Source organism: Cupressus sempervirens, chromosome 9 (assembly GCF_028749045.1).
Source record: "Cupressus sempervirens isolate cs-2001-9-10 chromosome 9, ASM2874904v1, whole genome shotgun sequence".
Taxonomy (NCBI): Eukaryota; Viridiplantae; Streptophyta; class Pinopsida; order Cupressales; family Cupressaceae; genus Cupressus; species Cupressus sempervirens.
In genome coordinates this window covers 355,849,217-356,137,574 of record NC_143126.1, presented here as the reverse complement: position 1 = coordinate 356,137,574, position 288,358 = coordinate 355,849,217, and the positions used below count along the sequence as shown (strand labels likewise).

General features: G+C 34.7%; 2 protein-coding genes and 1 pseudogene across 2 annotated transcripts; 2 read left to right on the top strand and 1 right to left on the bottom strand.

Moving 5' to 3' along the window:
• The first annotated feature begins 23,203 nt into the window (after nucleotides 1-23,203).
• LOC149538770 (caffeoylshikimate esterase-like) lies at nucleotides 23,204-24,494 on the top strand (annotated as a pseudogene).
• Nucleotides 24,495-152,695: 128,201 nt separating this feature from the next.
• Nucleotides 152,696-280,842, top strand: LOC149538768 (uncharacterized). The gene is made up of 5 exons (XM_089800092.1): nucleotides 152,696-152,828; nucleotides 152,902-153,001; nucleotides 154,129-154,249; nucleotides 278,504-279,514; nucleotides 280,080-280,842. The coding sequence occupies exons 1-5, from the start codon at nucleotides 152,717-152,719 to the stop codon at nucleotides 280,503-280,505; spliced, it is 1,770 nt and encodes a 589-aa protein (XP_089656218.1). The 5' UTR covers nucleotides 152,696-152,716; the 3' UTR covers nucleotides 280,506-280,842.
• LOC149538769 (uncharacterized) lies at nucleotides 239,780-240,666 on the bottom strand. Its single transcript, XM_089798928.1, has 2 exons — nucleotides 240,129-240,666; nucleotides 239,780-240,013 (listed from the first exon to the last, which is right to left on the bottom strand). Exons 1-2 carry the CDS (start codon nucleotides 240,340-240,342, stop codon nucleotides 239,841-239,843), a joined length of 387 nt encoding a protein of 128 aa, XP_089655054.1. The 5' UTR covers nucleotides 240,343-240,666; the 3' UTR covers nucleotides 239,780-239,840.
• Nucleotides 280,843-288,358: the final 7,516 nt, after the last annotated feature.

Here is a 288,358-nt window from a genome sequence, read left to right as displayed (position 1 = left end):
GACTAGTTACGATTAGAGTTTATCTCCTTCTAGTTCGAAAGGAGGGTTATTATTGGTGGAATTGCCTTTAAAGTGAATTAAGATGTAATTCCTCAAGTGATAGTGCTTTAAACTGAAAGAACAAAATGGAAGGAAATGACGAGTACCTGTAATGTTTGAAGCCTAAATCAATTCTTATGTGGAAGGAGTAGTTTGTCAAGTGAAGAGTTGGATTTGACCATGAGAAACTCTCATTTTTATTTGACCAAGAGTGTTATTGTAATCAAGTGTTTTACACATGAAAACCATATCGAAGGCTACTACTACCACTTTCCTTTCCTTAACCACTTTGGGAATATATATTTTATTTCAATTCCTTTTTTTTTCTATTACATTATATGGATTCTAATGTTAAAGAGATTGTTGAAGCCAAGAGTTGGGGAAGAAATTTACAACTTTGCACTAGGGCTTATTCCATAAACTTTATAAGTCTCAACTTTTATGTCTCCCCATTAGATTAGCCTCACATTGAATTAGTTGTAGGAATAAAGAGGTTTTATATTATTTTATCATTTATTTATTTATTACAATGGTTTTGATAATAAACGATGATAATGTAATAACTCAAATTATTATTTTCTTTTGTTGAGTGTGGATGTTTTATTTGATATTGAATATTATTATGTGATGAATATTGTTATTTTCAATGATAGTGTATGTTTTAATTGATCTATACATGAAAACATTTTATATAAATGCGTGTATTTTTATTATTCAATGGTAGTGTTTCTAAGGTTAATTTAAGTAAATGACATTTCAAGTATAGTATAAAGTATAAATATGGAACTAAATTTAGATTACAAAGTTGTTAAAAAAATTAATCTTAGATTCATGAATCATGATGAATTGCATGACATACTCCCACATCACCTTGTAATTAACATCAAAGTTAAGGATAATATATAACTTCATACTCCAATCACTAAAGAGGAGGTTAGGACTATTGTGTTTGCAATGTGTGCCTACAAAGCTCCAAGACCAGATGGATTCCCTTTGTCTTCTTCCAAAAATGTTTGGGATAATGTTAACTTTGATGTTGCAAGGGCCACAACATTTTTTTAGGACTAGTATAGTGTTGAAGAAACAAAATAATACCTTCATTTTTATCATTCCCCAGTCTCAGTTACCCAAGTGCATGAGTTATTTCAAGCCAATTGGCTTATGTAATGAGTTATTTCAAGCCAATTGGCTTATGTAATACTATTTACAAGGTTTTCTTGAAGGTAATGGTGGATAAGTTCAAGCCTTTACTGGATAAATTTATCAACCCCAATTAAAAATGGTTTGTCCCATCATCAAAAACTTGTTGTTTCTATTGCCATCCACTATATTATTCATTCTAAAGACAAATGCAAACATCAAGGTATACCCTTTAAGCTTGATATTTCTAAATCTTATGATAAAGTTGAGTGGCATTATTGTGAAAGACACTCCTAAAATATTGGTTTCAATGATATAATTGTTAACTGGAAATGCATTGAAACTATTTAGTTTTATGCATTGGTCAATGGGATCCCATGGGGTTTCTTTTAAGGAATGCAAAGTTATTAGGCAACCCCCCCCTTTCTTCTTACTTATTTATTCTAGTTGTTGACATCTTAGGTTAAAACTTTGTAAATTTGGTTAGAACAAGAATAATATGGGGGATAAATTTTTTTTCCATACTTTCCCCCTCTATGTTGTGTCAATTTGTTGATGATACTTTCCTTTATGGTAAACTGTCATTTATTGAGGCCAAGAAATGGAAATGTCCTCTAATGAACTAGTATTGATTTATAGTCCAAAATCCTTAATATCCTTGTTTTTTCATCTACAATTCTTGCACATACTTCCTCTCTCTATTCTATAATGACTAACATATTAGAGAAAATCCAAAGTACTTTCCTTTAGACTAGTGTAGAGGATAGCAATATATTGTCTCTTATTAATTAAGGCACAATATACTTGCCTAAATCTTGGGTAGGCTGGGAATCCAAAACCTAATTAATCTTAATTAGGCTTTAAAAGCCAAGATTGAGTGAATTATCACTATTGGTCTTAAAAATTTATGTAAATTATCAAGACTAAATATCTAGATAGAAGGCACTTCTATAGAAATTTGGAATCAAATGAGCTACCTGTAGGATCTGAAATCTAGAATAACATCCTCAAATGCAGGATTCTCTTAAGAGATAGCACAAAATGGAATATTGGCAAAGATAAAAGATTCATATTTTTGGAAGATAATTTTCTTGGGGATAAACCTCTCATGGAAAATCATTTTAATCACTTAAAGGATATACTTAATGGTTGATTTGGAGATTATGTAAATAGCTATATTGAACCAAGAAGGGGGTGGGAATGTCTTACTTGTGGCTTCCTAGACATATCTAAGCTCATTTCTAAAACTTGTGAATTGGATGCCCTACTATATGATATTAGAATACCATTGTTCACTAGAGAAGACAACTTTATGTGGACAAAAACCCAATCTAAGATTTTCATTATCAAGTTTGTTGACAAATTTTTATGGGGACCCAAATTGTTGGAAGAAAATTTGGAACTCACATCTTATCCCTAAAATCAAATTTCTTCTAGTGGGTTGTGATGTATGGGAAAGTGTTGACATGTGCCAATTTGATTTAAAAGGGGCTTTCCTTACCCAAAAGATTTATTTTGCATAAAAGGAGAGAAGAGACCATTGATCATTTATTCATTCATTGCTAATTTTCATCAAAGATTTGGAGAACTATCTTGTAAAAGTTTAACCTTTAGTGGGTCTTCAACATAAGTATTTAATTGTTTGTTACCAATTTGGACCTCCCCATCAAATTATCCCCTTATTAAACATACTTGGATGAAAAAATCATTGACTCTAGTAATAATGATTACTAAGCTACCTTTAATAATTATTTTAATTTGTGGGTTGAAGATTTACTTTGGGCCTCTCAAGTGATAATAAAAATTTGAATTCAAATTTGAAGTGTTTAAAAAAAAAAGAAAAAAAAAAGGCAATGGGCTGAAGCCTTAAGATTATTTATTATTAGTTGTTGAGATTAATTGTTATTACGTATTGTAGACTTGAACCCAAGACCTCCTAGATGATAGACTCACAATTTACCATTGTGTTGTAGACTCTTGCCTCAAATTTGAAGTTGTTATATTGATGATCATTCGGATTATTCCTAATGCCATATGTCATGTTGAGGATTTTTTAAATTTTTTGGCAAAGTACTCAAACTGGGACTTGGAGTAACAATAATTTTGTCAAGTTGTCATATTTTTTTGGATTTGTTGACTAGTCCATAGACATTTCCAGCCATATTTACTTGTGGATGGTGGATGGTTTGCATGAGTGGGATGCCCCTTAGTTTGGGAAAGTGGAAGGTGACATTAATTTTAATAAATGTGATGTTTATTTCCTATTTTGATTATAGCATATTGTGCATGTTTATCAAGATGTTTCATTATGTTTAGCATTCACTTTGCAAAACTCATATCTATCATTTTTTGGCTCTCACTGTAATTTTGGTTTTGGATACCATTGGAAGATATCAACTTCACATCAAACCAAAAAAACATGATGACTTTAAGAACAAACCTATAGTATAGTTTTTATGCACAAAAGGGGGGATTGACCAATTCATTAGAAGTATGACTACTTACAATTAGAGTTAATATCAATAGTTTATTTCCTTATGGTTTGAAAGGAGGGTTATTATTGGTGACATTACCTAAATAAATTGAATGAAGATGTAATTCCTCAATTGATGGGGCTTTAAATTGCAAAAAGAAAATGGAAAAAAAGAGCAATACTTTTGATGTTTCAATCCCAAATCAATTTTTGTGTAGAAAGTAGTAGCCTATTAAGTGAAGAGTTGGATTTGACTATGAGAAACTCTCATTGTCATTGAAAAATGATTATACTATAATAATCAAGTATTTTATAGTTGAAGGTCATTTTGAAGGCTACTACCACCACTTTCCTTTCCTTTACCACTTTAGGAATAGAGATTTTATTTCAATTCCTTTTTTTATGACATTATATTAAAGAGATTATTGAAGCCAAGATTCAGGAAATAAATTTATAACTTTTCACTAGAGGATTTATTCTATTATCTTTACGAGCCTTGACCTTTTGTCTCCCCCTTGGCAAGTGTTCTTGTTATCATAGGACCTAGTAAAAAGATGTTCATGAAAAATCCCTCCTTAAAGCTCTCCTGCGACCCCATATACCTCACTCAAGGAAACGAAACATACCAATCCCCCTACAAAGGTCAAAACCATGGCTATTAAGAAATCCAAATTTAGCATTCACCAGAAAGATTCTAATATTGAAATCACTAAAGAAACTAGCACCCTATATCATTCTATAAGGCTAATAACTAGGCACATAGGAAAAGATAAAATATGAAGGAAAAATCTTATTTTGATGATTTAAAAGAGACCAAGAGAAAAGGATTTGGAGGAGGAAACCTTACATGATGAAGCCCCTTTGGCCAATGGTAATATACTAATACATTGGGGGTTCATTTCTGACAGTGAAGGCAATTGTGATGAATTTACATTTTTTAAAGAAAAGGATCCATTCATTACTTTCAACTTCAAAATAATGTATGTCATCAAAATTTAGATGATGTCTCTTTACGTACACAAATAAATAAATAAATCTCCAATCATTTTTACGAGCTCAGTGATAATGCAACCACGAAAGCTCCACATGTGCAAATGACACCTTTGGTTCTTAATCCCATATAAGTGACAAATTTCTCTAATTTGATCTTCGTAATATAGAATGGAGAGTTTCTAGTTAAGTGTGTACTGGTGGAGATGTCCTCTCTTTTCACCTTATTGGGACATAAATTGTCTCATGAACCCTATGTGGGCTATATATTAGCTAACACAATTGGGTTTATACTTAGTTACATTCTTAACGAGGGATTCAATGCGTCAAAGTTCCTGTCTATAGTTAGTATGGAAGGAAACTAAACATATATAAGTGGAAATGAAAATGAAGAGTGAGATGAGATATGGAGGGATAGTTTAAATGTACATTGAAAGATATGTAATTATATAGAGAGAGTGGGAGGTGAGAGAATATTTAGCCATACAATTGTTCTAATACTAGATAGTGTACGTTGTTGGTGTACAATGGATATACTGAAGAGGTTTAGAAGATATTAATGTAAATCATAATTATTTTAATTTTATAAATAAGAGATATTTATTTTATTGTATATCTTATTGACTTCATTAGAAGAATAATCTTGATATTCACATTGTTTAATGATTAGAATAATTAATAATAGAATAAATATTTCTATTGCACTTTTTTAAATATAAAATCAGATAAAATCACATTATAAAATAAAAACAATTGTATTGTAACTTTAGTTTTATATTATAAGGTGAAATAAAATTATATTATAAAATAAAAAATATTTTTATCGTAACTCTAAATTTATGTTACTGAGTAACAACAGTAACTAGTTATTTGAGATATCTAAGGGATCTATAGATATGTTTTTGTGGTAATTGATTCACAACCCCCCACCCCCCCCCTCTCAGTTACTCCATCTATATTTTCAACAATTGGTATCAGAGCTTTTGGTGCTTACAGGAAGGATTTCAAGGATCTAAGCTAAAGATCAGGATGTCTTTCAAGAGGGAAATTCCAAGGCCTATCAAGGATAACTTTTCAGCATGGCAAGGTCTCATGAGACTCCATATGGCTTCCATTGGAGATACAAGATTGAAATATCTGTATGAAGCATATGTAACTCCTTCTGGTACATTATGTACTAATGACATTGCTGAAAACAAGACTCATAAAACCATGATGATAGACATTGCATCTGCCCTAAGCTATGAAGAATTTGATGATGTCAAGAATTGCAAAACTGCCTTTGAAATGTGGAACAAGTTGAAAGAAATCTATGGAGGTGATGATAATGTGAGAAGAGCCAAAGCAAAAAGTTTAAGAGGACAGTTTGATCAAATGAGGATGAGAGAGGATGAAAACATTGCCAAATATGTTGAAAGAATTAAAGTAGTTGTCAATGCTATCAAGGCTTCTGGAGGAGACATTAAGGAGGAAATAATTGCAAGTAAAATTCTTAGAACATTACTTCCCATTTATGAAATTAGAGTTTCTATAATTAAAGAAAGAAGATATGAAGCAAATCATAAGATAAATTTAGAGGCCATAATAGAAAGATTGACTACATTTGAGCTAGATAACTATGATAACTATGTTCTAGCTTCCAAAAATATTGAATCAACATTTGAAGCTAAGCTTTCACTCAAAGAGAAAGGCAAGAAGATAAATGAATCTCAGTCAGAAAGTGAAGAAGAATCAAAACATTGTTTTGATAGTGATCTTGAGGTGGTTGAAGCTCTACTAGCTAGGATTCTAGAGGTAGAGGAAAATACAAAGGTAAGGCTCCTCTAATTTGTTTTTTATGTGAAGAAATTGGACATATTTCTATTAGGTGCCCAAATAAGTAGATCAAGGATGAGAAGAATGGTCACAAGTGCATTGGCAAGAAAGAATTCAAATCATTCAAGGAAAAAGGTAAGAAAACATATTTCATGGCTAAGGATTCTAATGATTCTGATGAAGAAGAAGAAGAGATTTTTTACATTGCTATGAAAGATGAATCTGACAATGATGAGGAAGATAAAATGACACTTATCTCTAATGTGAGAAAAAATGATATATGTATCATGGATAGTGGTTGCTCTCATCATATGACTGGTGATGAAACTAAGTTTGAACAATTTGAAGACTATGATGGTGGTAGTGTGAGGTTTGTTAATAATGAACCTTGTTGCATAAAAGGAAGAGGAAGAATTTCACTAACCAAAGAGCTTGTATGCGATAATGCATATTGGGTAGAAGGACTAAAACACAATCTATTGAGTGTGGCATAGCTACTCAATAATGGATTCAAAGTGGAATTCATGCATGGAAAAGCAAGATTTCTGGATGACAAAGGAAAGCTAATTGGATCAGGCATACAGACAAAAGGTAACTTGATCTATCTTGAAATTGGTGAATGTTCATGTTTTATTGCTCAAGTTGAAGAAAGTTGGTTATGGCATAGAAGGTTGTGTTATGTGAACTTTGATAACTTGGTGAAAATAAGAAAATTTAGAAAATTAAGAGGCATTCCTAGTATAAAGAAACTTGAGGTTGGACTATGCAAGAATTGTTAGATTGGTAATATGGGAAAGACTAGCTTTAAAAGTAAGAACTATTAGTTTGAAGAATTTTTAAAAATTGTGCATACTAATTTGTGTGGACCTATTGGAATTGAAAGCTATACTAAATTTTTTTTCTTTATTCTTTTTGTTGATGATTACTCAAGAATGATGATTGTCATGTATCTAAGAGAGAAATCAAAAGCAATTGAAAAGTTCAAGTGGTATTTGGCTAGAGTAGAAAAAGAAACATGTAAAAGACTGAAATGTTTGAGGTCAGACAAAGGTGGTGAATTCATCTCTCATGAGTTTAATAACTTTTGTATTGAAAGGGAAATCAAAAGACGGGTATCAGCCCCTGGCACTCCCAAGCAAAATGGAATAGCTAAAAGGAGAAATAGATCTATCATGGACTATGCAAGAACCTTAATGATTGAAAAGAACATTTCTATCAAATACTAGAAGGAAGCTATCAACACTACAATTCATACCTTGAACCAAGTACAACTGAAGAAGGACTCGTTCAAAACCCCCTATGAGTTATGGTATGGCGATAAACCCAATGTAAGTTACTTAAAAGTATTTGGAATAAAATGTTACATTTTGAAAGAATCTAAAAAAGGTAAATTTGATGTGAAGGGTGATAAAAGAATATTTTTGGGATATTCTTACAAAAGTAAAGCATATATATGTTTGAATTTGTCCACTCACAAAGTCACAGAAAATGCACATGTGAAAGTTGATGAGTTTGCATAAAGGACTAAAGAAGAAAACAAAAAGGAACCAAAAGATTACATGAGATTTGTTTTTATTAAACCTGATACAGTGCTAGATACATCTATCAATCATGAATCTTGTACTTTTGAGTCTTTAGTAATCGAGTTGCAGGAAGTTCAAACTGAGTTGAAGGAAACCGAGTTACATTCTAATGCTATCAAACCAATGCCTACCGAGTTTGAAGAACCTAAGTAGTAGACAAAATAGCTAGAACCTGAAGTTGCAGTACAAGAAAATGAGAATGCAATGTGTTCAAAAGGCAAGGAACCTGTGTTAGCCAGATATGTTAGAAGACATCATGCACTAGATCAAATTATTGGAGACAAATATGAAGGAACTATGACAAGAAGTAAGTTGAAAGGTACTTGTTTACTTGCTAATTTTGAACCTAGAAGTGTCAAAGATGCATTAGAAAATGAAAGTTGGATTGAGGCTATGAATGAAGAGATAGAGCAGATAGAGAAAAACAAAACATGGACTCTTGTACCCAGGCCTAAAGATAAAAATGTGATTGGAACCAAGTGGGTATTCAGAAATAAGCTCAATGAAGATGGTAAGGTATTAAGGAACAAAGCTAGACTAGTATGCAAAGGATACTCTCAAGAAGAAGGAATAGACTATGGAGAGACTTTTGCTCCTATTGCAAGATTGGAAGGTGTCAGGGCCTTACTTGCATATGCTGCGTACAAAGGATTTAAGGTTTATTAGATGGATGTCAAGTCAACATTTCTCAATGGTATACTGGATGAAGAAGTCTACATTGAACAACCTGAAGGTTTTGTTGATCTAGACAAGAAGGACATGGTCTGAAAATTACACAAAACATCATATGGTCCAAAACAAGCCCCTAGAGCATGGTATGAAAGATTTCATAACTATCTTATTCAGATTGGTTTTCAGAAAACTAATTATAAAAATAGCTTGTATATCAAGGAAGGACTAGATAACAAAATTGTTTTGGCAGAAATATTTGTGGATGGTACTTTGTTCACAGGAAATGATGATCTTTGCAAAGAATTTTCAAAGCAAATGAACAAGGAATTTGAGATGTCTATGTTTGGTGAGGTCAAATTCTTTGTTGGTCTTCAAATTCAGCAAAGTAAGAATGACATCTACATCACTCAGTCTAAATACATCAAGGAGATACTGAAAAAGTTTGGTATGGAAGACTGTAAACTAGTTGGGACTCCTATGTGCACTGGTCTAAAGCTTACCAAGGATGATGAATCAAAGGAGGTAGATCAGACATTATATAGATCAATGATTGGAAAGTTGTAGTATGTAGTTCATACAAGGCCAGATATTGATCTTGTAGTTGGTATTGTAGCAAGATTTTCAACAAAACCAAGAGAAAATCATATGATGGTAATCAAAAAGATCATGAGATACTTGAAAGGCACTGAAGATTATGGATTATGGTACAAATTTGAAGGTAATCTAGATTTGAAAGTGTTTACTAATGCAAATTGGGTAGAAAAAATTGATGACAAAAAGAGTACAAGTGGAGGAGTGTTCTTTCTTGGGAAGAGGTTGATTTCTTGGACAAGTAAAAAGCAGAATTGTACATCCCAATCTACAACAGAAGCAGAGTATGTTGCAGTAGTAGTAAACTATTCTAATATTGCATGGTTCAAGCAATTACTGGAAGGCATGAAGGTGGGAATCAAAGAACCTATTGTTATGTTCTGTGACAATACAAGTGAAATTAACATATCTAAAAATCCAGTGATGCATTAAAAAATCAAGCACATTGCAATAAAGTATCACTTTGCTAGAGAAATGGTGTAGGATAAGGAGATTAGATGGGATATGTCCATACAAAGGAACAAGTTGTTGACATATTCACCAAGCTTTTACCTAAGGATGCATTCTTATATCTAAGAGGTAAGTTAGGGGTCATTCCCCTATCTAAAGATCACTAATATGTCCATACAAAGGAACAAATTGTTGACATATTCACCAAGCCTTTACCTAAGGATGCATTCTTATATCTAAGATGGAAGGCCAAAAGCAATAGTGAATATTGCAAGATTTATAAATAGTTCTCAACCTATGTCAACTAATAAGTTGGTGAATTTTATATTCAAGACACGCGAGGGAAATTTTGGTTTTGTATGTGAGATAAAATCATTAAGTGCAGGGGAAGAGCTTCTAATAAACTACAATTTGAATTGTGTAGATACAAAATTTTTTCCTATCATGGGACTAGTAAGTATAACATTTAAACCAATTGCCTCCAATATACAATCTACTTTATTATTAATATTTTTTTTGGTAAGTCTATTACTTTCATTTCATTGTTGATTGCTAAGAATTACCAATATTTTTCATAGAGGAACATGGATAGACCACCACATCGCACAGGCAGTGATGCACCATCTCACACACCTTCTTCAATGGAGGTAAACCTTAATTATTGTAATTGTTCAAATTATATATAAACAAATGTTGCATTATTATGTTCTTTTCTTTATGGCTTTGAAATTATTTTGATAGAATTTTATTGATATTAAATTTTGCAGATATACACATTAGTTACACCAAATTTTTCTTTGAAAATCATATGTGCAAATACAAAAATTAAGTACAACATGTTAAATACTTTCATTTCACTACTAATTTCTAAGAGTTACTAATCTTTTTCATAAGGCAACATGGGTAGACCACCACGCATAGGCGGGGAAGCACCATCTCACACACCTTCAACAAAAGTAAAACTTAATTATTGTAATTGTTCAAATTATATAGAAACAAATGTCATAATATTATGTTCTTTTCTTTATGTAGTTGGAGTAATTTTAATGGAATTTTATTGATATTGATGTCATAAGTGATAGGAAAAAGCTAGAATGACAGTAGAACAAATGCAATCTGAAATACAGATGTCATTTCTACATGACATCACCCTTAGTGTTGACCCTATGTTCATGGCCCAACAACTCAAACAAAGAGAAAATTTTGAAATCGTTAACATTATCATCAAGTGTGACACAAGCAAGGAGAAAGAGGCACTGAAAAAAGAATTGGGCTGTAGGGTCGATTCTTTGAAGGTAAGAAGTAATTAATCTAAAGTAATAGAAGTTCAATAAATGTTTATATTTTATAGTATCTAATGGATCATTATCTAAAATATTATGTGTTCTTCTATAGAAATGTGTGATAGCTATGACACTACGTGGTGAACATGGTGAGGGTGTAGTGCACAACCTTCACGTAAGTAACGCTTTGTTTGTTTTCATCAACATTATAACACTTAACGTTTATTTTTGGATTCTTCTAGGTAGTATCCCATTTGATATTTATCCATTACAAATGTCCTTGCTAACAATATTGTATTCTTCAGCTCATGATGAAGTGTGGATGCCTCCTTCGATTGACGGTTTGATATTGTCGAGTGCATTTTCAACAAGGAGCATGCAAACATCCTTGTCTATGCCCACTACAACTGGTAAAACCTTATTTTGCTATATTTTGTAATGTGCTAATCATATATTGTGTTTTTTTTGGGTGGATTTTGTACTTATGTACCTATTTGGTGCACTAATAGACAGAACTTCAATTGATAGAGCATCAGAGACCAATACTACTAAAGTTGATCCATTTCCTAGAGTAGTCTGTGTGACTAGTATTGGTTCATTTACAAGGAAATTGTTTTGAACAAGAAAACTATGTTTCTATTAAAATTATGAAAGCTTCTAGGTGCTTTAAAATTGTTATTATTTAAAGTGTAATTTTAATTTACTTATACATAACTCGTTTTGGACTGGTAATCCCTTTATGTTTTTGTAGGAAATAATATTTTCTTTGATCATCTTTTTGATATGACATTGAGGCTATTTGGACCCACCATATGTAAAAGGTACATAGTTTCATATCATTGCTACAAAAATTTTCTTTTCTTCCATTTATTGTATTATATTAAAGTTATTGATATAACAATCTAATTTGTTTTATAAAGGTGGAATGAACAGGGTTGTGAATTAAAAAATTAGCTGATTACATCTTTTGAAGACCTATTTGGAAAAAACATTTTTGACACCACCCTAATTCTAAAAAGAGCATCAAGGCATATAAATACTGTGAGGGATCAGTATAGAAGGGGTCTAAAGGAGAACCCAAAGTACGATTGTCCTCCTATGATTCCACCAATGGAGTGGAATGAAATAATAGAAGATGCAAAGGAGAAAAGGCTATGTGAAAATAGAGGAAATGAACCAACATAGGGCAAATGAAGGTATGTCATGATAGTATTAAGTACAATGTAATCATACACTAATTAGTGATCTTTGTAAATATATAATTTGACATGTTTGAAACTATTCATAAACTACAAGACATATCTGTGCCTACAAAAGTGAGACTAGAAAAGGTTGGCCAACACAAACTTGGATCTCGTGGCTATATGAATCTTCAATCTTGACTTGTAAGTAGTAGAAATGAAATTTCATATAATTTTTTTAATATAATGTTGCAAAAAATTTTGTTTAATGAAACCATACATGCAAAAATGTTGTTATTAAGCAAAAAATATAGGGCACAAAATTCAATGTGGAGCTCATAGATGAAGATAAAAAAATTGCCTTGAAGGAAGGCTATAAAGTCATGGCTGCTGGCAAGAATCTAAAAGCCTTTCCCAAGAATTTGGTGCACCAAATGAAACACAGGTCAATTGACTACATAACAATGCGTACAACATTTCACTGTAGCCTTCATATCCTATCATAGAACCTACTCGTGACGAAGGCCATCATGTGTATTATAGTGGTGGAGGTATTAATTTTCTATTCAAATTAATTATGCAATTATGAATATAATTTAACATCTTCAATTTAAATTTGATGTGTATCCTTTGTTTGAATATTTTAGAGCATGTTGAACATCATGGTGAAGGAGTGGAGCATGTTCCAGGTGTTCATCATGTTGACATGGCAACAGATCAAAATGTTAATGTACATGATATGGCATTGCCAGGTAAGAAAAATGCATGTTATGTTGTACTACTTAGTTAAATACTTGTAACAGTTAAAAAAAAAAAAGAGTATGCCAATTTAACCCATTTACTTGTTCTTGCAACAGAGCCCCCTTTAGTGCAGCAACCTCCTACTCCTCCAAACAAGAGGAGGCATCATAATTTGACATGTGCCACAAGAGGAGAAGAATGAGGAAGATATTGATGCTCCTATCAACCTTTTTCTTAATAGATCTAAGAAAAACAAAAAGAAGAAATGATATTTTGAAAATGCTCTTTGATAAACCTTTTTTAATAAACTTTGTTGGATAATGAAAGAACTTTGTTTTAAGTAATTATCTATGAATGTTGCATATTAATATTGATTTTTATTTCATGTTAATGAATATTGTTATGTGTTAATGAAGTCTTTATTAGTATTGTGTATTAATGAATTTTATATCATATTAATGAATGTCATGTGATTGTATTGATTGAATATTATAGTTCATAAATGGATGAATGAATGAATGAAGTATGCAATTAGATGATAATGGCTAATTTAGATTGATGTTAGGGGAGGGGGGTTAGGCCAGATGAGCTTCCACCTTCATGTGGTTGGCCTTGTTAAGTAGAGAATATTAAAGTATTCTTGAAACCAAGTGAAGATCAAACTAACATACCAAGGAATCTTAAACCCAATCCATCTACCTCTCATCTTCTCATCTTAGCAAGTCATCTTTTCAATCACTTTTTACATATTCAATATTCTATTATTCACAATCTTGATAAAGGTAGCCTCCATCTTGTCAATAAGTTGTTCCTATCCTATCCTTTTATTTTTCAAAATGTTTCTATTTCTCTCCTACCATAACTCCCATATGATGATAGATGGTGTTGTAGTCCACAAGCCACCATACAAACAATCCTTGTTTTGAATAGATGTTTGTCTTTGGTCTTAGCTATTTTCTAATTAGGTAATTATAGCCCTCCTTAGTGTTCTAGTTTCTAGTAGTCATTTTATAGTTGCTTTGAACAACCTTGATCCTATAAGAAACCCGCAAACCATAGTCAATGAGGACTACTAGAGAAACCTTCATTACTGCATCTAAACCAAGGTAACCCATTTACTTTGTATTTTTATAACATGGAACTTGTAAACTTATATCCATATTCCAACTTTATTAAACTAATTTATCCTCTTTCTCTTTTGGTGCTCAAAATTGGTATTTCTATTCAAAGATGGTAGTAGAGAAAGAAATGTGTGAGTATGTGATGTTTAAAGGTAGCCTTCATTTCTTATGTCTAAATTCAAGTCGTCATCAAACTTAAGATGAATCAATATGCATTCATGTTTCATTATGTCTAACGGGGAAATGAATTAGTGTAGTGGAAAAATATATTTTAATCACACAAGAAAGATCCAACATAGAAGTTAAATGAGTTTAATAGTATTTGGTAAAAATATTTATACATTTTTATTCTCTGCAAAATCTTCTATTCTCTGAAAACTGTATCAATTCATCATAAGCTAATATGATTTTACACCTTTTTATTTTACAAAAATGGCATTTGATAGAAAATATGAATACTTATTTGTTGTAATCATTGGAATGACAATGCTCATGGTGGCTAGAACGAGAATTGTCATTGGTGGAGATCACACAGATAGGGTATTGCTCATTATTATATTTAACATGTTACCAGCACTTTACCTTTGAGAAAAATTTCTACTAAGTAATCTATTTGCATGTTGGATAATGTTGAGTTTCTTCTCACACAAAATTTATATTTCTCCCTGTTTATTTCATGCTTCATTTAAATGCCAAAATCTATGAAGCTCTCAATATATTATGAAAAAATAGCGGTGTTTGGCATCTAGGTCTTTTCTATTCTTTTCTTTAATATTTAGCCCCATTTAATAATCTTTCCCCCTTTTTTTAATTATTTTGTAAGAGTTGAACTACCAAGCATTCCATCAGTGTTATTGACTAGAAAATGTATTTGGTAAAAAGGCTTTTGATACCATACATTTGCACTATAGTAACTCAATTTTTTATTGTGATGTGGAGCCTAATTAGACTCAAAGTTTCATTTGGCGTGGTTTCCCTCCAAATTATTTCTACGAGGGTTTGGGGGAAGCACCCCAAAGATGGGGTTGAGGGGCAGTGCCCTTGTGGGGTCCTGAGGTAGTACCCCAAGTGCGCTCCCTATCGTAGTATAGGTGGGGTCGAGGGGCAACACCCTTGCAAGGGTTTTTGGGGGTAGTGCCCCCAAGCAAAATAATGACCTTAAATTGTAAAAGGAGTTGACTACTATTTTTCTATTATTCTAGCCCTAATTTTTTTAGTGGAAAAAGCTTGTATAAAAAGGCTTAGAGTTAGGGATTTTCACAATGTGTGATGTGAAAATTGGTTCTTGTGGTGGTATTGAGCTGTAAGGGATTACAAATTGTAATTAGGTTGTAATCACTGGATAATAGTAATAATATTGGACTTGTTGTTTGGTGGATGTAGCCTAGGTATTGGGTGAACCACATTAAATCTTGGTGTCTTGTGTTCTCTTTTATGTGATCTACTATTTTTTGGTATTGGTTATATTTGTATGTAATTGTTATTTCTATCTAAGGTTAATCCTAACAGTTTTTCCATATTTTGAAGTCTCTAAAATCATGGTAGCATTCGTATAGATACTGCAAAGAGGATTCTTTTTCTCTCCCTCTATCCAATATGTGAGTGCTCTTTGTTAGTCACCTTAATTATAAAGATTAAGTAGATGTACTTGTGCCATGGATTTGCACAAGCAATGGTCTAGCATATGTGGATGTCTCTGAATCAGATTCTCTCTCATCAAATTCATTTAGGAGGCCATAATTAGTCTCCAAATAAATGACCATTAAATCATTGTCTTCATATCAATATAGTAAATGATAGTTCCCAATCATTGAGGATTAATAACTCTATCAAAAGAAGAGCACAATGGAAAAAAAATTTGATAGTGAGGTCACCGAGAACATGAAATTTAAAAAGAACATGTGAATAGGCAAGAAAGTTCAAGACTTATAGTCCCATCTTCTGTTCACTTTTTCCTCAATCAATCTCACTCTACATGTGTAAAGTGGGGTAGCCCAGATGAATTAGAAGCAGGTTGTCTTCAATTCAAATAGTAATAATACAATTTCAAACAATAGAAGTTATCCTCCTATTTCTCTTCACACCATCCTCTACCAGTAAGCTATATGCAAGATACAATTTAGGGCAAAGAATACAAGTTAGTTTTAGAACCTGATAATGTAATTTGATCCTCCCATTGGTATTGATATTTCAATACCAAATTTGTGCCTAAAATGAGTTCTCAAGTATAGGTAACCCTTTTTTAATGCATCCTTCTTGTTAATGTTTACACAAGCATTGAAAAGAGTTGCAAAATACTGAAGTAAAATCCAAAAAGATCACTACTACAAAAATCATTCAATCAAGGAAGCCACTTCCTACATGTCATTTGAAATTTATATAACCTTATCTCATTCAAGATTTGGATAGAGACAATGTGAGTATAATTATAGTTTGAACACATGAACATTTCTATTCCTTCTATTAGGCTAATTTGAAAAAGAATGAAAATAAAATTTTAGAAAATAATGTTATACACTCAAATAACCTTTGATATATAACTAATCATTACTCAAGAATAACTATGGAATATTTTTTACATTTTTATCAGAGAGAGAAAAAAACTATAAAATGAAATGAGAACCTGACATTGGGTAGTATTGGAAAATATCTTCACCACTCCGTCTACACACCTTTCATCTCGTGCTAATCACCAGTTTGTTAATTCCCCCCCTAGAACCAAGAATTTTATTTTCCCATTGTATATGCAACCAATAATTTCATTTTCTCCACAAACCTAGATTGTCATTGCCAGAAAATTCATGCCCCAAAATTAAATAATTAAACAAGAATATTCCCACTGGGGATGCTTCTCTTCTATCCATGCTAGGAAGACTATATTCTACATATTTCCGTCCATGGCTTAAACATTACACACTAAGACTTGATTCATATCTTAAAAGTGTTAAATAGTCAAAGTTGACTTATTTTTCCAACCTTAATTTTTTCCTTAATGTGTGATGTAGATGCTCCTATAGGTAACTTCATCATCTATTTCCTATATTTAAGAATAAGATTATAAAATTATTAGAAACTCAACCACAATATCCAACTATTTTCTAATTTAAAATTAAAGGAACAACTCAAGGAAACAAAAGAATTAAAAGAAACACTTCTTCTCACACAATGGGATCTAATAGTTAAACACCTTAGAAATTTCTCTTTCACAGATTCTTACTTTATATCATAAAAGCTTCTTGACAGAGTTTTTTTTGCAAACGACTTATTATTTGTTGGTATGGATTCTAAGTTACACTATAGATGTGTCATCATGTATTCCACAATCTCTCGAGGACCACAGATGAAATATTCTGACTGAGTTTGTCGATGAAGTTTTGGAATTTTGATTTAACTGATTACAAGCTTCCATTTTATAACATAATTGCAAAATGCTTATGATAATAAGAATTGAAATTTGTAGAGCAGATACAAAAGAAACTCCTTAATTAAAACTAGCAAAAGATTTAAGTTAAAGTAACCTTCATTTATATATGTCCTATATAAAAATGGCATTGAACATATTACAGCTAGAACATGGTAAGTCCAAGGTAAATTCACTAGGTGGTTCACTAAATTTGTTGTAGCCCTATAGATTTGATTGCTTGAGGAAGTATCACATGCTTCCCTTATTCAATGAAAGGTTTCAACTTTTTATTGGGAAAAGGAGTAACTCTTTAGTTCTGGGCATATTATCTCAGTGTTTTTGCTACCATTAGAATTACCTGGGATTATTTTCTAAGTGGCTCATTAATATTTTCTGTCACCTATAGAGTGCTTATTTAGTTTGAATGTATAAATGATGGAATGGAAATTTAACATCTTAAATAAATATCAAGGTATCTAAATTGCATGCATTTGTTGTGTATAGTAAGTTGTGGATAAGTGTTAGTATAGTGTGTAATAGCATAGTTATCTAAATAAATAATTTATCACATTTTCTTGTAGATGGTGAAGTTTGGAGTAAAGACCGAGGAGGTATACTCTTTATAAAATTATAATTCATCATTGGTTTTAAATTTTAACCAGTAATAAATATAAATTGTTAATTTTTATGTAATAGTAATTTGGTAGGGCCATTTAAGATAATCATCATCTTTGTACTGTATGTTGAGTTATCTGTAATTAGTTGGAATAACCTAGTTGTCATTTATACTCTAAATGACATTTAGCTTCCACTATCTATTCTAGTTATCTACAATTAGTTAAGATAACTAGATTGTCACTAAATGGTAAATAATTTTGCCTTCTATTTTTTTTATAACTACTCATTGATCTTGACTTTTGGGTGGTCAAGAATATTAGTGGAAGAATTTTGGTTGGCCTGAGATGGTGGAATGAAATCAGCAAGAAAGGGGAAAGTGTCTAGAAATTCGAATCCTTTGATCAAGATGTGAGTGTGGCATGATTTGAGCAATGATTACTAAATAGCATAGTAATTCTAGTTTGTGAAACTATTCAAGATTTTTAAGGTTTTATTTGAGTGGTGCTTAGTTGATTCCAGTCTTCTAGTCTTTAATTATGTTTGTAATTTAAATAATATTGATCCTTTTCCATTTGATTGTGGCATATGTAGTCATTAGCTCATATGAATAGGAAGGATTCTTGGCTCTTTTGGTGGACTCTTTATCTCAATGTAAGTCACAAAAAATAAATCAAGATTTTTTTTTATGCACTGTTAACAATTTTTTTGTTGAATATTGTATACTAATTTGGCATAACATGGCCATTTTATTTAATTAGTTATTTGAGAAAATTATGTTTACCAAGCATTTCGACTTTAAAAAGTTGACAAATCCATGAGAGTCCTACAAAGCATATGTGAATACTTATACACTCAATAGACACTTTGAAGATTGATATTAATCATTGGAAGAACAACTAAGGGTTTAATAGAGCATCCATTACATAAGGGAAGCTAACTGGCCACCAAAAACTAGCTTGAAGTACCCTTACAACAACCTTGCACTCCTTGCCCATAACATAAAGATCTATAGAAGAGACCTTCAATTGCCAAAAAAGTCCTTGAAAACTAGTAATGATACATAGAAGAATATTATTTGAGTACTATGTTTGAGACATTAGAGAAATAAGCTTATGGTCTCACCCTAATCAGAATCAATTAAAGCTTTTGATAAAAAATTTGGAGTTAAACATCCACAGAGGAATAAAATCAAGGATAAGCTTTCTGATCTTCCCTCCAAATTATCCACTTGGTCTATCCCATTATTAGGACCATGATATTATCATGATTTTTGGGATATTGTTGTCACCAAATATGTAATTTTGTCAAATTTATTAATCCCATTTGCATGAGTTTGATTAAAAAACTACATAGTTGAATTCTGATAGCAATGTGGAACTAGAAAATATATCCTACTTATCAATCGTCCTTTTTGATAAATTCATTGTTATTTGATCTCAAGGGATCTAAATCATTTTTTTGGAATACCCTATTAGTATAAAGAACCTAAAATTGCTGATTTGGCATGTCCTCAACATGATTCAACCATTTTCTTTACATGTAACGTCAAAGTTGCAATTAGATCTTGGTGGCTTGATGATATAAATCTGTCAGATAAGTGGATTGGTATCATAGTTAGTTAATTTATTTGAAGTGTTGACCTAATGCTTCATATGTCCCAGTGAGCTCATTATTTTTTGATATAGTCTCTTGGTATTGATATACATTAAATTCTGAGATAGCACGACTTTTTCAGATTAGCATTTTGTATAAAATGGAATTAATATATTTGATTTCTCATCTCATCATGCTTGTTAATTGACATATACAATTACATATCAAGATCTGGATTTATTAAAAATACTGGCTAATGTCAATCCATAGGAGCAATCTATATATGGTGATTTTTCTCTCAAGACATAAGGTCTCAGCAAATTGCATAGCCTTATTTATGCACTTCTTTTCTCAACAAAACCTTCATCCTAAGAAAAATGAACTTTATTCCCCTAGGCCCAAATGAAGTACTGATTGAATTTTATTTCCATGGGTGAAAATTTATTACTTTGCTTCATTGAAAAACTAATTTGGTGTTTTTGGGCAAAAAATTCTATGAAAAAGTAGCTAAGGTGGACAAATAATTTAGGAGCACACAAGTTAAAAAGAAAGGGCACATATCACATTTTTTAAGCAATAGCTCTCACTATTCCTAATGAGGAACGCTTGTGATATCAGCATATATATATCTGTTTATGAGATACTTGGCATACAATCACCATAATTTGGTTATAAGCTTGATCCATAGATTTCTTGAAGAAGAAAATTATTGCCAACTCAAAATAATCTCACTATACATTTAAGAGGCAGTCTACGCTAGGAGTAGCAAGAAACCATAATTATTAGCAACTTAGATCAGGATCACATCAAGAATAGATGTTTATAAGTAACCTAGGTTGGATTACATCAAGAATAGACATTTATCAGCAACCTAGGTTGAGATTACCTCAAAAGCAGTTATATGCAATGTTAACCTAACAACCATGAGCTTAGGGAGTAAATGCTAGAGGATTTTCGAGTCAATCATTCCTTGAATTGTACATTTATCCAAAATTGAAATATGCTAGAGAATTTTAGATCTAAACTCAAACTCTGAAGCATTGCTTGCAAATGGGATATGAAGAGAATTTCAATAGCAGTTAAATGTAACAGTGGTCATTGCAAGATATGAAGAAAATAGAATTGTTGAAAATGGAAGTGAAGGTAACATCTTCAACTCTTGAAAATACAACAAATCAAAGTGAGAGAGGGGTGGAGTTAAAATAGTAAAGATGATGCTTCTTCACTTGAGGTGAATATTTGTACTAAATTCAGGGTGGCTGTGATTTGACAATCTTATTCCCCACCTTGTATCAAAGTAAGTGTCTCAATTCATGAATAACTTGTCCTTCATGGAATATCATCCTAACATACTTCCATTACTCTACATTATACATCAAATTTTATTCTTTCTCTCATTATCTTTGTTAAAATAACACATTGTCCAAAGCCTATAAGTGCTGAGATTAATTTTTGTATCACATTATTCTTTTTCTTTTCCATTATAATTTGACTTTATTTGTAGGCCAAATCAAATTGTGGAGGGCAAGTGTTTCCTTTAATTTTGAGTATGGGTCTTCTATATCTTTACACTTGGAAGCTTCATGCCATTCTTAGTTAAATATTTTTAGTTGTTCCTCCTTAAGGACTAGTTTGCATCACTTAATGGTTAGTACTAGTCTCTTACAATTTGATTCTCAATTTTATCATCATAATTTAGAAATTTTTTTGTTTTGATGTGAATAGCTAAAAAGTAAATTAGTTGCCTTGGTGCTTACGCTTATAAAGTTGCTCAATTCTCCACATTTTTTGCTTGACATATTTTAATTCAATTTAGAAGCTCTGTTTCCATGATAATTACCAAGCATTGAAGGTTGTTGAACCTATTTAGAGTCTATCTCACACTCTTCTTCGTATAATACAGGGCAAGCCACCATTCATTGCCTTGCACCTAAGGTATCTAGAACAATTTAATTTAAGAGAATATTTCTTTGGTGTGTATGTGTGTGTAAGCTAGTTTAATTTTTTCTATTTTAGCAGTTATGTATGATACTTGAAAACCTCACTTTTTGAGGATTATAGACCGATTCCAAAGAATAATCTTTGTATATGTAAAAATAAAATCACAATTTACATTGCATTGTAATCACACATTTGTGGTATTACAAACTTGTGCATGATGTGATCTATAACTTGATAGTAATGAAACAAAGCTTTGAAGGTGGTTGTAACAGAGCTGAATAGAGCATTTCATAAATCTTAAGAGTGACAATAAGTTCTTAAAAAGATGAACATAGAAGGATTAGAGCAATAAGTGAAGGAATAATGATACTTATTTGTTGTTTTCATTACAAGTATTTTGTTGCTAGTAGTCTGTTAGGAAAAATGTCTCTACTTAGTTACACAATTCATTTCTAGAAATGTAAATTTCTTCTTTGAATTCAATATCATGGGTTTTGAAGAGTCTTCCTCTTTTATATTATCTTGTTGTTGATAGATAAATTATAGGTCATCAATTGTTCTTTTAAATACTAAATGTTACAAGAAAACAAAGAATCATGAATATGACACTGCATGAAGAACATTGTGCAAGCAAAAATAAGAAATTGATGTATGAGTTTATATCATAATTTTGGTTGAACAATTTTGGGTGATTATCCTTGTAGTGCTATTGTAATTGTATGGAAGCTGATGCAATGTGTAGACAAGTTTTTCATTTTTGTAAACGTTAAAATTTAAAAAATTGAATGAACGCTATCCTCTCAATTTATCTAAATGTACAAGGCAACACAAGTAATGTATGCATATGTTGCTTGGACTGTATTTTCTTAATATTGTTTACCTCTTAAATTAATCACAATTTTGAATTTTGTTTTTGTTGTAGAAAGAGCTATGGTATTACCATTGTATTTTAAATGGGAAATACAAGAAGCTTGGGGTAGTCTAAGCAAAGTCTAAGGTTGTTAAAGGTAGTGTGGAAGATAGATCTAGTATCATGATCATCGTGGGATCTAAAGAGAAAATAAATAGAATTATGTGGCTATGGTAGAGCATATGGTCAAATATATGTATCCATGTCTATTTTTTTTATTTTTGTTTATTGTGTCTGTGTGTTTCTCTATTTTTTGTGGGCATTAATGCCTTTATTTGGATGTCTCATTTTAATAAAAAACATACATTTCTTTATCAACATTTTTTTTACATTCTCCTGATGTAATTTCTATGGCAGGGAACCTAGTTCTATTATTTTGTGCAACACTTTTGACTCAGTTTATTTGAACTGCATAGTTTAAAATTAGTCTTCATAAATGCCCACTGTCAGCTTATTATGTATTACAACTATTGATTTGTATTCTTTATTGTAATTTATTATAAGCATCCATGAGTACAAGATACTTTAGCTCCTTCTAAGAGTTGACATGCTATCACTTTATTTCTCCTTAATAAGGAATACAAATCATTAGTTGTAGAAGTTTCTTTTATAGGCCTTGGTGTCCTTTGTAGGGAATACTCATTTAATCATTTGGTTTTATAGGCCATGGTGGTAGTGATGTGTTACATGGATATGTACCATCACTAGATTAGGTTGTTGAAGGCACAGTATGCATAAGCAAGTTCCCATATTTTAAAAAAATATAGGAAGATATAATTAGAATCGTGCAATAATATATTACACCACCTTATCCTACAAAAAGTAAGATCAGAGAACCCAAGAGTGCCATGCTTTTTTTTTGGCCACTCAATAGGAGGGGCAATTATCTTGAAGGTAATATTCTTTCCTTCTTGATTTAATGGTTCCAAATTATTAAGGTCTTGCTTGGAGAATTCCTTGACTGTGATTTTGATAAATAAGTTGGATTTACTAATTCTAGTTTTCAATCTTGATGTAATTAAGCACATTACTTTTCTACCTCTTGTCATTTATTTACTATGAATATTATTATTAAATGTTTCTAGCACCTACTCACCTTGATTTTCATACAATACATGTTTGAAGGTAGCATTAGATCCTAATGTCAAGAAAATGGTACGAGGAATTGTCACAACTTCTCCAACACTGCGTGTGTGGACTGCACATCCAATTTTTGTGATAAGACACTAAATTTTGAACTGGATTATTTTTTAAGAGCATCCACCCTATATTATAGTATTCAAAGATGATTTAAGAAGTATGGAACTCATAACTAAATACTATGATGTTAGGGGCATCTATCAATATAGGTTGAGAGATCAATACGTTAATCTTGGCACTTATACATAAATTAATTTCTTTAAAAACTAATTAATAAATTGCTAAAAATAAAAGGTTCAAACCAGCTTTAAGACAGAGCAAATTTGAACAAGATTTTAGTATTTCTTTAATCTTATATTCAGATAAAAATGAAATTGATAAATGCATGCTTGAATTATGGCAGGCAATTGCACCATTATTTTCACTTGTTTTACCAAGAAATCAATTGAGTGGAGCAAGTAAGAGAGGATTAGTTGTATCTCATGATTTGGAAGCACTTATTGCTAAGTACTCTTGTCCACTAGTATACATTGGACCAATTAGAGTGTGAACAGGATATGGAGTACTTTGAATCTGCTCATTTTTGCAACAAAACATGAAAATAGTAATTGTATCTTTTTAAGTCCTCCATGGAACTGTGGACACCGTGAAAAATCCTACTACATCTTAGGATTTATATAATCAATTAGCTTCAAGTCATAAAACAATAAAGTTTTATGAAGGACTTTTTCATGATTTATTGTTTGAACATGAGGGAGATGAGTTGTTAGTGACATCCTTGATTGGATGGATAATAAACTGGAGTCCTAATGTGGTCCACGTTTGTCTCTTTTCCCCTACCCACTTTAAGAAAATGTAATAAAATATCTTGTTATTAAAAAATTTAGTCTTTCTATGACCTTTTCATGTGAAATAAACATTTTATTAGTGGCATTTATGTGATGAAGAACTTAGAGCCAGTTGGCCACCAATAGCTAATGTTTTGACCTTGAGACTAACAACTTCAATAACAATTGAAGTCATCTTATTTCTTCATTTTTTAGAAGAGATGTGTGGTTTTATGATCTTGATAGTTCTCATTAACTTGTGAAGTTCTACTCTTTTATAGGTTGAGTATTTTGTAAAATATGCAAGAATGTACTCATGATCGAACAAAATAAAGTTGCTAAAATACATTAGGTGGTTCAAAATTTTCCAAAGCATCATTTATCTAAATCTCTAGCAATAATTATCAATTAATTCCATGAAGCATTTTAGATTATTTAATGTCCTCAATTATTCAATAAATGTCCTTGATTCTTCTTACTTTTAATAGGAAAATTGGAAAATGGAAGACCGCTGCCAAAGAGGATAGATCTAGAAAAAGTAGGATAAGAAAAAGATAGCCAAGGACTCGAACAAGCCAAAAAGGCCTGCTAGTGCTTTTTTTTGTTTTCATTTATGTAAGATTATAATTTATTGAGTTTATGAAATGCTATACTAATTATTTTTAAGTACTCAATAATAGTTATTTGAGTTATTCAAATATCTTATCTCATTATCCAAGTCACGAGAGTGCTAGCTTTTTATCTGTTTGATCTTTCAATCAATTGTAATTTTCAAGTGAATTGTAATGAACAATATCAATATTTATAACTACATATGTCTTTGGTAACTAAAAAACATATGTATTTAGGACTGAAAGGAAATGTGTTGAATGACCTAGTAGAGGAAAAATTAATTTGATGTTTACAAAGTCTTGTACTTTTTAATTTCCCATTAATATTGTCATGCATGTTTTAAGAACTTTTATCAAATATACTAATCACTCAAAAAATGTTCTTGATTAAAGGGAGGATTTCAGAAAGAGTTACAAGGATAATCACCCCAACATTAAGTATATATATAATTTTATGAGGAGGGTATTTTAATGTTAGCTAGGACTTGTTCTTTTGAAGAAGTTTTTCTTGGTGAGAAAGCATTTGGACTATGGTAGTATGGGAAAATAACAGATGTTGATAGTATCATTATTTTTTTACTACATTTTTTGGATTTCATTGGTAGCATTCACTTGATATTAGTTGGGCATATCTGGTTTAGGAAAGTTTCATCTAGTCTTCTTCTAAGTTCTGTTGATGTGATTCCATATCAGTTGTTTCCATGCTTTTCCAGTAGGAAAGAGTTAAGGTTCTTTTAGGGCCATTTGCAGTGCCTTAGGAAAATAATTAGGAAGCATCTATGAATAGGAAGAAAATGCTTTGTTGTAAATCATTTTAATGAACTTCTTAAATGTTAGCATGATAAATTATTACCATTGTAATGCACCTTTGTCAACAAGATGAGCTCTTATTGCAATCAAGTGAAAGCCTACAACCTATGAGCACAATAGTCCCATGAAGACATATGTCTTGCAAATACATCAGCCCAATGAAGACACCTAACTTATTGATGCAATGATCCAATGAGAGTTTGAATTTTGGCAATTGCCACAATAATGATTCCATTTATGTTGAAACCTTGCTGTCATGGAAGATCTTCATGTACATCCTCATGGTAGTTGATTCTTTGAAGGGCCTCCCTAAGAATATAAAACTTGACGCCCCTAATGGTTCATGGATTTAGAATCTACCCTTAATGATTCATCTATGGTTGGTGATGGTGCCAATAGCTCTTCTCTGTCTGACCAAGCTTGCACAATAGAAGCTCCCCTACTCACTTGCAAAAACATCCCAAGTTCTATATGTATGCTTTCCCTTTAGCATTGCTTTCCAGATCATTGAAATGACACACTAGAACAACAACCATTGTCAAATCACACATCCAAATTTGTGCCAATGGAGTGAGAAAGAAAAGAATCTTTAGGAAGTCGCACATATCAAATGGGTTATTGCTTCATTCCTCTCTTATAGATCTGATATCATTGATTTCATTTGGAATCTAGTACTACATTCATCCTTTTTTCATTCTTTGAAATGGCTTTTTTTGATGGTCATTGGGAGCTTCCGATAACAAAAGCTCCCTCGTCACTCGTGATAAGTAGCCCAACTGTTAGACGATGGCTTTTCCTTTAGATTGCTTTCCAAGCAACCACAATGACATGTTGGAATGACAACTATTGCCAAACCATTAGTACAAATTATGGTAATGAAGTTGCATAGAGATGACTTTGGGGAGCTCTTACATAGCAATCGGATGCTTCACAGCCCTCCAATTGATGTAGTACTTGTTCGAATGTACCCCAAAATGAGATGATCCAAAAAACTAGAAAATTAACACACAAAAGAAAATGAACAAGAGGAGCGAGATTTAGATCTAGAGAGACAATATTTCATAAATTCATATCAAGAGGTTTACATCCAACATGCCTAGTTGTACGACCTTCTGGGTTACAACTATTTCAAAGAAGAATACATGTTTCCCTATGTCGAGGATGGATGACATAATGGATTGCTTAAGTGGAGCAAAGTATTTTACCAAGATTGATTTGAAGAGTGGATATCATCATATCAGAATTAGAGAAGGTGATGAATGGAAGACTGCTTTCAAGACAAAAGATGATTTATATGAATGGTTGGTTATGCCTTTTGGTTTGATTAATGTACCTAGTACTTTCATGAGGTTGATGAATGAAGTTTTGAAAATATTTTTGGGTAAGTTTGTGATTGTTTATTTGGATGATATTCTAATATTCAATAAGACTAAGGAAGAACATCTTGAGTATATTAGACAAGTATTGTAGAGGTTGAAAGAGGAAAAATTGTTGATTAATCTAAAAAAGTGTTCTTTTATGCAAGAGGAGATTGTGTATTTGGGATTTGTGATTTTAGTTGATGGATTGAAGATGGATCTTGAGAAGGTTAAAGCAATTTTGTAGTGGTCTACACCTAAGAATGTGGGTGAGGTAAGATCATTTCATGGTTTAGCTAGTTTTTATAGAAAGTTTATATAGAATTTGAGTGTTGTTTGTAATGTTATGACTGAGACAATTGAGGGAGATAATTTGGAGATAATTTTGGTAGAGGAGTCTTTGGTGGAGTGTGGGGAAGTCTTAGGTGGAGCATCTTGGAGGTAGAAATTCATATTTGAGTTTGGAGATCTATTCTTCTTTGTAATGGTCATAACTTGGAAGGCTATACAACTAAGCATGTTGCATGTAAACATCTTGATATGAATTTATGAAATATTATCTCTCTAGATTTGAATCTCACTTGTCTTGTTCATTTTTTGTTGTGTGTTGGTTTTCTAGTTTTCTGGATCGCCTCATTTTGGGGTACATCTAGACTAGCGCTACATCACCAATAGAAAGGATGATAATGCCAATATTCAAAATCTAGAAAACTTTTCTTTCTTGAACACCAACACTGATTTTGTTGGATGGTCACTGGGTGCTTTGTTTATCAAATCTGCCATTAGTCACGATAGGTTCATAATAAATTGCTAGAGTGCCAAGCAACTACCTAATGCTAGACAAGGGTTTTCCATTAGATCAACTTCAAAATTGTTGAGCATATGCACTATAAAATGGCAACCGTTGCCAAGCCTCTTCCAAAATTGTGTTGGATGAGTGATTGAAGAAGATGATCTAAGAGAGAGTCCATGGGTAGGAATTCGTTGGGGGATTCACCCACTCTATTTTTTTAAACAACTTAGTTTGGTCAAAATTTTGACCATCTCCTCAAGATTTTCCACCAATAATTAATCAAATTTTAGACCAACCCTTTGGTCATGACCATGGCATCCTAGTCATGGGATGGGCTAGAATTGGTCAAAAATTTGACCAATTCTTGAAATTTTTCCACCAAGAATTGGTCAAAAATTTGACCAATTCTTGAAAATTTTCCACTAAGAATTGGTTGAAATTTTGACCAATTCTTGAAAGTTTTCTACCAAGAATTGGTCAAAATTTTGACCAATTCTTGGTAAGTTTTGACCAATATTTACTTGAAATTTTGACCAAAAATGATAAATCATGGTAAAAAAAACCTAAAACTTTTCAATGTATGTATTCATCAAAATTTTGACCAACTTGCAATTTGGTCAAAATTTTGATGATTAAAATTGCAACGAATTGGTTGGTCAAAATTTTGACCAAAATTCGTCAAAAATTGGGACCAAATTTAATAGTGATTGGGACCCAAGCCTTCCCACCTCTTAGCATGGTGCTTATGACCCCTTTGGTAGTGATACCCATATCCTTGCCTTTGACCAAAGCTTATTCAACACCGATGATGGCATTTCCCTAGTTTACCTCAAACTTATTGATTGGGATCAACAAGGACCACCAACATTTGACTAGTTTGAAAATGATAATGCCATTGCAAAATTCTTTGGTCTCTACAAAGACATACCATGAGGAGATCACAAGTTAGGATTTTCCATTGATCTTTAATGACATACTTTGGTGAGTCAACTCCATCTTCTAGTCGCAAAATTGGAAAAATAGCAAAAAGGACAAAAGTAGGTCTCTTGGTGAAAACCAAAGGCATCATTAGACCATGAAAAAGTAAAAATAAAGGATGTATCCAAGGGTGAAAAACTCTCTAAGGCACTCGATGATGGAAGATTGGACATACCCCCATTGAAGGAAAGATTAGCATTACTTGTGGAAATGATAGAATAGATAAATATGGGAACACCTAACAACTTTAAGATCCTACATTTTGTAGCCTCATTATCCCTAGAGGAAAGATATGAATTTGTCAAATTCCTTTTAGAGAGGCAGATCAAATTCACGTAATCTTATGTAGACATGCCTGGTTTAGATCCTAAACTAGTCCTTCATCACTTGCCATTAAAACTAGGAGTGAAACCAATAAAGAAAAAGTTAAGAAAGATGCACCCTCAAGTTGCTTTCCTGATCAAATCAGAATTGAAAAAATTATTGGAGTAATTTTTTATGTAGAGTGGATATCCAATCTAGTACCAGTAAGTAAACACTCTGGGGGCATCCTAATATGCACAAACTTCTATGATCTCAATAAGTCATGTCCCAAGGATGATTTCCCATTACCAAATATAGACATAATTGTAGAGATGACATCTGGATATGAGATGTTATCAATGATGGATGGATTTTTTGGCTATAATCAAATAAGAATAGCTCCTGAAGATTAGCACAAAATAAATTTCACATGCCCTTGGGGAACATACTGTTGGAATGTCATGCATTTTGGTCTTAAAAATGTCGGTGCAACATATTAAAGAGCAATGACTACCATCTTCCATGATTTCATGCACATCCTCATGGAAGACTATGTAGATGACTTACTTTGCAAATCCCCTAGAAGAAATGATCAATTGGGCATCCTAGATCAAATATTCAACATAATGGAAAGCTATAAGCTCCATCTAAATCCAAAAAATTGTGCATTTAGAGTTGTTTTTGGAAAGCTCCTGGGGTATACTGTTTCTCAACGAGACATCGAAGTGGATCCTAAGAAAGTAAAAGCAATACTTGAAATGCCTCCTCCACAAAATCTGAGGACATTAAGAAGTCTACAAGGAAGATTTCAATCTATCTATAGGTTTATTGCATAGCTAGTAGACAAGTGCCACTCCTTTCAACACCTATTATATAAGGGAGTATCTTTTCAATGGAACAACTAGTGTGATGAGTCTTTTCAACAATTCAAAGACTATCTTTTGCATCCACTAGTTTTAATGGCTCCTATTCCAAGAAAACCATTCATTTTATATATATCTGCTATATAGATAGCATTATGAGCTCTCCTAGCACAAAATGATGAACAAGGGAGAGAGCAGGCCATTTACTACATTAGCAGAACACTTATGGGGTATGAACTAAATTATTCACTCATTGAATGAGCTTGCCTTGCTATCATCTTTGCAGCCCAAAAGATGAGACATTACATACCCCATTAGAAAACAATTATTGTCTCTAAGATTGACCCATTAAAGTATCTCCTAAGCAAGGCTGCTCTCATAGGGTGCCTAGCCAAATGGGTTATGATCCTTAGTGAATTTGACATTGAATATGTAGATAGAAAGGCAATCAAAGGGCAAGTGATAGTAGATTAGCTAGTAGAAGTACCTATGACAGATGATCATCCCATTCTAATAGACTCTCCAAATGAAGCCATATTTAACATGGACATAGCTAATGAATGGGAGCTTTACTTTGATAGATCACATGCAAGAAATGGTTTAGGATCTAGCATTATGTTTATCACTCCACAAGAAGATATCATCCCAAAGTCATACTGGGTAGCAAGTACAAATAACATAGTAGAATATGAGGCAATGATCATAGGATTGAAGCTAGCTATCCAATGGAACATACAACATTTGCAAGTTTTCAGTGATTCTCAGTTAGTCATCTTCCAAGTCAATGATGACCATGCAACCAAAGATGATAAGTTAATGCCTTACAAGCAGATGTCAAAATTTCTTAAAATTAAAGTTGTCACTATCTCTTTTCATCAGCTACTACTAGACTTTTCTTACCATATAGGGATCATAATGACACTTTATTATTCCCAACTGGTAAATTCGTAGATGTTTATTTTGTGAAGAATTAATTTATGTGTGTGACTTGGGTTATAACATCTTCCCAATAAGGGGCTACTTGTTTGAGAAGAAGCTTGGTCCTTTTGAGAGATTTGTTATATCCCTCTTTGTGAGTAGGCAAGAAGCTAAGTTATCCATTACAAGAAAGTTGATGCTATGGCTACCATTGATTCTATGATTGATATTCCTCAAAATGTGGAGCATTGTGAGTTCCTTGTCGAGCAACTTTTGATACCAGTATTTGAACTCTCTCAATTTGGGTTTGTGTGCAAACTTGTTGGTCCCAATTCCCCTTGGTATCAAGACATTTATGACTACCTACATGCCTAGATCCTACCCCCTAACTTATCCAAGAATGAATTTTGATCCTTTATTTGCCAAGTCGCTAGATATGTCCTTGTCAATGACACCCTTTATAAGAGATCCTCTATCCAAATCCTTCTTAGATGCCTTGACTAATAAGAAGCTAAAACTTCCTTACATGACGTTCATGAAGGTATATGTGGAGGTCATTTCAATGGTCTGATTCTAGCCAAGAAACTTGTTAGAGCTAGATACTATTGGCCCACCATGGAACAAGATGCTCATGATTTTGCCAAAACATGTCATAAGTGCTAGATACATAGTAATTTGATCCATGCACCAGTATAAGAACTGCAACTAGTCATATCTCCATGGCCCTTCTCATAGTGGGTATTTGATCTTGTTATAGCTATTTCTCCTCCTTCCTCTAATGACCATAAGTTCATCATCACAAAAACAAAATATTTTCCCAAGTGGGTAGAAGTCGTCCCTCTAACTTTCACCATTGGAAAGCAGATTTCAAGGTTTGTTTTGAACTATATCATATGTCAGTATGGAATTCCCTTGGCTATTATTATGGATCATGGCAGTTCATTTCAAAATAAGGATGTGGATAAGCTTTGCAAGAAATACAACATCTACCATGGATATTCTAGCATTTATCATCCACAAGACAATGGCCAAGTAGAAGCATCTAATAAGACCATTGTCAAGATTCTCCAAAAGACTATCAATGATTCTAGTCAAAATTGGCACTTACAATTAAATTCAACTCTTTGGGATTGCGAAATAAGTGTGCATGCTCCCACTAGTGCAACACCATACTCTCTTGTCTATGGAACCAAGACAATGCTTCCCATTGAAGTTTAAATTCCATCATTGAGAGTATCCCTACAAGATGTTGTTGATGATGAACACTATAGAGTATCTGGACTCCATGAACTTGAAATGCTTGATGAGCAAAGGCGAGCTGCCTTGACCCATCTACAAGTTTACCAAAACTGACTCAAATGAAGCTATAATAAGAAAGTCTGAGGTTGTCATTTTTAGATTGATGAATGGTGATCTAGTCCTAAAGATGAACTACAAGACTCGACAACACATAGAAAAACTAGGAAAATTTGAACCAAATTGGGAAGGACCCTATGTAGTTACTACAACATTTAGGTCTAGAGTATATTAGCTTGTGACTCCAGAGGGTGAACTACTACCCATGTCCATCAACAACATGCATCTCTACAAGTACTATACTTGATTCTGTCTAAAAGTATTGAAAAAATATTTTTAAATAGCAAAAAGTCCTAATTTTTTTTTTTTTTTTTAAATAGAAAAAGTCATGAGAAAAGGTATGCCTTGATGAAAACCTTCTAAATAGGCATCTTGGCATAAAAATTTGAGTCAAGAGAAAAATTCCATCCAAAAGTGAAAATTTGGTGAACAGGCACTTTGGGCAAGTACCATGGTGAAAACCTAGCAAACATGCACAATGTGTAATCAATAATTGCCCCTCCATCTATTAGGATTCCATCTAGTTTTTACCCTTATTTGTCATTCCTTGATCATATCCTTCATATTGTGAGACATTCCTAGTCCTTGATCATGGCCTATGAATTGGTTAATGTCCATTGTTATCTTACCCACATGTCACTAGTCTATACATACTCTATCTTTGGCCTTTGTACATAGTTGACATCTTGTCTGGAGGAATATCACCTACATAGTGTGTGAGTTTGAAATTGAACCAGTGGCATCTCCATAAGCACATCTTATCTATTGCACTTATCGCATATTGGATTGGTGCTAACCCTTGCAACCCCTTACAATCCTAAAAAAATCCTAAAAATTAAAATTTGATCCTGAACAAAATCGTAAAAATTCAGATATGATCCTAAAAAAATCCTAAAAAATCAGATACGATCCTAAAAAAATCCTTAAAATCCTAAAAAAATCTCGAACAAAATTCTTTAAAAAATCATAAAATGTCCTGAATAAATCTATAAAAATCATAAAATGTTCTGAACAAATCTATAAAAATCATAAAATATCCTGAAAGAACCACTAAACATTATAAAACATCCTGAAATAATCACTAAAGATCATAAAATGTCCTAATTTTTTTGATAAAATCATAAAATGTCATGAAAAAACTACAACAAATCATATAATGTCCTAAAATAAACACTAAAAATCATAAAATGTCTTGAAGAAATGAGTCACACAAACATCAAATATCATCAAAAACCCTAAAAATCACAAAACCCACCAAAAATTTGTAATAAACCTTGTAAATAGTCACTGTGGATAATCACCCCTTTTTGCTTAAACACTTGCACTTTCACAGTGTAAAACTCAAAGTACAACACTTCAATGACATTCACACTATCTGAGAAACGTGAACCAACAATCAATCCAATGTGTCACTATGAACTTATCAACTAAATCAACAAATAAACCTATAAAATGATCAAACTATCAAACATATCTACAAACCTAAAACCCTAAAAAGCAAGTAATAATGGACAAAAATAGCTACTGGCTCACATTGTTTAGTGAGTGATTTATTTTTGCTTTGTTTTTCTTTAATCATGTTCCTATGTTACTCAATGATATAAACTAATCTATGAGAGTGGTCAGGATGGTTCATGGTCATCTTTTATTTTCTATCTGTTAAAAAGTACCTTTGAGAGTTTGGGGCATGTATATATGCCTCAGGAAGGCCAAGGTCATTTTTTGTCTGCATCGTGCTTGTTTACACAAAAGGTTTGCATTTACACTCTAGCCCTTTATGCCATGATGCATTGCATTCCCTCTACCACATCATAATAAAGCTCCAATAACATATAATGCACTTTGTGAAAGAAAAATTCCTCACCTCAAACTAACTATTCCTTGTCTCATCTCCTTTATCTTTTGACATCCACTTCATCCGCTGCCATGGTCTCATAATCTGATACACAAAAAAATTATCATCCTGCATTCCTACATATGTCAAAAAGTCTAGAAAAACCCAAAGCAATACATATATACATAAACATGGTACTCGTATCATTTTACATTTTATTGTCATTAATTCCATATCATTTACATATCATTGACATTATTTTTGAGAAAAATATGTGGTAACAATAAAGATGTCATTTTCTAAGCATGACATGTTATATAAATCAATGTATGATGTTATCATATAAATTTCCACATAGAAAAGCAACAATGCATCCATAAAAAGCATAGAAAACACATGCATAAACCATCTCATATAGTCATCATAACATAGTTGCATCTCATAAATGTTTCACAAAAATATTAAAGTACATGGCCATGATTTACATCAATACTAACTTCCTATAGGTATGAACCATAAAAGAAAAGAAAAAAAGAAAAAATAAAGATGTCCCTCTATACAAAAGTGTATCTGTTTCAACCTATGTCATCTCGAGCCATGCAACTTTTATCTGGCCTCGAGGATGAACCCTCACTTGTCTATGATGGCCTCATCAGGCCCATCACCCCCCAATGCTCAATGTCCTATGTCTCCATTAAGAGTGAGTCCTCACTGACTAATAGCTCTCTACTCTTTGCCTTGGTGGTACTGTTGTCTAATAGTGATCCCTCCAATATTGTGACTTTGCATGTTACAGCCATCATCGTGGCCATCTCTTGAAATTTTGGATCTCTAATGTTTCTAATAAACTCATGTGACTCTTATGATGCCCTCTCTACCCTATGCACTACTACATCCCTCTTTGCTATCAATTTGTCTCTCCCTGCTATTACTATATCCCTCTCCACTACAACCTAGTCTAATTGACTTTGAAGCCCTCTGATCACCTCCATAAGTTCTAAATGGCTATTCCTTGCCTATATCAATACTTGCATCCCTCTGGTGAAATCCACTAGATCCTCCTCTATGTCCATTGTTATCACATCCACACCTATGTCATCCTCATCACCTCCATCATCGTCATCATCCCCACCTTCCTCATAATCATCCCCATCCTCTCCTCCATCACCATCCCTATCACCACCCACACTCCCACTATCCCCACCCTCCTCCTCCTCATCATCCTTTGCATTAGCATCCTCATCCTCACCCTCCTCCTCCTCCTCCTCCTCATCATCCTCCACATCAGCATCCTTATCATCATCCCCTGCATTGTCATCCCCTACCTCAACATTCTCCTCTCCATCTTCCCCCTCCTCCCCATCCTCATCCTCATATCCTCCCTCCTCATCATCTCTCTCATCCTCCTCCCCATCCTCCTCTTCATCAACCTCCTTACCCTACTCCACATGTGGTCTTACTCATTGTACTAGTACTACTAGATCTATCAATGGCCTTGGGTAATGTTGTGCAAACCACCTATCATATGTCACTATCATGACTACATCCACCACATCTACTACTACTCCCCACACCCTCAACCACAGCTCCTCCAACTATATGTAAGCTTCTTCTATCCTGATAGGTGTTCCCTACTCTTGGTTCTCTACTTCGGACCATGAAAACAATGTCAAACTTGTTGGCACCTCATGTCTCTTGCCAAATTGTCTTTGTACCTGCTCTCATAGGTACATGTCTATCACCAGATGGCCAATCACTATGCGCCATATAAGATAGCACTCATGTTTGTAGTATGGTAGGTGGATCTCATCATTTTCCCACCCTAGGAAATCCCTATATGGTCTCTAGATGAACTGTGTCATGGTATCTAGTTGATGCTTGAGGAACTGAGTGTACCCTAGCAGTCCTCGTGCCAATATGCCTCTATAGCTATATGAATAATGTATTTCCTTGACTAGCTCTCTCTCTATAAGTGTCCTGAAGACAAAAATATGCTCATATGACCACATCTATAGTAATGTCCCTCTAGCACTAAATGTCAATCTGCCTCAGTATGCCACCTAGTGAAGATAGTAGTACAACATACCCAACATACATAGACCCTAGAAAAACATAGTTTCGTCCATGACCCTCCTCTCGAGCACCCTACTCCATCAAACAAGAAATCCATGCCCACAACTATCTAGTATCATTAGTCTACCCATTACCCAAAAAATCAATGCAATCAGATGATCATGTTGTGCCACCAATAGCTCCCATCTGATCTCATAATCTAATATACCTAGCTCCGCATCCACATCCAAACAACTGATGTAGTATTGCTTTCCCAGTAATTGGGTCATACACAACTAACTCTCCATGAATCAAAATTCAAAGTATGCACCATACATCTTCTAGGGATACAACTACCTCCCTGATTGGTAGATGGAAAGAACTAGTTTATGAATGCCATCTCTCTATCAGTGTTGTCAGTAGGGCTTGATTCCCTCTCACCTCTGACATAAAAGTAATATGATACAAGCCAAGTCCTAGCAAGATCTCAGGCTTGCTAGAAATCATTTGATGTTGTATCATTAGACTCTAATGTCTATGTCCCCTCATCCACAATAGGGGAAAATCCTCCTACGTAACCATGTCTCCTATGCCAAACTTATGTGGATTTATACCCAATTTAACCTACATTTGACCCTAGTTTGACCTTATTTTGACTTTTTATGAGCATTTTTGACTTAGTTGACCTATTTTTTCAACTCTTTCTAGGGTTTTGGACATGTTTACCAACTTTCAAGTCATTTCAAACTCATTTGCATCATTTTGACCCTATGCCTATCCATCTGTCAACGTTTCCTTACATATGAGCTAGGTTTGACTAGGTTTTATTTTTTCTAACAATGTTTGCCTAAGTTAACCTATGTTTAAACTCCTCCTTGGGTTTTAAGCATGTGGTCCAAGTTTTGGATCATTCTGAGTCTATTTAGACCCTTTTTAGCCCTTTGCACAATTTTTTGTCAGTATTTGCCTAGGTTTACCCTAACCCTACCCTGAGTTTGACCAATTTTGACCACTTTGGCCATAATTGACTGAGTGCCCCAAGTTTTGGGTTGATCTGGGCTCATCCAGACCCTTTTCAGAGCCCCAGAGCATCCCAGGGCGTAGTTGCGGCCCCCAACTATGTCGATAGCACACTTGGTCATGCCAAGTATTCCCACTACATAGTTAGATGTGTTTTGGGCACAATTGGGGTGTTTTGATGCCCTAAACTAACCTTGAGACTCTAGACAGGCCCCATTTGACCTCTAACTGAACCCTAAATGCATGAAAATCATAGCAAAGCATAAAAAGCACAAAGATAGCCTTGATGTACTCACTAGAGGTCCTGCATCTGCTTGTTATTCTTAGGTATGCCATTCACCATGATGTTGTTCCTTCAATAACTGGTCCATTTTGCTTACTCTAGAGCTCTTTTCTACCAAATGTGAGGGTGAAAATTAATTTCAAACCTCCTCCATGGATGTGCAAGAGGTACTTTTTGTGTTGTTCACATAAAGTACTTTTTTATAGTCTATTTTTTCCTAGATGGATGTGCAAGAGGTACTTTCTGTGTTGGTCACGATGTCTTTTTGCACTATGGATCCCATAGCATTCACATATTAACTTTGATTTGTGATCTGTTAGTTGCTATGGTTGTGTCTTCTCATTGTCAAAAAATTGACCTATCATATGCCTATGTTGGTAAATTTCTCAAGGGGGCACCCATAGACACCACCCTTACTAGGGCATGCTTTTATTTCTTTTTCATCAGTGTTCTTTGACATGACACTCTAAATGACATTGTATCAAAGAGAAGGAAATGTAGATGCTCAAAAAAGGTTTGTGTCTATGGTTTAATCACATTTTCATACTAACTCATCCCATTTTCTCATTTCACCAATTCTGCTTTTGGCCAACTTGATTATATCTCAACAATATTCTTCAACATTCATATCCTCTTTCACATCAATTATAGATCATTTTAGAATGATTTCAACATCATAAAAATCATATTAAATCTACCTATAATCACTTGCAATAAATCCTAATCAACTTGGAACATGTCAAACATCCCAAACCTACTATCATTTGTTCAACCCTAGGCATTGTATGTCTCTCAGTGCCTTAGAAATCTGACAATCTATCAAAACTATCAATCCAACCTTAGTACTATCATGGCTCTTAGTGCTGGGTCAAACTGTCATTCTTATCATCTGATCTTTGACATTTTTGAGTCTCTTAATGTCAGATCATGGCATTATCATATCAATTTAATAACATTGACAATGTACTTCAATGTTACTATGATCAAAGCTATCAATCAATCTCAGTCTTGTAGCATTTACAATGTCAGTCAAATGTTACATGTTATTAATCCATGTCATGTATCTTTGGCATGTTATCAATATGAATCAATCATTCACTTTGACCATAGCTTTGGTCTACCCATCATCATCCTAGTTGATCTGCATAATCATCACATTTCATCAAATGATATTGTCACATTTATCAAATCAAATTGACTAATCATCTACTAATTTTCTCTATAGGATTAAATAACCCATGATTCAATCCTATGTCATTTCAATCATTTTTCATCTTGCATTAGTAATCATTCTTCCTAACTAAAATTATCAGTTAATTGATATTCATTAATTAATTGATTCATCTTCACAAACAATGGAAATTCTCAATTTCCTAAGTCTCATTTTCCACCTCTAATTTCCAAATTACTAATTTTCATTTGTGTGGAATAATGAATTTTTAATTCAAATATTCCACATAATCCTGACATAATTTTGACATCATCATGACACATGGACATCTTACATCATGGATTCTATCTTTACACTTGGCTGAAATTTTTCACAATCCATATATTCTTATTCCTTATGCATATCTATATTTAGTCGTCATCATTATAGATTCTTGGATTTAAGTGGCTTTTGAGGTGTCACATGACACATCATAGATCCTCCACCACTTTTAGCCATGTTTACTTGTATGCATCATACAAGCTTACATTTGGCATCTTGTGTCATATGTGAAATGGATTTCCTAAAGGAATCTCTTGCCAAGTTCCACATTGAAGGTGACAAGTTCAATGCTCTCCTCTTGTGTGATGGCTATAAATTGAGCATTCTTCCTCTAATTTTTTGTCCTAATTCCTAAGTCCATAATCATCAAGCTTCAAATCAATCTTCTAGTATTCTCATAGCATTATCACATCATAGGCTTTTGCTTTTCAATTGTGTGCATTTAGGCAATTGGAGCTACATCATATGGAGAAGAAATAAAGACATGGGAGCGACAACTAAAGAAGGAGTTTTAATTTATGTTACTTTCTTTATTTTGGTTGGCTTTCATGGTAGAATAGATGGTTTTTAGTGTATGTTGATTGAGTTTAGTGATTTCTCATAATATACTAGATGTTTAACCCATTTTCTAGTCCTATAGGTAAATCCTTTGGATTAAGGTTGACCTAACACTCATTTGTAAATCCTTTAACCAAGTGAAATTCTAATGGAATATTCTAAAGTCCCCTAACAAGGATCACTCCTAATAGGGTGATTGAAATCCTTTAACTAGGTCACATTTAATAGTGTCTATTGTAACCTTTAACAGGGTTGGCCTGTCATAGGGCATCACTTCAGAAGAGTGAGAATTAGTAGCATGTTATTGGTGGCTTTTCCCAAATTGGGTTTCCACATAAAATACTTGTGTCATATGTGTGAATAAATATGTTATGTTTCATGTTTACATTTTTACAAAGTGATTTTGACCTCAGACAGTAACCTACAAGTTTAAGTTTTGAGTGATATATTGGATGCATGAAAGATATATGATAAGATAATATATGTATGAGTTTTGTTAAGCACTAAAAAGTTTAATTGGGAGTTTTGGACCTTGGATAACTAATTCACTACTGCTTCTGCCCCACCCCCACCCCCCCCTCTTAATTATTCTAAACTATTCCAACATGTCAATCATGCATTTTAAACCTTGACCCACAATCACCTTTCTTTGATACGAGTCTACTTAAGTTTGTAGCAAATATGGTGGGAAATTTAATTTTTCTAATAGCTTTGAATATGTCATATGTTTTCTACTGTGTTAATAACTAAGGGATGAAACCCATATTAATCTAGTTTCCATTACTATTTGATTAAATGAAAAACTTCAATGCATGATTGGATTCATGAATGTCTTTACAAGTTTTGACCAATTTTTCTTTGTCACACCTTCCATCCAATATTTTTGGTAGTGTCTCTATTACATTCTTTCCAATATGCATAGCATTAGACAAATACATGATTGAGAGATGCATTAAGCTTGCCAACGAAGGTAACAAAGCATGCAAAGCAACATCCTTCTATTTCAAATAAATTTGTATTGAATGTTTCAATACCCATATTAATACCAACTAAAATCCTAGCATTAGAGTGAGTGAGAAAGTTACTAATGTGATCAACTCTAATAATAGAATTGATGGGGGAAAGGGCTTGAGGAATGAATTCAATTAAAAAGGGAAAACATCATCTAGTGTGATCCATCTAGGACACAATAGTGCCACAACTTTGACAAGAACGGTGAAACCAATTCTCCAATAATTCCTACATACCACTTCCTTTTTAGGATTAGGGATTTTAAAAAATATGATAAAGAGACCTTTTTGAACTAGGTGAAACAATGACATATTAAATCAATATTTTTTGTTCCACACATTAACAACCAATCATTTAGAAATTTTCTTGATAGGATGGAATTTAGATCTTGGGCTACCAAATTTTTTTTGTATCTTTTAGCTTATTTTTTTCAATCTCTATTGCTATGGATATTTGTGCACTCATCTTGATAAAAAAGGGTTGTTACTAGGAACTTTACCTCCCTCCTCCTATGATCTTGGTCCTAGTTGACGATGCCTAAAGAAGCACATGCCATCTAGGATGGATAGAACACCTTCAACAATGTCCTTGAAAGTCCCCCTATTAGTTCTAGTCCTCCTCTTTGGAATCTCCATTTTTGCTTAACCTCTAATCCCATAAAAGGGAAAAAACACTATGCAATAAATGTAGTGTACTACCAAGGGATCTTCTACTAGTAGGAAGGTACCTTGATAGTTGCACTTGTATTTGTAGATGCTAAATAGAAACCCTCTTAGTATTTGGCCAAATAAAGTTAAAAATTAAAATATTACCAGAACAAGTCATTGTGATAGGACTATTGGTGTGAGAACAACTATCAATATTATTATTCTAAAATGACCTATATTCTTGATGAAATTATTGATATGTGTTTTACTAATAACATTCATTAGAGTATAGGATTGATGAAGAAACTTATCTTTTATCCCAATACCAAATGGAGATATCATCAAAACATATAGTGATATCAAAATATAGTTAGTCTAAATAAGGATTTTGAAAATGCCTACAAGACATTATACCAATTCCCAATGAAATTGGATAGATCGTTGCTGATAAAAATTAGTCAAGTGATGTTCAAATTTTATCAAGATAGACCATATCAACAGGAATATCAACATGAGATCAATACCCGATCAAGTTATCGATATAGGTTGCATAGATATACTTCATTGGAGAATAGAATTGATGAATCACATTATCTTCTATGTTGATACTCAATGGAGATATTGAAAAAACATACAACTACATCAAAATAATTAGCCTAACTAAGGACTTCAAAAATGCCTAAAAGATGTTTTACTAATTCCTTATGAAGTTATCGAGAATAAAATTAGCAATAAAACTTGGCTAAGAGATGTTCAAATATTATCAAGATAGATCACAACAATAAGATTATTGATGTTAGAAAAAATAGAGATGTTATTATATAGTGATACCAATACTTGATTGAGTTATCAACTTGTATTTCACCAATATATTTATTAGATTATAGTATTGGTGAAGCAATTTATCTTCTATGTTGACCCCTAATGAAGATGTCGTCAAAACATACAATGATATCAAAATAATCAGACTAAATAAGGACTTTGGAAATTACTATAAGACATTATACCAATTCTTGATGAAGTTATCACAAATATTGTTATTGATAAAACTTTGTCAAGTGATATTCAAATGTTAGACCATACCTATAGGATTATCAACATAAGAACAACTAGTGATATTATTATTTTATAGTGATATCACTACCCAATTGAGTTATCGATATAGGTTGAATCAATATACTCTATTGGAGAATAACATGGATGAATCACATTGTCTTCTTTATCGATACCTAATGGAGATATCGCTAAAACATATAATAATATCAAAACAATTAGCTTAACTAAGGGCTTCAAAAATGCCTACAAGACATTATATTGATTCCCTATAAATTTATCAAGAAGAAAGTTACCAATAAAACTTGGCTAAGTTATTATGTTCAAATATTATTGGGATAGGTCATAGCAATAAGATTATCAGCATTAAAAAAACTAGAGATGTTATTAAATAGTGATATCGATACTAGATCAAGTTATCGATATGTGTTTCACTAGTCTAGTTATCAAAGTATAATATCAAAAGCAAATTATCTTCTATGTAAATCCTTGTTGAAGATATTGCTAAAATATAAAAAAATGTAAAAATAGTCAGACTAACTAAGGACTTCATAAATGCCTACAAGAAGTTAGACCAATTCCTAATGAAGTTATCAAGAAGATCATTATTGATAAAACTTGGCCAAGTGATGTTCAAATGTTAGTGAGATAGATAATATTGATAGGGCTATCAACATGATAGAAACTAGTGATGTTATTATTTTATAGTGATATTGATATTCAACCATTATCGATATAAGTTCCATTGATATTGGTCATCAGAGTATAGCATCGATGAAGCACATTATCTACTATGTTGATCCCCAATTGAGATACCACAAAAAAAAAATGATATAAGAATAGTTGCACTAACTAAGGGATTTGGAAATGCCTACAAGAAGATATATTGATTCTTGATGAATTGAATGGGAAGAGTTTTGCTGATAAAACTTGGCCAACATAAGTTCAATTATTATCAAGTTATGTCATAGAAATAGCATTATTATTGTGAGAACAACTATTGATATAGTTATTATATAGTATTATTGATACCCGATCAAATTATCAATATGTATTTGATTAATATAGTTCATCAAAATAATCTATAGCATTGATTAAGCATATTATCTTCTATGTTGATCCTCGATGGAGATATTGCAAAAATATACAATAAACTTTAACAATCGAACTAAGGACTTTAGAAATTCGTACAAGATGTTTTACCAATTCCCAATAAGTCTATGTCATTTAGCTTCTCCACTAAGCTACTTATTTTCTCTAAGATCAACTTTGTTACTTCTGGTGTTGGCAGGCTAAATGCATCAAGAAAAATATCCTTAGTATCTATCAAATCTTTCTTCTATCTATGCTCTTGTTTGAGTAGTTCTCGATTCTTCTTCTTTGCAAGAGAATCATATAGTATACCCATCTACTTGATAGTGATAGATGCATAATCAAACTTGGGAATCTCAATCACTTCATCCAAGTTCATATTAACAAATGATGTAACTTCATCTACCTTAGATGTGCTTGGACTTAGTCATTGTAGAGGAATAGCTCTTATACTCAGCCTATGAAGAGCTTTTCTAGGAGTAGCAGTTTCTAGTAAAGTTACCAAAACCTATTGCTAATTTCTCCTTAGGTTTGGTAGTCAAAACTGGCTCTTTAGTCTTATCCTTTGTCTTCTCTACATTTATAGATGTACCTTGCTCTTGTGTTGTAGGTGCAAGAGTATCTACCTAACCTGCTAGAACTTTTTTTCCTTCATTCTTTTATGTCTCACCTTTATGCTCTTCAACTATCTCATCCTTGTCATTTACAATTTCCTTTATAGTGACTGAGACTAGAGTACTTTGTGCTAATGTACTGGTGGTGGAAGTAGTTGTCTCCTTCCTTTGATATACCACAAGGGGTAATGTAGGTTGTATCATGGTGAATTGAGGAGGGGTTGTAGGCATCACTTGTTTCTATACTTCCTCCCCTATAGATACCCTTGTCTACCTTCTCAATTTCATCAACACTCACTAGTACATAATTTTAACAAAGTTTAGCCTAGGTAGTGGATTCTACTAGTATCTTCTTCAAGTCATCCTCTATAATGGGATTAATGTTTTAAGTGATAGTATCAGAAACATCCTTAATCTTTATAGTATCATTTTCTTTGTTAAACTTATGTGAAGGACTAGCACTCAACACTAGTGTATTTGGTACACTCTATTCTGTCTACTAGTCATCCTTAGTTGGTGCCTATGTATCTTCATTAGTTTTAGGAACTATCTCAGTATCAACTATGAATACCTCAATTACCTGTTGTTGTTCTTCTTTGTCCTTAGCTATCTCAATAGGTGCCTTCATTATTTCCTTGGGTGTTGTCAAACCATATAATGATTTCCAAATCAAAGTGGTCTTTTGCACAACATCCTCAACCTTGTTTTGCAATATGTTGAATGCCCTATATTTTGGTAAAAAAATTCTAGTATGCTTCTTTAATGCCTTGGCCATTGTTTCCCTATCCAATTATGGCATCACTCTAGCAAGTGTAGTCTCTCTAATTTGTCTTTCTATGTTTCAACTAAAGTGCCATTTTTACTCAACTCTATTAGATAATTCCTTTGGTAGAGAGTTGGCAATCTCAATTGGAGTTTGTTTAAGTGTTTCCATCATGGCATAAATTGACTCCTCTATTTGGTTCATCTCAATTTTTCCAAGTGTATAATTTAATATGTGCAAGACCAGATAAATCAATAGTATTCCTCATGTTCTCACATATACTATCTAAATCTGAAGAAGGATGATGACTTACCACTTGAAATTGGTTTTTGTCATTAGATTCAGTCTCCTCTTCATTAGATTCAACTGGAGCTATGTATTTTCTCCTTGATTTCTTCTTAGGCTCCACTTCATTGCTAGGTGGTCTAGCTTTTGGCTTGTTGGCTTCTTGAGCCTTCTTTGTAGTAGTCCTTGTGCTTGCTCTTGTAGAGGGAACTATAGGCTTAGGTTTTGCAACCTTCCTGGGTTTGCTAGTAGTTGGGGTTTTAGCTTTCCTCTTCTTCTTTTTTGGTGCTTCACTAGCTTCTTCTCCCTTGGCACCTTCTTCAATTTCCACTTCTTCTATTTGGTCTTCACCTTGACCATGAGTCAAGGAGAGTGGTTCTTGAACAAGTATATCTACTTCTTCGTCATCATCTTCCTCTGCTTCTTCTTCTTCATCTTCTCCTTCATCAAATTGTTGCTTTAGCTTCTTGACAATTTTGTTCTTCTTCCTAATGACTGAGGTAGTCTTTAAATCCATAGTTATTTTTGATTTAGACACATCTTAGTTTTTAAAAGCAATAGCCTTATCATCTACATATTCTGCAAGTAATGTTGTTATTGTTGTAGAGGCTTCATCAACATTGATCTCATAGCCAAGTAGTCTCAACCACCTTACACTTGGAACAAAAACTTGAACATATGTAAAATTAGTATCAACTAGAAAGAAAATGTTATTGAAATGTTTCTCAACTAGTGAAACTAGTATCCTTAGTCTCTTCTTCATTGATTGTTTGAAGTCCTCAAAATAGCTTGTCATAACTAACTCAAAATTGTTCCCAATAAACTCACCTATCTAAATTGCAATATATCTATTTGTTTTCCATGAGACTTTACTAAATGTGGGGAATGTATTATGTACTTAAAAGAACATACATATAAGAATTGAACCAAGTTTACATTGTGCACTTTTGGCTCCCAAATTTTCTAACAATTGTTGCATCTGCAACTTGGCAAGGTCATAGGTATGATCCTTCTTGACTATCTTATAGCCCCATGTCAACAAAAATACATGGTACAATGTTGAGCCTGCTAGATTGGTAGAATTTATGTGTTATTATCCTCATTGCAAATGCAATTAGAGGATTTGAGATAATATCAATTTTCATGCCTCGTTTGTTCCACATTGCCCCAGTATTCTTCTTAATGACCTCTTTAGATTCACTTCTCATGGTTTTAAATTGGTCAAGTGTTGGATACCCTATTACTCTATGTACAATTTTCTTGGTGATTTTCACCAATCCATTAGCCAACCATATAGAATTATCATGAATTATAAGGACTATCTTAATCCATTTAGTCTTGAAAACATTTGGAAAATCTAGGGCACGGGTCGACCCATTTCTCTCTACAATTTTCAATTCATCCTTCAATGCTCCATTTTCACATAATTTCCCATGGGTTTCCCTAATCTCCATGTCTCCTATACTACCCATCTTGCATGTGTAGAAACATCTTACATCTCAAATCATCAAAACTTGAGGTGGTATCATCAATAACGCACCAAATGGATCTTTTTTATAAGCGATATCAGGAATGTCTCTAAATTTTGGTTGTCTAATCTCATTTCTTATCAATTGCACATTAAAAACTTATTTACCCTCTTTATCCTTAGGAACTAAAGAACTAGATGCCATTTGTAAACTAAGGTTTGTGAAAATTCAAACCATGTAGCTTGGCACACAATAAATACCTTTGTGAATCTATTGTGATGGTGTCGAGTGACTATTGAATCAAGCTTGCAAATATTGGTATGATCTCTTTTAATTCATATTTTTCCCTTTGTGCTCTCCTTGAAATTCAAATGATGTCAAATGAGTAGAAATTGACCAAATAGACCTTAAAACCTTGCAATTAATGCTTAGTGCTTACACAACTATAAGCTTGGCTTCAATAAAGATTTTGATTCACTTGACTTCCATGAAATTTCCTTTTCATCTTGGCAACCACTATGAGCTTGGTTAACACTATCACCATTGATAGCTCAACATCAACTAATATTTCACTTGATAACCATAGTAAAACTTTTCATCCTCGATAGTAACATGAAAACTAACAAAACTTAAAGATTTCTTCTAGAATAGATCTAATCAACACCTTGCATCTATATTTATGCATATGTAATCTTTTTAGAACTAAAATCCTTGGAACTAATGTATAGTATATCTTTTAAATATTAGTCCCGCATACCTCTTGATTGTTTAATTGGAAGAGGTGTAATCAATTGACCCATTGGGTGAAGCGATCTCATCTACACTTGATGTGTTGCAATATTCCTTTCTCTTCCATGTCTTATTCATCTCATCTCTTATGTTCTCACCATCTACCTTCCCTTTATGTTTGTTGAACTCACTACTCGATGCCTTTGACCTTGTTGGACAATTCCCACTTATGTGATCAGTTTTCAAATAGATAAAACATGTGGTTTGACTCAACCATCTATTATAGTCACTTCTAAAATGTGTTCTTATGCAATTTTCAGCAACATGTCCATACTCTTGATAGTAGTGACAATTATACCTTGTATTATAATCCCAATTATAAGAGTTGTCATTGTGCTTTACCTTTGTCTACTTTTTTGATGACCATTTAGGCTTGGATCTACACTCATATGCTCTTTGCACATATTTTTGACAGTTGTAGCAATATCCTAGAAATCTTTGTGTGCTTATGGTCTTGGTTCTACATTCATGTTTCTAATGTCCTTATTTTTTGCATTTGTGGTAATGACCCATGAACTTCTGCTTAGGATTCTGATTTGTAGTCTTGCTCTTGCAAACATTAGCAATATGACCTATCTTACCACAATTATGACAAGTAGGTTTGAAGTTCTTACCTTTGTTACTTATTTCTTCACCACTTTTAGATGATTCTCCTTCTTTAGTACTAGTGTAACTCAATCCAGAAGTGTCATTGTTGGATCTAGGGGATCTCATCAATTGTTCAAAGTAGCTGATAGCTTCACTAGGTTTATTGAAACTATCAACAAACTACTTTTCTCTTTTTATATCATTTCTTAGTTGTTAATTTTGCAACTTCAGTGTTGTGATCTCAATATCCTTTGCATTCAATCATAATTTTCAACCATCATTTGACACAAAGTTTCTAATTAGATATTAGCAATTCTAGTTACCTCTGATGTTTTCTCTTCTAGTCTATTGGTCAAAACCCTTTTGTCATCTTCAATCATGACTTTTCCTCTTCATCTTTCTTTTCTACTCGATCACCTCACATAGTAATATTGATTGGACTTCTTGTTCTCTTTTGAGATTTTTGACTTCTTTAGTTAGGGTTCCATTCTTTTCCATCATATCTGCAACTGCTACATCAAATTCATTAGTGTTTCCATCTATAAATAATTCGGTAGTGTCAATCTCTTGGTATTGTGTGTCATTCTCATCAATAGAAATTTCTTACCTTTTCTTCAGTGATATCTTTAAATCATTTCTTTATTCATTCAGCTCATGTAGGGAAAGTTGCATTTCAATTTTCTAGTTCTAAATTGTCTTTCTCAACTTGTAGACTTCCATCTCCAAGATCTTTCCTCAAAGTTGCAAAGCTTTACTTTGCAAGGAACTCAACTCTAATACCAATTGTTGGAAATCAATAGGGAAGTAAACTCTGAGATGGGGGGGTGAATCAACACGTAAAACTTTAAACCTCAAAAATTATTCACCACACATCCATCTCATAATCTATGCATATAAACTAAAATACCAAATTAAACATTTACATCCATAGTATGAAAGTAAAACATTCAACACATGCATGAAACAAGATATTTGGTTACCCAAAAACCCTCTAAGGAGAAAGTAAAAGTGGGGTTGGGATGACACCCATAAATATTCACTACTACAGTAATAAAGTGTATCTAATGAAGGTTACAATGTTTTATCATGAAACATGATCTACCTTGTGAAAGGTCTGCCATGTTAAAGACTTACAAAATTGTTAGATTAGATTACTCTATTAAAGGATTTAAACACCTTGCTAAAAGTGTGCCTAGTAAAAGGACTTTACCTTATAATGAAGTAAGCACCCTGTTAAAGGATTTACAACAACTTTTCAAGACTACTTTGTTAAGAGATTTAATTGATTCACCTATTAGAATGTGTCTATATCCTTCAATTAGCATTATGTTGCTTAATGTCAAATCATCTCTATCTTGATGTATACTTGATCCTTTCTGATCAAATGTATCTCTACTATCCTTTGATTCCTTTCCTTTATTCTCCTTTAACTAATTTTTCAATGTAACTCAACTCATAACACCTTAGTAACCATGAATGCCTTGTTTTTTTATGCAAACCCTCTTAAATTCTCCTTTAGTATTCCTTGAAAATTTAGGGTTTGTCTTCCTTAAGAAGACCTAGGTGACTTAGGGTTGGGTATGAATCAACAGTAGTGATTCACCCATATTGCTGCTTAAACATTCCCTTTTTCTAATTGGATGCATGTAATGCATAGGGATTCACAATTAAGATTTGTCTTGATCATCAAAGATCATAAAACAATCCTTAAGTCAGCCCAAAAATGGTTTACATAGAAGTTTGTATCAGTACAAACATCTATGTCAAAATTGTGTAACTTAGCACTTGAAGTCCCTGATGCTTGGGATCAACTACAAATTCAATGTTGTAACTCAACCTCTGAATGCCTTAGCATCCAGTGATCACTTGGCATTTGAATCGCTTGGCACATACCAACTACTCGACACTTGAGTGACTCAACACTTACTAGTTACTTAGCTCATACTAAATATGTGTTGCTTGACATATATTATTTGACAACTTATGCTTGACATGTATTACTTGTCCAACATGAACTATGTATATTACTTAAGTATATTATCACTCATATATCAAAAAAACTTGAGATTAACACTTTATGCACAAAGATAGTTACCTTATGAGGTCATTTCCTAGGAGCTTGAGGGACCAAGCTATGGAATGGTTCATGAAGTTGTCACCTCCTCTCAATTCAATTGATGAACTTGTACAATGGTTCATTCAAAAATATTCTTATAGCATTCAACATCCTATCACTGTGTTGGACTTGTGCAATATCAAGTAAAAACAAGGTGAACCCTTTGCTATGTACCTCCAATGTTGGAGATATTTACACTCAAGGTACTCTTGATAGATTCCTAAGATCAAGAAAATTGACATTATGTTAACATGCTTGTACCTGAGCTATATTCCAACCTTAGAAAATATTTTTTCACATCATTTAGTGATATGATCAATATTGCATACCACATTTAGGATGTTGTTGTTAAGAAAGGTGACAATGTGTTGAATAAAGACAAAAATGGCAAGGATAAAAATAAACCTTGGAACAAAAAAAAGTATATCATCAATGACTAAGTAGTGGACACTCCTAACATCAAGGAATTAGCCTTCAACCTTTCTAATTCTATTTATGTTGCAAAACAACAAGAGACTTTAAAGTCTCAAACATTTGACAAAACTAAAAAATCTTCTAAGACAAAGCATGTTTACACATCCATGGTAGAATCTTATGAAGTGGTCCTAAAGACCTTGCTTGCAAATAAGCTTGTCACACTTCCAGACAAATCCCAACCCTATGACCTTCCCATCAAGCCTACTTGGTGGAGGTATGACTATTTCTACAATTATCATAGGGGCAAGGGAAATAACATTTAAAATTGCTTTAAACTCAAGGATGTTATCCAAGACCTCATTGATGGAGGCAAAGTTGTAACAAATAGCTTAGTTAAAAAAATTTACCATAAAACCTTCAAGCAACCATTACCTGAATATGAAAAAGGGGAATCATCTCATGCTAACAAGAAAAATCATGATGAAAAGATGAACTACACTTACATTGATGCAGACAATGTCATAAACATGCTAGAACTTATTGTGCATATTTGCATGATGGGTCCTAAGTTTGACAAGGAACCAAATTATGACACTGATGATGAAAAACCTAATGTAGTCCTAAGAACACACAATGCTAAACAAAATAAGAGGGACAATAGGCCTAAGGTAAATTTTAAGGTGGTGAAACCATCCTCTTGCATGGTGAGACACTCAATGATATCACTAGGTGGAAATCCAAGGTTGTCCTTAAAGTTGCAAATGACCCTAAACACGCTTCCTTGTCCAAACAATTTCTACTCCAGCTATATCCATCTTTGAGTTGCTATAATTATCTCCTTTGCACAAGGAGATTCTTGAAAAAGCCTTACACATAACCAATGTTCCCATGAATATTGATGTTGGGTGGTTCTAAGCTATGGTGAATAATATCTCCTTATCACACTATCTCACATTCTCTAAAGATGATGACAAGTCACTTAGCCATCCTCACAACCTAGCTCTACACATTGAGGTTCAAATATTTTGTACCCACATTCATTGAGTCCTAATAGACAATGGTTTTGGGTTAAATATTATCTCCATCAATTTCATCCAGTAGTTGGGCATGTCAAAAAATAATTTCGACCCTAGATGGAAAATCACCATCAAATCATATGAGAGGTTGAACAACCTTCTAAAGGCCTAATTGTGCTCCCTATCTATATGGGTCTGAGAGAAAAATATGTGGTCTTTCAAGTCTTAGACAACCATTAGCATATAATCTATTGCTTGGAAGACCCTAGATCCATGACATGCAAATTGTGCCATCAACATACCATTGATGTATAAAGTTTCCATTCAATGGTACCAAGATCATTACTCTAGGGGATAATTTACAACATGCTCTCTACTATTGAAACATTAGTTCCTCATAATCACTCTTCTTGTGAGAGGAAACCATCCCTCCAAACATATGAATAGAAATTGAAAATGATGAGCCTTGGTATGGGAGAATACACTCTAAACTCTATCATTATTTTGCCAATTTCTCCAAAATGTTACAAGAAACACTCTAACAAAATGAAGCCCTCAACTTTGGACATGTCCATTTTTGGGACCTTTATTGAGTCCTCAATTCCTCTAAAAGTGGAAAAAGAAGATAGAGCTATAAGAGATTCAAGTTATAGAGAGAAAGATGTTATGGAGGTTATGGTCACTACTCCTATTTCACCAAAGCACTATGGAAAAGACTATAAATTTTTGAAAAACATGGGATATCATGGCGAAGGATCCCTAACTAGTAATAAGAAAGCTCTTGTAGAACCCTTAAGTTAGTATGAGGGATGAAAAAACAAAGGCACTATTGGACTATGCTTTGGGCTAGAAGATGAATTACCAAGGTTCAATAGAAGGGCTCCTATGACTAGTGACTCAGAGCATGATGATCCACCCTTTTCTACTATGTTTCTACAAGAAAAGGATTTCGTGCCTCTAATTTCTCTCCTTTGGGTAGAATAATAGATGGTCACCAATAATAATTCTGAGGCTTCCACCTCTAGACAACATGAATCTGATGAATCTGACCATGAAGATCCTAATAGAGGAAGGATAAGAGAAACATTTCTCGCTTGATATTTTGGAACCATAGTACATATTCTAGTGAAAATCAATGGGAATCTCTCTTAGATGCATCTTGTGGTTTAGGAGTAGATGTCATACATGCCTATTACACCCAATCAAATGTGGTCGATGAGTTTAGTCTAGGGCCTGACAAGTTTGGTTTGCACTTTGTTCTAGTGGATCACACCAGTCCCTCTAGGTCTATTTCTTATTTGGATTCTTTGGAGCTTTCCTTATGGGCTAAACCTCTCATGTCATTAGAGATAACTCCTTCCACATCAAGAATATTAAAGCCTCCACTTTCCTCTCATTAATTCACCCTGATCTCATGGACTGGTCTGCTAAACACCAAAGACTAGAACTACCCTTTTTCCAAAATGATAATGAGATCACCTGCTACCTCAATTCCATTAAATCCATGATATATTTCATTATCAAACCATCAATTAACATGATAGAAATATAGATCAAGTACCTCAGTCAAAAAATCAAGAGAAAAATGAAAAATAAGCATTCTGATGGCAAAAATGACTTTGTGGCAATGTCTGAACCTCAGAAAAGTAAAAGCAAAGATGTATCCAAGGGTGAAAGCCTCTTTGAGGTGCCTAAGGATGAGGTACTTGGTAGCCTTTCAATCTATTTTTAGGATAGATCTTTGGTTCTCATTGAGCCTACACAACCTATCAACCTTGGTAGAGAAGAGTATTCTAAGATCATTCATGTTGCTCAATCACTATCAAAGGGTGAAAACCTCTTTGAGGTGCCTAAGGATGAGGTACTTGGTAGTCTTTCAAGCTAATTTTAGGATAGATCTTTGGTTCTCATTGAGCCTACACAATCTATCAACCTTGGTAGAGAAGAGTATCCTAGATTATTCATGTTGCTCAATCATTGTTAGCCAAGGGAAAGGAGACCTTCACTAAGTTCTTCCAAAAAATGAGGATAAACTTTGCATGGACTTATTCAAATATTCCTGGCCTTGATAGAGATCTTATCATGTATCACCTATCTATTTCTCTAAGTGTTAAACCTATCAAACAAAAATTGAGAAATATGCACCCACACGTTTCTCTCTTGGTTAAAGAAAAATTAGAAAAGCTTTTAAGTGCAAATTTCATCCGAGCTATTGACTATGCAGAATAGATCTCCAACATTGTGCCTATGTCCAAATATGATAACTCCATCCATGTATACATAGATTTTAGAGACTTGAAAAAATAATTTCCTAAGGATGATTTTCCACTTCCCAACATAGACATGATAGTAGACATGATAGTGGGCTATGAAACATATTCCTTAATTGATGGATTCTCTGGATACAATCAAATTAAAATTTCTTGATCAAGAGAAAATGGCCTTTACATGTGTATGGGGTACTTTATGTTGAAATGTCATACCATTCAAGTTGAAGAATGCAAGAGTCACTTACCAAAGAGCCATAACTACTATCCTCCATGATATGATGCATAAGAATATGAAAGACTATGTTGATGAAACATTAGATAAATCCAAGAAAAGAGATACACACCTCGATGACTTGAGCTTGATATTGGACCACATGGAATAGTTTCAACTTAGGTTAGATTCCAAGAAGTGTACTTTTGGTGTCACATTAGAAAAGTTTCTAGGTTACATCATATCTACAAAAGACATAGAAGTTGATCTAGAAAAGTACAAGACATTATGGAAATGCCTCCTCCTAAGAACATCAGTCAACTAAGAAGTCTTCAAGGACATCTTCAATATATCAGGAGGTTTATATATCATTTAGTTGATAGAGATCAATCCTTCAATTAAAACCTAGACAAAATCTCCATATGTATTTGGAATAAGGAATGTCAGAAAAGCTTAGATCAAATCGAAGGATACTTGGCTAAACCTCCAATATTTATGCCATCTATACCATGAAATCCTTTAAACTTATACATATCAGTTATAGACTCTTCTCTAGGAGCATTACTAGCACAAAGTGATGAAAATGGAAAGTAATGTTCCATATACTACATTAGTCACACTTTGGTGACTTATGAAATGAATTACAAAAATATTGAAAAGGCTTTCCTTGCAGTGGTATTTGCCTCCTAGAAACTTAGGCAATACATACTGGATCACATCATGCATCTCATTGCAAAAATTGATCCCCTCAGATATCTACTAGGTAAAGATTCACTTACTAGATGTCTTGCTAAATGGATGATGACTCTCTCTAAATTTGACATTTATGTTGAATGTAAAGCTATTAAGGGACAAGCTATAGCCAAATAACTTGTTGAGTTTCCTTTGCAAGATAATGCTCTAATATAGATCAAATTTCCTGACGCTTACATCATGTATGTCAATAAAAGAACATGAAAGATGGTGTAGGAATCCTATTTGTCACACCTCATGGTTATATAATCCCAAAGTCCTATAAAATCTTATTTCTATACACCAAAAATATAGTAGAGTATGAGGCTTTAACCAATGGGATTAAAATGATTTTAAAATGGAGGATCATAGAGTTGCACATCTGTGGACACTCTTAGCTTGTTATTAACCAAGTTAATAATGATTATCAAACTAAAAATGGCAATCTTGTACCTTACAAGAAATTGATCGATGTCCTATAGAACTACTTCACATTTGTAACATTCCAACAAATTCTTAGGGGAGAAAATAAGGATGCACATGATATGGCCACTCTAGCATCTATTCTTCAATTGCAAGAGCATGAATCATGCTTTGAGTTCCTTATGGAAGAATTATGTCATCCTGCATATGACTCCCTCAATAATCATGTGATATGCATTATTGTCGGTCATGACTACTCTCGCTACTCCACTATTTTCTCCTATTTGCATGATCAAATAATTTCTAAAAATCTCATGTACAACCAAAAATGTCACCTTCTTTGCAATACCTCACACTATACCCTTGTATATGGTGATTTGTATAGGAAGGGTCTAGACATTACACTTCTTAGGTGTCTAGAACTAGAAGAGTTTGAAAAGGCATTGGCCAAAGTCCATGATGGTATTTGCAGGGCACATTCTAATGGCCTTGCACTTGCTCAAAAACTAATTAGGGTGGGTTATTATTGGCCAACTATATAGGTTGATGATGTTAGATATGCTAAATCTTACAAAAAGTGTCAGTTACATAGTAACTTGATTCAAGCTCTTGGGTGCAAGCTAATAACTTCTATCACATATTTTCCTTTTTTAGTAGTGGGCCTTTGTGGGAAAATTTCATCCAATCTCATCTAGTGGACACAAATTTATCATTACAACATTTGAATACTTCACAAAATGGTTTGAAGTTGTGACCTTATATGCTGCTACATGAAAGCATGTCAATTTGTTTATTCTCAACCAAATCATTTTTTTCTATGGTATCCTATCCTCCATTGTCACTAATAATGGAGGGTAGTTCAAAAATAAGGACCTCAAGCAACTCTATAAGAAATTCAAGATAAAAGAACATTGGTCCTCTATATACTACCCTCAAGAGAACAACCAAGCTAAGGCCTCAGACAAGACACTGCTAAAGATCCTACATAGAATAGTCCACAAATAAGGTAGAGATTGACATTTGCAAATAAACCTAGCACTCTAGGCTTATAGGACCACTATACACACTCCTAGATTATCAAGTTGTCTTACCTTTAGAAGTTGAGATTCCCTCCTTGAAAGTCTCCCTATATGGGTTAATTACTAATGAAGACCATAGAGCTATGAGGATACATGAGCTAGAAACCATTGAAGAGCACAACAAGGCCACTTTTGATCACATGAGGGATTATCAAGGATATCTACTAGCTACAACAAGAAGGTAAATCCTTAGGAGTTTCAAGTGGGCGAACTTGTTCTTCAAGAGAACCCAAAGAATCAGCAAAACATGGAACATAAAGGAAAATTTGAGCCTAACTAGTTGTCACAATAACATTTCAATCTAGGGCTTATTATCTTTCTACTCCTAAAGGGGAACAACTTGCTGAGCCTATCAACATTCTACATCTAAAGAAATTCTATGCTTAAGACTCTTTTGGCTTAGGTATCTATACATATCTTATGATCCTGAAAAAATCCTAAAAAGCATAAAATGTCCTAATAAAATGGTCATCTTAGTGAAAACCTAGCAATAGGTGTTTTGATGTATCACCAAAAAAGAAATTCAAAAAATATTTTAAAAAATCTTAAAAAGTCCTAAAAAAATATGCCAAGTGCTGAAAACCTAGAAACAGATGCTACTTGAGACCCTTGAACCTATCTATCAGTCTCACTCATTTCACAACACATTTCCTAGCTTGGAATTGTATCTTGTCCTCGTCTAGGGGGCACAACTACTTATCTTATCATGGTCTTCTTGTGCATTAGGGTTTCTTTAGCAACTCATTCAAAATAATGTTTCTCAACACTACCCCTTGACATTGAGTATTTTTCAACACTTTTCGAATACCTTACCTACAATCTATGATGCTACACTATCTCTCACTATCAAATTTGAGTTCTAAAGAAATGGCCATGTGACATACCCACAAACTTTAACAATAAACTTGTTGAGATATGATGAACTTTATCTTCTATGTGTGTTGTCTATGATGATTTCTTTGTTGAATGTTCCCTCCCTAATAGTCCTTTGAAGATGTCACGGACTAAAAGTTTGGGGGCATGGGGAATGTTTTACTTGTTTTCTATTTGTGGGTGTACTTTTTTAGTCTAAGGTGTTGAGGGCCTTTATGCTTGTCCTACTTGACACTTTGTACTTAAAATGTATCATCCTTGTCTATTTTTCACAAGATAACACTCAAGGTCTCTTGGCACTTATGCCTTGATACAAGTATAATCTTGTTATACTAAACTTAGGGAATCTAACTGCATTAGTCATTTTGACTTACATGTCTTTAATGCTTCAGTTGGATTCCCACATACCTATATAATATATATCATATTCATATCCTCATAGTTATACTAGTGATGATTGTATGATCTTTTGATGTCCCTAATAATGCTCACTGATGAAATTAGAGTCTAAATGTTTTGCGTCCCTTACAAGTAAACCATTTTGCTTACTAGTTTTCATTATAGGCTCATTCTAGCTTGGTATTGCATTTTTCGTATGGAAGAGATCTCTCTCTTCATCTTTTATGGATATGCCAACTAAATGCATTCATCTCTTCTTAAATCTTTCTCTTGATCATGTCTTTTGTTCCTTGTCGATCATATCCACCTTCTTGCTTCTTTTATACCTATCATCACAATGGGTTAATTAAATCATCACATCTAATCTATCCAAGTAGCACATTTTCAAAACATGAGTCTACATCACAAATATGAGAGCTAAAAATATGAGAGAGATTCATGAGCATATAAACATGAACATAAAACTAAGCATATATAAACATGAGCATGGGGGTAAAATCACATGGAAACATAAACACAATGTTGAAACATCCATGTAAAACATCTATTATATGAACATCAAAATGAGACAAGTACATAATGAAGGCATAAATCAAATCTAGTATCTCATATATATATCATAATCAGTCAAACACAATATGGGATCCAAAATTTGGATAGCTATCTCAAAATACATATGATATAACAAAATGTCACAAGGGCATCAGCCTAGACCTAGTCCTAGACCTAAGACTAGCTCCCCACCCCCTCATGAGTAGGTTGTGTCTGAGGAGGAGTCCTTGGTTCCCTCAATGGTTGCTTATTTGATCTGCCATCTCTCTTTGAGTACATAGATACCCACCAATCCACATGAACTACAACAATGTATACTTCTTGATGGTAAGTTTCCCTAGTTATTTATCGCTCCACCTCCCACATGGCCTCTACAAAATCCTCCCTCAGTGATCACTCTTTCTTATCAGCCTCTAACTAAGGATCCACTAGTTGTTGATCTCTATCCACTATGGTTATATTAAACCCTTGCACCTCTTCCTCTAGTGCTCGTATCCAAGCATCTCGAGGATCCTCTCCACCCCTTCCTACAGGATGCTCCTATAACTCTGCCCTCTCCACCCTCCTATGCCTCAATGGGAACTCCTCCTCCTCCTCTCCTCCTCACTATCCTCTCTCATAGCTTAGTCCTTCATCCATCTTACCCCAAGTCCTCGAGAATTGCTCCTGACCTCCATCCATCTCCTACCTCTGCCTCCACCTCTATCATCATCTCTGTCATCTCCTCTATCTTGCTACCATAGGTAGCAGATCTGGTCATGTAAATTTTTGAATGGATGCCTCTTCATCTCATATAGATATGTCAGACCAACACTTCTATCTTCTAATTTTGGATGATAATCCTAGGGCTCTCCCATCAATGTGGATGTGTCCCTTAGAGCTTTCTAGTAGTCCAACATAGGAAGCCACCCCTAGTCCTCCTCTTCACAGAAGTGAGCATATGTGGTGGTCTCCATGGAAGTCACTTTCCTCTAACCAAACTATCTGTAGACTTGACTAATGACAAAATGATCCACTATATCTGAGTACCTCCCCACAAGTGGTCAACTATATTACATATACTCCTACTCCTAAGCATATGCCTATCTGGCACATTGTCTATATGGCCACTAGACAAAAGATGTCAAATCAACAAAAAACCACCAATAGTATGTCACATCCTTGCTATGTGTTTAGGGGATGAAGCCTATATATTTTTAGATGAAGAGGTGGCTATGCTCTCATGGTTGGACTCATGATTGTATCACTACTATCTGCTCCTAGGCCCATACCAGTATTAGAACTACACTACATGCCTAGGTCCTCCCATCCTGGAAGACAATCTCATGTAACTTGTGCTACATCTAAGAAAGAATGGCAAGTCCCCATGCCATCCTCCTAGGCTACCCAGTTAGGTCCTCTACCAATATGCCCCATCCTAGAGGGAAGCCCTTCTGGCCCCTATTAGTTACCAAAGCCTAGGAAACTAGTGAGAAAAATAGGTAGGCTAAGGGATATTGATCCCCATACTCATCTATCAACCTCTCCTAATTGAGGTGATGATCTAGGATGGTCACATCCTTGAACAAGTATTGTATTCCCAATCTCCCCTCTGTTGAGTTCTTACTATAGTAAACCCATGGCATGCAAAAGCTCATATTAACACACCTCATATGGAAATTAGAAACTTAAAAGAAAAAATCTTACAACAATTATACTAATAGGGTCTTCATGGTACATTACATGAAGGATGTGATACACATCCTCAAGAGTAATAGTGACCTCACTAGTGGGCAAATAAAGAGTATCATGCTCACTATGCCACCATTTAGCTAATGCAGTCAACAATCCATGATTAGCCTAAATATGGGGCATGCGCAATATCCAACTGAATCCCATGCTCTCTTAATGACAACCTTCTTGTCAACCTCTAGATGATAGAGGACACACAAACCCACCTCCTTGGTGGCTCTAATTGATAGTGCTAGGAAAAAAATCTACATAATCAAGTCAAGCAAACATCAAAATGTCAGTATTAATTGTAATAGATCAAGTGACATCATAAACAACTAAGTATGATAGAAAACAACAATCCCAAATGCAAAATCTACTTCTAAACATTCAAAAAATGCTCAAAATATAATTGTGTGATAATTTTTATAATAGGCATGTGATACATTTTGCTAATGAAATATCATGTGATACTTTTTCAACTATTGTACCATACTTTTCAGTTGTGTGATAGTTCACATGCCATCACACAAGATTTGTGTATCCCTAATGTGATATAATGTTCCCAACCACGTGATACTATTTTGTTCAAACAAGTATCACATGATACTTATTAGCATAGTGTTGGAAATATAATAGGGAAAGTAAACTCTGGGGGGGGTAAATCAGTACTTAAAAATTCAACCTTAAAATCATGTACCACACATCCATCTCACAATCTATGCATGTAAACTAAAACACCAGATTAAGCATATAAATCCATAGTATGAAAGTAAATAAACATTCAACACATGTATGACACAAGATATTTGGTTACCCAAAAAACCTCTAAGGAGAAGGTAAAACTGGGGTGGGGATGACACCCACAAATCTTCACTATTACAATAATAAAGTATATCTAGTGAAGGTTATAATGTTTGATCATTAAACATGATCCACCCTATAAAAGGTTTTCCCTATTAAGAGCTTACAAGATTGTTAGATCTTACCCTATTAAAGGATTTCAACACCCTATTAGAAGTGTGCCTGGTAAAAAAGATTTCAACTTACAATGAAGTAAGCACCATGTTAAAAGATTTACAATAGCTTGTTAAGACTACTCTATTAAGAGATTTAACTAATTCACCTATTAGACTGTCTTAGAAATGATCCTTCAGTTAGATAACAAATCACCACTTTCCTAATGTGCACTTGATCCTCACTAATCAGATGTCTCTTTGTTGTCTTCTAATTCCTTTCCTCTATTCTCTTCTAAGCAATTATGTAATGTATCTCAATTCACAATTCCTTAGCCACCATGAATGCTCTATTTGTGCATGAAAACTTCTTTATTTTTCTCCTTCCACACACATAATTTTTTTAGGGTTTTTCCTCCATAAGAAGACTTAGGTGACTTAGGGTTAGGTATGAATCAACGATTGTAATTCACCCATAAGATTTCTTAATCCTTCCCTTTTTTTTAATTGACTACATGAAATACATAGGGATTCATAATAAATATTCATCCTTATCATCTAAGATTTCAAAAAATCCTTAAGTCGGCTCCAAAAAGGTTTACATAGTAGTTTGTGCCATTACAAACAACTATGTCAAAACTGTATTACTTGATACTTTGAAGTCCCTGATGCTTGGCATCAACTAAAACTTCAATGTTGTAACTTGGCCTTTGAATGACTCAACATCCATTGATCACTCGACTTTTGAATGACTTGGTACTTACTATCTACTCAACACTTGAGTGACTCAACACTTACTACTTACTTGGCACTTACTGTATATCTCTTGCTTAGCATATACTATCTGACAACTTATGCTCAACATGTATTACTTATTCGGCATGAAATAAATAAATGACTTAAGTGTATTTTCATTCATATGTCAAAACCAATATGAGATTAACAATCTCTCCCTTTGAGATGAGTGACAAAACACTTGCTCATGCATGTATTAATAACTTTAACCTTTCAAGCATAACTTAGATAATATCCATTTATGTACAAAACTTCAAAACTTCAAAATTTTGTAAGACTTATGACTCATCGATAATACCTCAAAATTCAATAACTCCCTATGAGTCGATTATTCCATTCTAAACTAAAAATTGAATACTCCTCCTGAGTAGATTTTGCATATGCTGACTCATTGACTTTATCTCTATTTGATCTTCAAAATTTATCTCTCCTTATCATGCATTCTCCCCCTTTTGACACTTATTTCATGGGTTGTACAATTATAGTGTGTTTTCCAAGAAAGTTTTATGGACCTCAAGTATTATCTTCAGAGTTGCATCCCAATTATCACAAGCTACCTCCAATGATTTGATTTGGATGGCTAACTCGACAACAAGATGAACTAAGCCTTCAAGTGTAGAAAGATGGGATCTTTTTGCATTAATGTCTCATCAAAGGCTAGCTCCTTGTGAACTATTTCCATGTGAGGGGTCAGCATGGATTGGATGTTGATCAGTGTAGCTTGAATACTTACATCTTGAAGCATGTAGAGCTACCAACTAACCTTTGTAATTCATCAAATTCCTAAAGTGCTTTTGACTCTAAGCTAGAGAATGAGGTAGAGTTATACATGTTAGCTTCATATCTCCCTCCAAATTGTCAATATGGCATTGTACTTCTTGCGTGAATAGAGCTGTATCACATAACTTGGTGTAAAGTGAGAAAGTATTCTCTAAGAGTTTCTTTACATTGTCAATCTTGGTTGCTAACTCAACATGACTAAGTGCAATAGCACTTGATATCTTTTCATTTTCCTTTCCTTGAAATTTTCTCTCAGACCATTCAAGTAATTTTACATTGGAATCTAGGTCTGCATCATTGATTTGTTCCACAATGTTTACTAACCACTCCATGATAGGCTTGTCTTCTATAGGTGCTAGTAGGTTGAATGCATCAAGAAAGATATCCTTGATGTCTTGCAATGCTTGCTTTTTCCTATGCTCCCTTTTGAGCAATTCTTGGTGCTTTTTCTTTGCAAGTACATCCTATAGTATACTCATTTGTTCAATAGTGATTGTTGCAAGGTCAAACTTTGGTAAAACAATCACTTCATCCAAGTTGATATCACCAAATGATGTAACCTCATCTAACTTGAATGTACTAGGACTAGGCCTTGATGACTGTAATGGTGTAGCTTCTATACTTAGCCTATGAAGTGCTAGACTTGGAGGACTAGCAATTGTTGGCAAAGTCACTTGTAATTGTATTACTAATTTCTCCTTAGGATTTGTAGTCAATTCTAACACTCTATTCCTCTTCTCTTCATGCCTTTCAATTACACCTTGAACTTGTGTTCCAATCTTTGCATCAGTAGCAAATTTTGGTACTGACACAGTGTGCACCAATTTGCTTATTTTCATCATGGATGTCTCTTTTCTTTGATACACTACAAGGGGTAATATAAATTGTATCATAGTAAATTGAGGGGTTTTTTATATGTCATGTGCTTCCATCTTTGCAGATATTTTCTCTATCTTCTTTAGTTCATCTACACTCACCAATAAAGGATGACTATATAGTTGTGCCTTGGTTGTGGTGTCCAATAATATCTTCTACATGTCCTCCTCTATTAAGGGATTGATGTTCTAAGGAACTGTAACGCCCCGCCAAGGGATCCAAAAGAATTAACCTAAAGTTTCTCTAAGTTTGCTAAACATTTTTTTTTTTTTTTAAAGTAAGAAAGTATGACATACACATCAAACACATAGTAGCGGAAGCAATAACATGAAATCATCGAAAAACATACATTGCAAGTTACATTTCTTAAAGATCCCAAGACGTTGAGTCACGTTTAAATTTAATTAAATCTAAGTCTAACAACTATCACATACATATGAAGGAATAATCAGAAAGTCCCATGTTCATAATATACATTTGTTCCGAATGCCTCTCGGCAAATTAATTCAGAATGCTCAATCATCCACTGTACATGTCACAGGGTATGAAAGGCTTAAAAGAATATACATATGTAAAGATCAAGATACAACGTCCTCAAATCCATGATACAAAGTACAATAAAAATATATGAAACTATTCACCATACATGATACATCCATACATCCATAATGATAAAACATCTATCATAAAATCTAACCATCCATCATAATAATCCAAGAACATAGTGAAGGTAAATGCCAATCACGAAATCTCCAGCCACGGTGCCCCCGGAACGGATCTCAATGGTAAGAGTAAAAGCACTACCACCCGACCGCGTGGAACCTAAATGGTCCACTCCCACCGCGCTGAGGAGATAGTCTCAAGTCCCAAATAGGATAACAAAACCTATAATCATAAATACTCTCTAAGTCCAGGAAATCCTATAAGTATGCTAACTCAAGGGTTCCTAAAAAGATCGACATCTAAATCCCAGAGGTACTACAAGACACGTAGGAAACCTAATATGCAAGCGGGAAAGTGTCATCGCAAAAGTCACGTAGAAGTTACCCGAGCAATCCCTTAGGAATCTTGGGTCCCTACTGATCCTGCGGCCACTAGTATCCTCTCGTACTGACGAGGCATACTATGGAATGCAAGGTTGTAACCAAGCGTTCTCTCTACCCCATCCTAGTCTGTACTAGCACTCATGGCATGGGAGAGAACATACAATTATCTTGTTAGGTTCATTTTCTCTCATTTAGTGTAAAATGTTTTCACTTATTAAAAATGACTTACAATGGGTTTCTCAAGGCAGCCTCTTAGGGCTCCGACCCCCATTGCAAGCCACCTCTCGACTCTACACATAGATAACCTACCCTAGCTCATGAACTCGTAAATCAAAGAATCATAATAAAACCACCTCAGTTCTATACGAGCAACTGAAAAACCTCATAAAAAGATAATCCACAAAATTACATCAGTTCTTCATGAGCAACAGATAACATCAAATAGTAATCATGTAATCACGACCGTTCTCTATCAGCAACTGAAGGCATCAATGATAAGTCAAAAAATCTAATGGTTCTCTAATGAGCAACTAGAAAGTAATACAAGTATAACTGATCGAGACTCATAAATGGTTATCAAATATAACTGATTGAGACTCAAAAATGGTTAAGTTAGGTATTCTCAAATACATACACCTCAGCTTCACACAAGGAAACTGGAAAGCAACAACAAACAGTAACACAAACATGTCATAGAGCACTTCCTCACATTACCATGGTCAGGTTAAGAAAGATCGAGACCAAATCATCATGACATCACATTCACAACCCCGAGCCTCTGGTAACAACCTGAACTGGTCAACGCTAAACCAACCCCAAAACATTCAAAGTACAAAGACAACATCAAAGTCTCAGAGATTGGATCTGAAAGTATATTATTTGAGTTAAGGTAAGGTTTTTGTTTCGGTTTAATGTCGAATTCAAGTAACAAAGTTTTCATATTTACCCCCTTTACGATTAACTCTTTTCTATAATAACTTCCATTAAGTCAATATCCAAATTTATAATTTAGTCAAATAAAATTCATTAGTAATTAACTTAATTAAACTAATTTTTAATTAAATTAATCAATAATCATTTGATCTAATTACTTATTTTAATCTAACCATTAATTATTAATTTATTAATATTTAAGCAAAATTATTAATAAATTAAAATTTACAACTATATCTATACATTTAATATTTATTTATTAAATGTTAATAAAGTTTAAACTATTATAAAATTAAATATATTATAATTTTATTATTTAAAAATTTTAAATAAATAAAATTTGTTTTTAATAAACTAAAAAAAAAATTATAAAAAAAATTAAAAACGAAAACAAAGTTTTTATATATTTTTTTTATCACACCACGTTTATAGCCCGTCGGCTTTGGCCGCAGGCCTGCGGTCGTAGGGCCTGCGGCGGCAGGTACTCTGTACTTGCCGTCGCAGTACCTGCGACGCAGGTACTGTCAGCCTCCGACAGTGGGGGGCGGGTACGGGGTGATTCCCTCCCCCCCACTATCTATTATTATATATATATTTTTATATATATATATTTTTTATTATATTTTATTTTATTTTATTTTAATATAAATAAAATAAGTTTTATTTTTAAAAATTAATTTTGTTTAATTTTTTTAATAAAAACAATTTCTTCCAAAGGATAAATATGTAATATATAAATATATATATATATATATATATATATATATTTATCTAGAACTTTTCAATTTAAAAAAAATCAAAACCCCTTCCAAATTAAATGTTAATTTCTAAATCAAGAAAACAAGGGTTCTAATAATTCATCCAGTCTCCATGGATACAGAAATTATTGAAGAGCAATTAATAAATTCACAATATTGAACTGTTAAAACTTTCATCACAGAGAATTTAGATCCACAAACCCCAGACACGAAGAAGACAGGAAGGGATAGTTGCATATTTAATGGATAGTCAAAACACAAGACCCTACCTGATCCTGATGCTATTGTGCAATCTCCAGGAATTGTATGCGAATTCGCTCCTTTCAATAACCTTCCCCTCGAAGACTTTCTTCGTATCAGCCTTCTGAAATTTGCTTCCAAAAATTGTCTCCCCAAAAATTCCCGTCCAAATTCCCCTCTCTCAAAAATGAACCCCCCAAAGTTGTGATAAGCAATTTCTCCTCAATTCGGGGCACTAATTGTGCGTTTACCCGAGAAGACTCTTTTCACAACTCAGTTAACTCCAATTTAACTTTTATTATCTTTTCTTATTCTTTTGCATTCAACTTTCATGCACATTAAGTTGAATTATTAAATAACTTTATTTAGAATTTCACTTGACTTCAATTCTTAATTAATTTATTACTTTAAATCTTATGTGCACTTTTAAGAAATTAAAATAACATTATTAATTTTTATAATTTAATCTTTTAATTTAATTCTTATATTTAACTCATGTTTAGATCATGCGATCTAGAATTCTTAATAAATTAATATCTTTCAACTTTTAATTTATTTTAGAACTTAATTGATAACATATTTAATTAATTTAAATAACAATAATATTTAGCATTTATTTAAAAATGAACTCCAAATATATTATTATTAAATTAAATAAATATTATCCCGTTCTAAATATATCTTGAACTTTAATTTCCAACTTTAATTCTTTTATTTAATTAATTAATTAATTAATTAAATATAAAGATATCATAATAATTCTTTATTAAATTAAATCATTAATTAGTCTTTTTAATTAGACTTAATTAATAGAAAAAAATACACCAAGGACTCATAAAGCAACATACGAAAACCCACCATAGAAAAATACATACCAAAACAAAGAAAAGGGTTATAATCACAAAATTACATCATTTGATGCATTCGGAGGGTACTTAACTCAGATACTTGTCCTAATTATCAATTAGGACAATTGGCTAAAGGGTTTAGGATTTGGACTTAAGAGTTTATCTCCCCTCTCTTACCATTGAGACAGTGCGATAGGGTACACTCATCCTGACAATTCAGGGAAGTCGATACCCGGTACCTGCAACCTGCATAAAATCCACGCATGTACAAACACAATATTCTAAGCTAAACAGACAATGGCAGGAAGTGGTGCATCGTGTAGATCCCGACTAGCAGGTGACTACGACTCCCTTCCTTAACCATATCAGAAACACCATACATAAATAAAATAGCACGCACACCATACACATGCAGTATGGGGTAAGTATCCATAAGAAGCACATGGAATAATAAACCATCTAACTAATCATCATCGATAACTGAAACCATTGAATAATCATCATACATGCATGAAATATAGAGTACCAAGTAATCTCATCATATAATAAACTGAGTGTAAACATCATCTGATAATCTCTAAAATAATAATACTAATCATCAAACATAAATTGGCCTAAAAGAGTTTGGCAATGATATCATAAATGTAGCTCGAAAAAGTAGACTAGGGGCAGGCACTACAGGAACATTGTCAAAAACATCCTTGATCTATATAGTTTTAGTATCTTCTTTTGTCACATGTTGTGGACTAGCAGTCAACATCTGTATATCTAGTATACTCTATTATGTTTGTTGCTCATCTTTAGCTATTGTCTATGTAACTTTAGTTGTCTTAGTGCCTTCCACATGTGCATATTTCTTAGTATCAACTATAGTAACCTCATTTACTTCTTGTTCACCTTTTTCATCACCTACCTCAACAGGTGTCTACTCAATTATCTTAGCCATTGTCAGCCCATAAATTACCTTCCATATATGGGTACTCTGCTAAACAACATCTTCAATTTTATTCTAAAAGATATGGAATACTCGATACTTTGGAGAAAATCTTTTTGTGTACTTCTTGATGACATTTTTCATCTCAAATTTATCTAAATCTGGCATCACTCTTGCCAGTGTAGTTTCTCTTATATTTCTCTCTATTGTGAGACTATATTTCCATCTTTGCTCAGCTCTATCATATAAATTATATGGTAGAGAGTTTGCAATCTCAATTGGAGTCATCTTAAATGTTTCCATCATGGCATATACTAACTCTTCTACCTTATCCATATCTAACTTTCCAAGCTTATCAAATTCAATATGTGAAAATTGACTCAAATCTGCATTATTCTTTATATTTTCACATAGATTATCCAAATTAGAAGAAGGACTAAGTTTTACTACAACTCATGGTATGTGGATCAAACTAAAAGCCATCTATGGAGGAGATGACAATGTAAGAAGAGCCAAAGTAGAAAGTCTCATAGGAAAATTTGATTAGATGAAGATGAGAGAAGATGAAAACATTGCAAATTATGTTGAAAGAATCAAAACAAGTATGAGTAAAATCAAAGCATTTTGAGGAGACATTGATGACAAAATAATTGTAAGCAAAGTGCTCAAAACTCTTCTTCCTATCTATGAAATTAGAGTGTTTTCTATTCAAGAGATGAGATGTGATCCAAATAACAATATAACTTTGGATGCTCTAGTTGGAAGATTGACAGCTTTTAAGTTGGATAACTATGATAACTATGTTCCTAGTTCCAAAGGTATTGAGTTTGCATTTCACGCCAAACTCTCACTCAATAAAAGGAGTAAGAAATCAAAGGCCAATCAATTAGGAAGTGAAGAATAAGAAGTATGTAGTGTTGATCAAGTTCACTTGGTTAACATAAGAAAATCATTTCTAAGTTAGTGTCTATCGAGCAAGGTCAGCTAACAAAGGATTTTCTTGTTTTGGCATATTAAGTTCAATTGAATTGTCTTTTGGTTCTAGCTGACTAAGGTGATGAATATTAATTATTCTAAGGTATATTTTAGTAGACTTGACAATATGAAAGATATAAATCTAAGGTTGAGTTGAGATTTAGCAAGTGTGAAAAAGGCATGGAAGATAATTGAAGATTTAATGATGCTAAGAGAAAGCAAATTAGAAAGATAAGAAGAATATCCTTGTGAAGCTAAAAAGATACATTTGATCAATAAGGGTCAAGTATACAAGCCAAAATTGAGATTTGTAATCAACAATTTAGTTGCATCCAAAATTAGGTCATCACATTGTTACTCTCTAACCATTGTAGCAGTGATCTAAATCTCTTAATAGAGTTGGCTCAACAACTATTTCACTAGTAAATTTAGGCTTAAATTTTGATGCAAAAAGGTCAAAATTTTGACAAGAGTAGGTCGATAAGGCGACCAAGCTTGCTATCGGTCTTTTTTGGTCAATTTTTTGCCACATGCATTCTGCGTCAAAATTTTGACTACCTAAAGGTGGACTTACCGATGCAAATTTTGTTGATATCCCTGGTCCAAGCTGAACTAGTATTTCCTCATTTGCGAGTGGCATTCGTCAAAATTTTGATGTAAACCTTCATAATTTTGTGTCAAAATCGTGACGAAAGCAATTTACATTCTCTGCCAGTGCTATACAAGTGATGCCAAAGTGGACCAATTTTGCATCAAAATTTTGACCAAAATATTGCATTTGTGTTAAAATTTAGACCAAAATATGTAGAAATTTTGACGAGCTATCCCATTTATTGTAAAAGCTTTACTCTCATAGGAGCCTTCTAAACTGCACAAAACTTGATTCTGAAGCGTAATTTCTTGGTGCATGAGAGTTAGGGTATTGTGCACATTTCTACCTCCACACCATTGTTTCATTCATCACATGATTTATTTCATACAAAACAATGGGAAGGAGTAAGAAATGTGCATGATATCCTGAGTCTCCACTGAGCAATTATGCTTTACAACTCAAATTTTGTGCAATTTAAAAGGCCCTATGAGAGCAAAGCCTTTACAATAATTGGCACAACATGTTTAAATTTTGGTTCCTACAGGGAAGAATAAAATTAGGAAAGAATTATTTATTAGGAATAAAAGCCAATAATTTCATCTATTTTTCAAACAGATAAACGTGACAAAAAAACTTACAGTCCCAATCACATCATCATAAGAGCACATATATAACTATAACTACGTCTAAAACCAACATAATTTATAAATATCCACAATTCAAATATTATCCTTTGATGTTTTCTTTAATGCAAAGTTTTAAGTCAACTATGTTATCACCTTGGATGTAATACCAAACTGTCATTAGGCTAAAGACTGCAGCAAGATTTACAATTTACAAATGCAAGGAGAACTACCCAACCAAAGTAGAAAATGACATGAAAAGTTAACAATCTATCAATTAACAATCTAGATGAAATATTTCTAGCAATTGAACTGTACATTATAGAAACAAAAAATTGCCTTAAAATTGACACCTCACCAGTTGTTCATTTGCATCCGTAATGGCTTCACAAAAGTTGAAAGCGTAAGATTTGTCAAGAACACAAAAGGCACTCGTAGTTCAGCTACATCAATAAAAATAAAGTAGTTTAGTTGCACGATGAGGGCAAGAGACTGTCAATATCGATTGTGAAGTTGCAGATAGGTAAGCGATAAACATAAAAAGGTAGTACAAGATTTTAATAACAATTGTGACCTTCACAGTTTTTCTCAGTGGTTTTGGGTCATTAAATTGGATAAAAAATTGATAGTAAAATGTGAAAGAGAACACACATAATGTCACATCAAAATAAGTTTGCATCCTACATATGAGTATGCATCAAAACTAAATTTTTACCTCCTCAATCTATCTGTATAAATAAAGAAATAAGATGTTTTTGTAATACAAAATTCTTGAACCCTATTCGACTGTAATCTTTCAAACTTGAAAAATAAAAAAAAAGCCATAAGAACTAAAATAAAAGGATTTATTTCTAACAAACTATCACAGATGCTTTGTATATACGTTAGGACGTGATACAAGCTGTTTCACAAGCAACACTAAACATTCCAATTTTTTTCTCGTTTACTAGAGTGATGATAAACTATATGCAAAGTAGAAATAGTGCAGCATAATAGATGATTAGTATCTACAATTTTTAATACTGAAAATTATAAAGAATGTAATACTCACAAGTGTCGTTGCCTAAGAGAATGCAACCCAAGTTTATCATGATCTCTACAACATTCATTGCATTGGGAATATCCTACTTATTTGCAAACACCAGTAACACTACATCTCGTAGTTCATTTTGCAAGAACAAGAAACTTAAATGATTAAAAAAAATTCTACGGATAACATGAAAATAATTGTTAAAAGAATGAGGCCAATTTTACACATAATAACCAAAGTTGCCATGAGAAAGACATGAAATCTTCTTGATCCATTTTCTAATTGTGTTTATACAATCCTAAAAATTCACTTTGATAGTTCTGACTAATTATTGTTGGAAGGATTTTATTTGCTTCATCAAACGAGTGTATATTGTAGTCTTGGCTTCTTGTATTTTTCAAGATAGTATCATTACTCATCTAGTATAGTTCAATCTGAAAGGATGATATTGATATGTTGTTTTTCTATAACAGCCAAAACAAGGGGTTGTTAACCTTTACACAAACAAGGGATGAAAGCATAAACATAGGGCATCAAAAACACAACAAAATCAACCTTTTCCTATGCACTTGAACAAAAGTCTAAGAAATGCTATTGTTAGGATTACAACAAAGGAAACTCCACTACAACCTATCAACAAGGCCCAAGAGTGATTATTTAAGAGTCAGCATTATCAGTAGAATTTTGTTCAAAATAGAAGTGGGAGCAGTAACTTCAACAACATAGGCCACAAGGCTAGCGGGCATCGCACTTGAAATACTGTCTAACATCCAAAATTGTGACAAGAATGGAAGCGATAGAAGTCGAGCTTAGACCAATAGCATGAGAAGCATCAATATAATCCAAAAAAGTTTCTTCTTCATTAGAAAAAAAGTCCTCAAAAGGAAAATTTAAAACAAAATTAGAAGCTCTAATTGTCAAATGGTCATTTTTCACGGCCCTCCATCAAGTGACAGCACCTATCCAACACAAAATGGCAATCATTAGGCATTTATCCTATAGAGATGCAATCTCTACAACAAAATGGAAAACCCTCATATTCAATGCTTCACCCATGGCCTCTCATCAACCATGATTGAAGTGGAGAGATCTCTATTTCAACTAGAATACAAACATAGAATAGCCCAAAATTGTACTAGATCCATCCAATTTTAGGAACTAACAAAGGGAATTTCCAATGGCCTCAGGCAAAACAACTCAAAAAAGTGAAATGAAGATGAGGAAGGAAAACCCAAACATAACTCACATAGGTATAGCTCAATGTCACTAAACATTAGGGACTTCAAAGAATTAGTCACCCAACGGTGCAAATCTTAGAGGCACTAGAGACTCTAAGAATTTATAGACCATACTTCTACACTGATAAAAGTCCATGTTATCACCACAAAATAGGACAAACTTTGCATAAGACTTGACAGCCCAAGCATAGCTCCTTCAACCAAAATTTGATAAACAATTCTCTAGATCATTCAGCGGGTCTAGAACCACCAATAAGAACAAATATCCTAGCACCTAGAAGCCTAGCTTAGTGCTACACCAGGAGAGTCAAACCCCAACAAAAATCATCCAATGGATCTCTTCTGATGGTGTGTGTTACGAGTATATTAAGTTCCCCTCTTTTTCCAGAGTGGAAAACATCATGAATTTTGAGTTCAGATCTATGTTATGTAATACTGCTTTACTCATGTTTAGAGACCCTTATAGTATATTCAGAGATACTTATTGTATCTACTCTATAATAAATGGCAGTGTAATATACTAGCATTAGAGTTCATAACCCACATCAAAAGTGGTTAGTTACACAAGAAGAAGCATCGAACATGGGACATGAGAAACAAATTCAGATTGATTTGTCCTCTATTATTAGAGGATCATAGTAAGGCACAACACAAATTCTCAAATATAAATAATAGTCAACTATCATTTTACTTAGATCCCTATGAAAATGTAGCACTGAAATACAATATACATTGGAGTTAGGAATTTGGTTGACAACCAAAATCAATTGAATTGAAATAAGAAACTTCACCAAAGAATCAACTAAATATGTAATTTTAAGCATATTTTGCTACTCAAAATGTGACTTCTTCCTTCTTGACCTTAAACTCGTGACATTTTCTAGTTTTACGAGGGGAAACATGATCTCTCCAACTGTTAGTTCTAAATGGCTTCCACCTTAGGCACATAGAGTCTTTGAACTAGATAGATAAAATACACAACCATGATAAAGACCATTGAAATAGAGGATAACATGGAAAATACCAAACAACAAGCTCGATGATGATGAAGACTACAGTGAAGGTAGAAGATCCCAGACATCATCAAATAATACCAAACTACCAAATGGAGTATACAAACTTGAAAAGATAAGACACACCTTACAACTAAATGAAACTCTAGAAGCTACCATCAAATGGCATGACATTGAATCATTACCAATAAATGAATACAACATAGAGAAGCTACTAGATATGGTATTTCTATTCATTTTTAAAATGAAAGAGTGCAGTAGGTATGCAACCATGACTAAGGAAAGTGCAATTTCACACCATTTTCCATGTTGATGTTGAGATATAGACCTGTGCAATCCAATCTCCTAAGGAATAGACAACACTACATATTGCCATCTTTGCCAAAACAGGATTTGTCATAAAGTGATGTTAGAATAGTTACCAAAATAGTCATAAATTATGTTGTTATAGTAAAAGAATACTTTAACTTAAGAAAAAAAACTATACAATATTAAAACATGATATTGTGCTTTAAAAACTAAAAAGGTACCTGTAACGAAGAACTTCATTTCAACTTGCTAATGTCACTATTAACTATAAGCTTCTCTTTAAAGTTTGAGCTTCACTTGGTTTCGAGAATAGTTAAATATTCTCTACTTAATAGGGCCAACCACGTGAAGGTGGAGACTCATTTGCGCCCCCCCCCCCCGCCAACATCACTCTAAATTCCCTATTAACATTTAATAACATTCAATTCATCCATTTTTTAAATATAACATTCAATCATTATAATCACATGATAACATTCATTGACACGTAAAATTCATAAACACACAACATTCATGAATAATTCAAAAGTGACTCATTCTTGAATAATTCATTAACACCCAATATTAATGAATAATATTCATTACCACAATATTCATTAACAATATTCAAGAGTAAGTCATTCATGAATAATCATATCTTTTTTGCTTTCTTGCCGTTTCTTTTTTTCATAAAATTTCTAAGAGGAATATCAATGTCCTCCTCATCCCCATTAACATTTAATAACATTCAATTCATCCATTTTTGAAATATAACATTCAATCATTATAATCACATGATAACATTAATTAACACATAAAATTCATAAACACACAACATTCGTAAATAATTCATTAACACGTAACATTCAAGAGTAAGTCATTCCTAAATAATTCATTAACACCCAATATTAATGAATAATATTCATTAACACAATATTCATTAACAATATTCAAGAGTAAGTCATTCATGAATAATCATTTCTTTTTTTCATAAAAATTTTAAGAGGAATATCAATATCCTTGTCATCCCCCTCCTCTACTGGTTCTAACACGTCTCCTCCTCATCCGTTTAGGAACATCATGAGGCCGTTGCACCAAAGGGGGGTCCATTGCAATAACAAGTACTCCATGAGTTAAATTCATACCATTTTTTATTAGTGAATTACAAGTTTTTATTTAAGTAAAAGAACTATAAATCAAAAAATTCATTTAAAAGAAAAAAACATAGGTTTTCTTTACCTAAATGTGTGACATGATCTACCTGCTGATCAGTCTGAGCATCCTCCGGCACTTGTTTAGCACGACATGATTCTATATCCTCAACACAAAAAGGTTACACCAAGTTCAATTAAAAATGTTAAATTGTATTAATAATTATATAATTAGTTTTAAATAACAAATGAGCACCTCCATCGATAGTACAATGCACATCAGGGGCTTCATGATGCTGCGTATGATCTGTGTCACGATTAACAGGCTGCATTGCAATGTCACGCACATTATTATCAAATAAATTGTTGCTCAAGTATTCAATTTCTAATATATATGTTGGCATATTTACCTGTGCACATGATGCAGGAGACTGTTCAGTTGGGGCAATGGAAGTTTGTTGTAGGCATTCAGCCACCGCTACATAGCCTTGCTTGAAGGCAATTTTATTGTTTTCTTTTGTGGCCTCCAGATTAAAATCAACGTCCTGCATTTTTTTATTAATTAACAAAATTATTTGCATTTTATAAATCATTTTTCTTTGCAATTCATTTATTGCTACTTACAACACGTGCTTTGATTTTTGAATATCCCCCAAAGCCAAGTCTGTGCAGCCCAACCTTTTCCAGCCTCACCTTTGTTGCCTTTGATGTGTCCTGCAACCTATGAAAAGTTTGAAATATGTTAGATGATATAGATATAAAGATCAGTACTAAATAGTGGATTATTATATGGTATGAAGGTTTTAGCATAAAGTAGCATGTTCCACCAAAAATATGAAAAAAGGGAAGAAATTATAGCATCATACCTTTAATTGACATGTGTAATCATGCTATTTATCCATGGAGTTCATGCTAAGTATTTATCCATATTCTAACATGCCTCTCCATAAAATTACACATCAATTTCGACGGTCTATATTATCCATTGTCACACAAAGTAAATGATAAACTAAAAGTTGAAACAGCTAGTAGATTTTATAGATTAAATTTTTATCCCTACGTTCCACACTCAAAGTGTTTTTATCCCCAAGGCTGCAACAGGTATAAACTTGAGGGTGAATGTCAGATTTCAGATTGTTTTAGTAGCATTCCTTTTTACCTGTAGCTGAAAAGTAAGTATTTTTTTGTTTTCAATTTAAAAGACATCACCTTTGTGCATCAAGTGCTTCTTTAGCCTCCACACTGCATGGAACTGATTTTATAAATGGTGGTTGTAACTAAAACAAAATCCCCACTAATTTACTAAGATAACTAGCAACTAACAAGAACTACCTAGCATTGTTCCAGCAGAAGACTCACGACTTAAGACTTGTCTTAATCTATGTTTATTTTGATTGCTTCTAGCAGTGGAGCACCATTCAGAATGTTTGAGAAGATCAAAAATGTTACATCATAGTTTGGAGGATGTTTCGTATAGTCTACATCCACAACAAACAATTTCAAAGCTGACACTTGGATAGAAAATTGTTTAGATAAGCTTCAACTATTCTTAAAAGTCATATAGTAAAAGAAGAATTAAGGATAGAAAAAAATAAAAAGTCAACTTTAACACTTTTACCATAGAAATTAAGAAAATTAGTATGTGATCATGTTTAAACCATTCGCTTTAATAATGCCACATAATTTTGATCCTATAAATAAGGTATAAGAGTTTAAGAAATAGTAAATTTCATAGAGTGGAAAGAAATAACAGAAATTATCAGCATTATTTATAAGAATGAAATTTGGGTTAGAGTTTTCCAAAAAAAAATTCATAACTTTAAATGCTTGCAAAAAAATTCTTTCATGTAGATTAAAATAACATAAATACTTACACTTGTAGGGGATATAGCCAATAATGGAGAATGCACGCACAACCCCTCCAAATAAGGAAAGCATTGTAGAACTTTGACATTAGCAAAATCTTCATCATCAGAACAGGTGATTTTCCTGATTGATTTCACTTTTGCAAAATGTTCCAGAAGTTGAGTGTCAGTTTCCAAATAGAGACATTTAGGTAAACATAAGCTCACCATTATCTTACTGGACAAACTGCAATCAATAATTCTAATGCTTTCTAAGAGTGGACAATTCACATCTAGTGTCATATATATATCATTGACATGTTGGAGGGGTGATACAATCAAAAGATCAAAACTAAGTGCTAATCAAAGCACTATCAATATCTCAAGTCTCAAAATGATACATCAAATATACAATGAATCTCATGATCAATATAAAGATACAAAAAGGAATAGAAGATAGCATGGACCTAACTATAGCCTTCCCCCTCATCACCAGGAGGAGGAGGAGGAATAAAATTTGCACGTCTAGGAGGTACTACACCATCAGAAGCTCAAGCATAATCAAAGAACCTTGAGACATGTTGAGCTACAGGTACTACATTTTCATATACTACATAATAATGAGCAGCCCGAGAAGTATGATGATAGGTCTCATCTCGCTCTAACTATAGGTCTCAGGTATGATTACTATATTATATTACAATTGTTATATATTATTATATATTACAATTATTGAATATCATTTATCACCTATACTGCTAACACATACAACTATGGTACATGTAGTTGAGCATTACTATATTTTCAAGACATAATATAGCTATATGTGAAGTTATATATCATTGACAATTCACATCTAGTGTCATATATATATATATATATATATATATCATTGACATGAGTAGCCTGAGAGGTATGATGACAGGTCGCATATCGCTCTAACTCGAACCCTATCTATCTCTTTAGCTCTATGATCTCAAACCATAGATCTACTATCTCATAGTTCCCCTCTTCTAACTAATCATGCATCTCTAACTATAACGTACACCTGTAACTTGCCCACCTACCTCTGAGAAGTCCTCAATCTCTCCCTCACATGTCATAGAGATTCTTGAGTCTATCCTAATACATCTCCTATGGGTGAAATCTGTGGAGGCTAATTTGGAATGTCACTATCCCCTCCTCCACCCACATCCTATTGTGGTGGCTCCTCTACCCTATGTCTCATGGCATCACCTCTTACTACACCCATGGTGCTCATCTCTCTGTGAGTTCTCACATGAGTAGGCATATGTGCCTATTCATTGTTGCTTGATCTAAGATCCAATCTAATAGTATGAGAAGGAATTGTAACAAGAACTACCAGTGGCCATTATAATGGTCTCTCCTCCCTCAAAGGATGTTCTTGTGGTTGCTGAACATCAGGTTGTGGTGCCTGACTAACTACCCCTATAGGATCAGTTATATGAGGAAATGAATGTGTGGTCAAATGCTCTATGTACTAGGGAGTGACACCATCATTCACTACATCTAGAAAGTAGTCCCACCTATAAATGGTAAGGCCACTAACATCTTCCATACATCTAATTGGGTCCAATCTAGGAGAACAACCTTTCTTTACCTCCTTGGTGAAGCAGGTGTAACTACAGTACTCCTATGATATACTGTATTGATATTTGAACTATCTCTAGACATGGGTTAGCAAAAATCTCTCTATCTTCAATGAAGAATGGCCATTCAGTGGCTAAGATACCAACATGAATCCTAGCTAGGAGAAGACATCATCTTATGGCTCTATGCCTAGCCATGGTCTATAGGTAACATACATCATGTCATCCAAATGAAGTCTCAAATAGTTTGTCTTACCTAGTGTAGGCTAGATCATCTCTCCACAATACTAATAAATATAAATCTACAAGGGTTGTTGTCAGTCCTCAAAGATAGGAACTTGATTGTTGTCATTAACTTGTGGTTCTGGCATTGAACCTGATGCTTATTACTTTTAGGAGACTGACCATTAGTTAAATTCTTGCGAAGTTTTTCAAAAAAATTGTACTTGTCATTACAATTACTGAATATCATTTATCACCTATACTGCTAACACATACAACTATGGTAAATGTAGTTGAGCATTACTATATTTTCAAGACATAATATAGCTATATGTGAAGTTATAAGCACACTATTTATATCTTATGTAAGATTTATGCCCAGATTGAGATATATATAGTTGTGTCAACATTGAGATTGAGATTTATAAGCAATTGTGTCAGCATATGAATTTAGGATTTATAAGCAGTTGTGTTAGATATATCTTATGTAGGATTTATGCCTAGATTCAGATTGAGATTTGTAAGCAATTGTGTCAGCATATGAATTACATACCTTTCATCAATAGATAGATTAAATTGAGCTAGTTGAAATTGTTGATATTGAAGTTGAACCCTAAATTAGCTCATTAATGTACTAGTAGTTAATACTATTGCATACCTTTTTGTATTTATTGGTGTACTTTCTTTTGGATTTTCTGGTGTACTTTCTTTTGGACATTCCCTTTTCTCCTTTGCATCCAAAATGAACTCATTCTAGTCCCTCACTGAAACAAAGGGAGGACACTCATACTTCAGGTTTAGGATGAGGCTCTTTCTATATGTGTCCCTCACAACCTTAAGATGTCTGGAAGCTTTTTGTAACAATTTCTTATGATAAAAAATATTACTACCAAACTCATGCTCTATATCTTTGATGAGCTCATCTTTTAATTTTTGATCTTGGTAGTTCCACCTTTTAAGAAAAAACACAAAATTGTTAGATATAGCTAGTATAAGAAAAGACCCAAATGAAAGCGAAAATGTTGCACCAATTGATGATATGAAAAAAAATAGTGGGATAAAATTAGTTCAGTTATGACGTTCCACCTTTTACGTATGGTGGGCCTGAATCTTCGCAGTGTGAGGTCATAATGCCTCCTATAAAATGTAAAGTTTCCTGCAAAAAATGTCATGGGATAATTAATAGTAAGAACCATTAAAATGAATCATGTGAAGAATACTTTTTATAGTGAATAACCAATACATAAAATGAGATACATTTCATCGTTTTAGTGATCTATTTCAGAGTTGGAGGATCAACTTGACCAAAATTGACCAAAAAAGAAGTTTGGAAAAAAATTTAGAATGTTTGAAACTAGTCAAACTCTACCAGGGTTCTGTTGCTGATGTTATGAAACTAAAAAATGTACTGTTACTATATTAATCAGTATACCTTGCAAAAAAAATATAGTGCATAATACATATAACTTGCCATGACCTTCATTTTTTGTCATTCTTAATTGATGTTGTCACTAATCATACCTGGGATATTATGGAAAACAAATATTGCTAAAATAGATAGTGAAGCTAAAAGTGAGCACTCTAAAACTCTAACAGGCAATATCAATGATGTGGGAAATCATTGAAAACTGAACATTGAATATGAAAGAAGAATCCCACTTTTGGTTCTCTATAGAAAAATTGGTTAGTATCTTCTATTGAAAGCATGAAATTGCAATGTACTGAATTAATAAACTAGAGAATTACTGGTATAGAAAAAAGGTCATTGATAATTTAGATGATCCTACCAAACCACTTTCTATCATGTTTACGTCTTGCAAGAAAATCTTTATTACAATATAAAATAATATTATTTAAAGTACTTGGAATCTTAGGACATTTCAAAGGCATTGATTCATCATCGTCAATCAACAACGATGTTTGCATAGCTCCCATGTTAGAAATATGGGTAGCTCCAAGAAATGATGATGAATTATCACCAATACATGCACTATGATCTGTATTTGGTGGTGTACCAGACGGTGCATCTTCTACCACAAAAAAAACAATACACTATGTGATGCACCCAAGATTAAAGTATATATTATCAACTCATAATTAACACAAAACCAAAATATAAAAAAATAAGGATATACCAGCTAGACGTCCCCTTGTTGCTGACATTGCAATTGACAATCTCGTATGGGCATCCGTCAACCTCTTAGGAGTCTCCTGCACTAGATGACTTGAACAATACATTGTTAGCAAAGACATTCTGAAATAATAAAAGTAAGAGTTAAGAAGTTTTAAATGTTTGAAATTAAAAATTCCTTCTAACTTGTCAACTAAAAGATTATTTTACCAATGGTAGTCGGAGCTCTGCTACTACCAGCCTCACCGCGTTGTCCTTGACCAAGTTGTGGATCAGTTGCCAAAAATTCCTGTATAACAAGAATTTAGTAGTTAAAGTTTCTTACAACTCTTTTAAAAAATTGCATCAATAAAGTATTTTTGCCAATATTACATATTTTACTTCACAACATAAAAGATTATAAAATAAATTTTTTTATTAAACTTTTCTTATAACTAAATATTCATTGGAGCTTACTTCATAACGACGAGCTTGCGCTCTCAAATCTGATAGCCTCTTCATCATCTCCCCAGATTCCATATTTGCCTCATCCAAAATTTTCATTGCTTCTAAATTAAATTTTTTAAATTTTTTCTTCAACATTTTTATGAAATTGAGAGTTTTAGCAATATCCTCATCAGAAGGCGTAGCTAGTGGCTCGACACTTACTAATGCTGCTTTACCCTTATCTTGAACATCAAATTGTGAGAAGAATATCAGTAAAACTATCATAATAGCTAAAAAATTGCAAATAAAATAATGTAATAATATAACATTTTTCAACTATCTAATTTGTACAATTTCAAAAAGGTTTACCCTCACTGAAGAAGGGGTGGGAGTAGCATCCTGGTGACCTCTATCATCTGTCGGATCCATATCATCCTATCACAAAGATTAAACAAAAAAAAATTCAGCTAACTGAAAGCAATAGACAACAAAAAAAAACTTATTAACAAAATGGTAAATAGTACTTACACCATAAATAAAATAACGTAATAATATAACATTTTTCAACTATATAATTTGTACAATTTCAAAAAGGTTTACCCTTGCTAAAGAAGGGGTGGGAGTAGCATCCTGGTGACCTCTATCATCTGTTGGATCCATATCGTCCTATCACAAAGATTAAACATAAAAAATTTCAGCTAACTGAAAGCAATAGAAAACAAAAAAAAACTTATTAACAAAATGGTAAAGAGTACTTACAGCCCTCATGATAGTAACTTTTTTTGTATCTATGCGATTTAAATGGTAATCGATTAGCAGTTCTTCCCCTGCACTTATTGATTTTATTGCACAAACAAAAACTTTATTCCCCTCACACACCTCAAATATGCTATTGGGTTGCTCACTAGTTGAAGAAGGTCCCATACTATTTATAAAACCTATGATATTACCTATTGCTTTTGGTCTCCCATCAATGTACATAGAAAATCTTTTACTTTGATCATTTTCTTTTTGTTGTATATAATTAGCTGATACCCCATACCTATGCATACTTTTTTTATACTGAACAATCTGCATCCAATCATTGTAATTGTAACATGGACCGACATACTTGAACAATTTGACAACTTTGTTGTAATCTACCTTTATCCCATCCATGAAAAATAGGTCCAAACCATGTAATGAGGATGGAGCAATGCAATATATCCTCTCATTAACACAAAAATCTATGTTAATTGGAGGTAGCTCATTGGGTACCCATTCTTTCTCAATGTGTGAGTACCAAAAGGGCACCTTGATGTTGCCTTTGGTCTCATCATCATAAGAACATGACCCCCCATTAGCAAGGAAAAATTGCATGCATTTATCAAATTTTTTCCTATTCTTTTGACCTCTAGTTGATCTCCCTATTTTAGCCGTACTACATGTAGAGCTTTCATCTACCAGTTCTTCATTTCCCTCATTCAATGTAGATAGATCCAACAAGTACCTATTTGGTGGGTCCTGCAATCCATCAAATGGAAAGTGAAAGTGACAAAGATAAAATGTAGTAAGTTGAAAGTAATTATACAATTATATTTCTATACGGACCTTCTTTGTCTATATATACATTATATGATTATATAATATGTCTATTTATAACATATGTGCTCAATGATAAACAAGAAGAATATAAGAAAATTATGTCTATTTATTGACTTATACCTGCTGATCCATGTCACTGTGCACAATCCATGCCAAACGGGTCAAATTTCCTATAGTCAATTGACTGTTTGCAAAAAGGGTGACAATTAGACACAATATAATCATTGGTAATTATAAATAACATATGTTGTAATCATTAGAAATGAACACAATAAATATGTAATCAAATTTCCTGAATATGTTAATCATTTACTTTAATTTAGCTAAAAATTACATGATACACGTTTGCTACAAATAACTTAGATGACAACATGAGCAATAGGCAACATCGCAAACATGAACAAATTTCCCTTATATATGGAATGCAAGATCGTCAACAGAAGGGGTGACGATGCACCTATAATCAATTGACTGTTTGCAAAAAGGGTCATAATCAAACACAACATAAATATTGGTAACTATAAATAACATATGTTGTAATCATTAGAAATGAACACAATAAATATGTAATCAAATTTCCTGCATATGTTAATCATTTATCTTAAGTTATCTAAAAATTACATGATACGTGTATGCTACACATAACTTAGAAGACAACATGAACAATATGCAACATCATAAACATGAACAAATTTACCTTATATATGGAATGCAAGATCATTAATAGAAGGGGTGACGATGTTTGTAGTCATTGATTATCTTTTTCTTCATCATCATCATCATCATCATCATTGCCATCATCACCATCATCATCGTCATCATCATTGTCATCATCACCATCATCATCACCATCATCACCATCATCATCGCCATCATCACCATCACCATCATCATCACCATCATCATCATCATCATCACCATCACCATCATCATCATCACCATCATCATCATCATCATCATCATCATCATCATCATCTTGATCTTCATCATCTGCTTCTTCATCATCTTCAATATCTTCTTCTTCCATAACATTATACTTTATCGGCCTTTCTCTTGGATCATGTCTAACAAAAAATGACCAACCCTGTTTATGTGGAACCTTTGAGTAAAACACTTGCTCACATTGGCTTGGACAAACATAGGGCTCATCTCCAATTGGCTCAAACGACCTTGTATTGATCATTGTAAATCCATTATCATGTTGAATAACTGTTCTATCTGGATCATTTTGATTTAATCGTAACCTGTACCATTTGACAATGAATAGAACTACTTTGAAGGTGTTAAATTCAAACTCAATTATATCATCCAAAATGCCATAGTATTGATTTTGAGATTGTTGAGGAAGTATGTCATTTCTAGATAATATATTGGTGACCTCAAAAACTGCAGTTATCCTAGAATCATAGGTTTTCTTTGTGTCATCCAACCTTTTTATGCAAAATCTGTGGCCATGATAGTACATAGCTTTGTGGTGCTTGACCTACAATTTTTGAAGTGTGTGTAAATTAGTTGCATCATGAGTTGATACGAAACATACATCGAGTTATGATCATTAATAAATTTCTACGTACCTCTCCACCTCTTAAACCCTTTACTAGATCAACTACCATCAGCATAACATTGGAATCTCCATTACGATGAGCTTCTATAACCAATGAAGCAACACCTTCCCATGTTAATGAGCAACCATTTTGTTGACATCGTTTAATCCATTCTGTCATCCAATCAAGATTGTTCACTATATACAAATGTATTGCATCCCACTCTCGACCACCTATTTCAAAAAAATACACCAATTAAAAATAACTTATATTGAAGATTTATAAGAATTAATTAACTACAATAGCATCTTAGATTTACCTCTCACTTTCCTTGATCTACCTTTTCCCATCAAGTACTCCCCTTTGAATTTGTTAATTGAGTTGGGATCCCAAATACGATCTACATGGATCTTTGCTGCAAACTTAGGAGAATATTCACTAATGTACACCATGGTCTGGTATACCATATATCCCTCCACCATAGAACCCTCGAGATGTGCTCTTTGTCAAACCAAGCCTTTCAAAAATTTCAAGTGCCTCTCAACCATCCACATTGACTTGGTTGGTACAGGTCCACAAAATTCAATCTCCTCAACTTGATGTATGAGGTAGTGTTCTTGTGCATTGAAATTTTTTGGAGATAGACACTTTTGCATTTCACACATCAGAAGAGGAGTTTTTCTCTTCCAATATTCTATATCTTCTTTATTGATTTCTTTAGATGACAACCACCTCATGTATTTTCCAAGATCATATATAACCTGTTTGACATTGTTGGAAAAGTGGCGTGGGATAGATAGAGGTAGAACATATTGCAATATTTGTAAAATGATCTTGTCAATATTTTATAAAAGAATGCAATTGAAACTACATGCAGTATATAAATATATAGTGAATACAAAATAACATGAATTACCTTAATAAATGTATGCCAATCGTGTGTTTTCAACCCTGGCCCAAATTCACTTTTATTTGATATGACATTGTTTATGTTCGCAGCAAATTTTGTGAGAAATCGTATTTTTTTTATGACTTCTTTTATAGCATTACTTTGCTGCTCTAACAATAACCAACTAAGGGCACTTGTATCAATCTAGTCTCCATTTTTATTTGATCAAATGCCATTTTTCATTGCATGGTTGGATTCTTCAATGTCACTAAAATTTTTGACAATTTGATCTTTGTCATGCCTTCCATCCAAGATTTTCCATAATGTCTCTGCTACATTCTTTCCAGTGTGCATAGGATCAAACAAATGCACAATTGGGAGTTGCTCATAGTACGACAACCTAGTAAATTACGTAGGATAATTTTTTAGTCCTTTTGGAAGTTGGTCATTGATGTCTTAACGACCTTCACAAGCATTAATCACATCATCAGTAAACAAAACACAATATCGAAATATAAATTTGAAACAGAAACCATCAAATGGAATGACATTACCTCGACGATTTATTTTATTGTATGCCAACTTCCATAGGTGAGTTGTCATTCTCTATGGCTTTGACGTAGTCTCTTCTAGACCATTGAAAAGATATTTTTTAGTAATTTGATACTAATGATTTTTGTGCAAAAAGTGTCTATTCTCATCAAACACTTGCTTTCTTAAACTTTTTGAATGACGAGATTTCGTCTTTGGACCACAAACTAGACATGCAAATTTACCCTTTGTCTGAAGACCTACAAGATCATGTATAATTGGATTAAATGTGTTAACTTTTACATACCAAAAAAGAGGTGTCAAGAAGAGAACATACCACAAAAATGTGTTAGCCTAGGGGCATCATGTATTGTCCATACAAGCATTGCATGAAATTGAAATTGTCTTTGTCCTATTGGTCTACAAATGTCATACATAGTAACCCCATTCCATAACACCACCAACTCATCAATAAGGGGTTCAATATATACGTTGATATCTTTAACTTGGTACTTACCTAGTTGAATGAGCAAAAACATTACATAATTATTTTGACCATTTGTTGGATTAGTAATAATAAATTAATTTAGATGACCACTAAATAAAAAAATACCTAGAACAATCAGTATCAGCATTATGTGCTCTTTCTTTATGGACAACCAAGGAGGTATGTTATTGTTGATAACAAAAACAGGCCACATCGAGTAAGTAGATCTCATCTCTCCATAAGGATTGACACCATCTGCTGCCAATGAAAGCTTGAGTTTACAAGGTTCTTCTTTAAAGTGTGGCCATTTTTCCTCTATTTTCTTAAATGCTGAACCATCTATAGACATTCACATAATGTCATCTTGACTTCTATTGTGTGCATGGTAATCCATAAATTGTGCCGAGCTATTGCACTTGAATAATCATTGCAAACGTGAAATAATGGGAATATGCCAAAGAACCTTGCGAGGCACCTTTTTTGTTAATCGACCTGATTGATATCTACTGATATGACAAGTAGGGCATTGTGTTGCAAATTCATGATGTTTATGGTATATAATATGATCGTTCGGACATGCATGTATTATTTGATACTCCATTCCAATATCTTTCATAATGGTAGATAATTCTCGGTACAAATGAGGTAGAATGTTTGATGGTGGTAACAAACACTTACCTATCAACCTACGACCAAAAATATAATTTTTTAATTTAAAGAATATTAATTGCTACAAGAACCCAATGTTAATTGTAAGGGAACTACAAGTAAAATAATGAAAGATGATGGCATACCTTAACATACATGTCATTGCTACGTTGGATAAACCATTCATAGCCTTCAAGTTCACCAATAGCAATACAGTGGCAAGAAGAGTTGTTTTGGAGCCTTCATATAGGGATTGTTGTGCCTTCTCAAGTAAAGGTACATCAAGCTCTGCATCATCATCATCATCATCATCACCTTGATCATTGTGATCATTTTGATCATCGTGATCTCCATCATCTTGGTCTTCTTCCATGGTATCATTACCTTCTACTTCAATATTCACACCTCCATGTTCCCTCGTTTGGAAATCCACATTCTCCAAATTGTCATGGTCCACACTTGTTTAAACTATATAATGAAATGAAAAAAAATGAATTGTATACGAGTCACTCCAAACCCTTAGCTTTTAATACACTTCATAGATGAGATTGCATTATATGTTTTGAACAAGGTGTGGAAAAAAATCAAATGACATAGATATAAGCATTCTCACACCATGAGTGAAGCAACAATTGCATAAAGCTTTATTGCAAAAAAATTGTCAATATTATTTACATTGTACATACTTGTTTATATAATGCTTCAATTCCTAAACTAAGAAACTATAGCTAGTGTTCTAACCATGCATAAATATAAAATTACAGTGCAGATGTATGAAATTATATGCATAACTACTCCTATACTAGTTTATAATACTAGATTATAATACAAAAAATCCTCATCTGAGATTTAGAATACTTGATAAGCCCGAGGCTTTTGTGACCTAGACCAACACACAAGTTGATGGAATAAGATGGTCACATAATAAGGAGAAGAAAGAGGATCAAAACTTCAGAGTTACTAACTCAAAAAACTTAAAAATGATCCCCTTGAGGTCTTCTATGAGGGACTGCACATTAAAAACTACACATGCACCCATATAGATAAAACTTCAAAAGATGAAAATAAAAAGCTTGCATGCAATTTGGCAGGCACTACTCCATGTGGGAACTATTAGTTAAATGGCACAATTCCCATCAAAACATGAAAATTTACCTACTAATTATTAAGAAGCAACACCTTGAAAACAAAACTCAAGGGGCATATGGGAAAGTGATGAGAGGATTGCCATTACTAAGGGAAGTCGACTCTTTTTTCTCATCCATATTGGATCTAGCAGATGAGATCCAACTTTAGGATATGTCCTAAGGATTTCTACTTCTCATCCACTGAAGAAAAGTATGTCTGATAGTAACAATGTATGTCATTTGGTAAGCCAATAGAATTGCTAGAAGTCTTCACAATCTACTCCTTCCATGCTATAAGGCTTTTGAATGATCTCTTTCAATGCCTTATCAATGGCTTCTCTTGCCTATTTTCCCTTGGATAGTTAAAAGCCTGATGGTGAGTGGAAGTTACAAAACTCTACTATTGCTACTCTAATAACAAGGTTAAGAAATGATGCTCACAACCATTTGTTGTCTGTTTCATAATCCTAAATATAATTAAAATTGGTTCATACAAAGTTCCCTTGTATTTACCTATTTTCAATGGTCCAATTTTGAAAAAGCTACTCTTGGTTCGATTGAGAAGTTCAAGAGGTCATAAAGTGTTTTAAGAACTTTCTAACTCTCCAGCACACATCACAACCTGTCAGGCACTATTTGACACCCTACTATACTGATGCCCACCAAGATCTTGTTTGGAGTACTTTATGTTGCATCATGTCTATATATATTCCATCTGCACATATTGAAATGTAAAAACAAAAATAATGACAATGAAAATAATTGGATGACACACAGCAAAAAAAGGCCTAATTTGGGGAAGACTCTCTAACAATAGACAACTGAATATAGTAGGGCTTTATTAGCTCCTTCCTAGTCAAGGAACAATGCCTTACAATAGTCTATACAAAAGCATGATCAGAGACTTAAAGAAGATTTTCTAGGCAAACAAAACAACATCCTTTCATTTTAAGATGATATATAAAGGCATTCTTCCAGAGAGGGGCCAACTCAGTTCATTTTGAGTTTGCTGGGTTTAACCCATAGGCATTACTACACCGAACTAGATCTCAAATAACCTTTATATCAAACCTAGATCCAGGGACTATGAGTGCCAAACTGATAACTTAGCTTTTTGTACAATTAAATCAACATATTAAAGACATAAAGCCATTTGTACAAGGGTGATATTTCCTCAAGTTTTCTTTGTTTCCAAATTCCTTTAGATAAAGATAGCTATTGTAAATAAGTGGATAGATTCACCCAAGAATCTCTCCTGTAAATGGAATTCCTTCTCAATTTTGGAAGGATAATTTCACACATATTGTAATGTAAACTTCTAAAATTAGTTCATCTAGACACAAAACCAACAAATGTATGCCAAATCTTATGAGAGAGAACAAAAAAAAGATCAGGAAATTGAAGTGGGTTATAGGATCAGACATTTCACATACATTTCCATGTAATTATTGGTCTAAAAGGTTGAGCCCTATCTTCCTTATGAGAGTAGTTTTGGTTTGGATAATAGTTTATAAAGCAAAAAAGCTATGTTGTGGACTGAATTGTTTGGTAGATACATATCTGAATTAGAGAAGATTATAGTGCCAGGTTTTATTATAAATGCTTTTTTTGTGATTTGACTTCCATATCCTTGAATCTTGATCTTAATGTTTTGTTTTAATTTTTATTTTGATTATGTAGGTATAATGGGAGAGAATTGGGGTATTTATAATTTCTTTTCTTCCTCGTAAAATTGAGCTTCAAATGAGGTTTAGGGGTGGACCCAATATCCATTTGCATTGGATTTTCTATAGGGTTTACAGTTTTGGCAGGTTCGAATTGCATTTTGAATGGATATCATGGGTGGTGGCGGCATTGCTCTATTCCAACATTGCTTCAAAAATCCAGAGGTGAGTCATTTTATCCATTTAGATTGGATTTGCTGAAATTTTTTAACATTCCAGTTGATTGGAAAATTATTTTATTCTTTTAGTTGTCATCTTTTCTTATTTTTCAATCTTATCCTTAGTAGACATGGTTTGTTACTCTTGTTAATTGGGAATTTCACTCCTTTATTAATATTGAATCTCTAGGTAATCATTTTGTGTGTCATTACATTTTGCAATACCCCTGTCCCTGAGATGTTTTGGATATCCATATCAATCTTGGCCATGCATCCACATGGAATTTCATTTTAAGCCACTAAAATCTATATATTCAATGATATACTCCTCTCTAATTAGTTTCTGAGAAAATAGATACTAACAATATAATTAAGCCATGCGATTTATCCTTCTATGAAATACATAAATTCTAAAATCTTTGAACTTAGGAAAATTTGACATACCTATCTATGAAGTCTTCAAAGATAACTGAAAATATCATGACTTTATCTTTTATGCCTTCATAGATCACACAAAGTGAATTTGTTTTTGAAGCCCTTGAAGATTACTGAAAATATTGTAAATTAATCTATGAATCCTTCAAAGATCAGTCAAAAATAATTGTAAATTTTGATCTATGAAGCCTGCAAACATGACCGAGATCTCAACGCTGAAGAACAATGTGGCTGCATCACAGATCATCTATTTGAAAAAAAAAACATGTTAACAAGGTTATAGTAGTATATTAGTTCATGTTAAGGGTTCCAATATCTATCTTCATAAGTCACACAATATGATCATATCCCCCTTATTTCATTAATTTTCTATATCCATTAGGAATGATTTTTGAATTTTTATGTGCATTGATGAATTTTTTTGTGCATTGACTCTTTTCTAACAAAATAAATATGTTGAGAAATCTTTTCTAACAGTGCCTTATCAACCATGAACATGGTTGTGAGGTAATATGTTTGGTGTCCAACCTCAACAAAAATTGGTTCTGTAGAATAAGAGCATAGCATAATTTCATAAGCTATGTCAGCTTCTTCCCCTGCATGCTCCAAGAGGCTTGAAAATTATATTTGGAAAATAAATGTTGATGATAGTCCTCATTAATTATAATCCACCTTTTCCTATTCTATTTAGAATAATATTTACTCTGTTAGATCTAATCTGTTAGTATATCAAATAATATTTGGGGACATTATATTGTGATAGAGGAGTGAATCTAAGTAAGAAAAAGACTAAAACTACACTAGCAACCAAAGTAGGTCATTGAGTTACAAGCTCAATCACAATCACAATCACAAGAAATAGCTCATGGATACATGAATGAAAGGGGGTATATTTTTTGGATGATAATAGCTCACAGAGACTACAAATCAGACCTCATAGTCCATCAAGTTTGAGTTCCCTTCTAACATCTCAATGTATCATACCTTGAATACATAGGATTAGCAGCACATAGATTAGCAAAATGGAGCAATTCCAATTGATAGATGAATATGTTTAAGTTCATTTCCACCATCTTGGTGTATTAGACCCTTGATGTACAACAATATCAACTCATTGATCATGACATATGCTTGCAGTTTTGCGAATTGACTATTTATTATTTATTCAATATTTTTCGGTGTCTGTCCCAATTGATTTTGTAGTTCCAATATCTCTATTCTTCTACATTACTATTTTTTGTCTTATTTTTCATTCTATGATTTGTTTCAATACAAACATAGACTATTATCTTAAGATTTCTTCCTTTTGTCTATTTCTTATAGGTAGCCTAGAAGTGGGTACTATAATCGGCTCAGATTCTAATATGCCAGTCATGATAGCTACTGCAAAAATTCTCAAATCATTTAGTGTCTCATATGAGGTTGGTTTGTGAAGCCTATTTGAATTGCACACAATTTCCTGAAGAATAATTTTAAGAAATGCTTAAGTGAATGGAATGCAACAATATTTGGTACCACAAATTTTGATAAGATATTTGAATTCTGGTTGTGTTGCAGATAACCATTGAATCTTCTCATTGAACACCTGATGGAATGACAAAATATGCTAAAGAGGCCCATGGAAAAGGAATCAAAGTCATAAAAGCAAGTGCAGGTGGAGCAGCACCCCTACCTAGTGAGTGAACCTCTAATGAATGAAATAATAATGTATAAAGTCATTTGTGGTTCACATCTCTAAAAAGAAACAAAATTTTTGATAAGTTCTTGAATCTTTATTAATGAAACAATTAAGTTATAACACAGGTATGATAGCTTTGATGACTACACTTACTGTTCTTGGTGTCCCAGTTAAAGGTTCATCACTGGATGAAATGGACTCCCTACTATCAATACTTCAGGTGTTTGAAATGCTAATTCATCTTTCATGTTTGAAATGGACCAAAAAAATAGATTTGCATGGCAAGATACAAGATCGTGAAAGACCATATCCATCCAAATAAAAGAAGGATAGACTAGAAAAAAAACTAGTCAAGTCCTACCACCAACAAAAAGACACTAAGAGCTACCATTCTTCTTTCCCATATATGAGATCGAATAGTCATATCAAAAGAGAAGACAAATTTAGAGTTTTTTTCCTTTTTACAATAATCCAATCCTCTTTCACCTTTGTAGCCTCAACTTGCTAGAAAATGGAATCTAGTAATGGAGTCCCCACACAAATCAAAGAGCCAACAAAAACTAAGGAAACAAAAGCACCAATAGAAAAGGAACCAACATCCACTAAATAGATAGCACTAGAAACACCTTCAAGAATCATAGAAGAAGCACTAATTGAGGCCTTATCAAAAATATTAGCAAAACCATAAATTCAAAATGGAACACTATTACTTGTTGAGCTTACAGAAAGAAAAGAACTAGTAGGAAAAACCAAAGAAGTAACAACATAACCAATAGTATAATGTTGAATTCTTCTCAATAGTATAATGTTGGAAAGAGTAATCTTCCCACTAAGAAACAAATTATTTAGACTTAAGGTAGTTAATTGTTGAAGTTCTCAAAGTTTGTTATTCAAATATGGAGATCAGATGTAAATACTGATCATATGATATTATAAGTACAGGAATACAAAGCAAGGCACTAATGTTTACATAAAAAGTTATAGCATCAAATCTTACCTTATGTTATAAAGGTCATCAGGATAGAAGTATCGATAATAGCTTGTAGTGCTAAGCATGGTTTCTAGATTTTGATGGAGAGCAAATATCATTATGAGCAGTGATTACTAGAGACATTATTAAGCAACATAAATATAATACCATTGTCGATAACTAGTAATTTGATTCTCCAAGTCATACATGGGGTATATATTGTCATAATCAAATATTAAATGTAAATCTTTAACTTCTTGATTTTTCCTTGAAGAAAGGTGAATGCATTCATTTGAACTTTAAATCTTTGAATGTACCTAATGATTTTTGTGAAGCCAATAGTTATTAATGGTAGAGGTAAGGTTAACTGCCATATGGAGAAATGGAAGCCAAGCGTCCATGGCTATGATCTTTGAGTGAGGTGCACCAGTGAGGAAACAAGGAATTTGAGTCATGACAGTATTCAATACTCCATCTACAATCATGGCAATCATTTGGTCCACACAAATAAGGCATGATTCACAATAAAGGTGCTAAGTCACAAGGTCATAATTGGAAACAATGTCACATATTTTAAAGAAATTTATACATATGAAGGGGATCCCTTCATAATTGAAAGGTTGAATCCAATTGCCCGGTGCCATGGCTAAGATTGAGCAAAAAATGGCAGAAAAATGTGATAAGCACCTTGATTCCTTACCCCTTCCTCGATTTTTGCCTCTTCTCCTCAATTGCTTGTGCAGCTCCCCCGCCTGCACTCTGTAGAATCTTTCAAACCAGTAGAGATGAGAAAGATGGTGTTCACATCTGTATCCCAAGCGTATTCACATCCAAATTGACATGACCTATGAGTGATATACCTCCCACGCTCTACGCTAATCTCCTCTCAATTTAACAAAATGCAATGAAATGGGTGGCCAAACCCTTGTTTAACAAAACAATGATGCAATGAAACGGGCGGCCAAACTCTTATTTAACAAAATAAAAAACAATGAAATGCCGGCAGGTGCAACTCTTTTTCATTTTTACATGTTCAACTAAGTGTTGGTCAAAATTTTGACCAATGCTAAGTGTTGGTCAAAATTTTGACCAACACGGGCATGGATTTTTAAAAAAAAGAGATTTTTCCTTCCATATTGCAACCAATCTAAAAAATTTTAATAAATGGTCACAAATTTTGGTCGCAAAATCACCTCAAATGTACTAGTGTTTGTAAATCCTCTAACAAGGTGGCATTTCTATTGAATTGCCCAAAGACCTCTAACAAGTACACTCCTAACAGGGTGATTAAATCCTCTAACAGAGTCACACCTAATAGTTTTTTTTGTAACCTTCAATAGGGTTGGCTCCTAATAAGGATCACTTTAGAAGTGTAAAAATTAGTAACTAGTTGCAATTGGTGGTTTTTCCCAAATTGGGTTTCCACATTTAATCTTGGTGTCAAATGTGTTCATGCTATTTCTCTTGTATGTTTGCGCCTAAATTAAAGAAATATTAATCACACATAATATCTTAATAGTTTCATGTTAAGTATTTGTCGAGCATTTTCAATGTTTACCCAACCACAACATATTTCTCTGTGTTTGTCGAGCTTCAGTAGAGTTTAGTTTTTAGAGTTTATTTTGTACAAACATCTAAGGGATCTGGGATTTATTTTTGTGGTAGCTGATTCACCCCTCCCCTCTCAGTTACTCCTCTTATATTTCCAATAGGTGCTTCACTAGCTTCTTCTCCCTCAACACCTTGATCTTCTCCTTGACCTTGGGTTAGGGCTAGTGGTGCTTGAGTAGGAACATCTTCTTCTTCATCATCTTTATTGTCTTCCTATTCTTCATCTTCCTATGCTTCTTCACCAAATTTTTCTTTAAGCTTCTTAAAAAAATTGTTCTTCTTTCTGATTATTGATGTTTTCTTCAAGTCTATAGTTATCTTTGATTTTGAAACATAATAATTTCCAAAGACAGTAGCCTTAGTATCTACTTCTTCTGCAAGAAAAGTTGTAATTGATGCAAGTGCCTCATCCAAATTAATCTCATATCCTAGAGGTCTTAACCATCTTACACTTTGAACTGCAACCTATACATATGTGAAATCAATATCAACTAGAAAGAAAACATCATTAAAATATTTCTCAACTAGTGACACTAGAATCTTGTGTCTTTGTTTCATAGACTTCTTAAAGTCCTCAAAGTAACTAGTCATAATAGACTCAAAATTCTCTCCCATTTGCTCAATGTATTCACGTATTTGTATTGCAATAGACCTATTTGTCCTCCATGAAATTTTACCAAAGGAAGGAAATGTGTTCTGCATGTAGAAAAATATACATACAAGTATTGATCCAAACTTGCATTGTACACTCTTGGTTTTTCTTATGGCTCCCAAGTTTTTTGATAATTGTTGCAACTATAGCTTGGCAAGGTCATAAGTATGATCCTTCTTCACTGTCTTGTATCCTACATCAACATCAATACAAGGTACATTGTTCAACCTACTTGATTGAAAGAACTTTTATGAAATAATTCTTACTACAAAAGAAATTAGGGGATTGGTGATGGTATCAATTGTCATTCCTCTCTTGTTCCACACTATCCCTATATTTTTCTCAGTCACCTCTTTTGCTTCACTTCTAATGGTTTTGAGTCTGTCTAAGGTTGGATATTATGTTACCCTTTACAAAATCTTCATATTAATCTTGATAGGTCCATCTTCTAACCATATAGAATTGTCATGAACTCTACTCAAAAAAATCTTAATCCATTTTGTTTTAAAAATATTTGGAAATTCTAGGGCATGGGTTAACCCTTTTCTTTCTACAATTTTATGTTCCTCCTTTAGTACTCCATTCTCATATAGTTCTCCATATATTTGATTTCCATATGACCTATGCTACCAACCTCGCATGTGTAATACAACGTCACATCTTGAATCATTAAGACTTGTGGTGGTATCATGGATAACGCACCAGATGGGTCTTGTTTGTAAGCAATTTTAGGAATTGCCTTGAAATTTAGTTGTCTAATCTCATTGGTAATTAATTGAACATTTAAAAATCCCTTTCCCTCTTTGACCTTAGTAGTAGAAGAACTAGACATCATATTTAATACCTAGGGTTTGCACAAATTCAAACAACATAGCTCAACACATGATAAATACCTTCACAAATTTGATGAATGGTGTTGAACGATGGTTCCATTCACTCTACAAATACTTGGAATGATATCTTCAATTCACCTTTAGCTCTTTTTGCTCTCTCTAGTTTTTAATGATGTCAAATGAGTAAAAATCAATCTAACCTTAAAACTTCAAAATTAATGCTCAGTGTTTACATAGATGTAAGCTCGACTTGAATAGAAATTTAAACTCACTCAGTTTCCATGTAGTTTCCTTTAAGATTAGAAACCACTACGAGAGCTTGGTCAACACTATCACTTACAATAGCTTGACATTAGCTATATTTTACTCAACAATCATAGTGAAACTTTTCATGCTCGATAGTAACATGAAAACTGAAAAAACTTAAAGATTTCTTGTAAATTATAAACAACACTTTGCATCTTTCTTCATGCAAATATAATCTTTTCATAACTAAATCCTTGGAACTAATGCATTATTGAACTTTGAAATATCAATCCCACACATACCTCTTGATTTCTTAATTAGAGGTGGTGTGATCACCTGACCCATTGGGTGAAGTGTTCCCATTTGAACTTGATGTGTTGCGATCTTTCTTTCTCTTCCATGTCTTTTTCATATCATCTCTAACATTTTCAACATCTTCCTTTCCTTTTCCTTTGTTGGATTCATTGCTGGGTGCCTTTGACCTTGTTGGACAATTTTTGCTTATGTGACCAGTCTTTAAGCAAATAAACCTATAGTTTGACTCAACCATCTTTTGTAGTCACTTCTGAAATGTGTTGTTATGCAGTTTTCAGCAACATGTCCATACTCTTGACAATAGTGAAAACTATACCTAGTATTATAATCCCAATTATAAGAGTTGTTATTGTGTTTTACCTTTGTCTACTTGTTTGATGACCATTTAGGCTTGGATTTGCATTCATATGCTCTATGTCCATACTTCTGACAAATATAGAAGTAGCCTTCAAATCTTTGTGTGCTTATGGTCTAGTTTCTACATTCATGTGCCTGATGTCCTTGTTTGTTGCATTTGTGGTAGTGACCCATGAACTTCTTCTTAGGACTTTGATTTGCAATCTTGCTCCTACAAATGTTGGCAGTATGACCTATCTTACCACAATTATGACAAGTAGGTTTGGAGTTTTTACCATTGGCATTACTTTGTTCACTACTTTTACATGATTCTCCTTCTTCAGTACTAGTGCAACTTAATCCAGTAGTATTACTGTTGGATCTAGGATGTCTCATCAATTTCTCAAAACACTTGATAGCATCACTAGGTTTTTTGAAACTTTCAGCACATTCCTTTTTTCTCTTTAGATCATTTCTTAGTTGTTCATTCTACAACTTTGGCATTGTGATCTCAATATCTTTTCCATTTAATTCATGATTTGCAATGATCATTTGATTCAATGTTTCCAATTACATGTGAGAAATCATATTCACCTTTGATGTTTTCTCTATCCAGTCTATTGGCTAGTATCCTTTTGTCATATTCAATCATGACTTTTTCTTCTTCAGCTTTCTTTTTCTACTTGATCATCTCGCATAGTAATATTGATTGGACTTCTTATTCTATCTTGAGATTTATGACCTCTTCAGTTAGGGCTCCATTCTTTTCCATCAAATCTACAACTGTTGCATCAAATTCACTTGTGTTTTTATCTACAAATAATTTAGTAGTGTCAATCTCTTGGTAATGTGTGTCATTATCTTTAGTAGCTATTTCTTTCCTTCTTTTCAATGATCGCTTTAACTCATCTCTTACTCCATTCAACTAATGTAGGGTAAGTTGTATTTCAATCTTTTGGTTCTCAATAGTCTTTCCCCAACTGGTAGACTTCCATCTCCAAGATCTTTCATCAAAGTTGCAAAGCTTTTCTTTCTAGAGAATTCATCTCTGATACCAATTATTGGAAGTACAATATGGAAAGTAAACTTTGAGGGGTTGGTGAATCAGTACTTAAAACTTTAACCTTAAAATCATTCACCACACATCCATCTCACAATCTATGCATGTAAACTAAAATAAAAAATTAAACATATACATCTATAGTATGAAAGTAAATAAACATTCAACACATGTATGACACAAGATATTTGGTTACCCAGAAACCCTCCAAAGAGAAGGTAAAACTAGGGTGGGGATGACACCCATAAATCTTCACTAGTACAATAATAAAATGTATCAAATGAAGGTTACAATGTTTGATCATGAAACATTATCTACCTTTTGAAAGGTCTGCCCTATTAAGAGCTTACAAGATTGTTAGATCTTACCATATTAAAGGATTTGAACACCTTGTTAGAAGTGTGCCTAGTAAAAGGACTTTAACTTACAATGAAGTAAGCACCCTGTTGAAGGATTTGCAATAACCTCTTAAGACTACTCTATTAAGAGATTTAACCGATTCACCTATTAGAATGTCTTAACAATGATCTTTCAATTAACACTCTACTACTAGATAACATATCACCTCTTTCCTGATTTGTACTTGATCCTCATTAATCAGATGTCTCTCTATTGTCTTCTAATTCCTTTCCTCTATTGTCTTCTAACTAATTATGTAGTATCTCTCAATTCACCATTCCTTAGCCACCATGAATGCTCTATTTGCACATGAAAACTTCTCCCTTTTTCTCCTTCCACATAGAAAATGTTTAGGGTTTATGCCCCTTAAGAAGACCTAGGTGATGTAGGGTTAGGTATGAATCAATGATTGTGATTCACCCATATTGATGCTTAATCCTTCCCTTTTTTTGATTGGCTACATGAACTGCATAGTGATTCACAACAAAGATTTGTCCTCCTCATCTAAGATCTCAAAAAATCCTTAAGTTGGCTCCAAAATGGTTTACATAGTAGTTTGTGCCATTACAAACAATTATGTCAAATTTTTATTACTTAGCACTTTGAATTCCTTGGTGCTCAATATCAACTGCAACTTCAATGTTGTAACACAGCCTTTGAATGACTCATCATCCATTGATCACTTTTCATTTAAATGACTCGACACTTACTATCTACTCGGCACTTGAGTGAATCAAGACTTCCTACTTACTCAAAACTTACTACATATCTCTTGCTTGGCATATACTATCTAACAACTTATGCTCAACATGTATTATTTGTTCAACATTAACTAAGTAAATGACTTAAGTATATTGTCACTCATATGTCAAAACCAATCCTAGATTAACAGTATCACACGATATTTTTCCAAAAACTCATAAAATGCATAAAAAATGTGTATAAAAGGCATCAAATGACCCAAAAAGTGTGAAATTTTTGAAGACTCACTGATGCCTCATAGTCGGTAGGCTAGTTGTGCAATCGGTTGTGCTTGAAATAGTGTTTGTGGGTCAGAATACCTGTTAGAGCCATCGTTCTCTCTCAAAATCACTCAAAATCTTTCAAAATCACAAACGACAAATGAATTGGAAATGGCCCTTGGACCCCTTATATAGTCCTTCGACCTCATTTTGACCCATTTTTTAACTCAAAATTTTGCAAAAATTGCACGCTTGGCTAATTTTGACGTCCTAGATCCATTTTTGGGATCGAAATCAAAATCCAAGTTCATCTTGACAATCAAAATTACATTTTAAAATTTCACATTCTTCTATGTAGTTAGATGACCTTTTAAGGTCTAATATTTGAATCTTCATTGAGACATCTTCATTTCTCCATGTCTTCATCATTTCTACACTTCTTACCTACTTCAATTCACATCTTTCATTTCTAAATCATCTTTCTACTTGATTTGACCTAATTTTCATACTATATCTTTCTTAGTCAACTCTAGTCAAGCTGGGGCACACTATCATTTTCTTATGGGTTTTAATCATATATCTATCCTAATGGATCTTGTTTTATCTCTATTTGATCATGTATTTCTCATTTTTGTATCCCTTTTACCCATTTCAATCGCCATCTCGAGGGGGAAGAAATATTCTATCATTGCTTGCTTGCTATAGCTATCTATCCCTAAGGAGCATATGCAATCCTTGCATTTTCTCTCGATTAATCTTCTTTGCTTTTTGTTAGTACTCTTCTTGAGTTTTGATATAACCTCCCTCCTAGTGTTTAGTACTATTACTACTAGGTTATACATTTAGGACTTGCTATTCTGCATTTTTGTTCTTTGAAATCAAACCTCTCTATCTATTGTTGCCTACTCAGCTTTTGAATTCTTTAACATAATATGTTCCCAAATTGATCACACATGATTCAAAGAGGGGAAAATTTAATCACATAAAAATGGTCATCTAGATTATTATCCCCCTTCTTAGCGTTTTGGCTCATTTATTTAATCATTTACCTAGGCCAAAATTCTAAAAATCAATTTAGTTGATTTTAACCTATTGTTTGACTATGATATCCTAAGACCATATTTTATAAAAAGAACATATCCTCTTTTGATTAAATAAAATACCCCATTCTTCTAACCCACTCAATGTGCACACATAAAGTATTTTTCCTATTTATTAATTAAAAGAAAAGGCTTTTGTCCCACATGAAAAGTCAACTCTTTCTCATTAGTTGACTTGATCTTGAACATGGATCATGCCAACAATCATACCCAACACTTGATCATCTATTTCTTGATCTTGATCTCAACCATCTATGGACCTTTAAAAGAGAGAGCTCTTTCCCTTTCTAGGGATCCCAATTTTGAGCTACTTCAAGTTTCTTGACAAGTTTTCTTGAGAACACTTGTGGAGAACTCCTTTCTTCTTATCTCATTCTTGCATCCTTCATCTTAGCTTAAGTTCATTTAGAATAGCTTAATTTCCTTTTTTATATCATAGATCACATAGCTTAATTAAAATGGTTGTAACACTCTCATTTTTCTTAACCTAGTTGCATTGTGCATTTTATTCTAGTATAGCTTCATTTCTTGCATTACATGTTTGAGAACCCTTTTGATATTGGCACTCTTGATCTTGTCTAATAGATCTCATGTTGCATGGTTTACTATCAATGGTTGCATCTCTAAGGCTTAGCTAAGAGATCTTCACATGCTTAAGCACACACCTTTGCACTCCATTGATAGGGGGCTCTAAGCCAAAATTCAAGCATTCCAATCCATGCAATACCTTGGATAGAAGGGTTTAGAGTAGTGCAGTTTCTTAGTGTAAAAATTGTTTGAAAACTTATGCCAAAAAATTTACATATATAATCTAGATTTATCAAGTTATCAAGTATTATTCACATCAATTAAAATAAAGGTTGTATTTGGTAATAAAATAACAAAAATCATGAAGTATAGTTTTGTAATTTATAATTGTAATATGTTTGAATATGCAAGAAGTAGAGAAGAAATATAAATACATTAAAAATGAATGATAAATCGCTTCATTATTTATTGACTTAGTTTGAGATGTGATGCTTTAATATCCCAAACAGACTCCAAATCTTGAAACTAACTACTACTAACATGTTCCTCTTCATTTTGATTTGGGTATTGAAAATCATAAAAATCTTCATCTTCATTTTGACTTTGAGACCAAGAACCATCATTTTTATCAAAATTAGTAATAAGAAAACCAACTTTTTAAATATTACAAATCCCTCATCTTTTGTGCATGAAATTCCAAATTTCCAGTATCCTATCATAAGAAAAATCTATAACATTATACTAAGTTACAAACAACCTGAAGCAAGTTTCTAAGTTTTTGTCTAGTTCATTTCTCACCTTTGATTTCAAAACCCCAATGCACTAAAAACTCTCTCATCCTTCACTAACCCCAATATCATTTTTTGACATAAATCAACAAGTTTGAAATATTTTGGTACTAAATTACACAACAATTCACTCTAACTTGTCCTTTTCTAGAGCCTCGTTATTGAACTAGGACCAAATGGAATCTCAAAGTTTTTCATTTTATATTTCATACAAAATGCAAATTGTTTAAATTAATTACTAAGTTTATTTGAATATGAAATTCCTTTGATTGGTTTTCCATTGCAATGTGCATCTTTTGAAATTTGTTTTATTAGTTTCTCAAGTTTTTTATGAAGCAACTTTGCATCATTTGGAGTATCTTCGAAGTGTTTCCAAAATTGAGGAAATACACAACCCTTGGCTTCAAGAATTTATTCTTAAGGGAATATTGCATTAATCTCACTTCAAAGTTGGTAGGAAATAGAATTCACATTTCCACTAATAGATTTAATAATCCAATCAAAATATCCCTTTCTCACTAGCAGTACTCTACCTCACTTGCTTGTCTTACATTGGTGCATTAGTATTTGAAACCCTTTCACAAACATGCATAGCTTATATTTTTGCATTGAATCCTAAAAAAGTCTCAATATGATTCAAATTTGTAAATAATTTCTAATTGGAAAAGCTATAAACTATGAGATATGAATGCAGAGCATCTTGGGCCAGGCATGCTAGTTTACATAAATCACTATACTCATGAATATACATAGTTTAGTCTTGGGATTTCTTAATAAGTTTGTTCATTAAATCAAACATGGGGAGAATATTAGATAAAGTCAACTTTCTCTCTATATCACTTAACTTGTATAACTAATTAGGAGTTGTGTTTACTATCATTCATTGCTCATGTATTACTCCAATCAAGGATTGATATTTTGTTAGAACTCTTTTTTTTGGTCCATGCAAAGAGATCCATCTAGTCTTAACATCCTTGAGAAGCTTATTTCCTATTGTTACTCCCTTAGAAAAATCTTAAATTCTACAAAAAATTAGGACTTCTATAGAAGTAGGAGTGGAGTTCATGGATTAGATCTTCAACTTTTGACACTATAGGAAAACCAATTACAATCTTATATGCTAAATTCATTCAGTGGGCCATGAAATGTATGCATAGCATGTGAGGTGCAATACTAGTTTTTAATCTTATATAAAGACTGGTTCTTTGTCCTTGCATTACTATAGCTCTATGAGATTCAATACACACTAACTTCTTGGCATTTTTCAAGTCATCCATATCAACAACTTCAATCAAATCTTTATTAACCTCTAAATATTTTTTTTTTGTAGTTGAATAAGCCTTCACTTTATAAACATAGAGTAGATGAGCTTAATGGATATGTTATTTTATAGTATAGACATGAATACATACCCAAGAATTATTATCTACCACTATGACTTCATCTATGGATAATGAAATGAATTTGGATTCTTTTACTTTCTCATGCAAATTTTTCTTTTCCACCGCAACAAGATAGTTTGTCATTTCCTATCCAATGCTTGTTGACCAATGTGACATAGGATAGTGAGAAAATCTCAAAAAGGGTATTAAAATACTATATTCTAAGAAGTCTCTCAAAGGACAACCTCTAGACAAAATATGAAAAATAAAACTCATTTGAACAATCTTTACCAAGTTTGCATCATTGGTTGTATGTTGAAACCTAGCAATGATTGGATTTTTCACTACTACCAATACCAATTACTACCATTCTCTTGTTATATGAGGAACCTCATATTCTATGACATACTTAACATGAAGACTTTCTTCCTTTGATTTCCATCTTACTACTAGTATTTCCTTCTGTCTATGGTTAATCTTTATAAACCTTACCAATATGCTTTTCTATAGTGTCAAGCTTTAGTTGCAACTTGTTCTCTCTTTTAGTTTTCCACATAAAAATTTGTAAACCTAAATTCTATTGGTTGTTCATCATTGATTGGTAATGGTTCAATGAGCTAATACTTTGCTACCTAGTCAAACTTAAAATTCCCTTTCATTTCCCACTCTCACCCCATTTCTATATTCATTTTTGTTTTCTGTGTATGTACCTCAATATTGTCTGTAGTCCCAGCATTTTCATCTATCTAAATTTTCTTATATTATTTTTGACCCTTACAATATCTTATGTTGTTTCAATATTTTTATCCTCATTTGATGCATTTTGGTCTAAATCAATGACAACCCAAGCTTGTGGTGGTAGTGAGCTACTGTGATTGGCTTTTGCACTTATAGTTGCACAAGTTGATGGACCCGAAACATTGCCAATTCCAAATAAATCCTTTATGGTAGTATCTCTAAGTTTTGGGCCTTTTGATGGCCTCCCAATGCCTTCATTTCCCTAGGGGGTCTTATCCTTGTCAACATGTAGCCTTCCACTAATAATCCCTTCACTTCCCTAGGGAAACTTACCCTTGTCAAAATGTCGCCTTCCACTAAAAATATCTTCACTACACTGAGACTGAGTAGTATTAGTCTAAAACTCACCCTCCTCTGACATCTCAGTCCCTTCACAACCCTAAAGGGAGTCACCCTTGTCCAACCTCTCACTAGGAAATAAAATTAATAGCAATACAATTGTCTACACTCTAGAATGAAGTTAATTATAAATGTATGTTATTTTGTAGAACATAAATCTTAGAACTTCATAACATGGCTGTGCAATTTTGAAATATTACAATTAGCAAACAAATAATCATGGTTATGTCCTACAATTGCATATGTCAATAGGTTTTACATTCAATAGTGAAGACATAATTCATGAACCATGATGATAATATTCAAGGCTCAAGTAGAGGTTCATAATCGAAGAAATTATTGCCTACCTTGGTCTTTCATACTTTCTTTGGGATTCTAATTGTTGTGTAATGTGTTGTAGGATTGCAAAATTCAAAATCAAGATGTCAATGCATACTCACAAAGCTCCATTTTTTTTGTGATGGGATACAAAAAACTAAGAAATATGAAAGTATGTACAATTTTTGGAATTGGAATTTATACCAAATTTGTTGATGAAGTAATGCAAATAGTTTCCATTTTTGAATGTTGGAAAAATATGCCCAATCCACCAATTTAGAATCAACAATTGATGGAAAAATGGGTAGACATTGTACACTGTATTTGTGTCACACTCCAAACCCTTCTATCCAAGTGATTCCATGAGTTCACAATTCTTGTATGTCAGCTTAGAGCTCCCTATCCATGGAGTACAAAAGAGTATGTTTCAAGCCTAAGAAGGATCTTAGCTGAGCCTTAGAGATACTACTCTTGCTAGTAAACCATGCAATAGGAGGTTCTATTAGAGACAAGATGAAAGAATGAAAATGCCTGTAAAGAATGCTCAAAGAATGCAATGCAAATGTAGACTAATCTAGTATGAATATGCAAAATATAGTTATGTTAACAAGAATGAGAGTGTCACAAACCAACCTAGTTATGCTATGTGAGATATATTATTGTAACGTAGAAGCTAAACTAACATGCAACATGATTCTAAGCTAAAATTCTATGGTATGAGAGAATGTAGACAAGAAATGGAACTTCTCCACAAAAGGCTCTCAATACTTCAAATGGTAAACCTATAGCATAACAGTAATCAAGAGTGTGTATCCTTTGAGAGGGAAATCTCTCTCTCTTTTAAAGTCATATAGACATTGGAGATCAAGATCAATATGATGGAAGATTAAGGGTGGATTTTGAAAATAAGGTTGATCCATATGCACACACAAGTCAATCAATAAACAAATAGTTGACTTTACATATAAGACAAAAATAATCTTTTCCTTTAATTTGCAAAATAGAAATAATACTTTATGTGTGCACATTGAGTGTGTTAGAAGAAAGGGGGATTTTATTTAATTAAAAGGGAACATGTTCTTTTAATCAAATATTGAACTTAGGATAGTAAAGTCAAAACTATAGTTTATAATCAAATTAATTTATTTCTAGCAATTTGGCCTAGGTAAATGATTAATTGATTTAGCCAAAATATTGAGAAGGGGGCTAATAGTCTAGATGACCATTTTTAGATGATTACATGTGCCCTTCTTTGGCTAATGTGTGATTGATCTAGGCACACATTACCTTAAAGAAAACATAAACCAAGTAAGCAGCAATATTTAGAGATATCTAATTCTGAAGAATAAAATATAGAAAGAGATAACAAATCTTGAATGTATAGCTTGATAATGGTAGTACTAAACACTAGGAAAGAGATGATGTTATAACTCAAGAATAATGCTAACACCAAGCAAAGTAAATAGATCAAGAGAAAATGAAAAGGCCAACCATATGCTCCTAAGAAATAGATAGTTCTAGCAAGCGATGATAGAGTATTTATGCCCCCTTAAAATTAAAATAGAAATGACGTATGGGAGATATTGAAACAAGCTATATATGAGTAAATTGAGATATAGAAGTTTCCAAGATGATAGATAGATGATTAGAACCAAAGAGTGACCATAAGAAAATGATAGAATGCCCCAGTTTGACTAGAGTTGACCACAAAGGATAAAGCATGAAAATTAGATCAAATTGAGTAGAAAGGTAATTTTAGACATGAAAAAGTGAATTGAAGAAGATATGAAGTGTAGAAATGATGAAGACATGAAGAAATGAAGATGCCCTAGCAAAGATTAGACCTCAAGAGGTCAACTAACTGCATAGAAGAAGGTAGCATTTTGAAATATGATTTTTACTATCAAGATGAACTTGGATTTAAATTTCAATCCCAAAAATGGATCTAGGATGTTGAAATTAGCCAGGGGTGAAATTTTTTCAGAATTTTGAGGAGTTTGAAAAATGGGTCAAAATTAGGTCAGAAGGCTATATAAGGGGTCCAAGTGTCATTTTCAAATTTCATTTTGTCTTTTGTAAATTTGGAGAGTTTAGAGTGAGTTTGAGATAGAAAATGGTGGTAGCAGGCATTATGACCCACCGACACCATTTTGAGCGTAGTCTGTTGCACAACTAGCCTCTTGTCTATGAGGTGCCGATAAGTCATAAAAAATTCATTTTAAATACATTTATGAGCATTTTCACTCATTTTAGGGTTTGAAATATGAAATATCATGCAATATTTCAAAAGTATCACATGGGTACTTTGAGAGATATTGTACGATATTTTGCACGAAAAAAGTATCGTGCCCTTGGTAAACTTTTGTCGTATTGGCTAGACCCAATTGTCGTGCAAGCCGGTGCAAAATATCGCCCAAGAAAAAAGTATGGCCCGAGTATTATAAAAAGTATTATGTGATACTTAGATAGAAAAAAGCATCACCTACATATAGGAAAAATAATTGCATGGCCTGATTTTTGTGTCTATTAGTTGAATTTTGAAGGTTTGAGCATTGTTTTGTGATGCTACTAATGTTGCTTTGTTATTGTTTCATAGATGGTGTTCCCAAAATTTCTTATTAGGGCCCCCAAAGGGATGGGGTTATGTATTTTAGATCATCTCATTGATGACAAGAAGGTTTCCATATTGACTATGGGGCTGAAGTAGGTTACACGGATGCCACACATACAAGCGAACCATGGGTTGTTGACTATGCTAGTCGAGCAGTGACATAGCAAGCACAAAACCTTTCACCTTCCTACTAGGGAGGTGATGATCACTTTAGAAGATGTATATCACATCCTTCGAGTTCCATGCTATGGTGATCTGGTAAGTTCTCTATTCGATTATTATTTACATTTTTAGATTTTTCATATCCATGTGAGGTATACTGATGCAAGGTTTGTTATATGTCAAAGGTGTATTATGATTAGACCCCGATAAAGGGGAGAGGAATGGTGCAAGAGATGTTCCATGATGTCACCATTTTAGACCTCCATTTGAGGTAGGAGCATCTTATAGATGAGTATGGTGATGAGTATCCATTGCAGTAATTGATTTGTTTTCTAGTTTCTTAGGCTTTGGTTAATGATAGGGACTAGAAGGGATTTCCACTAGGATGGTGTAGGTTAGTAGTGGACCTAATTGGGCAGCCACGAAGAATGACATGGGGATTGATGATCCTTGCAAATATGTATCATGAGTTGTACGAGGTCATTATCATGAGGGACACTCTTGGGCATGCAGGGTGGTTCTCCCTCAGACCATGCATGGGAGCATATTGTTGTGATCTGACTATGGATACAATCACAAGAGCATAACCAACATTATATATTCAGATATAGGGGTTTTGTGCTACAAACACATAGTGGAGATATTACATATCATTAATGAGTGTTAGATGAGCTCACATCCTTTGTATGGTATCCATACTGATAGTTCCATAGATGGTCCAACTCGTTAAAACTAGAATATATGTGTTACAATTGGCATCTAGTTGGTAGGTATGCAAACATCATTGAGTGATTTATGATTAGCCAAGTTTGATGTCAGTTTGCAAAGTGACAGGTGGTTTTAGTGGAGATGACCACTTATGTGTGGTTCCATGGAGAGGAGGCATAGGGTTGGCTTCCCATCTTAGACTATCACATAGCCCTCTAGGAGATAGCAGTGTTAGTGTGAGAGCCTTGGGATTATAGGATAGAGGTAGTAGTTGCATGTGCTGATCTGACATATATATATGAGAGGTAGAGACATCCTTTCCTACAATTTACTCAACAAAATGCCCCACTTGAAATAGAAGGAAAAGGGTAGATGGATGGAGGTTGGGGATAGTTCTCAAGTTGGGAGGAGGCAAACATGGGCCTAGGCCATGAGAGAGGAGGAGGAGTAGTAGTAACCACTTAGATGTTAGAGAGTAGAGCGAGTGGAGATGCAAGCAGAGCAACTAGTTAGAGGTGAGGATGAGTGAGATGCTAGGCTATAGGCTATGGAGACCGAGTTACAAGCAACACAAGTAGCTATTGTCATCTGAGACTAGTAGTTCATAGATGAGCGGGTGAGAGTGGATGAGCTCTATAGGTAGAGAGACACTGCTAGGTGAGAGGTAGGGAATCATGGTGCACAAGCCACATAATATTATGCTGCATATAGGGGTGTGGTGTTGCCAAGATAGGGCCTTCTTGACTACTTAGAGTGAGCCAAAAGATCAGAGGGTGCAGTATAGCCGCCAGATAGGAGACAGGCTCCTCCACTAGGGCCACCACCAACGACAGAGGGAGTGAGTCAGTCTTAGGTCTAGGCTAATGTATCATAATAGTTTTTTATTTTACCCCATGTATTTTGAGATGGATATCCATATTTTTGATCTCACATTATATATGTATAGTGACACATTGAGATACTAGATTTGATCGAGAGTTTTGTTTACTTCTCATTTTGATGGATGTTTCAACATTTTAAGTTTCCATGTGATGTTTCAATTTCTTGCTCATGTATATGTTGTTTTATGCTCATGTTGATATGATCATGGATCTCTCTCATGTATGATGTTTAGCTCTCACATGTATGACGTAGACTTATGTTTTTGTAAAATGTAACACTTTGGATAAATTAGATGTGATGTTTAGATTAACCCCTTGTGATGACAAGATAGCAAAGGAGATGAAGTGAAAGATCAAGAAGATGGAAAAGCAATGATTAAGGCAAAAGAAAAGAAGGTATGAAAGTAGTTAGCTAACATGTTTGAAAAGGATGAAGAGAGAGCTCTCCCCACATGCAAAAATGCAAGATGAACCTAAAATACAAACTAATATGCATAGTGGTTTACCAGCAAGAAACTCATAACATTTTAGACTCTAATTTCATCATTGAGCATTTATTAGGGACATCATGAGATCATACAACCATCACTATTATAAATATGAGGATATGAATATGATCTAAATCATATAGGAATGTGGAAATGCAATCTAAGCATCAAAGACACATAAGTCAAGATGGCTACACGATTAGATTCCCTAAGTTTAATATAGAAAGACTACACCTAGATCAAGGCTTAACTATAACTCCTCAGTGTGATCTTGCAAAAATAGTCAAGATGATATGTTTGTGAGTCAAAGTGTCAAATAGGGACAAGCATGAATGCTTTAAACACTATAGATGAACAAAGTATACCCACAAGAAGAAAGCACAAAAAAATGCCCCATGCCCCCAGTCTTCTAGTTCATGACATCCTCAAAAGACTATTAGGGAGGGAACACATAGCAAAGAAATCATCATAGAAAACACACCAAAGTAGATAAAGTTCATCATAGCTCAATCAATTAAATGTTTAATTGTGTGTGTGTAAGTCACTTGGCTATTTCTTCAAGACTTGGTTCCGATAATGAGAAATATTGTAACATCCAAGACTCTAGGTAAACTATCTAAAAAATGTTGAGAAACATTTGCTATCAAAGGAGGTAGTGTTGAGAAACATTATTTTGTAAGTTACCAAAGAAACCCTAATGCATAAGGAGAACTCAATAGGCTAAGCAGCTATGCCCCCAAGATGAGGACAAGAAATAATCCCAAGCTAGGAAATGTGTTGTGGAGTGAATGATTGAGATTGGTAGACATAGGAGCAAGGGTCTCAAGTAGTGCTTGTTTCTAGGTTTTCACCACTTGATAGATTTTTTTTAGGACTATTTTCATTTTTTTGTATTTTTTTATTTTTTGATTTTTTTTGGTGATACATCAAAGTGCCTATTGCTAGGTTTTCACTAAGATGGTCCTTTTTTTGGACATTTTCTGATTTTAGGATTTTTTTAGGATCAATAAGTATATATAAAAGAATTGAACAGTGAGCCTCTAAGCATAGAACTTCTTTAGATGCAGGACATTGATAGGCTCTGCTAGTTGTTCACCTTTTGAAGTAGAAATCTTATAAGCACGGGACCCAAATGTTGTTGTGATAATGTATGGACTCAACTAGTTAGGTTCAAACTTTCCTTTTTGTTCCTAGTTTTGCTGATTTTTTAGGGTTTTCTCCAAGCACAAGTTCACCTACTTGAAACTCATGAGAATGAACTTTCTTATTATATTGAGTAGACATGCACTTCTCATAAGCCCTCATATGATCAAAAGTAGTCTTGTGTCATTCATCAAAAGTTTCCAGATACTATACTTGCATAGCCCTATAGTCTTAATCGATTATCAACCCATGTAAGGAGACTCATAAAGAGGGGATCTCAACTTCTAAGGGGAGGATAGCCTTAGAACCATATACTAAAGAAAAAAGTGTAGCGTCGATAGGAATATGAATGGTAATTTATTAGGCCCATAGCGCTAGATTGATCTATAAGTGCCAGTCCTTCCCAGATTTGTGAATCATTCAGTGCAAGATTTCAGCAATGTTTTATTGGAGAGCTCATCTTGTCTGTTTCCTTGAGGGTAGTAGATGGAGGACCAATGTTATTTGATTTTAAATTTTGTGCATAGCTATTTGAGGTCCTTTTTCTTAAATTGTCCTCCATTATTAGTAACAATGGAGGAAGGAATACCATAATGGTAAATGATGTGGTTTAGTATAAACAGGGCAACATGTTTGTGTATAGCAATAGATAGTGGCATAGCCTCAAACCATTTTGTGAAATACTCAACTATTGTGATGATGAACTTGTGGCCACTAGATGAACTTGGATGAATTTTTCCTACCAAGTCAAAAGCCCATTTTCGAAATAGCCATATGTCACAGAGGGATTTAGCTCAGGACCAAGAGCATGAATCAAATTACCATGAAGTTGACATTTCTTATATGACTTAGCATAATGGACAGTGTCATCTTGCATGGTTGGATAGTAATAACCTACCCTAAGCAATTTATGAGCAAGTGTAAGGCCATTAGAATGTGTCCCACAAATGTTGTCATGGACTTCGGTTAGTGCCTTTTCAGACTCTTCTAGCTCTAAACACCTAAGCAACATTCTGTTTAGACTTTTCCTATACAAGTCACAAGAGACCAAAGTGTAATATGAAGCATTATGAAGGAGTTCACATTTTTGGTTGCATGTGAGGGTTTCAAGAATAACCTTATCATGTAGGTAAGAGAATATAGTAGCATAGCAGGAGGAAGCATCACTTGCAATGGTGTAGATCACATGGTTATGTGAGGAATCATAGGCAGAATGACATAGTTCTTCCACTATGAACTCAAATCATGATTCATGTTCTTGAAACTAGAGGATAGATGCTAGAGTGGCCATTGCATTGTCATCCTTATTTTGTTCTCTAGAAATTTGTTGGAATGTCAAAAAAGTGAAAATAGTTCCTTAGAGCATCAATCAACTTATTGTAGGGTATCAACTTGTCATCCTTTGTTTGATATTCATTGTTCACTTGATTTATAACAAGTTGGGAATCTCCATAGACGTGTAATTTAGTGATTCTCCATTCAAGAACCATTTTGATCCCATTTGTTAATGCTTCATATATTGCAATGTTGGTTGTGCAAGGGAATAGGAGTTTGTTAGATTTTGGGATTGTATAACCATGAGGTGAAATAAAAAAAGACACCTACTCCAACTCCATTCTATTTATGAGAACTATCAAAGAACATTTTCCAAGTTATCTCAGTGATGTACATAATTGAGGCATTTAGAAACTCAATTTGCATAGGTGTTGTATCCTCTTGTGGAAAATCAACCAATTGGTCAGCTATGGTGTGTCCCTTGATAGCTTTACATTATACATAGTAAATTTCAAATTCTGAAAGAATCATCATCCATTTAGCCAAATGGATGGTAAGCATAGCTTTTCTCAACAATTATTTCAAGCGATCAATTTTAGCAATCAAGTGAACTGCATGTGCACACTTGTAATGTCTAAGTTTTTGAGAAGCAAAGACCACTTCCACACAAGCTTTCTTAATGTTGCTATATTTCATATCATAATCCACCAAAGTGTGACTAATGTAGTATATAGCACAGTCTTTTCCAACCTCATCACTCTTTGCCATTAATGCTCCTAAAGAGGAAGTTGTAGTTAAGAAGTACAAAATCAAAGGTTTTCTCAGTATGGGTGGCATCAATATAGGAGTTTTAGCCAAGTACCCTTTAATTTGGTGTATCAACTTTGTCAGAATCTTTATTCTAGATATGAGTAGAGCCTTTATGCAAATTATTGTTAAAATATTGAGCTTTATCAGCCAACTGAGAAATGAATCTTCTAATGGATTATAGATGTCCTTGTAGACTTTCAAGTTGACTGATATTTCTTAAAGCATGAATTTCCATGATTGCTTGTACTTTTTCAAGATCAACCTCAATGCCTTTTGTTGATATAATGTAGCCTAGTAGTTTTCCAGATGTGACACCAAAGGCATACTTTTTTTGGATTTAGCCTAAGTTGAAATTGTTTCATACGATCCAAGATCAAACTAAGGTCATCAATATGTGTGTCTCATTTTTTAGATTTTACTAGTGTGTCATCAACATAATCTTTCATATTTTTTACATTATATCATGGAAGATGATGGTCATTTCTCATTGATGTGTAGTGCTAGAATTTGTTAGCCCAAAGGGCATGACATTCTAGCAGAAGGTGCCCCATGCACATGTAAAGGTTGTCTTTTCTTGATCAATTAGACCAATTTTAATTTGGTTATACCTGAAAAAGCGATCCATTAGGGAGCACATTTACCCATCATCATATCCACTATTATATCTATGTTTGGTAGTGGAAAGTCATCCTTAGGGTATGCTTTGTTTATATCTCTAAAATCAATATAGACTAGAATGGATTTATCATGTTTAGACATAGGTACAATGTTGGAAATCCACTCCACATAATCAATAGCTCTTATAAAGTTTGCACTCAAGAGTTTTTCCAACTCTGTTTGACCAAGAGGGCTACATTTGGATGCATCTTTCTCAGTTCTTGTTTAATAGGTTTTACACCAAGAGAGATAGATAAATGATGTGTGATAAGATCTATGTCAGGTCCTGGCATATCTGAGTACATCCATGCAAAATTGATCTTCTTGTCTTGAAAGAATTTGGCAAAACTCTCCTTTTCTTCAGTTGACAATGATTGAGCCACATGGATAATTATAGGAGATTCCTCTATCCCCAAGTTGATAGGTTATATAGGTTCGATAAGAACTAAAAATCTATCCTAAAAATAGCTTGGTAGACTACCAAGTACCTCATCCATAGGTGCCTCAAGGAGGTTTTCACTATTGGATACATCTTTTTAAAACTTTTTTCAGGTTTTAGATACCGACACAAAGTGGTTTTCACCATCTCACCACTTTTTTTTTCTTTTAATTTTATGACTAAGGTACTTGATATATGATTTCATCATGTTAACTATGGGTTCACTAGCAAAAGAAGTGACAGATTCAATGGCATTGAGGTAGCAAGTGATCTCATAGTCATTTTGAAAAAAATGATATTTTGGGTCTTTGATATTGAACCAACCAATCAATGATATTAGGATAAAGCAAGGAGAGAGATGTGGAAGCTTCAATGTTGTTAATATGAAAAGAGTCATCTCTGGTGACATGTGAAGTCAAGCCTATAGTGAATTTTGTAAAGGAATCCAAATCAAGAATCGACCTAGAGAGACTAGCATGGTCAACTAAAGCAGTTGTGAGCCAAACTCATCTGATCATATACTAGATTATTTGAATACATTAAGTTGGGTTGCATTGGTGTAAATGACATCCACCTCTAATGCATAAGATGTGTTTGATAGACTTCCCCATTCATACTCGTGAGGGTCTATACTCTGATCTCTAGAAATTAAGTGAGCAATGTTTTGTCTAATCTATCTTTTGTTTATGTCTTCATGGTCAAATTCATCTTGTTCCTATTGTCGGGAAGTGGAATCTTCAACATCATTGTGAGTAGTTAGTGTTTCTTCTCCCCAAAGGAGAGAGGTGAGAGGCATGAAATCCTCATCTTACATAGTGGTAGCAACAAAGGGAGGATCATCATCCTCTTATTCACTAGACATGGGTTCTCTTCTATCAAATGTTGGTATTTCATCTTCTAGCCCAAAACCTAGGCTGGTAGTATTTTGAGTGTCATGACCCTAAGTATAACTTAAGGTTCAACTAGAGATTTTTTGTTACTAGTTAAGGACCCATGGCCCTGATAGCCCATGTTTGCAAGAATTTTATATCCTTTTCCATAGCATTTAGGAGAGATGGGAGTAGTGAGATTATGAATTCCTCCTCATCTTCCTCTTCCCTATATATCTAACCTTTGATAGTGTGTTCTTATTTTTCATTTCTAAGGGAACTTAGGATTGAACAAAGGTGCCAAAAAGAGTCATTGCAAAAGTTGAAGGCTTCTTGTTGGTAGAAGGTTCCCCATAAGACTGAGGGGAAATAGGTAAAGAAGAAATAGAGTCTAGAGTGTACTCACCCATGCCTAGGCTCATCATTTTCAATTTATGTTCATGATTTGTAAAGGATGGTGTTAGCTCATGAGAAGAGAGATTATATGGAACCAATGTTCTGTAGCAGATAGTGTGATAGACATTGAGTTGTCATCGGGGACAACTATCTCAGTACCATTAAAAAAGAACTTGATACACTAATGATATGTGGAAAGTACCACTTGCATATCATGAATCCATGGTCATCCCAATAACAAATTATATGCAAGTGGTATGTCTAGGACTTGGAAAATGACATCTTTCTCAACTAGACCAACTCTGATTGGAAACACAACCATACCTTTGGAAGGTCTTTTGACCTCATCATAGGCTTTTATAGTGATCTTACACCTAGGGTCAATGGAAAATTTAGAAATTCCTAATGGTTGGATTACATTGAACAAGATGATGTTCAACCCTACACCATTGTCTATCAGGACTCGATGAATGTGAGTGTGAAATATTGGACTTCAAGATGAAGGGAAAGGTTGTGGGGATGAATGAGAGCTTTGTGATCTTCTTCAGAAAAAGTGAGGTAGTGAGGTGAAGAGATATGATTCACCATGGCTTGGAATTGTCCCCGTCGATATCCACAAGAATGTTAGTAGAACGTAAAGCTTTTTCAAGAATGTCCTTGTGCAAAGGGGATAATTCTAAGAACTCAAAGATGGAAATTTGATCTAGGGTACATTACAGCTGGCTGACAAGGTCATAATTGGAGATTGCACAGGTAGTTTCTTGTTTTGATGATGACGCATTCTTAGGATCATGAGTAGCTTTTAGAACAACTTTAAATTACCCCTTAATGATAGTGTTAAGTGGTTGACTTTATGAAGAGGAAGATTCAACCACTCGAAGTACCACCTTATCTTTAGCATCTTTATGCTATTGGGGAGCATTTCACATTTTGAGGACAACTTTGGGTCTTTCATCCTCAAAATCGTAGTAGGGTTGATTGTCAAATTTAGAATTCATCATGCAAAGATACTCAATAGGTTCAATCATGTTGATAATGTTATCCATGTTAGCATAGTCATAGTTGATCTTAGCATCATGATTCTTATTAGGAGCCTTGGAAGTTTCACCTTTCTCATATTCAGGAAAGGGTTTCTTGAAAACTTTATGGTCAAAATTTTTAACAAGACCATCAGTGACAACTTTACTAGCCTCTATGAGATCTTGAATAACATCTTTGTGTTTAAAATAGTGTTCAGTGGTATGACCTTTGCTTCTATGATAACTACAAATATGATCCTCTCACCAGCAAGGAGGTCTAACGGGTGGGTCATAGGGGTAGGAATTGTTTGACAATGTCACCAATTTGTTTGCAATCAAGGTCTTTAAGACCACTTCATAAGGTTCAACCATTGGTGTATAAGCATGTCATTTTTTTAGTAAATTTGGTGTTCTTTTCATATGTTTGTGGTTTCAAACCTTCTTGTTGTTTTGTAGCATAGATGGCATTGGAAAGGTTAAATGCAGGTTCCTTGGTTTTAGGATCATCCACTACTCCATCATTGATGACATATTTATTCTTCTTCCAAGGTTTGTTTTTGTCCTTACCATTTTTATTGTCATTTATCTCTTTGTTCATAAAAATGTCATCATTTTTTATAGCAACATCCTCAATGTGATATGCACTCTTAATCATTGTGTTGAAGGATGTGAATAACTATTTTCTTAAGTCAAAGTATAGCTCTGGTACAAGTGTATTGACAAAGATGTCAATTTTCTCAGCTTTAGAAACTTGCTGAGGGTACCTAGAGTATAAAGAATATACCTATATTTATATTGGGAATACCTCTTATGTAGAAATTGTATTAGAGAAGATGTCAATATATTGCACTTCAAAAGATTGCATTATTTGCCAACTTTGGATAATAGTATATGTTGCATTGAACTATCATTGTAAATTGCTTCTTAAGCATAGGTGTTGATCTATATAAATTAAGCATTTAAAACATGTTGGTGGTAGAATATGCCAGAGTTGATCACAGGGTTATGCATATTGATGTCTATAGGGAGAAGGAGAGTGTATCCTATCCTGAAGCAATGATCTTTACATTGTCTTACTAATGATATAGCTCCTAGTCAATGTCTTTGAACTCAATAATGACTCCCATACATTTAAAGTAGGGTCTCTAGTTGAAATAGGTTGTATTTGTAGTATCCCATATGAATATAGGTAATGTCGAGTCTAGGATAACCATGTGGTCACCTTTAGTATCATTAAAGAAATATAGAATGCTTAAAATTTAGTACGACACACTATAAATTGCAATCACACATGAAGGTAAAGATACATTGGATTTTATAAATTGTCAAGAGGGTTTTTTGCTAAAAAACTCATCTTTTTAAAAATCCTATATCAAAAACAAGTCAGTGATAACCTAGCTTAAGTGTGCTCAAGCTAGAGTAGCACTAGGATGGATGACCTCCTAGGAAGTCCCTTATCCTCATGAGCAATGCCTTCATGTTTGAATCACTACTCATGATATATGGGTCAATGAGTTTGACTCAAAAACTACACAATTAAATCCTGATAGAAATATCACAATGAATTTTATCTTCTATTGATGATATAATTACCAAGGGATTGGATCAGTTTTTAGAAAGCTTATTTTATAGTCACAACCTCCTCACCCCATTATGAGAGTCCATAAGTCCACATATAAACTCCACAGTTTAGCCACCCACATTTCTATGGTTGTGTCATCTCACTACATTAAGTAGGGACTAATTTTCCATAAATGATGTAGGAGCATCCAGAGGTATAAGGGCAATCTTGTGTCACCCAAAAAAAAAGTACTTAGACTTAGTTTTTGTTTCATGTGTTTTCATACCCATTTGGGTCAAATAAAGGTTCCAACTCTCACAGTTCCACTATCAGTGTTCTAGGATAGAGTATTTGAACACCTTGGGATACGTATAAATGCCAAAAAAATAGGAGTATGTAATTAAGCCATCATTTTGGTGAACTAGGAGGTGTAAATTGGCCAGATGAATGTAATTGCAATTTAGAGCATTCCAAAAAAAAATCAAGTCAAAAGGCCCTATGGTTTGAAAGTTATCACAGTTTTTTGATTTTTGGAGACCTCCTAAGAATGCTTCAAAGCCAGGTTAGGGGAATTAAATGACCTTGAAAAGGGACAAAAAATGGGGGACAAGCGAGGCTTGTCCATAGGGCTATAGAGCGCTTTCTGAAAATGTAAACGGTTTGTCAATTGGAGCTACGGTTCAAAAGTTATGCCTCTCGAAAGTTCAATTACCATTTTTGGATTCTTCTAGATTTGCACCAACTTCTAACGTGGCTTCTAGAGCCTTCTACTTGGTCAGTGGATGCCTACTAGAACTTTCTAGAATGTACTCCTAGTCCTTAACCCTCCGGGGTCTATTTAAGGACATTTTTGGCATTGTAAAAGGCAGTTCGGAGTGGAATTTGAGAGGAGGTACCAAAAGGAGAAATTATCTCCAGTCTTGTGCTATTGTAAGCCCTTAGGGCATGTTTTGAAGTCTAATTTCTCTATATTAAATGTACTAGCTTATTTTCATAGTTAATACAATTTCCTTTTTCCTATTGTATTCATTATGTGCTTGGTTGTGTCTCCATCAAGTGGTATCAGAGCTAGTTTTCCTGAGTGTGTAGACAGAGCGCCGACTATGAGGCAGTTTGCACCAAGACTGTGTAGTTGTGGGTTTGAGTTAAGAAGATGCCTCCATGAAGAGAGTGTGGTGGAAGGGCCAGAGCTGTTAATCCTGAGGAGGTTAGAGCCCTCCAAAGGTAGGTACATGCATTACAGGAGGAGCTCCGTAGAAGAACAAATGTTGTCGTAGGTGACGATAGTGAGGATGACAATGAAGAAGAAGAAATTGGACCAGAAGGGGAATATGATGGGGAAGTTCTGAATCAAGCAGAGGAAAGGCTTTTTAGGGCCATTACTAAGTTTGGGAAAAGACCTACAATTGATGTGGGTGTATTTTTAGGAAATCTGAAACTAGATGAGTTGATCGACTGGATCAATGAACTGGAAGTATACTTTGAGTTTGAGGATATTAGGGACCCAGATAGGGTTAAGTTTGCAAAGGCCAAACTAAAAGGCCATGCCAAAATCTGGTGGCAAGAGGTTCAATTGGAAAGAAACAGAAGAGGAAAGGAGAAGATCACAAGGTGGGATCGCATGGTGGACAAATTGAAGAAGCAGTTCATTCCTATGGACTACGAGCTTGATTTGTTTAAGAAGATGCATGGGCTAAAGCAAGCAGGAAGATTAGTCCAAGAATATACAGAGGAGTTTTATCAACTTTTGATTAGAGCAGGGCATGCAGAAGAAAATAAGGAGAAGGTTGCTCGTTATATCAGGAGGAATTAAGTCTGGTAAGAATGATCAACGTTGAAGAGGCATACTAGTTTTCCCTATCAGTTGAAGAGAAGCTGAATAAGAGGTTTGAAGGGAGACAAAGAGGGTGTGGTCAAGGAGGAAGGGGAAGCAATAGGTCATCTGGAGGCCAAAATGAAACCCAAAAAAAAAATGAAGATGTGGATACTAGTAGGAACTGGAGGAATGAGGGTTTCAACCGCCCCCATGATCAAGACTTTGGAAATCAGAGAGGAAGAGGTAGAGGATGTGGAAAAGGAAGAGGAGGCTTCTACGGTACCTATTTCCATTGCAATGAAGAAGGTCATCGTGCCTTTGAATGCCCTCAATGACAAGGAAGGACAGATAGGAGAGCTGAGCATCAAGCTAGGGTTGCTCATGTGGATGAGGATGCACAGTCATCATATTCAGAGGATGCAAAAAGAGGAGAGGTCTTGTTAAATGAAAGGGTCCTACTAAGTGGTGAGACTGAACTAGGACAAAGGAGGAGTTTGTTTCGTACCAGGTGCAAATGTGAGGAAAAATGTTGTGATGTGATCATTGATGGTGGTAGCACTGACGACTTGGTGTTAGAGGAGATGGTCTCTAAGTTGAAGCTCAAGAGGGAGAAACATCCCCAGCCCTATTGGATTGCTTGGGTGAAAGATGATCATAAGGTCCTGGTAAGTGAACAATGTCTCGTGAAATTCAAAATTGCGAGTTACCATAATGAAGTTCTCTGTGATGTTATTCCAATGGATGTTTTCCATCTATTGTTGGGTAGACCATGGTAGTTTGATAGACATGTAGTACATGATGGTCATGCAAACACATACTCTCTAAAAAAGGATGGAGTTTGCCACAAACTGAAGCCCATGAAAAAGGAAGGTGAAAAGGTATGTAGCAGTGCTAGGATTTGTCTTGTTGATGGAAGAAAGTTTTTAGATGGAATGAAACATCAGCATATGTGCTATGCTTTGATTTCGAGGAAAGATAAAGAAGGTAGTAGTGAAATACCACTTGAACTTTCAGATTTACTAGGAGAGTTTGGAGATATTATCTCTGATAATGTTCTAGAAGGATTGCCACCAGTAAGGCAAATCAATCATCAGATAGATCTAATTCTAGGAGCTAGTTTTCCTAACAAGGCTACTCACAGGATGACTCCTACTGAAACAAAGGAGCTAAATAGATAGGTTCAGGAGATATTGAGGAAGGGCTTGATTCAAGAAAGCTTGAGTCCATGTGCAGTACCTATAGTATTGGCACCAAAGAAGGATGGAGAGTGGAGGATGTGTACAGACTCTTGAGCTATAAATAGGATAACCATCAAATATCGATTTCCTTTGCCAAGAATGGATGATCTTATGGACTGCTTGAGTGGAGCTCAGTACTTCACAAAGATAGATCTCAAGAGTGGTTATCACTAGATATAGATTCGAGAAGGAGATGAGTGGAAAATGGTCTTCAAGACCAAGGAGGGTCTTTATGAGTGGTTAGTCATGCCCTTTGGATTGACGAATGCCCCAAGCACCTTCATGCGACTTATGAATGAGGTACTTAAGAAGTTCTTGGAAAAATTTGTTATTGTCTATTTGGATGATATTTTAATTTTCAGCAAGACTTTGGAAGAACATTTATTGCCTTTTAATTAATTTGAAGAAGTGTATTTTTGCAAAAAGGGAGTTAGTCTATTTGGGGTTTTTTATATCACCTGAAGGTCTTAAAATGGATCCAGAGAAGGTAAAAGCCATCTTGGAATGGCCTACTCCAAGGTCTGCTACTGAGGTAAGATCATTTCATGGTCTGGTTAGTTTTTACAGGAAGTTTATTAAGAATTTTAGTGGCATATGTGCACCCCTAACTGACGCAATAAGAGAGGATAGAAAAGAGTTCAAATGGACTGCAGCAGCTGCGAGAAGTTTTGAATTGTTGAAGAAGAAGGTGATAGAACAGCTTGTGTTGGCACTTCCAAATTTTAGAAAGGTGTTCCAGGTGGATTGTGATGCTAGTGGCAATGCTATTGGGGCTGTATTGAGCCAAGAAGGTAAGCCTATTGCATATTTTAGTGAAAAATTGAATGATGCAAAGAAGAAGTATTCTGTTTATGATCAAGAGTTCTATGCAATAGTTCAGACCTTAAAGAAATGGAGGCATTATTTATTGCCAAAGGAATTTATTTTGTATACTGCTCACTAGGCATTACAATACCTAAATAGCCAAGGTAAATTGAATCAGAGGCATATGAAGTGGGTAGAGTTCTTGCAGAGCTATACATTTGTGTTGAAGCATAGAAGTGGAAAATCTAACAGGGTTGCAGATGCACTAAGTAGGAGACAGTTGTTGCTAACAATAATGCAAATTGAAATAGTTGGATTTGATGAACTCAAGAATCTGTACCCTGATGATCTTGATTTTGTTGAAGTGTGGAAAGCTTGTAAAGAGCCTGTTGCTATAGATAGAACTAAATGGTTAGACTATCTGATTCAGGATGGTATGTTATTCAAGGGCAACCAATTGTGCATTCCAAGGAGTTCCATGAGGGAAAATCTGATTAAAGAGAAACATAGTGGATGGATGGCAAGACATTTTGGTCAAGATAAGACCATTTCCATTCCTAGAGAACATTATTTTTGGCCTCAGATTTCACAAGATGTGAAGAAGTTTGTACAGAGTTGTAGGTTTGTCAAGTTGCCAAAGAATTTAGCCACAATATTGGACTATATCAGCTATTGCCTGTTCCATCAAAGCCATGGGAGGACATAAGTATGGATTTTGTTCTTGGATTGCTGAGGACACAAAGGGGTAATGACTTAGTATTTGTGGTGGTTGATAGGTTTTCCAAAATGGCACATTTCATTCCATGCCACAAAACTCATGATGATGTCCATATTGCAGACTTGTTTTTCAGAGAGGTGGTAAGACTACATGGTCTTCCAGGGAGTATAGTTTCAGATAGAGACACTAAATTTGTGGGATATTTTTGGAGAACATTGTAGAAAAAGTTGAGAATAGACTTGAAATTCAGTTCCACACATCACCCACAGAATGACGGCCAAACAGAAGTGGTAAACAGAAGTCTGGGCAATTTGCTGAGATGTTTAGTTGTGGATAAGCCCAAGGGGTGGGATTTGATTCTACCACAAGCCGAGTTTGCTTACAATAACATTGTAAATAGGAGTACTGGTAGATCACCATTCCAAATTGTATATGGAAGTAGCCCAACGACTGCGCGAGAATTGAGGAAGATAGAGCAAGGGGAGAGGACAAGTGCTAAAGCTGAAGAATTTGCTGAACATATCAAGCATCTACATGAGGAGGTTCAAGCACACATTACCAAGATGAATCAAGAGTATAAAGCTAGGGCTGATCAAAGGAGAAGACATAAAGAATTCCAAGTAGGGGATCTAGTCATGGTACACTTACGAAAAGAAAGATTTCCAGCCAGTACTTACAACAAGCTGAAAATGAAGAAATTTGGCCCCTGCAAAATTCTGAAGAAACATGAATCAGGAAATGCATATGAGGTGGAGTTGCCAGATGGTATTCACATTTCTCCTATTTTCAACATTGTAGACTTAACAGAGTATCATGATGATGGTGCAGATGAGGAACTCATGTTAGAGCCATGTCTAATTCCTGCTTCTAAAAAGGAGGAGATAGAAGACATTCTAGATCATCGTGTGGGTAGGAGTACCAGAAATAGGCAGTATGAAGAGTATTCGGTCAAGTGGAAAGGACGGCCAATAGAGGACTCAACTTGGATTTCAGCAGCTGAGGTTTCCCATTTGGGATTTCCTCTACCATTCATAAAGTGACAAGGTCACTTTTCAATCTACCCTGGGTGTCTGATGCAGGAGCATCTAGAGGTATAAGGGCAATCCTGTGTCACCCAAAAAAAAATGTACTTAGACTTAGTTTCTATTTCATGTCTTTTCATTTTTGGATACCCATTTGGGTCAAATAAAGGTTCCAACTCTCACAGTTCCACTATCAGTGTTCTAGGATAGAGTATTTGAACACCTTAGGATACATATAAATGCCAAAAAATAGTAGTAATTGAGCCATCATTTTGGTGAAGGAGGTGTAAATTGGCCAGATAAATGTAATTGCAATTTAGAGCATTCCAGAAAAAGAATCAAGTCAAAAGGCCCCATGGTTTGAAAGTTATCGCAATTTTTTGATTTTTGGAGACCTCCTAAGAATGCTTCAAAGTTAGGTTAGGGGCATTAAATGACCTCCAACAGGGCCAAAAAATGGGGGACGAGAAAGGCTCGTCCATAGGGCTATAGAGTTCTTCAAGAGCTTTTCAAAAATGTAAACAGTTCATCAATCGGAGCTACGGTTCAAAAGTTATGCCTCCCGAAAGTTCGGTTACCATTTTTGGATTCTTCAAGATTTGCACCAACTTCTAACATGGCTTCTGGATCCTTCTACTTGGTCAGTGGATGCCTACTAGCACTTTCTAGAATGTACTCCTAGTCCTTAACCCTCTAAGGTCTATTTAAGGACATTTTTGGCATTGTAAAAGGCAATTCGGAGTGGAATTTGAGAGGAGGTACCAAAAGGAGAAATTATCTCCAGTCTTGTGCTATTGTAAGCCCTTAGGGCATGTTTTGAAGTCTATTTTCTCTGTACTGAATGTACTAGCTTATTTTCATAGTTAATACAATTTCCCTTTTCCTGTTGTGTCCATTCTGTGCTTGGTTGTGTCTCCATCAATAAAGAAATGGCATGCTTACAAAATATTGATCAATTCGATCCCAAAAATTAATTCTTCTCAAGCTATCAAGGATTTTTGAGTTTTGAACTCCTTCCATGATGTGAAAACTATCTATTATTCCAAATTAGAACATGCCTTTTTCTCTAGATGGGAAACTTGAATACAAATTGACTCAATGCATTACCTCCTTTTGTAAGAGCAAGTTATGGCTTCTTCTAGGAACTGTAGTCCAGTGGCCCAACAAATTCAAGATGACAACAACTTTCTTGAAGTTTTTTGATAGGAAAATACTTAATTTGGAAAAGGCAAGCTGATATCCTATCAATACTAGCATGCAACATTTCTTTCCCAGGTTAAACCTCCCATTTTTCAAAGAGAATTGACTGGTATCCCAAGAAGGAAAATCCCTTAGAATCTCCATCTTGATGGAGGAATGGAACTAAGAGTTTGGTTCCTAAAAGGTTGTGTACTTATTCCACAATTCATGCTAGATTTTCCTGGACCCAAAACTTTATGTTTCTAGATCCAAGAACATTTAAATATATTGGATTTGTAGATCTTTGACTATTACCTAAAGGTCACTTTATTTATTTTTACTTTAAAGAATAGGAAAGAACAAATTTTCACAGAGGACCTTGTTTCTAAAACAATAGACCAATTGATAAAACATTTGATGCTAGCCTACAACCCAACATTCCACTAAATATCCTATCAATTAGGGCGAGCATCCCATTGCTCCACAATCAGTATGGATGAAAATCTTCATTATTATACCAAGAGGTATAAGTATATAGTGGCACCGCCATTCTTGTTCATGTCACAAAATATAGAAAAGACTAAGACCATTTTCTTCCTTATTCAATTAGAAATGGTAACTTTTCCTTAATTGTATTTTTTCCTTAATACTTTTGCTATGAATGCTATTTTTTATTTAAATTTGACCACCCTCAACAATTACTACATCAGTTTTATTTACAAAATGCTAGTGTGCATTGGTATGGTCATTCTAAATTATATTGCCCGCATAGAGCTTTCTAAACTATATTGCCTATAAAGAGATTTCCAAACTATGCAGGAATCTATGTCAACATTAACTTGTACCAAACATTGCCAAATTGAATCATCTTTGACATTGAAGGGAAGGAACAACCATTGCATATGCAAAATATTCTAGTCAAATGCATATTATACCTTGAGCATGTTCTTCTTTTGAGGGTTGCCCCAGTCCAACCAATTGAAACAACTCAAAGAGCAACTCATATCTATAGATCACACAAAAAACAACAAATCATCATAATAGGGAGGAAGAAAATATTTAGCTAGAGAAGTACGAAATCCCATAGATAAATGCATAGATACCTAATTTCATATTATAACATGAACAACAAAAATATATATAGTTTAGGGATTGTATGCAGTGTTGAAGCCTATATAAGGCTTCCATTTACAAACTACCATAGTAATCTCCCAAACCTTACAACAACTAGATACTATCTTACTGGTGAAAAGTTACACAATTCTATAATGTATGCAATATAAAATATGTAAATGGTTAACCAACTATTATTGGCATTGCCATCCAAAATTATGTTCGAAAGGCAATTTCACAATGAACTGCAAAACTATTTAATAAGCAATGGAATACTCTTCTATTTTCATTCTTAGATTTATACCAAGCAATTTTCTACTTCTATTTTCAGTCCATGAATTATATCAAACAATTTTCCAACAATCTAGGAAAGATATTAGGGAAATATTAGGGACAATCTTTGTAGAGATTGATTTTTTTTAAAAAAATTTTTGTAGTAATCTAAAAGAAGTGATGATTATTGTTACTCTATTTTGGTGTACAGATTACCTCTCTTACTAGTCACGTATTTCCTTGATAGGTTCGCCATTTACAGCATCATGAAGAAGCAGACTATTCACTCTAATCGCTACCTAGAGTGATAAAAAAAGAGAGATCAAGGCAACTACAATTGGTAATTAATATATGCCAGCCATGGGATTTTTGAAGGAATCTTGTGAGACCCTGAGAGAAGGTTGTACGACTATATGTTGGCTGCACATTGCAAATAGAAGTAGGTAAATCTAGTAGTTGAGGATTGTGTTGAAGGGGTTATTTTTGGAGACAGTAGGCACGTTTTTCCTCTAGTGGAGGAAGAAGAGGGCCTACAAGAAGACAAAGCATAAGGTGATGAGTCTTACTAAAGTGTCATGCTCTCTATTGGTTTTGATGTACATGTTTTCAATAGGTGGATACTTAGTATAATAAATAGTTAAGCAGCTAAATTTAGTTATATTGCAATGATACTTATTTCTGGGCCATTTTGTAATTTGGTCTCAATAGGAAATATACTTTGTTAATATGAGCCCATGTATCTAGTCTATGCTTCAATATATAGGTGTGGCCTTTAATATTTGGCCTTATTCTTTTTGTAATTGACCCTCTATGTATCCAATTGAGAGAAATACAAAGAAATGATGTGTTTAACTTGTGCACCACTACAAAAATTGTAATTCAAAATCAAACTAAAATGAAAGGCATTACAATCACATTATAAACATGCCCATATAAAAATCTTGTTAAGAATTCATTAATGCAAGAATAATATTTGTTCTATTTCTTACTTTAATTAGCTATAAAGTGGGAGAATATTCTAAAATATCCAACATATTTTAGAGTACTTTTTTAATGGTCCCTAATATTCTTATTAGGCTAATAATGATTTAACCAAGGTTCTGAATCTTGTCTTGGCAAAACTTACATTTCGTGAACCTTTTTTTCATTTTGTTTCTTAATGAACCTATTTACATCTAATCGTGTTGAATAGAATTCAAGATTTTGTTCATACAGAGTGTAAATATGATGTTAATATTTTCTTTTCTTGATTATCACATTTCTATATATATCTCTTTGAAATGTCATGACTAAGTACACGTAGCTTTATCATATTTGATGTTTGTTATTATTTTATTTATAATGATATGTTATATTTTTTATATTAATTATATTTTTTATTATATCTATAATATTAAAATATTGACTTGGGATAAGATTATAATCATAATTTAATATTTTATTTTAATTCTATTCATCATCTTAAAATAGATGATTCATAAAATTATATTATATGTTACTTCTTAATCACATTTGTAATAATAAATTATATTATGTAATATTATTAAAAACATTTTGTTTCTTTATTATAATAATTTGAATAGTAATATTTCATAGTGTATTATTATTTATTTGACTAACATGATTATTATTATGATTATGATTATATTTAATTTAACTTTATATTTAGACTCTTTTATCATTCAAATCTAGCTTTAAAAAGGGGACATTACATTATGATCAAGGATATAAAGTTTATGGTTATGATCAACAATCTCAAGATCCATCAATGTATGGTTCTGGGGTTTATCCTGTAATTGAGGTTATCAACACGTGAAGCATAGCCATTGCCTACTAGAATTTACTAGTCCATTATTTCCTTTTGTTATAGTTTTTTCAAGAAATTTAGCATAAACATATAATTTCATTCTTTGTTACATTTATTAATGAGCAACATTTTTCTTATTACTAGGAATAACTTAATTATAGATCATTGATAAAAAATTCTTTTCATGTGCCTTATTTTTATCAAATTCCTATTTTTATATTGTTTGTATACTAAGGTTCAATAAATGTCAACACCAAGTGTAATGAACACTTCTAGCGCCCACCTAAGCATAAGGAAGAGGGAATATTTGATCTTTTTGCACCTCCAAATGTTAAAAAGTGAGTATTTCAATTGATTGTGTTTCATAGTTTTTAATAGATGTGATTTTTTAATGGGGTTTCATGTTTTTATTTAATGCAAAGATCTATTTTCTTGACATGAATTGCATAATCATTTGTATCTTCTTTCTGAGAAGTTAGTGCAAGAAAACATACTTGTGTGTGGCCAAAGTGCTCCAAATTATAATTTATAAGAGTCTATCACTACAATAATTTAGAGAAGTGTAATTGACATGAAATATAATTTTAAAATGCTTGAACAAAAGAATTTAAAATTGTTGAATTGTTATTGATAAAGATTTAGATTATTGCTTTTCATAATAACTAAAATTTGTGTTCTTTGAGAAGAGTATATCATGTTATAGTGACCATGATCATGGTAGATCTAATGTTGGGAAGACAATTTTTTCAATTTTTTGCATTATTCTTTAAAGGGTACTAGCTCAATGGAAGAACACTTGCTTTATAAGTAGGAGGATGGTGGTTCAATTCTAGTGTGGCCTAATATGACTAAATTAGTGATTAAATAAACTACCAAATATACTACCAAATCAACTACCAAATATACTACCCAATCAACTACCAAATAAACTACCATATAAAATGCCAAGTAACAACAATAAATGACTAAGTCAATGACCTAATCAATGATTAGAATAGTTTAGTCATAGATTTGGTCGAGAGATAAATGTCCGATAATAAACTACCACTGGTCACATAATCAAAATTAGCCACATATCTACAATTTTTAGTAGTTTGTTTAATAATATATTGTTGTTTTTGTACTAGTGAGAGATCTTTGAAGGTATCTTGCAAAAATTTCTCCTTATTTTTACTTGATTTGGCACAAGTCCAACACAGTTACAAGATGTTGAATGTTATAAGAGTATTGTTGGATAAAGCATTGTGCAAGCTCGTCAAATGCTTTGAGAGGGGGAGTCAATTTTGTGAGCCGCTCCATAGCTTGCCCTCTTAGACTCCTAGGAAACAAATGCATAAGATATGAGTCTTTATGCATGAAATCCATGCTAATAGCATATAAATGCCTCACATGGTTTTGAGAGTCACCATTTCTATTGTATTTGTCATACTAAGGAACCTCTATAGCCTTATGAAATGGAGGCATGCATAAACTCCTATCAAATGAAAGAGCACATATTGATTCAACAAATGAAGCTTTAGGTGGCTCTTTGGAAGTTTGTAATTGTGCAAGTTGTTTCCTTAATTCTTACATTTCTTCTCTCAATATTTCAGCCTCAGTGGGCTCTCATTTTTTTATTATACATTGTACATCAAAATCTTGGGGGAGTTTCCATCCTTTCTTTGTCATATATTGAAAGTATTGGTCCCCATTTTGCTCTAAAATTTTAGCATTAATTTTTGAGTGAGCTCGTCTTGTTGAAATCTTTTGACATCTTCACTAGTGATCTCATCATCACTTTTGTGATATGATTGTGATTGTTTGGGTGGTGATGGGCATGCTCTCACATTGACTCTAGGAGTCCTTAGAGGTGTGTGATTACCATCATGGACACTAAGGGGAATGTGTTCAAATGGATTAAGATAATAGCCTCTTCTAGTTTCCTTATGGTGCATATGAGTGTTAGGCCCATCTTGTTGATCATCTCTTTCTCTAGTGTGGATAGCTTCCATAAGCCTTTCATTTTCACATGTTTGCTCTTCTAAGTGGTGTTTCATTTCATTAGGATGCATGTTGGTCAAAATGTTTTCACGCATGGGTGTATCAAAGGGTACTCCAAATGGATTGTGTCAGACTTTGGTTGTTTGCATTTGATTAAAATTAGGACGTTCCACACAAGGTTGTCCATGAAGGTGCCTAGATGGAGTCTCTAAATGTGTAAATATGAAAGAGCAATGACTAAGATTACCAACTTGGAACCTAATTGTGATTGACATGTAAGGACGTGTTTTTGTTTAATAGGATAAGAGAAGTATTTCATATTTTAAGCTTGCATAATCAATAATAATCACTTTTTTAGAGAAAAATAGATGGCTTGTCAAGAGTGTTCAAGAATTTACAGCACTAGTGACTTGAGCTAAGAGAGCGAGCAAGAAGCTCAGTAGCAAATAACTAGCATAGAATAGTAACCAAATTTCAACAAGTGATCATCAATGACATTTTGAGACTTACATTTGACAAGATTCATCTGACACTAGACTCTATTTTGGTAGCAAAATGACCCAGGTGATATTTCTCCAAAACCTAGGCAATAATAGGACAACAATTTGTATCGTATGACAAAGTTTATAGTAACAAGGTGATACTTTTCTTTGGGGTGATAGTTCTTCTTAAGCAATGTGATACAATGTAGTATGACCAAGAGATATACCTAGAAGGAGCTAGGTGATACTTTATTGGACAAAAAGTATTGTGTGATATTCCTTTAGAGACTATATCATAGTTTTCTAGAAAATTGTGAAAAGGATAGTTTGGACTCAATAAATTCATATTTTCAGTTTGACAGTCATGTAATTTTAGATCAAATAGTGTGAGATTTTAGTTCGTGTCAATAGAAAACAAGTTTTGCAAACAATAAGGGTGTTTTTAACATGTCTCAAACAATTAAACAAGGGTCAAAACAACCTTATCAATAGGCATTTGTCATATCAGAACAACCTTCCTACCAATTTTACCAAGATGTTTTATTTGTGAGAACATTTACATAGGTCAACACATTTGAAAACACTTGCCAAGCAATCTACCTTAAAGTCATGGTTCATTACTCAACAACTTGGCCCACGCTAGGTGCTCCTTCGCCTCACACCAAGTGGTTGTCCACAAGAAATATTGGCTTTTTCATGGAAGTGTCATAAACAAAACCAAGGGAACATAGGTGGTGAGTGTAAAATCTTGGGGTGATCCGAGTAGTCCACTAGGATCGATCCTTGCACCAAGAAGTTGAGCAACAAAAAGGGTAGTTACTAACTTAGAGTGTTTAGAAAAGGCTTTCATTCATAATGTTTCTCTTGCACCTAATTATGGGACACTCCACCTTGTGGTGGGTAAGAGACCTCACAGCCACAAGAGCACCTTAAGCGTTCTTGCTTAGCATTTTCCTCATGGTCCCAATCCCACAAGTAATCACACTAAGTAAAGAAAAATAATACGTCTACCAAGGTTTTGTGTCCTTGATAGCCTTGAGTTAATAGTGGGTTAGAATAGCCAGGTTTGCTTGTTCCCACTTGGGTCATTCCTCTCGGTTACCCAAGAGTAGGCCCTCTAAAGGATTCTGACTACAACAAATTCAATCCACTTTCAAGAATCAAGATTTTTGATTCACCACAAGGGTGAAGATCATACTCTCTTATCTTGATTGTTTCCTTCAAACATGCCAAGAAACTTCAATTATCCCCTTGCTTTCAAAATCCAAAGGCAAGTCAAGATTTTTGATTCACCATAAGGGAAAAGAGCATACTCTCCTATCACCAAAGGATCCCAATCACAAGTTTAATGTGCCTACAAAATGAAAACAATCAGTATAATTCCACACATGGAATAAAAAAAAGCAAGCAAGTTTGGTTTTTATGCTTTGGGCAACCCTACAAACAAGTGTTAGTAGCCCTTTTTCATTTGAAGCTTTGACATGCATTCTTTTCAAGGAAATTATGCAAATGTTTCAAGGAAACATCCTACAAGTAAAACTATTAGTCCCACAAGTTAGTCCTAAAATAGCATAAAATCTATGAATAGACCTCTATTAGCATACAACCACAATGTTCATGGCCTATATATTATTACTTATTTACGGTGATCTTACATCTAGCCTTATAGTACCTATGGCCATCTAAATATTAAACCTCATAGACAATTAACTCCGGTGTGGTTATACATCTAAACCTTGTCGACCATATTAACTTTGAATCGTTGTTCTTAATTTATAAAAAAATAAAAAAATAAAAAATTGTGTTTTGCCCCTTGTATTTTGAGCATGACACACAAAACTATAAAATCGTACAAACAAGAAGCAACAACCAAGAAATTGACCAAACCACTCAAACAACAAGCAAATTCAAGCTAGGTGACAATTTTGTTGGAAGAGTGTCATACAATACTTCTTAGTATACCCATGCAATAGTTTCCTTTTGTGTGATATTTCTGCTTAAGCTAGGCGACATAACTTACTATGCCAATGTGATGGAGTTTACTAAGATCATGTGATACTTTTATTGGAAAAGTATCACATAGAAGTACAAACAAATGTCGTATGATACTGGAAAAGTATCACCTAAAAGTTGCGACTGTAAAAAAATGTGAACAAAATGCTGAAAATGCAAGAAATGTAGTGAGATAAAGAGCAAAACTAGGACATTCAGCCCCACAGTGGGCACCAAAAATGTACACTATATTTTTGTCACACTAAACTCTTCTATCCAAGTGATTCCATAAGTTCAGAATGCTTGGATGCCGGCTTAGAGCTCCCTATCCACAAAGTGTAAGAGAGTATGTTTCAAGCATAAGAAGGCTCACAGTTGAGCCTTAGAGATACTCTTTTTGCAAGTAAACCATGCAATGAGAGGTTCTCTTAGAGACAAGATGTGAGAATTAAAATGTCCACAAAGAATTCCTAAAGAATGCAATACAAATATAGACTAAACTAGTATGAATATGCAAAATGTAGCTATGTTAACAAGCATGAGAGTGTTACAAACCAACCTAATTATGCTATGTGAGATAGATTATTGCAACATAGAAGCTAAACTAACACACAACATGATTCTAAGCTAAAATGCTATAGTATGAGAGGATGTAGACAAGAAATAGAAGTTCTCAACAAAAGGCTCTCAAGAATTCAAATGGTAAGCCTACAGCATAACAATGCTCAAGAGTGTAGATCCTTTGAGGAAGAAAGCTCTCTCTCTCTCTCTCTCTCTCTCTCTCTCTCTCTCTCTCTCTCTCTTTTAAAGTCATCTTGACAGTGGAGATCAAGATAAAGATGATGATCAAGGGTGGAGTTTGAAAATGAGGTTGATCCATGTGCACACACAAGTCAACCAATAAATAAATAGTTGACTTTGCATATGAGACAAAAAGAGTCTTTTCCTTTAATTTGCAAAATAGAAATAATGCTTTATGTGTGCACATTGAGTGGGTTAAAAGAAAGGGGGATTTTATTTAAATAAAAGGGGACGTTTTGTTTTAATCAAATAATGAACTTAGGATAGTATAGTCAAAACTATAGGTTATAATCAAATTAATTGATTTTTAACACTTTGGCCTAGGTAAATGATAATTGATTTAGCCAAAATGTTGAGAAAGGGGCTAATAGTCTAGCTAACCATTTTTAAGTGATTATAGATATAAGCAATTGGAGCTTAATGACAGTGGGTAAAATGGATGGAGTCATGCGAAATTAGATGTAATACCAATTGGCAAAATTGGAGGTGGTTATAATAACCAAGTCATTCAAATTTAAGGTGAATACAATGATAAACAACAAGAAAGGCAAGAAATGATTTTGTATTACCCATAATACTCAGTCATCACCATAATTATGGGTGATTTGACTACCATAGCATGACTTTATATTTGCCAATTTAAACCCCAGGAAATCCCAAAATTTGTCAAAAGGTGAATATTCACCACTAATATACACCCTACAAATATCTCTCAAGGATCTAATCAATTATAATTGCCAAAATAGACCAAATGCTGAGAGTACCATGCTCACTTACAATTACTCCAAACTGATACTAAATTTGAAAAATAGATAAAACTTCATGCACTTTTAAAGAATGTCACACTTGAAAATGTGTTTGTATGAGTGTAACGCCCTACTCAGGAACCCAAGAGAAATAAACCTAACATGTTAAATGTTTACTAAACTTTTTTTTTTTTAAAGTTTAAGGAACACAAGATAACAATGCAGAAGCAATATACACATGCCCATCAAGTGTACATAAGTAATTACAAATACAAATTTCCATTCCTCAAGGGTTCCTTCACGTTGAGTCACATTTACAAATTATATAATAATTAGTTTAAGTCTTCATCACATGTTCATGATCATAAAGAAATAAGAGATACATCATCCCATAATAAGATGCATGAATACAATTAATACAATGAGAATACATTAATTGAATGACATCTATTGCACATGTCATAGGGTACATGAGAATAGATATAAGTACATTAGTATACAATACAATATCTTATAGGATCTCAAAATATATGATACATAGTACATCAAATGAATGGAATTATGTACGATAAGATTAAGAATGATAATAATATAACTATATCCACGAACATCCAACATCTATCAAAATAAGGGGGACCCAAATGGTAATAAGATACTACCGCCTGATTGCGTGGTCACCTAGTTAGGCTTCCACTCCCATTACATAGGGAAGATAATGAATGATCCACAAATGACTAATCAATCATAAAATATTCCTAGGAAAGGAATCCTAATAGCCAAAACTACCTCAAGGGTAACAAAAACTACTTAACAAAAAGAAAGATGGAAGTCTCAAGGGGATCAAGCCTTCATCAAAATGTGAACCTTTCTCCCACCAGCAATTTGTGGATGACACAATAATGGGGGAGGGGGGCTCTGTTAGGGAGGCAAAGACTATGAAGGAGATTCTTGAAATATACTCTAGAGGGTCTGGTCAGCTGATCAATTGGAAAAAGAGCTCAATTTTATTTGTTAACACCCCTAAAGTCTGATAAAGAAAAATCGCAAGGATCCTTGGTTGTGGGGTGGAAAAGCTTCCCTCTACTTATCTTGGCCTGCCTTTAGGATCTTCTCCCTCGAACTCCTTCTAGAATGGGATTTTGGATAGATTCAGTAGAAAGCTAGTTGGGTGGAAAAGTTCTTCACTCAACCAGGCAGGCAAATGTCAATTGATCAAATCAACTCAACAGAACTTGCCAATGTATGCTTTGAGCTTATATTGAATTCTTGGGAGATTTGCTGAAAAGACGGAAAAAATTCAGAGAGACTTTCTATGGACTAGTCTTGAAGGGAGAAAAAGGTATCCTTTGGTTGCCTGGGATAATGTGTTTCTTCCAAAGAAAGACACTTTCCTCTGGTAACTTTCTTATGGCCTTGGCATAAGAAAGTTAACCCATCTCAATAAGTCTTTACTGGCAAAGCAAATATGACATATATTCAATAGCACTGGTGAATGGAGGGATATCCTAGTTAATAAATATATTAGAAGGCCTTCTCTTCATTTTATTTTAAAACAATGAGGATATTCCAAAAGGGTTGGTTATTTGGAATGGTATCTTGAAGGCTAGGGACCTGGCAAGGGCCAAGGTTTCTTGGAAACTGGGAAATGGAGAGGATATTCAGTTTTGGTCTGATATTTGGCTTTTCCTAGGTCCCCTTATTAACAATCCTACTTATGAAGTTTGGGTGAATGAATGTACACGTAAATCTGGGTATAAAGTTAGCAATTGTAGGAATGGCCAAGGATGGAGAGATCTTTCCCTCATATCTAAAGATCTGAAGCCGATTATGATCATATTAAATTCAATGGTTCTTAGTAATAAGAGAGATGAAATGATTTGGGGGGATAATCCTAATGGAATTTATTCAGTGGCTTCAGGCTATAACTCTCTTTGGTGTTTGAGGGAGAAACCCCCTTGGGAAAATGCCTAGCTTCCTAGCCTCATTCCCAAGATCAACATCTTCTATTGGTTGGCCCTTTAGAATAAAATCCTTACTCAAGATAATCTTAAAAAGAGAGGACATGTAATGCCTAATAGATGTCCTCTTTGTAAACACTAGTTGGAGATGGGAAACCATCTTTTCATTCATTGTGTTTATTCTAGGGAGGTTTGGGAGTTCCTAACCTAGGATTTTGAGATTAGCTAGTGCATGCCAGATAATCTTCTGGATTTTTTCAGTCAATGGAAAAGTTTGTTCAATTCTTCTATTTTGTAGGAATTAAGAACCTAGATTTTGCCTCACTTCTGCTAGAGTATCTGGAAGGAAAGGAATAATAGAATTTTTAGGGATAGAGAGGAGCTAGCTCTTGTACTTGGGAGGAAGATTAATAAAAACATTAAGGAAAACTATCAAGTTAAGAAGGGAGGAGATTTTGAAGTTGGTGGTTGCAAGACGGATGAGGAAAAAGACAGGAAGATTAAAAGATAGGAAGCCAGATGGCTTCTTCCCCCGGAGGGATGGCATAAAGCCAATTTTGACAGGGCCTCAAAAGGAAACCCTAGTTCCTTGGGAAGTGGTGGAATAATAAGAAACAATCTTGGAGAGGGAGTTACAACTTTTTCTCTTTCGTTGGGAATCTAAACTAATCATTTTGCAAAAGCCAGAGCAGCGTGCCAAGTGGTTAATCTAGCTTTTGAAGTTAGAATAACTAAGCTTTGGTTAGAAGGGGATTCAAATAACATAATTAATTGTATTAATGGAAAATCTCACCCTTCCTGGTCGATTGCCAATCTAATTGAAGAGACACATGACATCCTTGCTAAATTTGAGACTGTCCACATCACACATGCATTCAAAGAAGCAAATCCTATTGCAGATTTGTTTGCCAATAAAGGTGTGTGATCTGACAAGTTGATTACATGGCAATCAAGAATAAATATTTTGACAGAAGCCAAGACCCTTATTGACAGGAAAAAATCCTAGGGTGTACGGTGGAGATCTAATGGTAATTATGAATATTAAAGGTATATGGGATATGAGTATGATTCATAAAGGCCTTTTTGGTTTACACAAGTAGTTGAGGCTTTCTTTGTCTTTTCAACACATTTTGTGGGTCAAAATTGTCATTTACTGCTTGTGTTTAAGGGGAATTATCTTGGCATGTATCAGAGATACTGTGCTAAAATCTTGCCTGCAAAGGATTTGTAGAGACTGGAATTTATGAGAATTGTTGGAGCAAATACTGAAGAGATGGTGGGAGAACATTGCAGAAAGGAGTCAGTGGGGGAGCTAGAGAAATGGAGGAAAAGTGGAAAAGTTTGAAATTTTTTGAAAAAAGGAGGGGTTGCTAGTTACATTGCCAAACTTCATGGTTTTGATCCTGAGGTCACCAACAATATGGTGAATTCATGGAAAGATGGCAAAGTGAAAGTGAACGGTGTCTCTTTTTTTATCATTAAGGAGGTTGTCGCTACGGTCATAGAGATTCATATGGAGGGTTTCAAGTTTTACAAGGACAAGAAACTCTCTACCAATGTTGTGAAGGATTTTGTGAAAAGCACCAAGCAAATGAATGAACTAATTAAGAGTGAGACATTTTGTGTGACAAAATCCATCAAAAAGCTCTGGAGGTATGTGTTACATGCTATCATTGAATATATAACTTTGGACCCTAGGTTTGATCGAGTTAGAACTCACCATTTTGTTCTTCTCAATCATTTTTGCCATGATAAGAAAATTTCTTTTCCTTTCTATTTATTTAATTCCATGAACAAGGCTATCAGTAGCTTTAAGAAGAAACCCATTGTCAACCTAGTTCTGCATGAGGGATTGTTGTTTCTAATCCATGAGTACTTCAAAGCTCAGATGATTAGCAAAAATCCTTCAATGGATGCAGACGAGGACAATGGTAGCTCCAACTATTCTTCTAACTCTAATGAAATTCAGAGCATAAGCTCGAAGGAGGGGAATATTTCTTCTGGAAAGAAAATTAAGGGTCATATTAAGAAGTAGTCCTCTGATGTTACCCCTAGGAGAAAGAGCCCTAGGGACCATGGCCAAACCTCTAGCAAAGAGGATATGGAATATAATGAGGATGAGGAGGACATGGACTCTAAAGGTGAAGAGAAGGAGATGGAAGAGGAGATTAAAGAGGACCATGCCGAGGAAAAATGGAAGAGGGATAATGCAGATATAGTGAGGGTTTCGAATCAGGAATCGGATGTTTCGATTCTTTCCCTTCCCCCTATTCACCCCCGCCCTCAATCTCATTCCATGGAGAAGGAAAAGGATAATGCCGATGCTAAAGAGGGGGAAGTGCTTGTCAAAAATAGGAGAAAAGCTTGGAGGAATTTCAATGTTAGGACTTTGACATTGGGAATTTATAGAGAAGCTATGAACCCTTAGATTCTGGTGGAGAATCAGGAAGAGCCTAGGCTTTAAGAGCTCATTGATCCAACTATTGTGGCCATCTATGATAATGCAAGGGAGATAGGAATGAACCTTCTCAACAATGCTCGTAACAACATGATTGATAATTTCAGATCAATCAAGTGGCTATACCATGAGCTGGAAGAGGTAAGAGAGAAGGTGTGTCAATTGGAGGGCAACTATAAGAAGAGTGAAAATGAGAACCAAGAGGATTAGAGTGATAGAGCCAGTCTAGTTGAGAGGAGAATAAAGAATTTTGAAAACTACAATCACAATCAGGCTAGTCAGATGATCTCTTTCCTCAATTTGATCAATGACAATATGCTCTCTTTAACTAGTGTAATCAAAGAGAGAGGCCTGTTGGTATGCGAGGAAGGAAAGGACTAAGAAAGAGCCAAGTTTGAGGATGATATGGCTACTAACATCACCTTTACCAGTTTGGACAAGGAAATAGAGAAATTCTAGGAGCAGAAGGCCGAGGAGCACCATAAGATTTATGAGGTTGCCCAGACCATGCAGGATTTCGAGAAGAAGAATGAAGAGTAGTCTTCTAGTTCTATCTTTTGTGTTTTTTTTTGTTCTACTGGCTTTTGCTTAGTTCCGCTATTGACTATCTTTTCTGGCCTTTTTGTTGGCCTTTATTGTTGGTTGGGCCTCGTGCTTATTATCAGCCTTTAGAATCATTTTATCTAGCTAGGCTTTATTGCTTATTATCAGCCTTGGTTTATAGCTACTTTTGGGTTTTAGGGTCCTTATAAAACTTGTTTATCTTATAAAAAACAAAAACTACTTAAGAAGAAGAGATGATCAAAATCAAAAGGACACTCAATCCAATACCAACATCGCATAACAAAACATCATAGATAGATCAAGAATAGATCAAATCACCAAAATCATGAGATAAAGTTAATACAAGATATCCACCTAAAATCAAGAACCACATGTCAAAAGTACATCATCCATGAACCACCAATCACCATTAATGAAAGTAAATAACCACATTAAATACATCCAACAATAGTACACCACCAATAAATAACTAGCACTCATCAATAAAAGTCATTGTCAACAATAAATGACATCTAATCAATATGTAATAAAAACATTCAACAAGTACACCACCAATAAATACACCATCAGAGGCAAATACAAAATCCATGGAGGAGACTTGGGCTACATACTATGGAGTGTCATCACATGGTCAAACTACTTGAATTACCCTGGATTGCTCTCTCAATAGACCTGAGACCCTCAAGCATTGAGTTACCCTGGATTGGTCACTTTGGACCCTGGACCCCCAATGTGACACATGCAGCACCTGAATATTCTCTCATTAAGATGAAGAAAACTAGTCATACCTCTCACTAGGTATCATCCCATTCCAATCCTTAGCCTATACAAGGACTCAAGGCATGGTGGAAGAAAAATCTGTAACTTATCTTTTTAATATTTTCTAAATAGTTTAATTATATGTTATCACTTATTACACAACTTACAATGAGTTACCTTGTCAGCTACTTTGGGCCCCAACCCCCATTACATGCCACTCCCACAAACATGCACCTAGACTACCTTCCCAAAACTCACAAACTACAATTATGTCCCATACCACAAAAATAATACTGATCAAATTCGATTCCTTAATAGGCAACCCAAAAATACCATTGGTTCTCAAAACCCAAGTTCTCATAAATGCTCATCAAAATATATCTCATAAAATAAATCTCAATTTGAATCATAGAATACATTATGACATCTAGTCAAATAATTATAAAAGAAATCTCAAAATTGTCTCTAGTGCACATCCTAACTTGGCCAACTAAACAACCCACAAAGAAAACCATCACAAAAATAAATATCACAAGACTATAAATAGAATATTTAAGAAAATACATAGTTTTCAACTATATGATTTAATTCCATCAATTTCTCTTGTTTAGTTTGGGTCATAAAGATGTGTTTAGAAATAAAGTAAGAATATACATAATATAAATTGTTATAATAATATTACTTATTTAAATCAATAAGTATTTAAATGTCGAATCTCTTTGTACATATAAAATATCATGCAACATTAACATGTTATTAATTCAAATAATCTTAAATCATAAATTATTTAATAAATAACATAAATGTATATTATTAGATTAAATATTAATATCAATTTCATTTCTAAAATATTAATTTGACTTCTATCTAAGTCCAGTATCAATATTTATTTTTTCTTTAGTTTTTAATACAACTAGAGATAACTCAAACTTGAAATTATAATTATAATTATCTACAATTTCTCTCATTATATTAAATATTAATAACAAGATGATTATATAGTGAACTCCACTATAACTTCTCTTAAAATACAACTAAATCACAAATATATATTAATTAATTTGTAACTCCACTTTCATTAACAAATATATAATAAGTTATATCTCATTAAGAGTTTTAAAAGTATTAATATTAAAAGCTCACTTATAAAAAGTCTATGTAGTGGCCTTCGTTGGTTGGTAGTTCATAGGCTTCGTGCCTTATTGGGTTGTCTCACAGGTCTAAACCCTCCATAAAAAAAAAAAAATACTAAATAAGAAAATAAATAGTATTTATTTATTTAATTTTTAAAATAAATAAATTATTTTTTAATTTAATTATTTTATAAATGTTTTTGAAATTAATAATTAATCATTAAATAAAGTATTTTTAAAAATAAATCTAAAAATTGAACTATATTTTTATAAAATAAAAATAAATATGGAAATTAGCATTTTTGCATGTCTTTGATCTCTCAAATAATGCATGCATAATATACTTAGTTTTTTTAATCTTTAATATATTTGTTTTCACATGCATGTATAAGTTTAGTTACAACATGCTTTCCTCTCAAATAATCTTTTTCTTTACTAATAAATTTTGCAATTAAATCATTTTAGATGTAAGAAGAATATTTATCTTTATTTTAAAAATTTGTGATAAACACATGGTTCTACTAGCAAATTTAAAGTTAAAACCCTAGCTATTCAATTTGTCATTTTCTTCAAATTTTTTATAATTGAATTTTTCCTATATTATAAAGGGTTTTAAAAAAATACAGTCATAATAATTTTCTACATTTTTCTATAATTTTCCTCAAACAAGTTTTCTTGATCAATACGTTTTTCTTTAAAAATGTACAACGTAATTATTTATCCAAAAATCAATACAATAAATTAGTATGCATTATGCAAGCACCTAGGAAGAGACAAAATAGATAGATATTTCAATAAAATTTCACACTGGGTTTTCAAACTCTGCTTCAAAATCATAGTTAAAATCTAAGACAATTTGGGAATGCATGCAAATCCAAACCCTCTAAAACTTTTAACAATTATTTTGATCCAATTCTGAATTTTACTCCCTAAAACCTGTATCCCTCAAATGAACTATCAACCCCCTAATAAAGAACCATAACCCTAACTAGGGTTCATGTTCTCCAATATTTTAAAAGCTGCTAACTATTAAAAATATTAATATTTTAATTGTTTAATCCTTTCATACACACTTAAAGAACTTTTTAATTAAACTATTCTTTTATTTTCTATTCCTCGACTTTATTTAAATAGATACAACTCTAATTTAATTATTATTAATTAAATAATTATAATAAGGCAATATCAAATCTTTAATCTTTAAATTCTTTTTTAATGCAACTTCTTAAATTAGACTTTTAAATTAATTTTTTTTATGAAGCACATATTTAATTAATTAAATATCATCATATTTTAATTCTTCTTTAACCAATTTCTAAATTAGACTTCTAAATTAAGTCTTTTAAATTAAAGCACATATTTAATTAGTTTCTAATTAATTAAATATTTTCATATTTTAATATTGTTAATATTTTTAATTAAATTGATGTAACCCCAATATCATTAAATAATAAATCTGAATTTCACACAAGTAAGTGTTTCCGAATAACCAAGCTCTTCATTAAAAAATATTCTCCAACTCTACTCTACCTCTACAATGAAAAAAACATCTACTTATTACAATTTCAAAAATTACCATATTTGGCAGGTTTTTGAGAAAAATAGAAATTTTTATTTTTGGTAATTTTTAAAACTTATCCTATGAATCTCGATTTTTCTCAAGAAAAGCCCCCAACTAAGGCAAGATGAATTGCCAACTAATCAACGAAATCAAAGATACGATTTCAGATTTATTACAAAAATAAAATTCTAAAAAAATAAGAAAAAATACTGAAAGCTAATTTCAGAGGTCAAGATGAGTTTTCAAGATCTCAGAAAAATGTTGAAATGACCACCTATTGAGCTAAGCTCGATCGGCAATCCAAATAACTCCTTCTATTGCAACTACCTGTAAAATTTCAGCCAAAACCCATATCTGAGGCAAAAGTTATGACCCGTAAAAGTAAATCTCGACTAAAACCCACATCTAAGTCAACAACCTTGACCCTCGGATGCCCCTGCATCATAAATAATATTTAATAATTATCAATATTATGTGATTAGCCTGAATATTATAATAAAATCATTTACCAAATAAATCTTAGAGTCAAATCCACATAAAGCAACATTACTAAAACTAACCAAAACTCAAAAGTAAACAGCATAGACAAAGAGAAACTCATGGGTTTAAAAGGGTGGAGTAATTAGGCTATGGTTGGGATTGGATCTAAACATTATTTCTCCATTCTTACCATTGAGTTATTGCAATATGGCACACTCATCCTGGCAATTCAGGAAAGTCGATTCCTAGTACCTACAAATTTGTATAAACGATGAGCATGTACATGTATGTTAAACAAACAATGATGGGAAGTGGTACATCATGTAGATCTTGACAAGTAGGTGACTATGACTCCCTTCCTCAACCATATCAGGCACGCCAAACATACATGTAAAACATACACACACACACACACACCATACATATGCAAGTATGAGGTAAGTATAATCATAAATCTTGAATATAAATAACATCATATTCTAACATGAATATCTCATCATCACGAGGACATGATAAACATCTTTCTAAGGCACACTATATGGCATCATCACAAAAGTAGTCTCATTAACTAACTAAGAGCAATTAAACATCATCACTGCAAGTAGAAAATTGTTGCAATCTAACATAATAAATTACTCAACATATCAAGTATTGCATTTCAAATATCAAATAAGGTCTAACACATCTATAGAAGAGTCATATAAAAATTTAACAACTAAGTATACAATGATAGCAAAGGAGGGGTATTACAATGAGCCTAAATGAAGTCTCTAAAGTATTTAAAACTAGGATTGGATAGAAATAATCACCAAAATCTACAAGTTCTATAAAATATACCCACCAAAACTATAAAATAACTATCCCAATAAAAAAACTCAAGATTTCTATCCAAAATAAGAAAAGAATTGCACTCAGTTCAGAGCCAGAATGATTAAGTTATAACTTCTCAAAGTTGGACTGTCAAGTCAAAATTGTATACGATAAAGGGGTCATATTTTGCAAGAACCCAATGAAATCAACAAAACTACATACCTAAATTTTATGATAAAAGGGTCATCATAGGAAAATAAAAATGCCTAGATTTGACAGTTGGAAAATGGTCATAATTAACAAGTCAAAATAATGATGCAAACAATTGATTAATTTTGACAGTTACATGGTCGTCAGTAGAAAGAATAAAAGTGACTAACAATACTGAATGGGCATCACATTTAAATTGTCAAAAAGTAACAAAAAAGCAACCTTTAAAAAAAAATACCAAATCACCCAACTAACATGGGTTGGATTTATGTGTCCTTTAATGTCTCCAACACATTAGGGGATGCTCGATGTCATTATAAGCTTGAGATAGGTGGATCTTGTAATGATTTTGGATTAGATTAGACTTGCAAAAGGAAAAGTAGTAATTATGATGTTTTTGTACTAGATCATGAACAATATTGATTGGTGAGAATGTCTATAGATCCAATATTGAACAAGCTCGATCCAATGCTACCAGGTTTTAGGTTGCAATGCAACAAAAGCCCAATTAATGTTTATGCATTACAAGAAGTCTTACAAGGTTGTGGAAATAATGATGACATGTCTGCAAAGTGTAGCTTGAGCCAAACTTATTTGTTTCTCCATTTCACTAAGTTGTTCATTGCTTGGGTCTCCTTCAAGTAACTCTTGACTACAGGTTCTTGGGCACTAGATCTAATGTGTAATATCAAACTCAATATAAGTTGTTGAAATAAACCTTTAGTAAATGATGTATTCTTAGTAGGCTCAATACATGTCTGAATCTCTCAACTCAAAAAATTGTTATCTATTTTGAAAGACCACTTGAAAATGATAGAACAAATTAACATTTGTTGGGCTTTTTGAGCTTCATCTACAAATCACCTCCCAATGTAAGTTAGAATGTTGATGTCACCACATCTAATGCTAACTATCTCATACTCAAAAAAGAGAAAAATGGCCATCATGGACAAAGAGATTGAGTGATATTAGGGACTAGATACTATTAGCATGAATGCTGATGATATTCCTTTGGAGGAGTATCCTAAGAAATGAAGATATTAATACCATGATCGACATGTTAAATTCATGATTGTGCTTGTCATTGATGTCAGCATAGTATTATTTCTATAAAGACTAGCTGGGTAGCAGAACAAGGTTGTATAGACTATGTATTAATGATAAGGTCAAGCACAATTGAGGATACGTTCTACACTATTTCCTGATGTCGTGGACAAGTGTGCATATAGAAAGTCAAAGACATACGAGAGTTATTCAAAAGTTACAAAAGATAGTGTGTAGACAAAGTACCTGAGAAGTAGTTTCTATGTTTTCATTGTATCTCTTAATAGGGGTAGACTTGCAATGAGTGAAGTTAGACAATAAAAATAGACAATTTGATGATGATGTCAATGATTATGTAAGGTTCAAGGTCACATGTGTGAGAAGTTGTATTTACTGAGAGCTGACAATATTTTGTAACTATGAAAAGATGTAATGATTTATAATATCTTAATTAGGTCCTACTATAATGAATTGAGAAAGCCTCAAGGCTGACTCAAAGAATTATTTTGAGGACATGGTATAAAGTAAGGTTATTTTCTTTTTGGTGAAGTATGGAATATGTGTGGATTTGCAAATTGTGCAAGTGATATGAAAAGTTGGTAAATGTGTGTAAGTGATCAAAGGGATTAGTGTGATATGAGTTATAAGATATGGTATTGAGATCTGAATAAGTTTCGTCTAGTCAAGAGGACATAGGAGGATTTCAAGTTATTCTATGTTCTATTATTCTACAAGGAATAATATAGAGACTAGTTGGACAATGAGTTTGGTAGTCTTTCCCCTAAAGTTGTTTGGATAGTGGGTCCATTTGCCTTCTACAACTCCTAACAGGGTTGACACAAATCCTTACAAGGTTGGAATCTCCTAATAGGGATTCAACGTCTCCTAACAAAGACTGTTATGTACTGAATGTATTTCACAGACTCCTAATAGGGCCTATCCTCTTACAAGAAACTTTTATATTAGTACATCATTTTATGGGTACCATCCTCATCAAGGTTCTCCATCTGATCAAGGGTTTCCCTAGTTAACATATTTGGAGTTATTGTGTATGTGTATCTTCTTATGGTTGTTGATTATATTGTTCACATGCTTAAGGTTTAATAAGGTTGATAAAAGTTATATTGATTTGATAACTGATTCACCCCCTGCCCCCTCTTAGTTATCTTGGTAGACTTTACTTTCTAATAATTGGTATTAGAGCATTAGCTCCTTAAAGGAAAATCTTAACAACGTAAGCAGATCAATGATCGGTCATTTCAGAAAAAGAAGTCCTAAGTTTGACAGAGTTAATTTTGATGTTCAAAAGATGGAGTTCCTCGATGAGATATCAAAATTATGTACATAATATAATATTGTGTTTTCACATATATCTAATCTTTTTGTTGCATACAAAAGAATAGAGCTACTTTATCAAGGAGTGCAAGCACAAGTGAAGATAGATCCAGATTTGAGGAAGACAAAAATATTGAAGAAGGAATTTCCTTGCATATGAAAAGAGAGCCAGATGGTATACAATTTTTGTTTGTTGGACATGTAAATAATTTGGTCATTTTTCATCCAAATGTCCTAAGAGTGTAAGGAAGACTAGAAAGGATTTTCTTTTTGATGACGATGAAGAATTTAAAGCAAGTATGGAAAGATTCTTGAAAGATAGTGATGAAGAACATGATGAACTTGGATTGGTTGAGAAAGAAGAAGTGATAGCTTTAGTAACTGTTATTGATTATTATAATTCTAATGAAGAGATTAATCCAAAGGCTAACTAGGAGAATACTGAGTTGTTTTATGAGACTAACAATGATTTGTAGAATGGTATTCAAATTGTGGAACAAAGAGAAGAACCAAGGTCTGAACCTAGAGAAGAAGTAAGAATTGAATAAGTAATGCTACACCTAAAAGGAATTTGACAAAGAATCACCCCGCTAATCAAATTATTGGAAGCAAAGAAAAATGAGTTATGAAAAGAAACATAGTACATGAAAAATTGTGTTTGATTTCTCAAGTTGAAGAAAAGAGTGTAGATAAGGCATGGAAGGATGATCATTGGATTCAAACAATGAAGGAAGAACTAGATCAAATTGTGAAGAATGAGACATGGGAATTGGTTCCTAGACCTAAAGATAAGAGTGTTATAGGAACTAAATGGGTTTTCAAAAATAACATTAATGAACAAGGTGAGGTTATAAGAAATAAAACAAGATTGCTATGCAAAGGATATTCACAATAAGAAGGTATCGACTATAAAGATACATTTTCCCCTATTGCTACAATTGAATCAACAAGAATGTTCTTGACCTATGCAAAAAACAAGAAATTCAAAGTGTATCAGATGGATGTGAAGCCAACATTTATGAATGGAGAACTTGAAGATGAAGTCTATGATGAGAAAATTGAAGGATTTATTTTGACAAAAGAAAAGGATATGGTCTGTAAACTAAAGAAAGCATTATATGGACTAAAGCAAGCACCTAGAACCTGCTATGCAAGGTTGGACAAGTATTTGACAAAGTTGGGATTTGCTAAAGGTACTACAGATAGTAACTTGTATTTAAATTAAATTGATAATGGTTTTTTTGGTTATTGTGATATTTATGGATGCCATTATCTTTGGAGGTAATGATGAAGCAAGGGACATAATGATGCCTTTTTCATTTATGTCAATGGGGGAGAGATCACGAAAAACATCTTTTGGTAGTATGTGGGAGATGTATACGGGAAGATAATGTATGGGGGAGAGATGTAGTGTAGGAAGATGATCACATTGAGTTATATTAATGGGTGAGAAGTGTGAGCAATTGATGCCATCCATGTTAGAATGAGGAAGCATAGACAGAGAGTTGTTCCTATGAGTTTTAGATTTGATTGATGAAGAGGATTTGAAAAGAAGAGAGAAGCAACAACATAGTTGAATTTGGTATTCTTGAAACTTTTTTGTTTTTCATCTATGTTGTCATTAATGCCAAAGGGGGAGATTGTTATCTTGAATGTTGATGGTATTCCTATGGGGGAGTATCCTAGACATTGAAGAGATTGACATGTATTCATGATTGTGTCATTTCCTTATGTACATCACGAAAATAGGAGGAGAGAAATAAAAGGAATATGAAGAAGTTTAAATTATCACTCCACTTCCTCTTAAAGTTGAGGTCAAAGACCCTGATAGAATATATACTACAAGTAGAATAAGTTGATTTACAAAATTGATAAGCTAGATAAGGCAATGAAAATAAGGGAAAAAATTCATTTAAAAAATTGGAGACATAGAACCTCATATTAAGACAATGTTTTGACACTTGGATTAGAGACATAATGCATTGTCAGATACCTAAAGAAAGTAAAGCCTCTTTCACCTCATAAATTCAATGTATTTGTCTACAAAGTAGCCAGATACATCTAGTTGAGTTATAGGCAAAAGGAAAAATAGATTCCTTTAACATTTCAACCACCTCTACTTTGGTGTCCAATTCCTCATTGGGAAGAAAGTATACCCATTATGACGTGAATGTAGAAAAGTCTTGATGGGAGGAAATGGAAAAGGATCAATGATTCTTTTGGAATCAAATAGTTATTGATTTTAGGTCAACAATCTAAATGGAGAAGCAAGATAACCTTACTGGAGAATGACTTAAATTTGGGGGAATGATAATCCCCATTTATTCTTATTTTATTAGATTTTTTATGCTTGGTTAAGACCATATTTCATTCTATAAACCCTTGGACTATATGATTTTGTGGTATTTTTCTAATACATTTTTTAGGAACTAATATTAATTAATCCCGCTATCTTAACGACCTATTTGATAATATTATTATCCCTATAATTTTAATATGTGTGTGTGTGTGTATGCACATGTTGTACATAAACATATATACATGCATATGTATACATACATACATACGAACGTATGTCTCTATGACATGATGAGATGATTGTTGTATTTGATTATTGATGCATGAATAAGCATTTGTGGTTTCTTGGGTACACTTGTTGACTAAGTCAAAGAATTATAAGTTTTAGTAGGTACTTTAAAGTAGTCCAAGAAAGGAAAGAAAGGAACCAATCAATAGGGTCATTAATGCAATCCAATAATTTCTTTATGAGTAATATCTATTCAAAATAGTTAGGATAACATCTACCTTCCTAATTGGTTCTCATGCCTAATTATTGACTAGATTTAGGAAAAGATTGAGTTCATATAGTACTTAAACAATAGGGACTCCATTGCACTCTTTTAGTTCCAAGTTTCTAGTTTCTAATAAATGCACTCTCCCTAAATCCAAGGGTTTGAAATGTTAGTTAAGTAGTCTTTTCTTTTCTATAAAGTATCTTGTATTTTACCTTGGAAATAGTTGGTTGAGCATTGTAATCAATTTCTATTGTATTTCTAAGTAAGAACAATTTCATTTATCAATATGAGCAAGTAGTAATACTGGAAATGTTTATATTGTGAGTTCATATTTGATATTCGGTAGTACTCATTCAAGGGGGGTGGGGGGTATGGTTGGAGGGATTTCCTAAGGAAGCTTATTATTTGGTTTCTATAGGTCAATTTGGTTGAGTACATAATTTTCTATTTCTTTTAGTCTCTATTTATTTAGTGAAATTCTATATTCTTCCAACTATAAAAAAAAATCTCTACGATTGTTCCTATAGCTATTGTAGAGCACCAACTTTAGCTTGGTTAATAGGACTTTTGTTTTAGCATGAGTTAAGATGATTTTTTTCATACAAAGTTAGAAGCAAGTTACTTATGCATTTCATCTGAAGTATTTAATTCAAGATTTCTTTTATTAAAGTTTGATTAGCATGATTTTAAGGATTCTTAGTGCACATATTGTTTCCCTATCTCAAGTGTATGTCCCTATTTTGACAAATAAATGAGTTCTTGATAGTAGGATCCACTAGTTAATAATTAGGATATCAAATCCCTAAGTTGAGGCATTAAGCCTATCTATTTATCCATTGTCGGCCCAACAATCACTGTGAAGCAATCCAAAATATCATTGGTCTAGAATGATCATGAAACATATATAAGAACATGTCATAATATAAACACTAGTCACATAGCTCAACAAATAACTATCCCAAAGAATATCAAGGCACTACAAAATGATCTACATCCAAATTGAACATGGAACAATCCATAAGCATAATGCCAAGTCCACATCAATATGTATGTAATGTAAAATATAAGATGAGATAAGACATTACTTATTCAAATAAAAAAAATTCAAATATTTTGTAATAGAGTAAACATCCTTTATATTTAAAGAGTATTATCACTTTTGAGATATGGCTTATTAGACAATCTTCTAGTTGTATATATTTGAACTATCCTCTTCCACAACTTGAATGCAATTTCTTTTGTAGATATGTTATAGAGGACAAAATATGCATGGAAAACCCATATTCTTCCCAATGCTTACTTGTAAAATTTATTTTGAATTTCCATTTATCATAGTAGATGGCTTTAGTTATTGTGAAATCAACAATCACCAATTTTCCTCTTCAATACGATTCTCCATCTTTAACTTTGAGCTCTTGTAATTGATACCATTGAACTTCTCAAACTAGTGACAAGACATGTATTCATCATTCAGATACAACCTTCTTAAAAATCTAATAAATACAATGCAAAAGCTCTCATTGTAGATAATATTTTTCGAATGCTTAATACAAAGGTGTTCCTCTATTAAGAGAACCATTAGCTATGATACCAAATGTTGGAAATTTGAGGTGATACAAAATTTATGTAGAGAAATCGTTTAAAAAAAATCCACGTCAGAAAGAGGACACTTGTACTATTGATATTTGAATATATTTATTTAATACCTTAAGAATCAAAATTATTTATAATAATAATAATTCAAAGTCGATGACACTTATCATAACAATTGTAAACTTAGAATTAAAACTGTATTAGTAGTAGAACTTTGAGTCAACCTATGTGAAATTGTATACTAATCATAAAAAATCTCATCTCTATGTGAACCTAACTCTAATATACTAACTCATTGTAATTGAGCTATAACAATTTAATCATAACCTAAAAGGATCCCTCATTGAACCATAACTATAACTCATTTTCTAGCATCCAACAACAATGTGTGTGTGTGTGTGTGTGTGTGTGTGTGCGCGTGCGTGTGCGCGCGCGCGTGTGTAGAAACACACACACCACACACACACACATATGTATATGTACACATATCTATATATATGCACACACACATTTAATATACATACATACATACATACATACATTACAAAAGAAAGTATACATAATGATAAATATAATAATATGGAAATGGTCCTGATCTTGTAACATAAGTAGTTCATAAATATGCTCAAGGAACAAGTGCCACATAGTGGCAGTGCAAGAATTTCATAGTAACTAAATTGTTATATTTTATAATTATATAATTAGAATATTAAACTATGTTATATATTGTAAAAAAATTGTTTATTTAGTGATATAAAGTATTATTTTCATGTAACTATTTTAACAAAGATTAGTCGATTATTTATTTTGATTTTAAAATCTCAATTTTATTTAAAGTGGGATTGTAGAAATGAGTTCTTAAAAAATAGTTCTATTTTAAACATAGGTTTAGAAATCAGGTAGTTAATATTTTAAATTCTAGATAGAAATATAGATGTTGTAATGTATTAAATTTTCATAATATATGATATAAAAGTTCTTTTGTTTGTAGCGAAAATTTGGCTGAAAAGCTCCTATAACACAAAATCAAATCATCCAATCATATAATTTGTATAATATAAAAATTAAAAATAAATTATAAAACTTTAGAAATATTTTAGTTGTCTTTTTTGAAAAACGAAAAGAAAAAAGAGAGACCTTGATCAGTCACAAAAGTAGTTTATAACAACCAAAACACAATTGGATACACATAAAACTTGTACTCCTTAAAGTAGAAATGCCTTGTATAATAAATTAGAGTTTATTATTCCATACTATATTTGTTCATATACTTGGATAGTTCTTGAATATTAAATATTTTTAAGAGGTAGTTCATAACAACCAAAACACAACTAAATACACAAAAATACTTCTATTCCTTAAAGTAGAAGTTTCTTATATAATAAATTCGAGTTTACCCCAAAACACAACTCAATACACAAAAACCTTCTAAATTTGAATTTGTTAGTCCAAGCTATATTTGTTCATATATAAAATATTCAAGTTTGTTATTCCAGACTATATTTGTTCATATACTTGGACAATTCTTAAATTTTAAATATTTTTAAAAGGTAGTTAACCAAAATACTACTACATACATAAAAAAATTCTATTATATAATAAATTCAAGTTTGTTATTCCAAATTATATTTGTACATATACTTCGATAATTCTTAAATTTTAATTATTTATAAAAATTCAACTTAATTTTTAAAAATATTTTTAAAAGGTAGTTAATAACAACCAAAATACAATTAGATACATAAAAAAATTTCTATTATACAATAAATTCAAATTTGTTATTCCAAACTATGTTTGTTCATATACTTTGACATTAGATTTTAAATATCTATAAAAATTCAACTTAAAAAATTACATGAAAGAAAGATAGCCACATGTTTAACAATCAAATCTTATAACACAATTTTTATTAAATTAATAAACATACATGTTAACTTCATATTTTATGGAATTTTTTTTGGAACAAATAAAACTAATAATAAAAAAACAACATACACATCTATCCAAAAATATCATCATTTGTAATCATACCAGAGTTTATAGTAAATAAACAAATATGACAGTGATAATTAGAGATAATTGACATGGTGTTACGGTAGTGTTTCAATATGAGAGAACCAGGGAGTAGGTCACATGAGTTGGGGGCTTGTTTTGGCGACTATGCGATCGTTGAAGACTTGGATGGTCTTATGCAACCGTTTAACTGATTGAAAATGAAAATATAGAAATAAATAAATAAACAAGTCATGCAGGTAGAGAGTCCAGTTTTTGGCAAGCTCACATCGTGAGACGTATTTAAAGCAACTATAAATTATAAAAGAAATGATGCGGTAGGTGGCAGTGTTTGCTTGCATTGTTCGCAATGGTGAGCGGGGCCATAAAATGAAAAAAACAGAGTAGATTTGAAAGAGAGGGAGGAGGAGAAAATGCATCCGCACAGGCGGGGGCATAGCCTCTCGAGCATTGGCATTGGCATTCGCATGGGCAGGAGGAAACACGATGATGATCTCGCGCTCTTCAATGACATGGACTCCGCGGGTACCTTCCTCACTCTCCAGATCTCCCTGAGCTGCTCTCCACTCATATTAGCTAATTCTGCTGTAAATTGCAGGCAATGGCAATGGCAATGGCTTTCCCCAACTCAAAGTGCCCCGTGGAAGAGGTTGCGAAGATCTCTTGAGGGCGGATGGGGACAAAAATGATTATGAATGGTAAGTAGAGCAGATTGTTGGATCAGATCGGATCATTTAACTCACAATCATTCGGATAACACCAATTCTACTTCAGCTATCAAACTGAAGGAGCATTGGATTGCTCATTGCTGGAGTGTGTAGATGGAATTCTTGGTTGGAACAATTCAGTCTCTTTCAATTGATATCAAGCTATTTTCTTTTTGTCTCTGAATAATCTAAAATGATTTCATATATGTAGCATTTTACAATGTATTAAGTATGTGATAGTTTATATTTTTAGTAAATGTCGTGGTTTGAGTAATGATTTTTGGTAAGTTGTACTCATGAATTATGGTTTTGACGAAGAAAAATGTTTCGAGTCCTCATAAGTCATCATACAATCAATCGAATTTAAGAAAAGTTTCAAACGAAAACCTTGCCTTTCTGAGCTTAGCCAAGGACTGTTCCATACGCGCACTTCCCGAACCTAACAGTCATTGGGCACTTTGCACACATATACGAATCTTTAAGAAGGAACAGAAGACCTAGTGCTCTGCAACAAATATTTATTTGCCTGTCGTGAAGCCTTTTTGTCATAATTACATGGTTTTAGGACAAATTATCTTCTCCTTTTACCTCAATAATTATCTTAAAATATTGATTAGAATTTTCATATGTACAATTCGTTTCCCCCTCTTCTTGACAATTAAAAGTCTTCTTTTGAAGTTCATTCAAACAATTCCTAATATTTGAAAGAATTTTCTTTTCGACATTTCGAGTCTTCTTTAAGTCCTCGCTGTAAGAAGATTTGAAACTTTGGAAGCAAAATCCAAAAAACTTATCCCCACATAAAATGCATTATTAATCTTATCGATTCCTTATTTTATTCTTGGCGTAAAATAGTATACGGCAAAGAAAATCTTCAACCATGCAATAAATCTCCATTCTTTCTGAATTTAGCTGTCAGCTTAGAGAAGTATAGACATGGGCTAACTGAACTCTTCCTCTTAGCTAGAAGAACCATAAAGATCCTAATTATGTTTTCTTAAGTAATCAATTTGATTTCTTCCAGTTCCTATCTGTTTCAACGTTTGCAGTTTAATTTGTTTTTTTGGCTTGAGCAGGTTTTTATTCGATTCTGATAGTTAAACCTTGTTTCCCAACAGGCTACTAACACCACCTGAGACTCCTCTCCTTCTTTCAATGGAAAGAAAGGATCGAACTGCAGGTTTTTCTCAAGGAGTTTCTCCTATGGTTCATGCAGCTAATGCTTTGAAGAACTCGAGGGTGAGTGTCTGTTCAAATGCTCGAAACTTCAGAGTCATAATGAATATTGGTTTCTAAAGATTCTATTTGTTTTCAGCATTTTGCTTAATCTGGAAATTAACATGTGTGATATTAGTATTCAATGCAATCAGACTCGGTATGGGTAAATAATATAAGAGAAATCTGAAAAGGCTCGTCCTATTCCATATGGAGGATTCTATTCTGAAGAAGGTAAACCCACAATTATTTATGGTTTATTGATTATCTTGATTGCCACACCAAGCAAGCAGCATTAGAACATTAGGTCACAACGTCACACGAACGACTTACTTGTAATCAAATCATTTGGACAATCATGATATGTTTCTGTGGTCTACGGATATCGTTGACCACATTCTCCAGGGAAAATTTAGTATCATTTCCTACAAAAAGAAATGTGCTAAAATTATTTTCCTTCTTTAGTTAAAGACATGGAGCTTTAGGTAAAGCAGAGAGTTGATTCTAAAGATGGCCTTGATCTTGCATTAGTAAACTATTTGAAAAGGCATGCCGATTCTCATCCATGTGAGAAATATTAGATTATATGTTATGCAAGAATCACTATAAATACAAATCAAATGCTATGAATCTAAAGATAATATCAGACATTACACTAATAAGCTCTTCTAATAGACTTTATCTCTCTTATTCGACTATTCTATTTCTCACGTGTCTCTAATTTATAAATTATAATAGTTCTAAACAAACTCTAAAAATGCTCCTATTTGCATTAGGTTTTAAATTTTAATCTTTTAAAATAAGAAAATAATTAATGTTTCTAACCTATGATAAACCCACTCCCTAAGAAAGCTTAACTAGTATATAGTGTCCACGATTTAACTAATATCTTCCCTTTAGTTTAACTGAGTGAGTGTGACATAGAAGAGGACTAAAACCTTTGAAATGGGTCTTAACAGCAAGGCTGGATTGGGACCTGTCTACAATAAAACAAAATGGAGAAGGACGATGTGAATATTTCCCCCACCTCCCAAGGCTTGTAAAATTGCTTGAAAAGTGAAGAACAATATATCAAGGCTTCAACGGGGATGTTTGTAAAAAGTACACTATTGCTCCTCTAAAAGTTAGGAAAGGTGGATTAATGGTAAATATGATAAGCTGATTAAGATGAGCGAGAGCCTTTGGATATGAAGGAAGTAAAAAAAAGTGTTAATTGATATGTATTAATAACTGATATGATTAATTGATGGACAAGATGAAGGACACCTCTAATTATAGCATGAGTCCACATGTCACTTTCCGAAGATGCATAGCAGTACACCTATTATAATGTCTCCAAACAAGGGTTTGATTTATTTGAATATTTTCGTGTTTCTGGTCATGAATAAAGTACAAGCGGTGAATCCAAAGCCAACCTGCTTACAGCTCCACACAAACTGATAGCTGACATAAACCCTTCATATGAAATTTGTAAATCTGCAAATCTTAGAGATGTAGCAGCCACAGTATGCTTACATCAATAACCAATAATCGGAGCAAATCCTTATGTATAATCTACTGATTTTGTGAGAAGTTTAACTGAAAGTAAAATAAATAAATATTTGATTGTTTCATGACAAACATACAGGTCGAAATATATCTAGATAAAATGAATTTGTTATGAATAGAATCTGTGATTGGAATATTAACCAGCAACTTGCAAACTCCACATATTTACAAATAATTGCTTATCAATACTTCACAGATCTGCAATTAATTGACTGGATTATATGCTGCAACCACCTAGATGGAAATTTTTGTTGCTGGCTGTTATAACTCAGCTTATAAGGTCTACAAGGTGTTGTCAGTCTTGGATATTTGAGCTGTGATGAGAGTGATTGTTGTCTTCTAAACAGTCTCTCCTTGATTTACACTATCACCAATCGGCACCCTTAGTGAAGCAATCTGTGCACGATGTGTAATTTTCTATGACCTGGTTAGTTCAAATCCTTGGCATATCCATTTATTTAACTCCAAAAATCAAGGAAGATGATCAGCAAAATACTCATTTCTGATTGGTATCCTCCTTGAAATTAAGGCGCTTCAGTCCAAAGGCTGGTTGCTTATGCTGGATGACTGAATGATGTACCAGCAGCTGGTGTGACTGATTTTATACCCAGATTACTATATACTAATTTTCTCTCTCCCAAGGTGGCATTCAGCTAGAGTTGACTGAAACAACTCAGATCCAGCTCCACACACTGCTAAAAAATTCGCCAAAAATCTATATAAATCCTCAATTTTGGCAATGAAATGATGTTATTTGTGCATAAAACACTGTCCTGACATTGTAGCAGATTTAGAAAATTGCTAAATCCTCCACAAACCAGCATACCTGTGATTCCTAGATGGAATCACCCAAGATTGGAAACAAGGGTTTTGTCCTTGGTCCCAAATATGGAATCCATGTGGGTTTTCATCTTCTCAAACCGCAAACAAACCAAGGTTTTCATCCTTGGATGCCCTAGATTGAATAAACTGCCCTAAAAATTGGATGCAAAGGATATTTTTTTTGTTTTGATGAATAGTCCCTTTCTATTAGTATAAAATATAACGTTACATATTCGCAAAAAAAAGACCCGTGGATATTTGATCACCCCACGAGAGTCACACGGCACCAAGGCCGGAAAACCAACTACATCAACTATTCATAAAAATGAGTATAAAAGCCCTTAGGCTGCAAGAGCAGTGCCAACCGAGGGAGGAGAATCCTGTTTGTCATCAAAACCCCATACATAAGCGGGGTTAGGAGGTTGGTCTGGAATAGACCACCCATCATTATTATTTTTTTCTTTTTCTTGTTCTTCTTCCCTTCAAGAAGGTGAAATAGCAAGTGCCAACTGATGAAACCACTTGTCATTAGTGGCAGAAGGCCACCTAGGAATAGAGGCAGGATCAGAAACAACAGCAACAGGGGACTAGCTAGACCCGTGCCAAGGAGGAGAAATAGAGCGGTGACACCACCTATCTCCACCTCCACCTGAAGAACGGCAAGGTGCAAAGGAGCTGCGACGTCCCCACAGTGGAGGAGTGTGGTCAACAGAGGAAGTAGCTGGCGGCATCCGTGTCACTGTACAAGGGGAATCTTCTCTAGAGCTCTTATAGGTGGGCCACCTCAAGGGTAGCTTTATTAGCTTGCACTGAATTTGTAACATCACATTATTACATATACATGCTTTAGAGTACATAGAGACATGAGTATCCATAGCAACTTGACTGAAAATGACAGCATTTCGATCTTTCCATCTTGTGAATAGGATCTCCATCCTTAAAGCATGCCAGATTTGCAAATATTTTAAGGGAATCTTAGTTGGGTCTCCGAACAAAGCCATATGCCAAGAGGAGGGTCCAAACCTGAAGGGCCGAAAAAAATCATGAATCCAGCTCCAGAATTGTTGAGCTCTTTGGCAAAACCAGAAGATATGCATAAAAGTCTCTGGCTGCCTGCAAAAAGGAAGTCTCTAGCTGCGTACAAAAAGAACATTAGGATCAGGGATTCCCAAAGGTTGAAATTTTGAACCCACGGGCAAACCTTGGAATAGAACACACCAAGCAAAGTGGGCAATTTTAGGTTTAGTGGTAGCAAACCACATAGAAAGGAGCCTAAAGCGCCAGGCTTTCAGAGAAGAATTCAAATGGAATCGCAAATTGAGAGTGGCAACCATAGGAAAATGGTGGACCAACCAATTATATTCCAACTTGGGCTTATAACTAGAAAGAGGAGTACACGGATACCATTTTTGATCCTTCCGCCAATAGAGGCTATCCCAAGCTTATGCAAAAGCTGTGGAGGTAAAGACGACACCAATAGGTCAAAAGTCTGACGATTAGGACAAGACAGAAGAAACTGGACCTGCATATAAATCCCATGAGTGAAGATTCATAGTAGTTCTAGAAAAAATATTTTGGGGAGTCCCAATGCCATGCTTGTGAAAGCACAGAGCACTGACCCCTAGAAGCTTTGCAAGAGGAAGCCCTTGTAGATAGAAGAGAGGAGACCACCAAATATTTGGTTGGTTCATTGAGAGCCCATCACAAAATCCATTCCTGACCCATTTGAGCCACCGGTTGATAGCCTCCAAGGCCTGCAAAATACTTTTTGTCGACAAAGGTGCCTTGGATCTGAACAGGCTCCCTCATAACCAAAAGGATTTGAAAAGAAACCCCCTTCCAAGCCAGTTTGTAGACAGGAAAACTAGAAGAAATACAATGGCAAAGAAGAATTTTCCAGGCTTTGTTGCTAGAAAGAGCACAAATCACCTGTTTGACACACAAGGCCAACCCTTGTTTCTGAGTACATCAGAGGCCAAGTCACAAATAATATCTTGAATGATAATGAAGTGAGGAGAAGTATTCCTTTGCAATTGCCATTTTTCAAGAACTCCATTTATTTATTTATTTATTTTCCCTACTAGTATTGAAAATATTTTTTACCTCTAATATAAAAGAACACACTTTCTGTAAATTTATCATAATATAATTTGAGTTGCCTCCAAAAGGAATTCGCTCAAGCCCAATTAAAAAATGATTATTTAATACTTCAATCTGAAAAGCGGGAAAGATACTTATGGTAAAGTTGTCAACAATATGACACTAGGAGAGTAATCCTCCAGAATCATAAACTTGGCCTTATCTACTGATAATCTGAACATATCATCTAAGTAACTCATAAGTTACATAAAGAAAAGGTGTTGAATCTAAGCAATTGCCCTTCCCATTTGGAAATTTTCATTTTGTCTCGAGAGCTAAAGAAACCTGCAGTATGGATCTGCACTGGATATAGTATCAGCATGTCAAAGTCATAATATTTGTTGAATTTACATTAAAGTCCAAAATGTGTAGAATAAGAGCTGAAAGAGTTGGGAAACATATCTTCCAGTCTGAATAGAAAATAGATTACAAAGATTTTAATATTTGACTCATTTGTGATTTTGAATATTTGAAAGATTTAAAATGCATGCATTTTTATAGTACTCACTTTTGGGAAAGAAAATGAAGTGAGTTACTAAAAGCACAAGATCCATACTGTTGTAAAATTGCTCCTACTAGAGGAACAAGGATTGAATCCCATATCCATTATAACTCTACCACTCTACTCAAATTGATGCCCATGCATAAGGGATGAAATCAGAATCTTTTTAGTGTTTCTTTGAGACATTTTTAAATTTCTAGTCAAGTGGTTTACGATGCTTTCTTTGTGGATGCTCGGATGGCCAAGAACTGGCCACACAATGTTGCTTTATACATCTTCTTTTTCCTTTTAATTTTTATTCTATTGGGGCTTTAGCAGTCCTCTTCTTCAACTTATGCAAGCTTTGAAAAGCATGCAATTTTGTGGAACATCTTACTTGCAAAAGATGAAGTGCAGACAGCTACAGAAAAGCTTCTACACAAATCCACCTTGGAATTTCTTTTTTAATTCTAGAGGAACAAGGTTTGGAGCCCAAAGCCTCTTACTGTCTATAGCCCTTCCAGTTGCACTGCAGCCACATAGTTCTAGTTTTTGTACTGTAGTCACCAAATTCTTGAAGGATCCCCTAAGGTTTATGTGCAGTTTTTCTCACTTTTATTTTCTACTGTGTAATTTAGTCATACCATTGCTTGATGGTAATGTTGTGAGATTCCAGTTCGGCAGTTGTGTTGCTGTATGTTTTTTGAAGATTTCCTTTCCACATTACATAAGACACATATAGAAAGATTTGCACAAACCAAAATAGGTAATATTATTTTTTAAATGCAATAACTGAGGAAGATTACAAGAGAAGTTTTACCAAAAATCTGATCTTTCATGGCAGAAACCAAAATGAACGCATCATTGCAGCAATCAGAGAATCCCAACAGCAACCCAGCAATGCTTATAATCTGCTAATAATTACAGAAAGCTGGAATATGATGCCCGTCACAGTCAATCTTCAAACACGAGCATGGAATTATGGAGATATAGAGAAATTACAGAATCTTCAATGACTGATCAACACAATGTTAACTTTCTGCTACAGGAAAGCCTTCCCACATCTGTCCTTGAAAATTTTATCCTCTATTTCACAGGCCCGCACACCAGGGTAAAGAGATGCAAACAGCACAATGGTTCATCCGGCCCCAATCAAGGGAGTGACACTTGCTTTGAGATGTTCAACTAACAACACACTCCACGTACCAACAATAAAATATACCCAGGTCAAGACATCTCTTTTTAAGAGATTGCTCAACACTTGCTTTGCAAGCATGCACACGTATCCACATCCAAAAAAAATCGTAACCAGCAATGCACTGAATAGTTGTTTGAGGACAAAGGAGAACAAACCCAAATAGGTTGGTGCCATGCAACCCCACTAACTATAGATAGTATTTATTCTCCGAGGAACAAAGAGAAACCCAAAACAAACCAAAAAATTTGGTGCCATGCAAGAACTTACTAAATACCAACTGATGTTGAAACTCACAAAAACTAGAAATGAGATCACCAAGAACATTGGACTCCTAGGACAAAACTAGAAACCAACGAAAAACACTAAAAATTGGCCAACGCTTGCAGAATAGGATGGCATAGAAAGGGGATATTGTAGTCCCTTCTTTAAGATTGCTTGTTCTCAACCAATGCCATCACAACTCTCAAATCATCAAATCGATCGGGGCTGAATCCAAGTATGATTTCAGGGCCCCATGTCAACCTAGAAGGTCTGTAACACCATCGACTAAAAGCACTGCCCTATACAGTAGTTGCTAGCTAATTTTTTTTAAGTCACTGTGACCACGACTTACAAAATTGTGATTTTAGACATCTCATGAGATTTCTCTCTCTCCTCTTAGCAATATTGGAGGTTCCCTTCTAACAGTAGGTGGCTTCAACACGAACTTAACTGAAATTATAAAAAGGGCAATTCTCTTAATCAATTCCTCTATTTTTTAGGAGCGATTTGCATACAACTTTCCAACTTAACAAAAGGTACCTTATTGCTACAATAATACCGATGACCTTGGAATTGACATAAGAACAATACGAGGGGCAGCAATTTACCTTTTATATTTTGTGAAACAAAAATAGGAATCTAAAGTCTTTTGCACTTGTCTCGAATCAAGATTCAAGTAGAATAACCAGTAAGGCACAAAGTCTCTAACTGGATACTCTCAAATTTAATAAAAAATATCTACTACTAAAGCCCAAAGTCTTCAGCTCTAAGTAATTGCAGCCACTACTATCCATAACAATTTGTCCCCCTGTAGCACAAAGTCTTCAAAATTTTAAAATGACTTTGAATACAGTAGACAGCTCAAAGTCTGCATAGTTGAATTCAAATCTCTTTTGAACAAAGCAGTAAAACTCACAATCAATTCAAGTAAATATTGTCACATAACAAGGCGGATTGGCACAAAGTCTCAAAACAACCTGCCTCTTTTATAGAAAGCAATGCAGATTTACATCTAAGCTCAAAGTCTTAGAGTGCATATACAAATTGATAGAATATTCTTGCCTTGCGAAAAGATGACTATTTACAATAATCTCCCTCCTTTATATAGGAAAAGAGTGGATAGAAAAGTGAGAAAGGAGAAAACCCTTAACCACCTTGACTTATTCTCTAACTAACATACTAACTTTGATTTATTCAATGCTACAAGGCTTAAAGAACATGCAACATGATTACATGCTATAGTTTTGCACGCGATACTATTACATGCAATTACATCTTTTTGTTTCATTACATGTCACATGTCAATTACAAATCACAAATGCATGATGTAAATATTATAAGTGTCTAACTAGACACAATCCCTATTACATCATCCATTGTTAGTCTTCATGCTGCTAGTGCTTAGATTTGGTGGAAGCATCTTGATCTAGAACAAGAATTGCATCCTTGGATGTTCTGTACTATAATGGTGATTGTTTCTTGAAAAGTTCCTTTGTTTCTTTCCATGTTTGTCTTGAAAGCATTCTATGCGTGCAGTCATTCCATCTTTCATCACTTTCTTTGTAGGTTGTCGTTCTTTAGTCACAAAAAAAGACATAACATGTTCTTTCAAGATCAAACTTTTCATATCTGGAAGAGTATGCGTATAGGATATAAGTGGAAGGTCTTTGAGTAACAAAAGGAGAAGGATTTTAGGCAAAACCAACTTTTCAAATGAGGGAAAAACTAAAAAATGGGATTTCTAGGGAGCATTGCATTGCGGACAAGCAGCTTTATTTGTGGAAAAATGTGTGAAAGATGTATGGCATGTTCCATTACAAGTGAACTGACAAACAACTTCCAACATGAAGTTCAAGTCAAGTGGCAACAATGGAAGTACGGAAAGGGAATATAAATTGCATGAAAGTGGGTTTTTTAGATGCATTAGCAATTTAGCATGTTGCAAAGTGGGCTTTCTTTCCTAGGTAATTCCATTCAAGAACGGGTTTTTCAACCCTAACTGCAGATGTAAGCAAGATGAAGCTCTTGCATAAGGAACTTGGAGAAATAAGACGGAAGATAGAAGGAGTAGATATCACATAAACTAAAACATTTACAAATCTGAAAATGAAATGAAATGATTTGCAACAACAAGAACAAAAAGATATACAACAAAGTCCTATGAAAAACATAAGTCCTCTCTTTACCAAAAAGCAAAGGAAAATGTCTCTTCAAATCTTAATGCAAAATCTGAAATAAATCTAAGAAAATTTCTAGATTTAGAAAAGATTGAAACAAAGAGACTTATATAGATTTTGAATCTTACTCAATCCTCTAAAACTGAATGCATTTTAGAGTCAAGATTCATTGCTTGACAAGTGTCGGAATTTGGAGAACTAAAATGCACAAAAATGGCAACCATATTGAGTAAAACAAATACAGTGTGTAATGACAATAAAAAATGACATCTAGGGCATTACCAACTTGAAGAGAATGATAACAAGCTGCAAAATGATAAGTAATGCCAAATAACTCATCTTTGATAGCAAATGTTTGGATTTGATGGAAGAAAATGGCTAAAAATGGGCCCTTTTTGGGCAAAAACGTGCCCTAAACAGGCTGTTTTGAACACAAATTAATGTGTTTTTTCTCCCAAAATCACTGCTTGAGGACATTGCAACAATGATGCTCAAGTATGAGGAGAGAAACACGTTTTTTGCAGACCAAAACACATTCAAATGGCCAAAGAAATGATTGCTCAGCTTCAAAATGCATGAGGAACGAGAAAAAAACAGATTTTTTTCATGAAGAAAACATGAGCTTTCTTCCTAAAAATCGCCATCACTTGCTTTTTACTACCAAAGGCATGATAAAACAAGTCAAAACACACTTTTTAATGTCAATAAGAAGTATCAAAAAACACCACCATATGCCCAAATGCAAGGCAAAATGAGTCAAAAATGGGTTTTGGGTGTCAAAAGCATGTGCTTTTGGGTAAAAAATCACCACCTCCTGTGATTTTAGTGCAAACATCTCTTTTGGAGAAGTAATAATGGATTTTTGAACTTCAATAACACATATTTGGACTTTTAAAACATCAAAAGCACATAACATATATATTATTGAGTTCAAAAACCACACTTTTGTTCTTTTAAGTCATAATTCAAGTTAAAATATACAAAAATAGGTTTCTAATATGCATATGCATGTGCTATTGGGTTCATATTCCCCACTATAAGCCTTTAAGTTATAAAAGGTTTATAATAACAAGATTTTAATATGCATCTGCATATAAAAACCCCACTTCCACATAAGTGACATATTTTTAATCTAAAATATGTAGTTGCATATAAGAACCACATCTTTATGCATTTAGGACTTAGATTAATGGGTAGTGAATTTTTAGGAGGTGATTTGCATCAAATGATATGCAATGAGTAATAAAAACCCTACTTAATTGCATTTAAAGTGTCTCATACAATATTTTCTAATATATAAATATTGTTTTCAATAAAGTAACATGAAAATAGACTTTAAAGGCCATTTTCATTAAAGCATTAAAAACCTAGGTCAAATCAACTCAAAATGAGTTGAAATTTGAAAATAGGGGTCAAACTCCACTATATATATATCAATAATAATTTTATTTATACAATTGCCAATAAAAGCCCACTTTTGGAGGATTTTTAATAAAATGTGACGTTGGCTTGAAAAACCCCACATTTTTCTTTATAACTTGAGTTAGATAACTTTGTTTGAGACTAAGATAATTCAAAATAAGCGAGATTCTAACAGCTATTAACCTAAGTGAATAACAAAGAATAAACTTGTTGGTCGCCAAAAATCAAGTGCTTGCAATCAGAGAAGAAAAAATCATTTTGACAAGTATTTACGGGGTTTTTCTTGACAAAGACCTTCAAAAAGAACACACAAACAAGATTATGTAAAGTACAATTCAAGTATGATGAACTGCCTTTATGACACCTTATCGATGTGTTGAAACATAGAGGACACACCTTCAAATTCATGAAAAAATTGCGTAGGGTTGCTACAATATTGTGATGTCAAAATTGAGGACAACAATGCCATTATGAGAGACCTCCAGATAACCCTATGTAAGAAGATCAATCAAATACTACATGAACTGTAACGACCCATTTTTAGATGCCCTAGTTTTTCCCCTTAATCACAAATTCCAAGTAGAACAAGAAGTATAAAAGAATTAGTAAACATCATGTAACTGGTTGAGATACTACTTGTAAGGAAATCATTGAATCATAATCCACAAAATAGATACTCCTTATTAGAGACATTAAGAGCATAGATCATTTTAACTAGAGTGAGGAATATTAATTTAATACTAGCCCCTCGCCACTCTTCTCTTACACCTTAGTCCCTTTCTCTCACAAGGTGGGTTTCTAACAATATGCATAACTATTCTCTATTGCCATCTTGTGGAGTTAGGATGAGGTTGTAAGGGGTCTCTTTTTCCTAGGCTAGAAAGGCCCTACTAGGAAGGCCTTCTTATGAACTCCTCATCACCCTTCTCTTATGCCCCAAGCCCTTCCTACGAGATGGGTTGCAGACAATCACCAACATCCTATATTTTAATATGAGCATTCATTTAAGCATCATCTATTATTCCTATGCACATAGATATAATTATATCACAATCACCAAGTAAGAAGGAAGGATGTTGAATATGGCTATTTGATATTGTGATATCCCCATTGGATATTCATCCCAGAATTTCTCAAAATGTATCACATAAATTTAAATAGATAATTTCATGCAATAGGTTTTCAAAATTTCCAACAGAATACCAAAAAATACCCAGAAAAAAATAGTCTCAAATACTATATTGCATTTCAATCTTTAGCAGTATAATATTAGGATCCAATCCCAAACTCAGGAAATTACAGTTAGATTGCATAATATGAAATAAAGATTTTAAGCACAAGTGAGATACCTGTGTGATATCTCCACACGCAATGGATATTTGTCACCACTTCCAAGCTCAAGGGTTTCCGTCCTCAAATTGGCTGAAAGATGAGCTTCTAAATTCTCCAAGAGAAGAAATCAAAACATAATCCAAGCATGATGCAAATGAGATATTTTTCTTCTTTTAAGCACAACTTGGTGGTTCTTCACATTCCTTTCTTTGTTTCTTTGTTTCCCTTTAAATATTCTTTTTACCTCTTAAATCAATAAAGTGTTCTTATTATAAAGTGACATATTTTACCTCTTAAATCAATAAAGTGTTCTTATAATAATAAAGTGACATATAAAGGTAAATGGTTGCTTTATTAAACCATGTAATCTTTAGGCATCGAAATTACGGATAAGAAGGTTTCGAATAATCATGTGTGATAGCTTGTTAGAAAACTCTCGGTGAGACACTTCTAGTCCAACATTGAAATGCTAAGAATACTGAGCCTTGCTTACTTACTCTAAATAGTAAGTATCTTGAAACCTTGCTGAAACAATCTTGATTGGCCGAAAATTCGAGCTCTCTAGCCCAAAACTCACTTTGATCCCAACGAAATCTTGATTAGCCCACAAGACCAGTGAAAATGGGGCTAGTGACACATCAAAAATTAATGGCATAGAAAAGAGGACATTATAATCCTCCCTTCCTAGAGATTTCTTTTTCTCAAGAAATTTGATCCTTCTTGCTAAAACCAAATACCTGGATCCCATATTTTCCTTAAGGCTGATGCTTTGCCCATTTGCTATACTACACTAGTATAAACATTTCCAATCCCAGGGTCATAACACAACTCGACATGAACCAATGCACCAATCAATTGAATTTCAGGATCACAAATCATCTCATGTGCACACATAATTAGGTCAACCTGTCATGCACTTCAATCATAAAAGAAACTGAGAACCTCACTCCAACTGTAATTACATACACCTCTAATATGAAGTGGTGATGGGAGCTTAATAGAATGCCAACCTCTATCAAGAAAGGAATGAAACAAATCTCTCAACCCAACTCCTTGATACATAACCACCCATGGGAATGATCCAACTAGATCCCAAGTGAAGACTTGTGTAATATCTTTGGTATCACCAACTCTTGTAAGACATACACCAATGGAAATAATAATACTTGCCAAAGTGATACAATATCACCACGCTGTCATGTTGGAAATGTGGGGGTAATCCTATAATAGGTGTCATAGGAGTGAACATCTCAAAAGAAAGCAACTCAAAAAGGCAACCCATCTCAAAAGTGCGCAAGGACAAATATCATGCCAACTATCCAACCCACACTGGAATAATCCATCAAAAAAATGTCCAGGAAGGTTAAGGATGAAGCAATATCCTATCAATGCACTAAATGTGCTATAATGCTCAACTATGAACCTTGACTATAATCTTGATGCAACCAAGGAATCCCAATTCTAGAATAGAAGCATGCCACAAAGATCATCAGACTCAACTTTGATCTCATCTTCACCAAGGCAGAAGTGGTGAAGCCGACTAGTGGAACCTGATGGAGCTCTAATTTTTGCAAAGGATTAGAGTCTCTATTTGAGAGATAGGGTTGGAGATTGATGAAAGATTGTTAAAACACATCCTAATATACACAAGAGAAGGACCTCTTGTCACGACATAACATATTTCATAGAAAGGATCTCACTTTCCATATCACCATGTATGAACCAAATAAGTCTCAGGATGTAAAAGTGTAGTAGAAGATGATTAATGGAAGTGCAATGTGAGGTAAAAGGATGAATTAGGTTGGATTGCAAAATTGTGAAAGAATCTCAATAAGGACAAGCAAAATAATGTCAAACACAGAACACATACACAATTTGGAATCATAAACAAAGCAGATGAGCTATTCAAAAAAATCCTCAAAGAAATGTGTTCTCAATGGTAGCGAGAAGACATGAGAACCTACAGAACGGGGTCTAAGCAATCAGACAAAGGAATGGCATTCTCAACTCTTTGCTATGTCCTTCTGACTACATGCAAGGCTATGTCACCTTTTACTCCATTTTTATGGAATCCATGTATCAAAATCCGATTGAAGTTCTTGATTTTGGACCAGAGGAAATAGCCAAGATTATAACAGTAAAACTTTGCGGTAACAGGAAGCTTGTAGTAGCATTTGGTTTGGCCGCAAGCAATATCATTGTAGCAGAAGGCTGTGCACCAGTTGACCATGTTCAAGCCTCCATGCTTATGTTCCTTCAGGTTGGATACCAAGCATTTGATACTGCTAAAGTTTACTCAACTAAGGAAGTATCTACTATACATATTGACGTCAATATATAACCATTAAAAAATATGGAAAGAAATCAATTCAAACTCCAGATGATTCATCACCAACAATTAAACTTAATAAGCGATAGCCAAATATAGATATGATGTGCATGCTGATGGTGTAAGGAATGAAGGGGTTTGTTGAGCATCAAGAATTCATGGCACGATGGTAACAGTTGATAAAAAGCTAAAAGAGATTATGCAATCATTACTATGTCCGATTGGAATATGATGAATGAAAGTATGCCCAACAATGTCATTGAAAGCCTTCAGCAGCAACCACACATGAAGGGAGTCATATTGTGCGATATCTTAATTTGGCAAGTGCAAGCACATTCCTTTGTAGAACAAACACATGAAAGACAAAGATGATTCACGTGTTATCTAATTCATTGATATATATCCAGACTTAAAACATGACTATATGACGGAGAATATACAACGATAATAAACAAAATTATTGAGGGGGATACAAATATTCAAGAGGCCATCATGGAGAGCAAAGGAGTCGCCCCTCAGATATTAGTGAAAGTGAAAATGAATTTCTAGATGCATAGACGGAGATAGGCCTGTTGAAATCTCAATGAAGAACAAATGGAATGAACCGAATCTGAAGACAACACATTAATATCAAACATATGCGATTTATAGTATAAGAAAGCAATATCAAATTGTAATTAGGATATCATCAGGAGTATTCAAAATATTGAATACATGACAATATCAAGAAATAAAAATAATAATAATACGAGCTCGATAAGTTTAGTAAATTAAGGCTGCGTTTATAGTTTAAAAAGGAATAATTAGAAGATTTTTATTGAACCAATGTCTCTTGGGCAAGAGACAACCTTTTATATGCATTGAAAAGATATAAATATAAAATGTATCCTTCAGTAGCAAAAGACATTGTAACAAGTTATATTTGACAAAAACATTTGAAGAGGAAATATTTAATTTTTAATTGTAAGGAGGAATAAGGAGTGCAAAGATGATTTTTTAATGTAAATTATATTTTAATGGTAAATATAAGCCTTTTGCTTTTTGATTATTCAAAAGGCATGGAGATTTAAATTGCAGATTTGTCCTTTATAATCATTTTTAAATTCTGTAAACAATTTAAATATCAGATAGTGGACACGGTCATTTAACATCTTAAATGTGATCATCATAGATATAGTGAAATATCGAATTGTTTCCGTATTTGTGTCCAGTTTGTCCCTCTACCATAGGATTTAAAGTTTAAGTTGGACTAATTTAAGATTGCATATATATATATATATATATTTGATCTGTCGCATCTTGATTATTAAATTCTTGACAGTGTAAGTGCATAGAACTTTATAAAGTTGTATGTGAAAATCTTCATTGTAGTTGACTTTGTTGCCCGAATAAGCAAAGACAGTGGTCTTTAGAATCATTGAAATATTATTATTGGGGCTATATTTGAAGTCATAAAATCTATTTCTTCCTTACAAGCATCAAACCAATTGTTAAGGACCATATACAAAACATTCAATTATTTTAAGCAAGCATTCAACTTTATTTTGATTGAGTTAAAGAATTTTGCCAACTTTGAACCAAGTAGTCAACGTTTGAGGTGAAGGTTTATCCGCCTAGGTGTAGCAAAGCTTAAAGTGCAGGGGAAATTAAGGTGATTCTCGTTCATTGGCCAGAACTAATTGTGGAATCCTGTTGGAGAATTGGCAAGCTCTTTCCAATTCGTGGTTTTGGGAACTAGCAAATTGGCGACTCTACTGGGGAGAGTTTCTCACAATTAAGTATTGTGAAGTTACATAGAGTTTTAGATTTCGTAGACTAGAATCATAAAGTAGTTGTACTCTGCTGGAAGCAAGAACCCAGAAGATTAACACAATTAATATATTTCTTGAAAGAGGTGGCGACTCTATTATTTTCAATTGGTAGCTTTGTTGAGGGAGACGGTTCAGAAGGAAATGGTAGATAGTTTTTTCAAACGTATTGATTGTTTCAAAAAAAAGCCTTTTATTCCATATAGCATCAAACCATTGGATTTCAACAATTTTGATTATGAACCTAGCAAGTTATCCCCAAAACTTTTACAACTTGTACCAAACTTCCATGGAGAATGGGATGAATCAACAATTTAGCATTTGGATGAGTTTTATACATTCATAGAAGATTATGAAATTTGTGTAGAAGATTAGGATATGAAGTTATTTGCCCTTGAGGACATTGAAAGACTATGTGAGGTAGGCATATGAATCACTACCTACACAAAGTATCTCATCTTGAAATGAGTTTGAACAATGGTTCTTATATGAACTTCATGATGCAAGCGAGGACAATGAGATGTGTTATAAACAGTGTGAAGATCAAAATTGCAGCATGGAAGAAGATCTTGACACGTCTCCACTTGATGCCTTTTTAGTTTAGAGATTGGAAGGGTAGTCTTCAACGCATTTGTACTGGAGGATGACAAACATTTATCTTGAGATACCATCAGAAATCTTGCCCCCATATGTGGAATTTATAAAGAAAGTTTTTGAGTTGGGAGTCTCACCAAGTGACCCCAATTTGAAACTTCTTTTTTAGATATTGGAAGAAGGTGGTAGAGATGAAGAAAGATATACCGAAGTGCTACAAGAACATAATGATCTTTCAGAGTTGAATGGAGAAGAAGTTTTTTATCAATCTGAAGGAGAATCTGCCCATGATGATACTCATGCCAACAGATGACAATAATGCAAAAAAGAGGAAGAAGATTCTATCAGTGTGGAAGAAATTTCAGTCTTGTTAGACATGGAATATTAGAAAAATGTTGAAAGAAAGTCCAAATTTTTTCTCAATTCACCGTGGTGAGAAAGTTGATGGATTAGAACATACTCAGGGGGTATCAGATGAAGGAGGTGATAATTTTTAGGAATCATATTGTGAAGATGAAATAGAACTGCATACGATATATGAACAAGAGGATGTTTTAGGAGATAATGTCAATGAAGATATTAGTCTTGTTGATAAAACATCTAATCCAGATGTAAATTCTCATGAAATTATGTCTGAGTTCTCTATGTTCTTAAATCCATTGTTTGATGAGGATTTTCTATGCACTCAAATCCATTAGCATCACGATGAAGAGAATAGGTCTAATGATGATTTTGAAGTTGATAAAACTCAAAATACATGCATAGAAAGGAGATTGCATTGAAGGATAGTTCTGAAAATTGTCCAACTATCCCATCTGATCAGATTCTTGATATAAAAGCAATAGTAGTTCATGAATATGAGCTATCATCAAAGCCTTTTTGTGAGCAGAAACAATATCCGAAATGTGGAGATGGGGAAGATTGTGAACAAAAAGATATCCAAACAAAGAAGGCTAATCTAGAGGCTTGTATGATTGATCAAAATCTTCTATTCAACAAGTATTATAGTGTACTTGATGATTTCTCAAAGCCAAAGCATAAGTTAGATACCAAAGATTACATTGATAAAGGAACAAGCATTGTCCATAAGAATGATGCATCCAATACAATGATGTTTGATAGAGGAAAAAAGTGTTTGGTTTTGGGGGGCTTGGGGCCACCCAATTTCACCTCGCATAATGTTAAGCATAGATGCTTGCTCTACTCTTCCAGAGATAGCTAGATTCTCATTATGCCCATAAGAAACATATGTCCCCAACAAGAGCCACTGATGGAGCTCTAATTTTTGCAAAGGATTAGAGTCTCCATTTGAAAAATAGGGTTGGAGATTGATGAAAGATTGTTAAAACATATCCTAATCTACATGAGAGAAGGACCTCTTGTCACGACATAACATATTTCATAGAAAAGATTTCACTTTCCATATCACCATGTATGAACCAAATAAGTCTCAAGATGTAAAAGGTGCAGTAGAAGATGATTAATGGAAGTGCAATGTGAGGTACAAAGATGAATTAGCTTGGATTGCAAAATTGTGAAAGAATCTTAGTAATGACAAAAAAAGTAATGTAAAAAGCATAACACATACACAATCTGGAATCATAAGCAAAGCAAATGAGTTGTCTAGAAAAATCCTCAAAGAAATGTGTTCTCAGTGGTAGCGAGAAGACATGAGAACCTACAGAACGGGGTTTAAACAATTAGACAAAGGAATGGCACTCTCAACTCTTTACTATGCCCTTTTGACTTCATGCAAAGCTATGTTACCATTCACTCCATTTTTATTGAATCCATGTATCAAAATCTGGTTGAAGTTCTTGATTTTGGAATAGAGGAAATAGCCGAGACTATAATAGTAACACTTTGCGGTAATGGGATGCTTGTAGTAGCATTTGGTTTGGCCACTAACAATATCATTGTAGTAGAAGGCTCTGCACCAGTCAACCATGTTAAGGCCTCCATGCTTACGGCCCTTTAGGTTGGATACCGAGCTTTTGATACTGCGAAAGTTTACTCAACCAAGGAAATCTACCATACATACTGACATCAATATATAACTGTTAAAGAATATGGAAAGCAATCAATTCAAACTCCAGATGAACAATCAAACTTAATAAGCGATAGCCAAATATAGATAAGATGTGTATGCCGACGGAGTAAGGAATGAAGTGGTCTATCAAGCATCAAGAATTAAGGGAATGATGATAATAGTTGATAACAAGCTAAAATAGATTATGCAATCATTAATGTGTCCGATTGGAATATGGCAAATGAAAGTATACCCAACAATGTCAAACATATGTCATTGAAAGCCTTCAGTTAGCAATCACATACGAAGGGAGTAGTCATACTGTGCGATATCTTAATTTGGTGAGGTGCAAGCACATTCCTTTGTAGATCAAATCACATGAAAGACAAAGATGATTCACATGTTAATTTGATTGATCGATATAAATCTAGACTTAAAACATGATCATACAGAGGAGAATATACAACGATAATAAACAAGATCATACGAAGGAGAATATACAACGATAATAAACAAAATCATCGAAGGGGATACAAATATTCAGGAGGCCATTGTGGAGAGAAAAGAGCTGCCCCTCAGATATCGGTGAAAGTGAAATTGAATTTCTAGATGCATAGACGGAGGATAGGCCTATGGAAATCCCGATGAAGCACAAACAGAGTGAACCGAATTTGAAGATGACACATTTATATCAAACATATGCGATTTATAGTATAAGCAAGCAACAACAAATTGTAATTAGGATATCATCGGGAGTCTTTGAAATATTGAGGAGAATGCTATTATGTGCTTTCAGAATTGCACAGTAACAATACACAGCGATATCAAGAAATAATAATATGAGCTCAATAACTTGAGTTAAAAGATTATAATTGTAGAAGACCACAACATCAATTTTTGTTTAGTAAAATTAAGTCTGCGTTTATAGTTTAAAAAGGAATAATCAAAAGATTTTTATTAAACCGATGTCTCTTGGGCAAGAGACAACCTTTTTATTATCATTGAAAAGATATAATGATAAAATGTATCCTTGAGTAGCAAAAGGCATTGTAACAAGATATATTCGACAAAAGCATTTGAAGAAGAAATATTTTATTTTTGCTTGTAAGGAGGAATAAGGACTGAAAAGATGATTACTTAATGTAAATTTATTTATTATATTTTAATGATAAATAAAGGCCTTTTGCTTTTTGATTATTGCAAAGGCACATGGAGATTTAAATTGCAGTTGATTCATCCTTTAGAATCATCTTTAAATTTTGTAAACAATTTAGAAATCAAATAAGTGGACACAGTCATTTAGCATCTTAAATGTGATCATCATAGATATTGAGAAATATCGAATTGTTTTTACATCTGTGTCCAGTTTGTCTCCCTACCATAGGAGTTAAAGTTCAATTTGGACTAATTTTGGATTGTATATATATTTGATTTGTCCCATCTTGATTATTAAATTGTTGACAATACAAGTGCATAGAACTTTATAAAGTTGTACACGGAAATCTTCATTGTAGTTGACTTTGTTGCCCAAATAAGAAAAGGCACTGGTCTTTTGAATCATTGAAGTATTATTATTGGGTTTATATTTGAAGTCATAAAATCTATATCTTCCTTCTTACAAGCATCAAACCAATTGTTAAGGACCATAACAAAATATTCAATTATTTCAAGCAAGCATTCAACTTTATTTTGATTGAGTTCAAGGATTTTGCTAACCGAAGAACTCACAAGGCTTAAATTCGCTATAGAAAAGCCTTGAACCAAGTAGTCAATGTTTGAGGTGAAGGTTTACTCGCCTAGGTGTAGCAAAGCCTGAAGTGCAAGGGAAATCAAGGTGATTCTCCTTCATTGGCCAGAACTGACTGTGAAATCCTATTGGAGAATTGGCAAGCTCTTAGATTTCCTATCTGTTGTTTTGGGGACTAACAAACCCCATCTAAACTAGAGTGCTAACTTGTCAACACTTGAGTCCCAAAGCAAATTGCTCTCACACCCATCAACTATGAGGAGATACAAGGTATCTTCAATCCCACATCTTATCCAACCTTTGCTAGACTCCCACAGATGTGTTGACTCTGCAAGTAATCTACCTTGTAGCGTCTAAAACCATAATTACCTTGTAACCATGTATCTATAGGAAATCTCCGTGATGTAGAAGTAATCAATCCTCTCAAATACATATTAGTATGATGGAAAATGGATTGGTGTCCCTGCAAATAATCTCCCACAATCATTTGATTCAAATACTTGTAGCCTTGATTCCCAATCTCATGAAGACGGAAACCATCCATCTCACGATGGATGATACAAGCCTTGAGAACATGTGGAGTAAAAGATAATAACCACTACTCACTATATAGTTGCGGTAAAGAGCACTAACCTCAGCTAGTGGCTAAAGATGAATCATACTCATCCTAATCAACCCTCTTGTTATCGTCATTGACAACCTCCTCAATTATTACATCTAAATGTTGAGCTAAAATAGAGCTCGACAAATTTAATTTTTGATTAAGCCCAACAATCTAATTATTAGCTTCATGAAAAGCCACTAAGATAGCCTTTGGAGTGTACTTAGTATATGAGAGCTTGCAGGTAAGGGTATCTACTTCTTCCTTCTTCCTTCTTCCTTAATGCCTTTGATTTAATCTCTGCAAGATTAAGGAGATGATCACGATCTAAAAGATGTAGATTATCTGATTTCATCATTTTCATCCCATCCTTCATCACTTGCAACTGTAAGAACTCTTTGTCTCCTCTCTAATTGTTCCATCCAAAGATGCTTTTCAACCATTTCATAAATGTCATTAAAATGTGACAAAGCTACAACAATTTTTTCTGCAGTCACTTTTAATTGAATCTCCAAAATATTTGTACTATTAATATCAGCTTTCATGCCCAATTCTATAGAGGAAGTGGAATCAGCACTAAGCTCAAAAGAAGATCCATCCCAAAAAGAATTCACATCATATAAAGGAAGCACTAAATCTGGATTAAAATAAGCATCAACACTCACATAAGATGTGTATTTATCATCATAGGCTGATTGAGACACTTCTTCATGTGGTCTATCAATCAAGCGCACTACTATAGGCAAACTCAGAATATCTTCACCTCCAAGGTACCTATTGTTGGCTAAAATTTTTGTACGTCACTGATCACGACTTACAAAATTGTAACTTTAGGCAGCATTTCATGAGATTTCTCTCCCCTCTCAGCAATAGGGGAGGCTTCCTTCTTACCGTAGGTGGCTTCAATAAGAACTTAACTGAAATTACTAAAAGAATGGTTCTTTTAATCAATTATTCTTTTTTCAGAAATGATTTGCATAGAACTTTAACTTTCCAACTTAACAAAAGGTGCCTTATTGCTATGATAATACCGGAGACCCTGAAATTAATGCAAGAAGAAAACTAGGGGCATTAGTTTACTTTTTTATATTTTGTGAAATAAGTACAGGAACCCAAAGTATATTGCGATTATACCAAATTAAGATTCAAGTATAATATTTGGTAAGGCACAAAGTCTCTTACGAGATACTGTCATACTTTAATAAAAACACTTATAACTGAAACCCAAAGCCTTCACCTCTAAGAAATTCCAGCCACTATTATCTATCACAATTTGTCCTCTTGCAACAAAAGGTCTTCAAAAATTCAAATTGGCTCTGAATGCAAAAACCAACTCAAAGTTTGCACATTTGAACCCAAATCCCTCTTGAAAAAAACATTAAAATTTACAATCAATATCCAGAAAATGCCATCACATAACATCTTGAATTAACACAAAGTTTGAAAACAAGTTGCCCCTTTTATTGAAAGCAATCTGATTTACATCAAAGCACAAAGTTTTAGAATGCACAATACAAGCTGGCAGAATTTTTTTACCTTGCCAAAAGATCCTTATTTACAATGAGCTCCCTCCTTTTATATAGGAATTTTTTTGACTTATTCAAAATTGCATGCTTAAAGTAGTTGCAACTTGACTACATATTACAACTTTGCACGTGATACTATCACATGCAGCTACATCTTGTTTTTCCATTACATGTAATATGTAAATTATAAATACATGATACATGATGAAAATATTCTAAGTGCCTGACAAGACACAACTTCTATTACATCATCATTTTTTTGTCTTCAAGCTGCTAACTTGCATCCTTAATCGTTCTATAGTATAATGGTTGTCTCTTGAAAAGTACATTTTTTTCTTTCCATCTCCATCTTAAAAACATTTTATGCATGCAACCATTTTCTCATCTCATTGTAGGCACCATTATGTGATCATTCTTGCCTCACGTCCCTATTTGCATGTCTTGAGTTATGCATGTTGTCGTTATTGAGTTTCCAGAAAAAGCCATAATATGGTCTTTCAAGCATAGATGACACACTTTTAATCTACAAGTATGAATTTTGGGATTTTGACATATGGAGTATGGCTGGAAACTTTTGGAACAATGAATGGATAGATGCGTTTAAGCTAAAAAATGTGCGTATATGATGGAAAAAAATGGGTGTTTGGAGGGCAATAGCATGTGCTGACAACAAACTTTATGCGTTGAAAAAGTGTGGAAAATGAATGGAAAGATGTTGAGACTTTTTATTTTTGTTATAAACAAACATGTATGCGCATGCAAGGATTTACCATTATGAATTTTTGAAATATACGACAGTAGTCTATAAGATATGAAAGGAACATATAAGCATGAAAATGGAGTTTTTTTGTAAGCAAAGCATATGGTGAATGCATGTTCTTTGTGAGAGCTATTTTAAAGAATGAGATTTTTTAATCTTGACTGCACATACAGACAAGATGAAGTGCTTGCATATGCAACTTGAATGTAGACGAAAGATAGAAGAAGCACATCATATACACAGGCAAATCTAAAATTTGAAATGAAGATACTCGCATAAACAAGAGACCAAATAATAACAACAAGCCTTATGAGTAATAACAAAGAATCATACCTTTACCTCAGGAGATCAAAGAAGCCTTTATTAAACACTTGCAAAAAAATTGAAAACGTAATCAAAGAGATATCTTGGATTTAGAAAGATTGCAAGTAGTGTTAAATAGACTTCAAATCTTGATTCAAACTTTGCAAGAAATGAGTCAAAATTTGTAGCTTGCCGAGTGTAGGAAGTTAAAGCAAAAAATTGCATCAATTTAGTGACCATTTTGACCAAACAATGTGCAACATGCAAAGAATTTGGAAAATGGCATCCAAACTCCAAAGCATATCAAGTGATTTAAAAGACTTAAATGTAAGCTAGGAAGGATAGGAAATTGTTTAAAACTTACCTTGATCCAAACACTTGTTGTTTTCATGGTGTAAATTGCTCAAAACTCAGGCATTTTTTAAGCATAAATGTACCTTAGATGGGTTGAGAAATGAGCAAAACACTCAACAAACTCCCTTTTTGAATAGCTCAATGTGATCCTTGGGTGATTTTAGGCAAAAACAACCTATAGATTATCAAAAACCACCAAGTAATGCTCAAGATATGAGCATTTGAAGGCTGCAAAAACCTGTTTTGGAGAAAAATGCCCAAGAAAGTGGAGTTTTGAGAGCTAGAAGCATTTGTTTTTGGGCTAAAAATCACCACTTTTGGGTGTTTGATAAAAAAGCCTCATATTATGAAGTAAAGACACTTTTTGGTTGCAAAAGCATGTGCTTTTGGACCAAAAATCGCCACTTTACTCAAACTCATGCATTTCATTAAAGACACTTTTTAAAGTCAAAAGCGTGTGCTTTTAGGTTGAAAATCGCCATCCATGTGCTTTTTAGTTATAAAATCCCTAAAGACACACTATTTGATGATAAAAGCACGTGCTTTGGGGTTGAAATTCCCCACCTTAAGTGATTTTGGTTAGAAACACATGTTTTAATAGTAAAGACATGCTTTTGAATGGCAAAATCATGTGCCTTTGACATAAAAATCTCCACCTTTGCGCATTTTACACTAGCATGAGTAAAGGCATGCTTTTAGGATTGAAAAACACATGTTTTGGAGTTTAAAAAGCCCACTATATGCAAAAACATGTTCAAAAACCCCTATAGAGAAGTAATGACTTGATTTTTAGGAAGGAAAACACGTCTTGTCAATTATATGTGTTTTTGGGTTGAAATTCCCCACTTATGTGCTTTTTATAACTAACTCAAGTTATTAAACACATTAATAAACTTTGAAAATACAATAACACATGCTTTTGGGTTCGAATTCCCCACTTTAAGTGATTTAAATAATTGAATAACATGTTTTTGTATTTAAAAAGTCCACTAATATGCATTTAGGGCTTCAATTTATTGGCAGTGAGGTTTTAATAAGTGTTTTAACATGTCGATATATGCTTTGAGTGATAAAAACCCCACCTTTATGCATTTTTAATGTCTCATGTAATTAATTTTAATAAAATAACTATAGTTTTTAATAACGTAACATGAAAATAGATTCAAAAAGTCTAATTTTCATAAAACATCAAAAACTATGGTCGAATCAACTCAGAATGAGTTGAAATTTAAAAATGGATCCCAAAATCCACTTTAAATATTAAATATTATTTTATGCTTTTACCAATAGAATGCCCACTTTTGTATGTTTTTTAATCATAGTGTGCTTTTTGCCTTAAAAAACCCACCTTTTCTTTCATAACTAGAGCTAGGCAACTCCATTTTAAGGCCTAAGTTAGTTCGAAATGAAGGGCTTCGCAAGGGCTATTAACATAAGGCAAAAACAAAACTCAAAACTATTTACAACAAGAAAAAACCAAAAAAAAGAAGTGAAAATTTACTAAAAATCAAGCACTTGCAATAAGAGAAGAAAAACTCCTTTTTGCAAACATTTTGGATTAAACTTGACGGTAGCTTCCAAAAAGAAATGCATTAACAAAGCTACATAGAGTATAATTCGGGGATAACAAATTGCCTTAATGACACCTTATTAAGACATTAAAACGAAGAAGCTAAACCTATGAATTCATGAGAAAATTTGCGTAGGGTCCCTCACTTTTCTGATGTCAAAATTGAGGACGACAACTATTAATAAACCCGTGCAATCATTAACATCTTTCCTATGATCATGTGAAGATTGCAAATCACTAGTAGTTGGTGGTTCTTCTTTCTCCTGATAGTAGATTTTCTTCATTCACTGTCTTCTTTTCAGTCTTCCTGTCCATGCCTTGTTTGAATTTTTCCCACTATATGCTGATTATTTATTGCTGAAATTTTTTCATACAACTCTTTGCAAACTCCTTGTGCAAGAAGATCATGAACCAACTCATGGTACTATTTCTTTATCATCAACGTCTTGTATTGCAACCTCAGATTAAAGTCTATGTAATTGATGAAGGGTAAATGATTTTTAACATGTGTAGAAGAGTATCATAGTCATCTAACATGCTGATTACTTCCCCATTTTACCATGCTGCAAATTCTGAGTTAACTGTCACTGAGTTTGACCAATATCCTTCACAATCTTTCCTAGACTTGGCAATTTCCCCATGGTTAGAAACTACTCTCAATGCTATTGGTGAATAAAGGAATCACCAATAAGAACTGATTTTCAGTGTGCCACAATTCAAAATGAGCCAACACTGTAATAACCACATAAAACTCCATGCCAGGGAAATAGGAAGACGAATCGATCACGGCTACCACAACATCAATGTCAAACTACATGTCCCAAACACATAAATTAGCAAAAATTATACTTCAGCTACAAAAGGGTAGTCTAGCGCAATTTCCAATTGTCACAAAGATTCACGAGTATTCCAAAACAATGTTATTACTAGTTCTTAGCCAAAGTCACATGCTAGACCTCTAACTCATAGCATAGGTATTTTGTGAAAATTTAATTTCAGAATTCGTCACTTGTCCTCTCGGATCAAGCACGTTGTTTACCTCCTTATCATGTAGATCATTGTTTTAATAACTGAAATGTTTCATCTCAATTCTGTCCTCGAATTCTCAATTTTGATTCAAGAACATTTTTGTCAAATTTAAGGTCTATTCTTGCAAAAAACAAAAATGACTAGATTGCTCCGCAAATACAATAAGTATTCTTAATGCAATATTCAGTACATTCCGCTCAGGAGTTGATAGAATTTCTGAACCTGTAACACCTTGAATCCTTTCCTATCAAGTTCAAGAGTCTAAAGTGAAGTCTATGCAAGCCAAGCCACCTCCAACACTCTTCACTGCACTCCAAACATTCTCTAGCTCTCATTAACGACCTTTCTTGTTAGGCAAGAACTATGACTCTCAACCATGAGAAGGGGTTGACACTGTTCAAAAACTGAAATATCTATCACAGACTCTAAGATCATTCTTCTTGGCAGATTCTAACAGACTATGAATCAACTCCCATGAAAGTAGAAATACCCTTTTCAAGGTGGAATTAGTATTCCTATGATAGCAAATGATTAGCAAGATCTTAAATCCTCATTGATAAAGTTCCAGCCATAATAGTGCTCCAAAATATGTCCAAGCAGTCAAACCAAAGAGATGAACTCGACAAAGTAATTACCAGAAAGTATTTGTAAATGACCATGTTCTAGAGGATATGCTCTTCAAACTCTCGAAGAGGGATTTCTGCACTAGAACGACCCTCCAAGTATTTTCTCATTTGGTTACGTTTGGAAGTTTCTTTGACCTGCTCGTTGGATGCTATGAGAATGTGATCTCAGGCGACTTACAAGCACATCTCCAAGAGAACGAATTTAAGGAATGTAAGTTAATGTCTGAGAATTAAATTTGCAATGTAATTGTGGGATTTCTCTAGGTATATTTTCAAAAGCTAGTCGATTTAAGAAGGGAACAATTGCAATAATTCCATATCCATGTCTCAATGTCTTTGTTCGTCACTATGACATACATTGTGATTGCTAATTTGAAAGTATTGACATCAAAGAGAAATTTCGACTCCCTCAACTTTTGCAATTCCTCTGAATTTTTTTTGCCATTGAAATAATTCCTCTTGCCACTGCACCGGGATCGAAATAGGATCTGGACCACTATTTAACTCGTTACAGTTTCTGCTCCTCATGGTTCAGACACTAATGTTTGGATGTATTGGCACCAATTAAAAATTCGGGCGCAATGATTGTCGTGTGTCATTTTCCTTGCAAGCAGTTAAAAAAATCATGCCAATTATAATATCCTAAACTTCAGAAAAATTCCAGCATGTGATGCGATCGCAATGAAAAATAAGATATATAATACACGATAAAATTTACTCAAATATTAATCCTCACAGCATAGTCCAAATATGTCATGCGACACCTACAGATATTATGTTTTCCAATGCCCGATAAATATTTAAGCAAAACTATAGTCCGTGGCAAACAATTACGGCTCTAGACTTTTTGGTATTTGAATATGAATAAGAGCCAGCAATTCATATGCACAAATATGAAATAAGCCCCGATTTAGTTCAGATTTTTGTTACACACTTTCACAAATATTTGTCCGCACGACCATTTAAAATATTGATCCTTATAATTTCGTGCTCAATTAAATCTTGGACTTAATTTCTTTTTATTATTTTCACAATAAAATATTTAGAAACAGCTTGATCCTTTGAACTTTACATATTGTTCAATTGTGCATGTTGCTGTGTTAAAACTCCACAGAAAGGGATAGGTTTTTCTAGTAACTTATCAAATCCAAATATCTTCTAAACTGCAAATACCTTAATTTCTATTACTCAGAACTTTCATAGACTGGCAGGAAAGCCATCTCTGATACCACTTCAATATCCTCAATAGATATTTTTCTCCAAATTTCTCAAAATGTATCACAAAAATCTAAAGAGATAATTTCATACAATAGGATTTCAAATTATCCAAGAAAGTACTAGAAAATACCTGGATAAAAATAGCCTCAGAAATATTATTGCATTTCAATCTCCACTAGTACAATAACAAGATCCAATCATAAGCACATGAAACTACAGTCAGATTGGATGATATGAAATAAAGATTCTAAGCCATGTGATATAACTGTATGACCTCTCCAGCAAACAATGGGTTTCCATCCACTGCCTTCAAGCTCGAGGGTTTCCGTTCTCAAACTGGCTAAAAATTGAGCTTCCAACATCTCCAAGAGAAGAAATCAAAACATAATCCAAGGATGATGCATATGAGCTCTTTTTCCTCTTTTAAGCATAACCTATCGACTCTCCACATTCCTTTTTCAGTTTCTTTATTTGCCTTTAAAAAGCCCTTTTCCCTCTTAAATGAATAAATTGCTCTTATATGATAATAATATGAACTTAAGTTTAATAGTCACTTTATTATTAAACCATTTAATCTTCAGGCTTAAAAATAACTAATCAGTTGGACTTAGATGATCATGTGTGATAGCTTGTTGGAAAGGTTTCGAGACGCTACTAGTCCAACACTGACATGCCAAGAATACCGAGCCCAAATGACTTACTATAAATAGTAGGTATCTGGAAACCTTGCTCAAACAACCATGATTGGCCGAAAGCTAAAACTGCCTAGACCAAAACTCACTCTAATCCCAGTGAAATCTTCATTAGACCACAAGATCAAGGAAAAATGGGCTAACAACACATCAAAAATTAATTGCCTAGAAAATGAGACATTATAGATAGATACAAGAACAACTTTTTGATGTGAAGATAATTTCTTCAATGTGCATGTTGATCAATCCCTATAAATTTATCTTACTCCTTTTGTGTTCTCTTCCTACTAATTGCTTAAATAATCTTTAATGATTATATTTTCTAATGCAAGGGACTATTGAATACATTAATTGTTGGACGATCAACTCCATGTTATACTTTCTCTTCCCTTTAATGAGTATTATGAATTGATTATTTATTCCTTGATTCATAGCACAATGTATCCCTTTCAATGCTTGGAATGAAGCCTCCTTAATTGGTGGAAGGGTCACCACCTTTCGCAAGGATTGAGTCACCACTTTTGATTATTTCTTTTGAGAATAATATATTATTCTCCAAATTGATCTCCCTTGGATGTCTTCCTCAAATGAGCCCTTCTCCCCTTTGTATTTTCCAATGTGCGGGTGAGTTGTAACTCTTCATTATGTCTGCCCCTTTTCTATGGTCACAAACTTTCACAATTAAAATCGTTTATAAGGCTCACAACCCTTCAACATTTCTGCCCTTTGAAAGAGTCAACCCTTCATAACTACCACATTTTCGAAGAGTTACAACCCTTCATAACTCCTTCATCGTTGCTTCCCTTGAGAGTTTCGATTTGTTATTTTTTTCACATTCCTTTCTTTTCCCATATCCTTCTTTTATTCCTATGCTCTCCTCTTTCTTCCTTCCTCCATAGCCCCTTTCAAATGTGCTCTCCTCCCTTTTATACCTTGTGTTGAGGGAGTCACAACTCTTCATTATGTATTTCTTGACCTCTCATCAACTTAATTAACTTTTAGTTATATTATATTATTATTTATCTATTATTTTAATTTTAATTGTTAAATTCTAATTTTTAGAGGATAGTGAAGTAAAGGAGTTCATGAAAAAGATGTACACTACCAATGAGACAAAGACACTATGAACCTAGTCAAAGTTACAGAGCTTAGAAGTGATTTCAATGCATCTGAGGCTAGACAAGAGTAGTTACATGGGATGTAATAGATGCTTGTTTTGTAGGTTTTAAGCTCTTCTAATGTTGCGAGGAATCGATCAACCACTGAAAGAGTCATAGAAAACTCAGTGAGTTTTTATTAACTCTTGAGTTTTTCTACACGGCAAGTTTTTGCACCGACTACTTGTAAAAACAACTCTTCCCATTTTTGGCAAGTTTTTCCCCAAAAACTGGTGATTTTGTGGCAAAAACTCAGCATCATAAAAATAAAGGCACATACACATTAAAAGAAAATCAATTTTTTTTCCACAGGCATAGCTCTCAAACCCCGACTTCCAACATATGGGGAAAGAAAACGTTTCATTTCTCCAATCCCTTCCATCCTTGGGTTTTTCTCATATCTAACACCTTTTGCAACTCAACATTGCTGCCATTCGAACCCATTTGTGTTTCCACTCCCAAACTCCCACTAGTTAGTAAGATCTTGCCATTTGAGATATTTGATTACACTGAGGGGGTCTAGGAGTGGAGACCAACATTGACAACCAACTTAATCATCATCATAATATCTATTATCATTGATTGATGATGGAATATCATACTATTAGTGTCCAAGATTCAAATGTGATTATTAGAAATTAAAAACCTCTCCCAAAGTTTTACCTAACATCGAGAAGAGGACGATGTAAAATGTTGCAATATGCAATTTATGAATTATGTTGAATTGTTTCCAATGATTCATTGGTATCGATTGTGCATTACAGTAGTAATAGGACTGTTATGTGCTATGTAGGGAGGCAATGATCATAAATTCATTATATTTGTCAATTAACTATTATATTAGGATTTTGGGTGAGGATGCATTTTTGTACTCAATTCGCATTCAGATTAATCAAATTTAGTAGAAAACACTTTTGTACTCATTGGGTACATCTTGTCATTGAGTTTTACCCCAAAAAAATGCATTTGTAATGAAATTTAGGTAATTTTTGAAGTTCCTAGGTTTTTGCAGAGTTGCATTTATTGGGCTTATTGAGTTTGGAATTTTTCAACTATGGCTTTAAACATTGAATCAAGAGGAGATGCCTGAAGAGAAGAGAAACCAGTTTCAATTCATAATGCGTTGTGTCTTCATGACTCAAAAGACATTTGAGTATCGTGAAAGTCTAGTAGTGCACTAAGATGCTAACCTAGGATGTAAGGTGAAATAATGATGAGCAAGGGATATTGGGGGCATTGTTAAATGTCCCATTATAAGAGTTCTATCGTTGAGAGTTCAGTGGTGAGGACACTTTGAATTTTTGGCCTAGAGCTAGAGCCACTGGATGAAGATGAATAATGATTTTAAAATGACTATTTGGTGTTTCACCTATACGCAGTTAAAGGAAAATACCCAATGATCACATATGTCCCAACTTGCATTTTAAAGAAATTTATCTTATCCAAAGTAGAGATATATATTTGAGTTCGACAAAATTGCAGGGGAGTTCTGTTTGTCTTTTCTCGTGATTAGCACTTTTCCATCCTGAGCCAGTATGTATAGTTAAGGGGTTCTCTACACATTAATGGCATGCTTCTTTTTAGTATGCATACAATAACTTTTTACATGACATCCTCATAACTTTGGACTATGGATCCTCCTTCATTCTTTACCCAGGTTTTTAAAATATTTTAAACCATTCTCTATGAATCTGGTCTTGACCTCTACTATTGCATGTTTGTTGTTTTACATGTTCTATGAGTATGTGTAGCGTTGGGTGGATATTTTGCAACCGACAGTTTTGGATAAAAATCCAGTCGCAAAATAAGATGACCAGCCACAACATGTGAGATAGAGTATCTCCTACCTTAAAGAGAAGGCTCCCCCTTCTCATCGTTCCTTGGATCAACTCAAGATAAGCAAGAAGTTGAGATATTTTGAAAAATGGGTGTTACCAATATTCTTTTTTCTTAACTTTCAAGAAAGAATTCACTCACTTGTTGTCATGCCCAAAATTTATGAGATAAAACACAACCAAATTTTTTTTTAATTTTTCTTTTTGAAGGATGAACTAATGATAGCACATAAGAAGACCCATACTCTGTTATGAGTATTCTATCAAACTATGGGATGTCAGGAATAACTTATATCCTTTGATATTATCGGAATGTTACTTTATTCAGTCATTGAATGGGAGATAATTAATTTAGTTATGACGAAGAATTTTCTTTCATTTAGTACCTCAAGTTTCTTGGGAAATTTGGTTAGTTTTCTAAACTTCGTTGGAAGTCCGAGTTATAACTAGAAAATATTATCTTTTTGATTTCACATCTAATCCTTATCAATTTTGTATCCATGTAGTTGAGATAATAGTTTGTGAATTGAAAATATGTCTCTATTTGTTCTAGATGCTCTTATCTCAGGTCGTCTTACTATATGTATATATGTGACCTTACTTGTTACAACCTATATCCGATTTTGATCCATTTTAATAGGATATAGGTATAGCTATTTACTGAAATTCTTATATTTATCCTTTGTTAACTAAATTGGTGTCCTTGGACTAGGTATTTGACAATAACTCATACTCCCAATTACCATAATGTGTTACTTTCTATTCATTCTAGCATTTTAATTTTATTTACTTAATTGTCTAATTCTAAAACTAGCTAGGCGTGCATGCATCTAATGTTCTTTTAATACTAACAAGAAATTTCCCCCCCAACTTCACATAAAGCTTCTTTTATATCAACTTCCTTCTACGAACTTAATACTTGAAGAGTACCCAGGACCATTTATGGAGTTATGATTACGTTTTCAATATATTTTTATAATTTCAAATCTCATTAAAAGGATATTAATGTTTTCTATATCCCCAATTAATTCTATCATTACCAAATTTCTACATACCTAACTAAAATAAAGCATTATAATCATTAACTTAACATTAATATAAAAACATTTCCCACTTAACCTAACCTAATATCAAACTTTTCATAAGATATATAAAAAATGAAACAATCCTATTTACCTACTAACTTCCCACCATTCTTCCTAATACTCCTATATATTTATCCTACCTAACTACTATCCACATAACTCACTTTCTTCTTTACTCCCTAATCTCATTTGACGTGCTTATTCATCCAATAATACTGGACCCTAAACAATACTACAATCCAAACATTAATATGTATTCCCTTTAATGATTCCTACCTCTAAAACTGGCGCCTATCTTACTTTCCCCATAGCTGGCGTCAGAATTAGTTTAAGGCTTGATTTGACTTTTTTCTTCACTCCTTATCCTTCCTAGGTCCACGTGACTATATAGCTGTAATCATATTTTTTTGGTGGTTAGATGATGTAGGATACATTCGATCCCTTAGTCAAATCAGCGCCCTTTTTTTGGATTTTCCCACTGAACTATGCTTGGCGCCTAGTTCCCATGTGAGAGGGTGGGGGTACGTGATGGGGAGGCTCCCAAGGTGGTCGACCTTGGGGAGTCCCCTCATTATTATGTCCTTAATTTATCTTATTTATTTTGTTGTATTTGAGTCTTGAAAGTTAAGTGGTCTTAGTTAGTGAGCCTATAAAATTTATGTATATATTTTTTTGTATTTTCTTTTCTAGGATGGTGACACAAGGGTCACGGGTATAATGAGTAGCTCTTTTACATGATTAAGGGCTAGCTAGTGTGGGGATTTCCCTTAAGTCAAGTTATCCTTTTATTATTGATTTGTGCATATGATCTTAGGAATATTCTTTCATTATAATATTGCTCTGTAATTTTTGGGAAGAAATTTATTTCCTCACCATACATTTTCCAGAGAACTAAAGTGCATCTACAGCCAACCTTCCTTACAAAATTTTAAACTAAGTCTAATAAGAAGGTATTTCCTTCTATGTCATCAAGGTGATGAATTCAACGGGTTTTCTATTATCTATGTAGGCTTAAATGCGCCCAAGGGTTTATATTCCATTACTAATCTTCCAAAGGATAAGCACATTCTCAAGAGAGGCTAGCTTGTATTAAGAAAGATATATCTCCATTTGAGCATACATATGAAACTATTTAGAAAACTTGATACTTCCATTGCATCACATCCATGATAGTGAACCATAAAATTTATTCATACACATTGAAAGACAATTAGCTTCTTACATGAGCAACCATAAATCGAATGCATATTAAAACTATTATTCAAAATATAATTATGACTATTTCTAAACATGAAACTCTCTCATATATGACTGAGAGGATAAACAACTCTTTCTATTCCAATTGAAAACCATGCACATATAGATAGAGTCTTACAATACAATGCAATTAGTTATGAGAACCTCCAAATTACTTTCTCTGCCCCATGAACCCATACATCACAGTGGTATATACGAATGGAGACTTGCTTTTATAGCTTAATACACAAAACAAAATAATAGGGACTATACTTTTACAAATACAATATTTGATGCTATGCAAAATAAAACAATATCTCCTTTCAACAAATGACATATCCCTTCTTCTCTACTATGCAATCATTCATTGCTACCATATGAACAATATGGAGAGTTCTCCATTGCAGTTACAAAGCAAAATGACAAGTTTTTATCTTCAAGAAACGTCCATAAGATGATCATTCCAAGCTTGTTTCCATTGCTCCCTTGAGCAGAAAATCTGCATATGCACCATAACAAAACAACAAGGACCATGGGTGCTTTCCACCCAACCATAGGCCTCAAAGAGACCACCCCCGCGCTAGGGGAACAAGGCTCGAACCAGGTTACACACACATACATCACACAATTTTGCATGAAGACACAACACAAAACACAATCAACACCCTTCCATGGCTTGCACAATGATTCACCATTGGAATCATAAAACATTGGGTGAAGGTGGGCTCTTCAAGGAGGTGAAATTTTAACATCATAAGTATCATATCGCCAATGCATTTTGCCTCTCAAGGCCACCACAACATAAACAACATATTGTCACTGCATTGCCTCTCAAGGCCTCCAAAACAACCATCTTCTCCTCATCCACCAAACCTCCTTGTACCTCCCAAACAACAAGATTCATGGCCATGATGGAGCCCATGCTCCATGATAATAACAACCTCATCATGAGGTAAAAACAAAATTTTCTTTCTCACCTGCAATGTCAAGCCCAACTTATGCCCTTCACCCAAGGCTTCTCTGCCCTCCCAAGGGTGAGTGAAGCCTTCACACCCATAATCACAATCAACACTCACATTCAACAAGCAAAACAAATAAGAACCACAAAACAAAACCAAGAAGGTGAACCAAGAAATTTACAAGAACATCACACATTCTCACATTGTCACAATACATAATCAATGCTCATAATGCAACAAGAACACCACACTTTCACACAATACCCAAAAATCCATATCACAAGATTTAGAATGCAAATGCATACTCTATTAATGAACTCTCACACTTGCAGATTTGTTTAACCATGCTAAAAGCAAGAAATGAGAAAGAAACAAGTTTTGAGACACCAAACTTGGTCCAAGCTATGGTAAGGATAGTTGTAGTAGAGCTCCCTTAATCTCCCTCCAAAACCTAACAGTCTCTAAAATTAGAGAATGGGTAGACACCCTACTAGTTTGGCCAAGACCCTCTAATAAAGCCTTCTCACTAACTTATTCTAGCAAAAAAACACTAAGCCACTACTTCTTACAAACTTGTCTCCTCTAACTTTTCTATTTTTGACTAAGTGGGAACATGGATATGACAACTCCAAATTCGAATTGATGGAAGAATGCATGGGTAAAGGGACCCTCTAGGTTGTCTAGGCACTCACATGGTCAAAATTAGGCCTATAACTTGTTGTACTATCATATGGATAGCTTATTCTCACATAAAAGACACTTTGGGACCACCTAATGACCCCTAAAAACCCTAGCCAAGTCCAAATTCGAATTTCCTTTGATTGAGACTCCTCATGGCATTTTTTTTATGTGAGGTTAACTTCTTGACAAACCCTAAATGACATGGCATCTCCACATGGACAACACAAGTGTCAAATGACACACACAAAATATTACATTAAAAGTGACTTGTTTTACAATAATACATGAACTAGGCTACTACACACACATACAATTCACATATACGAAATAAAACACATTACAATGAGGTTTGAATCTTTTCCACTGATTCAACCTTGGCTATGTCATGTTTGTAGTAGTTTGAGCCTTAATTCCCCTTTAAACCCATGGTCAAATTCCTGCACACTAAACTCAAGCATCAGTAGTCCAAGAAAATCATGTAATTAATAAGTACATAAGTGAAATAATCATTATCTCATTCAACATTAGACTTGCATATATTTCATCATCTCAATTTAACTTTCCCTTTCTCAATCATTTCAAATATAACCTTCAAAATATTAAAATATCAAAACTTACATATCACATTTCGGCATTTGAGTTCCATACCTCATTCTTTTTAATTAAATTACTTTTTCTAATAATTTCCATGTAAAATGCTCAAAATACTATAACATCAAACTTTACTTATCAACATAACATGGTCAATTTAATATTTTGAATAACTTCATAGTCTATTTTTCTTTTATCATTGCAACAAGATGCTAAATTTCACAACTATTGAATCTCTAGGTATGCGGGTTAGGTCTCAATCCATAACAAAATTTATCTTTTAACTCTAATTTCAACTGTAAACATTACATTCTTACATTACAAGCATTTCTACCATTCAATTTCTATTAAAGCAATGTCAATAGCTTAAAACATGAGTAGAATCATTAAATGCATCGATTAGGTCATAATATGCAGAGGTAATTGCAGATCATCAAAATGCAAATATCTAAATGACATAACCCTAAGGTCTCAAAAGTGTATAAATACATAGGATTAAAATCACCGTAATGCAATTATCTCATTGGTACTATGACGGATCGGGTGAGGCCTCACACTCATGGAGCGAGTAATGGGCAGGGTGAAATCTCTAACTACACTTCTATCTAAAGTTGGAAACAGTGATATTGATAAACCAGTAGTGATTTAAAGGCTAGCTGAAAGTATACCGGTTTGGCTCTAAGTCCTATCGTACTTCTATATGAAAAATATTTACTAATAGGGCACAAAGACTTCCAAAAGTAAAGATAACTATTTTGCAAATTAAGAAAGAAATATAAGCTACAAACAAAACTTCTAGTTATATACTTCTACAATTGCTCCTAGTCAAAGCTCCAACTCCAATTGCTTCTTAACTCTTTAATATTCAATTATCAAGAACACAAGATAATATGAATCAAAGATAATGTATGCAAATTATAGACAAAGCTTCTAATTCCCACAAGTAACAATCTCACTCAAACAAAGTTAAGTCTAAATTGCTCTTTTGTATTCACTTTTCTCTCAAAATAGTGCTACACAAACAAAGTTCAGCTAGCACAATTTCTCCAGAGGTCTCTTGCATATAATATATGATAAAAGATGATTTTACAATGAGGGGGGCACTCCTTTATATAAGCAAAGGAGCTGAGAAAAAGATGGAGGAAAAAGTGGGAGCAACTCAACCAACTTTGACCTAGTCTAATTAGAAGAGAAATTATAGGTTTACATGCAACTCACATTACATCTTTTCATGCCATGCATCTTGTTAGACCTACAAACATAATTAAAAACAAAAATAACAATCTTTAAGATTGTTCTTTAGTGCCTTGAACTTAATAATGACATCACGCACTATAGGAAGATCAACAATCTCCATTGTCTTTGATATGGCATCTATCCTCACTGTATTTGCATATGCTGATTGTACAACCTTTGAATTCGTTGCCAGAGAATCTAACAAGTGCTTTGCCGAAGATTTATACAAGACAAACTTTTTCATCGTGTGAGAACCAAAATCTTCAAAATCCAAATCAGCATTGATCTTGATTGTATATTTTGAACTTGCCCTTTCTTTCAATTGCAATGAGATTACCACATTCATCAAGAACTTGGCATCCCATTTGTTCCAAATCACAAGTGACACTTGTTTCTACTGCTTGGCAATCTCCAAGGGCTGCGTGCAACTTTGAAATCAACTTCCTCAATGTTTCCTCTTTGTAGCCAGTAAGTCCTTGAAATCTGAAGAACATTTCACATGACGGAAGAATGTCACATGAGGCCAAGACATCTAGATCAAATTTTGCAATCTCATCCTAGTCATTAAGAATTTCCTTCAAACTATCTGCTTCTCGAGTCAAAGAAGAAATCAAGTTTTGCTCCATTTCATTCATCTCCTTGACACACTTAAGAACTGCAAATGTTTCCGTGATGGCTTGAACTCCTTCAGAGATGATTTCTCCTATCCAAGACTTGGCGGCTTCAATCAACTTTTTTTCCTTGGATGCCTGAGACATAACAACACTTTGAGAAGATTGTTGCTGAATGACTTCATTTAAGTGAGAAACCTCCTGTTTGAGTTGATTTTTCTTCTTCCATAATTCGTGATTGCTTTTTGATACATTAGCTAATTTATCTTGAGCATCTTGTAAACAACTCAAACGAGATTGTTTCCCAATTTCAACCTTAGTAAACTTATAATCAAAACGAGTAAGTTCTTCAACAGGTTTATCCACTAGTGGCTCAACAACTTCTACAAATTTGGTTTTATCTAAATTACCAAAATCCTTGAAGCAATCTTATCTTTCAAATATTTGGATTTGGTTATCTTGATAGAGAGATTATCTGGAGGTACAACCACTTTTCTTCTCTTTGTTGTGATCTTGCTCAACCATGCAGGCAAGCTGAAACTTTCATTTGTGCAAGAAGGTACAATGGAAACTTTCCTCTGATCCTGATTGTATCTCCTTCGTGATTGAACAAGATTCAATTTGCATAGCTGAATGCATAGGAGCATGATGAGAGGACTCTGTCATGAAAAGCTCAAAACCTATCAAAGATGTATCAAGTTGGGAAACTTGACCATTTGTAAGAGTCGGAAAATCTTCAAATATGGTTCCCAAATGCTCATATTGTTTATTTGCCAGGTTGAGAGGAGCGACAGAAGAAATAGGAAGAGCCATTGTGTTGACTTTTAAAAGTGGAATAGGTGTGAAAACAGTGGAGAATGAATCCACATCATCATCTACTTCATCCAGAAAGGGTGCTTATGCATGGATGGTGCATGAGTTTGTGCAGGCCTTGGGGGAGATATGACCATAACTTCCCCTTCTTCTTCCTCATCTCCTTTGTTTAATTCTGTCTCTAATTCATCCTCTTATTCTTCCTTTGATTCTTGAACTGGTTCAAAGATCTGGGATGACTTAGATCCCTTTCCGCCCTTTAACTTGAATTTGAGGGAACTCTTCACATCCCAAGAGAAAGCACCATCTTTTCCTGTAATTTCCAGCTCTAACTTCCTTCCAGGAGGGCCAAAGCTTCCACAATCCAAACCCAACTTAGGATTAACTCTTTTTAGGCCTTCAATTTTCAGTAACTTGTTGGTGTTTGCCAAAATGAATTGAAATCTATCCAAGATAGGTGTACCTTATGCTGCTATTGAATAGGAAAAGGGTACCTTTTATCAAAATTGGCTTGATGAAATTCCAGATCAAGGATGTTGCGGTCATCTTTGACTTTGGAAATCTGAAGAAATCTCCAGCATATTAAGATTGATTATCTGTTGCAAATTAAATATGTAGTAGTCCATCTTCATTATATCCAGCTCTGTTCTCATATCAATCTAGATATCCTCAATGTGATGAACATGTGTGAAAGCCCTCTTGATTTGAGAATTCATTTCTCGATAATCAAAGTCGAATTGGGCTTTGAACTTCTTCAAGGTGATTAATTGCAATTCTGCTTCCATATTCTTTGCTTTTGTGCACAAAATTGATTGAATATTTACCAATCGCCAAGAGTTTGGCAGAAGTGATACCAAAACTAGGCCTATGCAAATTATGCTGATCAGATTGCACTTCCATGAGTTGTTTGGCTAACTCCATCAGGATGATTCTATTAGTAGCTTACTTAGGTAAAGTATATGGCTCCCCTTTAAAGTATCCAACTCTCAAGTATGTAAAAGTTGGAAATTGAATGAAGATACAACAATATTGATTTTCCTTTTCCCAGGTTGCATCAGATACCATCTTTGATGGATAACTGTCTATTGAATAAGCATCGGAAATGCCCAAAGAAAGCATCTTGGACTCTTCTGTAATGAAACTTACTATTAGCCAGAGTGATTTGGTCATAGTAATCCCAAACTAGAATCCGAAGACGATTTCCTTTGGTTGAGAGACCAAAGAAAAATCTCATGGCAGCAGCAATGTGGACAAGATAGGAGTTCATGTAAAAAGGCACAAAGGTCCCTATGTTGAGCAACTGTTGGCAGAGTACAGTGCTAATCAACTCTCCCCAAAATATGCGTTCTCTATTTATCATGATTTAGAAGATGAATTTGTACATCCATGGCTCGAAATCAGTGAAATCTTTGAGACTATAAACTCTGCTGAGAAGACTGATGAGGTTTTTATATTCTTGTTTGAAGTTAGACCTGTGAACGGTCTTTGGCCATCTTGAGAAGTTGTTCATTTTATTATCTAACCAGTATTGGTTAATGTACTTTTGATAATCACCTTTCTTCTCATTCCAGCTTGCCAAAGATGATTTTTTGGTTAGATCAGCACACTCTGCATTATGTGGTACCTTGAAGATTTGCTCAATGACCTTGGGATCGAGACTAATGATAACCTTATTGTCAGCATCCTTGATTGTCTTCGATTTTGCGCTGAAACATCTTGCACATCCAAAAACGAAATCAGGTTCCATGGAAGCCATAGGAAATGCAGACACCAAGTGAATGTGACTTCTTTTGATGCGCTTCATCTTGTGGCCAATAGGAGTTTTTGCTCTCTACAGAAAATCAGCCATGTCCACATGACCGATTTCTGTGTCCAATACGTTATCAAGAATAGATACAACCGATGATGGAGTTGCATGAGCCAACTCTTTATCAAATTGATATTTCATCTTGCCTTTGAATTTTGATGGTGAGGGCATCTCTTGCGCTTGTGCTGCAACACAAAAATCCCAAAACATAAACACATCATCAAAGGAAATCGCCATACAAGTTGATTCTCGATCAGCAACAAAGGTTCGAATACAGATTGGAGACTTTGTAGATCCGATGAAATGATCTCAAAAGAGAAATCATATACATACGCAGTGAATGGAGATGAAATGTGAATGGTAATAGAATGCAGAATATGTGTTATTGGTGTTATTGATGGAAAATGGAAGATGGAATTGAATGTGTAAAAGTGAAATGCATGGGAATGCGTGTGAATGGAGATTGTTGATTTTCAAACATGACTTAGGGTTTTCAAGATGTTATTGCATGAAAAATGGATTACATGTAAGTGCAACATGTAATAAGGGATGAAAGATGAGATGAGATGTGAATGCGGATGGAGGATGAGCTTACATGTAGGTGCGGATAATGGTGAGATGCGAAGCATAGAAAGAGGTGAAAAATGGAAAAACATGTATTTTCTCATGAAGGTGTGAGTGCATTTGGAGAGATGGAAATAGAAAATGGAAGAGGGAAAATGAACATTATAGTCATCTTTGGTGAAAAGGTGAAGTCAAAGTACATTGAAGATGAAAATGACATTTTTTGACTTTTCAAAAAGTGACTTTAAGTCAAAAACATGGTTTTGGAGATGCAATTACATGTATAGCTTTTTCATGTAACTGTGCCATGCGAGTGGATACAAAAAGTGAGATGAGTGAAAATGGAAGTGGAAAATGAGATTACATGCATGCGCAGATTGTGAATGAGATGGAAAACATGTAATTGCATTTGTTGGATGAGATGTGAAGTGTTATGACATAGAAGATGGAAATGAAATGTGATGATGCTTACACATGAAATGAAAATAAGAACAAATTCTTGGGAAAGAACTCGTAACTTCTCCAAAGTGGAGAAAACCGAAAAGCAAGCACACAAAACACAAAAACTTCAAAAGAAAAACGTACCTTTGGCAAATGTGTAATGTCCCTGTTATAAAATAAATTAAACGTTGTAATAGGCCAATTGATTTAATTTATCTCGGACCCATTTTTATTTTTGTGTTCGAAGTTTGTGTCACCGTCGGCTATCTTTGTGCACCCTCGGAATGAATTCTTGACGGGTGTTTAAGCACGGCTTGTAGGAAGTCTTAGGTATGCTTTTGGATTAATTTCTTTGTACTGTGAATTCCTGTTGGAGTTCTGGATTGTTCGCCATTTCGGAAGTGAAAGATCTTCCCTATTTGGCGTGTGCGGTTTTAGTGGGATTCAGTCCTCACCCTATTCCGTTGTTGCATGAAATTCTTTGTTTAGATTTGGCAAATTGGAGCATTATCTTCTACAATTATTCGAGTTGCTATTATTTTGTGGATTCCATCAACATTTTGTGTTTGTGTATGAGCAACATTGTGTTTCCGTCCCCAATTGTGTTTTTGCATTGCTCATTCCTCACCCATCCATCCGTCTGTGTTGTTCTTCACCTCCTTGTACGGCTTGGGCTTTCAAATATTCCATTGGAGCCACCGTACGACTTGCTACAAACACTGTACGGCTTGGCAATCTTCCATCTTACGGCCATCATCCGTACTACCCACATCTAACCTCCGTACGGTCATTAGTACTGCCCACACCTAACCTCCGTATGGCCATCATCTGTGCTGTTCACTGTACGACTCACCATTATCCCATACAACCATCATCTCTTGCCTGCTGTACGACACCATTCTTAGCCGTACACCCTCTTCAGCACACCGTACGACTCCCAGAAGCATTGGACAGACTACCATACATGCTTCACAACTGTATTTACCATTGTTCGGTTGTAGATACTTAGGTGGAACAGTACAGTGGTATCAGAGCACTTCGATCCTACCAGCCTGTGGACAGTGAATGAGAGTTTATAGTCGGAAGAGAAGAACACATTTCGTTGATCAAATGGCGGGCGAACGGGAACTGACTGCTGCTGAACTTGTGGCTCTTCTGAGGGAACTTGCCAGGAATCAGGCACAGATCACTGATACGTAGCGACTTATGAAAGAAACTCTCAAGAAGTTGGCGAAGAGAAAAATATCTGGAGAACAAAATGGTCACAGCGCGGACTCGGTGTTGAGGAAATCAAACCCTCAGCCAGCACGCTCTCGACCTTCCATGCTGACTTTTCCACCATGGACGGAGGCACAACACGGAGGGAGACAACCAACTTTCAAAGAGATGAGAGAAGACTGGAGAATGCAAACCTTGAAGAAGATATATCCTACAAAGATTACGCAGATTTGAGAATGAGATATTTGGGAGGCGGAGACAGAGGATACTTTAATGATGATCTTAGAAGAAAGTTGAGTAAGGTAAATCTATCTCCATTTGACGGATCAGGTTCCATATTAGTGTAAGCATGAGTTATGAAAGCCGATACCTACTTCCAGCTGAATCCTATGCCAGAAGAAGAAGGAATCAAATTTGCCGCGTTACACTTGGAGAGAGTTACACACGAATGGTGGCACCATGACACCATCACATTAGGGCATATGATCAAATAAAGACTTATGTGGAATTCACGAAGAGATTGATAGAATGGTTTGATGGTAAAGATTTAGAGCTCAATTTCAAAGATTTGGCGCAACTAAGACAAACTGGATTGGTAGATTAGTTCATTGCAGAATTTCAGAAACTCTCTGTTTTGGTCACGGACATTTCTGAAAGAAGGCGGGTAGTGCTCTTCATGGACGGATTGGCTGAAACTCTGAAAGGTTGGGTGAAGGGATTCAATCCGGCTACCCTGTCAGAAGCAATCAGTAAAGCACAAAGTATGGCATCGTCGTCGGCATCATCCTCATCCTCTCGTAGTTACTCACATTCTAAACCGCCGACGTTTCTGAGGGACAAACCTCCGCCCAAGAAGCCATTGTTGGATGAAGCTACCAGACAGGAACTTCGAAGGAAGAAACTGTGTTTCAATTGCAAGGGACCTTGGGAGCATGGTCACCGATGCCTTAGAAAGGGGAAGATCCATTACATTGAGGTCGTGTCCGATGATGAGGACGAATAGGAAGAAATGCTAGTCGAAGATAAACAACCTCACCATGACACCAACATCAGTCTGAACCGTATGGAGAGAATTGCCGCTTAGGTACAGCGCGGAGGAGCCATTGCATTAGTTGACAGCCCGAGGTGCACAATTTTTCATGTACGGGTACCCTTCAAGGACAAAGGGTTACGGTGATGTTGGATAGCGGCGCTACTCTAAATTTCATCAACTCATCCTTGGTAAGACAGAGAAGTCTTCTTATGGAGGCGCACGCAGGCTTTTAGGTCAAGGTCGCCAGAGGGACTTTCCTGCCTTGCACGCACCTTGTTCCTCAGCTGAGTATCACAATGGCGAATCACACAGTGACTGAGGATTTCTTCATAGTGGACCTTGCTAACATGGAAGTTATTCTTGGGATATAGTGGATGGAGACACTTGACGAATACACTCAGAGTTTCAAACGGATGAACTTTACTTTTGTTGTTGACGGGAAGAAAGTTGTCCTCCAAGGAATGGCAAATGAAGATCTGAAGGAAGTTTTTGGTCATTGGGTGGAGGCAATTTTTCGGCACGATGACATTGCATGGGTTGCGCATTGTTCTATCACAATGAAACCTATAAAGGGGCATAGAACACCTCCATAGGATGATGAGCTCCAAGATATTTTAAGTAGACATGAAAAGGTTTTCATGGATATTCCTCCTAGCATACCACCTCATCGAGGGTTTGAACACACTATCGAGTTGGAATCAGGGGCAAAGCCAGTCATAACCACATCGTACTGCCATCCCAAGAAATTCAAAGATGAGATTGAAAGGACGATTTAGGAATTGCTAGAGAAAGGATGGATCTGTCCCAGTTCTAGCCCATTCGTGTCATCTATGGTCTTGGTCAAAAAGAAGGATGGGACGTTGCGCATGTGTGTGGACTTCCACGCGTTGAACAAAAAAACAATAAATAACAGATATCCAATTCCAAGGATAGATGAGCTGCTGGATGAACTGCATGACACAGTTTATTTTTCAAAAATAGATCTCTGTTCCGGATACCATCAGATCCGCATGAGGCAAGAAGATGTGGAGAAAACGGCTTTTTCGTCGTCACTACGGACATTATGAGTTTCTAGTCATGCCGTTCAGATTGACCTATGCACCTACTACATTTCAATTGTGCATGAACCACATCTTCAACAAACAATTGTGTAAGTATTTATTGGTATTCTTTGATGATCTTATTTATAGCAGGTCATGGGAAGAGCACCTGAAGCATCTGAATGAAGTTCTAAGTATCATGGAAGAACAATCCTTGTTCACCAAGCAGTCCAAATGTGAATTTGGTATGACAGAAATATTGTACTTGGGGCATGTCATCAGTCAATACAGAGTTCAAGTGCATTAGGATATTTCTCAAGGATAGCCTCCCCCAAAATCACTCACGGATTTGTGAGGATTCTTCGGATTGTGTAGTTACTACAGGAGGTTCGTTAAAGGATTCTCCCAGCTCAGCACACCTTTAACAGATCTGATGAAGAAGGGGTCATTCCAGTGGAACAAAAAGGCACAACTCATCTTTGATAAGCTGAAAGAGGCCATGAGCACTTGTCTCGTACTGGCACTACTTGACTTCACTCGACCATTCATTTTGGAGTGCAACGCGTCCGGGGAAGGCATTGGAGCGGTACTGATGTAAGATAGACATCCCATTGCTTATGAGAGCAGGAGCTTATGCTAGCAGAATGCCTATATTCCATCTATGACAAAGAAATGTTGGCCATCATACATGCACTAACCAAGTTTCGGCAGTATTTGGTAGGTGCCAAGTTTGTCGTCCATACGGATCACAACAGCTTGAAATATTTTCTGGAGCAACGAGACTTGAACGAACAGCAACAAAAATGGGTAAACAAAGTTCAAGCTTTTGATTTTGACATTGAATATGTGAAAGGAAAAAAAATGTGGTTGTAGATGCCTTGTCCTAGAAACCCACCATCTACTCACTAGACCAGATTTTTGCTGACTGGAAGGCACATCTGTTAGTGGAATATTCCAAAAATACATTTTCCTGTGGGATAATGGATGGCCACACCCACGATGATCGGTACAGAGTGGTGGATGACATCATCTACTATAAAGATCAGATATACATGGTACCAAGATCCAAATTGAAGCAGAAGATCTTGAAGGAAATGCACGACTCACCTCTGGTTGGACACCCAGGTTTCCTCAAAACTTACAGAAGTCTTCGGGAGAGGTTTTCATGGAAAGGACTTAAAGGGGATGTGTTGCAGTACGTAAGAGAATGTACGATCTACCAACAGAACAAGTCCGAACACACTCTTCTTGCCGGGCTATTACAACGTTTGCCAATTCTCGAACATAAGTGGGAAAGTATATCAATGGACTTCATAACAGGTCTTTCCAAGGTGAACGGAAAGGATTGTATCTTCGTGGTGGCTGACAGATTAACAAAGTATGCACATTTCTTTGCCATCCCCTCAAGCCTATAGGCTGCACAAGTTGCCAATCTGTTTTTTAGAGAAGTCTTCCGTCTGCACGGATTACCCCGAAACATTGTCAGTGATCGGGATGGACAATTTGTCAGTATATTTTGGACAGAATTGTTTTGGATGGCAGGGATAGAATTATCCCCAAGCACGAGTTACCACCCGCAAACAGATGGTCAAACCGAGATTGTGAACAAATGGCTCGAAGCCTACCTTTGGAACTACGTCTCGGCACAACGAACGCGGGTAAAATGACCCATGTGGGTGAATATTGCTACGATACCATGTATTACAAATCTATTGGGATGACACCATTCAAGGCTCTGTATGAGTATGAACCCCTCTCCTTCATCAACATAGTTCTGGGTGATGGTTGCGCATCAAGGGCGAGGAACTGGCTTCAGGAAGGACGGGACATACTGAGGGGCTTGAAAGAAAACCTACAATGCGCACAAAATCAACAGAAGATGTACGCCGACGGGCACCAAATAGAGAGGAGTTTTGAAGTGGGGGATCTGGTGTATCTTCGGCTCCAGCCATACCGACAATCTTCATTAAAGGGAACAAGAAAGAAAAAATTGAAGCCACGATTTTATGGCCCCTATCGCATGGTTCGTCGCATTGGTGAGGTAGCGTATGAATTGGAACTCCTAGAGGGAAGCCGCATTCATAATGTCTTTCATGTTTCCTGTTTGAAGAAAGCCATAGGGCAAAACGTCATAGTTGCTACCGACCTTCCGCCACTCAACAAAGAAGGAAAGCTCATTTTGGAACCTGCCTAGATCTTCGAAGTATGTGAAAAGACCTTATGGAACCGCACTGTGAAGGAATACTTGGTACGCTGGTGACACCTACCGTTGGATGATGCAACGTGGGAAGGCGAGCACATTCTCCAGCATCCGGTATTGCATTTGCTTGAGGGCAAGCAAACTTTGGGATGGGAGGATTGTAATGTCCCCGTTATAAAATAAATTAAACCTTGTAACGGGCCGATTGATTTAATTTATCTCAGACCCATTTTTATTTTTGTGTTTGAAGTTTGTGTCACCGTCGGCTATCTTTGTGCACCCTCGGAATGAATTCCTGATGAGTATTTAAGCATGGCTTGAAGGAGGTCTTAGGTATGCTTTTGGATTAATTTCTTTGTACTGCGAATTTCTGTTGGAGTTTTGGATTGTTCGCCATTTCGGAAGTGAAAGATCTTCCCTATTTGGCTCGTGCGGTTTCAGTGGGATTCAGCCCTCACCTTATTCCATTGTTGCATGAAATTCTTTGTTCAGATTTCGCAATTTGGAGCATTATCTTCTACAATTATTCGAGTCACTATTATTTTGTGGATTCCATCAACATTCTGTTTTTGTGTATGAGCAACATTGTGTTTTCGTCCCCAACTGTGTTTCTGCACTTCTCATTCCTCACCCATCCATCCATCTGTGTTGTTCTTCACCTCCTTGTACGGCTTGGGCTTTCGAATATTCCATTTGAGCCACCATACGGCCTATTATAATCACTGTACGGCTTGCTACAAACACCGTACGGTTTGGCAATCTTCCATCGTACGACCATCATCTGTATTGCTCACATCTAACATTCATACGGTCATCATCCGTACTGCCCACACCTAACCTCCATACGACCATCATCTGTGCTGTTCACCGTACGGCTAACCATTATCCCGTACGGCCATCATCTCTTGCCTGCCGTACGACACCATTCTTAGCCGTACACCCTCTTCAGTACACTGTACAACTCCCATAAGCATTGGACAGACTACCGTACATGCTTCCACAACTGTGTTTACCACTGTTCGCTTGTAGATACCTAGGTAGAACAATACAAAATGACTCAAACATGTCAACAAGCAAAACACTTCAACATGCAATTTTGAATTTGGAGTTTGGGAAAAACCAAAAACATGAAAATGAACAATTTCATCAATTTTAAAGGAAAAATGCACTTTCCATAATATCAATTTCAACAAGTGGCAATTACCAAGCAAAAAGATGGATAAAATCAAGAAGATAAGCACAAATTAAATAGCAAGAAAGGAAATGTCCGCTTACATGAGGATTAAGTGCCAAAAATGATGAAAAGAGAAGCTCCAAAGTTGAAAATTTCTTCAAAAAACATTTGGACTCTTTCAAACTTTGCAATTTCAAATTGGAGAAGGCAGCAAAAAGGTGTTTTCAAAGGTAAATTTAAAAAATGTGCCCTAAGCTTGCTCTAAATCCCAACAATTTTTACATGCACATGCCCTTGGGATGTTTTGGTAAAAAGATGTGTTTCTTTAGGTGAGAGATTAAAATGTTTTGGCTTCCAAAAGCCAAAATGTGTATCACAATGCAATGAGAATGCCAAAAAATGCCAAATTGATTCCTCTTTGGGCCAAAACGTGAGTCAAAAATGGAGTTTTTTGAAGACTTTCCCAAAAACGTACCCTTGGAAGGAGTTTAAAATAACGTTTTTTAGCAAGATAAATCCATTTTCAATGTTGAAAAACCCATGGATAGGCAAAAACGACCCTATTGGAGAAGATTTCATGAAAAACCATGAAGGAAATCCAACCATAATCTTCAAAAACAGGTTCTTGGAGAATCTTTTCATTTGTTCTTCCAAAAACGTGTTTCTCAAGAGCAAGAACATGAACTTTAGCGCAAAACGCACCTTTTGGTGTCCATAGCATGTTTTAAAATCTCTCCATAGTGCAAAACACACTTTTTAGGAGTGATTGCATATTTTAAAATATGCCTCAAGATGCAAAACGCACCTTTTGGTGTCCATGGCATATTTTAAAATATGCTTTTAGCTTGAAAACTCACATTTTCATGGTCATTGCACATTTTAAGTGAAAACTCACATTTTGGGTGCAATAGTATATTAAAGTAATAGAACTCACCTTTTTGATGTTAGTGTACACACATTTCAAGTGAGTTTATATGCAATGACATGTAAAAAGTCCACTTTTGATGGATTTATACTTCTAAGTTGAATTTTATATGCAATGGCATGTAAAAGATGGATCCTACATGTAATGACATATAAAATGTCCACTATTAATGACTTTTAAGTGATTTTAATAAGCACATGTCAATTTAAATTCATTAAAATATTACTTAAGTGGGACATAAATTATATTTACATATCATATTAATAATATAACATGTAAATATCATTTAAAAAGTAATATTTATTAGAGCATTTGATTTAAATGCTAAAAATTAAATTGAACTATATAGTTAATATAGTGACTAAGTGAAAAATCAAAAAATAAACTCAACTCAAAAATATAACATAAAGTGCACTATAGTTACTTTAAGTGAAAGTTTAAATGATAAAGTAACTTAAAAATATATCATAAAGTGAATTTAAGTTATTCAAAAAGTGAATGTCAAATTAGAAATATAACATGATATTTTTAATTCATGTTGTTGCATCAAAAAGATCTACTTTTTGGACACTAAAATGGTCATATCTCTTGACTGACAACTTTGATTAAGCTTTAGGTTAGATCAAATCGAAGGAGAAACCGAAAGATGACTTGAGCAAAACCAAAGGACTAAAAACCAACAAATGCACTCTCAAAAACAAAGAAAAAGACGATAAAGGCCTCAAAAATCAAGCATAGGCTCGACAGACAAAGAAACTAAAAAGACTTGATAGATAGATAGATAGATAAAATTTTAACGTCCACGAGGCTAAAAATAGCCTATGGGACAGCAAGACAACTCAAGCAGACTTAAGTAGCGCTGTTCGCCTCTTGTGTAGACTAATGATGAGCCCCCTCAATTGCTCAATTTACTCTTCGTTGAACAGGTTATGCCAAGAACTGTCACATATAGTATCCGCAAACTTATCCCTGCTATCCTTGTAGGCCTCACATTCTAGAATAAAGTGCTGTTCAGTTTCCACTTTCCCAGAGTTGCAAAATCTGCAAATTCTCTCTTCCCAAGCCTCCTTTGGCCTCTTCCAACGCCCGGTCTCACAACGAAGTTGGTGAGAGTTGGTTCTCAGCTGACCAATAAGAATTTTAGCTCTCCAAGAAATGTTGGCTCCTATGTATGCTTTTTCGAGTTGATCACAAGTGGGGTTGAACTCATTTATATAATATAGTTTCTTCCTCCCAATCTCGCTTCCCCAATTTCTCTTGTAGAATTTCTCCATAACAAAGACCTTTATTTCTTTATTATTTGTGGGGCACATATTGAAATGAATATTCCATTTACTCATCCACTTGATGTTTTGTTGCATCTATGTCCTTTTTCGCTTACATAGTGTGTCCCTAAAGACAACTTTCGACCATCTATCCTCTTCCATTTTTTCGATTCTTTTTAGATAGCTTAAAAGACGAACCATAGCAAGTGCCTCGATAGGCGCAGCCCCCATTTCACTTAGCATGATGTCATATGGAACAGTAAAAGAATTTGATATACAAATTGGAGTTGATTGCTTGATCAACATTAAGCAATTGAATAACAAATTCAACTTAGAGAGATGCAAAACTAGATTGATAAAGTTTCGTACTATTACCAACATTTTGTGATGGCAAAATGTAGGACAACATGTAGCTTTCCCAAAACGGTCCGTAAAAATATGGTTTTTATTTGTTTATGATTTCCACCACTGCGCACTATTGTTTTTACTTCCACTTATATTTTTCATTCAGAATGCCTCCACATCGTGCCCTAGACAACTTTTCTGACTCCTTCAAAAACTAGGAGACTGCCATGAGTCATTGGATCCTTGTTCACACATGTGGCTTCAACAATAAAAATGACAATAACAGTTATTAAAGCTAACACTTTGCTGATTGTTTTATGAGCACTACAACAATCACATCTCTTCACAGCCCTAAGAACGAATTAACCATAAAGTCAAAAAATATTCATTCTCACAGCTCCATGAAGAAAAAAATGATTTATATTTTGTTTAAAGAATAAGAAGCTTTGATGCTAAATGCTAGTTGTATGAGTGGAAAAGTAGATAATGGATGAAATAGATTAAGTGGCAAAACCAAGAGTCCCTGTTAAATATCATTAATGTGAAGAAATACAAGTATATAATATTACAACTCCCTTTATGGGAGAAATGGACAAATGCGACCTTTTCCATTCCATTTGAGTATATTTTGATTGAACCAAGAAAAGTAAGATGCCCAACTGATCACAATAGAGTGGATTATATCAAAAAAATGAACTGTACATACTGACTGATTAAACTCTGTTCTTGCATAGTTTTGGATGAAGTGGTTTAAATTTCGTCACTGATTCTGCTTGTGCTATTATGACAGAGAATTAAATAAGTTACTCTACCAGAGCTGGAATTTCACATTGAAAACTCATTACATCAGGAATGATTTGATTTTATCTATACATTCTCTTTAAATTGGCTACTTGTCTAGACCACCGACTTCTAGAGCCAACTCTCCTTGATATTTCTCCAGCATACATTTACCTTGTGCTCTTGCTTGCTTTGTGCCATAAATCATTCTTAATGCCGCTCCCCAGGTTGTATTCTTGGGGCCTAGGCACTTATCCTAGCTGTTCTGGGGATGAGGGACCATGAATAGAACATCTTCCTCTAATGCCTCTTTAAAAATTAAACTGGGATGTCTGTTAAAAATGAGGTTGACTAGGGGACACATCCATATTTGTTTCCTCAAATGGACAGAACTTGCTAGAATTTATCACATGCGATTCCAATCCATTTCACAAGAATTGGCAAGACTTCTCTGATGAAATTCAGTTGAACCAAAAAGCATTTGGAAACAACATGATAACATAAAATCCTTTGCATCCATTTTTCTATACAAATGTAAGAATGTAGACAGGAGGGCAATGCTAGTTAGCAGCAAGGAGTAAAGCACAGTCATTAATGAAAGTCAGGAGCCTACTGAATGGAAAGGAAATTTGTGAACTCATCACAGGTATGTTTGAATCCCAGCTATGTGCATTGTTCCAGATAGAGATTGAGTCAACTTTGAACTACTAAAAGGTGGGAGGCATCCATCAATGTGAGATCCTTATCCTATGCTCAATTTCTTGTTGAACAATGTCTTCCATGTCTATGAAACTAGATTAACTTAGACCGAACGAGATAAATTTACTGGCATTATTTTAATCTGTTTCACATTCATTGTATAGGTCATGTTTATTTTAAATGTTTACATTACTAAAATTCTAGCTTCTTTTATCTTTTGTTTTGTTTTTAGTTTTAAATATTTGAATATTAATTAATAAATATATATTTTCAAGAGTTGTCTCCCCAACATCCCCAAATTGTGGAAATAAATTGCCGTCTTCAAAAACTGTCCTCATATCCATGCCCCCACCGTCTTGGAAACTCAGAGAACACTGACAATCACAAAATTACACCATGATAGACTCCAAATTTATCTTGGGGAATTCTGGTTTGGAAAAGACCCAGCTTGGAAGATGTTTATCTCAGATATAGAAGTGAGCTACAATGAAATCTTGGCTTCTTTTATCGTGTTGAGGAGATCTTATGTCTCTTCACTGGCTGCTTGGATGCCTTCTATGTGCATTACATCAGTATAAACAAGAGCAAGAGAAGGCTTTTCAACTTCAAGTGACAGCCCTGTTATTTTTTCTCTCTGTTCCGACTCTTTTTGAAGTGTTTTTTTTAGATTTAATAATAGTGTATCTTTCTATTCTAGTTCTGCAGGAATATATTGGTTTTGAGGTTCTTGATGATTCAACCTTTTCTCTATCTCAACTTTTGTTTGTGTCTTCTTGCTCGTGTGCTACATGTGTCCTGTTTAAATCCTCCTGCTCATGGAAGATTCTGCATCATATTTCCAGGGTCTTACAGATTTTCCATTCAATGCCTTCAATATCTGGGACTAACCTATCTGATAAATGCTCATCTGAATCTATATCAATGCAGATTCTAGCATATCTTAAGAATCCTTCATGACCACTGAGACTGATATATTCTCTTGTTGTTATTCATATCTTCCTCCAAGATTCATGCCAAAATTCACTTGGGAGAAAAGGAATCCCACCATATTGACATTGTACTAGGTAGATCTTTTGTAGGGTTTGATGGAGCTCTATTTTTTAACAAAAATAAAGCCTTTATTTGTGAATAATGTTCAAGATTGGTGATATCAAAGGAATTTATAAGCATAAAGGAGATTGCGAAGGTAGCCATTACCAATATTAAATGTATGAGGAGCCAAACTCACTGTTTGAATGAAGTGGAAATTACTTTCAATTTGTCAAACTTGTTGAAATACTATGAATATAAATTGAAATAATACTATTGGCAAAGGTGAATAAAGCATCTGTAGCTTGCATAATGTCTACGTAGAAATAGTGATACATGGATACACTCAGCCAATGGTAAAATATTCTACAGCATATAGAGGTCAGCAGATTTACTCAGTCAATGAAATATATGCTCTCTTCAAGGAAATATCTCGTCCTAAGGATTTCTGATCAATTTCTAATCAAATGCTTGTTGGGCACAAATCACATTTCTGGCAGACATATGGGGTCATGTATACAAAAGAAGTCGTGAAGTTTAGAAGTCTGAAGGTATGATGTCAAACCTATAGATAGAACTTGCATGATATCAGATTTCTGGAATGTGAGCTATAATGGTGATAGATTTTGAAGACTGAATTCAATTGGGGTGTATGAATGATGTGGTTTGTTTTATTCAAAGGAATATGACGAAAGACCAAGTAAAACACAATCAATCAAATGGCAATCTTTAGTATCAATGAAGAAACTGTTAAATATGAAGCAAAATATAATTGGGGGACACGACAACTATATCCATCATATCTCCCAGAACGGTGATGATATAATCATCAGGCAATGATTTGCATAAATAATCACAATATGATTATCATACATATCCGAGTGAGGAAATAAGTGTGGTCAGTATGGTGTAAAGTAACTACATACGAAGTAAACATGGATGTGGATATGAAAGTAAGCATGAGCCTCGGTTGCTGAAGAGTGGTCTTCCAAGAGATTTTAGTGTGTTGGTGTGATTCTGTCTATGCTCTTCATTCTGTGAGCATTGAGACTTTAGTCTAGAGCCGTATGAAAAAGAGGAACATACTTTTGACTCCTTGATAAGTTTATATCTGATGTTGCTTTGTATTTGTTGCAAACAAGGAAGAGGTGAATTAAGCAAGTACGGACAAATTGTTGTCTTCAGGCACTCGAGTGGAGGATGGAGAACTTGAACATACCGTTGCAAAGTCATAAGACTATTTGCGAACCCAGGCACATGAGAAACGATGATGTGTTAATAACACCTACGGTGAAATGAATGAAATCTTTACAACACAATGACTATGCCCCACATGTTGAAGTTGTGCCGTCCATGTATTTCCTGCACTCATGAGTTAAGAAATATACACTTGGAAGCATATTACCACCCGAGGAGACTATAGGAGTATGTGCGATGGAAACTATAGGCACCGCCGGTTGTATTTTGGCAAAAATTAAATTATATTAAGTATTTTACATAGGTTAGTTATTTGTTAAAAAGAGGTGTGATGGTTGAGGACATACTTGTCCATCCTGTCTAAATATGAGATGAAAAATCAAAAGAGAGACAATTCATATTCATATTAAGTTTTTACATATCTTATGCACTTTGATATATTATATTCCTTCATTGGTAAAGGAATAAATTTTTGAACTAAGCTCATGGATTCTGGATTATTGAGAAAATTCATATGCGATTCCGGAATTGAAATGAACTAAATGGATCATCCATAAGGAGTGTCTCCAGTGCAATTTGATTTCCTGCATGATCAGTAAGAAATATTTATTTTATCTTATCTACATAAAGCTTTAGAGTTAAAATATTATATAGTTTCATCCTTTATAATTATTATTTTTAATTTTATAAATAATTAATATGATAGATAACTGGACATGATCAATTATAGCATTTTAAAATCGAACATCATAGGTATTGAGAAATAGTTAATTGTTTCCGAATCTATGTCTGGTTTGTCTCCCTACCATGGGAGTTAAAATACATTCTAGACTATTTTAAAGGCACCTCGATGTCGGCTCTTCGCCACTTGGGGTGGTAGTATGTTCCAAGGGTTGGGCTGTTCGCCCATTAAAGTGGTACAAAAATTGTGTGCATATATTTGATCTATCGCATCTTGATTACTAGATTGTTTATAATTGATGTGCGTAGAATTTTATAAAGTTGTACATTTTAAACTTATAATATTGACTCTATCCCCCTTCGGCATTGGTCTTTATATTTTTCATAATTTGCAATCCATAACACTAGCAATTATTTCATATCTTTCCTTTGAAGAATTAATATATTCATTTGTTGCATTAATTCATACTTTATCCTTATTTCAAAACATTTATATATTCATTTGTTATTCTTAATTCGTAATTTACAAATTTGAAATTTTCTATAATTCTTGCTGTTTGGAAAACTTTCGTTGTATTTGTGTTCTAACCAATCTGCTTTAAGCATCTTGGATTTAAGGTTGTTGTCTAGGATCAAGTACACCCACCTTGGTTATGCAGAGCTAAAAGTGCAAGGGATTTGGATCGCATTGATTAATCCCGTCAAGTTGGCCATAATTGGTTGGATATCCCAACATCTAGTTGGTAAGACTCGTAGGATTCCAATTTATGGTTTTGGGAACCAATATGGTTGAATGCAGATAATCATTGTTTCATAAACAAAGAAAATTCCTCCATGAATCAAATTTCTTCTAATTAACAGCTATAAAATGTCCATTTGGCATCATCAAGATTTTCACTGAAACTCAATAGGTTTTATATTTGTTTTGCATCTATATTCTAAGAGTCTTGGAACTTGGATAGGCTCTCACAAATTTGCACAGGAAATGGTGGTCTCTAAGATTCCATAGTCGGTGTTCCATCACTCTAGTAAAGGATACCTTAGGTGTATCCATTTTCTGATAATACCCATTTTCTTTCTATGTGAGAAATTTGGGCCCTGATACGGTTTTGTCAGCATGATACTGCAGAAATTTCTGTAGCTCTTCTTTATACTCTGGTATTGTTTTGTTAGAGACAATTTTCTTGTAGTCTAGACTAGGTGCTTTAATTTGAGAGTGTTAATAGAGGAGGCCATGGTTCCTTTATGAGGGATCTAATCAATCTACTATTCATCTTGTAGTTTCTGTGGATCTATCTTTATATGGTTTGAATGACAATTTTTTTTTGCATGTGAGTGGGGTGGCCAGGCATGGATGGTGGTAGGTGGGAGAGCTTAGAGCCTTGCAAATTTTGGCCTCTGTCTAGTCCTCCATTTTTGCACCCATGCTGTAATGAATGATAAATGATAGGTGTAACTGTAGACACTACATTGCAAGCAAGGTATACGAGGCTTATGAATTCTGAAGTTTGGATGTAGAACAAACATCTTACTTGAGTTAAATGATAACCAACATTGATCATCATTTTCAAATAAATGATGAGAAACAAAATATCACATATATGTTGACAAAATGATGTACGCTATTCCAATGTATGATTGTTTAGCAAACTCAAAGCTTATACACGCTAAAGTAGACATAGATGTGAAGGGATTCTATCTAAGTGGATTAAATCACAAAGTTGCTGGTCTTGGTCTAGGCACACGTATGGGTTGGGCTATGCTAGTACAATGTTTTCTTTTTGTGGAAAAAGGTATGGATTTGTATACACACACATACATATACATATGCATGTACATATACATATACATATACATATACATATACATATACATATACATATACATATACATATAAGTATACATATACATATATGCATACACATACGTATACATATACATATACATATACATATACATGTGATTCTGGGATTCACCACCCTTGCCCTTACATCTATATTTGAAGGGTTGCATTTGCTAGTGCACATCTACAGTTTGTGGCCTCGATGCGCACTCAAGCCCTTCTACAAATCTGGATGTGCATTCAAACAACATTTTGGTTTCTGCGCTCAATAAAGTGATTTGACTTTAAAAAGCATTTTAAAGCACTTCAATTCTTTTTCCCACAAAACCCTAAAATAGCCCTTTATGAGGATATTATTGTTAAAACATATCATTTTGTTATCTAATTTGCTTTCTAGTCTCTGTTTTGGCATTTCGAAGGGCAGGTGATTATTTTCGAAGAGAAATTGTTTGTGGGGTCTTGATAGCTTCCACAAAGGAGATGTAAGTGTCTATGATAAGCATTTGACCCTATTCTTTTTTATTTTAAGGTTTTGATGAATTTTTATAAGTTGGTGATGAAATATTTGAAGTTTTTTCTTAATTGTTTTTTAAAAGAAATAAAGAAATTAGTTTAGTTCTTTGTTTTAATGTTTTCGGATCTTTATTTTATGTTAAAATAATGCAACTTCTTATAACATAAGATAATCAAATCGCAAGAATGGCCAATAGTGAAAGTTTAGTGGGTGGGGATGGAAACAATGAGTTTAAAACCAATTTAGGATCTCTTTTATGGAGGCACACCACAAAAATTTCAAATGTTCTAGGAGGCGGGGGATAAATTTGGAGGTGTAATTATTGCAATTTACCAAAAATAGCTCATATTCTCAAGTGGAACTTCACTATATGGGCCTTGTTGGCAAAGGGATGGAAATGTGTAAAGGCCCAAAGAAGGGGTTGTCTCCCATACAAATAGTAGCGTTTGTAAAAGAAAATCAAGAGGCTGATAAATTGGTTCTAAGATCAAAACAAACTACTTATACTAGTGGAGTCGGAAAGAAAAAATAAATAAATTTAACCACAGATACAATTGCAGCCTCCAAACATCTCTTCATGCCTATACAGGAAGATGAAGATGAAGATCACTAGCAAAAGAGGTTGAACAATGGAGGTAAGAGACATTGTTGAACAAAAAAGTGCACTTTGCCTCTATGCCAATAGTCTTTCCTTTCAACATGGCGAGTTCACCATACTGGTAGGAAATGGTGTTGATAATCGATTGTTCACCTGCTATTTTCACAAGTCCTAGCTTTGAAAAGATGCACAACACCTTGTTGCAAAGAGAGAGAAATGCTATAGAAAACTCCCTTCAACCGGTTAGAGATTCTTGGATTGATTCGGGTGTTTCAATTATTTCTAATTGATGGAAAAGATAACAAACCATCCATTGATTGATGTTATTGTAGTGCCCCTCAAAGGAGCAATGTTCTTGAGGACTAGTGATTGCGAAGGGGAAGACAAAGATGCATAATTCATTTCCAAAATTTTCATTGAGTCCATAGACATGATGGGTAATGAGAATGTGGTCTAGGTAATTACGGACAATGCAAAATAATTACAGGGGTGCAAATGCATTGGTTGAGGCAAGATATGAACACATTTTTTGAGCACCATGTACCGTACACTCCCTCAATTTGGTGAGGCAACAAATTGACACTCAAATAGAGTGTTTGAAACAAAAATATAAAGTAGGCGAGGAGGTCTAGATGCTTATGACAAACTGCCAAATGTCACAATCAATATTCAAATCTTTCTCGAGATTGGAGTTGTTGAAAAAGAATGCTAAATTTAATTAATTTTATTTATGTCATGTTCATTTATTAATATGTATACAAATTTTCTTAATATTTTTTTGATGTGTATTTTCATATTGATATCGTTATTAAGTTGTTGAGAGCTGATTTACATCTCATACAATTGCTATGAGACGAATTTTGAAGGTGCGAGAGGCATTAAGATAAATGGTTATTCGCAACCAATAGGCTGTTGTATAGAAGGCTTCACATTTAAAGAGGGCCCAAAAAGTCAAGTCATTGGTCTTGGATGACAATTGTTGGGCTTGAGTGGAATATGTTCAAATTCACCGAGCTTATTATGAATATGCTTTGATTTTTTGATATAGATGCACCTTGTTTGGGGGATATCTATGATGACATGGACACAATGGTAGAGAATGTAAAATTAGCAATGGAAAAACATGAGGATGACCCTATAGAATATGAAACCGTATGAAATAAGATGAAATCAATCATTTGTCATTGTTGGGAAAAGATGACCACTCCATTGCACCTCCTTGCATATGCCATATCTTTGAGCTTCTTTAGCAAGAAATTACTTTCTATGCTAGGCAGATTAGCACCATATAGAGATGTTGTCGTCGTTGGGTATAAGCGAGCATTTACTAGACTCTTGCAAGATGAAGAAGTCAAGAAAGAAGGTAGGCAAGAATTAGGCATATTTTCCTTGGGATGTTACCACTCCAACATCTATTAATGATCAATATGACATCGAAGTGATCACCTTCTGGTATGTCCATGGTAAAAAAATTGGGTACCTCCAACCTCTTGCAACCAAGATCCTCGCGGAAGTAAGTTTTTATTTTTCTTATCAGTTGTATTCTACAATTTAGTACTTCACATTCTTTAATTCTCTCTACATTTTAATTTTTAATTTTTTGAAAGCTAACCAAGTTGCAAGCTCTTTTGCCGTTGAACAAAATTGGAGCATATACTCCTTTATCCACTCAGTGAAGTATAATTTGTTGGGTTAAAAAAAGCTGAAGACTTGGTTTATGTTCATTCCAACTTGCATCTTTTGTCACATAAGGATGAATATTGCAAGGATGGGGAAGCAAAGATTTAGGAGATAGCCCTTGAGTGCGCCAACTTGGATGCTACCATTGATAATCTTACTAGACTCACTATGGCTTATGTTGATGATGACATCGTTAGACACAGTGCATCTAGTGCAAGTGGAATAGCTTTGGCTTCAATTGATCTTGAACTTGCAACAACTAAATATGAAAATCCAATAGATGATGATTTTTTTTGATATAATGATTTTCTGATTTTGACTGGAATTGTGAACATAGATATATATGATGTCTTATTTGAAATTTTGTAAACTGTTGATTGACATTTAATATTTATTTTCAACATTTGATATTGATCAAAGATGAAGTATCATACTATCAAATGACTTAGTATTGTATGTTTCTGTAATGTCCTCATTTTTAGTGGTTTCCTACAGTTGGCTCGGTCAGTTCACCATTGCGACCCTCGTGAGTTGACATTGGGATTTGAGAGTCTCAGTTGTGGGGTTATAGGCTTTTCAATAGCCTATGGTGTGTTTTGGCTCCATTTGAGGGACTTACTATTTATAGTAAGTCAAACTGTTGGTTCCGATGAGCTCAGTTGAGTTAGAGGAGTTGGGTGATGCTCTCAGTTTTTATTTTGGACTTCCTGTTTGGGCTCTAAGAATCTTGGAGGGAGTGTCTATTTATAGTAAGCCACTCCATCAGGTTCATTCACCGTCTTTCATCATCAGGATCACTTTGGTGTTGTTAGATTTTGATTCTAATGCTTCTTCAATTGTTTTTGCAAGAGGTGAATTATTGTTATTATTCATCTAAATACGCTGAGGTTGCTATTTTTGTTGGTGTTGTTAGTTGGTCACCTTAATATCATAGCTCGTTGGAACCAAGACAGAATGTTTTAAATCATGGGAGTAAGAAATAGTGGCCTTGGGTGTCAAAATATTAAGTTATGGTGGAAAAGGTCATTTTTGGAGCCAAAAGCAATTAATAAATTATATTAATGGCACTTTATTATATTTTAATGTTGTGTAGAGGAAGCTTCTTAAGTGGAGTTCTTTTAGGAAACTGGTGCCATTTGGAGATTATAAATATGAGGACATTTTATGAAAAAAGCATCCAATCCAATTATCTTATTTTCTCTTGTTGTCTTTGTGACATTTTTGAAGTCTGATTTTTTCGTGCCCTTGTTGAAGTATAAGGGTTTGTTCTTGAGAAATTCATTGTAATTCATAGTGAGGTATTGTGAATTAATTTTTTGAGAATTGGTCTTTTTCTCCATTGCTGTATACACTGTAGTTGGGAGATATTGTGGTGTTCAGAATTTGGAATTTGGCGTCTTCTTATACTGTTATTACTATTGCTGAGAAGTGGTTGGGTGCCGGTTAATTTGGAGTTGGTTGAAGACCCATTTATATTTGTTGCTAGGCATTATTTTTTATCTGCACTTTGGGAGCAGTGTTTTACATATCTGCAGTTGCATTTGTTTGTTGGAGAATTATTTTGTTGCTGCTACACTTCATTTCAAAGGGTCTCAAGGCATGTCTTACTTGTAAGATCATGGATTCTAACTTCTAATTTTTCTGGGTATTGTTGATTCAGATAATAGGGGATATCTTATCAAATGGGTTGTTGGTATTTTGTGAAAATACTCAGTATCTAAGTTGATATTAAAAATTGGAATTTTCAGCTGTATATTTCCTATGTAATATCCAAATATTTGAGCTGAAATAATTATTGTAATATCTTCTATTTTTTTGCTATATTGTTGTATCATAAATTGCAAAACCTCAAAAGCAAAAGAAAGAAATAATTTCTTTGGCACAGATTGTTTGAGAGCTTGCGGAGTTCATTATAGTGGTATCAGAGCTTGCTTGCAAAGTGTTTGACGAAATGTCAAACAACTAAGTTTTAAAAGAATTTGGTATTTGATGAAGTTATAATTGGTTGGGGTTATTATAGTGGTATCAAAGCTTGCTTGCAAAGTGTTTGATGAAATCTCGAACAACTGAATTATAAAAAAATTTGGTATTTGTTGAAGTTATAACCGATTGGGGTTATTACAGTGGTATCAAAGTGGTTTCCTGTCATCCTGTGGGGTAAGAAAATATTTCTTATTTCAGATCTATTGTTGTTTTTGGAGTGACCAACGCTCTAGCTTTTTCTAGCTATGGACAGATACCAGAGGCCTAGTAGTTTTGGGAGTTGCCGGAGTAGTGACGAAGATAGTAGGAAATTAAATGCCTTGAGGGAGAGTATGGAGAAACTTAAGCTTCATCAGCAGAGGTTGGCAGAGAGCTTGTCAAATCGAGAGACTGTTGAGAGAACTATGAGGTACATGGTTTTTGCCTTGAGAATGTCGGCGAGAAGGAGGCTTGAGTTTTCCCCAACAGGTGTCCATGATGCAGATGTACCTATATTTAGTACGACAACTACTGGTCCTATCTGCATTATTGATGATGAACTTATTTCATAGGGACATGTGGTCGTGTTTGTGACAGCGAAGGATAGCAACACTGAGCTTCCGCAGGTTGAGGCTCCCAGAGCTGTTGCTACAATTAGTGTAGAGACAATTGATGCCATTATTACTATTGATACTTTAAACTCTCTTGAGGGGATTATTATTGGAGATTTGTATGTGAGTTGTCATAATGTTGCTCCAGTGCAAGAGGCAGTTGCTTCCTCAAGTGAGACCGATGCATGTATAGAGTCACCCAACGATGATGTTGGTGATTTGGATGATACAACGGAGTCAGTAGATGTGGGTTCATGCTCTAGCATTTTTGTTTCACAGGTTGATGTTGAGTCATGTGTGCAGAGTCAGGTGTTAGCAGTTGAGGCTTTATTAGGAGATGTGGATGTAGATAGTATGGACACATTTGATGATACATTTGATGATGCTATGAGCTGCATCGGGTATGATATCCCTTGCCATGTATTAAGTGATGACTCCGAGGAGGTTTTGGATGGGTCCCAGATCACTGTTTATAGGATCTATCTTTTGAGATGAAAGCCGAGAAATGCAGGGATATTGATATTGCGAGGGCTTCCATTTGTTCAGATGAGGAGTTGATTGAGGTACATAGTAGTTGTATCTCAGATGCAGAGTTGTGTGAGGTTGATAAAACACATGCAGTGAGTGATCTTGTGGTGGGTAGTTCTGATTCGGTTTCCTATCACAGTGCAATTAGTGAGACAAAGAGCTTGCATAAGAGGCAGGGGTTACAGAGGCATCATGTGACCAGTCAGTTGAAGGTGAGCGAAAGAGACATCTCTTCAGCTTTCGAGCATTATGATGTGATCCGTCAGATGTTGGCTACATTTGGTTGGGGTGCTCCTATGTTTGATGAGCACGTGATAGTACTCTTTCTCTAGCAGAGGTTCATGCGCTTCGAGAGGCTATTAGGATCTTGAAGCATAACTATTCGCAACTAGTTACTAACAGGGATTACCTTTTGGAGTGGGGTAGCACCTGTTATGAGACATTGTTAGAGAAAGAGGAGGTGGTTGAGTTCACCCAAGAGCTTGAGGTGATTGTGGACTCTCTTCAGTGTACTCAGTTGGCTCTTTAGGAGTCACAGTCTCAGTTGGATAAGGTTATTGTGGAGTTAGAGCGGGTATAGTCAACAACTGTCGCAGACCCTGTACAGTTGTTGCATATTGTGGTTGGTGATGAGTTTGCTTCTACGGTTGGAAATGAGGGATGTGATGATGTGGCAAACACATTCGTCCAGGATATGGGTGCAATAGGTGCAGATGAGATAAGAGTATCAGTGGAGTTGAGCTTTCATGTTGATTTGCTTCCTTCTGCTGGAAGTGAATCTATTTCTTCATCTCATACAACTATAGCATTGGACAGTTGGCAGTGCCACATTTTCAAAGGGATCAGTTGTGGGTCACAGAGGAGCAGGTTGATGCTTCCACATGTAGTTTCTACTGCACAAAGTCTTTCATGGAGTATCTTTTGGAGAGTTCGGATGTGCGGGACGATTATTCATACAGAGTGTTTGAGGGCACTGTCATCCAAGGCTCTCGTGCTATTCAGAGGTTGGTGGAGAAGATTGTAGAGACTTTGTCTACTATGCTTCCCCATAGGGATTTCGAGATTGGGTTTGTTGAGAGGATTTTCCAGAATCCTGCCCGATCGACAGTTCGAAATCAAAGATTGGAGTCATCTTCTGATTCCCAGTTTGATGGTGATGAGCCCTTGATAGAGATTGGGAGTTTTTATCGGCATTACACTGTGAAGAGTTCTCATCACTTTTCTTTTGACCCACAAGTAGAGGACTTGGTTTCATGTCGGTGTGGGTTGCCTCCAATTTCATATCATCTAGGATGGGTTAACACCATCTTTTCCTGTTGGGATTGCTAGTTGCAAGTTAGACCCCTTGCAGTATCTACACACCCAAGACAGTTTGGCAGAGGTTGGAGTTGGTGGTAGTGTTTTTGGTACCTATGGTTGTTACCATCTTCATAGTGCAGTTGGGTGTGAGTATCAGTTTGATGGGGGCTTAGGTGTGGACACAATTGGTATTTCAGTTGGGTTGAATTTCAATGATTTATTGCATTTATCAATGCCTAGGGTCAGTTTTTCAGATGATTCTGATGGTGATGTCCTTTATTTGGGTGTTGGTGCTACAAGAGTTGCTTGTACATTGCAGGGATAGTACACAGTTCTACCCATGCGATCCAGGTGGATTGTGATGTTCATTTTTCTTCAGAATTGCTTGAAGACAAGCAATCTTAGGGAGGGAGGACTGTTATATCCCCTATTTTAGCAGGTTCCTACAGTTGGCTTGGTCAGTTCATCATCGTGACCCTCATAAGTTGACATTGGGATTTGAGGGTCTCAGTTGTGGGGTTATAGGCTTTTCAGTAACCTATGGTGTGTTTTGGCTCCATTTGAGGTACTTACTATTTATAGTAAGTCAAACTATTGGTTCCAATGAGCTCAGTTGATTTAGAGGAGTTGGGTGATGCTCTCAAGTTTAATTTCGGGCTTCTTGTTTGGGCTCCAAGAATCTTGAAGGGAGCATCTATTTATAGTAAGTCACTTCGTCAGGTTCATTTTTCCATTCGTCTTCCATCATCAGGATCACTTTGGTGTTGTCAAATTTTGATTCTGATGCTTCTTTAATTGTTTTCACAAGACGGGCAAATTATTATTATTATTCATCTATATATGCTGAGGTTGTTATTTTTGTTGGTGTTGTTGGTTGGTCACCTCAATATCATAGCTCGTTGGAATTGAGACAAAAAATTTTAAATTGTGGGAACAAGAAATAGTGGCCTTGGGTGTCAAAATATTAAGTTATGGTGGAAAAGGTCATTTTTGGAGCCAAAAACAATTAATAAACTATATTAATGTCACTTTATTATATTTTAATGTTGTGTAGAGGAAGCTTCTTAAGTGGAGTTCTTTTGGGATAATGGTGCCATTTGGAGATTAAAAATATGAGGACATTTGATGAGAAAAGTGTCCAATTATTTGATTATCTTATTTGATGTTATTGTCTTTATGACATTTCTGAAGTTTGATTTTTCTGAGCCCTTGCTGAAGTATAAGGGTTTGTTTTTGAAAAGTTCATCGTAATTCACAGTTGAGGTATTGTGAATTAGTTTTCTGAGAATTGGTTTTTATCTCCATTGTTGTATACACTATGATTGGGAGATACCGTGGTGTTGGGAATTTGGAATTTGGAGTCTTCTTATACTATTATTACTATTGCTGAGAAGCAGTTGGGTGTTGGTTAATTTGGAGTTGGTTGAGTACCCATTTATATTGGTTGCTAGGCATTCTTTTTTATCAGTTCTTTGGGAGCAACGTTTTACACATAGTTTCCAAACTCGGACTCGGAGGGTACTCTGGAAGCCCAAAATTTTCAACTTGGTAAAAACTCTTCATATACTCGACAAAAACTCGAGAAAAATTCGACAAGTCGGTAAGTACTAAAATTTAAAATCTCTTAAAGATTTTTTTTTTTTTTGTAGAATTCAATTACAAATTTTGTTTTAAATTAGAGATTGACATCTCAATAGAGAAAACACGTAGTTATATAGGAGTAACATCATGTGAAAAATGCATCTTATCTAGTGTTTTCCTTGCATCGACATTTTTACCTATGTTTTTTTACATCTATAAATACGCGAGAGTTAAACTTGAGAGTACTCGCCCAGTAAAAAAAAATGAGAGTACTCGGCAACTCTAAGAGTACTCGCAGAGTTTACAAACTATGGTTTTACATATCTGCAGTTGCATTTGTTTGTTGGAGAATTCTTTTGCTGCTGCTACACTTCATTTCAACGGGTTTCAAGGTATGTCTTACTTGTAAGTTCATGGATTGTAACTTCTAATTTTTTTGGGTATTGCTGATTTAGATAATAGGGGATATCTTATCAACTGGGTTGTTGGTATTTTGTGAAAATACTCAGTATCTAAGTTGATATTAAAATCTGAAATTTTCAGCTGTATATTCCCTATGTAATATCCAAATATTTGTGCTGGAATAATTATTGTAATATCTTCTATTTTTCTGCTATATTGTTGTATCATAAATTGCAAAACTTTAAAAACAAAAGACAGAAATAGTTTCTTTGGCACAAATCATTTGAGAGCCAACGGGGCTCATTATAGTGGTATCAGAGCTTGTTTGCAAAGTGTTTGACAAAATGTCAAACAACTGAATTCTTAAAAGAATTTTGTGTTTGATGAAGTTATAACTGGTTGGGGTTATTACAGTGGTATCAAAGCTTGCTTGCAAAGTGTTTGACGAAATGTCAAATAACTGAATTATAAAAGAATTTGGTGTTTGTTGAAGTTATTAACTGGTTGGGGTTATTACAGTTTCTTTAATTTATATATATAATTTTAGTACACACACACACACACACATATATAAGTCTACCCAAATATGTCCAAAACCTTGCAAAAAAATTTCTTGTATCCATGTACCGAGTCCTCGTACTCGCATACAAATCGGGATTCAAAACAGTAACTTAGACATATGCATACACACACACACAGACACACACACATATACATATATTATGTATAATATTCTACATATATTACACATAATTCATATATCTCTATATATGCATACATGAATGTATAAACTTACATACTCATAATTTCACAATATGACAATTCAATCTTTTGTTAAATGCCAATAATTTTCATATTGTTCTTCATCGAGAGTTGAAATTAGTATTTTGTTCAAGTTTTTTGAACTACTATTAGCTATAGTGCCACTCTCACTAGCCATGTAATATGCAGATTTTGCCTCACCTATGGAGACTTTGCAAAGCTATGCAATTGTAGCTTTTTTTGGCACATTTGGGAGTTAGATCCCAATTCCTTGTCATCCCTTCATTGTAATCAAGTCTCTTATGTGGCAACATAGGTAAGTTGGATTATAATAGAAACTTCGGCACACTATGCAATTGTAGCATTTAAGTTGGCACATTTGGGAGCTAGATCTTAATTCCAGGTTACCCCTTCATTGTAATCATGTCTCTTAAGTGACAAGATGTAATTTGAAGTGCACAAAGGCAAGATCTTAAACCTTTTTTTTCATCCATTTGGTTGACTAAGTGGATAAAGGAGTATGTACTCCAATTCTTGTCAATTAAAGAATGTGTTAAATGGGAATCAAAATTTACAATTACAAAATATGAACTATAAATTGTAATATAGAGGAGCAAATGAAAAATGAGAAAGTTAAAAAATGATGCATAGTTGCGAGAGAATATGTATTTGCTAGAGGCTATAGCCTATAAGTAAATAGTGACTTGGCCATGAGCATACAACCATTCATGAGAATCTTTTCCATATTTTTCATGACAAGTGCAAACATCATGATTCTTTGAACATATGAATTGACCAAACTCACTCAAAGCAACTCTAAGTATATCTAATCTAGAAATATTTTCAAATGCACCCTTGACGCCGCTGTTCTTGGAAAAGAAGCATCTCTAAGCTATGATATTCTAGGACATGCAAGAGCACGCTCATTTGTTCCAACTCATTGGAAAGAATTTAAGAAGTTATGATTCTTCCATTGACAAGAATTATGCTGGCAAACTGCCTATAATATTTCAATGCTTATTTGATGCTTAAGAGAAGACTTATTAGATGGCCAAAGGAACACTATAGAAGTGGATTAAATCATGATGATTGAACCATATAGATGTTGGATTTGTCCAAGCTCTTAATAAACATTAATGTGATAAATCCTTAGGGAGCCATTGTCTATTATGGATTTTTATCCTAATTTACCAGTTTGGGTTAAGATACCAGGGATTGTGCATGCATGTATGACAATCCTTTTTTGGGGTTGAGTTCATTTTGGGTTTGTTTGTACAAAAATAAATGAAAATCGTAAGTACATACATAATTGCAGCCTAAAAACAGGTGTTTAGATGTGTTCAATGGAGTTTTTGAAAGGTGGATATGGGATGCATTTCTAAGAGAGAAGGGATGCCTATTAATTAAATTTAAAATAAGGAAATTCCAACTATTCATATCAAAAGCATTCATCATAGACATTGGAGAATTATATAACCTTAGAGGTGAATATGGAAATCATATTAGAGTCTCTACACAAGTTAACAAAATTTCCATTGTCCCACAAAGTTTTAGGGGCACGAGAAGGGGGGAGAGGTGCCATGGACCCAAATTTGGGGATGGCAATGGGGTGTTGGCTAGTGGGGTGCACGTGCACACACAAATAAATGAGCTTAAAACAGATTATATTTCTGTTTCTAAAAACTTAAGAGGTGGTGGGGGTTTGATGGAAAAATCCACAACGAAGCTCAAGGACAGTGCCATTAGTGTATCCTTGTCACAATTTATGGTGGGATTTCTGCTGCTGTCACCAAGCCTAAATTAAAGCCTTTTAGATCACATGAACTTCATGGTGCATGCCATTTTTTATAATTTTTCATCACTATGTTTTCTTTGGCACAAAATCCTTATTATTTCTTAACAAATCTTTATTATTTAAAGAACTAATGATGAGATTGGGGAATCTGATCAGTCTAAATAATAAGGGTTGCATATTTGAAGACAAGAATATCACCATTCTTGAACCTTTTTATTAATTCTTTTCTTTGTTTTGAAAATATTTCTTAGACTGACCAGCAAAAACAAGAACTGTAAACTTGGGAGCATACATTCAGGTATCACAATACAAAAGTAGGAATAGATCTTTTAAACTTAGCACTAATTGTCTCCAAATGTTCCTTCTTTCTTCCAAGCTGTTTAGAAGTTCTCTAGCACTCCCTTGCCAACCCCTTCCCATTTTTGCCATCACCCATATGTTTCTTGTGATTTTTTAGGTTAGTGAGGGTCTCAAGGACATCTTCTAGCCATACCTACGTCCCATAAATCTGTATTGCCCCACATTGTTCTCGCACTAATTTTTTTCACTTCCCCAAACTGAGTAAGTTCTTCAAACAGTTTTCTAGGAGATGTAATGTGTTGTTTTCAGTTTGCAATATGTTTGTATTATTATTTTGCTCATACCATAACTGCATAATCAGAAATAGTAAACATCATCAAGAAAGGATACCATAAATCATACCGTAGAATTTTTCCCAAATTGATTGAAATTCTAACCTTTATTTTGCTAAACCAGGAAATATTGCTGTCCCTTGTACTTCTGAAAATACAAGTAGCAATTACATACAGTAATCAGAAGTATACAACAGAAAGAATAAATTCAGTATCCAAGCCACTGTAATAGGTCTCCCACGTCCAACTGTAATGCAACCTTGAGGCACCCAAATTCGGAAGTAGAGTTTACTCCAAACAACTCCAAATATTTCAGAGTCTTCAATACACCGTAGTGCCAAGGCTGAATTTCAAGTGCATCCACCAAAGCTGAGAACATTATCCGCCAAATAAGAAATTCCAGCCAAAGAGGAGACAATATCTAAACTCATGAACTTGCGCCAAGGATGCTTGTGACATGACCATGCAAGAGGATATTGTGCCAAGAGTGGCAACCTTCCTCATCCAAGTGATAATTGTAAGTACCACACCTGGACAAGTTAACTGAAACTCCACACTAAAGGAAATTAGCATTACACCAAGGAAGGAGGAAATAAATCAACACCCAACATAGTCTCACATCAAACCAATAAGAAAACAATGTTGCTATTGAATCCTCCAAACTCCATATCAAAATTCTCTTGTAATTCACTGAATGTGAGAACGCAAAGTCCACATATCACAAATTTCTGCAAAATCTCTTTTATTCCACAGTAAAGAGTAATATCACATCATGAACATATTTTTTAAAAAAATTCTCGCAAGAGAAAGATTATATCATGTTAATACACTAAAAGTGACCAATAGGTTGAATGCATCAATGAAAATGATGAATATAAATCAATTACGATCAAGAAGTCGATAAATAATAAAGTGATACTATAAACATTTTGCCACCGTTAGCCATGGAGCACTCCATCTACTATTCTCAAAAGAATGGGGTCTAGGCAAATTTTCCACTCAACAACGAAATGTTAGTGCAATGTATCTTTTTTAGGAACATTGTATTTTTAATGACAACTTAAAAAAGTATTAAAATAATTTAACGGAGCTCAATGAAAATTAATAAAGTCATTATAATTTAAGAAGAGGGGAATAATAAAGAGACAAAAAAAAGAATTTGAAGAGATAGGCAACTGCAAAATGAAGGATCATAGGGAAACATCCTTTGAAGAACAAAGAGAAGCTCATCTGGATATGCTTGGTTTTGCTTGGAGGAGTCTGGGAAACATTGACTTTAAGCAAGTTTGAGGATGTAAAATCATGAGTTTGGAGACAATGGCCGAAAATCCTCTAACTTGTACTTTAAATTTGTACTTTTGGTCATCCAAACTGACAATAAGTTCTGTGATTATGATTGGATATTTTGTTGTTACTTTACTAAAGACTTAAATGCAATGTTCATATTTCATTTCAGAATCTCTATATTTAAGATATTTATTTTATTGGATTGATTGGAATAAGTTGCATCCAAATAATTGTAAATATTTCTGTGGATTATTTGGTTAAAAAATCTGGGGAATATATCCTATAGGGATAATATATTAATATCAGAATGGGTGTGTCGTTCCATTTTGAAGGGGTCAATAAAAAAATGAAGACGGTTTTTATTGTATTGTCAGGCTTATTCTGTGCCTGCTCAAAGGATTTTTATTTTAAAGCATTAAAGTTTATGAAGTTTGGCAAATTGTGGCTTTCACAATAAATAAAACATTAGTCTCAAACATAGTTTGCAAAATCTCCAAGTACTCCCCGAGTTACTAAGTACTCTCCATCTTTTTTGTTGGGCGAGTGCTCCTAAGTTTAACTCTCGCCTTTTTATAGACACAAAAATCTAGGTGCAGGCAAAATTCTGGTAAGAATGTGTAATTCACATGCTGTTTTTGCTACAAAACCATGCATTTTCTCTTTGAAGATGTCAATTTCTAATTTAATAAATTTTGTAATTGATTTTGACAAATAAAATATGTTTCTTTAAGGGATTTTAATATTTAGTTCTTTCCATGTTGCCGAGTTTTTGTCGAGATTTCTCTAGGTTTTTTGCGGAGTTAAAATTTTTGGGCTTGTCAAGTACTCTTCAAGTCCAGGTTTGCAAACTATGGTCTCAAACACTTTGGATTTGTCGGGATTTAATTAAGGAGCCACCTATCAAAAAGTTGCTGTTTTTGCTACAAAACCATGCATTTTCTCTTTGAAGATGTCAATTTCTAATTTAATACATTTTGTAATTGATCTTGACAAATAAAATATGTTTCTTTGAGGGATTTTAATATTTAGTTCTTTCCATGTTGCTGAGATTTTGTCGAGATTTCTCCGGGTTTTTGCGGAGTTAAATTTTTTGGGCTTGTCGAGTATTCTCCAAGTCCAGGTTTGCAAACTATGGTCTCAAACACTTTGGATTTGTCGGGATTTAATGAAGGAGCCACCTATCAAAAAGTCAGGACTAACAATCTTTTCTGCATTTGATTTCTGCCTGAAAATATAAGTTATTTATCAGTGAATATAATGTGGGGACAGCTGGATATTAAATAAGCGCATCGTTTAATAGACCATTGAAATATTTTATTCCCAAAATAATTATCCGAAGGCAATCATGAGTTGGCATTCATATATTTGCGGCAAATTGAATAATCTTAACTGAAGGAAATATCTAGCAAGAACCTAACTTCAGCAAGGACTATGGTCCGGGGTAAAAATATTTATAAATTCAAGCATTCTCATTGGTAGGTTTTTCACTGTCAAACTTTATACAGTTATGGAGGAATTATTCAATTGGACTGGCTTTGACAAATTTGTGCATTTCTGAAAATCATGCCAAATATTTCATCAGGCCTTAGTATACAAGAATAGTGTTAAATTACCTCACAGAGATACCTTCAGAATAACAATTGGATACTCTGTTTCTTTGAGGCAGGAATTGGTTCAAGCCTGAATAAAGCTTAAGAGACTATTTTGACCACGTTTGCGCATGATTTCAAGTAGTTGTGAACAGGAGTTTAAGTTTAAAATTAGAGAAAAGGAGTTAAAATTATCACAAGTAGAAAAAAAAATAGCATCAAAAAGAAAGAAAACTGAGCCATCGAAACATTAAGTGACATTTCTTGAAGCTAGGTCTTTTCTAGAACACTTGGATAAGAACAATTAGAAGATATCGACTGTTGGGACGTTACATTCAACAGATGGATACTGATACTTGCTGTTATATTGAACAGAATATTTGATTTGTGTCTGGAAAGCATAATCTGATAAAATGAATGAGGGAAAGAGGTTAAATGGTGCCTTATGCGTTAAGTTCTTGAAGACTGTTAAGAAATAGAAGATATTACTTCATCGAGTCCCTTGATATCTTTTCCATATGCTTGTGTTAACTGTGTTTTGCATTAAGAAGAAGTTGAAAATCTATGAGCATGGCTATTGCATACCACTGACAGGAAGTCATTAGCCTGAGAGGAAGATTTAAGCCACTGTGCCTCACAGCTGGAGCCATAAACATGGTCTTGGATATAAAAATATAAGAAGTCAAAAAAATTGTAAGCTTGCCATTTATATTGAAGTTGCAGTATATACCTGCAAATAATGGAGCATAACATATGATGAACTGCTTAGTTATCAGCGGGTCCAGACGTTACCAATCATAACTATTTTCCGTTGTTAGGTAGAGCGGATGCTTACTGGTTAATAGCCTTCTTGGAGAAATTGGTCGCTGTTGTGTAGTCACTATCAACACCATTTAATAAAAGGTGAAGATAACTGACAAAATGAGATTTTAGTGGATGCATGTTCAATATCGTTAGAAGAATCAATATTTTCTAGATGTGTGTAGTTTTTTGGATTGGCTGGACAAAGTTTTCACCCTTAATAGCTGCTGTAGAAGTTTGTAGTTGTAGTCAGGTCCAGAATAATGAACTGAAAGTTTTCTAAGGGCATAGAGATTTTGCAATTGGGCATTGGCAGCTGAGGTCTCTTTGAGGCTGTGGGCAACTTCCTGAGTTTTACTAAGTGTGGGAATTTACATGTGATATGGAATGATTTATTCTTGAGCGCTGGAAAAAAAATCAGTCTAGGGTTGTTTTATATGATAAGTCAATCTAGGAGTGAAGGAGCCGCTTTAGCTTTTTGAAGGTAATCATAGTTTGGTGAGGAGAAGGGTATATCTGTTGGACAGTTCAATGTAAATTCCTTGCTGGGCACACAAGTTAGAAGAACACTCCAATTGCTACTATTGTTGTTTAAAGATTTAAGGGATTCCTAAGTTTTTTTACTTTATTGCTGCCATTTCTTCTTGATATCATTTTCCAAATCCATAAGACCATTGTAAATAGTAAACAACAATAAAACATTCGTTGAAACTTAGAAAGTTTGAGAACACAACAGTCACAGGACAGAGAATTAGTTGGCAGAGCAATTGCTGTTAGTTTGATTTAAATTGGGATTTAAAAAAAATAAAAATTTGAACTAGTTCCAAGGTAGACCATTTTGCAAACTAATTATTGAAATGGCTGATGGACAGTGCACAAGCTGTTGAATTGGCAATGCATACTGTTGGTCTAACAAGTGTTTGCTATATTTTTAGAAATTATGACTGAAGAATAAGTGCATAAAATAGTTCAGATTGCAAAAATTAATAGGCAACAAGGGTAGCTCTTCTCAGCGATAGTAGATTTCAAAATGACAGTAGATGACAACTTGGCATTTGTACTTTTTTAGCTATGCAGAAAAATAAATCTGGAGTCACAATCAAGAAACTAAGATCTCATCAATTTGAACCAATTGGAGGGATGTCTGGAAACTGTAGAAGAATCGTCCCCTGTTCTGTTGCAGATTACATTCGCTCCAATAGTGACTTCTATAAGTCAACACAAATGGTTAAGCCATTCAAATGGTGAGATAAGGCTGTTGGTTACTACTTGTTTGATGGAGATCATAAGAATCTCACCCTTCAAGAACTTTATGAAGATAACATAATGAAGGAGGTACTACAACTAATCATTGATCTTGGGGACTTCAGAGGTCATCATTTTTCTAGAAGAGTTTCCATACTAAAAGCATTTACAAAAATCAGATTGAGTAATCTTATGCTTGACTTGGGAATGTACGATTTAACCCATATCATGTGTCAACATTTCTTGGTCACGATCAGGGAAAATCGCTATAAGAATGTTATTGCAGCCATGAAGATCATTATTGTTATGACAATGATTGAGAGTGATTTTAGTCATCTACACATGTTGTTAGCCATCTCAACGCAAGAATAAAATGTCTTTGAACCTTCTTATAAGTTGGCCAATAAAGTACTCAAACAATGTGAGCAAAAAATTGAGAAGTTTAAAAAATAATGGGCTGAAGAAGAATTGATCTCACTGGGATTACATGTTGCAAGATCTTCCAAAAAGAGTAGGAACCAAATGAGGAAAAACAGATTTCTTTCATATGTCAGAAGGTGTGGGCACCTGAACATATTTGTGGAACTAGTGCGGAAGATAATATATTGCAGCCAGGTGGTGATGAGGGAAAAGATACAGGTGACAATGGTGCCATGACTCATGAGGAGCACAGTAAATCTACAACTTTGAATGAATGCATGATGAAAGTAAAAGGGATAGTGACTTCCAAGCAGCTAAGGATAATATAATGGAGGAAGAGTCAATCTCTATAGGTGAGGACAAAACTCTTCATTGGTGATTTGTAGGTCATCATTGATAAAATAGGAGAAGAGAAAAGACTTCTTTGATGAATCTACTTTTGGTCACAATGCTGCCCCAATAGAGCTTTATGAAGAGTGCAGGCCATCATTTAGTGAGATAGTTGAGTTTGATAATGTTTCTACAATTAATAACCAATCAGAAAATTTAACATGTGATAACTCATGTATCTTAGCTGAATTTGAACAAAATCATTTAGCATTGCAAGATTTGAAGGACAAATTATTGGTCACAAAGGAGAGAGTTGTGCAAATTTTAAAAAGGGAGATGAATCTCACAAATACATTGAAGATCTTACTTGGAAAAATCAAACTGAGGAGAGACAAAGAGGACTTGCAAGTGGAGTCACTAGTACTCAATTGTGCACAAGAAAAGAAGCTTTTAAAAGGATGAAATCAGATTAATTGCCTCTGCTAATGGACAGGGATCTTGCTACCAAGTTTAAAAAGACAAAGAAAGAGAGGTGGATGAGCTTTGTCTACAGCTGAGCATGACTCATTACTCATTATACAAGGCTGAAAATCATACATCTATAGCAGCCACACCCAAGGAAGATGAAATGAATTTTAAGAGCAAGGAGATCATACAAATTGTTGAAGGAATAAATGATGCAAGTAGGCAGTGAGCAAAACCCAATATCTGAACCTTCAATGTAGAACAAAACTCAAATCTGCATATTTTACTGTCAATACTCTGACATAATCGAGGCAAATCACATATTCTTTTATATGAAAGAATAAAATCAACTGTTAAACCACACACATTCCTGTAGCAGCTTCAGTTCATATTGACATTCCACTGGCAATCTATACTCTTTAGCATACATTACTGATATCAGCTTCACATACTATACTTTATGTATGAACCCAAGATAAATCTAACAAAATCATGACCCACAGTAAAGGTTTTGGATGCCGTGTTTAACCATAACAAGAAAGGCCGACTACATGATCAGAAACATGACTTTGAATTGGATTTGAATCCGATTTCCATACTCATCCATTAGAGTCGATATCACATAGAATCCACAAATTCAATGCTCCCACCAATTCCACATGGAAATCAAATTAAACTTACCCTTATTTCAAACTGATACCATGACAAGAAAATCATAATATTTGCAAACTGATATAACTGATAACCAACTCCAATCGACTTTCTATTTATCAGAGTCTATACCAATCAATAGAAATAGCAAAGGAATCAATTCTCATCCCAAACCAATACATATTCATATCCAACCCAAAGTTATTCCAAATTCACAAATTTTCTACTTAGCATGCATGAATTGGCTCATAACCCAAAATTCTTGCATTTTTAAATTATTTTACTAACATACAAAACTTGCAGAGTATGAAACTTCCATTCGTTTTGCCAAAGACTGATACAAACATAAAAGTAATGCATGTAACCGGTGACTATGCCCACCAATTTAGCCAATTTAATGGAAACGTTTCATGTCCCATTTAAAACACAGACCTTGAGTGAACGTAACCTAATATCACCTGCTATGTAATTGAAAGCCAGATCAGCACGAAATAAATACTGGGGAATCTGGATTCAATACCCAGAGCCCGATAATAAAAAATTAGAAGCATAAAAATTCCATGATAAGACATTAAAAGCCAATAACATTTATGAAAAAAAAAGGAAACTGCTAAACCAGATTTGAATCCACAGATCATTTCAAAGCTCAAACAAATCAAGAATGAAGTGGAAACGAATCGAGAATGGACACAATAAAAAACTAGAGTTATATTGACTCCAATTTTACAAAGTATCAAATATTATTGGCTGTCGACAGCCAGAGAGGTTGATGCATTACATTCTTTCACTCTTCTGGACTCTCTCCCATTTGAAACAACTCAAGCCCATTTATAAAGTTCTGGACAGTTACAAATGACTTTTCAGTTACATGACTATTCGGTTCACTTCATGGACAATTTGGTGCAACATTGCTTTGCAATGTTTGTATATTTTACATTGAAAAGAATATTATTAGTTCCACCTTTGTGCATTGGATTTAATACATTATTTTAATATACCAGGGATAACTCCAGATGATTGGGTGCTTCTGCATCAATAAATAATCTTTGTGAGAATGAAAGTAAGAATAATGTTTCCACTAATCAGTACTCAAATGAGGCACATTATGTTAATGAAGATTAAAAGGATCAGCAAGGAGACAAACTCAAGAATTTTGACGACCAATGTTTCTATGATGACACAAATTGTAGTGATGAAATAATTGCTGTCAAAGTCCAAAGGAAGATTTCCAAGTAGTTAGGTCTTGGGACAGCAAGGATTAATCATCTTTCAATGTTAGAAAAAATGGTTGATATTCTCAAACAGGACAAAGATAATGAGAACTACATCAGTTCAAAGTTCAAACAATAGTCTACTGACTAGTTTTGATGAACATAAGGAGATTCCTATGCTCTATGCAAGTAATCTTGAGTGGAAGCACCATTTGTTTCAAAATGTTCTTTCTATGTATGGAGTTGTTAGTATGAATCCATTTCCTTCAATGGTTTTTGCAGTGAAGTTAGCAGTTGATGGCATGATGGTGAGTGCTACATATGGCCATTTTTAAATTTGGGAAGTGTACATTGAGAAGTTCTTACCATCAGTTTATAGGAAATTCATTCTCAATGAGGTCAAAAATGAAAAATCAGATTTTAGTTTTAATAATGCTGAAACCATCTGTTGCAGTAGGGTTGCAAACTTATTTTTCTGTGATAACAGGGCTCCAAAAAGTAGTTTTGATAAAATAGAGCAGCAGAAACATGGTGGGTATAAGTCCAACAGATGTGAGCATTAGCCTTTACCAAAAGAAGGTAGTACTTATGATCTTGATTGCATGATGAGGAGTGCATATGATTTCTCTTTCAACCCAAAAGATGATGAATTGAATACTTTGATGATGACAAATAAGAAGAAATTAAATGTTTGGTATAAAGAGTATTATATGACATCAGGAAATGAAATTTACTCTCTTTTGGAAAGAGGATTTATAGCCTACAAGTTTTTCAGATTGCATTTTCTGGATGACACTTATGATGGGTTACAGAGATGTGGATCTAAGGATAAGTTGAAGACTTCACGTGATGGAAGCTATAGCTCTTCAAATTGGCTTGGGATCCAAGGATCTTATTGATGAATAAGTTGCAACAGAACATATTGCTTCAAAATGTGGCAGGATTTGATTTTCAGTTGTTCTAGAATGTGCCATAAAGCTTCGTGCAGATTTATATAGGATCTTCATATTGGTATGTAGATTCATGATTGCTTGAGAAAAAACAATCTAAGGATTGAGGAATGTAATGTCCCTTGTTTAGGGAAATTGGAGTTTTAATGACAACTTAAAAAAAGTATTAAAATAATTTTAGTGGTGCTCAATGAAAACTAATAAAGTCATTTTAATTTTAAAAGAGGGATCACAAAGTAAAGGAATTCCAAGAGAGAAGAAGTTGGTAAATGAAGGGTCACAGGGATACATCCTTTAAAGAATGTAGAGAAGCTTGTTGTAGATATGCTTGGTTTTATGTTTGGTTTCTCTTGGAAAATGCTGGGAAGCTTTGATTTTCATGGGTTTGCAGATGAAAAATCTCTAGCTTGGAGGTAGTGGGCGGAAACCCATTGTTTGTTGGAGATATCACTTAGGCGCATCCTTCTGGCTGTCCAATTTGACTATAAGTTTTGTGGCTGTGATTGGATATTTTGATGTTGCTCTACTAAAGACTTAAATGCAATATTCATATTTTATTTCAGAATGTTATTCCAGTGTGATATTGATGATATTTAATATAATTTGTTGGATTAATTGAAATCAGTTGCATGGAATTTATTGTTAAATTCTTTGTGGATAATTTGGCTAAAAAATCTAGACAAAAGTAGAATAACTGACCCTGTAGGAAGTACCCAGCAAATTGGAACCAACAAGCAGGATGGAATCTGGTGCAACATAGTGAACTATGTGACATTTCAAATATGACAATGTAACGTTAATCTACACTATGATATGGCAGGTAGTAAAATAACATGCATTTACCTAGTACCAAATGAATGGAAATTTCGCTTGCCAAAGCATTATTTTGCCAGCTATTTAGTTGATAAACAAATTTAAAAACCTATCCTTGTTTAGGCTAAAAAATCTAGAGAAAAGTAGAATAACTGACCCTGTAGGAAGTACCCGGCAAATTGGAACCAACAAGCAGGATGGAATCTGGTGCAACATAGTGAACTATGTAACATTTCAAATATGACAATGTAACGTTAATCTACACTATGATATGGCAGGTAGTAAAATAACATGCATTTACCTAGTACCAAATGAATGGAAATTTCGCTTGCCAAAGCATTATTTTGCCAGCTATTTAGTAGATAAACGAATACAAAAACCTATCCTTGTTTTCCCATATTTGATACTTGAGCATTACATAAACATGTACACATGAATTGAAAGAAAGGAATGCACACATCACACACCATGTTCCCTTTTCTAAAGCAAAAGAAAACGAATATTCTCGGGAAATAGTATGAGTCCAACCATCTATCGGCATTGTAAAGTTATTTGAGTAAGGATCCTTGAACCCCATCCTGTAAACGTAAAATATTCCAATTTCTATAACTCCATTCCATGAATGAAAAATTGCCTCCTCTAAATACATCCTTGTAAGGGAAAGTATATTTATATTTCTCTATAATATAACATGTTCAAACTTGAGACAAATTGGTAGGTTGATGTTTCATTTCTTTTTTGACACAACTTCCTAGTCACTATTAAATAAAACGAAGCAGTAAGAAGTACATAAATTTAATGTCATTAGATTTCCAAAATCCATTATTAATGCAAGATAGTTTTCTAGAATTTTGATTGTGCATGAATTTTTAACATCAGTGTTTCGGATCACACTTAGCGATCCATCACTAGGATGAAAGAAAGTGCATGGGAATATAAATATAAGTTGTAGACTAGAGCCCAACAGAGATATAAGACGAGGGCGAGAAAGGGAGCACAAAAAATGAGAGGAAAAAACACAAGCACTAGACCTACAAAGATGGAAAAAGACAAAACCAAAGAAAAGGAGAAAAAATAATAAAAAGACTCTACAAGAAATGAAAAAGAATATAATAAATGCAATAAAAAATGTGAGCCAAAAAATAAACAATACAAATAAGCGAGACAAAATAAAACCAATGGGTATGTGCAGGATCATGGTCAACCAAACTATGGCCTTAAGTGACCGTGAAAAACCAACAAATCAAGGTTATGTCAACTTGACACATAATTCTAAAGTGGTTTTGTACTTTATATCAAAAAGTTTTAACAAAATGATCTGTAGGAAATTGAATGTAGTTTCTAAACTACTAGGCCTTATCTGGAGAAAAAATAATTTGATTGGTCAAAAGTTTGGATTTTAATACAGTACTACAAAAATTTCAGGGCGAAAATAAAAAGTAGGTGTATGTCGGACCACCTTAATCAAAATCAAATGATAATATTTTTTAATATAATTATAGATATAAAAAGTAGACTCATGCCCAAATGTGACGCATATTTTTGAGTATTTTTATTCCAAATAAATAATTAAATATGAATTTTCTACTATAAATTTTCTAGAATAAAAAATCTCCCGTGTCTAACCACCTTAACTAATTGATAACTTTATCAAATTAATTTTTTCTTTTTTCCCTTATACTAGGCGAAGTGCAGAATGTGATGTAACTTTTGGATTTCAAAAATGTTATACCGTTTAAAAATTATATTTATTTTTCAATCAGTATGTCAATCAACACTTTACAATCATCTTTACTAAAAATTAACTAATAAATACTTATCGAATTTAGAATTTGACAGCAATTATATCGATAGAATCTTGAGAGTGTATAAAAAAACCCTTTTTGACTCGAAGTCTGAATGTCAGTGAAACCTTTCTCAAACACATTTTTTGAGTTGACCAAACAGGTTTGGTAAATACCAAGCCTAATCGGGTACCTGATTTCATATCGGGTATCCGATAGTAGATCGAATACCTGATATGAAATCGAGTACCCGAAATGTGGGGGCCAAAATTCATTCCCAAATTTTTGAATTCTTGAAATTTTGGAGGGAAACCACCCAAATATTGGAGGAAAACCAAATTTTGGGAAGTGTGGGCATTATTATTATTACATATGATTATGATTATTATTATTAACTAGTATTATTATATATGATAATGATTATCATTATTATTATATATAGTAATATTATATTATTATTATGATTATTATTATTAAATATAATAGTATATATAATTATTATGATAATTATTATTATTATATTAAAATATACAGTATTATATTTATTATTAAATATAATATTGTCGTGAAATGCATCGAAAGGGGTCATAGGTTAACTTATGACCCTCCTTTCGATGCATTCGAACCAACCAAATGGGTCTCTAGGGGCCCTTAACCTATGACCCCTTTCGATGCATTTGAACCAACCAAATGGGTCCCTAGGGGTCCTAGGGCCCTTAGGGACATATGTTGTCATGAAATGCGTCAAAAGGGGTCATAGGTTAACCTATGACCCCTTTTGATGTATTTGAACCAACCAAATGGGCCCCTAGGGGTCCTAGGGCCCTTAGGGACATATGTTGTCATGAAATGCGTCAAAAGGGGTCATAGGTTAACCTATGACCCCTTTTGATGTATTTGAACCAACCAAATGGGCCCCTAGGGGTCCTAGGGGCCCTAGGGACATAATTTTATGAAATGCATTGAAAGGGGTCATAGGCTAACAAATGACTCCTTTCGATGCATTCAAACCAACCAAATGGGTTCCTAGGGGTCTTAAGGCCTCTGGGGACATATGTTGTCATGAAATGCGTCGAAAGCGGTGATAGGTTAACCTATGATCCCTTTCGACACATTCGAACCAACCAAATGGGTCCCTAGGGACATGTTGTCATGAAATGTGTCAAAAGGGGTCATAGGTCTTTCGACATCCACTATGTTGTCATGAAATGCTTCAAAAGGCATCATGACTCCTTTCGACACATTCGAACCAACCAAATGGGTCCCTAGAGGTCATAGGGCCCCTAGGGACATATGTTGTCATGAAATGCATCGAAAGGAGTCATAGGTTATCGTACCCCTTTCGACGCATTCGAACCAACCAAATAACCTATGACCCCTTTCGACGCATTCAAACCAACCAAATAAGTCCTTAGGGGTCTTAGGGCGCCTAGGGACATATGTTGTCATGAAATACATTGAAAGGGGTCATAGGTTAACCTTTGACCCCTTTCGATGTCCCTAGGGGTTCTAGGGTCCCTAGACATATGTTGTCATGAAATGCGTCGAAAGGGGCTCATAAGTTCCCTTTCGACGTATTCAAACCAACATGTCCTTAGGGGCATATGTTGTCATGAAATGCGTCGAAAGGGTTGATAAGTTAACCTATGAGCTTATGACCCCTTTCGACACATTCGAACCAACCAAATGGGTTCCTAGGGGTCTTAGGTCCCCTAGGGACATATGTTGTCATGAAATGCGTCAAAGGGGGTCATAGGTTACTTTTTGATGCATTCGAACCAACCAAATATTTCCCTAGGGGTTCTACGGCCCTCAGGGACATATGTTGTCATGAAATGCGTCAAAAGGGGTCATAGGTTGGGATATATGTTGTCATCGACACATTCGAACCAACCAAATGGGTGCCTTGGGTGCCTAGGGGTCCTAGGGCCCCTAGGGACATATGTTGTCATGAAATGTGTTTTGATGCATTCGAACCAACCAAATAGATCCCTAGGGGTTGTAGGGACCCTAGGGACATATGTTGTCATGAAATGCGTTGAAAGGGGTCATAGGTTAACTTATGATCCATAAAGAACTATTTGGTTGACCTATGACCTCTTTCAATGCATTCGAACCAACCAAATAAGTCCCTAGGGTTCCTAGGGCGCTTAGGAACATATGTTGTCATGAAATGCATCAAAAAGGGTCATAGGTTATCCTATGACCCCTTTCGATGCATTCGAATCAACCAAATGGGTCCTTAGGGGTCTTAGGGTCCCTAGGGACATGTTGTCATGAAATGCATCGAAATGGGTCATAGGTTACTATATGACCCGTTTCAATGCATTTGAACCAACCAAATGGGTCCCTAGTGGTCCTAGGGCCCCTAAGGACATATGTTGTTATGAAATGCATCGAAAAGGGTCATAGGTTAACTTATGACTTTTTTCGATGCATTCAAACCAAAGAAACGTGAATCGGAATCGGATCGGAATTGGCAAGGCCGAATCAAATCGTGAATCGGCAATGAATCGGCGATGAATCGGCAAATTTGAAAAAACCCTTTAAATTTAAAGATTTTAACAATTTAAAACTTATTTCATGCACCCTTTATTGAATATAACTTAAGCACACTATAACATCATCAAATAGAAGTTAAAACTTAACATACATAAACATGGAACATAAAATCCATCACATACGTAACTATGTTATCTAAAATGTAAATTGTAGGTTAGCTGAAGTAAATAGAAATCAAATGATCATAATGATTTAAATCATAGAATGTATGTAAGATGATCCATAAGACATCAAATCATAAATGTATGTAAGAATCTAAGATGAAGATCCATGAAAGTTTGAAACATATGTCTATCAATGATTCAGTATCAATATCTGTAAACAAAATATAAAAACAAGGCTCCAGCTCAAGCCTCAGGCTCATAGTCATCATCATCCTCAACATCATCCTCAAGCTCGGCTACAGACTCAGCCTCAGCCTCTGAGTATCCTGTCTGCCTAGTAGCAAGGCGTCTAATGTAGGTCCTAGAGGACTGTCGAGCCATATCTCCCGCATATAAGATGGGCTCACGAATGTCGCTAGGGCCTGTGTCTATGCGTGCACGTGTGCGTCTACCAATGCCTGAAGAACGTGCTCTAGCTGCCTCAGCCTCTATATCCACCTGGTCAATCCACGCACGGTCTTCCTCAGTGAAGACTAGATCTACAACCTCTGTGAGCCACTCTGATTCTGGATCAATCTCCTCCAGAATGATCGGAGAGGAGTCAGTGCCCAAAATCTGTCTGATCCTAAGACGGAGGTTGTAATGAACGAAGACAAGATCATTCAACCTCTGCACTGTCAACCTGTTTCTCCTCTTCGAGTGGATGTGCTCAAACATGGACCAACTGTGCTCACATCTAGAAGCGCTGCTTGGCTGACTCAGAATACGAATGACAATTTTTTGAAGTTTTGGGGTTGTGGCCCCAAACATTTGCCACCATCTATCTGAAATAAGGGAAAATAAAAATAATTAGTCTCATTTACAAATTACAAATTACAAGTTAATTCTAAAATTACATAATCAACTTTAAGTTTAGAATCTAGATTCATGAACATTGAATATATTATTTAATTTTTACCTGGCTGTATTGTTTTTCGAGCATCTATGGCTACCCTGCTAGAGAAAAGTGGCCCTTCTTTATTATTGAACTTATCAAGCTCAATAATTGCAGCACTGCTATCCTCATCAGTACTCAACCTCTGGATCACTGTATATAATCCGGTGAGAACCTCCTCATCCGCCTTGAAGTCAGGACGGAAACGAAATGCTGAATTCAAAAAGTAAGCTGCTGCATGGATGGGTCTGTGGAGCTGATTCTGCCATCTCCTATCAATGATGTCCCAAATAGGGGCATACTTCTCCTGCACTCCTGCATACTGAGCTCTAATGGCCTCCTTGGCCATATCCATGCCCTCATATATGTAGCCCATAAAGGGCTTCTCCCCATCAGCAGTTCGTAGGAGAGATACAAGGGGCTCAGTGGCCTACATATAAAGTAAAACAAAAATTTGAGTCAAAACTTAAACATAGAATAATTCAATAATATAACTTAAGGTAAAACTAAATCATTAAACAATTAGCATAGTAAACTGTAAAATATTAAATGTTAAATTGCAATAAAATTACCTTAAGGATTTCTCTAGCAGGTTTCCAAAAACCATCATCATCAAATATGCAATCCACCACATCTATCCCTGCAATGGTCGTAGCATAGGAAGATGAAATCCACTCCCGCCCAACAAACATGCTCCTCAAATCATCCCTTGATGTCAACAAGGACTGCAAGGTGATGAAATTCGAGGCAAACCTCGTGATCCCTGGACGAGCTAACTCTTTGTCTCCTGTGTACATCCTCATTGTGCTAAGGACAAATGAATGATTATAAATAAACTTGCATATGTTTTTTGCCCTTTCCACACATGACTTGACCCACTCAAGTTTGCCAATTTCCTCCAACATGAGGTCAAGGTAGTGTGCTGCACAAGGGGACCAAAATATGGTGGGGTGCCTTTCCATCAAAAGTTTGCCTACAACAATTTTAAGATAATTAGAAATTCAAATTTTAAACATGTTAGAACTTAGGAAACTTAGAAATTCTAAGTTAGAATTAGAAAAAGTTCAAAATTCAAATAAATTTATTTTCAAAACTTAAAAAGTTAAAAGTTTACCTGCAGCAACATAACTTGCTGCATTATCCGTCACCACTTGCACCACATGTTGTTCCCCCACCTCTGCTATAACTTCCTCAATAACCTCACATAAGTATGTGGCGTTTTTTACATGAGCAGAAGCATCAATGGATTTGAGGAACATGGTATATCCTACAAGTAACAAAACAACGAATTATAATTACTATTGGCAATCAACAAATTAAAATTTGAAATAGTCAATCACGATTCAAAATTATGTATGTAGGAAAGTAGAATGATCAATCACCTCCACAGGATACAAGAAAATTGAGGAGTGTTCTTCCCCTCCTATCTGTCCAACCATTAGTCATGATGGTGCAACCCATTTCGATCCACTCCTTTCGGTTGTCCTCAAACTCATGCCTCATATCCTCAACCATTTCCTCCAGGAGGTATCCACTCAACTCAGCCTCAGTTGGGGCTTTAAACCCCGGACCACAAATGGTAATTGCATCTATCATGTTCTGCCAATAAGGAGTCCTGTCACAAATAGATAATGATATTGATTAGAAATTTAGATGTCAAAAACTAAAATCATAAAACAAGTAGATATAATTAAAGTTTTACTTTTACTTTTAACTTTAACTTTGAAGATAACAAAAAAAAAAGAATCAATTACCTGGCTGCAATAAATGGAATGTTGCAAAAGTACCAGAATTTGCAAATCTCTTTTCTGGCAGCATCATGAATCTCCTTGTTCAAATCCATGCCCTCAAGCGTGGGTTGGAAGCCAGGAGTAGTGTGGGGCACAAGGTAACTATCCATTCTGTTTTTTCGCACTCTAGGCCGCAATAGGTTGGTGTTGGACTCTGTCTCAGTATGAGACCGACTACCACTAACACTCACATGAGCACTAGCACTAGGATGGAAAGGAGGCCTAGAAGAACCCTCTCCAACACAACCTACGGATGCGGAAGCTGATGCAGATGCACTTGCAGATGTAGATGCGGTTGCGGATGTGGGAGCACGGGAGCCAATACCTCTTAACCCTTCAAGTTGCATTTTCTTAGTCAACTTGTCTTGTTCAATTTTTTCTAATGCCACTAAACAAGTACGTTTTGCCTCAGCGGTTTGATGAGTGCAAACTGTGACATCATGGCCAGGTATGCCAGCAATGTGGTATTTCAATCTATAGATACCTCCCGAATTTATTTTTTCTTTGCAAAATATACATTTTGTTTGATATTTGGTTCTCCCAGGAAACTCTTCATTATATTTCCAGCATTCATCTTTTTTACCCATTGTGGAAATTGGAAAATGAAAGCAAAGGGCTGCTGCAATAAAAAAATTCATGTAAAAAATCAAAGTTTGCAACTAATAAACAAAAACTACAAAACAACAAACCCTAGTTTGCAATTTAGTAAAAATAAAAAACATTCAAGATTTGCAAATGAACACTAAAAAAATTTAACAAAAAATGCATACTACACTAACATGCAAAAAAAAAACCAACACTTACCTCTTGCAAATGAGTTGAGGAGTGTTGATATTGACTCTTTAATGCTCCCAATGCAATTTATGGCCTCCCCAGATGGACTTCTGATCTCTTTGGTGCTCTTCCTTCTTGCCGGTTGGAAACCTATGGATTCTCTTTTCTCTTCTTCTCTCTCACTCTTCCTCTCTTCTACTCATACTAAGCAAATAGAAGGCTCTTTAGGGTTATAACAAAGAGGAAAGTCAACTTAGAAAGCAAATAAAACATGTGTTTTTTTTTTAAAATTGAACTTTCTATCCTTGCTGCCGCGGCCAATTTCTGGAGATTCACGATGGCGATTTTTGCCATGAATCGCCGATTTTGGCGATTCAGGCGATTCACAGGAAAAAATCGCCACCAGCGATTTCCGATTCCAAAAAAATCGAGAGCCATGAATCTTATCGTGATTTGGGCGATTTTTGGAACTATGATTCAAACTAACCAAATGGGTCCCTTGGGGTTCTAGGGCCCTTAGGGGCATATGTTGTCATGAAATGCATTGAAAGGGGTCATAGGTTATTGTATGACCCCTTTTGATGGATTCGAACTAACCATCTGAGTCCCTAAGGGTCCTAGGATCCCTAGGGACATATGTTGTCATGAAATGCATCGAAAGGGGTCATAGGTTATTATATGACCCCTTTTGACGCATTTGAATCAACCAAATGGGTCCCTAGGGGTCCTAGGGCCCTTAGGGACATATGTTGTCATGAAATTCGTTGAAAGGGGTTATAGGTTAACCTATCACCCCTTTCAATGCATTTCATGACAACATATGTCCATAGCGGCCCCTGCTAGGGACATGTTGTCATGAAATGTGTCGAAAGGGGAACCAACCAAATGGGTTCCTAGGGGTCCTAGGGCCCCTAGCGACATATGTTGTCATGAAATGGGTTGAAATGGGTCATATGTTACCGTATGACTCATTTTGACGCATTCGAACCAACCAAATGGGTCCCTAGGGGTCCTAGGGCCCGTAGGGACATATGTTGTCATGAAATACATTGAAAAGGGTCATAAGTTATCGTATGACCCCTTTCGACGCATTCAAATCAACCAAATAGGTCCCTAGGAGTCTTAGGGTCCATAGGGACATATGTTATCATGAAATGTGTCAAAAGGTATCATAGGTTAACCTATGACCCCTTTCGACACATTTGAACCAACCAAATAGGTCCCTAGGGGGTCATAGGACCCCTGGGGACATATGTTGTTATGAAATGCGTCCAAAGGGCTCATAGGTTAACCTATGACCCCTTTCAACTCATTTGAACCAACCAAATGGGTCCCTAGGGGTCTTAGGGCCCTTGGGGACATATGTTGTCATGAAATGCATCAAAAGGGGTCATAGGTTAACCCATGACCCCTTTCGACGCATTCCAAGGAACCAAATGGGCCCCTAGGGACATATGTTGTCATGAAATGCATCAAAAGAGGTCATAAGTTAACCTATGACCCCTTTCGACGCATTCAAACCAACCAAATGGGTAGGGACATATGTTGTCATGAAATGCATCGAAAGGGGTCATAGGTTATCGTATGACCCCTTTCGATGCATTCAAATCAACCAAATGGGTCTCTAGGGGTCCAAGGGCCCCTAGGGACATATGTTGTCATGAAATGCATCTTTTCACGTCCTCAGGGGTCTTAGGGCCCCTAGGGACATGTTGTCATGAAATGCGTTGAAAGGTGGTCATAGGTTAACCTATGACCCCTTTTGATGTCCCTAGGGGTCCTAGGGCCCCTAGGGACATATGTTGTCATGAAATCTGTCGAAAGGGGTCATAGGTTAATGAATGACCCCTTTCGATGCATTTGAACCAACCAAATGGGTCCCTAAGTGTCCTAGGGCCCCTAGGGACATATGTTGTCATTAAATGTGTCGAAAGGGATCATAGGTTAACCTATGACCCCTTTTGATGCATCCGAACCAACCAAATGGGTTTCTAGGGGTCCTAGGGCCCCTAGGGACATATGTTGTCATGAAATGTGTCGAAAGGGGTCATAAGTTAACCTATGACCCCTTTCGATGCATCCAAACCAATCAAATAAACCTGTGACCCCTTTTGATGTATTCAAACCAACCAAATGGGTCCCTAGGGGTCGTAGGACCACTAGGTACATATGTTATCATGAAATGCATCGAAAGGGGCCACAGGTTAACCTATGACCCATTTTAACGCATTTGAATCAACCAAATAGGTCCCTAGGGGTCCTAGGACCCCTAGGGACATATGTTGTCATGAAATGCTTTGAAAGGGGACCCTTTTGGACGCATTTGAACCAACCAAATGGGGCCCTATATATATTAATATATTATATTTATAGGTCATAATAATAATAATAATAACAATAATAATATATTACTATATTATATTTAATAATAATAGTAAAAATCATAATAATATATATTACTATACTATATTTAATAATTATAGTAAAAATCATAATAGTATAATATAATAGCCATAGATAATAATAATCTTATATATTAATCCAATTTGTTCACATTGCCCACACTTTCCAAATTTTGACTTCCCTCCAAAATTTGGGCATCCATTTCGGGTACCCGATATCATATAGGGTATCCGATTTGGGTTTGGATACCCAATATTCCAAAAAATAATTTTCATGGACTTGGAGAAAATTGGTTTTTTGGTGCTCATATGATCAAAATTTTTTATAAGGTATGATTAGGTGTCCAATATTGTTTTTTGAATGGAGAGCAGTAGTCGTCGAAAGGTTAAACGCAAAAGGAAGGTATTGAATGAAGACATTGCAGCATATAGGGAAAGGAACAACAAGGTAAATCACCGAAGGAAGAGATAAGGTGTGTTAAATGTGAGTCAAGTTGACGATGTATTGGTTGAAGGTGAAATCGTAGACTCAGATAATGAATATGTGTAGTTGGGGAATGAAAATGTATCAATTGATAATGATAATGTCAGGATTGAAAATTTAGAGAATGAAAATTTGGAGAATGAAATTTTGCCAGTTCATAATGTAAATTGCATGATTGACCATGTCGAAAATGACAATGTACAGGAACGTTACATATCTCCTAATTATAATCGACATGAAGGTTCTAGAACACCAAAATGGATAATTGAAATTGATGAAATGATTATTACCAATTTGGAAGGGAAAAAATTAGAAAGAATCATTCGGTTATGAGCTTCAAGACTATATAAGATGTTTTTTGACAACAAGATAGTGGTTGAGCAATGTCAACTTCATATGCACTTATTAAAGATGCAAAAGATGAGACCTATGCTTTCCAAATTGAAGATTTGTGTCAATAAAAAATTGGAAAGAAATGTCATTATTGTGAAGAATCTTTTCAATGCTCTCAATAGCATTGGGAGAAATGGCTGGGAGAAGGATAAGAAAATTGCTCAAAGGGTTATAACAACCTGTTTGGTAAGTCATCATTTGAGAAAGGGTAGATATATGAGATAAATATGTATTGACTTGAACCTAAATCGTACTACTTTGAGAAGAACACTTAGTAGACGAGAGAGAATTGATGATCCTCTTCAAAATGAAACATGGGCTTTTGGTGGGAGACTTCCATGTTTTGATAAGAAGCTATCCGATGATGTGAAGGAGAAATTACACAGTTTTTGCACTCTAGCTCAAGAGTATCATCCAATGCTAAAGACGTGTTAATGTTGAGAATTGGCGTTAGAGACCGCATGCCACATCTTAAACATTATTTGGAGATAAGTCAAACTATGTTGTTCAAACAAATTAGAGAGTCATCCAAGATTGCATATATCACAAAGGGCTTTTGAATCTTTGAAGCCATTTTATTATGTGTCACTTAAAATTCGAAATACATGTTGCAAAAATATCATGTTAAGTTTTCTATGCACCATGAACTATTACGCTCCATTCATTCTACTTTGCATAGTAAAGAAATATTGGAGAATTGTGATGCTAGTGGTCTTCCAAAATCATCAAGAGAAGTCTTGCTAGATCAATTTTTATCGTAGAGTTGATGGTTGTTTCTTTTATAGAAATGCTTGCTTAAATGAGAAGTGTTCAGAATGTGGTGGCTTATCCAAGTTTGACACATGTTTCCATGAGGGGTGCAAACAAGATCTTGGGAAGACAATAGTAAAAAAATGGTATATGAAACAGTGAAATACACATTGAAGAGTGGGGGTGAGGGCTCTAGATGTGAATTGGTTGCAAAAGAAATCAGTGTGGCTAGTTTTATTTCAGATTTCAAAACAAATCTTTTCTACAAGTATGCAAGACATAGTCACAGGTTTCAATGGTAGGATCAACAATTTAGAATGTGTAAGGAGACCTTTCCCATTGGCACTATTATATCAATTGTTGACTTTGCTGAGAACTACACATTGCAACCTCAAAATGAGACACAATCTCAATATTATAGCTCCATTCAAATTGCTATTTTTGTCGACATAACATATAAACATGCCCCTGATAGTGCAGAAGATAATCGGAAGATTATTGGAGAGTACTATTTTTATATGAGTGATGATAGATCTCACTCTTACGAGTTTGTGCAATATTGTTTCGAGAATTATTTTGATTTCTTACAGGAGCATGCAATTGTTATGGATAGACATATCATTTGGTTAGATAATTGCACAGGTCATTTTAAGAATGCTCGCATGTTTTATTGGTTGTGTAGGATGCACGTAGAGAGGGAGGTGCCTCATATTTGGAGTTTTTTTGAGTTCGGCCATGGAAAAGGGGAACATGATGGAGCAAAGCATGCGTGAAGAGAGCTCTAGTTAAAGAGCAATTGAAGATTTTAGGAGTAGAGCTTCTTGATGCTCATAGCATTGTTGATTGGTGTAGTTCAACATTATCACAAGGGAACTCTTGATTCAGTAGTATGCAGGTTCTTTTGGTTGGTTGCGGAAGGGTCCATAGGTGAGATCAAATTGTGCTATAGCGAGAGACTCATCAAAAATGCATTCATTCCAAAGCTCTGATTCTAGCACATGGACCATTTGGACACAACAACTAACTTGCTTTTGTCTTAGTTGTTTTCAATGTGATTAGGATCACTATGAGTCGAGTGAGTGGGTGGACACATGGGCTCCATATTATCCTACTCCATTGTCTGTCATAACCTCTATCAGAAATGATGACATGGAAAGTTCACTTGAGCATACCCATCTATCAGATCTTCTTCAACTAGGACATGTCTTTGCATTGGTTGCACCACAGGGGAATGATGAGAAATCAGATTGTTGGTTAACATATTATGTAAGAAGTAAACAAAAGCTTGCACAATCGATCACAGATAATGATGGATTCACATATTTTACTAGTTCAGTGGTTGTTGTTAGAACATGGCTACGGACATACATGCTTAGAAGGAATGAAATTCCTGCATTCGAAGACTATCATAAGCACAAAACAACTCTCATATATTCACATCTTATTATAGCAACAAATGTGAAGTTGTTGAAGCATCAAAGAAGACTAAAAAGTAAAAGAACTTTTTACTATTACTAATGTTGATCATGAAGCCCTATTGGAGACCCTAAAACAGAGAGAGGACCCTACTGGAACACTCAACCAAGTATATTTACTTGTTATGTTATTTTGTTCATAATGATTCGGTGAACCGATGATTATCTTGTTTAATACAATAAGTTACTAATATTTTTTATGATATTGGAATGTAGGTACATCATGAAGAGTAGCCATGCATGCAGATAAAAAACTAAATAAGGAGCAGAATGAAGAAAAATCTATTCTATTTTTGACATTATGATTTTTGACACTATGATTTTTGACACTACTTTTTTTGACACTATGATTTTTGACACTACTATTTTTGACACTACGATTTTTGGTAGTTGTGTATTGATGTAATAATGATGAAACACTTAAGATATTGTAAGTGTAAACTTGTTGATTTAATATAAGAAACAAAGATGATTTTACTTAATGCAATTTATGTGGAGGGACCTAAAAAATGATGATTTTAATACATATTAACACCAAACTTGCACTGTGCCCAATGCCAAAAACTTGAGAGAGGTAAAAAAAATGTTTTTACTTAATACTAACCCTAGTGAGAGCCTTGTTTCAGCCGCGGAGAGCCTCCATCGTTCGCAGCCACCCCATATTGAAGAGTCTCCAAGGTGCTCTAAGTACGTTTTGAGGTTGATCTTCCGAGGGTCGAAGCTCGTGAGGGCTATCAATGAAACGTCGAATGCTACAGGACGGTCATCCATGTTGAGGCCTAAAATAACCTATCTCATTTTCGAGAGATCACATTTCGTTTGGATTCGGTACAACGATCTTGCTCGATTCCAAAACTTGCAGTGTGCCTTAGTTCATAGGTGCATCACAGCGTAACTTTGAAACCGCTAATTTTGGCATCGAACAGTCAGTGCCATTAGCTCTGGATGGGCAGGTAAACCCTAGTGACACCCTTGTTCCAACCACGGAGAGCCTCCATCGTTCACGACCACCCTGTATCGAAGAGTCTCCAAGGTGCTCTAAGTGCGTGTCGAGGTTGATCTTCCGAGGGTCGTAACTTGGAGCTCGTGAGGGCTATTGATGAAATGTCGAATGCTACAACACGGTCATGCCTAGGCCTAAAATAACCTATCTTATTTTTGAGAGATCACATTCTATTTCGATTCGGCATAGCAATCTTGCTCGATGCCAAAACTCGTAGTGTGTCTCATTTCATAGGTGCATCACAGCATAACTTCGAAACTGCTATCTTGACATCGAATCGTCAGCACCATTAGCTCCGGATGGGCGGGTGAATCTTAATAACACCCTTGTTTTGACTGCAGAGAGCCTCCATCGTTTGTGGCACCCTGTACTAAAGAGTCTCCAAGGTGCTCTAAGTGCGTTTCGAGGCCGATCTTCCAAGGGTTGTAACTCAGAGCTCGTGAGGGCTATCGATGAAACGTTGAATGCTACAGGACGGTTATGCTTAGGCCTAAAATAACCTATCTCATTTTTGAGAGATCACTTTCCGTTTGGATTCAGCACAACAGTCTCGCTCGATGCCAAAACTTGCAGTGTGCCTCAGTTCATAGGTGCATCACAATGTAACTTTGAAATCGCTTATCTTGGCATTGAATCGTTAGTGCCATTAGCTCTGGATGGGCTTGTGAACCCTAGTGACACCCTTGTTTCGGACGCGGAGAGCCTCCATCATTCGCGGCCACCCCGTACAGAAGTCTCCATGGTGCTCTAAGTATGTTTCTAGGTTGATCTTCCGAAGGTCGTAACTCAAAGCTCGTGAGGGCTATCAATGAATTGTTGAATGCTATAGGATGGTCATGCCTAGGCCTAAAATAACCTATCTCATTTTCGAGAGATCACATTCCGTTTGGATTTGGCACAGTGATTTCACTCGATGCCAAAACTCACAGCGTGCCTCAGTTCACAGGTGCATCATAGCGTAACTTTGAAATTGCTGATCTTGGCATCAAATCGTCAGTGTCATTAGCTTTGGATGGGCGAATGAACCCTACTGACACCCTTGTTCTGACCGCGGAGAGCCTCAATCATTCGCGGCCACCTTGGTGCAGAAGCACCTAGGTAGGCTAGTTTGTACCTAGTGCTTCTTTCTTGTCATTTTGGCTTGTATTGATGCTAGTCACATCACTAGTGGTTTAATAAGACCTATTAGGTCCTTAGGCAAGGTTACTTAGTTGCTAAGTGAGTTTTTGCTCCTAAGTTGCTATTATGCCTATAAGTTGCTCAACAGGGGTTAAGTTGACCAGAGTGGTAGAAAAGTTGACCAAAGGTCAAAAACCAACTTGGAATATCTAAATCAACCTAATAGGACCCCTTACCAAGTTTGGTGAACTCATCTAATTAAGATTTTTAAGTTATAGCAAAAATTGCTCAAAATTGCAATTTTGCAACTTTTTTTGCAAAGTTGTAAATGAGTGCAAAGAGTTAGGGGTTGGAGCACAACCAAACAAGGTTGGAAACACCTATATAAGTCCATTCTTGATTAGTTTAAGGGGTTGGAAGTGTTTGGGTCATACAGTGTACGGGTTGGGCATTGAAATGCATAGGAGCCACTATGTAAATAGAAGTTTTTGGTGTTGTTTTGGATTGAGAACGTGGATCTTTTTCTTGGAGTAGTTATTATAATGTTTCTTCTTGTTTTCTAAGCCTTCAACCAAGGGTTTTTTATTTGTCTAAGTTCTGTACATGAATTTCTTGTTTTAGACTAGTTTTTTGTAAAAGAATTGCAACATTTTGGTTTCTTGGAATTTTCCTCCTATTACCACCATAGAAATGGCTTGAAAATGTGGGAAATGGGAGGTTACTGTACATTATTGTTCCAAAAGCAGGGCTCAAGAAAATGAAGGCAACCATTTTATGATGATGCCCTAGGCAAGAAAAGTGTCTTGGCTAGTGAAAATATGGCTGTAACCAACAACATATCACATGTTGGGTGATTGAAAATGTCAAACTAAGTATGGGAAGTGGTAGGGAATGTTCCTACAGTACTCTTGGTGTAATTGGAGGTGATGGTGTGCTCTAGAAAGAAAGTTATGCAAGATTTTGCAAAACTGGGTTCAAAACCCCCCTTCTAGCTTTGGTTTTTACCCTTTTTGTGTTTTGGGTGTTTGGTATATAGTGGAGGCCTAAAAGTGATGGAATCCTCTCTGTTTTTGAAAAGGGTATTCATATCCTTAATTTGTTTTAAGCTTTTTATGTGGTTTTTGTGAGCAGCACACATCTTCAAGTGTTAAAACCCTCTTTTCTTGGTTTGTAGCAGCAGCACTTTACCATAGTAGTGCATTTGGTTCCAAGAACTTTCTTTGGTGGATTGTCTCAAGTTGAATCATGACATTTTGGACATGTTTAGAAAGTTGAAAGATTAACTATTCCTTTGTAGGAGTTGTGGCATGCTAAATTTCTTGTTTTGGCATTCTTGAAATGCACTTGCAGCAACACTAATGACAGAGGTTAGAAAAAAACCAGTAAGAACTTCATTTGGAACTTGTTCTTGAGTTGCAAAATGCCAAATGACATATGCTCAAGGTGTTGGAATCCTCTCATGCCATGATAATAGTGTGAGGTGTAAAATGACCTTGCTATGACTATGATTTTAATGTGCTAACAGCAACAACTAGTTGAAATTTGTTTAAGATATTGTTTTTTAGTTATTGTAGAGTTGTTGGTTGATTCAAACTCATACATATCAATGTCATGATGCTGATGGAAGCCTTGAATCTTTCTTGCATTGCCAAAATGTCACGTGGGCTTGGTAAGCCGAATGTGTAGTAAAGTCTCATAATAACACTTGTTCTCATTTTTCTTTGTAAAGTTGATGTACCAGGGTGAAGGAGGTGGATCTTAGTTGGATCCAAAGTGAAAGAAGCAAGAAGAAAACAACAAGGTCTTGAATTTGACCTTTGGAAGTCATAAAAAGGACTAGTCAGTGTGAGCAAGCCTTGTAGTACATCACACCCCATACTGAAGAGTCTTCAAGGTGCTCTAAGTGCGTCTCGAGGTCGATCTTCTGAGAGTCGTAACTTGGAGCTTGTGGGGGCTATCGATGAAATGTCGAATGCTACTGGACAGTTATGTCGAGGCCTCCAATAATCTATCTCATTTTCAAGAGATCACATTCTGTTTGGATTCGGCATAGTAATCGAGCTTGATGCCAAAACTCACAGTGTGCCTCAGTTTATAGGTGCATCATAGCATAATTTTCAAACCGCTAATCTTGGCATCGAATTGTCAAAGCCATTAGCTTCGGATGGGTGGGTGAACTCTAGTGACACCCTTGTTCTGGCCACAGAGAGCCTCCATTGTTCGCGGCCACCCCGTACCAAAGAGTCTCCAAGGTGCTCTAAGTGCGTCTCGAGGTCGATCTTCCAAGGGTCGTAACTTGGAGCTCGTGGGGGCTATCGATGAAATGTCAAATGCTACAAGACGGTCAAGCCAAGGCCTATAATAACCTATCTCATTTCCAAGGTGCTCTAAGTGCATTTGGGTGAGTGAACCATAGTGACATCTTAAGGGATTGCAAAGATTATTTCAAATTAAACATATATTATAGCATTTCAAATTAAACATTGCATCAAAATTTGATAATAAAGGTTGTTAAAATGTTATTCACAAATTATTGCATTTGAATCAAATATAACAAACATGATCAAAATGAATGATATTCTATAAACATGAATAATACACATGATCCACGATAAATTGAACAATACTATACTAAATTAATATGTATATCATTGTGCACATAAATGACAAAAATATATATCAAAATACATGTATCCATAGACAAATTACACAAATATATATCAAAGTTACATGTATCCATAGACAAATTACGCAAATATATATCAAAATACATAGATCCATATACAAAATGTAGCTGATCATGCCATCATAATGTGTATAATATCAATGTTTTTGTATACAATGTGGCATATACCATCTCAAAATGTCTCATGATGCATCGTATGACAACTATACTATCCTATGCTGCTGGTGGATGATCAAAATGCAGCCTCTTCACTGTACTAGGTGGATTGGATGCCTCCTTGTCATGTCCCCACTCTAGCTCAGTCTAACAGAGACATGTGAGTCAGCTTATTATGGGGTCTTGTAGGCTGACAGGGTTGGATAGAGACCTAGTATGGTTATTCAGTGTTGGGGACTTGGTTTTCTGGTGCGTATTGATCAGTTGGGTGATGTTCCTTGTTTTTAGGTGGCAGTTCCTACATTTATGGGGTTCATTCCTACTTTTTAGGAGATATGATCATGCCCAGGGCTGGGTTTCCATGAGATGACCCTTTGAGTTCAGTTTCAGAGGGATAGGGCTTGTTTCCTAAATTTTAGGAGCATGCCTAGATTTTAGGGATGAGACTGCCAGTGGATCCTTGATTTTCGACTTCAGTCACAGACAGGTGACAGGATGATTTTATGGTTTGTGATGTCAATTGGGCAGTTTGTGGCTATTTGGGTTATATTTTTAATATTTCCTAAGTTAGCGTTTAATATTTAAATAAGGCTAAGTGCATAGCCATTTTGGAGTAATAAGGGAATTTTGGCCTCATCTGGATGCGTATCCCATGTTATCATAGCTCGTTGGAAAGGTCTTGAAATTCTCTAAATCTTCCTCTTCGGTCTCAGGGCAATTCGGTGAGCGGATTTATTACTATGGTGGAAAAGGTCATTTTCTAGTGACATGGTCACTTTAAAATAAGATTTAATTCATTTTTATAGCCAACGCCAATTGGGGGTCACTTTAGGGTTCGAATTGCTTTGCAAGGGGTTATAAGGAGATGGGCGCCATTTCTCATGATTATGCATATTTTTCAAACACTTCTTTTCAGATTTGCTCTGCTTGAGCGATTTGCTTCTGGGACGCAAACCCCAGGGTAATTGCTGGCTGGGACGTAACCCTCAGCAGCATTGGGTATTGGTTTGTCAGTAGTTTCAACAGTATTCAGGAGGAAGGTAGACGCCACTTCAGCTTGGGCCTACAGTTTGTTTTGTTGGGCATGTTCTTTGGCATATGGAAGGTGAATTCTAGCAGCCGTACACTGCCATTTCTTGCAGCCGTACTTGCAGCCGTACTCTGTCATTTGCAGCACTTGTATACATAGAAAAATCGGTTACTTAGCAGCAGAATCTTGCATTTTATCAGCCCGTTTTCATCAGCCAGTTGTGGCGTCATTGTTAGAGGAATTGTACTGGATTTTTTATTTGGTCCTTTAATTCAGAGATCTGCCTGGTACGATTTGTATCAACTCTGACTTTACTGCATATTGTTATTTATTTTTAGACTCTTCTCTTGCCATTTGTTACTTCTCATTTCTATGTGGAATAATCATCAAAAACACAAAAACAAACAAACTCTTCTGTATTTCCGTCTAGTTCTACAAGAAAACATTAATAAACAGGAAAAAACAAAAATAAAATAAATCTACAGAAGATTTGCAGCAGAGATCCATCAGGGATCTTTCAGTGGTATCAGAGCTTGCATCCTGCCAGCCTGTAGGGTTTGTGAGAAATTGTCACAACAGATTTTGGCATCTGGGTATTGGATAAAAGTTTTTGATAAATCATTTCAGCATCTAGGTAGTCACTAGTTGGTGGATTGAATACAAATCTATGCATCTTGGTGGAGAAATACACAGATTCTACGACCGCAGGAGAAACCAGTGGCAAGCAGAGGCCGCTAGAGACGCACAGATACCAGCTATGGGTGAGGCACAGGGTGCTGCTGGCGACGACATGCCTACAGAGGCAGAAGAAAGAGAGATGGTGCGGACCCTATTCACTACTCAGCCTAGGATCGCTCAGGCTCTAGACAGGTTACAAGATACCTTGGAGCGTTTGGAGATGGGTGGACACAAAGGCAGGCAAAGTAGATCAGTTTCAGTGGCTGGTAGTCAGCGCAGCCATCAGTCCCATTCTTCAGTTGGGAGCTCCCTACATTCCAGTAGGAGGCATCGCCATCGTACACCTACTACGAATAGGCCATTGCTTCCCCAATTCATACCAGGTGAACGGCCAACGCAGGTGGAACCACCAGAAGTGGGGTTTCAGGAGTCAGTTTTGACGGCCACAAGTGGAGAGCTCTACCTCCTGAGGTTAGGGACGTCTTCCCTCTTCCCCAGTATTGTGCACAGCGTAGAGATACAACCAGGTTCAGGGGAGATCGTGGTAATAGACTACCACAACAACAACATAATTATGACCTCAATAGAGCTACTGGGAAGATTACATTGGCCCCATATAATGGCTCAGGAGACACTAGTGCACGAGCTTGGGTCCACAAGCTGGACATATACCTTTCATTGAGGCCCATGCCTGAGCGTGAGGCTATTCAATTTGCTGTGTTGCATTTAGAGGGGATTGCCTATGATTGGTGGCACCATGGATTGGTCACCCAGGATCACGCCTTAGTTCACTCCTATGCTAAGTTCACCGAGCGACTCATTGCACGATTTGACCGTAAGGATACAAAACTTTATTACAGGGAGTTGGCTCACCTTAAACAAACTGGTCATGCAAAAGCCTATATTAATGAGTTCTAGCATATTGCAGTTATGGTACCGGATATGCCCTAGAAATGTAGTGTGATGTTGTTCATTGAGGGTTTGCAGGATAGACTAAAAGGATTGGTACGTGCTTTCCAACCAGCTACTCTTAAGGAGGCTATTGATGTGACATTGAGATTGGATACTGTTCCCACTTCTTATCAGGCAGATAAGAAATCATTTAGAGATTCACGGCCTGCACAGAAGGACAATACGACACAAAACAAAGGAGGGACCTCATCTAAAACTCCTTGGATGAATCAGGAGACGAGGAATGAATTGAGGAGGAAAAAGTTGTGTTTTTCCTGCAAAGAACCATGGGAACCAGGACACCGTTGCATGGGTAAAGGAAAGGTTCATTTGATTGAGGTGACTTCTGAGTTAGGAGATGAGGAGGTTCTTGATACTGATATTGAGGATAATACAGAGGATGTTGAGCATTTTCCGACACAGTTGGAGTTAGACACCCCTGAGCCTGTGGCATCAGCTAAAGTAGCTATGGCTACCCTCTCCAGTTATCCTAAGTTTCATGCCTTCCAGTTGAAAGGTACACTTAAGGGTAAGCGGATCACGAGTTTGGTAGACACAGGTGCTACGCATAACTTTATTGATCAAAAATTAGTTGAGAGGCGTGGCTTACAGTACGAGGAGTTTGGTGGTTTTGGAGTGAAGGTGGCTGATGGTGCCATTTTTGGTTGTACCAAGCGGATTCCACAGCTTAGTATTCAGATGGGAGATTATACTTTGACTGATGACTTCTATGTGCTTCCCATAGAAGATTATGATGTGGTTTTGGGCATGCAGTGGTTACAGGGTATTGGGCGTTACATTATTGATCACCACCGTATGTAGTTAGAGTTTCTTTCTGGCAGGCAGAAGGTGATTTTGAGGGCAGCGTCAGATGGTGGACCCAGGGAGGTACTTAGCATAATGGAGAGTCAGTCTCTATTTGCTAAGCTTTCCAAATGTGAGTTTGGATTGGGGGAGGTGTTATATTTGGGTCATGTGATCAGTGCTGAGGGGGTGAAGGTGCATGAAGAGAAGATTCAGACGATTCAGAATTGGCCTGTCCCTCGGAACATTACTGAGTTACGAGGGTTCCTTGGATTGTGTGCTTATTATAGAAGATTTGTGAAGGGTTTCTCACAGCTAGCAACACCTTTGACAGATCTCACAAAGAAAGGATCGTTTAGATGGACAGAACAAGCACAGGGGGTCTTTGATAGACTCAAGGAGGTTATGAGTACTTGCCCCGTTTTGGCACTACCTGATTTCTCACAGCCATTTGTCCTAGAGTATGATGCGTCGGGCTTGGGTATAGGAGTGGTGTTGATGCAGAATAAACACCCCATTGCCTATGAGAGCAAGAAGTTGCAAAACAATGAAAATTTGTACTCTACCTATGATAAGGAAATGTTGGCTATTATGCATGCGTTAGCCAAGTTCAGACAGTATCTTGTTGGCAGTAAATTTGTGGTGAGAACAGACCATAACAGTTTGAAGTATTTCCTAAATCAAACAGAGCTCAATGATCGACAACAAAAATGGGTTAGCAAAATTCAGGCTTATGACTTTGATATCGAATTCATAAAGGGGAAAATAATACTGTGGCTGATGCACTCTCTAGGAAACCTTCACTGGCTGCTCTATGTTCATTGAGCGAGATTTCAGCAGATTGGAAGGCTCAACTTTTAGTTGAATACTCCAAAGATTAGCATGCTTGTGAGATTATGGAGGGATTGATAGTGGATGACAGATACAGTGTGGTAGATGATATTATCTACTATAAAGACAGGGTTTACCTTGTTCTGGGTTCTCAGTTGAAGGAACAAATTTTGCATGCTCTCCATGATATTCCTACAGCCGGACACCCAAGATATGGTAAGACTTATAGGGCGGTACGTGAGAGATTCTCTTGGAAGGGTCTCAAAGATGATGTTTTACGCCATGTCCATGAGTGTATGACTTGTCAGCAGAACAAGTCGGAGCATACCTACCCAGCGGGATTATTGCAGCCCTTGCCTATACCGGAACAGAAGTGGACAGGGATCTCCATGGATTTCATTACAGGTCTTCCTCGGGTTCAGGGGAAAGATTGCATCTATGTTGTTGTGGATAGGCTAGCGAAGTATGCCCACTTCTTTCCATTTGCATTAGATTTTACAGCATCGCAGATGGCTGAGTTGTTCTTTAGGGAGGTGTTTAGACTTCATGGTCTTCCCAAGACCACTGTGAGTGATAGGGACAGCAGATTCATGAGTTCCTTCTGGCAGGAATTTTTTACACTAACTGGTACTTTGTTAACACCTAGTACTAGTTACCACCCTCAAACAGATGGGCAGACAGAAATAGTTAACAAATGGGTTGAGGGATATTTGCGTAACTATGTGCCAGGGCAACAAAAAGCATGGGTGCGTTGGCTGCATTTGGGCGAGTATTGTTATAATACTACGCATCATATGTCCATTGGCATGACACCTTTCAAAGCTCTTTATGGATATAAGGCATTATCTTTCATTGATTTGGCATTTGGTGACAGTAGAGTTCCCTTGGCTCAGGATTGGTTACAAGAGAACCAGGATGTCATGAGATCTCTTAGGGAGAATTTGCAGCAGGCCCAAAATCAGCAAAAGATGTACGCTGACAGGCACAGGATTGAGAGGGCATTTGAGGTGGATGATATGGTCTTTCTGCGTTTACAACCTTATTGGCAGAGCACCCTAAAAAGGGGGAGAGCTGAGAAGCTCAAACCATGTTTTTATGGTCCATACAAGATACTCAGGTGAGTGGGAAAGGTTGCATATGAGGTTGAGTTACCACATGGCAGCAAAGTTCATAATGTATTTCATGTATCTTGCTTGAAAAAGGCCCTTGGACAGCATATTATAGTTTCACCCGAATTACCTCCTATGGATGAGGAAGGTAAATTGATTTTGGTCCTTGATGAGATTCTTGAGGTGAGGGAACGGCGGTTGAGAAGCCGGGTGATTCGAGAGTATTTGGTTCGATGGAGAGATCTTCCCATAGAGGATGCCACTTGGGAGGGTGAGAGCATTTTACAGCATCCTGCATTTCAGTTGCTTGTGGGCAAGCATCTCCGAGAGGGGAGGACTGTCATGTCCCCACTCTAGCTCAGTCTAACAGAGACATGTGAGTCAGCTTATTATGGGGTCTTGTAGGCGGACAGGGTTGGATAGAGACCCAGTGTGGTATTCAGTGTTGGGGACTTGGTTTTCTGGTGGGTATTGATCAGTTGGGTGACGTTCCTTGTTTTTAGGTGGCAGTTCCTACATTTATGGGGTTCATTCCTACTTTTTAGGAGGTATGATCATGCCCAGGGCTGGGTTTCCATGAGATGACCCTTTGGGTTCAGTTTCAGAGGGATAGGGCTTGTTTCCTAAATTTTAGGAGCATCCCTAGATTTTAGGGATGAGACTGCCAATGGATCCTTGATTTCCGACTTCAGTCACAGACATGTGACAGGATGATTTTATGGTTTGTGATGTCAGTTGGGCAGTTTGTGGCTATTTGGGTTATATTTTTAATATTTCCTAAGTTAGCGTTTAATATTTAAATAAGGCTAAGTTAATAGCCATTTTGGAGTAATAAGGGAATTTTGGCCTCATCTGGATGCGTATCCCATGTTATCATAGCTCATTGGAAAGGTCTTGAAATTCTCTAAATCTTCCTCTTTGGTCTTAGGGCAATTCGGTGAGCGGATTTATTACTATGGTGGAAAAGGTCATTTTCTAGTGACATGGTCACTTTAAAATAAGATTTAATTCATTTTTATAGCCAATGCCAATTGGGGGTCACTTTAGGGTTCGAATTGCTTTGCAAGGCGTTATAAGGAGATGGGCGCCATTTCTCATGATTATGCATATTTTTCAAACACTTCTTTTCAGATTTGCTCTGCTTGAGCGATTTGCTTCTGGGACGCAAACCCCAGGGTAATTGCTGGCTGGGACGTAACCCTCAGCAGCATTGGGTATTGGTTTGTCAGTAGTTTCAACAGTATTCAAGAGGAAGGTAGATGCCACTTCAGCTTGGGCCTACAGTTTGTTTTGTTGGGCATGTTCTTTGGCATATGGAAGGTGAATTCTAGCAGCCGTACACTGCCATTTCTTGCAGCCATACTTGCAGCCGTACTCTGTCATTTGCAGCACTTGTATATGTAGAAAAATCGGTTACTTAGCAGTAGAATCTTGCATCTTATAAGCCCGTTTTCATCAGCCAGTTGTGGCGTCATTGCTAGAGGAAATGTACTGGATCTTTTATTTGGCTCTTTAATTCAGAGATCTGCCTGGTACGATTTGTATCAATTCTGACTTTACTGCATATTGTTATTTATTTTCAGACTCTTCTCTTTCCATTTGTTACTTCTCATTTCTATGTGAAATAATCATCAAAAACACAAAAACAAACAAACTCTTCTCCATTTCCGTCTAGTTCTACAAGAAAACATTAATAAACAGGAAAAAAACAAAAATAAAATAAATCTACAACAGATTTGCAGTAGAGATCCATCAGGGATCTTTCACTCCTACATAAACAAACAAAGAAAATCCAAAGTTAGACTACTAAATTTATATGATTCTATGTATCCAACATTGAATTACTCAAATGCATAATGATCTTTTTTTAATGAAGATTTATAGTATCAAACTTTCATCATAAATACTTCTTTCATTGACCTCTCGTGCCGGTCAGGAGTCCTCTCATATGTCCTCGACAATGCTTGAACCTCGTTGATTGTGGCCTGTGTATGTTCAAGTATGTTTGTCAGATGAATCTACAACTTAAACTATAACATTATAATTCATAGCATGCTAAATTTATAACATATAATCAAGAATTCAAACTACAACTTACCTGTGTCAACTCCTTTGGATATAATGGTTGTGTCAACAATGATACAAAACTTTGGCGTCCAACCTCTTGTGCACTACGTGTTTCCTATGAGATACAAAATACTAGTTGTTAATATCACGGAAATTAGTTTTAAATTTATTTATGAAAATAAGGAAAATAAATAATAAATAATACTTATACATATGATGGGGCTCACTGCGAATGGAAATGCCAGAGGGTTTGCAGTGTGGAATCTGCCTAGACTCATCATTAGTAGCCACACCGTATACATAAGGAATGTAATTAAATTTCATTACCACAAACATTTTACAAGAACGCATCGATATTTAATCACTTTAAAAGCACCTAATTACCATTCCCTTATCAATGGGTTGTGCCTCATCCCTTGCACTTTGCCCCCCACTGACAGGTGATACCTGCAAGAGAAAAGAAAGATTAGAAACCATATATGCTCCAGTATCAAATAGAAAAAAAATGAGAACACAACATAATGTACCATAGATGTGTCAAGGCCAAATAAAATAGTCGAGAGCATGACATTATCAACCTGTCTGAGCTCCTCCTCAGTCATCAACTAAACATGAATGAAGATCACATACATGTATAAGTCAGTATGGGTTAAAAATTAAAATTACTCTATTATAAAGATTAACTTTAAATCGCATATGTCGTAACAAAAAAATGTATACACGTACCAACACAGAAGGACTCCATGCCTCTACATGCCCCTCCTCTCTCACGTCAGGGTGTGTAGCCACTGTACGTGCATTTAGTGTATCCTCCTTGAATACAAATTGATACTCAGAAAGATCACCTATGGGACCCAGACAAATATTCTTGCATATTATGCAAGTATGGGGCACACAAACATGTGATGAGCTTGCTGATGATGAACTCGCGCCAATCATTAACACGGGGAGGCAACATTGACCTAGCCTGGGATATCAATAGGCTACTCAATCTATGGATGACTCTAATAGTTTGAGAGCTAGCCTCTGCAATGATATTAGGATGTTGCACTCGAGGAGGGGGGGGGGGGGGGACAAAAGTGCCAGCTTTCTTTTGCTGGGCACAGGGTCTATCCTGAGGAGCTCCTCCTACACCCATGTTGGGCTTCATGCTCCAATAGTTCACCTTGAGACCTAGCACAAATTTGGCATACAATTTTCTAATGAAATAAAATGACACCTCTAAATTGCTGTGTGGAGGGATGTCAAACACCATCCACCAACGATTCCAAAAGTTTGCACGCATACCCTCATTTGTGCACCATTTAATTGATAGTTTGGGCTTTGTGTGTTCTACTTGTTTATCGGTTTTTGAGTCCACAAAAAGGCTACCCATATCATCGTTAGTTATATTTAGGGCCACAACCTCGTCATAGTCCAACCCATCATCAAACATGGCATGCATTTGGTCACGACAGGGAAGAGCAGCATTTTGTTCATTGATAAGTGTTTCAATATTATCCACTATGGTGTTTAACGTTGATAACATGAGAGCCAATGCACCTACAGTATTATATGTGGTTCGCAAAACCCTTAGTTCATCGAGATTTTCAAGTATCAAATCATAAGTCGAGGAGGGTTTTGATGGGGTAGGGGATCATTTGGTGGATAGTTTTGAGGGGGTATTGGATCGTTTGGTGGAGGGTTACGAGGAACATTGTTTCTTGCCTCAGTATCATCATTTGGGTCAGCCATACCTATTAATTTGCAAAACATAATTTCTATAAAAAACAATCTAAATTTTAACAATTTCTATTAGAAAAAACCTAATTTTTATCAAATTCAATTAAAAATAACTAATTTATAATAATATTCATTCAAAACATTAAAAAAACTTAAAAAAAACTTACCCTTATTGTATACCCATTCCAAAATCTAATACCCAAATGGAGGTCAACACTCAAACCAAAAAAAATGCAATGTGAAAAGAGTTGTTTCGTTTTTTTTTAAAAATCAATGTTACAAGTTTCGGGTATCTGATTTCATATTAGATACCCAATATAATATCAGATACCCAATATAATATTGGGTATCCAATATGAAATCGGATACCCGATTACCAATCAAATACCAAAAAAGGCTTGATCCTAACTTTTTAGCTTGGGTATCAGGATGAGTGGAAAAAAGTCAAAGTGGATTTTGAAACGCTTTTAGATGTTTGCAAACTCTATTTTTTTCACATCACAACTTTTTGGCACACCGTGATCTTGCACATACCCCTATATAAAAAAAAAGGTGAGTAAGGAATTCTTTTTACCTCTTTTTTCGGGTCTTAGTCTTATTTGGTCTTTTCAATTTATTCGAATTCATTGTTATTTTGTCTATTTATTTTCTTATTTATGCTTGTAGGCATTGTTTTTTTTCTTTTTATTCCTTACTTGCCTATTTTCTTTTATATAGGTTTTATTATGTCTTGCTAATTTGTATTGTTTATTTTTTGGCTCACTTTTTTTATTACATTTATTATATTCTTTTTCATTTTTATTTAAAGTCTTTTTATTATTTTTTCTCTTCTCCTTTGGTTTTGTCTTTTTCTATCTTTGTAGGTCTAGTTCTTGTGTTTTTTACTCTCATTTTTCGTGATCTCTTTCTCACCCTCTTCGTATATCTCTGTTGGGCTCTAGTCTACAGCTTATATTTTTATTCTCATGCACTTTCTTTCTTCTTGATGATAGATCACTGAGTGTGATCCAAAATGTTGATGTTAAAAATTCATACACAATTAAAATTCCAGAAAATTGTCTTGCATTTATAATGGATTGTGGAAATCTAATGACATTAAATTTATTTACTTTTTATTGCTCACTTTTATTTAATAGCGACAATGAAGTTATGTCAAAAAAGAAATGAAACATCACCATACCAATTTGTCTCATGTTTGGACATGTTATAGTATAGAGAAATATAAATATACTTTCCCTTACAGGGATATATACTAGAGGAGGCAATTTTTCATTCATGGAATGGAGTTAAAGAAATTTAAATATTTTAGGTTTATAGGATGGGGTTCAAGGATCCTTACTCAAATAACTTTACAATGCGGATAAATGGTTGAACTCATACTATTTCCCAAGAATGGTCCTTTTCTTTTGCTTTAGAAAAGGGAACATGGTGTGTGATGTTTGCATTCGTTGCTTTCAATTCATGTGTGCATGTTTATGTAATGCTCAAGTATCAATATGGGAAAACAAGGATAGGTTTTTGTATTTGTTTACTTTCCTATTTTCTTTATATGTTTTTTATCACGTCTCGCTTATTTGTATTGTTTATTTTTTGGCTCACATTTATCATATTCTTTTTCATTTCATTTAGAGTATTTTTTTCCCTCCTCTCCTTTGGTTTTGTCTGTTCTATCTTGTAGGTGTAGCTTGTGTTTTTTCCTCTCATTTTTCATGCTCCCTTTCTCACCCTCTTCTTATATCTCTGTTGGGCTCTAGTCTGCAGCTTATATTTCTATTCTCATGCACTTTCTTTCATCTTGATGATGGATCACTGAGTGTGATCCAAAACGTTGATGTTAAGAATTCATACACAATCAAAATTCCAGAAATTTGTCTTGCAGTAAATAAATTTACTTATTCTTTTTTATTTCAAATCTAAAAGTTTAACAATTCCTCTAGTATATGTACTTTATTTATTTTTGGAGACATACAAAAATATATAAGAAATTATCAAATTCTGAAAAATACAATTCTCTTCATTTTCTCAACACCAACATTAATATAATTACATACTCTATAACACAGCCAGGTAAGCTCTTTTATTTACTTTCAAAATAACAATCCTTGAGTCTTATTTTTTGGGCATTACATCAATTGTATGAGCTTTTGACAATCATCAATAAATATTAATAGCACACAGACTTGACAGCTACATCTACAGGTTTGTGGATACTTCACTTCTATAATATATTATTTATAAGCAATAATTATAAACATACAAATATATAATAAACCCAAAGCTTTCCCCCAATACACTGGAACATACAGTAGAATGTCTGTTCAATAATGACAAGGTGAATAACTTGGTAAATTAAGTTTGAATTCCTCTGTAATTAAGACACTATTGTATGACTAAGTGTGGCCACATTTTCAGAAACATTTTTCCTTCCTATATTTGGCTGTAAGATATATCTACATTTTCCTTCCTATAGTTGAACAAACCTCTTAGCAAACACCTGCAACACACTTCAAACACACAAGCAATCTGATCTAAACCAGAAAAATAGATATATTCAAATATCTGCTAATGCTAACAAACTCATTAGAATTCTTATTGAAAATTGAAATGGGTTTACAAAATAGTGAACCGAGGCAAAATCATTTCCCAATACAAAGCTAATTTTTAGGGTCTATTCTCAGACCTAAAAAAGAAACTTGAAATTCTTAGCCAAAAACGTTTCTACCCTTTCTACCCACAAACTTAGCCACACACCAAAAAGAAACAATCTCTCCCCGTTCTTCTAAATTACAGCTCTCCCTCAATTATTAACGTCATGGATGCCTTGCATCAGATACCCAAGGTAAAGTGAAATGTTTCACGAGTGAAACTCATAAACATTCATTAGTCCTATACTTGTTCTAAATCCATTTCTTTGCACTATTTGTCTCGAATCTCAATATGCCATTTTAGTTTTCTCTGCAATTTGATGTCTCTTCCATCCTTCATCTTTCCTCTCTTTCTCCCTGTTTTGACATAATTCAACTCCCACTAGTATGCACTAGGAAGCTTTGAAAAATCATAAACTTCAAAGTCATCCTCTTTAATAAAACAATCAAATTTATGTATTACCTCTTTCCTTGAGATTGGCAGAACAATTTGTTCATCAATTTTCTCTTCTGCAACACTATGTTCCTCTTTGTTCATGCCTTCCAAGAGCCACTGTTTTGCTGCAAATATTTCATCTTCTACATCCACATCAATGTTAGCAAAATAACCAATGAATTTTTCTTTCCACCCTGAGACAAAATATTAGTTTCAAAACCTTCAATTCAACCACCTCTTTTTCCAGTAGAAGATCATCCAGCAATCCACCCTTCACTTGTACATCTTTATCATTATTTATAACTTCATCTTTCAGTGATACACTGTTCTCTCCTATACAAATGCTCTCATCCTTTAACAAATCAGATTCAACAATGTTCTCATAAAAATCAGATTTTACTTCTTGTTCCTTTTCCACTGGTATTTTCATCCTTCCCTTTTAGATTGCAATCAACATTGCTGCAACTTGCATGAGCAATTCATAGTTTTCATCTTTATCCTCTATAACTGACTCTTTAACTCCATTAATCAAACATTTACCAGTGTTCGTACATACCTTTTTATCATTCTTACTCAAGGGTTTCAACTTATGCCTAATCCCATTCTTAAAGAGTAAACAAGAGTGTATCCATCATGCATAGCTTTCCTATCAAATTGCCAAGGCCTTCCTAATAACGTATGTCATACATCCATGAGGATTAGGTTGAATAAAATTTCTTTTTAATATCCACCTATCTTAAACTTAACCGAACATTGTTCATTTACCAAAGGTTTCTTATTATTTTGCAGTCATGCTATCCTGTATGGATTTGGGTGATTCTTCCTCTCAAGCTTCAACTTACCATTCTTCAGACATGGGTTGTTCATGCTTCCATTATCAATGTTAACATCACAATTTTTTCCTTCACACTTGCACCTTGTTTTAAGAAGTTTCCTTCTCTAACCAAGTTTATTGTTTTCACTTATCAAGGTTCTTTTTGTTATTAGGACTTGTCCTTTCTCAGCTTCATCTAATTGTGATGAATGTACTTCTTTTCTTTATTGATGTTCGCTTCCCTATTCTGATTTTCAGTTCTCAGATTTTCACCTTCATGAGGGCATTCATAGGCCTTGTGACCTTCGCCACACTTGTAATAGGTTCCTTTGAAAGTTCCTCTTCTAGAGCCTCTACCCGATCGTCCTCTATGTCTTGAACTTTGATCTTTTGTTCCACAAGAGTCATCATTCCTCCAACTCTTTCTGGTACCTTGGTCTTCATTTGTCAGATTTTTCTGATTTGAAACCTTATCCCAATCTCTGTATGATCTTCCATCTTTTCATCCTGGCCTATTCTTTGCTTATTTTTAAATTTTTTGTTCATCTTTTCTTAAAGTTTTAGAGTGAATTTGAATGCATCCTCCATGGTATAAATTCTTATTACACCCAACTCTTCTTGAATGCTTGGGCTCAGCCCATTGATGTAATGAGCTATCTTCTCCTTGTTTGCTTCAGAATGACTCGTTCTAATCAGAATTTTGAGAAATTTCTTCATATATTTTCTCACCGCTCTACTTGTTTCAATCTTTGCATTTCCGTCAACAAATCTAATTCATTATAAATAAGAATAAATTGTCTCTTCACTAGTTTCACCATTTTATTCCACTTCTCTTGCTTTTTCCTCTTCTAATATGTAACTCTCTCCATTAGATTTTAGCTTGTCCTTTTAGTTTGTTTTTAGCAATCCTCATTTTTTTCTGGATGCTCTATTTGTCTAAACTCAAAGTACTCTTCCGTATCATATATCAAGTCTATTAATTCTTCTTGATCCAAGTTCTCATGCAAAAAAGAATTTCAACCTTCATACTTTTCTTGATCCTCGTCAATTTTACAAGGGGATCCTGTTTCACCTCCAAATTTTTTTTATTGTTTTGAAGTTTCTTTAGTCTCACCATCTTTAGTTTCAAGTGCTCTCCGAGTCTCTGGGGAGCAAACCCTCGTTTGATTTCTTAAATTCTTTTTGTAGGGCTTCAACTTGCGTATTGAGGGCCTTAAGATTATCAATCAAGTAACATCTGGAGCATATCTTCCTCCACTTCTAGCTCCAACTCTACCCCAACAACATGGGGCTCTTCTTGCATCCATTTTCACAACACCACAAGTTCATTCTGGTGTAAACTGCCTACCTCCAGCAAATCTGTCTGTGTACTCAGAATCTTCTGGCTCCGATAGTAGGGATGAAAATAGCTGAACAAACCCCTTGGAAAACACCTGCAAAACAGACTTCAAACACACAATCAATACACAATCAATATGGTCCACAATAGCAAATTACATAGATTCTAACATCAGCTCATGCAAACAAACTCATTGAAATTCCTATTGAAAGTTGAAATGGGTTTACAAAACAGTGAGCCAAGGCAACTTGGCTTCCCAGTAAAAAAATGAAATTTATGACCTATACCTAGACCTCAAACGAAATTCAAATTTCTTGACCAAAAATGTTTCTACCTGCACACAGCTACGCACCAAATTTTTTTATCACTCCCCCATTCCTCTAAAAACAAAACCTCCATAGGAAAATTGCAGCTCTCCCTTAATTATTACATAGCCCCCCACAAAAGGCAACCTGAACAAACTTATTAAATGATAATCCATGCGTTACCAAAGAACCCCTCCTTGCTAACTAATTTTAATTCCTTATTCCTTCAATTTCTGGTGCACAAATTTAATTTTTTTTTATAATGAGATGGATGTAGTCCTGTGCAATGAGGGCACCTTGAGAATCATAGAGCAGCTACAAAAATTCTTGAGGGCATACACACTACTATTTGGTACTATCTAGTAGTTTGGCTAATGGGACACCATGTTAGCTGGTTCTACACATTTTGCAGGCAAGTCAATATAGGAAGAAGTAGAATAAAATTTAAAATTATACATACAACACTGAAAGTCAACATTTGAACTCCATACGGATAGGTATGAACAAGCTAGCTATACACTTTTCTAGGAAAGAGGAATTTAAAGCTTTTCCAGTAGGTTAGTTTGTCATTCACGGAATATGATGAGAAATATAAATTACCAAGGAAGATAGGTATAAAAAATATGAAAGCACAAACAAGACATATAAACTATTGGTGGAAAGCTTACAAGTCATGGTATGGAACCAAATAAGTATGAGAGAAGCTATAACAAAGAAAGGCACCTATAGGGTAATGTGGCATTTGAAACACCTTGATTGCAATGATCGAAGATATTGTGGTGTTGGCTTGGTGATGCTATAATCAAAGGAGAACATCAAGACATTTCAGTGATAAAGACTCAAGTAGTCTCAAGCACGTTGTAATCAGAAATACCCATCGATTCAACAACCTTTACAAGCATCCATTCTGCCTAGGGAAAAACTTACAGCAACAACAAATTTAAAGGAAGCGGACTTCCCTACTGGCAATGTGTATGGAGAAGAGTCTCAGAAGTTCTCCTGATAACATAGCTGGCAGGTATATGACAGGTTCACTTTCTTAATCAACTTTCAAGTGAAATCGACTAACAAAGAATATGATTTATTTGACAAAAACAACTCAGAAAAATATTGCCTCCAACTGTGTTGTGGCTGCATGATATATAGATAATATATTTGTTTAAAAGGCTATAGAAATTTTCAAGCAAATGAAAATGACAGTGATAATGGTTGATTCCTTGTTACCATCCTTCCCACCTGTGGCAAAATGGAAGCTTGAAATAGAGTATCACCATGTATCAATGAAAGAGAAAGAGGATTAACAACAAATAAACCTGGAAAAGTGCTAATAGACATGCATCGAAAGATACAGAAACATAAAGTAGGTATCATTATCTTGTTGGTCTTTTATAGAAAGTGCATGAGCATCTGGGAAGGAGTATGAATAGTCCTGCACAATTATTTTGTTTTGCAATTTTTTGGTAAAATTTAGGTGTCTACTTTATTTTTAACCAGCAATTAACCAGCATTCTCAATTTGGGAATAAACCAAAATCAAATTACAATGGAGCCCAAACACCTTGAAGTAATATGATAGTACTTGATGAAGAATAGCTAGCAGCCAAAAAAGAGTGAACATTTCAAGATTACCCATGTGTAAGAACAAGAGAAGTTGGGATTACCAATTGATTTGAAGAGGTGTAATGCCCCATGGAAGTAAGAAATTTTTCAATTTTGAAATGTGTAATGGTGAAGATTGAAAGGCAAGAATTATTATGCAATTGTGCAGCATCTGAATTTGTGCAGGCATTGATATTATACATTATATAAAATATTACAAAACAAGAAAAATAACAGCGATAATGGGGGAGAATGTGTGAGAACAATTTTTAAAAATTCCATCAGTGTAGGTTGGGGTGAGAATTGGTGTGGCTACAAACAAAATAGAAATGATACGAGGTCATGAGGATGATCAGTCAATAGAGTGTGTGGTTGGGAGTGGTATCAACCAAGAAGGGCTGTGATAGTGAGTGGAGTGGACAGCCACACAAAAGTTGAATAATCAAAGAAATAGGAGAATGAACAGTATACAAGGGGGCTTCGTAGTAAAAGAGAGTGATGCAAAGAAAATCCCAAAAATACAGGAAAGAGAGGTAGTGCATAGAGAAAAACAAAGACGATGAGAGGCTATGAACGGGCTAATGATCTAAAGATATATTTGGAGATTTTGATGAGAAATAGATTTTATTGTTGCAATCTATTATGTTGAATTGAGTGTAGAGTCTCTAGAATTGTTTGCATTTGAGTTTTGTGTTTTTGAACTGGTAGGTGGAGGGTAGTTGCACTCTCTTGCATGGAAAAGGGATTATAGATCCCTAGGGCCTCTAAAAGAGCATTTGCCAACTATTTAATGTTTAATTGTCTAAAAAATATTTTATGTTTTTGATTTGTGTGATGAACATTGTAATATGATGGAAAAGCTACTTCTAATATTCTTTTGCATTTGATCATTGATTAGTTGAAAAACCTTTCAGAGGGTATCGAGAAATTCAATTTATGGCTATAAATTTTTCTTACAACATTCTTTTCAATCAATTAAGTAACGAAGTGGAAATATAGAATTGGTTAAGAGAATGTTACTGCTCATGTCATTTAAATTCCCAGAAATAGCATTTTGACTTGCATAACGCTGATCTATATTTGAAATGATTCAAATGATCACAACTTTATAGCGCAAAGTTTTATACCAAAGAACAAAAATAATATGACAACAGTAAACAAGCATAATTTAGACATCTTTTTAGTGTTGTTAATTTCTTAGTATAATGCTAGTCTAGCATTTGCTTGACAGTACAGAAAAGTTTTATGAGAGAGATTCAACCCATCAACATTGCTTCTCATCGTTAATTCCAAATTTTGAGTGTCACGATGCTAACAGACAGCCAAATCCAATATTCCAAGAAACTAAATTCCTAAGAGATTTCATGTGTTGCCCATTAAAGAAATCTTCTCTTTCATTATAATTGATATAAGTTACTAGATTGGGTTCAATTGGTTTGGATCCAGTTTTGGTTTAGGTTTAGTGGGGAATGTAGGTGGGGTTTTGTAATTTCTCTGCAAGTTTGTTTAGGTCGAAGATGGGTGAACCCATCCCAAAGTTTTCCACATAGGAAGAAGTAGAATAAAATTTAAAATTATACATACAACACTGACACATTTGAACTCCATATGGATAGGTATGAACAAGCTAGCCATATACTTTTCTAGGAATGAGATGTATCCAAAATGAGTGAGAGGAATTTAAGACTTTTCCAACAGGTTAGCTTGTCATTCACGGAAAATGATAAGAAATATAAATTACCAAGGAAGATAGGTATTAAAAAGATGAAAGCACAAACAAGACATATAAACTATTGGCATTAAGCTTACAAGTGATTATATGGAATGAAATAAGTATGAGATAAGCTGTAACAAAGAAAGGCACCTGCAAGGTAATGTGGCATTTGAAACGCCTTGATTGTAGTGATCGAAGATAATGTGGTGTTGGCTTGGTGATGCTATAATCAAAGGAGAACATTGAGACATTTCAGTGATCTCAGGTAGTCTCAAATACATCATAATCAGAAATACTGCTGATTCAACAACCTTTACAAGCATCCATTCTGCCTAGGGCAAAACTTACAGCAACGACAAATTTAAAGAAAGTGGACTTCCCTGCTGGCAACGTGTATGAAGAAATCTCAGAAGTTCTCTTGATAACATAGCTGGCAGGTATATGACAGGCTCACTATCTTAATCAACTTTCAAGTAAGTGAAATTGACTGATAAAGAATATGATCTATTTGACAAAAACAACTCACAAAAATATTGCCTCGAACTGTGTTGTGGCTGCATGTTACATAGATAATATATTTATTTAAATGACTATAGAAACTTTCAAGCAAATGAAAATGACAGTGATAATGTTTGATTCCTTGTTACCGTCCTTCTTGCCTGTGCCAAAATGGAAGCTTGAAATAGAGTATAACCATGTAAAAAGGATTAACAAATAATAAATCTGGAAAAGTGCTAATAGACATGCATCCAAAGATACGAAAACATAAAGTAGGTACCATTATCTTGTTGGTCTTTTATAGAAAATGCATGAGCATCTGGGAAGGAGTATGAATAGTCCTGCACAATTATTTTGCTTTGCAATTTATTGGTAAAATTTAGGTGTCTACTTTATATTTAACCAAGAATTAACCAGCATTCTCAATTTGGGGATAAACCAAAATGAAATTACAATGGAGCCCAAACACCTTGAAGCATGGTTACCGGGAGACCTATCTCCCCCCTAAAAGTTGTGTCTTGAAGATTGAGACACATCTCGAAGACTTTTCGCGTCTCTGGAGACCTCAAAAAAGGTTGGAGACTTCATAACGAAGTCTCCTGAAGTCTCCCCGTCTCCTAATCCAAAAAGTGAAGTCTCCCCGAAGTCTCTTGATAAAATATAAATGTAAAATATAATATTAAATAATTTTATATTTTTAGCCCTCATTTAAATGTTTTTAATGCAAAAATTAAGACCATCGATAATTTAAATGATTAAATCATTTAAAATGTTTTATTTAATAAATTAATAACTTTAAAAACATTAGAAACACTTTTAAAAAAATATTTTTATTCTAAATTCCAAGTGAACCAACAATAATTAGAAATATTTGAGAAATAATTAAAACCACTAAGAACAACCAAAAATATTTAAATATTTAAATTAAAAATGTAGATATTTATGTTGTGATATTTCTATAGATATTTATGTTTACAAATATCCTATTGAACTTCCAAGATATTTATATTATAATTTATTATATCTCCTACTATTTTGGATTCTATCACGAGGTGATACTCCTGAGTTGCAATCATTTGCAATAAGATTGTTGTCACAAGTGGCTAGTTCTTCAGCTTCTGAGAGGAATTGGAGCACTTATGGTTTTATTCATTCATTGAAGAAGAACCGATTGGGATCAAAGAAAGCAGAGAGCTTGGTGTACATTCATAGCACACTCTGCCTTCTCTCTCGTGTTGATCCTACATATATGGAAGGTCCCTCAACAAAATGGGATCAAATTGCACATGATGGAGATGTGACAGCCATGGTGGAAGAAGCGGTTGACCCAAATGGCCTTAATGATTTGCCCCCAGTTGTACTACCATCAGAGGAACCTGAGTTGGAGAGTGATGATTTTTTGGAGAGCATGATAGCTGAAGACTTTGAGATGGATGATCACAACCTTGTGGAGTAGACGATAGTACCATTGACATACTAATACTAGATATATTTCTGTTTTTTGTTTATTGTACAAAGTGTTCATTTTTGTTTGCATATCGGTAATTCAGCATCAAACTATACTTTTTTGAATTTAAAATTTGAATATGTAATGATAATCTCAGCGATTATCAATCTAATATGATGGTGATCATATGCAATATTTGAAAAACAAATGTCTATGAGATACAATATTGTGATCATGTGAGTTTTGAAATCTTTGACTCTATGAGTCTATTTTAATTTTTAATGTGACAACACTATTATTATTTACTTTAGTCTTTCAGTCTTATAGTACTACTATTTTCAAGTTTTGTATTTACTTTTAGTATTAGACTCTTTAAGTTTAAACTATTAAAAATTTAATTTAAAAAAATAAATAAAAAATTTTCCGTCTCCAAGTACCCCCGTCTCCTATTTGAAAAATTGCCGTACCAGTACCGGAGACCTCGAAGTCTCCCCGTCTCCCGGTGACCTTGCCTTGAAGTAGTGATAGTGCTTGACAAAGAATAGTTGGCAGCCAAAAAAGAGTGAACATTTCAAGATTACCCGTGTGTAAGAACAAGAGAAGTTGGAATTATAAATTGACTTGAAGAGGTTTAATGCAATGGAAGCAAGAGATTTTTCAATTTTGAGATATGTGTAATGGTGAAGAATGAAAGGCAAGAATTATTATGCAATTGTGCAGCATCTGAATTTGTGTAGGCATTGATATTATATATTATATAAAAAGTTAGAAAACAAGAAAAAGAACAGCGATAAGGGGGAGATTGTGCGAGAACAATTTAAAAAAATTCCATCAGTGTAGGTTGGGGTGAGAATTGGTGTGGCTGCAAACGAAATAGAAACGACACGAACTCATGAGGATGATCGGTCAATAGAGTGTGTAGTTGGGAGAGGTATCAATCAAGAAGGGCTGTGATATTGAGTGGAGTGGACAGCCACACGAAAGTTGAATAATCAAAGAAATAGGAGAATGAACAGTATACAAGTGGGCTGTGTAGTAAAGGAGAGTGATACAGGGCAAATCCCAAAAATGCAAGAAAGAGAGGTTTTGAATCGTTGATGCCCAACAACTGAGGTAAGAGGACTGCACATGCATTGGTAGAAATTGAATAGTTTGAATTTATGCATTGAGGAGGTGTGCAGGCATAGAAGAGTGCACAGAGAAGAACAAAGACGATGAGAGGCTATGAATGGGCTAATGATCTAAAGATATGTTTGGATATTTTGATGAGAAATAGATTTTATTGTTGCAATCTATTATGTTGAATTGAGTGCAGAGAGTCTCTATAATTGTTTGCATTTGAGTTTTGTGTTTTTGAATTGGTAGATAGAGGGTAGTTGCACTCTCTTGCATTGAAAAAGGATTATAGATCCCTAGGGCCTCTAAAAGAGCATTTGCCAACTGTTTAATGTCTAATTGTCTAAAAAATATTTTATGTTTATGATTTGTGTGATGAACATCACAATATGGATGGAAAAGCTACTTCTAATAGTAATTTGCATTTGATCATTGATTAATTGAAAGACCTTTCAGAGGGTATCAAGAAATTCTATTTATGGTTATAACTTTTTTTACAACATTGTTTTCAATCAATTAAGTAATGAAGTGGAAATATAGAATTGCTTAAAAGAATGTTACTGCTCATGTCATTTAAATTCCCAAAAATAGCATATCGACTTGCATAACGCTGATCTATATTTGAAATGATTCAAATGATCACAACTTTATAGCGCAAAGTTTTATACCAAAAAACAAAAATAATATGACAACAGTAAACGAGCATAAATTAGACATTTTTTTAGTGTTGTCAATTTCTTAGTAGAATGTTAATCTAACATTTGCTTGACAGTGCATAAAAGTTTTATGAGAGAGATTTAACCCATCAACATTTCTCCTTATCGTTTATTCCAAATTTTGAGTGTCACGTTGCTAACAGACAGCCAGATCCAATATTCCAAGAAACTAAATTCCTAAGAGATTTCATGTGTTGCCCATTAAAGCAATCGTCTCTTTCATTATTTGTGATATAAGTTACTGGATTGGGTTCAATCGGTTTGGATCCAATTTTGGTTTAGGTTCAGTGGGGAATGTGGGCAGGGTTTTGTAATTTTTCTACAAGTTTGTTTAGGTCAAAGATGGGTGGAACCATCCCAAAGTTTTCCATATTCCTCTATAAGTTTTCCTCCACAAACAACCTTTTAAATGATTAAAATTTTCCATTCTGAGAATTAGGAGATATTTTCTACATCAATTCAAATTGTTATATTGCTATTAGGATTCAATTTTTATGAGCATCATCTAAATGTAATGAGCTAAGTGTTTCATTCTCATGAAAGAGAGGGTTTTATGAATTACTGCCCACAAAAATATAAGTCAACAAATAGTTAAATCTTGATAACAATATAATAATTTATTCGTTTGAGAGCATTTGTGAACAAAAAGTTTTTGTTTTTGTTTGTATGAGGAAAAAAGAGTGAAAGCCAACCTTGATCTTGTAGGCAGAAACACAGACGTAACCAAAAACCCTTTAGGAAGCCAAATTGTATTGTCCCAAGCAGTTGTGTGAATGTTGACTATTGCAATGTGATATGAACTGCAACATCCTAGGGCAAAACCACTGCAGTTTGTTATCTGAATCCCATGTGTACACAGTAGCTATAAATGGTAGATAGATAGATAGATGAGATTTTAGCAGTCATGAGGCTGAACATAGCATATGGGACACCTTTGCCACTACACCAACTTTGTTAATTTGGTGCTTTTTGTGTAGGTTGATGATGAGCCCACCAAACTTCTCAATGTTCTACTTGTTGAATAATTTTTACTAGGAGTTGTTGGATAGGATATCCATGAATTTGACCCTGCTGTTCCTATCCTCACATTCTAAAATAGTGTTGTTTTGTTTCCATCTTTCTAGAATTGCAAAACGTGTAGGTTCTCTCTTCCTAGAGCTCTTTTGGTCTCTTCCATCGTCCAGTCTCACATCAAAGTTGATGAGAGTTGGTCCTAAGTTGCGCAATAAGAGTCTTAGCTCTCCAAGATATGTTGGCTTCTATATACTCCTTTTGGCATTGATTACATGTGGGGTTGAACTTGTTGATGTAGTATTTCCTATCAAACCCCTATCCCCAATTTCTCTTATGGAATTTCTCCATAAGAAAGGCTTATATTTCTTTATTGTTGGTGGGACACATGTTGAAATGGATATCCCATTTGCTCATCCACTTGATGTTTTGCTGCATCCAAGTCCTTTTACGTTTACACAAAATATCATCAAAGACCACTTTAGGTCATCTACTTGCATCCATCTTTTCAATTTTTTTTATGATAGCTAATGAGGTGGGCCATAACATGAGCCTCAATAGGTATAGCTCCCACTTCACAAAACATGATATCATATGGAACCGTGCTTTTGATTTTAAACTTGCCTATAATCCAGCGCTTTTGGATCATCTTGATTTGCCTCCATTGTAACATTGAAATGCTGCTGGCCCATATTTCACAGCCATATAGAACAACCAGTAACACAAGAAGCCCGAAAAAAGTTTGATTGGTTTCCCAATTCCAAACCTCAGCATCATGACACCTATTTTGTAGAGCACAAAGTGCCTTCCATCCTCCCAAAACCCTTTTCTTTCTACAACCTTCACATCTTAGATTTTTGTTGAAGTCAATCCTGAGGTATTTATACTCTGCTACCTCAAGAATGCTGCCCTCAAAATAGAATATATATTCATGTTGTTTTTCTACTTTTAGAAAAGATCATAACTTTAGTCTTACTGATATTAACTTGCATCCCAACCATTTTGCAAAATCGCTCAAGCGAAAGTAAATGTTCTTGCAAACCATAGGCAGATTTGGCAACCAAAATGAGATCGTCTGCAGACAAGAGCAGCCATATCAAAAACTCACCTAATTGGATACCCTCACCATTTTGCATGTCCAACCATTCTTCAAGTTTGTCAATGTATATGCCGAGTAGAGTTGGTGAAAGTGGGCAGCCTTGCTTGACCCCAATATCACTCCTTAAACACTTTGAAATACCTTTTGAAGTTCTGATTTTAACTCACTTCTTCATACATCCTATGAACAACAACTCTGAGATTTGTAGGGATACCCAATTCTTCCATCCTGATCCAAAGTTTTTCCTAGGGATAGTGTCAAAAGCCTTTTTAAAGTCAGCAAAGCAACAAAAAACCTCATCCTTTCTCTCCCATGCTTTTTCGATAATGTGTCTCAGGGTGGTGCCATGGTCAATAGTCAATTGTTTTGGCTTGAAACCCACTTGACCTCTTGCACATTGTGGTTCTCTTCAGCCCATTTGCTGATTTTGTTTTCTATTGTGCTGCCAAAAGGTTTTGCAAATAGAGGTTTGATCATTATGGTCTTGTAATTAGAGGAATTATTAACCTCACCACTCTTGTAAAGGTAGAAAACTTGTGTTCATTGATATTATTGAAGATTTCGATAATGAGAGGTGGAGTTTTCGTGCCCCACTTGAGATACTTCGCTTGAAGCTTTGCAAATTTTTTGCCTTACTGGTACCTAACTTCTTAATACCCCTCTCAACCTCTTGCACAGTAAAAAGGTCTTCCATACTATTGACCAAGGGTGGTGGGTCCACACCATCATCCTTTTCATAAAGTTGCTTGGCATACTAAAATTATTGAGTGGCTGTAATAGTATTTTCAGTTTGTTTGTTTCTTGTTTGAAGTTCTCTCCAAAAGTGTTTGAGATTATTTTCACTAAGAAAGATTAACTCTTCCTTGTGATCATAAAATGATTTTTTTTCTTCTGTAGAATATTCTTGTAAACTTTAATGTCAAGGCTAGTTTTATTACTCTCTTAGCTTTCTCCTGCCTTGCTCTCTGCCTTATATAGTCTCTCAAGTGCAATCCTAAAGATGTCCCTAATTTCTAGAGTCAAAAAAATTCTGCCCTGTGAAGGTGGCTGAAGAGAACAATGACCTTTGTCTCACAGGTAGTCCCACAATCAAAAAAAGGTAAAATATCTCAAATATAAAAAGATATCGAGGAGCTCACTCCCTAGAAAAGGAAATAATGTTAGAAATTATTCATAATAGAAATTTATGTAAATTATTTATTATATTTATATTTCATTATTATAATAATTCATGTAGAAGATTTGGAGAGACAACAAATTTAAAATTATATAATACCAACAAAATTAAATTAATATTCTACTATGGAAGAAAACAGCAGTGGTAATCTTTTTGTGAGAAATATAAGAACTAGTGCAATTTGTTTCGTAAATTTAAAAATAAATTGATTATTTATATTCTATTTAATAATAAAAGTTAAGACACGAGAGTTATGAGTGTCATTAAGCTCTATTTTGGAGGAACATGAGGTCTTGTGAGATTGTTTTTGGGGTCACGGTGTTGTTTAAAATCTAGCAGCCTCAACTCTACTTTGAAGGAAGTTCCCTTTCATTGGACCTCATCTTAACATAGCTATATTTTAAAATATCTAAGAAAGTTTTAAAAATAACTAAATTTTTTATTTCAATGAGTTTGAAGTGAGAAATGTAATGCACAACTAATAAATTAGTATTCTATGTTTAAAGTTTTGATTATTTCCCTTTCTATTTTAGCCTAATATGTCATTGCAGATTACTAAGATAGAAGTTGCAAGTTACTTACAATCCTCAATCCATTTATTTTAAAATACCTAGAGAGTTAGAGGAATGTTAGGGGTTATCAATTGGTTATGGTCTTTTATTAGTCTGTTATATGGTTAAAATGACACAATATTTCAGCCTTGACACAGAGAGAAATCACATACATAAAGATATATCCATGTACTCTCCTATTTTATTCTAAGAAATATATATGTATTGCAAATATATGATTTTGGCACTCATCAAGTATCCAATTGAAATAGTTACAAAACTAAAAGAACAGCCCATTAGTCAGTAGATATTCTACCTAACCTCTATTCTTAATCTTCTAGATGAATTCGATTTTGGTAGAATACAAAAGTCAATATCCATTCTTAAAAAAGAAAATTATATATATATATTAATTTAATAAATTCTTTCATAATCCAATGCACATCAAGTTAAATAATTATTTTTAATCAACAGAAGTGAAGTAAACTGTATGTCAATGAATTTTCAAAATAATAATATTAATATTATTTTTATTAATATTATAATCATTAAATATGTGTGAACCTAAATAAACCAGTGCCAGCTTTTTTTTTGGCCCATACCAGTACGTGGCTGGAGTTCTTTGCTCAAAAAAAAAAATGAAATGGACTTTATTAATAGCGAACACAAAACATGACCGTGATTTTACAACAGTGATGAGACCACCCTAACAATTGTATGTCTCACAATTTTTTTAATATAATTGTTATGGTTAATGGCTAAGCGGCCTTTTCCACTACATAATTTATCATAATTATATGTCAATGGCAGGCACGCCGGCATTAACGTCGTACTGTCTATTTAAGCTGTCCATGTGGATTTCCAGCCTTACCTGGTCCGCTAAGAAACAGACCATAGTCATTTCATATATTATTCTTTGTGATTCTGTGCCAATTATTTTATTCGTTGTGAACTGGGTTGCTTAAATATTGTTTTTATGCTCAGCCTAACTTTCCCTCGCAGATAATATTCATTTGGTTTCCCTTGCACAGTGAGTGTTACTGATATATGTGCTCTATTATTGACAGCTTTCTAATCCTCATACTGATTCCTCGTCAAAGATGATTAGAGGTAGTTTGACATCTCGTCAAATGATGTCCTCTGGAATGAATAGTTCAATGAATATTGCAAGTGCAGCAAGGTCTTCAATGGTGGCAAGCACAGGTCCTACATCATCAAGATCATCTACCCCTGCAAGGTCTAGAGGCGTCTCTCCTTCAGCAACATCCGTTCCACGTTCAACAGTCACAGTGACGGCTTCAGGGAGGCCTTCAACCCCCACTAGTACACGAACTACATCAAGGCCCTCCACACCTACATCAAGATGTACAGTTCCAGCATCATCACCATCATCAAGGCCTTCCACACCTACATCAAGATCAACAATGCCTACACCAAGGCCTACCATGACAACATCGAAGTCATTATCCAGGCCATCCACACCAACCAGACAACAATCAACTCCAACGACTCTTAACCATGGCACTTGTGTTCCTCCCACTCGCTCTTTTCCAGCCAGTAACATCTCCTCTATGCTCTCTAGAAACCCACCGCGACCATCTCCATCTCCATCTCCACCTCTGGTGTTGCCTGGTTTTTCTCTTGATGCCCCGCCCAATCTGAGGACCACAATGCACGACAGGCCAATCTCGGCTGCGAGAAGTAGACCTGGAGCTCTCACCTCCACCTCCACCTCCACCTCTGGTGTCCAGCGACCTCCCACTTCACAAGTAGTAAGTAGGCCAAGAGGAAAGTCTTGCTCTCCAATTGTTACGAGAGGAAGAGTGTCCAGCGACAGGCATGGTAAGCCTACTTTGCAACCTACTAAGCCGCACATCAATGGTGCTGAAGTCACTAAGTCAGTTTTACTTGGCAGCAAAGTATCAGAGACCAAAGAACACGAAGACCAAGCAAGCCCTACAAGTAATTCATCCACCTCGCTGTCCCGACGACAGGTGAAGTCGACATCAGTTCCCGATAGTTCTGGTTTTGGGAGAACAATCTCAAAGAAATCCCTAGATATGGCCTTGAGACACATGGTATGCACTTCCTGTTCTATATATAGACTTTACTCTTAACATTATCAGATTTGCACAATTCCACAATCTATTTGTAAAGCAATTATATTTGGATTTTTAGTATGATCCATCGTCAAGATGGAAAAGTACAGATTTAGAAATAGTGAAAAGATTATTATTTCTAATCTTGCACTTTCACATTCTAGTGATGGATCATTCTGATGATGGATCAGGTCGTTTGACCTGTAAGGTTGATGCTAAAAGACATTTCTCTTGTTTTATAGGGCAAAGTCTATACAGCCACGAAAATGCACTTCCTTACGAAGGAGAGGACTTGGAATTTTTTTAAAAAAGTTTCAAAAAGCAATGTAAAGGAAGTGCATTTTCGTGGCTGTATAGCCACGGGCGTTTCCGAGCCCCTAGCCGACGGATAAAACTCCGTTTCATTCCAGTTAATGCCTGCTGACAAGAGCATTTTGTATACCAAGCTGCTTCTAATTTGTCCCTTGAGATTACCAATAACCTGTTGTACAAGAAAACTCAACACTGTGCATAAATAATATTGATGGCATTCCTTGCTTTGCAGGATATACGGCAAAGTGCACACAGCAATATACGTCCCCTGACCAACATCCCCACGTCTGATTTGCATAGAATCCGGTTGGGATCTACTAAAAGTAAGGCCTCGAAAATATCAGAGTCACCCATTCTTACCAACAGCAGTGCCAGCTCAGATCATAGCACAAGGATTGCTCCTTATCCTCAGCCAGGAAATGCGTTGGATGATTTCCAAATTGTGAGGGAGAGAGAAAATGTATTCTCTCCACTCAGTCAGCATGAATCAGTTCTGTTCAGGGGAGATGAGCTGAGCACAAATTGGTTGCATGGCCCCACGAATGGAGGGGATAAATTTGATCAGGCTCTCTTACTTGAAAGGTTTGACGAGTCGTTTGATGCTTTTACTGTTAGAACAGACGCCCATTCAGATTCATTACACAAAAGGGCGAGATAAGCATGGAAAATCCTAAAGATTTAGGAGCTTTCTAGAGGCACATTATATGTGTCAAACAATCCCAACCCTAGTTGAAATTTCGTGGCCACTGATTGAATGCTGGAGGAATGTCAACGTGGCTTTACGAGGTCGTAATATAGATGGGATCCATGTAGGAGTTTTCAAGTAATAAGTTGAGTTCCAATACCCAATCGATCACCTTCCTCTACGTATACGTAAGCAGGTCAAGGTGAAGCGAAGTTGTTCTTTAATGGGGTCTGTCGATATAATATTTTTATTATTTAATTTTGAATTTATTAAATAAAGCAGATAATGATATTCACTGCGTTAAAATAAATCTATGGGACATTCAATCTTTGTCATATAGAACTTTGGTATGTCAGTCCTTTTTTCTAAAACCAGATAATAACATTTTCATTTCGGAATGAAAGGTTTCAAGAATTAATTGACATTAAATTGGTATGTTTGTCTTTATATTTTTAGGAGGCGTCATATTCTATATAAACAGTTTTTCTTTTAATTTTAAATTAATTAATTTATTTATTATTACAGTGTTCTAATATTGCAAAAATATACATTGACCTTTTCTTATCATGTTTCTTCAGATTTTTTACGTCTTCTTTCACATATTCTACTCAATAAAGAATATCCACACAATCAAGAAAATGATGTCAAAATTATCTACATTAATCAAGAACATGCATACAATCAAGCACAAATGAACCTAGATTAGCTAATAATGGTGGTAGACAAAGTTGAGCTACAGGATCTTAGGAAAATTCCATCAGCATAAAATCCCCAAAGTAAGACATTCCAAAAAACTTATGATAAAGAAATACTCATCCCTGTCCAACTGAGTGATGGAATTGCATAAAAAAGAAGGGGAACACTAGTTCTCCATTCCCTAACATTTAGCAATTGAAAGAATATATTAAAATAGATAAAAAACTTAAATGTGAAGGCCCTACCTCTCACATTTGGCAAAAACCAAGAATGAGAAGAACTAAATAAAAACCCCACCAAATCGGTTGAAACCTTTAGTAAAGTAGAGAAATCTAGACAAATCCAATGATACTAATCTCGTAAAGATCGCAGTAAGGAAAACTTCGGCAACAAAAAAAATGATTCTCACAAGAGGGGTTTGAGGAAATTCTCTAAAACCATAAAATTACAAAGTGAGAAGTGAGTAATAAAACTCACTTTTACCTAATATAAGCACTTTTATTAAAGTGACTTAAAAATTAAAATACTAAGTTACTTAATAGATTAATTGGCCCCTTTTCCAATTAAATTGGGCAATTCTACTTGCTTGGAATTCAACTACGACAAATTAATTGATAATTAAAAATAAATTAAATAAATATAAAATATTCCAAATCATATCAAATCAATATTTAATTAATAATTTCTGCAACAATTGTAGAACCCTAAATGCATAGACATGCTCATGGGTCTAATCACATGATGCATTATGAATCCAGGTTTACCAATTACTAGAAGGTTAATAACATAATCTAGACATATATGTCTCCCATACAAGGATGATATCATCTCAAAATGAATGGTCAAAATCACTAACTCTAGATGTCACTACCAAGGATATAAGTTCTTGTCCAGTAAATAAACAAACATCAAGTATAGATGTACAATACATAATAGCTAAAGCATACAACTACACATGATTGTGTGATAAAACATCTAATTATTTTCATTTCAATAATTCATTTTCATCACTGCATAAGTCTACTATAAGAATAAGATAAATATCGGTACCACAATCACACCATCAATGAATCCAATAATAATCATTAGAGTATCATAAATCATAATCCATAGTCCCCAAAAAATCATCCTACAAAAATACGGTAAACCTCCAATATAAAATACAACAAATAGCATCACAAAGAACCATCATATGGATGTGGTCAAAATACCACTAATCAACATGGTCAAACACATGAGTCAACACTATTGTAGGAACCACATCAGATGCAACAATTTGAAGCATCTCACAGTATAGCCACTGTACACATCTCAAGAGTATTCAAAGAACAACATCAAAATGTCATATAAATTTAGGTAAACACTTGCACAAATCTTATTGAAACCATTTGATACATCATAATCTCATAAATCAGGCATAAAGCATAACCAACTTACTAAAACAACAACATAAATTAAATCACTCCAAGGGTGTAGACCACTCATGGGTCCAAACATGATCGTTTACAAAGAAAGAGCATCAAGGTTGCATACAAAAATCAAATGGGGAAGGGGCTACATCATCCCACCTAAAGACTAGGCTTACTCCTGGAAGTTTGTGATCCAAAAAATGATCAGGACATACCAAGAGCAAAATCAAAACTAATACCCCTAAGTATTATAGGGACCACTCCTTGGTCCAAATCATTGGAATCAAGCTAGTCATTGATCCCTCTATTCTTGTAGTCCATACATCAGGCTTTAAAAAAGAGAAAAGAAAAGAAAAAATAGAGAGAGAGAGAGAGAGAGAGAGAGAGAGAGAGAGAGAGAGAGAGAGACATACCTAAGGACCACTCCTTGGTCCCAAACATTGCAATAAAGTTGGTCATTTTTCCCTATATTTTGGGAAGTCCATGCATTTGGTTTTTAAAAAAGAAAAAGAAAAATCTAGTTATAAATGTATATAGGTTACCAAATGCAAATGTAAGCAGGTAAAAAGACCCAAAGCAATCATAAAGTCCCCACAATATTATAACCCCTCAGCAATCGGGTAACCAAATGTATATAGGTAACCAAATTTATAAAATCAAGGAAGGCTCACCAACTTCTCCATATGTCAAACCAAATCACTCAAATATATACAATCTTGCCAACCACCAAAAAAGTCAACCATATGATAAATAGTATCATAGTGACACAAAGTCCTTCAACAAGGAGCTTAATGTGCACAACGAAAACTCATCCATCCATGAACTCTAAACTATGAGGTAAGGAACATACTACTCTAACTCATCATAATGTGTCCAATTACAACATGCACCTACCAAGTGACCACTAATGAAGGTCAAAACACCATCCACTTCCAAATCAAATTGGAATCAAGGAGAAGAACCATCCCAAAAATACTAAAGAACACTACTATGCCATGCGCAAGCATTATAAAATCAAATTTGCACTCCTTTGAGGTATATTATTACATCTAAATCAAGGCAAAAAGAGGTACACATGTATCAATTTGCATAATCACAACCAAAGCACTCACATCAAAGAGGCTTAAGAACTCCTTCCTTATAAAGGGATACACACTACATAACTTACCGCCAAGTATAAGAGCAACATAGTCTCTATGGTATGGAAAGCTCAACTATCACCAGGAACTAGGGTCATTTAACCTAATTAGACAAGGTACCATTTTCCAACAAGGTTGTAACAAATTTGATTAGTGGAGAAAATCCTACATTTCACTTCATACAAACTCTCATAATAGTAATGTTTGTCCAAAGAGACCATGTCCTAGCCACATACTAGGGATACTACTCTCAACCTTATCTACCACTCAGTCTCCTATATTGAGTCATCTAGAATGGAAAAGCTGACCAAGATAGCATCCTAAAGTTGTATGGATAAGGATATATAGATGTAGAGTGTTAGGGTTGGGAAACTCTTAATACCACCAACCAACCTAAGATGAGTTGGGGGGAACTCTTAATACCACCAACCATCTAAACACTCATGCAATAATAACTATTCTAGTGACATATCCACACCAAACTACTCACTTAGAGAGATGCAAGCACCAAGGAAAAGAAAAAAATCAAGGCCCACAACAAGGGTCAATTCATAGGTGGAATAAGTTAGACTCAACCAACCAAAGGCAATATCTACATCGAGAAGGAAGCACTTACAATCTACACTTCACATCAAAGAAGTAAACCAGAATCATAACAAATACACAACATAAGCGTATATCCAAACTAATGGGCCAATTATATTATGGAGGGATAAGAGTTTTTCTTTTAAGACATCACATGAAGATTTAAACTTTTTTAATGGCCACGAGCCTAATTTTTTATGATTGCATTGGCCTTTACTCAATAAAGGATATCTAAAACATCATATTTTACCTTCTGGACATGAGAAGAAGTGCCTTTTGTTTCCCAAATGAAATTTTTTATTGTTAGGGTCTCATATGAGTATTATTAGTTAACCAAACAATACTATGCATGTCCCAGAAATAAAATGTGAAACAAGGTGTTTTGTCGTATGAGAGTTCATGATCAACAAAACCACCTTCATTTTGTAAGCCATAAATTTTATGTTTGGACTCTGATTGACTCCATTCAAAATGCATCAAACAAATCTCAACAAGATCTACAAAATGGTATACCTAAGATAATCTTAGGACCTAAGAGCTTTAGTTTCCACTCAAAATATTGCAACATAGCTAAAAGTAGATAATTCTAGTTACCAAGACATGCAATAGACAAAATGTCCTTAACAATAAAAGAGAAGACATGCTCGAACCCATGTAAGGAATGAAATGAAAGATGCGATGTAGGAGCATCCATCCTGGGTGTAAGGAAAATCTTGCATCACCCAAAAATATTTCTATTTCTATCTTTTCAATAAGGGATATTTTAGTTAGAGTAACTATTTGTGAAAAATTACTAATTTTAGTAAGTCTTTCATACAAGATTAAAATGTTTTGATTTCATAGGTTGAGGTTCATCTTAGTTATATCATCCTACTAGTGGAGCTTCATTTTAACACCTAATGTATTACAAAAGTTATAGAGATCTTTGGGTACAAAATATTTAAGCTCAATTTTGAAGGCCTAAATGACTCTGAAATAAGTCGAGATCTTAGCTGATGTGTGCTTCCAAAATAAGTTGTTATAGATTAGGAGCTGCCATTTTTAAAAAGTATTTAAGTTTCAAATCGGAGCTATGTTTTGAAATTTATGGCCTCTAGAATTTAGGCTACCTAAAAGTATCATTTGTAATTTTTTTGAGGCAACCTTATATAATAAATATAAAAATAATAATAATTTGGGGGTCGGCCAGCCTCAAGGGGTAGGGTTAAATGTCTAGAACCTTCCCAAGTGGTAGAAAATTTCCTATATAAGGAAGTCCCATAGTGTTGTCTAGGGAAGTTTTAAGTGTGTTAGTTCATAGCTCTATCTTGAAGAATATTGTAAAGAAAACACCCATGTAGGTTTGCATATTTTTGAGCTCTCTAATTCCATAGTTTTGGAGATAATTAGAAAGCCCATGTGTAGTTCTTGCAAAATTCTATTATTTCTCTAATTTTTGTTCTGTGTTTGTGATAGCAAAGGGTGAACCGTTCATCAAGTGGTATCAAAGTAGAAGTTCTTGAGTGTGTAGATAGATCACCGATGTGTGCTAGTTTGCACCAACTCCAAGACAATGGTTTAAGATGAGTGTGTAGATATATTGTTGATTGTGAGGCAATTTGTAATGGGTCTTTAACAATAAGCATGAAAAAGCCTCCATAAAGGAAATGTGGGGGAAGATCCAAAGGTGTGACACTTGAATGTTTTAGAGCCCTCCAAAGATAAATAAAAGCATTGTAAGAATAGATGCACAAAGGCATGAATCTTTTCATAAGAGATAAAGTGAGAATGAGTGAGAAGAAATAGAAAATGTTAATCAAAAAGTTGAAGATGAAGTTCTAAACTCAAAGGAAGAAAGGCTTTTCAAGACCATTTCCAAGATTGGGAAAATACCTAAGATTGAGGTTCCCACATTTTTGGGAAATATTAACCCAAAGGAATTGATCTACAAGATCAGTGAATTGGAAGAGTATTTTTAGTACGAAGATATTGAGGATCATGATAGGGTCAAGTTTGTGAAGGCCAAACTAAAGGATCATGAAAATATCTAGTGGTAGGAGATCCAATTGGATAAAAATAGAAGAGGAAAGGAGAATATCACAAGATGGGATCAAATGGTGGATAAATAATGCAACAATTAATTCTCATTGATTATGAGCTTGATTTGCTAAAGAAAATGGAAGGGTTGAAGCAAGAGGGGAGATTTTTTTAGGAGTATATAGAAGAGTTCTATCGGGCTCTCATCAGAATAGACCATGCAAAAACTAACAAGGAGAAAGTTGTCCATTACATTAATGGGTTGAGGCCAACCATTCAGGATGAGTTAAGTTTGGTTTGAATGAAGAGTATTAAGGAGGCATACTCTTTCTACCTAAGAGAAGAGGAGAATCTGAATAAGAAGTTTGAGATATGACAATGAGAAATATGTCATGGAGGAAAATCTAGTGGATGATCTTATGGAGATTGAAATGAAGATTATAAGAAGAAGGATGAAGGCAATAGTAGAAATCTAAACTAGAGGGGAAACAATTTTCCATGATCAAAATAATAGAGATTAGTGAAGAAGGTGAAGGGGACAAGGATCAAGAAGAGGAGGATTTCATGGAAGAGATTTTCACTGTGGAGAAGAAGATCATAAAGAGTTTGAATGTCCTCAATGCCAAGGAAGGAAATATTAGATAAGTGAAGGGCTAGACCAAAGTTTCCAATATAGATCAAGATGCCAAACCAATACATTTTAAAGATGCTAAAAGAGGAGAAGTTCTAGTTAAAAAAGAGTCCTATTGAGTGATGAGAATGAACTTGATCAAAGGAGGAGCTTGTTTTGCACCAAGTGAAAGTGTGGAGATTAGTGTTACAATGTAATTATCGATGATGGAAGAACTAAAAATTTGGTGTCAGAAGAGATGGTCACTATAATAAATATCAAGAGGTAAAAACACCCACACCCATATTGTATTGCCTTAGTGAAAGATGACCACAAGGTCATGGTCAATGAACAATGCCTAGTGAAGTTCAAGATTAGTTGTTACCATGATGAGGTACTATGTGATATCATACCTAGAGATACATGCCATATGTTGTTGGGTAGGACTTGGAAATTTGATAGACATATTGTACATGATGGTCATGCAAATGCCTATTCTCTAAAAAAGGATAGAGTGAAACACAAGCTGAAGTCATTGAAGGGACAACAAAAGAAGGTATACTAGACTATGTTTTGGTGAAGGAAGGAAGTTCCAAGAGGTACGACACATGAGAATGTGCATTTTTGGGTACCATCAGATTTGGATTAGAGAAGGAAATGAACGAATGATTTGCTTCAAGATAGGGGAACAATTTTTTGAGTGGTTAGTCATGCCTTTTGGGCTAACCAATGCAGTGAGAGAACTTTCATATTGAAAGAATTTATGGGTAAGTTTGTCATTATTTACCTAGATTATATTTTGATTTTCAATAGGACATAATAGGATCATATAATGCATATCAATAGGGTGTTTGAGAAGTTGAGGGAATAATGCATAAACAATGAGAGGGGACAAAAGAGTTTAGATGGATTACTAGAGAAGATAAGAGTTATAATGTGTTGAAATAGAAAGTTACATAACAACTTAATTTATCAATTCCAAATTTTAAAAAGGTGTTTCAAGTAGATTATGATGCTAGTGGTATTGCAATAGGATCTATTTGAGTCAAGAAGGTAGACCTATTACTTATTTTAGTGAGAAGTTGAATGATGCCAAAATAAAATATTCTATTTATGATTAAGAATTTTATGCTATTTTTCAAGCATTAAAGAAGTGGAGATGCTATCTTCTTCCTAAGGATTTTGTTTTATATACTAATCATTAGGGTTTGCAATATTTGAATGGTCAAGGAAAATTGAACTAGAGACATTTGAAGTGGGTTAAGTTTTTGAAAAGTTGTTGGAATTACAAATAGGAAACATACACTTCTAAGAGGTGGGGAGTGAATCAAAAGTTCAAACTTTAGCGCTTAAGACTCTTATACCATTCAT

Coding starts and splice junctions, on each gene's coding strand:
- LOC149538768 (XM_089800092.1), top strand. CDS start 152,717: ATGCATCCGCACAGGCGGGGGCATAGCCTCTCGAGCATTGGCATTGGC. Junction 152,829..152,901: donor CAATGACATGGACTCCGCGG/GTACCTTCCTCA, acceptor TGTAAATTGCAG/GCAATGGCAATGGCAATGGC. Junction 279,515..280,079: donor ATATGGCCTTGAGACACATG/GTATGCACTTCC, acceptor CTTGCTTTGCAG/GATATACGGCAAAGTGCACA.
- LOC149538769 (XM_089798928.1), bottom strand. CDS start 240,342: ATGATAGATGCAATTACCATTTGTGGTCCGGGGTTTAAAGCCCCAACT. Junction 240,014..240,128: donor TTTTCTTGTATCCTGTGGAG/GTGATTGATCAT, acceptor TGTTACTTGTAG/GATATACCATGTTCCTCAAA.